This window comes from Geotrypetes seraphini, chromosome 3 (assembly GCF_902459505.1).
Source record: "Geotrypetes seraphini chromosome 3, aGeoSer1.1, whole genome shotgun sequence".
Taxonomy (NCBI): Eukaryota; Metazoa; Chordata; class Amphibia; order Gymnophiona; family Dermophiidae; genus Geotrypetes; species Geotrypetes seraphini.
Genome location: NC_047086.1, coordinates 116,315,455 through 116,548,021, shown reverse-complemented (window position 1 = coordinate 116,548,021; position 232,567 = coordinate 116,315,455). Strand labels below are relative to the sequence as shown.

Genomic DNA, 232,567 nt, shown 5'->3' with positions numbered 1-232,567 from the left:
ATGTTGGGGGCAGCAATATGCTCAAACTGGATTCAGTAGCATAAAACCTGAAGTGTCCCTCTTAATGATACTGGCTAAGCAATTAGTTTGATTCACATTAGTTAGTTTCTGACATCTTGGCACCCACTTCCCCCACCACATGTTATTTGGATGGCCTTTTTTTGATTGTGAAAACCCTCCCCCTTGCAGTTGTATTGGTAGGGATCAGTAGATGTTCCCCTCCCTATCTTGTAAAAGAACTCCCTTTTTTGAGGTTAAAGTAGCATCCATACCAGCTAACAAGAATCTTAACTCCCAAAATTAGGCAACTATTATAAAACTGACCTCTTACTGATGAAAAATATGCTCTCCTTTTATTCTCCTCCTTCCAATTTTCCAAGTTTATTTAAAATTTGTTAAACTGCCTATACAAGGTTTCTAGGTAGTGTACAATTAAAATGGGTCTTTACATAAAAACAATGTACACATGATCTAAGCTTAGTCAGACAAACATACAGATACAATAGGAGTGAAGGCAAGAACTACATTATAAAAAAGGAAAGGAACAAATAAGGTAAAAACATGAGGGAGGGGATTTTAAATCAGCTAATAGGTGAGAGAGACTCTCAAATGATGATTTTATATTGAAGGTGTTTTTGATTTAAAACATACCAAGGACGTTTCTTCCCTTAAATGAATAGGTGTGGCATTCCATAGCAATGGTGGTGTTACTGAGAAAATAGTTGTGCTCATTGTATTGATATGATTTATATATGGAATAGCTAATAGGTGTTGGGAAGCTGATGTGAGAGATTTGGATGGAGTGTATGGTATAAAATAGCTGTTTATAAATTCTGGATAATTGAAAACACGAGTTTTGAAGGTTAATAGAAGAATTTTATATGTAATTCTGTGCCCAATTGATAACCAGTGGACTTTCATTAATAACTGTTGCAGGGAAAAAAGCATCTCAAACAAAGCTGCCTTAGAACACTGCAAGAGCTCAACTCAGAGCATCTGTACCAGAAGCCATCGTGATCCCATTGGAATTTCCAAGTCAATTTTCTATTTAAATAATTCACTGCATACAACCAATTTCACCAATTATAGACCTAGAGTGAAACATGAGAATGTTTCAGGTCATAGATAGTTAATTGATAGCACTCTAGAAGATCACACTAACACCCAGGTCAAAAAATGCTTTTCCACCCTTTGGAAACTCCGCTCCATCAAACATTACTTTGATTTCCCCACCTTCAGTTTGCTGGTCCAATCCTTAATTCTAAACTCCCTGGATTACTGCAATATCATATACCTGGGCTCCTACAAGAAAACCACTAAACGGCTACGACTTATCCAGAACACCGCCGTCCGCCTCATCTACGGGCTCAAAAAATCAGACCACATCAGCCCTTTCTACAGGAAACTTCACTGGCTACCGTTCGAAGCAAGGATCATCTTCAAATTCGCCTGCCTCTGCTTCAAAACCCTAACTGGCTCAGCCCCGATATATCTGTCACGCCACTTCACCTTCCCAGGTTCTAACCGTACACGTAATGCACACCTGTTTGCCTACCCCTCCCCAAACGGATGCATCCACAAAGATTCTTCGACAGGACCCTCTCCTTCCAGGCTGGCAAATGGAATGACTGTCTGTCCACTCTCATCTCTCTTGCCCCTACTTATCAATCGTTCAGGAAATCGCTCAAAACATACCTCTTTGACAAATTCCTCTAACCCCCCGCTCCTCCCCTACCGAACTAATAATCCCTTGCCTATCTCCCTCTCCCTTCCCCTCCCCCCATGCAACAGTTACTGGATCATTTTTGTAATTATCACTGGTTTATACCATATAATTGCTAACTAACTCTCTGCACCTACATTGTATAAATCGCCCTGAACTGTCTTCTTGATATGCTGTAACCTCGATGTTAACTTCGCTGTAACCTTGATGTAACTTCACTGTTAATGTACAGTCTCTTATCCTGTAAACCGCTTTGAACTGTTTTGTGGTATTGCGGTATACAAAAAATAAAGTTATTATTATTATTATTATTAATCGTGGATGCCATTATCTTAAAATAGGAGACCTAGTTGAAAAAGATCCCTTTGGATCTCTCTGCCTCCTTTATTTTTATTTATTTATTTATTTGCTCAAATTTTTAGCCCATCCTCCCAAAGGAGCCCAGAACGGGTTACAAAGTACATCCACAATATATTCGAAACAGGAAAGAGATGACATAATTTACAATACACACTTTCACAAGAATGGATAATCAAAAGGGTACTGTAATAGTATTGGAACGTGAGCACAAAGACCAATCTTAATGGAGGAAAAAAGGCCTCAGACAGGGGCCCGCCCACCTCCACAATGGTGGAATAACGGTGTTCGAGCAGTCACTTCACTGGCCAAAAACCTCCTAGTAGAAGTGGTTCAAACAAGGTGCTAGTTTCCAATTCTTTTGAAAATTTAATGTAGAATAGAAGACAAAAAACTTATCTTTCTTTCATCAAGATCGGTTTGTGAGTTTTTTTTGTCTTCTATTCTACACTAAATTTTCAAAAGAATTGGAAACTCGCACCTTGCTTGAAACCACTTCTACTAGGAGGTTTTGGGCCAATGAAGTGACCGCTCGAACACCGTTATTCCACCATTTGTGGAGGTGGGCGGGCCCTGTCTGAGGCCTTTTTTCCTCCATTAAGATTGGTCTTTGTGCTCACGTTCCATACTATTACATGTACCCTTTTGATTATCCATTCTTGTGAAGTATATTGTTGATTATCAGTGGTTTTCACATACCCGAGTCATTTTGGCTATAATTTACAATACAAACATTGAAAATAAAACATATACACTAAGCAGCATCTTGTGAGAGTAGGTGGCGAATGTGCGTTGGCTCTGAATGGCATTTCTAGGTGCATGTCCTTAAGGCACTGGGTTTGTGAAGGAAAGATTTTCACAGCCTTCCTGAAGCTCCAAAGTCCATCTAGTGTTCCAAAGGATGGGGGGATGGTGTGCCATAGTCTGGTATGAAATGTGAATAGGAACGTTTACGAGCTGGTTTCGGTTTTGTGGGACGCGGCAGGAGGTATGGTCAGTCGTTTTTCTCCTTGGGACCTCAGTGGTCACTTTGGGAAGTAGATTTGTAGTTTAGTTGTCATGTGGTGTGGAATCATTCTGTGGAAGGTTTTGAATGCGAGGACCATGGTCTTGAAGGTGCATCATTTTTGAATGGGCAGCCAATGAATGGACGCTAATGCAGGGGTAATATGGTCGCAGATTGCAGCATTTTGCACCCTTTGGAGGCAGGAGAGAGTTTTGGTAGGCAGGCCTACTAGTAGTGTGTTGCAATAGTCTTAAGCGGGATAGTACAAAAGCGTAAAGTAGTTGGGCAAAATCAGGTTCTGAGAAGTATGCACGTATGGATTTTAGCTTGCGGAGGTAGTAATAAGAGGATGATACTAGTTTGGATACGTGATCTGTCACTGATAAGTTTGAGTCAAGAGTTGCTCCTAGGCTGCAGACGTTTGTTTGTGCTCCAGGAAAAGGACAGACGGGGGTATACGCAAGGATCTTTGTGGATCCAGAGAAGTTCTGTCTTGGATTCATTTAACTGTAACTTGTACCCAGTCATCACTAAGCAAGTCTGGAGATTCTTGATTTGTGTGTCTCGGTGTCGCTATGTCCAGTACTGATTTGACATAGAGGTTGAAGAGGAGTAGTGATAGTAAGGTTCCCTGAGGGACTCCATAGTGGAGTGGTTTGGGTTCAGATAAGGATTTTCCTAGTAGAACTCTCTGCGATCTGTTGGTCAGGAATGAAGAGAACCATCAAAGTGCATTGTCACAGATTCCGATGGTTTTTAGCCTGGACAGGAGGAGAGAGTGGTCGATGTGGTCGAAAGCGGCACTGAGGTCTAATAGTACCAGCAATGCATCATTTCCTTCATCTAGAATTTTCCAGCAGTCATCTAAGATGTCCAGAAGCACTGTTCTGTTCTGTGGTGTTTTCTAAAGCCTTATGGATTTTTGATTTGGTGGCCTTTGGTCTGAAAGCAGCTGCATTCACATCTGTTGTGACCATAGCCTGCCACTCAAAGCTTCGCCATGATTCTGACACCATTGTGCTTCAGGATCTTTCCTTCTTGATTTCTGGTATGGATTATGTGGCAGATGCCTTTTATGATCTCTTCAGAATGGTGAGCAAGCTCTCGACGTGTATCTCCACATACAGGATGCTGTGGATCAAGCAGTAGTCCAGTGAGTCATCTTCCATGCCAACTCTCAGTAAGCTACCTTTTAAAGGGCAATTATTGTTCAGTAAAGGTCTGGACGTACTTATGGCTAGTGTACAAGACCATAAACCCAAGTCCTTGCCCCAATAACAGACTGCAGTCCTCTCAAAGACTGGGGCATTCTGGCTTTCATTCCTCCAGGCATTCCCATCAGTACTATGGAGGCTCTTTGGGTCAGAGATTCTATCAGTCAGCCAAACAGTGGGTTGGTGGAGCCTGGCATTCCCAGTCTTCAAGAGGCTACTATGCCAGTCCTTTCCTTAGTGCTGCTAGCTTTGAGTCTGCTAGTCTAAAAACTAGTGCTGCCCGATTCACGATTCAAATCGATTCATCAATTCACTTCGGGTGAATCGATTTAAAAACAAACAAAAAAAATTTACCTCCCGATTCGGTGACTGACCCTCCCCCCTTGCCCCTTAAAGCAGGAGCAGCAGCACTGCCTCTTGCTGGCCAGCCATTGCCTTTCCTGCTTTAGAGGGTGAGGGGGTAATTGGGAGGTGTCCGGCTTCCCCCTGGCTTCCCGCACATCCATTTTCCTAATTCTGGCAGCAGAGCAGCCTGCAGAGAGGATCACCGGTACTTTAGCGATCTTTGCAGGTTTGCCATCGGCCTCCGGAGCTGTTCCCTCTGCCGCGATCCTGCCTCTGATGTCAGAGGAGGGGGCGGGACCGGGGCACAGGAAAAACAGCTCCGAAGGCCTATGGCAGCCTGCAAATATCGCTAGTGATTCTCTCTGCAGGCTGCTCTGCTGCCAGAATTAGTTAAATGGATAAGCGGGAGGTCAGGGGGGAACGCAGGCATTCAGGGGTGGTAGTACAGGCCTTCAGGGGTGGGGGGCAGGCCTTCAGGAGGGGACAGACCTTCAGGGGACGGTGCAGACCAGGGGGGACAGGCCTTTGGGGGAGGGGGGCCATGGTGTAGAAGTACACGGAGGGAGGGAAGGGGGATTCAAAGAGATGTGCATACGCCGGATTTGGGTGGGGGAAGAAATAATGGGTCTAAAAACAGAGGAGAGGGGGAGAGATGTGGACAATGGGATTTAGGGAGGGAAGGAACAGAAAGGGAGAGAAGTTGGACACAAGGAATGGTGTGGAGGGGGGATAGAGATACTGGATAGGAGGGTAGTTGGGAAGATAAAGGGAGAGATGGTGGACCCTGGGGTGGTAGGGAAGGAGGGAGAAATGTTGGATGAAAGGGTAGTTGAGAAAAGATGGATCTAGGGATGGAGACGAAACAAAGGGAAACTCAGATGATTCGATCCACATCCCCCAAAGACCCCCCCCCTCCCCCCCCGCCAAGGCCACTGGCGCACTTCCACCCTACCCCCCAGGCCACTAGTGCACTTCTACCCCACCTCACCACATCCCAAAAAGATACACACACATCCCGAGGCCACTGGTGTGCTTCCACCCCACCCCCGGGAACTGGCTTCGTTCCCCCCAGCCAAACCTTTACCTTGAGCAGACAGGACACCAGCATGCAGCACCAACCCACAAGATGTGCTGGTGCCAAAAGAATCTGCCGCTGGGCTGCTGCGCGGCCTTGAGCACCTGCACATGCTCAAGGCCTTCTGGCTCCCACTCTCTCCGAGATTCTCATGAGATTCAGCGTCAGGCTCTTTCGGCACCAGCAGGTCCTGTGGATTGGTGCTGTATGCTGGTGTCCTGTCCACTCGAGGTAAGGGTTGAGGTCGCTGGCAGGGTGGGGGGCTCATGTATCGAGTCAACGCTTGGTTTGTGAGTGAAAGTTTGCAGGCGTGTTTTGCTCATCTCGCAAAACACTCGCAAACCGCATTACTTGCAAACTGAAGTTTGACTGTACTTTTAAAACCAACAGAAGGAAATATTTCTTCACTCGGAGAATAGTTAAGCTCGAATGCACTGCGGATAACGTAGCTGGTTTTAAGAAAGATTTTAATAATTGTCTGGATGAAAAATCCATAGTGTGTTATTGAGAAAGACATGCGGGAAGCCACTGCTTGCCCTGGATCGGTAGCATGGGTTTTTGCTAGGTACTAAGGACCTGGATTGACCACTGTGAGGACGGGCTATTGACCCAGCAAGGCTATTTTTATGACTTGCTTATAGGGGGTTCAAAGCTTAATTCCGTGACTCCCAGGAACAAAATGATATTTTCATTAACAAAAGGATTTAATAAAGAAATTTACTTACTATTAAGTTTAAGTTTACTCAATATCAACTACCCTTTTCTAAAGAAAGGAAAGGTTTATTCAGTCCTATGGGTGCTCAAGTTTCCACAGAGTTCTCTGAATCTGAGCTAACAGGCCACCGTAGCCGTGTCGCGGCCTCTTGACTCGCTTCCTCGTGCCTTCTTCCTCTCTCCCACCCACCCCCTCCTCCTTCTTTCTTCTGTGGTCCTGGTGCTGAGCGCTCCGCTGCGACTCTTTTTCTCTTTACGTCCTGCAGTGTAGCGTGCGTCCCCCGACTCAGCGTTCTGCCTCCAGCAAGCTAGGCAGCGGGCGGGACGCGGCGGTAGCATGTCGGAGGAGAAGCGGGATTCAGGCCTAGAGAGCGGTAAGCGCCGATTCCCTTACCCACTCCCCCTCTGGTTTCATTACTTTAATTCTGATCACCTAGTAAGTTAAAGAAAGGTATCTTTTACTGCCACTCAAACTCAAAATGCTGTATTTTTTAAGATTCTGGTAATGAGCTAGTCAATAACGCATCGGGAATGGGAAGGCCCGCGTAAAATTTTTTTTACTGTATATTATGCATTACTAGATGTGACTGCAACTGCGCACAGTTTTTTTGGCCTAAATACAAAAAAAAAAAAAAATCGTAATTTTTACCTTGCCCCACACTCCCCACTTGTTGAAACTGCTGGGCAAAATATTGGTGAGTTCATGCCCCATCTCACTGCTTAAATAGACTACAAGGTTTCAGGAGAGAAGTACTCTAGGGAATGCTGTGGGGTGGGATTTTCATTTTGTGCAATAGATACAATGTGCAATAAATAGAAATACTCCACGTGTTTAATATAGGAGCACTATACACAACGGAAGAAAAGGCCTCAGGTGGCAGAGCAAGAAATGCTCAAACCTCCTCCACCCACATCATCGGCCAAAAAACTTCCGAAGGGAATGTGCAAAAACCACTACCCTATTTTTGCAGAACAAAATTCATTAGCTGCCTTTTCTAATTGTGAAGATATAAGTGATGCAACATATCTCCTTACAATTAGAAAAGGCAGCTAATGAATTTTGTCCTGCAAAAATAGGGTAGTGGTTTTTGCACATTCCCTTCGGAAGTTTTTTGGCCGATGATGTGGGTGGAGGAGGTTTGAGCATTTCTTGCTCTGCCACCTGAGGCCTTTTCTTCCTTTGTAGATAGTGCTCCTATATTAAACAAGTGGAGTATTCCTATTTATTGTTATTTATTATCCACTTCCAACATTTTTTGGTAGATAGATATAATGTGCACATTATTAAAAAAAAAATATTGCTACAAACTGCAAATCTTTTATTATTGGATTGACAAACGTCTTGAAAAGAGAATCAAGAGGAGGACCAACCCTAGGCAGACCTTCAGCTGTATGCCCAGGGGTGGTGCAAGGCCTTGCTACTACAACTCATAGTCAAGGCTCTCTCCAAGGCATTAGATTTAATATGGGCCAATCTAGGCAGAGGGATGCGGAGGCATCTATTGTGCAGTTTCCACAAGGTCCTCAAAGGCAGTGTTTCTCAACTTAATCAAACCAAGTACACACTAAGCCTAACAAATACCAACCGAGTACCCCCCGCCCAAGCTCCGCCCCAGACCCTACCCCCATAATGATAGTACTAATTGTAATTCAATTTCTTCCATCCATTTTTCATATACACACAATATAATTTTATTAATACATAATGGTAGCCACAAAATTTTAAAACCACAAAGCCCACTGCACAGAAAATGTTAATTATCATTTATATTTGGGGGTTTTTTTTCAAAGAGGTCAAGGCAGATGACTTTAAAATATGCAATCAATAACAACTATAGAAAAATAGACAAATATAGACAGCAGATATAAATTCACAAAACTGATGCATTTTGATCACTAAATTGAAAATAAAATTATTTTTCCTAATTTTGTTGTCTGGTGATTTCATTTGTCTCTGGTTGCATTTCCAGTATTTCTTTCCTCTCCTTCGGACCCCATTCCCTTCCCCAACCATCATTGTGTTGAAGAGGGTTGATAGAAGGAGAAATGGGCATGGGGCTGGTGAGCAGTGGTGAAAAATGTTGCACATGATCCGGGGAATGAGAGAGGGAAAAATGTTGGATGTGGCAGTAGAGGGGATGGGAGAGACGCCTGGATCTCTCAAGACAGATGGACAGAGAGAGAGAGAGGGAGACATATTGCCAATAGGGGTGGAGGAGAGAGGAAGAAAAGTTGGACTCATGGAAAGAAGGTTTTGGGCCAGCCATGCAGGGCCAGAACCTTCTCTCCGATGTCAGAATTGATGTCAGGGGGGAGGCTTGTGGGCCAGCCATGTACATCTTCATGCTGTGAGTTTTAAGTAAAACTATTGCCATGTTTTCTTTGTCTTTACTTACAGATTCAGATACATTTGAAACGGTCATTCCCATCACTATTTGTTTATTGAGTGATGAAGATTTTTTAGAAAATGATGAAGATGATGGAGGACATGGAAGCAGCTTTGCTCTTGAACAATCACATTCCGATCAGAGGTCATTGTCACATGACTCTATGGCATGTCAAAATTACGTTTGCCAAAAATGCATCGAGGCGGAGCTTAAACAGGGTGATGAAAGTACCAAAGCAAATGATGAATGGGATCAGTACAGTACAATTAAGTCACAGAAACAGAATAGCAAGGATGTTTCACAGAATGAATTTGTGGAACAGAAAGACCTTGGTGCTTCAGAAGCAACGGTGCCTTCCCTTTATTTTCTGTGTGAAAAGAAGATACATTTTCTGCGTTGTAGTGGTCAAGTTTCACAAGCAATAAGGGAGCATCTGAAGGATTGTAAGACAGTTAAACATGATTTTGGTGGCCAGTGCTTCAGTCAAGAAGGCAAGTCAGAGCTAATGTGTTTGGATCCACAATGCTATAATCAAGGGAAAGGTACTACAGTTCATTGTTGCTATTGTTCATAGTTTGTGTGGGGACAGAGAATGTGCATGTATGTGTTTTACATGCAGTAAGTACATCAAGCACTCTAATAATCTAAACTAGTGTTTCTCAACATTCAGTACACATACCCTTGGGGCTATGTGAGCCACTTGTTGGGGAGTACACAGCATGGCTGCCGCAGTGAATATTCCCTGCCTGTCCGTCCAAGCTGCGCCGCCGCCGCCAGGGATCCTTCCTTGCTGCCTGCCCCACCCACTGAAGCTGCTTCCAAGGATCCCTGCTCACCCCCACTTCTCCTCCCTCCCGAAGCCAACCCACAGAGCTTCCTTCTGATGTCAGCTCATGTTGAAGGAAAGCCTTCTGGATCAGTGTGTGTGGGGGGGGGTTCCCAGTTACCTCCTTGCCATACTTGCTCTTTCTGCGTTCAGTGGCTTATTTGGGGGGGGGACACACGCAGCCGGCAGTGGTTCATATGCTGCACGTAGCTGACCCAGAAACCTTCTCTCCGAAGTCAGAGCTGACATCAGAGGGAAGGTTTGTGGGTCAGCCACGTGCAGCGTGTGAATCGCTGCCTGCGCGTCTCCCCAACAAGCTGCTGAAGGCAGATGGAGCAAGTGCGGCTCGAACAAGTAAGGGTACACTATCTTTCTGAGACAAAAGGAGAAATGGTGGGGGGGGGCTAAGGAGCGCGTTGGGGCATTGAAGGGTCATGATTCTGGGACAATGGCTGGAAGTCAGGGAGGGGGCACAAACTCAACACAGAAGGGAGGGAGGAAGGGGGCACTAACTTGGGACAGGAAGGAGGAAATAGAAATGAAGAATTGTTGGGCATAAGTGTGTGAGTGAGAGGTAAAGAGATGGTGGCACATGGGGAAAGGAAGAAAGAGGAAATTTGTGCATAGAGAGAGAGAGGAGAGAGGTAGAGATGCTTGGGGAAGAGAAGGATGAGGGAGAAATGTTGGATAAGGTGGTGGAGAGGGAAGATAGGGACAGATTGAAGGGGATGCAAGGGGGAGGAATATTTGACATAGTGATGGAAGGAGAGATGTGGCATTGTGCTGGAGAGGGGTTATAGAAGGAGAAATGGGCACGGAGTTGGTGGGCAGTGGTGAAAAATGCTGCACATTATCTGTGAGATGAGCGTGAGAGAAATGTTGGATTCAAGGAGGGACAGAGAAAGAGAGATGTTAATTGGGGAAGGGAATGAGGTCCGAAGGAGAGGAAGCCTGCAGGAGGCAGAAAGAAAGAAAGATAGATTGGATGCACAGTCAGAAGGAAGTGCAACCAAAGACTCATGAAATCAACAGCTAATAAAGGTAGGAAAAATAATTTCATTTTCAATTTAGTGATCGAAATGTGTCTGTTTTGAGAATTTATATCTGCTGTCTATATTTTGCACTATATTTTTCTGTTTTTCTATAGTTGTTACTGAGATGACATTACGTATTTTAAAGTCATCTGCCTTGACTTCTTTGAAAAAAAAATCCCCAATTTAAATGATAATTAATATTTTCTCTGCATGCGATGCACTTTTGTTTTTTTTTTATTTTGTGGTTACCATTATATATTAATAAGATTATGTTGTGTGTATATGAAAAATGGATGGAAAAAATTACATTATGATTATCCCAGGACAAGCAGGCAGGTATTCTCACTAGTGGGTGACGTCATCCAATGGAGCCCCGATGCGGACATCTCACAAGCATACTTGCTTGTAGAAACTTTTAGAAATTTTGAGTTGCCCACACCGCGCATGCGCGAGTGCCTTCCCGCCCGATGCACTGGGCGTGTCTCCTCAGTTCTTTCTCCTCCGCGGAGCTGAGAAGTTTGCCTATGAAACTCTGCGCGAAGTTCCTGTATTGTGCCTTCTGTGCCCGCGGGTTTTGGGTTTTTTTGTGCTCATTCTCGTTGGCTCACGTTGCGTTTTGTTGTTTAAAAAAAAAATTCATTCGATTGTTCGACCGGGCAGGTCGCATGGCCTCGGCCCCGCGGCTTTGACCTTGCGGCGGAGTCCCAGTTTTAAAAAGTGTGTCAAGTGCCAGCGCGCAATTTCATTGACGGACCCGCATCGACGCTGTCTTCAGTGTCTCGGGCCTCAACACCTTCCGAAATCGTGCCGGCCTTGCTCCACACTTACAGCACGTGCGTTTAAGCGTCGCTGTATTTTGTGGGAGTCGCTGTTTAGCATGGAGGCGTCCCCGGTGCTGCCCTCTTCACAGAGCGCCACGCCTTCGACTTCTGATTCTACATCTTCGGCCTCGAGTCTGCTCAAGCCTGCCTCGTTAGTGCTGGCTTCGACTCCGACGTATGCTGCGGTGCCTTCCGATGTCTCTTCAGGTCAGGTAGCGCAGCCTCCCATCCCTCCAGTAGTGCTTAAGGCGTCCAAGGCCTCTAAATCCAAGCCCCCTGGCGGCCGAGTGACCGATGTCCGTGCGGGAGGTCCCATTGCTGATGCGGATCCCTCTTTGCCGGTGTCGTTCCATGCCCTGATGGAGAAACGATTTGTCGAGCTCTTTACCAAAATTGGGCTGACGCTTCTCTCCCAGATCCAGCCTGGGCACGCGGAAGCCTCCCGCGAGGTCGAGCCGCCTCCGGTGCCTCCTTGGCGCACACTCTCGCTGCTGGGAGCAGAGTCTCGGTGAGTGTCTGGTCTGGCTTCGGGGCATGTCTCGCAAGGAGCAGAGTCTTTGCCCATGCCACCTTTGGAACCGATACCCTCGATGCATGGTTTGCCTGGCCCGGACCCTTCCTCCGAGATGCCGGGCCTCGAACCTTGGGGAGCGCCTCGGGGGGCCTCGTCTCAGCTTCTGCTGCTTCGATCCACAGTCTCCAGTCCCATCTACTCGGTGGCTGCCTCGTCTGGGTGTCGCTCGCCTTGTCGCTCGAGGCCTGCTTCTCGACACAGCTCCAGTCGACGATCGAGGCACTCATCGAGGCATTCATCGAGACACGCCTCGCCTCATCGGAAGCAACCTTTCCTGGAGTTTTCCACGGAGTACTCGCCCCCTCCTCCTATGCCGGAACTCGAGGATTGCGGGGGTTCGTTCTCTCCGTGCCGGTCCTCGGCATCGGCGGACCAGGCCGCCTCATCTTCTTCGAGCCCGCCTCGAGGCCCGGCCCTGGCGGACCAGTTGTCATTCTCGTCCTTCCTGAGGCAGATGGCGGTGGATCTGGATATCACCCTGGATTAGAGTTCCAAGTTCTCGAAGGAGTATCTGGAGATGATGCATCTTCCTCAATCTCCTGCCGAGTCTCTACGCCTGCCTCTACATAAGCTTCTGGACCAGACTTTCATGAGATGCTTCGAGACCCCATACTCCATCCCGGCGGTCCCGGGGAAGTTGGATGCTCGATACCGCACTGTGCACCATAAGGGCTTTGATGGGGCACAGCTCTCGCACCAGTCCCTCTTGGTTGAATCCTCTCTGAAGCGATCTCATCCCTCCCAGGTCTATGTTTCCACTCCTCCTGGCCGGGAGGGCAAAACCATGGACAGATTTGGCAGGCGCATCTACCAGAACTCGATGATGGCTTCTCGAGTCCTGAATTACAGCTTTCATTTTGCAACCTACTTTGAGTTTTTTCTATCCATTCTTCAAAAGTTTTTACCCTATCTGGACTCTCAGGCTCGCTTCGAGTACTCGGAGGTTTTGTCATCATTGTCCCAACTCCGCCTGCAGATGATGCAATCGTCTTACGACCCCTTTGAGCTCTCGGCCAGAGCGGCTGCTTGTTCGGTGGCCATGAGACGCTTGGCGTGGCTTCGCACCATTGATATGGACCCGAATCTCCAGGACAGGCTGGCGAACGTTCCCTGTGCATGAGCGGACCTTTTCGACGAGTCCATTGAGGCGGCAACGGAGAAGCTGTCCAAACATGAAAAATCTTTTCAGTCTATTCTCCGCCAGAAGCCCAAGCCTGCTATCTCTCGTCCGTCTCGTCCTTCTATGATTTATCAAAGGCGCTACCCGCCGAAGCAGGCCCCCGCCATTCGGCCGCCAATATAGAGGCAGCATCAGCAGAAGCCCCAGCAAAAACCTCAACCTTTTTCTTCTCCATAAGGCTCCCCAGCCTTTTTGACTGTCTCATAGGGAGCATAACTTCCATCGTTCTGCCCTCCCCGCTTTTTCCCATTGAAGGTCGTCTCCATCATTTTTAACATCGATGGACGGCTATTACCACCGACCTCTAGGTCCTTTCCATCGTAAGAGAGAGATACACTCTTCAGTTCCATCATGTTCCTCCGGAACATCCTCCAAGAGAGTATCCTTCCAACTTAACCCAGATCGCCCTTCTTCTTTGGGAAGCCCAGGCTTTACTCCGGCTTCGGGCCGTCGAGCCGGTCCCTGTGGACCAACAGAACAAAGGTTTTTACTCCCGGTACTTCCTTGTTCCGAAGAAGACGGGCGACCTGCGTCCTATTTTGGACTTCAGGGTGCTCAACAAGTTCCTGGTCAGGGAGAAGTTTTGCACTTCTCTCTATCCCCTCCTCGAGCAGAACGACTGGTTATGCTCCCTGGATCTCAAGGAGGCCTACACTCATATTCCCATCCATCCGGCCTCCCGTCAATACCTCAGATTTCGGGTGGGACACCTTCATCTTCAGTACAGAGTGCTTCCTTTCGGCCTAGCTTCGTCTCCCAAAGTCTTCACCAAGTGCCTGCAGCACTCAGGAACCATGGTCTGCAGGTGTTTCCCTACCTCGACGACTGGCTCATCAAGGATTCCACGTCTCAGGGGGCCGTCCGGACCACTCAGAGGACAATCTGGTTTCTCCAGAGTCTGGGATTCGAGATCAACTTTCCCAAATCCCATCTTCAACCTTCACAGTCTCTCCCCTTAATCGGAGCTGTTCTGGATACTATTCAACTCGGAGCGTTCCTTCCTCCTCAGCACCTGGCGGCTCTTCTTCATCTTTGTCACTCGGTCTCTTCTCGCCCGTCCATCTCGGCGAGACACATGGTGGTGCTCCTGGGGCACATGGCCTCTATGGTTCACGTGACTCCTTTTGCCAGACTTCACCTATGGATTCCTCAGTGGACCCTGGCTTCTCAATGGTCGCAGATCTCTGACCCTCTGACTCGTCACATTCAGGTCACTCCTGCTCTGCTGCAGTCACTTCGCTGGTGGATGCTCTCTTCCAATCTTTCCAGAGGTTTGCTGTTTCACATGCTTACCCATCAGGAGGTCCTCACGACAGACTCCTCGAACTATGCTTGGGGGGCTCATCTGGACGGTCTCCGCACCCAGGGCTATTGGACGAGTGTGGATCGTCTGTGCCATATCAATCTCCTGGAACTCAGGGCGATTTTCAATGCTCTCACTGCTTTTCAGCATCTGCTTCACGACATGGTGGTCCTCATTCGTACGGACAATCAGGTCGCCATGTATTATGTCAACAAGCAGGGAGGCACGGGATCGGCCTCCCTCTATCAGGAAGCTCTGAAAGTTTGGGATTGGGCGATTCGCCACAACGCCTTCCTCAAAGCTGTCTACATTCAGGGGACGGACAATGCCTTGGCGGACAACTTGAGTCATCTTCTCCAGCCTCACGAATGGACACTCCATTCCACGCCCCTTCATCAAATCTTCTCCCTGTGGGGAACGCCTCAGATAGACCTCTTTGCAGCTCCCCACAACTTCAAACTGCCTCAGTTCTGCTCCAGGATCTACAGCCCTCATCATCTCGAGGCAGATGCTTTTCTTCTGGACTGGGGGAATCTCCTTCTATATGCGTTTCCTCCTTTTCCTCTCATTCAAAAGACTCTGGTCAAGCTCAAGTCCGACCGTGCCACCATGATTCTGATTGCTTCTCGGTGGCCCAGACAACCTTGGTACTCCCTCCTTCTGCAACTCAGCTGCAGGGAGCTCTTCCTTCTGCCAGTGTTTCCATCTCTGCTTTCGCAGCATCAGGGATCTCTGCTTCATCCCAACCTGCAATCGCTTCATCTGACAGCTTGGTTCCTTTCAGCGTAACTTCCCTTCAGTTTTCACCAGCTGTGCGGGTTGTTTTGGAAGCTTTGAGGAAGCCTGCTACTAGACAATGCTATTCCCAGAAATGGACTAGATTCTCTACTTGGTGTTTTTCTCATCACAAGGAGCCTCAACATGCCCCCTTGTCCTCTGCTTTGGACTATCTTTTGCACCTGTCTCAATCTGGCCTCAAGTGTACATCGATCAGAATCCACCTTAGTGCAATTGCTGCTTTCCACCAGTCTCTTCAGGGGAAACCTTTCTGTACATCCTGTGGTTTCCAGATTCATGAAAGGACTTTTTCATGTCAATCCTCCTCTCAAACCACCTCCAGTGGTTTGGGACCTCAATGTTGTTCTTTCTCAACTTATGAAGTCTCCATTTGAACCTCTTAACAAGGCTCCTCTGAAATTTCTCACTTGGAAAGTGGTGCTTCTCATTGGCCTCACTGCTGCCCGTCGAGTGAGTGAACTCCAAGCATTGGTTGCGGATCCGCCCTTTAAAGTGTTTCATCATGACAAGGTGGTCCTTCACACTCATCCCAAATTCCTCCCTAAGGTGGTCTCGGAATTTCATCTGAATCAATCCATTGTTCTTCCTGTGTTTTTTCCAAAGCCTCATTCTCATCCTGGAGAATCAGCTCTTCACACTCTGGACTGTAAGCGTGCTTTGGCTTTCTACCTGGAATGCACCAAGCCTCACAGAACTGCTCCTCAATTTTTCATGTAATGTAATGTAATGTAATTTATTTCTTATATACCGCTACATCCGTTAGGTTCTAAGCGGTTTACAGAAAATATACATTAAGATTAGAAATAAGAAAGGTACTTGAAAAATTCCCTTACTGTCCCGAAGGCTCACAATCTAACTAAAGTACCTGGAGGGTAATAGAGAAGTGAAAAGTAGAGTTAGAGGAAAAATAAAAATAAAATAAACATTTTAACAAGACAGCATTGATCTAAATACTTTGGAAGGTAGAAGAGAGGAGAGAAAGGAATAGAAGCAGAAGGGGGAGCCGTTGAACAGTAGAATTCTGGAGAAATTTAAATGATAGAAATAGAACAAAACAAAGACAAAAGGCAAAACAATAGATAAGATTAAAGATAAATCATAAGCTGGAAAGAAAAATAAAATAAAACTTTGTCTTCAATCCACGGTTTCAGCGTCAGTGATGAAGTGGAGCAAGTAAGTTTAGGAGGAGCGATTGACGTTTCCAGAAAGGGCTTCTTCAGGGAAGAGACTTGGCAGACAGTCCCAGGATGCCTATGTCTCCTCCCCTGCGATGTTCTCCCATCCATGCATTCCCTCCCAGACACACTGCCCGTGCCCTAGCCGCTCCAAGGAGGCTGTCCCAGATGAGGCCCACGGTGAATGCAGGATTCTCTCCTCTGCGGGAAAGCCGCCCGGAGCCGACAGTCGATCTTCTTAGCGGATTGCATGGGGGGAAGAGTTCACACTCTTGGTAGGATCGGGTCTGTATGCTCTCGGTGGTTGTGGCTGGTCTCGTTGCTGCTTAGGTGTAAAAGCAGTTGATCTCCACTGCTGCTGATATTTAAAAGCAGGCAGATTGATCTCTCCAATGGACTGCAGGGGGAGGAGTTCACACTCCTGGCAGGATCGGGTCTGTGGGCTCTTGGTGGTTGCGGTAGGTCTCGCTGCTGCTTGTATGTAAAAGCAGTTGTTTTTCTACTGCTGCTGATATTTAAAGCAGGTAGATTGATCTCTTAAACGGGATATAGGGGGAGGAGCTCACATGCCTGGTTGGATCGGGGCAAGGGCTCCTATTATAGGCTGCTTAGGTGTAAAAGCAGTTGATCTCCTACTTCTGATAATATTTAAAAGCAAGCATATTGATTTTTCCAACGGAATGCTGGGGGAAGAGCTTACTTGTTTGGCTGGATCAGGGCAAAGGGCTCTCGGTAGTGGTGGCTGGTCCTGTTGCTGCTTAGGTGTAAAAAACAGTTGATCTTCCTAGTGGACTGCAGGGGGAGGTGGAGCTCACACTCTTGGCTGGATCGGGTCTGTGTGCTCTTGGTAGTTGCGGATAGTTCCGCTGCTGCTGAGGTGTAAAAGCAGTTGATTTCCCACTGTTGCTGATATTTAAGAGCAGGTAGATTGATCTCTCCAATGGACTGCAGAGGGAGGAGCTCACATGCCTGGCTGGATCGGTCCTGCTGCTGCTTAGGTGTAAAAGCAGTTGATTTTCCTAGCGAACTGCAGGGAGGGTGGAGCTCATATTTTTGCAGGACCGGGACTGTGGGTTTTTGGTGGGTTGGTCCCGTTGCTGCTTAGGTGTAAAAGCAATTGATCTCCCACTGCTGCTGATATTAAAAGCAGGCAGATTGTCCAGGGAGAGGAGCTCTGCACTCAAACTGCCATCCTCCTCGCCTCCTTCGATCCGAACAAGTTGGGACGCCCTATCTCTAAGCGCACCATCTCCAACTGGATGGCGGCTTGTATCTCTTTCTGCTATGCCCAGGCTGGATTACCCCTTCACAGTAAAGTCGCAGCCCATAAGGTCAGAGCAATGGCAGCCTCTGTAGCTTTCCTCAGATCGACACCGATTGAGGAGATTTGTAAAGCTGCCACTTGGTCCTCGGTTCATATCTTCACCTCACACTATTGTCTGGATACCTTCTCCAGACGGGGATGGACAGTTTGGCCAAACAGTGTTACAAAATTTATTCTCCTAAGTTGCCAACTCTCCCACCATCCCATTGTGGTTAGCTTGGAGGTCACCCACTAGTGAGAATACCTGCCTGCTTGTCCTGGGATAAAGCAATGTTACTTACCGTAACAGTTGTTATCCAGGGACAGCAGGCAGCTATTCTCACGTCCCACCCACCTCCCCTGGGTTGGCTTCTCTGCTAGCTATCTGAACTCAGGAGACACACCCGGTGCATCGGGCGGGAAGGTACTCGCGCATGCGCGGTGTGGGCAACTCGAAACTTCTAAAAGTTTCTACAAGCAAGTATGCTTGTGAGATGTCCGCATCGGGGCTCCATTGGATGACGTCACCCACTAGTGAGAATAGCTGCCTGCTGTCCCTGGATAACAACTGTTATGGTAAGTAACATTGCTTTACTGTATTTTTTGCTCCATTAGACACCCCTGACCATAAGACGCACCCTAAATTTAGAGGAGGAAAACAAGAAAAAAAAACATTCTTAACCAAATTTTCCCTGCCAGACTCTGCATCCAACCCTACACTCCTTGCCAAGCTCTGTACCCTGTCCCCTCTCCCTGCCAGGCTCTGTATCCTGTCCCACCTCTGGTGGTCTTGTGGTAGGCCGGGATAGGGCAGGCAGGCCTAGTGGCTGGCAGGCAGGTAGGGACAGGGCAGGCAGGGACAGGGCAAGCAGGCAGGTAGGAATGGGACATGGTAGGTAGGTAGGCAGGCAGGCAGGCAAACAGGTAGGCCTCCACCCCCCCACCCGCTCCCCCCAGGCAGGCAGCAGGAAAGCCCCAGCCTCTCCCTCCGCCCTCCCTATTTTTAATTGGGCAGAGCAAACAGGCAGGTCCCAGCCTCTCCATCCTCCCTCCCAACCCGTCAGGCAGGCAGCAGGCAGGCCCCGGCCTCTTCCTCCTCCCCGGCGCCTACCTTTTTTTTTTTCTTCTGTTCGTGTCCAAGGCTGGCTGGTTCCCGCCGCTTCCCCCAGGGCTGACGTGGCTGCCTTCCGGTCTCTTGCGGCTTCTCGCGCCGCTTCCCGGCGGGGAGGAGGAAGAGGGCCAGGGCATGCCTGCCAGCCAGCTGAGGGCGCCGTGTCCAGCGAGGGAGGGCAGCCACATTAAAAATAGGTAACCGGGGGGGGGGGGGGGGCACTTTGGGTATTCGATCCATAATACATACCCTAATTTCCACCCACTTTTTTGGGGAAAAAAGTGCATCTAATGGAGCAAAAAATACGGTAGTACTATTATTATGGTGGTGGGGTCAGGAGCGGAGCTTGGACGGGTCTGTGGCGGAGCTTGGGCAGGGGTTCTCGGTTGATATTTGTTAGACTTAGGGGGTACTTGGCTTGAAGAAGTTGAGAAACACTGATTTAAACTATGTTCTTAGGACAGGGAGGTAAATAAACATAGCAATGTGGTTTACAATAAAATATATAAGAAGCAGTGAAATAAGAGAAAATAATGAAAAGAACAATACATTTGTGATAGTGGTTTAGTGTGGGAAGTTACTTTTTACATGAAACTGGTCTGAACTTGATAATTGTTTTTGTTTGCAGTCTTGAACATTGGCAGTGACTTGTGCTATAAACAGTTATTCTGAAATCCTTTCTTTTTGCCTTTTCACTTTTTAGATGCTGCTGCTTCAGATTCGAGGACAAATGAGTACTACAGATTAAAACCTTACAAGGCGAGCAATAAGTCTTGTTCTGAATATTACAGCACTTTTCATAATCCTGTGACTAGCAGTGTTTCCAGCTCTGCCCCAAACCAGACATTAAAAAATATAGGGAGATTTCCTGAATGCCAGGAAGAAGAGATTTTCACTCCTCCTTCAGCACATCAGTCGAATGCTCCTATGCTTTGCAACACAAGGGAAAACCAAATGGTTCTAAAAAAAAGGCAACAAAAGGGAAAAAAAAGCATCCACTTATAGGAAATCAAAGGTGTGTGAGCAATTTGCTGCCAAATTCAGTCCTGTACAAATGTCCACGAAGCCAGGAAATTTCAGGTGCAAGCTTTGCAGTGCCACATTTCGGTATGCAGAGCATCGGAGGAATCACATGAAGTTGGAGCACAAGAAGAAGAAAATGTACATGTGCAGCTGTTGTCAAAGGCGTTACTCTTTGCTGATTGACCTGCGGTCCCATCTCAAAGCTCACAAGAACCTAGTCAAATGGGAAAACAAAAGACAGCACAAGAAGAGGTTTAAGAAAGAAAGAAAGACTCGTCACCAGGGGGAAGAGGTACCTAAAGACCCCTTCATGATAGAGGAGCCATATGGTGCGGTTGATAAGGTCCCAAAGATGCTTTCCTGCAAAATGTGTCTCTACTCTTCTCAAAGCATTCCACTTTTTGTAGCTCATGCAAAAGAACATAAAGGCACAGTGCAGTATTGCTGTCCACTATGTGACTACTCTGCAGATCTACCATCCTATTTACTAAATCACATACACTGGCATAAGGGTCAGACACTGTACAAGTGTACATATTGCCCATTTAACACAAAATATCTTCAGAGCATGAAAAAGCACAGTTTGAACCACACAAAAAAGCCACATCCATGTAATATTTGTGATTTGGCATTTATAAGTGTGAAAGGATTACAACGACATATGAATAGCCATGTTGTAGAAAATACAGACAATAATAAAAGATCTGAAAAAAGTCATGCTTGTCACCAGTGTGGCATGGTATTCCACAGTGAAGTGCACCTCTCCTGTCACACATGCACACATCTTGAAGCGACCCAATATGATGCTAAGCTGGCAGGCATTTGCATAGATGATGATGATGATGATGGAGTGATACAAACCAACTCACATCATCCTGTTGTTGTCTCACCCAAAAAGTACAAATGCCAGTTGTGCAGCTATACCACACCCTATTTTCATAACCTGCGACAACATTTTAGGATTCACACTGGTGAAAAACCATACAAGTGCAAGCTGTGTGAAAAACTGTTCCGCACTGCGAGCAACTTACAGCGGCATGAATATGCACATATAAAAGTCAGAACTCACAAGCGTAACCAACGTGGTCGTTTCAGCAGGACTTCATCTGAGTTAGAAGTACACAAAGGAGCCTACGATAGGAACTCCTCTAAACTTTCTGCGTGTGCCTTTAAGTGCAGCAAGTGTGAATATTCAGCATCCAGTAAGAAGATACTTGAGAAACATAAAACATCTCACTATGTCTCACAGCGTGCTAAAATTCACCAATCAACAGAATCTCTTCCCACATTGTTCCATTGTGAACTGTGTACTTACGTTACATCCATCTCGGGGAACCTTAAGAGACACACACAAATTCATACTGGGGAAAAACCTTATCGGTGCAGGCATTGTGTCAAGACATTTCGTACTTCTCATCACTTACAGCGGCACAAGAGTGTGCATCTGACAAAAAATAAAGCCAGAAAACAAGGGGCAGTTCCTATCAAAATGTATGCATGTGTAGAATGTAAATATACCACCTTACATTCAGGGAACTACAAGCAACATGTGAGAATTCACACAGGTGAAAAACCTTATAAGTGTGACCATTGTGATCTTGCATTTAGTACCTCTGGCAATTGTAGACGACATGAACTTAAACACTGGAAATCTGAGTGCTTGGGTCGCAATAAGCATGACTTCTCCATCCAGAATGCAGACACAATAAATAAGAATATGAAAACCCACAGTATTAAAAAAAAACTGAAAAACATAAGCAACAATGCTTGACGTACTAGCTCAAGCCTTTTTAGAAAATTTCTGAAGCAAGATTTTTAAAGAAAAAAGTTACAAAGCTCATGATGTTATCCATGGAAATGAATTATCATGTCATAAGCTTGTATCTATGGAGGAATTGGGCCATGCCTTCTTTTTTTTTTTTTTTTTGCATTTATTTTTATTTTTGAGTCCAGATGGAAAAAACAGCAGCTTTTGGTAGTAGACATGCTAGGGAATGTACAAAATTGCAAATTTCATTTAACTGAAAACCAGCTACAAATTGTTTATATTATAGACATGTAGGTTTCAGACTGAATATTCTAAAACTCCCATGTTGCGTGATGCTACGGTAGATGCTCCAGTAGATTGAATGTCAACTTCTGTCTCAGAAATCTACAAGAATTATTGTTGAACATACTGGACTGTTCAGCAGGAACTGGAAAACTGGGACCTGAAGTTAACATTAAAATTAATTCAAAACAATTTATGTCTACAGTAATTGCTAAAGTATATGTCACTAACTGCTTAGTGGGCTTATGCAAAATTATATACACAAAAGTTGGCCAATGAAAACTTTTTTCCTCTAAAGTTTGAGAGAGTAGGTTTAAACGGTGAAGATGAATGTTAGTATACGGAGAGGAGAAGCACCTTTTCTGGTAGTTTATGTCCTTGTGGGTAGAGCTGTGGGCCAGGTACATAACTAAGGATCCTTTACTTAAGAGGGCATTATTTGGAAATATTGAGCAAAACTGAAAAATACTATGGACTTCTATGAGATTCCTCTGGTAGTGTTGCCAGTAAGCATATTCCTTGTTTTCAATTTGGGAAATTGCTGTTGCTGTAAGATATTGAATAGTTTGAACTGATTGATATCTTGGGATATTGATAGAGCAAAATGTAGAGCACAAAGTATGTTTTTCTATTTGACTTTAGTACAAACACTGGGGTCGATGGAAATATGAGACAGCGTTAAAAATTTTGGTCACATTGTTACAAGACCGGAGCAGTTGAGGGACGGGTCACAGCTTCGCCACCGCTTAAGATAAGTACAGGCTGATAATTCAGTGTTTAAGATCCATTTCTGTATGTGGTGGTATGAGATGGTGTTCAGCTGTGATGGTCTCATTAACAACCTGCTCTGTGTTGATCACTGGAGATTGGTTGTTGGGTCTGAGCTTTTCACATACACGCACATTTATTTAATGAATTATATTCAGTTAAAAAAACTTCAAGGTGATCAGTTAGTTTGATTTAGTACAAACACAACATTTTCATGCTTTGCATTGCAATTCTGAGTTTAAAGATCAAATGTGCTAAGGTATTTCTCTTAGGGAGAAATGCTTTGTATGGCTAACCCTTCATTACATTACATTACAGTAGTGATTTCTATTCCGCCATTACCTTGCGGTTCAAGGCGAATTACATAAGACGTTATGATATTAAGAAGAACGTTAAGGAATAGTCTGAACATTTTCTAATTTACTAAGGAGTAGATAGTATTTCAGGTGAAGCTTGGGATATGTCTGGTTGTGTTATATTGGTTTTATGTATTTTTTTGAAGAGTAGGGTTTTTGTTTCTTTTTTTGAAGGTTTTGTAGTCTGTGGTCGAGATCAGCAGATTGGTGATTTGTCTGCCCGGTTTCGCTGCTCTGGTGGCCAGTAGGTTGTCATACATTTTTCTTCGTTTGACATTTTTGGTTTGCGAATAGTGTGTGGGCTCTCCTGAGTCTGGTTGAGGTGGTTGAGTGATCAGAGAAATCAAGCTGACAAAGTTCCCTGTTTATATGAATAAAGTAGTGTTACTACACTTGTATGCACAGAAATAAAGGTTAATATGAGAACCGTTGGACTAAATATATATTTCTTGACTATGTTTTCAAGAGCTATACCTGCTTCATCAGGTCAGTATCACCATGCCCAAATATACCCCATGGGCTCTCCTGAGTCCAGGATTGATATATCTGGAGCCTTTCCTTTGTTCTGAGGCAGGTTCAGTGATCTAAGGAGCTGTCTTGTTTTTGATGGCAGAAATGGATGTAATTGATGATATTCTAATTATTTGTGAGCATCTCTGAGAAAAGGTGAATAAGGTAACATTCAAAATGTTAAAAGTGGATGATTTTTCATGTCATGGGTCCATAAGTCTGCAAAAGTTGCATATTTGAATTTCTGTAACTTTTTTATTCTTTCACAAAAAAGGGTGAGGTTTAGGCGGTTGCATTACAAATTGTTTGCTCTAACAGAATTTATTATAGCCTCATTTTTTGTTTCTTGGTGACCTTCGTCACTTTTTTTCAGAGATGGTCACATTTATGCATGTAAATGACCTTTTAGAGAACACCAACTTGATTTGATGGAGTGTGCTTTGGTGATGGACATATGCATGGGCAGAGCTCAGTTTAGGTAGAGTGCACAGGTGCATGTAAATAATAAAAGTCTATCATTTACATGTGTTTTTGTTGACATCTGGGCATGGCTAGTTAAATCAATGTTTTAGCCACTTGTGCTAATAGCAAGCATGTGCCAAATTTTTCTTCATAGAAAAGGCTTAAAATAGACACCGTAACCAGCACCTATAGTGGGTGCCCTGTTATAGAATTATATTTTGGGTGCCTCAATGGGGGGACACGGGTAAGGTGTTACTAGAAAGATTTTTCCTTTTCCCCATGAAATTTTTCAAGTTTTTTTCAAGTTTTATATAGATCTTTATATACCACTCAAGAGCAAACTAGTTGAACAGTTCACAAATACTAAATATAATTAGGAATGGTAAGGAACTACAAACATTTCCTCCCTATTAAGTGGGCTGTCAATAAATAAGTTATCACCTTACTTATATGAATATTTGTTGACCTTTTATTCCATGTTCATATACAAATACAATTGGCAGTTCAACTGTCTACTCTTTTATTTTTATTTTGTAATTTTTTTGAGTCTTCAACCCCAATATGTAGAGTTACTAATCTGGTTTCTAAGACAAATCTGGCCTTCTCCCATAGTGAGAGATGCATGTAGTCTTTTTTTTTTTTTTTTTTAAAGCTTATTTTACCGTAGTTGTTGTGAGGTTGTAGCAGTGATTGGATCTGCTCACCATATGAAATAGTAATGTTGCACTAAGAACATAAGAAGTTGCCTCCGCTGAGGCTTGCCCAGCGGTCCGCTCCCGCGGCGGCCCATCAGGCCCACTGCCTGAACAGTGGTCTCTAGACTAATTTTATAATTTACCTCTAATCCTGTCCCTATAACCTTACCTCTACTTCTATCTGTACCCCTCAATCCCTTTGTCCTCCAGGTACCTGTCCAGACCTTCTTTGAAGCCCTGTAGCGTGCTTCTGCCTATCACATCCTCCGGCAGCGCGTTCCATGTATCCACCACCCTCTGGGTGAAAAAGAACTTCCTGGCGTTTGTTCTAAACCTTTCCCCTTTCAATTTCTCTGAGTGCCTCCTTGTACTTGTGGTTCCCCTTAGTTTGAAAAATCTGTCCCTGTCCACTTTTTCTATGCCCTTCATGAACTTGAAGGTTTCTATCATGTCTCCCCTGAGTCGTCGCTTTTCCAGGGAGAAAAGCCCCAACTTTTTCAGTCTGTCAGTATATGAGAGGTCCCCCATACCCTTTATCAGCTTAGTTGCTTTTCTCTGGACTCTCTCAAGTACCGCCATGTCTTTCTTGAGGTACGGCGACCAGTACTGGACACAGTACTCCAGGTGCGGGCGCACCATTGTACGATACAGTGGCAGGATGACTTCCTTCGTCCTGGTCGTGATACCTTTCTTAATGATACCCAACATTTTGTTCACTTTCCTTGAGGCTGTGGCGCACAGTGCCGACGCCTTCAATGTTGTGTCCACCATCACTCCCAGGTCTCTTTCAAGGTTGCTCACCCCTAGCGGTGATCCCCCCATCTTGTAAGTGAACATCGGGTTCTTTTTCCCAACATGCATGACCTTGCATTTCCGTATGTTGAAGCTCATTTGCCACTTTTTGGCCCACTCTTCCAGCGTTGTCAGATCTTTTTGGAGGTCTTCGCAGTCCTCCATGGTTTTGACCCTGCTGTATAGTTTAGTGTCATCCGCAAATTTAATAACCTCACATTTTGTTCCCGCCTCCAGGTCGTTAATAAATATATTGAACAGGAGCGGTCCCAGCACCGACACCCCTGTGGAACTCTGCTCGTAGGACCCATTGCCAATCTGGGAGTAATGGCCCTTTACTCCAACCCTCTGTATTCCTGTCCGCCAGCCAGGTTTTTGATGCATCGTGTGGACATCCCCTTGCACCCGTGGTTCCGTAGCTTCCTTAGCAGTCTTTTGTGTGGTACCTTGTCGAAGGCCTTTTTGGAAAGTCAAAGTAAAATTATTTCTATGGGATTCCCCTCTATCCCACCTGGCTGTTTACACCCATCAAAAGAAGTATATAGTTTCGTGTCAGGCATGACCTGCCCTTGCAGAAGCCATGTTGGCTCGAGCTTTAGCTCCTCATAGTATTTCGATGTGTTCCCAGATGCTGTCTTTATCAGCACTTCCATCATCTTTCCCGGGACCGAGGTCAAGCTCAACGGCCTGTAGTTCCTGGGTCTCCCCTTGAGCCTTTCTTTAAGATGGGCGTGACATTTGCTATTTTCCATTGTTAAATGTATTCTTTATTCTTACCATGGAGTATTAGCTTCTTAATAGGGCGTTCGGCAATGGTGTTCACTTCAGTCTTTAAGGGTCAAAAGGTATATCCAGAAAACCTCACTCATTCACATTCCTTGAGGACTGAAAGCAACCACTGCTGGTCACTGGCCTTAATTAAAAATTGCTTAAGGCAAATAGTTTTACAAATGTCATAAATTACGTGTTTTACATTGGAAGAGTCAGGTTATGTCCTGGTAGAATTTTGAGATTTAAAATAAATGTAGACAGTAATAAAACTTTAATATTCATTATTTTATCTTCAAACTTGCTACTGTACGGTTCTTAGAGTTACTCTTTTAATACAACTTATAATTTACCTATACCCAAAGAATAATACTCCAGCATTGAAGAGAATGCTTGAAAACAGAAGTTATTTCCCTTATTATTTTATTGCTTCTTAGGAAGAATCCAAATGATATATTTAGAAAAGTGTGTGTTGTGTCATAAATTCCACAAGCTTTTGGTTTCTCATAACAGCAGTGCCTTTGGGCTTAGAAAATAACAGAAAAAGAGATTGTTATACTATTATTAATATAGTCTGTGAACACCTTGTGTTAGTCTAAGGGCTTCTTTTCAAAGGTGTGCTAGTGGTTTTAGCGTGCGCTAAAATGCTGCCTCTTTTTAAGCAGACGGCAATTTTTTGGCTAGCATGCACTATAGCATGTTCAAATTTTGTGCATGCGCTAAAATCGCTAGGGCACTTTTGCAAAAGGAGCCCTAATCTGTTCATTAAGGTTTTGGTTCCTAGATATGTTCCGTTTGTGGTGCATTCTGGAATTGTCACAGAAATATAAAAGCTGTTTCTGGATTTGTGTTTTCTGTAAATACCGATAGTATTATTTGCTTCAGACTCTTACCAAATATTGCAGGGACAGTACTTCATCAAAGTTTTCTTATAAGAAGTACCAAATTGAAGGATACAAGAATCGTTATTCAAGTCTGTGGTCTTTGCTGGATAGCCTGATGTTGGTTCAACTTAAATGCTTTGTAATTTGGGGCTTCATTTTGTCTGTTGTGTATTGCTGCTCTGGGGTGGTTTTTTTTGTTTCTCATTTCAGCTCTACTTGCTGTACTGGGTATGTTGCACACTCTTAAAAAGAAACAAAAATAAAATTATATAATGTTTACATTAACTTGCCATTTGTTTTATTCAATTATTGTTTGATCTGGGCTCAAAGCGCTACCTAATATGTATACAGTATTGTAGCAGGGGGTTGTGAGTCAGCTCAAATGTGATCTCCCAGTGAATGTGACATACGTTGCTAGATAGGAATTCTAATGTTGGCATTATTTGCATCATACTGTATGTCAGAATTTAGTAATTCTCTTATCTAATTTAGGAAATACTTTTTTACAGAAAAAGTAGTAGATGCATGGAACAGTCTCCCAGAAGAGGTGGTGGAGACAGAGACTGTTTCTGAATTCAAAAGGGCTTGGGATAGGCACGTGGGATCTCTCGGAGAGAGAAAGAGATAATGGTTGCTGCTGATGGGCAGACTAGATGGGCCATTTGGCCTTTATCTGCCCTCATGTTTCTATGTTTCTAGGATTATACAGCCTTATTTTGCCATACACCTAGCTACCAACCATGATAAGGCTTAGCAATGTATACTAGCTACGAACTAACCATGAATAGTGAAACATGGTGCATCAGTTGATTGAGGAATATACTCTGTAGGTAAGTCTAATGAGCAGACAGTGGATACACCACCATGTCTTTACTTGCTGTCCTATTCATATCTCTACCCTGTCTTTTTCTCATTATTCCCAATCTCTTGTACTCAGTCTTTCTCTCTTAAATTCTCCAATTCTTCACCTAAAAAGAACAAAAAAAAGATCATTTGTATTTTAATAAACTCATTTTTAAATTATTGATGAGGTGTTTTATTTCCCTTCGTTAATGATTTTATTGAAGGATTTTGTTACTGTGCTCCATCCATATTAGTAACTCCACTGAAAAAGGGTGGGGAGGGGAACCTTCCATTCCCTGTAACACAATACTACAGACAGCCACAAGACTACAGACAGTCACTAGTCTCAGCAATTGGCAGGTCCATCATTTTTTCCCAAGACAAAAGGTTGGGAAGATTTGGGGCTCCTTTTACTAAGCTGTGCTAGCGGTTTTAGCGCACGCTAAATTGCCGCACGCGCTAGATGCTAACATCAGCATTCAGCTGGCGTTAGTTCTAGCCGCATAGCATGGGTTTAGGGCGTGCTAAAATTATGTACGTGCTAAAAACGCTATCGCAGCTTAGTAAAAGGAGACCTTGGTCACACTAAAATACAAGAAACTGAAAGTATAATCATCTCTGTGTCCCAAGGTACTCAAACATTTTAAGTTGGTCAGCACAAAAAGCCACAGAATGAATCCTATATCATACCAAAACACTTCCATTATCTTCTTAGCATTTAATTCAAAAATGGAGAAAGCAATTTTGCTATTATGTAGAAAAAGCACTATTTGCTTTAAACATTTCTTGATCTCATACCATACAACAATTTTAGTCTTGGTCTCATACCATACAACAATTTTAGTCTGTTTTGAAGTGTGGAATTAAAGGCAGACATAGCAGGAATGTTTAAATTATTAAATGTTTTTTAAATTATTGATGTTAACTATAATTGAGTATTTGGGGCCTGATTCTGTATATGGCACCAAAAATAACGGGGCTAAATGCTACAGTGTTAAATGTGATTCTGTAAAAGTTATACACATCTTAAATGAATCATGCTTAGCATTAGTGCATATCATGACTTTTAAACATACCTATTTAGGCCAGCTAAAACCATGTGTAAATGCTTATGCCCAAGTTGTGCACTGACCCATTGGTCTGCACATAACTAGCCACGCACTGGACATGGCGCATAACACTTTGGGCTAGATTCACGAACCTGCCCGATCCGGGCAGATCCAATGAATTTACCAAAGTATAATATGAAGATGGGGGTGCTCAGAGGAATGCCCCCCCCTGCATGCACGGATCGCTAGTGTGCAATCCTAAACACATTGCGCAGGACCATCTGCTTTCCCTGCAGATGGTCTGTGCATGTATTTTGTATCTGGTTGTTTTTGTATTTTTTTTTTTTGGGGGGGGCCCTGACTTATCCTGCTCCTGTTATTCCCGGTGGCAGCAGCCTCTTCCCTTTGCTGACATTCAGCTGGTCATACCCTGCTCTCTGCACCTTCCCTGCAGTGCGAACTCGTGGGCTCGCATTGCAGGGAAGGCGGCAGAGATCCGGGGCTCAGAGCAGAAAGAAAGCAGGGCAGGAAAAAAAACCTCCAGGGGCAGAGTGCAGAGCGGCAGTGGAAGATCGGGGCTGAGTGCAGTGCAGCAATGGAACAGGAGAGTCGGCAGAGATGTGTGCAACTGGTCCCCAGCAGTCGCTTCTATTCTTGATTGGCCGGCCCAATCGGTGTCCCAAATTTGTTTGGTGAATCACGTCCCTGCCTACTTTGCATGTGTTTCTCCGCATTTGCATGCATGGCAAACCGATTGGTACCGAGGAGAGATAGATGCTAGGCCCTAGGGAGGGGGAAGACAAAGAGAGTGAGAGAGACAAACAGACCTGGATCAAAGGTGGGAGGACTCAAAATGTTAGCAGAAGGGAAGATAGAGGGAGAAACCTGAATCAAAGCGGAGACAGAAGAGAGGGGGAAAGATGTTGGACTTGGGGAGGTGAGGTGAAAAGATTCTGGACCAGGGATGGAGGATTTCTTTCTGCGTTGGTTTGATTTCAACTTGTGTTAACATAGAACTTGTTCACCTGTGTATTACAATACTACAGTGACCCCTGATGCAGGTGTTTTGATCCACCGAAACACAGTACTGTGTCAGGTTGATGTTTGTCCTTTTGTTTTGGAATAAACAAGTTTGGGGTTTTTTTTAATATAATTTTTCACTATTGTGGAGTGTTTATTGTCCATTCCCACTGTTTTTTTTTGGTGTGATTTTGCACCTGTGGGTTCTTGTCCTGTTGGACTCTTTGTTATAGGTTTGGACTTGACATCTACAGTAGACAATGACATTCCTTCAAGCAGTGCACATGATGCCATCATGTCGATGTCTGCGCATGGCTGGAGGTCCTCCACCCATGGGCCTGAGATTAGCGTGCTATGGCTTCAACATGTTTGCGACACCCTTCACTAGTGACTATCATCAATTTGTCCAAACTTTCTCACAGCCTGGCCAAGAACAATGCATCTCCCCAGCGGTGTCCCTGAGAGCCGGTCTGTATAGACAGACTGTTCCTCAGCATTACTCGCAGCTGGGAAGGGGTAAAACGCAGACCTCACGGATCTAAAACCGCACGTCCTTAAAAATCTGAGGCGCAGGACTGCCACTTGTAGTTTGTCTCTGGTGGGACCTCTATGAGATTTTAGCGCTTACGTATCCGTCTCAGCAGAGGGAGGGAGAAGTATTAGGATCCGTCAGCGCTAAAATCTCATAGAGGTCTGTCAGACTGAGGCCCGCGTTTTACCCCTTCTCCAAGAAAGGCAGAGCAGAGGGGTACATCGAGCAATTCAGAGGAAGAAAAGCAGCCGAGGCTCTGCCTCATGCCTACGATCCTCAGACTGAACCCCGGCAGCACCCAGCAACGTTTGGAGACTTCTTTTCCATACCCACGTCCCAAACCTATGTTCCCGCTCTCTTTGTCTTTCCGAAAACCTATACATAAGAAGGCTTCTGCTCTGCCGCTCCAGCACTAGTCTCTGTCTCTGACAGACCTCTATGAGATTTTAGCGCTGACGGATCCGTCTCAGCATAGGGAGGGAAAAGTATTAGGATCCGTCAGCGCTAAAATCTCATAGAGGTCTATCAGAGACAGAATGTACAAATGGCACGGACATGGACCTCAGATTTTCAAGGACGTACGGTTTTAGATCCGCGAGGTCCGTCAGGTCCGCGTTTTACCCCTTCCCCTAGCAGCTGTAGCGCACTCTCACTACGTGCCCGGAGAGATCCCCCCCCCTCAGTCCTCCCAACCTGCAGATGGCGCGAAACTGGTCCGAGCACAGACCCATACCTGTTGGTGGCTATTCCCGGTAGTCTTCGCAGCTGTACTGCGCAGTCGTCGCATGTTCCGTTTTTCTAACGGTGGCCGTTGGGCTGCGAGAATTTCTTAAGCGGACGCTGGAGCACCGAGCTAGCCGCTATCATGCCGCGGATTATGATAAAGGGCGGGGTGTGGCGCAACACCGAGGTACTGAGCTCTTGCCATCTCTCGTTTATGTACCTGGGCACCTCGGCCTCAGTTATGTGTCCAGTTTAGTGGCCACAGAGTTTAGTTCTCAGCATGTCTGCTGCTGGAGCAGGGACTGTATCTTCTGTGTTTTGATATACAGCGCTGGGTACGGCGCTGTATATCAAAACACATTTCTAGTAGCGCTATAGAAATGATTATTATTAGTAGGTTGTTATGGTTCCTTATTGTGTGAGTGATTTAAAAGAACATGGTCAGGGGAACCAGTCCTGCGCCCCCACTATAAACATAAACAGCCTGGCAATAGCAGAGGTGAACAAACCATCTTCTCCGGCTCTTTTTTTGGTTTTAATGTTATATTGTGATGTATTTTATATTTGAAGTTCCTGCTTTATATCTTTGCTTATACTATACTGATATACATCTGAGCAGGTAACTGTTAAAAAAAAAAAAAAAGTCAGTGACTAGTTTGAAGTTATCCTCCAGGAAATGGATCATTTGGTACTTTTGAGGCTATAGATTCCAATAAGACTCTTCCTTTCCCTTGTTTTCTATGCACTGACTGGGATTTTGAGATGAAAGTAAGGAAGTGCTTTTATGGATAAAGTTGTTGGTACACTTCTCCCTCCTTATTCGCGGGGATACGGGCAGAGCCGGACCGCGAATGGCGAAAAACTGCGAATATCCGACTCTGACCCACCCCCGCCTCCCTTCCGCCTTCCCCTTGCATCCCTTACCTGGTGGTCTAGCTGGTTTTCGGGGCAGGAGCGATCTTCCTACGCTCCTGCCCCGTGCAGATAGCCATTAGGAAGATCGCTCCTGCCCCGAAAACCAGCTAGACCACCAGGTAAGGCCTTGATGCCGGGGGGAAGACAAAAATATGGTTGTTTTTTTCCTCCTCCCCCCCCCCAAAAAAAATAATGATTATGTGAAATTGCAAGTAGGGAAACCGCGAATGGGGAGGGGGAAGTATATTAAGAAAAAACAAGCCCTTGTTAAATGAATGACTTTATAACAGCGGTCTCAAACATGTGGCCCGCTGGCCGCATGCGGATCCCCAGGGACTATTTTGCGGCCTGCAGTCTGTCCTCGCCTAAAGCAGGGGTCCCCAATCTGCTTCCCTTCCCACTGCCCTCCCCCAAACCACCGCAATCGGAGAACAGGCCAGCGTCGAGGTCTTAACTCTCCCTGCAAATCTTTCCCAGCTTGGAGCTGACCAATTCTTGCCACCCGACGTCAATTCTAACGTCGACGAGGAAGTTCCTCCCCGACATTAGAATTGACGGGTGGCGTGAATTGGTCGGCCCCGCGTTGGGGAAGATAAGCAGGGAGAGTTAATACCTCGGTGCTGGCCTGTTCTCCGATTGTGGCAGCAGCAGCCTGTTTCCTGATTGCGGCGATAGCAGCCTGTTCCCTGATTGGTGGCGGCCTGTTCCACAATTGTGGTGGCTTGGGGGAGGGCAGGGAGAAGTAAAGAAAGAAAGGGGGGGACAGGGAGACAGAAAGAAAGAAGGGAAACGGGACACAGACAGAAAGGGGCATGTAGAGAGAAAGACAGAAAGAAAAGGTGGGCATGGAGAAAAAAAAAAGAAAGAGGGGGCACGGAGAGAGAGAGAAAGACAGACATATAGAAAGAATGGGGGCATGGATAGAGAGAGAAAGAAAGAAGGGGGCAGGGTGAAAGAAATAAAAAGTTGGGGAAGGGAAGGAGACAGATGCCAGACCAGGGGAAAGGAAGGAAGGAGAGAGAGAGAAAGGAAAGAAAGATGTCAGACCATGGAAATAGAGACAGAAGAAGAGAGAGATAGAAGGGAAGGTAAGACATGGAAACGTAGATTTTGAAAAGAAAGCAGAAAAATTGAATGTTAAGTTAATGCCAAAGATGGATGCAAGGCAAAAAGTGAAGATAGAAACATAGAAACATAGAAACATAGAAAGATGACGGCAGATAAGGGCTACAGCCCATCAAGTCTGCCCACACCATCGACCCTCCCTTTTAAGTCTAATGTCCCATTTAAGTAGATTTGTAAGAATGCCATTCTACTGCCCCGCTCTTTCAAGTCTATACCCTAGTGATCCTATCCTTTGGCTGACCCTCGTAGGGATCCTACATAGGTATCCCATTTTTTCTTAAAGTCTGGGACGCTGTGTGCCTCTATCACCTGCATTGGAAGCTTGTTCCAATGCTCAATCACTCTCTCCGTGAAGAAGTACTTCCTGGCATCTCCACGAAACTTCCCTCCCCTGAGTTTGAGCGGGATGACCTCTTGTGGTCGAGGGTCCCTTCAGGAGAAAGATATCATCTTCCACCTCGACCCGTCCCGTGATGTACTAAATGTCTCAATCATGTCGCCCCTCTCCCTACGCTCCTCGAGAGAGTAGAGCTGTAACTTGCTCAGTCTTTCCTCATACGGGAGACCCTTTAGCCCCGAGACCATCCTGGTGGCCATCCGCTGAACCGATTCAACTCTGAGCACATCTTTACAGTAGTGTGGCCTCCAAAATTGCACACAGTATTCCAGATGAGGTCTCACCATGGCTCTGTACAATGGCATCATGACTTCAGGCTTCCTGCTGACGAAGCTTCTCCTGATACAACCTATCATCTGCCGTGCTTTAGATGAAGCCTTCTCCACTTGAGTGGCAGCTTTCATATCAGCACTGATGATTACTCCTAAGTCTCGTTCTGCCGTAGTTCTGGTTAAAGTTTCTCCATTCAGGGTGTAAGTTCTGCAAGGGTTTCTGTTTCCGAGATGCATGACCTTACATTTCTTGGCGTTGAAGCCCAGCTGCCAGATCGAGGACCAGCTTTCTAGAGTACGCAGGTCTTGCTCCATAGCATCCTTTAGATTATAGTCGTTTACTATATTGCATAGTTTGGCATCATCAGCGAATGGAGAGAATGGAGAGAAAACCAGTCAAAGGACAAGAAGACCCTGGAAACATAGTTAAATGCACCGAAAAATAAAGTCACCAGACAATAAAGGTAGGGAAAATGATTTTATTTTCAATATAGTGATTGAAATGTGTCGGTTTTGAGAAAGGAAAGATATTAAACTTTAAATGTTAGGGCTGCAGAAAAAATAGGGTACTTGGAGGGCCGCAGAAAAAATAGTTAATGACAATTTTGCATAAGGTAAAACTCTTTATAGTTTATAAATCTTTCCTTTAACTGTTAAAGGAAAGATTTATAAACTATAAAGAGTTTTACCTCATGCAAAGTTGTCATTTCTTTAATAAGACATTAACTACTTTTTCTGCGGCCCTCCAAGTACCTACAAATCCACAATGTGGCCCTACTAAGGGTTTGAATTTGAGACCACTGCTTTATAAGAACTGATGTTCTAAATATCCATATCATTTCTTTGGTGAGCATACATTGTAGCATTATCTAATTCAGTGTTTCTCAAACATTTATGCAGTGTTATCCCATTTTTTACATTTCAAGTGATGAAAATAAAAAAAGCAGACACCCACTTAAACTGTTTCATTCTCTTTCTCCTCCCTCCACATATCACAAAAGCGGTAGCAGTTGTCACAAGCCCCCCCTTCCCCTAGTGCTCTCACCCCTTGTAGTTTGCACAGGTTTCCAATTTGACAGGAAGCTTAGTGGGAGGAGGGGGGTAGGAGCTGTGAATGTTTACTGACTCACAGGCCTCATAGTGACTGCCATTAATTATTCCTGGGAGAATTCTGTGCAAATGTCTACACTAGAGAGCTGCACGGGAACGCGGTTTCCCGCGGATTCCCCCTTTGGGTCACAGGGATCCCGTGGTGACGCCCCCTAGGGTCGCGGGGATCCCGTTGGGACACCTCCGAGGGTTGTGGGGTTCCTGCGGGGTTGGTTCGCAGTGCACTCGAGCCGCGAGGGTAGTCTCCTTCTCCTTACCTGCCCTGTCGCAGCACACAGCCGAACGGAAGTCTTCCCGATGTCAGCGCTGATGTCGGAGGCAGGGCAGGTAGGGAGAAGGCAATGGCGTACGAAAGGGGGGGGGGCGGTCCGCCCCGGGGAATGTGCACAGCCGGTCAGGTCCCCCGATCGATCGACAACAGGCCCGGCCGACAAACCTCCCTGCCCTGTAGCCGCGAATCTAAATACCTCTTACAGCAGCTGGTCGCCGTACATGAAGAAAAACATGGTACTACTCGAAAGGGTCCAGAGAAGAGCGACTAAAATGGTTAAGGGGTTAGAGGAGTTGCCGTACAGTGAGAGATTAGAGAAGCTGGGCTTATTCTCCCTTTTAAAGAGGAGACTGAGAGGGGACATGATCGAAACATTGAAGATAATGAAGGGAATAGACTTAGTAGATAAAGACAGGTTGTTCACCCTCTCCAAGAGGGCACTCTCTAAAGTTCAAAGGGGATAGATTCTGTACAAACGTAAGGAAGTTCTTCACCCAGAGAGTGGTAGAGAATGAATGCTCTTCTGGAGTCTGTTATAAGGGAAAACACCCTCCAGGGATTCAAGACAAGGTTGGACAAGTTCCTGTGAACAAGAACGAACGCAGGTAGGGCTGGTCTCGGTTAGGGCACTGGTCTATGACCTGGGGGTTGCCGCGTGAGCGGACTGCTGGGCGCGATGGACCACTGGTCTGACCCAGCAGCGGCAATTCTTATGTTAATTCTAAAGGATGGAAAGGATCGCAGGGTGGACTTAGTCCCCAAACAACTGTTTGAGGCTCTAGCTTTGGATATGAAAGTGGCGGTAGCATCTTCTTTTATGGTATGCGCCTGCATCAGGCTGTGGCTTGGGAGGAGAACGCAGGCTCCCAGGTGGTTCTTTTGGGGATTGATTATGTAGGAAACACTGTATGTGACGTTTTAGGGCCATGAGCATATTTTCTTCTTATTCTATCTTTGTTCATAGACTGCTCTGAATCAGACAATGAGCAGAAGATCCTACTTCTAAGCTACTTTGAGCAGGCTTACTTTCAAAGGGCAAATGCTTGTTGGCAAAACATTGGATGACTTTATAGGAAGTGTGGCAGATCGTCCTCCTAAGTCATTACCAGACAGTAGACCATGTGTCTTAAAGAAGTCAAGTCGTAGTTCCCTTTGTAGTTACAGACAGGCTCGCCAGTCTTCGGCAGGTACCTCTGTTCAGAGATCATTTTACGGATCTGGACAAAGGTTTAGAAGCTCCAGAAGAACTCAAATGCCAGGTTCTTGCCCAGCAGCTGCTTCTAAGAAGCCAAAGCCCAAGTTACCCCAAATAGGAGAGAAGTTCAGGAAGGTCTGGGTGAAGATTTATTTGGACAAGTGGGTCCTTGACATTATTCGAGAGGGCTACAAGTTCAAAGTTTTTCAAACTCTTGGGATTTCTTTGTGGGGTATCCACTTGGAAGACCAGAGAAGGTGGTCAAAGTCTGAGTGACAGTAAAAGGATATTCAAGCGTTAGAGTCTGAGCTTGGGTAGATAAGACTCAATGAGAGACCTATCCTGGATATGAAGTTTGTTAATGCCGCACTAAATGTGTCCAGATTCAGAATGGAGACCATGCGCTTGGTCATTGCTTCGGAGGTATTGGGGGAATTCCTAGTCTCACTGGAGTTAACGGAGGCTTTCTTGCATATCCCCATATATTAATGGAACGCAGAAAGTTCCCATGTGCTGGAAAAGCATTTTCAATTCTCAGCACTACTGTTTGGTTTGGTAACAGCATCTCACACCTTTCCCAAGGTGATGGTGGTGGCAGCAGTGCACCTGCACAAGGCAGGGTTTCAGGTGCACCCATACTTGGACATTTGGTTAATCAGGACTCCATCCAAGACTAAAGGTCACAAGGCAGTGACACAAGTTGTCTAGCTCCTGCAAGACTTGGGAATCACCTTGGAGTACTTGGGGATCCTCCTCAACACAACAGAAGGCTGTATTTGTCTTACGGAGTTGCTCAACATGAAGCTAAAAGCCCAAATTTTAGAGTTCCTGCTGGACCTGAACATATGCAGGTAAGGCTAGACTCAAAGAGGGCACTGGTCTTTGACCTAAGGGCCGCCGCGTGAGAAGACTGCTGGGCACAATGAGCCACTGGTCTGACCCAGTAGCAGCAAATCTTTTGTTCTATGACTTGGCCCTACCTACAGATACTGGGGTCAATGGTAGTGACCATAGAAGTGGTACATTAGGCGAAAGCTCATTTACACCCTCTTCAGAATGTGCTGTTATCCCACTGGTCTCCACAGATGGACATGTTCCTGATGCCATTAACCTGGACAGTGGGAGTGTGTCAAAGCTTGCGTAGTTGGATACTGCTTCTCATTTCCTCCTGAGTGATACTGGTGACAGATGCTAGGGAGGTCATTGCGAGGGTGAAGAGCCCGATGGTTACTGTGTCAGAAAAATGGTCTATCAGCCGATTGGAACTGAGAGCTAATTGTCTGGCGCTGTAGTCATTCGAAAAGACCTTGGAAGACAATTAGGTCAAGGTCTTCTTGGACAGTGCCACAGTGGTGACATACTTGAGTAGACAAGGAGACACAAAGGGCCAAATTCTATAAATGATGTCCCGATTGTAGGCGGCCAACTTCTGCCTAACCAGCCAATCAATGCATGTTTAAAAAAAAAAAAAAAAATCTCCCAAAGCAGACTGCCTAAATCAGAGGCAACTTCGAGAGCCTAGGGAGGTGTGTAAGCTCGCCTAAGGCTAGGCGTGGGCATGGCTTGGCCCGGAAGTAGCCTTAAGCGGACCTAGTCAGCCATATGTGCCTCCCTAGGTTTGCGGTAGATGCGTACAATATAGGTTAGCAAAATGCTGGCCTACATTGTAAGCGACGCAGCCACTGAGCCATTGCGGCAAGGGATCTCCCTGCCGTGATAAGTTTAGTGGCCACACGCCCCCCCCCCCCCCCCCCAGCACCAGCAGGAGGGATACCCAGTCCCTCCTGCCAGACCCCCCCCCCCCCAGTACATCGGTGGCAGGAGGCAGCTTCTGAGACTGAGTGTCATATACAGAATCCGGTCCAAAGTGTGTTCTGTTGAAGCTAGAGGCTCAGTTATTTTTTTGCTGGGCAGCTTCCCACCTACAAGCTGTTTTGGTGGCACATGTAGTGGGGGTGAACAATGTGCAGTGTGTTCTGTTGAAGCTAGAGGTTCAGTTATATTTTTGCTGGGCAGCTTCCCACATACAAGCTGTTTTGGTGGCACATGTAGGGGGAGAGGAGAGTGTGCATGCAGATTATTGCAGAAGCCTAACTATGGATCCAGGAGAGTGGTTCTTATTCCAGAGTGCTTTCAACAAAATCGTATTTGATCTAATGGCATCAGCAAGCAACAAGAATGCTTCTCAATTCAGCCGCAAAGTAGAGCTGGGAAACACTAGCACATATTCCTTGATGTAGCCGTGACCAGCAAAGGAATGGTTGTTATTTTCCCCCATGGCCAATGAAAAATAGAGACCCATCAAGGGAGGGTGATGCTTGTGGGCCTAGATTGGCCCTGCCGCCCATTGTACACAGATCTAGTTCAGTTACAGCGGGATGAGCATCTCAGACTGCCACTTCATCTAGCACTGCTCCCATAAATTACAGTTGGCCTGGAGAGTTTGGAATGCTTTGGACTTATTAGCTAGATTACATTAGCTAGATTGTGAGCCCACCGGGACAGAGAGGGAAAATGCTTGAGTACCTGATTGTAAAAAAACCGCTTAGATAACCTTGATAGGCGGTATATAAAATCCTAATAAACTTGAAACTTGAAACTTAGGGCATGGCCGTTGAGCGCTCAATTCTAAGGAAGAAAGGTTACCCTCCTATGATCCAAGAAGCCAACTACGGTCGCACCCTGTGCTAGGCTTGGAAGAGCTTTCCGTGCTGGTGTGTAGAACAGATGGCTTTGTTTTGTGAACCTATCATTTGTTCAGGATGATTTCAAATAGGACCTAGCAGTTGGCTTCTTCAAGGTACAGGTAGCAAGCTTCTCGTGCTTAGGGCCCGACTGCAGACCGGATATGCAATCTAGGGAGGTCTGCTTTCTGCCTGGAGCCAGGATACAAGATGTCACCGCCAGTCTGGATAGACTACTCACGCCCCGAGACCACTTTCCTATGCTTCTTGTCCACATAGGAACCAACGACACTGCCAGGAACACGCCGGAAACCATCACCAGAGACTTTGGAGCACTGGGTGAGAGGCTGAAGAGGACAGGAGCGTAGGTGGTTTTCTCATCGATCCTCCCAGTTAGAGGCAAGGGAAGAGCCAGAGATGAACGTATCCTGAGGACGAACGAGTGGCTACAGGGATGGTGCTGGGATATGAACTTCGGATTCGTAAACCATAGGGAAGCGCTACAAGGACTTCAGGGACCAGACGGACTCCATCTGACCAGTAGGGGTAAAAACGTCTTCGGACACCGACTAGCCCGCCTGCTTCACAGGGCTTTAAACTAGGTAAGTCGGGGGAGGGTACCCATTCACATATTATATTCACATATCCTCAAGACCGATTCGAACCTCACCGACCTGTCTAAGAACATATCCTCTTGTATAATGAACCTACAATCCTGGGCCCACACTGTGCAAATGAAATTGAATGAGTCCAAAACAAGACTTCTTTGGCTCGGTCCAAAACTAGATCACCTACCCACCTCCATCCCACTATCCTCTGGCTCCTCTCTGCAGCTTGAGTTCTCGAGCAAGGTCTTGGGCATCATCATTGATTCCACATTGTCCTTCAATGACCACCTCCAATCCTTGGTAAAAAAATGCTTTTTCAGCCTTCACATGTTGAGGAAAGTTAGATCCTGCTTCCATCAAAAACATTTTACTCTCCTTGTCCAATCCATCATCCTCTCCAGATTGGACTATTGCAACTCTATCTACTTAAGCCTAACTAAGAAAAACCTCCACAGACTCCAACGGATTCAGAATGCCGCGGCCAAGCTAATCTTCGCTAAAAGTAAATTTGACCATGTCTCCCCGCTCCTAGCCAAGCTCCACTGGCTTCCGATAATCGCCAGGGTCCACTATAAATGCGCCTGTTTAACTTTCAAAATCCTATATGGTATCCTCCCTCCCTTTATCCCTCTTTCTTGGAATTCCTCAAACCCTAATACCACCAGATCCTCCCACAAATTAAAACTATCCTTCCCCTCGCTAAAAGGCATTTCCCACACAGGAAAGCTAGGGACCTCCCTCCACTTCAAAATCACTGAGCTCTGGAACAACCTTACCTCCCCTCTTCGGAACTTGAGCTCTCTACAAGTTTTCCGCAAACATCTGAAAACCTGGCTTTTCTCAAAAAATGTAAGTCTCCCTTCAACTTAGGAATCAAGGAAACTCTTATATCTTGGCATCCCAAGTCCTTTAAATTTTCTTCACACTTCTACCTCTAACCCTCTGTTGTAGTTCCTTCCTATTTCTCCTACTGTAAACCGCGTCGAGCTCTACGAACGTGGAGATGATGCGGTATACAAACCTAAGGATTAGATTAGATTAGATTAGTGCAGAAAGGAATTATCCTGATGAGGTGAGTCGAAACTCCGCTTCCATGTCCAAGGTAAGTACCCACATTGCAAACAGTTCTTTAGGAGTCACACCGACTCGGGTAGGATACGTCTCACAGGGACTTAGCAAACACAAGATATGGAGGGCCATGTATGTCAATGCACACAGTTTAGGTAACAAAATTCTAGAATTGGAGGCTGAAATAAGGAATGCCGACCTAGATGTGGTGGCAATATCTGAAACTTGGTTCACGGACTCACATGGGTGGGATATGGCTATACCGGGCTACAATCTACTTCGTCAGGACAGAGAGGGCAGGTTAGGAGGGGGCGTTGCTCTATACATTAAAGAGGACATCAAAACCACCAGGATCACAGATGTCAAGTACACCGGGGAGTCCCTCTGGGTAAACCTGGCAAGAGGCAGAGAAAAATGCCTGTATCTAGGTGTGGTATACAGACCCCCAAGACAACTGGAAGACATGGACGCAGAATTAATTGAAGACACAGAGAATATCACTCTACGAGGAGAAGCTGTACTGCTAGGGGATTTCAATATGCCTGATGCAGACAGGAACTCATTTTCAGCGACAACCAGCGGTAGCAGGAGGCTCTTAACCTCCATAAAGGGAGCACGTCTCAAACAAATGGTAACGGAGCCCACTAGAGCCCAGGCGATCCTCGACCTGGTGCTCACCAACGGGGAAAGCGTCTCAGAGGTCTCAGTAGGAGATACGCTAGCCTCCAGCGACCACAACATAGTATGGTTCAACCTTAGGAAAGGCTTCCCTAGATCAAACACGAAAACAAAGGTACTCAATTTCCGGGGCATAGACTTCGCACGCATGGGAGATTTCGTCCATCGGACGCTGCAGGACCAAGCGGAAACCGATGATGTAGAAGCTAAGTGGTTAACACTGAAATCAACCATACATGAAGCAACTAGCCGCTTCATAAAATCAGTAAATAAACGACAAAGAAACAATAAACCCCAATGGTTCACCGCGGAGATCTCGTACCTCATTAAGGAGAAGAAAAAAGTGTTTCTCTCCTACAAGCGCACAGAGAAAAGAGAGGCAAAGGTAGAATATAGGACCAGGTCTACAGCGGTCAAAATGGCAGTTAGGGAGGCAAAACTTCGAGTGGAAGAAATTCTGGCAAAAAACATTAAAAAGGGGGACAAATCCTTCTTCAGTTATATTAGTGACAGAAAAAGGAACACAGGCGGGATAGTACGCCTTAGAAGACCGGACGGAAGTTACGTGGAAGCAGATTCCGAAAAAGCCGAACTACTGAATGAATACTTCTGCTCAGTCTTCACCTGTGAGGCACCGGGACACGGTCCGCAGTTGAAGGCAACACAAAGCACAGAAGACCCGTTTCAGAATTTTGAGTTCACACCAGGTGAAGTTTACAGTGAACTGGCAAGACTCAAGGTGAATAAAGCCATGAGACCAGACAATTTGCACCCAAGAGTGGTCAGAGAATTGAGCGATGTCCTGGCGAAATTGTTGGCTGAGCTATTCAATCTCTCCCTAAGTAAGGTGAAAGTTCCCCTGGACTGGAAATTAGCTAATGTCGTTCCTCTGCATAAAAAGGGTTGCAGGACAGAGGCTGCAAATTATAGACCGTTGAGTCTCACATCAATAGTGTGCAAACTCATGGAAACACTAATTAAAAGCAAATTGGACACGATCTTGAATGAAGAGAATCTTCGGGATCCCAGTCAGCATGGATTCACCAAGGGTAGGTCCTGCCAATCCAATCTCATCAGCTTCTTTGACTGAGTAACAAGAAAGTTGGACTTGGGAGAGTCTTTGGACGTCGTGTACCTGGACTTCAGTAAAGCTTTTGACAGTGTCCCACACCGCAGGCTGCTAAGCAAGATGGAATCGATGGGGTTAGGAGAGACACTAACTGCATGGGTCAATGATTGGCTGAGTGGCAGACTTCAGAGGGTGGTGGTTAATGGTACCCTCTCTAAAACATCGGAGGTGACCAGTGGAGTGCCGCAGGGCTCGGTCCTGGGTCCACTCCTTTTCAACATATTCATAGGGGATCTGCCTCAAGGGCTTCAAGGTAAAATAACACTATTCGCCGATGACGCCAAACTATGTAATATAGTAAGTGAATGTAGTTTACAGAATTATATGGCGCAGGACCTGCTTACATTGGAAAGTTGGTCCTCAACCTGGCAGCTAGGCTTCAATGCTAAGAAATGTAAGGTCATGCACCTCGGAAGCGGAAACCCATGCAAGACGTACTTCTTTGAATGGAGAAACTTTAACTAGGACTTCAGCAGAACGAGATTTAGGAGTAATCATTAGTGCAGACATGAAAACTGCCAATCAAGTGGAGAAGGCTTCATCTAAGGCAAGGCAGATATTGGGTTGTATCAATAGAAGTTTCGTCAGCCGAAAGCCTGAAGTCATAATGCCGTTGTACAGGGCCATGGTGAGACCTCATCTGGAGTACTGTGTGCAATTCTGAAGGCCACATTACAGTAAAGATGTGCGCAGAATTGAATCGGTTCAGCGGACGGTCACCAGGATGATCTCGGGGCTCAAGGGTCTCTCGTATGAAGAGAGACTGAACAAATTGCAGCTCTACACTCTCAAGGAACGTAGGGAGAGGGGATACATGATCGAAACATTTAAGTACCTCACGGGACGTGACGAAGTGGAAGATGATATTTTCTTTCTCAAGGGACCCTCGGCCAGAAGAGGGCACCCGCTCAAACTCAGGGGTGGAAAATTTCATGGCTACTCCAGAAAGTATTTCTTCACAGAGAGAGTGGTTGATCATTGGAACAAGCTTCCAGTGCAGGTGATCGAGGCAGACAGCGTGCCAGACTTTAAGAATAAATGGGATACCCATGTGGGATCCTTACGAGGGTCAAGATAAGGAAATTGGGTCATTAGGGCATAGACAGGGGGTAGGTAAGCAGAGTTGGCAGACTTGATGGGCTGTAGCCCTTTTCTGCTGTCATTATCTATGTTTCTATGAAGATGGACATTTTGGCCATCTGGATGTGTCCAGGATTCTGAAGGGAGCATTATGTTTGTATAATCTTGTGCGACAATCATTTCCACCATGGAATGTTGACATTGGGCTGTGATCCCTCAGTAAAATCTGTACGTGCTCTTAAAAGAGGCACAAAGTCCTGGAACAGCCTCCCGACAATCATGAAAACGGAACCCTGTTATCTCAAATTTCGAAAGAAACTAAAGACTTTCCTATTTGACGCAATATATTCCATTGACAATCAGCTTGTTCTTACTCTCAGATTTACTCCCTTCCAATGTAAATTATACTTCAAATATCTCCTCAGTACTTCCCTGTAGAGGACTTCACCCCTTCCTTCTCCCCTTACTATATCTCCTCTCACCCATTTCTTCCATCTTTTGTCAATTACTTGAATTGTACTTCACCTTGAACCTATTTAGGCATAGAGCGATTCACAAATTCTAGATTAGATCACTGATGGACCTGACCGTCAGGACTGTTTTCATGGGAGCCATAGCCTCAGCTAGAAGAGGCTTGAAGCTTCACACACACTCACGTAGAGAGACGTTCTTCTTTTGCCAAAGATGGTGTTGGGGTCCATGTCAATTAGGAGGTCTAGCTGCCTGTGTTCCAGACTATAGGCATAAAGAAAAAGGACAAACGAGGAGAGTTCTCCATTATCTAGAGGTGAGAAATCTTTTTTTGTGTTTTTTAGATCATTTTTTTGTGCTCACCAGTCCTGGAAGACTGGGAAAGTCAGCCTCCAAAGTTCCTATTTACAGATGGATCCACATGACTATTTTGTTGGCATACATTGGCTGTGGTAAACAGTCACCAACCTCTTAGAATGCACATTCCACCAGAAGTGTGGTTTCCTCATGGGCAGCTCCATGGCCCACTTCTCATACTTTCACAAAGTTTTACAGAGTGGACATGTCGGTAGAAAAAGAAATTGCTTTTGTGGTATCTGTGCTAGCAACAGGCTCATCTGCCCTGACCTAGACTTAGGGAACTCCTTTGGTACGTCCTACTTGTCAAAATTCACATCTCTTTTGCATTGGAGAAGATTAGGTCCTTACCTCGATAATCTTCTTTCCAGTATAAAGAGACGTGATCTTGATGACCTGCCCTGTCAGATGTTACTTAGTCTGCTTTCTGTCTCAGACATATATGTGTGTCTCCAGATGCTGGTATTTGAGCTACAAAGAGCATATGAAGATGCTTACTGTAATTCGGATCAACAAGCAAGAAGAGCTAGCAATTAGCTCTATAGATGAACTTTTAGGGGGATTATAGGATTTGCATAAATGTTAGTGCTAGTCGTATTCAGGTAGGTGGCTTGTTTAGTTCCACATTGTTTAGGTTATATGTCTATTGGATTGATTTAAATATTATTGGGCAGAAAATAATTGACTTGGGGAGTTCTCCTTGCCCTCCTTGTTATTTCTCCTTTTTAGGGGTTATCCATAACTTTGGTATGAACTGAGGAGCTGAGCATTGTCTAGGGATACAAGGAGGCAGAGTTGAAAAATGTAGATGATGCCTTTTGATATGCTCATGGAAATCCACTTGTGAAGACTTGTGTCTCTTTTAAGAAGATTATTGAGGTAATAACCTAATTTTCCCTTTCTTTGTTGAAAACAGTCTGTAGCTAGGGAGTCTGTCTCACTTGTAAGACTATAATATCCTGCTTGTTCTCAGAGAAAACTTATTCTCAGAGTTGCTTAACTGTAGCAGGTGTTCTCTGAGGATATTAGAATACATAGTCTTACCTACCCTATCTCCCTCTCCTTTGGAGTTGTATTATATAGACTAACACTTGACTGGCTTGGATCCGTTTGACAGTATGCACAGTACATCATTCTAATAAGTTGTTATAAACAAGCTGGATACATTCCCAGGTGGGCTCTATCAAAAGACATCGCCCTTTTATGTAAAAGTATGTACTGTATCCTCCTGTCTTCAGAGAACACTTGTTAAAGGTAAGTAACTTGGTTGACTCACATGCAGCATTCTACCGTACTGAGAACCAGTTCATGAAATTTTCTAATGCTGCTTTGGAGAGATGAGATGTGAGAGAGAGGGTTCTGAGGAGAGAATAGATAGAGGCCTGAAGAGGGTTGGAGCAGTATGAAGGGAGAGAATAAGTTTTACATTTTTTTGTTCTTGATCTAAAGTACTGTTAAATATCGAGGACAAAAAATATGTTTATATAAGTATGAAATGAAAAAATTTACCATTTATTATATGTTGGGTTTTTTTTGAAGCTGGAGTTGATACATTTTTACTGAAGCCAACTCTTAACTCCACATCTCTGGATGTAAATTGATGTTGCCGGACTTTTAAATCAGAATGCACCTTAAGTTGTTATTTCTTTATCCATTTGCTAAGTAATCTTCATATTACTGCAAATTAACTTTTCATTGGGAATTTAAATTATTAGTGTTTTACATATTGGTTTAGCTGATCTGTTATGTGACTTGTTTAATTCTGTATCATTTCAGTTCTTTTTTTTTTTCTTTGTTTCAGTGAGAAAATCTGGTATATCAAAATTAACTTTCTGTTAAATTTAGTTTTGTAAAACTTTGTACATTTTTTCCCTTTTCAAGGATGAAATTCTTAAAGCAGCTGTTATGAAATATGGCAAAAATCAATGGTCTCGTATTGCTTCCTTGTTGCACAGAAAATCAGCAAAACAGTGTAAAGCTCGATGGTATGTACAATTCTTTATTTGGTTGCTTAGTAAAGATCTTTATCTTAACTTGAAATGGAAGTTTTTTTCACTATTTCTCAAGGCTTTTTTCTTAGCTTGTAAAAATGTGTTGCATTGATATTGTTCTTTTGAATATTCATTTAAAATGTTAGTTCATAGTCCTGGGAAGGCATTATTTAATAACTGCCTATAGATGATCAAGAGGTAAAAGGGGGCATGCAGAGATGCAATGAATTCTTAGCTTTGTTCTTCACTGAGGAAGATGTGGAGTAGATATCTATGTCAGAAATAGTATTCAATGGCAAGTCAGTGATAAGTCAGAGGAACTGAAAAAAATCTCTATAAACCTAGAAGATGTAATGAGGTAACTTGACAAAACAGAGAGTAGCAAATCACCTGGACCAGATTTGTATATGTTAGGGTGGTCCAAAAAACTCAAATTCATGGGACTTGACCGCCACAAGTCTATTTTTGTTCTGTTTCTGGCCACTGTTAAATGTGCCAAATTATAAGCCTTTTGGTGAACATTTAGAGGTCGTTCAATGATTTTTAATTTAATACATAAAATTCAAGTACAAAATTTATATTATTTTTCTATCTAAACCTAAATTGCACTTAGAAAGAAGTTTAAATATATACAGCTGAAGGTAGGCTTTCTGACCTAATGATTTATTATGCATTCTTTGGCCTAATGATTTATTATGCATTGTTCAATGTTCATTGATGACTGGTAACTAATGTCATTATTCCACAGTAAATACAAAATGTTTATGTGCAAACACTGAACAGAAGTCCTACATTCAGTCAGTTTCCATAAGTGTGGCTTTGGAGCAAGTTGGATAGGTCTTTCTGTGCTGAACACCAAGGCAAAGGAGGAACTGCTGCTGCTCTTCATTCTTTGTAAGACTTGAATTATACTGCTGCATTAAGGCAATTGCTCTTTCAGCTGAAACTACTGTCGTCGATGAAGCCGCGTTTTCAAATACTGGTGGTTTGGATCATCTCTCCAGTTTGCAGGATCTTTAACCAGAACTTGTTGAGCCTTTTCTTGTCCATTTGTATCAAGAACACCAAAGAAGACATATGTTCTCTTTGTTATACATGATGCCAGGCCAATGGGACTTGGGAGGGCAGTCGAGACGTTTCACCAAACTTGTGGATTGTGGAAGCTGAAGGTTTTCTACCATCTTTAACTTTACTTCATTGCTTAGTCTGTCTTCCAAAAAGGCCAGACCAGCCAAACTTTTTGACAGGTATCACAGATATCTGCTGAATGTTGTCAATGCAGCCTTGGCAACAGCTTTGTTCGGATATTTCTGGGATTCTGAAAGCAGAAGCAAGTTGTTGAGTGGTGCATTTACAGGGAGCGCTTGTAGATGAAGCTAACAAAGGGAACCAGTTTTTTGATGCCCTGCCTTTCTTTGGCAGTAAGAGAGAACTGTTGTTGAACAGAAATATCTTAATTAGGTAGATGGCTTTTGCCATCCACTGTGCATGGTAGAAGACCTCAGGTACTTGAAATAATGACTTTGCTTTATCTGCATTCGGACAGCTGCCAAAAAAAATAAAAAAAAGAGCTCAAGAAGTTCCTTATAGTCTTCCCTTGGATGTGATGCATTCAAGGCTGTTCTGCGGAAAGTTGAAATTATTTTCTGAAGGACTGAGGTGTCTGCATCAAACATATCTTCCACAGCAACTTCATACAAATCCTGGGTAAGGCAATAATAATAATTGCCAAAATCCAAAATATTTTACCTGTAATAGTTCCAAGTTTTATTTAAAATTTGATACATAAGCTTATCAAATATTTCTAAGTGATTACAATTCTAATATGGGGACAATAACATATATGGGCAATTCCAAACAGACATACAATACTGTACTGGTACAAGATGGGAAAGGGGAAGAACTATTTGGTGATAGTGGAAGAAAAATATATAGGGTAAGAACAACAAGGAGGGAAAAGAGTAAAAATAGAAGTATGGATAAAGGCTATCAAAAAATTTAAACGATGCAAATTATATCTTGATTCTTGAAGGTAGGTTTTTGAAGGCATCTGCATAAAGGAAACTTTTGAGAGAACCTTTGAACCTGTTTCTTTTCTCAGGTAGACTGGTAGGGTGTCCCAAAGCTGGGGGTCTGTAACCAAAAAAATGGCAGCGCACCTTGTACTAATGATTTTCAAGGAAGGAATGGAAAGAAGATGATGTTCATTTGATCTTAATGTCCTGGACGGAGTGTAGGGTATAAGAAGTTGATCAAGAAATGCAGATGATTTTGATAACCGAATTTTGAAAATTATAAGAGCTATTTTATAAGTGATTCTATATGAGATTGGAAGCCAGTGGGCATTCTTCAAAAGGGGTGTTATATGGTCAAACTTTTTTGAATTTGCAATAACTTTTATTGCTGTTTTTTGAATTATTTGTAATCTTCTTAATTCTTTTTGCAAAATACCTTTGTATAATGAATTGTAGTTGTCTAGCCATAAAATCACAAGTGAATGAAGAATGTTTAAAGCTGTTGGTTCCAACACCTTAGGTAGTGATCTGATGATACGTATTTTATAAAAGCAATTTTTAACCACTACGCTGATCTGGTCATGGTAAAAAAGCTTTTGATGAAGGACTACTTCCAGGATTTTTATAGAGCTGACAGTTGGTAACAGAATATTATTTAGATGTATTTGAGAAGGTATTGTAAGACCTTTCCATGTGAACAGAATATTTTTTGATTTGGATATATTAATTGCCAACATATTATCTTTGAGTCACTGACTAATTTGCTCTAATTTTGTTTATATTAATTATATTGTTGTAATCATCAGTTTCCATAGGATGCAGAAGTTGTATGTTTTCTGTGTAGGCGTAAACCGAGAACCCGATAGATTGAATAGAAGCAATGAAAGAATGGAGCCTTGAGGAATTCCATAAGAATTGATGTACATATTTGAAGTCGAGCTATTGAAAGTTACTTTGGAAGAGCGATCTGAAAAATATGAGCGGAACCAGCACAGTACTTGATTGGAGATGCCAATGGAAGATAATCTACTGATGAGTAGGTGATGATAGATGGTATTGAAGGCCGAGGATAAATCAAGGGAGATCAAAAGGATGGACTTGTGATGATCCAAAAATACTGAATGTTAGTTGTTATGCCAGTCATAGAATGTTCCGTCGAGTGATTGGTCTGGTTGGGATGCAATATATGTGTTTTGTTAATGAAAATCTGTAATTTGATTAAAGACTGCATTTTTAAACTAGTTTAGCAAGGAAAGGAATGTTGGCTATTGAATGGTAGTTTGATTCTTCTTCAGGGGATTCATTGTGGTTTTTAATAATTGGGTGAATGGATGACTTTCCAGGCTTCTGTTACTGATCAATTTATGAATGAAAGGGCTGAAAAAAAGAGAAGAAATACTTAAGTAGAAAAGGTAGGATCAAGTCTGAACTTGATCTCTTGGTGTTAATACTTTGTAGAAGTCTTTTAAGATCCTCTAAAGTTGGTATATTGAAGATGGCACATTTTGAAATAGGGAGCTTTGAGACTTGCTCATCATCAGTGGTAGAAGAACTTACTTTCCCTAGCAACAGCAGCAGATGAATCCAGAGACCAATGGGATAGCTCACATCTACCAGCAGGCAGAGATAGAGAAACTGATTAACAGGTGGTCCTATTGGCTGGCACTCCTCCTGTTTATCTAGTATTCTCTATCTCCCAGCAGGAAAAGGTCACTATTCAACTAGCTCCTGAATTCTGGCTGTGGCTGGAACTTTATTTTCTCCTGTTGAGGTTTCTCTTCAGTGAGACTGCCATTCTATTTCTCCTGTTGAGGTTTCTCTTCAGTGAGACTGCCATTCTGTTTCTCCTGTTGAGGTTTCTCTTCAGTGAGACTGCCATTCTATTTCTCCTGTTGAGGTTTCTCTTCAGTGAGACTGCCATTCTGTTTCTCCTGTTGAGGTTTCTCTTCAGTGAGCTGGCAATGCTATTTCTCTTCAGTGAGACAGGGGTGTCCGGCTGAATGGTGCCGGCTTTAGGGGTTACACCTGGGCCCCCCCAGGTCCCTGCCTCATCCTCCCTCCATTGCTAGAGGGTCTGACTGGGTCTCAATTTTTTTCTTCTTTCCCTTCTCTGTTAAAAAAAAAAGAGATCACAGTTGTTACATTCTGCCATGCTTTTGCTGCAAACTGGATTCAACCGGCCCTAACAACTAGCTTGTGAGTATGTCTGGCTTTTACGGTTGTTTGAACTTCAGGTTCTGTTTGGGAGTCTTAGTACTGTGGGTTCGGTTATCATACATTTAAGGCATGGATATTTTATTGAGGCTAAGTTTTATGACTAGAAATCCGTGGAGGGAGCCGGGACTTCCCGCCCTTTGCATGCACGCGCTTGGTTTCCTTGTTGGTTACAGTGCGGCAGTAGCAGTGCGATTTCTTGCTCGCACTTGTTCCCATTGTTGGGTTTCAGTGCAGCAGTAGTCCTGTTTATTCTGAGGCTCTCTTTCATCGGTGTTTGTTACGGCCATGTGCAGCTGTTTGTGCAGGTGCCGGTTTATAGCAGCATGAGATGGGACATGTTTTTTCCGGAGCTGTGGGCCGTTCTTCTGGTTATTCCCTGAGTCTGATTTTATTTCTATGCAAGCCGCGACAGGGTAAATTTTGCGGGGCTTGAATCCAACTAAGTTTCTAGGAGCGTTGATGCAGCGGCCACGTGTCAGTAAGAATCCGGCGTGCGCTTGGGTCTCCGGCGATGGCCGGAGAGCTGCAGCGTTCCAGTAGTTTGTTTCCAGCTGACTTTGGTCAGGGTATGCCGGGGCTTCTCTCCTTTCCGGTTCAGACAAGTTGTATGTGTGTCACCAGCTTTGGGACAAGCTTGGGCAGCTTTATATGTCTATGTCTGTGTTCCTGCTGTACTCCCTTGAAGGAAGCTGCTTGTTTAATCGGACTCTGGGGTTAGCACTCAAAGGGGTTTACCAGAGAGACTCTGCCCTGTGCTAGGTCACCCAGTCTCGGTTTGTCTCCGGACTGGGGTGACATACGGCAACTCACCGCACGGTGAGATCAGCAGTAAGATAGTGCCCTGTATTTCACACAGGTATCTCATTGTCTCTCTTGGGGTCCCTGCAGATTGAGCCTTTGTCTGTTGGTAACTGTTCTTATTTGGGCCTCTGTGCTGAGCTGCATGTGTCTAGTAGTTGCACAGGATATATATGCCCAAAGGTAGTACAAACAGTTTCCAAGTTCGGGCTGTCTCTATGGGCATAATGACACTGCGCATCTTCCTGCGGCCAGGACTCTCTTTCTCTATTTCTGAGGGGGCCTGGACTTCAGATTTCCATGCTTATCACGCTGGTTTCTCCTGTCACCATTTTCTCATGGCACATGCTAGACGGGCCTCCCGACCAGACAGGAAGGGCTGTACAGCTCCTTTTAACCAGGAGCCAGTTACCTATTCTATCAAACCCGCGGAGGATCACGCGCTATGTGGCTGTTAGCCTCATCCCTGAAGCTCTCATTAGCGATGTGAGCTTTGTCTGATACCTGTAAGGATGCTGTTGTTTTCCACGGGGCGGTAGATGCAGCATCTTGATGAGTGTAGTATGTATTCACTTTAAAGGACATACGTATTTCGCTCATGTTGCATGGGGTTAGTACTGTTTTCATGGTTCCAGTATATTCCTCTTTACATTGTGAAACTTAATTTTCCTAGGAGAATCTTCTTGCAGATCCTACATTCTCATCCTGCCATTCCCTAACCTTCTGCACTTCATTCTGAGGGGATCTTGACTTCTTTCAATGACTCTTCAGGCTTTCTCATGAGGGAGAAGACGCTATAATGTCAGGTCAGGGGGCTGTGAAAATTTTTCAGGATGCTTGCATCTTTGCATCCTCCTCAGGTTTCCAGTTCGTTCTTGGAGTCTCTATGTTTTGTGTTTCCCTTTTCAGTGTTACTTGTCCTCAGGACAGTTCTTGTAGTTCTTCGGGAACTAAGGGACGTTGTTCCACTTACTGCATGGTGCCCGAGACGGGGGCTTTGGGCAGGCTGGATCCCATTCTTCTGAATTAGATATAGTGGAACTAGACAAGGTTCAAAGAGTGACCAAGATGATAAAGGGATGGAACTCCTCTCATATGAGGAAAGAATATAAAGGTTAGGGCTTTTCATCTTGGAAAAGAGACGGCTGAGGGGAGATATGATTGAAGTCTACAAAATTCCGAGTGGTGTAGAACGGGTACAAGTGGATCAGTTTTTTTTGTTGGATTTTTTTAACCCCATCAAAAGTTACAAAGACTAGGGGATACTCAGAGTTATAGGGAAATACTTTTAAAACCAATAGGAGGAAATATTTTTTTCATTTGGGGAATAGTTAAGCTCTGGAATTCGTTACCAGAGGTTGTGGGTAAGAGCGGTTAATGTAGCTAGTTTTAAGAAAGGTTTGGACAATTTCCTGGAAGAAAAGTCCATTGTCTGTTATTGAGACAGACATGAGAGATGCCACTGCTTGCCCTGGATTGTTGCTACTTTTTGGGTTTTTGCCAGGTACTAGAGACCTGGATTGGCCACTGTGAGGAATGAACTACTGGACTAGATGGACCATTGTTTTGACCCTGTAAGGTTGTTTTTACAGCTAGTAGATTTGTATTTAGGCTTGTCCACTTCATATCAAAGATTGGTGATGGGGGAATCCTGCCCCTCTTTGGTTCAAGGTTGGTCTTTGCTTTGTTACAAGAGAGGAATATTTAGCAAATGTGCTGCACTTTTTATAAATAGCTGAGGATAAATTATCCTTGTTTTCTTTATTTTTGGGTTTTTTCCCTTATTTCTGATGTAACTATTTCTCTCTTAATGAGGGCTTGATGGATTTCCTGTAAGATAATATTTTCTTTGTCTTAAAATGTTATAGTGATATATATTTTCTTTTTTTGTGAAATTGTGTATACAATTGAAAATAAAATAATAATAAAAAAGTACAGAGTGATACATTTGAAGATTAGAAATCTGAGGGGGCCTTATATGTTAGGAGGTGAGATGCTGATATGCACGGATGAGGAGAGGGACCTTGGGGTGATGATGTCTGAGTATCTGAAGGTGATGAAACAGTGTTAAAAGGTGGTGGCTGTAGCCAGAAGGATGCTATGCTATATAGAGAAAGGTGTAATCAGCAGAAGAAAGGAGGAGTTGATGCCCCTATATAAGTCATTAGAGTACTGTGTTCAGTTTTGGAGGTTGTATCTGGCTAAGGATATGAGAACAACAAACTGACAAATCAGTTTCATGGTTGGCTACAGCGCAGCTTGTAAAGCGCTTCTCTATGACTGACTGCAAATCAAATTGGCCATAGGAAGGGGGGTGAGCTGTGATTCAAAGAAAGGCTTGGTGACAACGTTTGTGAGTAGGGAAGGACTATATCGTTTTTGCACACTCCAACAAGACCCAGAAACACGGCAGTTCTTGCTTACATACTGCAATCAACTCCATATCTGAAACTTCCTTCAGGAGGCTGATGATGAGTATATGAATTTTGCTTGATAATGTCTACTTCAGGACCTTCAAGACAACTTATTACTTTTGCATTGACAGACCTTGTATGCTATTGTTTTTATGCTGATATCTCACACTGTTCATTTAAGATAATATACACCAGTATCACCTGAAGAAGGCATTTTATAGATGCCGAAACTGGGTTCCTAGTTGGGACGTTTATAAAACGGACTACTGTGACATTCATCTCCCAGCTCAAGATTGTTGAGATATGCACAGAGACAGTTTGTATTGATATTTATTTCTGCAATAAATCACCAGACATCGTACTTGCCTTTATTTTATCCCAGGACAAGCATATTCTCTACATGTTGGTGACGTCACCCACGCAGCCCCGTCGCGGACAGCTTTTCAAGCAAACTTGATTGAAGATCTTTAAGTTTGCTAGTGCTGCACCGCGCATGCTTAAGATGTTTTTCAAGTATGGGGACATACCTTTCCTGATGAACACTATAAGAATATTTTCAGATGTTTCTCGATCCACCCGAAATAGGCATAAGCTCCACAGTCCTTGATTGGTTCTCGAAATTCCTACGCTTCCGCTCCTACACCGTAAACACAAACGGTTCCTCATCCCCCGCCTGGAAGCCGAAATGTGGAGTCCCGCAAGGCTCACCCCTCTCTCCTATTCTTTTCAACATCTACATGTCCTCTCTGAAACTCCTTCATCTATCCCCCCTAGAAACTCTCTACTCCTATGCTGACGACATCCTCATCCTCCTCGAAACCGACGCGAACCTCTCGAACCTCACTGAGAACATCTCCACATGTATTACGAACCTCCAATCCTGGGCCCAATCTGTACAAATGAAACTGAATGAGTCCAAAACCAAACTCCTTTGGCTCGGCCCAATTTCAGATCATTTACCCACCTCCATCCCTCTACCTTCCGGCCCCACTCTTCATCTTGAGTTTTCAAGCAAAGTCCTAGGCATCATCTTAGACTCCTCTCTCTCCTTCAACGATCACCTCAACTCCCTGGTAAAAAAATGCTTCTTTAGCCTCCATATGTTAAGAAAAGTAAGATCTTGCTTTCATTATTCTCATTTCGCCATACTCGTCCAATCCACCATCCTCTCTAGACTAGACTACTGCAACTCCATCTATATAAGCCTAACTAAGAAAAACCTCCATAGACTTCAGCTAATTCAGAACGCCGCTGCCAAGCTTATTTTCGCAAAAGGCAAGTTTGATCACGTTTCCCCACTCCTCTCCAAGCTTCACTGGCTCCCAGTATACTCCAGAGTCCTCTATAAATGTGCCTGCTTAGCCTTCAAGATTCTACATGGCGTCCTTCCTCCCGTTATCCCACTCTTCTGGAATTCATCAAACCCGCTCTCTTCTAGACCCCCCCAAAAACTGAAACTATCTTTCCCATCTATAAAAGGTATATCCCGCGCAGGAAAACTTGGAACATCCCTCCCCTTTAGAACCACTGAACTCTGGAACAACCTCTCATCCCCGCTCAGAAATTCTAGCTCCTTCCAATCCTTCCGTAAACGCTTGAAAACTTGGCTCTTCTCAAAAATCTAATCTCCTCCCGTTCTCTAGTACCCTGCCCCTCTCTATCCTCTCAGTCCCTCTCCTATACCCCTTCTTTGTAATTCCTTTCCTCTTAACCTCTGTAAACCGTACCGAGCTCTGCGCATGCGGAGATGGTGCGGTATACAAACCTAATGGTTTAGTTTAGTTTAGAGACCCCCGGCAGTTCAGTTGGGGGCGACTTTTGTTTTAAGATACCCCTGCAAGTGTGTGATAATTTATAAGAATGATAGATATATTTTCTTTGAACCGCAACAGCTGTCTAAATTTGTCTCAGCTAGAGAGCAATTAACTTCTACTACATGAATTTTGCTGTTTCTAAGACAACTCAAGGATGTTTGCTACTTGTTTAGAGCAATCAGGTCTACATTTTTTGTTTCCTATTATTTGATTTACTATGTTTAATTTCAGTTATATTTAAGCTACGTCCCCAATTATAGTGGACTAACTATATCTTGTGTTGAGGAGATTTCTTTTAAAGAATTTGGGTCTTTGTATTTCATCTACACAATATTTTTTCCTACTTGACTTGTAATGATGTCAAATGTTAAAATATAAATAAATAAATAATTTATTTTTTTTTAACAAAGAACAATACTGGGCAGACTTATACGTTCTATGGCCCAGAAATATCAAAGGAAAAAGATTATTTAATTTAATCATGTACTCGTATAATGCATGTATCTATTGGATAGACTGGATGGACCATTCAGGTCTTTATCTGCTATCATTTACTATGTTTCAAAAGATCTAACATATTATTTTAATGAGCAACATTTTGTTTATTTATATTTATTTATTTTTAGAATTTACATACCGTCTATACCAGGGGTAGGCAATTCCGGTCCTCGAGAACCACAGAAAGGTCGGGTTTTTAGGATATCCACAATAAATATATATATGAGATGGATTTGCATGCACTGCCTTCTTGAGATGCAAATCTATCTCATGCATATTTATTGTGGATATCCTGAAAACTTGACCTGCCTGTGGCTCTTTAGGACCAGAATTGCCTATCCCTGGTCTATACCTAGACTGTTTCCATATGCAACTACAAACAGGAGAGCTGTATCATCATAGCATTTTTCTCCCAAATTGACCTTTTATTTGATTAGTGTAGCAATTGCCTTATAGAAACACAGATACAAAGAGTTGCGTTTTCAATAATTTCTTTAACTTTAGCCAGTCACCATACAAATATAATTAACCCAATAGTTCATTTTGATGTTTGGGGGTCTGCAGAGAGAAGGAACTGAAATATTCATTCTGATGACTTCGGGTCTACTAATACAGTGCTTATCTACCATCTCCTGGAGGTATACCTAGCTAGTTAGCATTTCAGGATATCCACAGTGAATACACTTCTCCCTCCGTATTCGCGGTTTCGATTATTCGCACTTTTTTTGGCCGCTGACTCTGCCCCCAAAACGTCACATTAGGTTCTCATAGCAGGAATCCTGCAGTGCACCAAGTACCAAGTCACAAATAAATAATAATAACAGGTAAAGCTGTAAATCGCTCGAGGTGTTAGTGGTTCATAACAACCCCGCTGGAGGTCCAACCAAGCCTGGTTTCTGAGACTCAAAGCAGACCCGACAGAGATCAATTTAGATTGAAACAAATCAAAGTCATTCAAAGCTTCCACCAAAGCGGTGAAGTACGGAGAGGCTGGAGGGGGGGTCACCATTTCCGCCCCCATGGTACCTCATTACCTGGAAAAACAGTATGAATTTGATCACTTACGTTGGTTTGTAATTGTACCTTTGGACTTTAGAGGGGACAAAGCTGCCCGCATCCAATAGCGGCTTGAACAATCTATTGGCTCCCTCAGTTTTTTGGACACCTCCCTCACTTGTCTTTCTGATTGGCTCTTTAGGTCTTTACTCCACCTTATAGTGTAGTCTGCGCCGCCCGTGCGTTTCCACTCTTCTCCGTACTTCACCGTACTTTACCGCTTCGGCGGCAGCTTTGAATGACTTTGATTTGTTTCAGTCTAAATTGATCTCTGTTGGGTCTGCTTCAAGTCCCAGAAACCAGGCTTGGTTGGTCCTCCAGCGGGATTGTTATGAACCACTAACACCTCGAGCGATTTACAGCTTTCCCTGACCAACATTCAAAAGTTAAGTTTGGAGTCTTTTGCTGGGGGGGGTGGTGGTGTTTCATAGCAGGTGTGCAGGTGCGGTGAGATAATTTAAGCTCCCATACCAGTTCTGTTAGCGCTGGGGATTCTTCTCCTTTAAAATTCATTCGTGTCCCCTTCTCAAATGCATTGACGATATTCGCGGTTTCAATACAATAATGATGTCACTTCCCCAAAACCTAGAATAACACATTGAAAAGTTATTTGTGGTTCTTCCATATTCGCGCCTATACCCGGAACGCATCCACCACCGATACGGTGGGAGAAGTGTATGTGTGAGAGAGAGGTGGATACAAGAAGCATTTATTTATATGCAAGTTTACCTCATGCATTTTAATTGTTGATATCCTGAAATCCTGATTGGATAGGTATGCCTCCAGGAAAGGGTAGAAAAGCATTGCAATAGAGGAAATGGCATATAAAAGTATAGTTTTAATATAACTGGAGGTAAAACATCTTCCTGAAAGATTGTTGCTACACCATTAATCTGTGTGATTTTTGTAATCCTTTCACTGAATAGATAACAGCATTTTAGATTTGGTGCTGGTTCTGTCTCTAAAATAGGTATGAATGGCTGGATCCAAGTATCAAAAAAACAGAATGGTCACGTGAAGAAGAGGAAAAATTATTGCATCTGGCCAAGTTAATGCCAACCCAGTGGAGAACCATAGCACCAATCATCGGAAGAACAGCTGCACAGTGTTTGGAACATTATGAATTTCTACTGTAAGTAAAGTGGTTTAAAATTATTCTATTTTATTATAAGCAATATTTTTGCTTTACATAGAAATATACATAGAAATATCATGAACCATGGGTATAGTGCATGTATTTCCTATTCTTTTAGTCAATGTATTAACATAAAGATATAGGGGTTTAAAATCATCACTACTGTTTGCAGCCCCAAGTATTAGGACTACTGAATGTGTGGCAGTTCGGGTTTGAATTGTCTGCACCTGGAAGGAAGAGGTCTTCAAGAAAACAGGCTGGCTCCTGTGAAACTGCAAGACTGCCTGTTCAAGGGGTTTGGGAGTTTCTGAAAGCTCAGCACTGTAAGAGACCATGACAACTCCTGGACTCCCTGGAGGGTGGTCTTAGGAAAATGATCTCATACCAGAGGAAATTTAAAACCTGTTCTTGGGTAGCAAATTTGTATTTTGGTCTATCTCCTACCAACTGACTAGTGCATATGGATTATTAGATCTGAATCCATCCAACAAGGAGGATTCTATAACATCTGAAAATCTGTACCACGAGGAGATGATATTTTTTTTAATTGAAATTTTTATTGGGTTTTTTAAATTTTTCGGTCACCCCTTATACCTGATAATTTTTGGATAATGAAGATGTTCTTCCAAAATAGACACACAGAATTTGGGGTTTAAAAACTCAGATTTTCCCAGATGTTTTGCTTGAGACTCAAAAGTGAAGAAGACAATTCTTGATGCTAAAACCTGGAGTTTTGCTTATAGGGGATACCTTTTATTTAAGACACCTTTGTAAATGTGTAGTTAAATATAAATCCATAAATATGTATTTTTTGAACCTTCCTGCCTGGTCCTACACTGCTTTGTGATTGGCTGCAGTCAGTAACTGACTGCAGCCAATCACAGAGTGGAGCGACCAGGCAGGAAGTGCAAAGGTCACTCTCCTGCGTTGTGCATCGCTCTTCTAAGACAAAGGCAGCTGTTCAGGAGACTGCGCTGCACCACCACCACTAAAAAAGGTATGGGGGGGGGGGGGCACGCACAATTTATTTGGTCCATAAGACACACCTTGTTTTCCACCCCCTTTTTGGGGGTGGAAAAAGTACATCTTATGGTCTGAAAAATACAGTAATAATCATGATGCTTAGCCACAGAAATTTCCATTTTCCCCAGGGACACCAATTTGACCGTCCACTCATCCTGTGAGAGGACTGTACTATTTTTCCAATATTTTGCAATTAGACATTTGGCAGCCACCAAACCTATATGAAGAAGTTTAGTTTGCCATTTGTGAGTACAAATATTAAACAAGCCCAGCAAGTAACTCTGAGGTGCGTCCTTGACTGGTTTACCTATTATAGTAGATAGAGTTTGTATCACCCCACTCCAAAACAGTTTCAAAATCTGACATTCCCACCATATATGTAAAAATGTGCCCCCTGATGTGCTGCATCTCCAACAGGTATTTGACACTTGGGGATACATCCTGTGTAATATTTCTGGTGTATGATACCATCTTGTCATCACCTTATAGGCATTTTCTTGTACTAATGCGCATGATGAAGCCTTATAAACCTCCCCACAAACATCAGCCCAGTCCTTAGATGGCAAAGCCAGGCCCAAATGCCTTTCCAATTGTTTCATAGGAACTTAAGAAAATAAGAATAGCCTTACTGGGTCAGACCAGTGGTCAATCAAGCCCAGAAGCCTGTTCTCATGGTCGCCAATCGAAGTCACTAGCACTTGGCCAAAACCCAAGGTGTAGCAATATTCCATGCTACCGATACAGGGCAAGCAGTGGCTTCCCCCATGTCTTTCTCAATAATCGACTATGCACTTTTCCACTAGGAACTTGTCCAAACCTTTCTTAAAACCAGCTACTCTATCCGCTCTTACCACATCTTCTGGCAATGCGTTCCAGAGCTTAACTATTCTCTGAGTGAAAAAAATTTCCTCTAATTGGTTTTAAAAGTATTTCCAGGTAACTTCATCGAGTGTCCCCAAGTCTTTGTAATTTTTGATGGAGTGAAAAAATCGATGCACTTGTACCTGTTCTACTCCACTCAGATTTATAAGACTTCAATTATATCTCCCCTCAGCCGTCTCTTTTCCAAGCTGAAGATCCCTAACCGTTTGTCTTTCCTCATACGAGAGGAGTTCCATCCCCTTTACCATCTTGGTTGCTCTTCTTTGAATCTTTTCTAGCGCCACTATATCTTTCATGAGATAGGGAGACCAGAATTGAACACAGTACTCCAGATGAGGTCCCACCATGGAGCGATACAGGGGCATTATAACATTTTTAGTCTTGTTAACCATCCCTTTTTAAATAATTCCTAGCATCCTATTTACTTTTTTGGTCGCCGCAGCACATTGGGCTGAAGATTTCATTGTATTGTCTATGATGATACCCAGATCCTTTTCTTGGGCGCTAATCCCCAAGGTGGACCCTAGCATCTGGTAACTGTGATTCAGGTTATTCTTCCCAATGTACATCACTTTGCATTTGTCCACATTAAATTTAATCTGCCATTTCGACGCTCAGTCTTCCAATTTCCTAAGGTACGCCTGCAATTTTTCACAATCCGCATACTTCTTAACAATTTTGAACAGTTTAGTGTCATCTGCAAATTTAATCACCTCACTCGTCGTCCCAATTTCCAGATCATTTATAAATAAGTTAAATAGCACTGGTCCCAGTACAGACCCCTGCGGCACTCCTCCATTGCAAAAAAATGTTCATTTAACCATACCCTCTGTTTTCTATCTGATAACCAATTCCTAATCAAGAACTGAACTTTGCCACCTATCCCATGACACTTTAATTTTCTCAGGAGCCTCTCGTGAGGAACATTATCAAAAGCTTTCTGAAAATGTAGATACACTATATCAACTGGCTCACCTTTATCCACATGTTTATTCACACCTTCAAAGAAGTCAAGCAGATTTGTGAGGCAAGATCTCCTTCAGCTGAACCCATGCTGACTCCGTCTCATTAAATCATGTTTGTCTACTCATTCTACAATTTTATTTTTTATAATCGTTTGTACCATTTTGCACGGCATTGAAGTGAGGCTTACCGGTCTGTAATTTCCCAGATCTGCCCTGGAGCCTTTTAAAAAAATTGGCGTGACGCCTCCAGTCTTCAGGTACTACAGATGATTTTAGCGACAGGTTACAGATCACTAACAGCATGTTAGCATTTTCATTTTTGAGTTCTTTTAATACCCTGGTATGTATACCATCCGGGCCTGGCGATTTATCACTTTTTAACTTGTTGATTTGGCTCAGTACATCTTCCAGATTCACTGAGATTTCTTTCAGTTCCTCTGCATCATCACCCTTGAAAACCATTTCCGGTTCAGGTAGATCTCTTAAATCTTCTTCCATAAAGATCGAAGCAAAGAATTCATTCAGTCTTTCTGCTATATGGCCTTATCTTCCCTCGCCCTAATATGTTCTGTCTCTTCCATCTGATACTGGTGGAGCTCCGCCAGTCCTCACTGCAGCCGAGGAAACACTTGTGGATGTTGTGTGCTCATAGGGGAAGATTCTAAAGGGTGCAGCCGCTCCTTTAATCCTAGACCCCGTTGAGCTCTCTGCCTCTTAAATTGCACCTCCATTTAATAAGAACCCCCCCCCTAACTACCACCTTCTAGGTATCCCACAGTACCGCATCGGAAACCTCTCCATTATCAATGAATTCCATAAATTCCTTAATGGTCAAAATCACCTCTTCCCTCACTTTTGGGGCACTCAATAATGTTTCGTTCAGCCTCCAAAACCTATGTCCCTCCACTAAAGATAGCCCCTGGCATGCCTCCCATATAGGAGCATGATCTGAAATTTGAATGGTCTTCAGGCCTGCCTCCTTCATTGTCCCCCACTGGTTCCTAGGCATCCATATGCCATCAATCCTAGTGTATATTTGCTGAGAATGGGAATAGTAAGTGTAATTCCTCTGGGACCCATATAACATCCTCCAACAATCTATCAATCCCAGGGTATGCATCAGAGCCCGGAGTGCTTTGCTATGCACCTTAAGTGTTCCTCTCCCGCCCTTTGAATGATCCTGCTGTGGATCCAGAGAAACATTAAAGTCCCCGTCCACATATACCGTACCCTTCAGAATTCCTACCAGATCCCCTTGAAGGTCTCTATAAAACTCCGCCTGAACTGAATTGGGACCATATATGTTTACTATGGTAACTCTTTGTCCCTTTAAAGTACCTCTGAGTGCAAGACATTACCTATTTTGTCACAATATACCTGTTCAATTTGCAAGCCCAACCCCTTTTGCACCAAGATCGCTATACCCCCACCCCTTGGTGCGTCCAAATCTGTTTGAGTTGTGGCGTTCATAGCAAAGCGTCATCCCTAGGTCTCAGGTGTGTCTCTTATAGATTGCTAAGTTCCCACTTCAATCTCTTTAACTCCTGAAAAACCACACTCTTCCCTGACTATTTAAACCATTAACGTTCCATGACCCTATCGTGAACCCCACGTTCCCCACCCCTTCTCAGAAAATCTGATCCAATCCCACTCGGACCAGCCATATCAGTAAAATGAGGCCATCCAGAAGAGGCTAATGTCCGCCTTAGCCCCCTCTCTCCCAATTACAGAAAAAGCTCCATTCCACCAATATTGATATTCAAGTATCACTACATAATACTTCAATCACACGTTCTCCTGTACCAAAGAACCCCCATTGCATTCACACTTTCCCACACCCCTGAACGTCAAACAAGCTAGACTAGCAGAACCATGTGATCCCCAAACTCCCATACAACAGAATCAAATCATCAGTCCCATATACCCAAAAAAGTATCTTTCCCCTGGAACATTCAAGTATGTCAACCCCCCATCACTCCCCACATTCACCTCTAACACACAATCCTGATACACCACTTGAACATATCCATCTTCACACTCACATATTCCCCTAAGTGTGCAAAGTAGAGCACCCCATGCCACGCTCATTCAGTACTGATATCAAAAAGCCAGGTCAAGTCACTTTTTTAGTTATCTTCTTGACTGTTCAGGTGACCTTCTTCCAGGGAACTCCAGGCCCACTGCTTTTAGCCATAGGAATCGGTGGAGCGCTGTCCGGAACAGATCCGCAGGCCAGATCCATAAGCGCCAGCCAGGCATCCGCTACAGTATCCACTTTATGTGATTTCCCATTAATTGTTAACCAAAGACTAAATGGAAAAAGCCATCGATAACGATGTCCCTTTGCCCGCAGCACCTTCCTTGAATGCTCTCCGCTTTTGCCAGTTCTAAGTTCTGATACATTCCAACTTTAATATCATTACAAGTGAAGGTAGGATTATGCCTCGCTGCTTGCAGAATTATTTCCTTGAGCAAATAGTCTCCATAACAGGCTATAATGTCGCGGTTTCCATCCGCTCTTGCCAGCCCCAAACTTCTATGGGCCTGATACAATATAGAAACATAGAAAGATGACGGCAGATAAGGGCCTTATCCCAGGACAAGCAGGCAGCATATTCTTGACTGATGGGTGACGGCACCGACGGAGCCCCGGTACGGACACTTTTAGAGTGATTGCACTCTAAGAACTTGGAAAGTTCTAGAGACCGCACCGCGCATGCGCGAGTGCCTTCCCGCCCGACCCCGACGCGCGGTCCCTCAGTTTCTTAGTTTCCGCGGAGCTAAGAAGTCGCATTTTCAACGGCTGTTGAAATATTTTTTTCATTCGCCTTCCCGCTCGCGTAAACTTTTTCGGGTTCTTTTTGCCCTTCCCTTTTTCTTTCTTTAAAAAAAAAAAAAAAAAAAAACATTTTCTCTCGTTTTTGTCAAAGTTCTTGATTTGACCCGGCGGGGCCTACTGCCATCATCGAGGCCTCGGCCTTCGATTTGGCAGAAGCCGTTTTTACGTTCATGCCCCCCCAGCCCGGGTTCAAGAAGTGCCAGCGGTGTGCACGGCCTATTTCCCTGACAGACCCGCACAACTGGTGCCTTCAGTGTCTGGGTCCGGAACATCAGGCCTCTACCTGCACCCGCTGTGCCACTTTGAAAAAGCGGACTCTCAAAAATCGAGAGATACAGCAGAGACTGCTTTTCGGCACCGACATGTCCGACCCCGCGTCTTCGGCGCCGGTCTCGGTACCTGTTTCGTCGGCACCCACCTCATCGACGCCACGCGATACCGCGTCGACGTCGCAGCATGCAGGTAAGCCGGCTAAGAAGCCTTCCCCGCTGGAACGTCCTCCGGTCTCCATTGCAGAGAGCCCAATCCTGCCGACCGTGAGGCGCCAGCGGAAGCGCTCCGCCCCTATTGAGGTGAGTCCCTCGACATCGGGCTCCTCATCTCCGGGGCGTCGAGCGGCACCGCAGGTACCGCAGAAGAAAAAAGCGGTACCGGTGCCCTCCCTTGATGATCGCATTGCGGCCATCTTGCAGGTACAGCTGAAGGAACAGCTCAAACAACTCCTTCCAGCTCTCCTGACACCGAGCCCTCCGGTATCGGTCCCCACTGAGCAACCGGTACCGATCGTGGAACAGTCAGTAGTGTCACCATCCACTCCTTCGGTACCGGTACACTTGACCTCATCGGCATCGATGCCTGTCCTCGCACCGGAGCCTAGGTCTCATCACCAATCGGTACAGACATCGGCTCCGGTGCGACCGATAACATCGCCCGGTACCGCGTCGGTGAGGTCGGGTAAGTCGGTACAGAAGTCCCGACACCGAGAACCATCCACCCCTGAGTCTCGGGACCGTGGTCCCCATGTTCGAGACCCTGATCTGTGGGGCGACTCTGAAGAACCTCTTCAGTCAGAAGGGGAGTGTTCATCAGAGGAAGACGAGCCTGTTCTGCAGGATATTTCCTCCAAACCTGATTCCACCTCTTTCTCTTCTTTTTTAAGAGATATGTGTGAATCTCTTTCCATTCCTTTGGAGGCTGAGTCTAAAAAGTCCAAAGCTTTTTTGGACGCTCTTGATTTTGACCAGCCTCCAAAGGAATTCTTGAAACTCCCTTTACATGACATCCTGAGGGAGACCTTCTACAAGAATCTGGAGACTCCTCTTACTATCCCGGGAGCCCCTCGCAAATTGGATTCCCTTTATAAAGTAATCCCTATTCCTGGTTTTGATAAACCACAGCTCTCTCATGAGTCTCTTCTTGTAGAATCCACCCTCAAGAAGTCCTTAGGAGCTAGTGTCTATGCCTCTGTCCCTCCTGGCAGAGAGGGTAAAGCCATGGACAAATTCGGTAAGCGACTTTACCAGAATGCGATGCTTGCTAATCGTTCTGGTAACTATGCTTTTCATTTTTCGTTTTATCTAAAGCATCTCCTTACCACCATGGCTTCCTTTGAGCAGTACCTTCCTGTGGGGAATCGTGAGGCTTTCCATCAGTGCTCTTCAGCTCTTTTCCAGCTCAGGAAATTCATGGTAAGGTCTATATATGACACTTTTGAGCTTACCTCTAGAGCAACAGCCATATCTGTAGCCATGCGCCGTTTGGCTTGGCTCAGAGTCTCTGAGCTTGATGTTAATCATCAAGACCGGTTGGCTAATGCCCCATGTTTAGGGGATGAGCTGTTCGGAGATTCTATGGACTCAACGACCCAGAAGCTCTCGGCTCATGAAACCCGCTGGGATACCCTTCTTAAGACCAAGAAGAAATCTCCACCTTCTCGGCCATTCAGACAGCAAACGGCCTATCAGCGGCGTTTTGTGGCTCGCCCCTTGCAGCCTTCCACTCAGCAACCTAGGAGGCAGCGTCAACAACAGCGGCAAACACCTAGGCCTCAGCAGCAACAACCAGCTAAGCAGCCTCCTCCACAAAAATCGACTCAGCCCTTTTGACTTGATACTCGAGGGCATAGCCAGCGTTCAACCATCTCCTCTCCTCCCTCAACCGATAGGAGGACGACTGTCTTTCTTTCTCAGCCGGTAGGAAGTTATCACTTCGGACCAGTGGGTCCTAAACATCATCCGCCACGGCTACTCTCTCAACTTTCACACCCTTCCGGGCCAAAGTCTACCAAAAGAGTCTGCTTTGCACACTCCTCAATCTGCCCTCCTTTGTCAGGAGGTTCAGTCCCTCCTGCTTCTGAACGCCATAGAGGAAGTTCCTCTGGACCAAAGAGGGCAAGGATTCTACTCCCGGTATTTTCTAGTCCCCAAGAAAACAGGAGACCTCAGACCAATTCTAGATCTGCGAGATCTCAACAAATGTTTGGTCAAAGAAAAATTCAAGATGCTATCTCTAGCTACGCTTTATCCTCTCCTCGATCACAACGACTGGCTATGCTCTCTCGATCTCAAAGAGGCCTACACTCACATTCCAATTCATCCGGCCTCCAGACAGTACCTTCGCTTCATGATAAATCACTGTCATTACCAATACAGAGTGCTCCCCTTCGGTCTTGCCTCCTCTCCAAGAGTGTTCACAAAATGTCTGGTAGTGGTGGCAGCGTTTCTACGCTCCCACCACCTTCAGGTTTTTCCCTACCTGGACGATTGGTTAATCAAGGCCATTTCATCTCAGACTGTTCTTCTGGCCACCAACCAGACCATCTTTTTTCTACAACTACTGGGGTTCGAAATCAATATACCCAAGTCTCACCTTCTGCCTACGCAGAGACTTCAATTCATTGGAGCGGTACTGGACACGGTCCAGATGAGAGCCTTCTTGCCGGACAACCGTCTTCACAACCTCCAATCGCTCTGTCAGCAGGTGCTCTCCCAGCACTCCATTTCGGCAAAGCAGATGATGATTCTCTTGGGTCACATGGCCTCCACAGTTCATGTCACACCCCTGGCACGGCTTCACCTGCGCACTCCCCAATGGACCCTGGCTCTCCAGTGGTCTCAAGCGACAGACTCTTGCTCACGACACATATCTGTGACATCGTCTCTTCGTCAGTCTCTGCAATGGTGGTTGATATCCTCAAATCTCTCCAGGGGCCTTCTGTTCCATCTGCCTCCTCATCATCTGGTCATCACCACCGACGCCTCCCCTTATGCATGGGGAGCCCATCTGAACGAGTTCCAAACTCAGGGCCTTTGGACTCCTCAGGAAAAGAAGCATCACATCAATTTCCTGGAACTCAGGGCAATGTTCTATGCCCTCAAGGCCTTCCAACACCTTCTATTTCCTCAAGTCCTTCTACTTTGCACAGACAACCAAGTGGCCATGTACTACATCAACAAGCAAGGGGGAACGGGCTCTCGCCTCTTATGCCAGGAAGCCCAGAGAATCTGGTCTTGGGCATCCTCGCGCCGCTTATTCCTGAAAGCGATTTATATTCAAGGAGAACAGAACTTCCTAGCGGACAAGCTCAGCAGAGTTCTCCAACCCCACGAATGGACTCTCGACCCATCGACTCTACAGTCCATCTTTGCACAATGGGGCACTCCTCAGGTGGACCTTTTTGCAGCTCCTCACAATCATCAGTTGCCCCAATTCTGCTCCAGACTTTACTCTCCTCACCGTCTGGCAGCAGATGCATTTCTTCTGGATTGGTCCAATCTGTTCCTTTATGCTTTCCCTCCTCTGCCTCTCATGCTTCGGACCTTGTTCAAACTAAAGAGGGAACGGGCCACCATGATCCTGATTGCTCCACGGTGGCCCAGACAACATTGGTTCTCCCTTCTACTTCAACTCAGTTCCAGGGATCCATTTCTACTTCCACTGTTTCCATCTCTGCTTACACAGGATCAGGAAACCCTCCTCCATCCCAACCTGCAGTCTCTACACCTGACAGCTTGGTATCTCTCGGGCTGACTTCAACTGATCTTTTGCTGTCTCAGCCTGTTCGCTCCATCCTGGACGCCTCCAGGAAACCAGCCACTCTACAATGTTACCATCAAAAGTGGACGAGGTTTTCTTCTTGGTGTCTCCTACATCATCATGACCCCAAGTCTCTTGCAGTGGAACCTCTATTGGATTATCTGCTTTCTCTGTCTACTTCTGGTCTCAAGTCTACTTCCATTAGAGTTCATCTCAGTGCCATTACGGCCTTTCATGAGCCGGTCCAGGGGAAACTCCTTTCAGCTCATCCCCTGGTCTCCAGATTCATGCGAGGTCTTTTCAATCTGAAACCACCTCTCAAAGCACCTCCGGTGATCTGGGATCTGAACGTGGTTCTCTCCGCCTTGATGAAGCCTCCATTCGAACCCTTGGCTACTACCTCTTTCAAGTTTCTCACTTGGAAGGTACTTTTTCTTATTGCTCTCACCTCTGCCAGGAGGGTCAGTGAGCTCCATGCACTAGTTTCTGATCCACCTTTCACTGTCTTTCATCACGACAAGGTGGTTCTACGTACACATCCAAAGTTTCTCCCTAAGGTTGTTTCTGAGTTCCATCTCAACCAATCTATTGTTCTACCTGTTTTTTTTCCCTAAACCTCACTCCCATCCCGGGGAACAGGCTCTTCATACTTTGGACTGTAAGCGGGCTTTAGCTTACTATTTAGACCGCACTAAGCCCCACAGATCATCTCCCCAACTTTTTCTGTCCTTTGATCCGAATAAATTGGGACGTCCTGTTTCTAAGCGTACGCTATCTAATTGGCTTGCTGCATGCATTTCATTCTGCTATGCTCAGTCCGGACTGACACTGGAAGGTTCTGTCACGGCACATAGAATTAGAGCTATGGCAGCATCTGTAGCTTTCCTCCGTTCCACGCCCATTGAGGAAATCTGCAAAGCTGCTACGTGGTCCTCAGTCCATACTTTTACATCTCATTACTGTCTGGATGCTTTCTCCAGACGGGATGGACATTTCGGCCAATCTGTTTTACAAAATTTGTTTTCCTAATGGCCAACCTTCCCTCCATCCCTCTTTTTGTTAGCTTGGAGGTCACCCATCAGTCAAGAATATGCTGCCTGCTTGTCCTGGGATAAAGCACAGTTACTTACCGTAACAGGTGTTATCCAGGGACAGCAGGCAGATATTCTTGCGTCCCACCCACCTCCCCGGGTTGGCTTCTTAGCTGGCTTATCTTAACTGAGGGACCGCGCGTCGGGGTCGGGCGGGAAGGCACTCGCGCATGCGCGGTGCGGTCTCTAGAACTTTCCAAGTTCTTAGAGTGCAATCACTCTAAAAGTGTCCGTACCGGGGCTCCGTCGGTGCCGTCACCCATCAGTCAAGAATATCTGCCTGCTGTCCCTGGATAACACCTGTTACGGTAAGTAACTGTGCTATATAGCCCATCAAGTCTGCCCACACTATTTACCCACCCCCTTAAGTCTTCTGACCCCTTAAGTATAATTGTAATTATACTGTCACTCTACTGACCCGCTCATTCAAGTCCTAGTGACCCTATCCTTGGCATGACTCCGTAGGGATCCCACATGGGTATCCCATTTGTTCTTGAAGTCTGGGATGCTGCGTGCGTGCGTGCGTCCTCCATACCCAGCAGTTGCCTGTTTAGAGTCTTTATATTGCTCGACATCAGGAATCCCTTTGAAGTGCAAATTGTGACTTTGAGACCTGTTTTCCAAGCCCTCGATTTGCAATTATAACTCCTCTAGGTGTGCAGCCGTATTCTCAACTACTGTTTTAGTGTCTTGCAATTCCATCGCCACATGCTCCATTTTTCAAAGGCCACAACACGACCTCCGAACTCGCCAACCTCTGCCCGAAGTTCATTAAATGCAGCTTTAATATCCGCCCACACTCCCACCTTCTCCTTCAACTCTCAAAACCACACTTCCATATTGACAGGGGTTATCGTGTCCACCCCCGATGAAATCGAGGTAGCTAGAGAGCTGGTGGCCTCCATGTTCTGCTGCGCCATCTTGGTTCCTCCCCCCCCTCCCCCCGGCATTCTGCTGATATTTGATTGTGTTTTGATGTTTACCAATCCTGTATACTTGTATTTTCGAGTTTCCTCTGACTCACCATACACTCCCTGAGGAAGTGACTGGGGCAGGGTTATTGTGAAGTAACCCATTCTGAGCTCTTTGGGGACAAAGGGCTAGAAAATGAATTAAATAAATAAATAAGAGTGACAATGTCATGGGGCTTGAGCCCCCCTAAAAATGAAGGGAGTTATAAGAGAGGTAATCTTTTCAGGAACAGGAGAGATTTGAGAATGAGAGACTTCAGACAGGGTAGGGCAAATTGAGATGGATACTGTTGAGGAGCAGTCCGGACTATAGTAATTGGATAAGTGCATTGGCCTTAAGGTACAATTATGTAGCTGTACAATTATTGCTATATTAAAAACATAGATGGAAAAGTTTGTCCTCTAATTATTTTAGGTAAATCTCCCTTTCCCAAGAATTTCAGTATAAAGAAAAACAAAAAAAAATCAATTTTTGTCAGTTGATTTTTAGAGTATGAAGTTAATTTCTAGTGTGACACACTCTATTCCTGAACTTTTGGGTAGTCAATCCCTTCTCACGAGAATTCTTGTAGGGAGCCTCATTAGCATTCTTTTGCTCCACCTCTGGACTGTCCTCCAATTCCTCAGTTGTTTCTCTGCAAGTGAGATGGTAGGCACCTGTCTTTTCTGCTTGTGTTTATTTTCAATTAAATTTGGTCTTTTTTGCGAACTGTGAGGCTGTTAGGTGCTGCAGAGGATCACACTCTTGGGATAGCTCTGGCTGGAGGAGAGTGCAGCCTTTCAGCATTATAGAAGTGATAAATAGTAGTAGTAATAGACTCTGAGGTCGAGGGTCTGCTTCCAAGCCTGGAATTTGGTCATAAGAAGCTTTTTGAGGCTGTGGCCTCAGGTTTAAAAGCTGCGGTGTCGGCGCCTTTTGTCTCCTGGGCTTGCTACTCCAAATTGCGCCATGATCAGAGACACCTGTCAGGGGGGGGATCTTCAGTTTTTAATGTCTGGAGTGTATTACGAGGGCCGTTCAAAAAGTATCAGACATATATTCATAAAAAATGCTCATATTCAGATACAACAATCTTATACTAATCTCCTTCAAAGTAGTCCCCTTGGGCTTCCACACACTTCCTCCAATGGTTCTGTCACTGTCAGAAGCAATGCTGGAACGCCTCTTTTGAAATTGTTTGCAACTGGTCCGTCACGTTCTACATGATGTCTTCTCTTGACTGAAATCTGGTCCCTTTCAGGGGCATTTTCAGCTTGAGGAAAAGCCAGAAGTCACACGGAGCCATGTCGGGAGAGTAGGGAGCCTTACGAATCATAGGTGTGTTGTGTTTGGCAAGGAAACTCCATATCAAATGTGAAGAATGGGCAGGTACGTTATCGTGATGGAGTTGCCAATTGCCCGCTGCTCACGGGTCCAGCCGTTTGTGTCTCACTGCATTACAAAGTAGAGTGCTGCACGGGAACGAGGACGACGTGAATCCCGCAGGTTCCCCCTTTGGGTCTTTGTATTGTGTTCAAAAGAAAAGGAAATGCATTTCTGGTTTTATTTCTACAGTGTTGAAGTAATTGCTGGCCCTTGCTATGGCCGGGGATCCCCAAGCTCCGCCAACAGAGGACCTCCTCTAGAGACAGCCAGAATTCCCCTCCACCAAGCGCAGTGACTCGGACGCTACTGCTGCCTGCCAATCTTGGCAAAAGGGACCCCCGGCCAACTGCAGAGGAAGCCCTCAGCTGACAGCTTGAGGGTCCTCATCAGCTGAGTATTTATATTTACATTAGAGGCTCTGGTAGAAACCCATTTACAAAGTATGTATTCTTCCCAATTAACATTTCCAAATTAATAAAGTGTCTTTTCTTATATGTAAATGGGTCTCTACCAGAGCCTTTAATTCAGTAGTATAATTAAATGAAATAACTACTTCTGAAGTTTATAGGGACGGGTGGGGACGGATTTGATTCCAGCTGGGACAGGTGGGGAATGGATTTGATTCCAACGGGGACAAGTGGGGACAGGTTTGATTCTTCCGAGGACGGGCGGGGATGAGTTTAATTTCTGTCCCCGCGCAACTCTCTATTACAAAGGCGACGCAGAACCTCTTGGTAGTACCCCTTGGTGATTGTTGTGCCGTGTGGTGAATACTCGTGATGAACCACACCACTGGAGTCAAAGAAGACAGTCAGTTTGACTTTGACATTGCTGCGGACCTGCCTTGCTTTTTTTGGCCTCGGGGATGTTGAATGCTTCCATTGTGATGATATCAGCTTGGTTTCTGGGTCATACCCATAAACCCAGGACTCATCGCCAGTGATCACTTTGCTGAGTAAGTTGAGATCACTGTTCACAGTCTCCAACATGTCCTGTGCGATCTCCAAATGGAGTTGCTTCTGCTCGATCGTTAACAGCTTTGGCATGAACTTCGCTGAAATTCCCCTGAAGCCCAAATCCTCAGTCAAAATGGAATGAATGGATCCAACGTTGATGCTCTCCTCGTCTGCAAGTTTTCTGATCGTGATTTGATGATCGCGCATCATTAGGGTCCTCACTTGGTAATTGACAATTTCATTTCTGGATGTTGAGGGCCTATCAGAACGTGCTTCACTCTCCACTGATGTGCGGCCATCTCTGAAGTGGTTTTATTACTCTTTTATCTGTGTGGTGCCCATTACTTTATCCCCAAAGGCCTGTTGAATTTTGCGGATTGTTTCCACTTGGGAATCGCCAAGCTTTACACAAAATTTAATGCAATAGGGTTGTTCAACTTTTTCTGTCATTTTGTGAAAAACGAAAATCCGGCGGCGCTCACTTACACTTCCTCACTCATTGGTGGTCTGCCAGTGACTGACAGCTTCTGTAGGCAGGAAAAAATTCAAGCATGCACATTAGGTTGCCTACATACGTGCACCAAATTATGCCTCCCTGGCTTTATTTGTTTAAGCAAGAAAAATTAAGGTCTGAAACTTTTTGAATGGCCCTCGTATGTAGCTGATGCTCTGTATGACCTTGGCAGCTGAGGCTAAAGGTAAAATAGACATGGGCCAAGAGGGAAGTTGAGGAGGAAGGTTTAAGTGTGCTGACTCACATGGGGGTCTGCTGGATTCACAGAAATGCTGACCCAGATGCAACATTTTTTATTACCAGGAAGCAAGACCGTTTACTGCTCCCATGGGTTGGTAAAAGGCCTTGTTCCCGTTCCGATGGTAAACAGCCTGATTTTTTTTTCCTTCTATGCAGTTAAACCATGGTTTGCTGTGGTGTTCAGTCACCATGTCAATCTCTAGTTTCTGGGAGTCTGGTTCGACACAAGGGAAAACAAAGTGTTCTTTCCAGAAGCCCACAGAGAGAAGCTTCTGCATCAGATACAGGAGTTTTGAAATGAGACTGCTCTGATGGCCTGGCATTATTTCCAGGTGCTGGGATCAGTGGTTATGACCATAGACATAGTTCTCTGGGCAAGGGTGCACTTGGGTCCATTCCAGGATGCACTCCTTTCCCGATGGTGTCTACAAAGAGATATGCTCCAGGAGCAGCTGACTTGGACAATGGAAGCTTATCACAGTCTAGCCTAGTGGTTGGATCTCCAGTCTCTCACCAGAGGAGTTCCCCTTTACATCTCTGCATGGGTGATATTGTCAACGGATACCAGCCTATTCAGCTGGGGGGGTACATTGTGAGGGGGGTCCAGTTCAGGGATGCTGGTCCCTTCCCAGAGGAAGTAGTTGATCAACTGCTTGGAACTATGAGCGATCTGCCTGGTGGGAGTGCGCTGCAGAGTAAAGCAGTACAATGGCAGTATGTCAATTGCCGGGGGGAGGGGGGACGGGGCGGCGCACCAAGAGAGCTGCTCTACGTTTGGAATCCCAGATGGTGTTTCGATGGGTGGAGGCCCATCTCATTTCGCTCCCAGCAGCACATGGCAGGAGTGAACAGTGTGCAAGCAGATTTCCTCAACCAGAAGACCCTGGATCCCGGGGAGTGGTCACTGTCTCAGGAAGCCATCACCTGCATTGTGAATTAGGAGGGGCGGACACCTGACTTTCGATCTGATGTACCAGTAGCCAACAAGAAGGCAGCTCATAGCACACCAGACTGGCTGAGGCGACTGTGGTATACATCTACAAAGGGATCAAGGTCTCAAATTTCCATGTCATCCCCAGCTTCTCATGTAGGTCCAGTTGCCCTGCAGGATCCAGAACTCCATGGTCTTACGTCATGGCTCTTGAGCGTGTGGCGTAAGCATGTAAAGATGGGCCATTTGGCCTTTATTTGCCATCATGTTTCTATGCCTTCTTACTGCCTCAGAGGTGCTGGGGAATCAGGACATCTTGGTTTTTTGTTTCCTTTGTCCAGTCTTGACAAGGATAGAGGATGTGACTGCTGCATTGAAGAATCATAAGAATAACCTTACTGGGTCAGACCAATCTATCCCACTATCCTGTCTTTGCGGAGGCCAAGCCAAGTCACAAATACCTGGTAAAAACCCAAATAGTAGCAGCATTCCATGCTACTGATCCATGTCTGTCTCAACAGCAGACTATGGACTTTTCATCCAGGAACTAGTCAAAACCTTTTTTAAAACCAGCTACATTAGTTGCTCTTACCACATCCTCTGGCAAAGCGTTTCAGAACTTAACTATTCTCTGAGTGAAAAAATATTTCCTCCTATTGGTACTAAAAGTATTATTGTAATTTCATCGAGTGTCCCTCTAGTCTTTGTAAATCTTAATGCAGTAAAAAATTGATCCACTTGTACCCATTCTACACCACTCAGGATTTTGTAGACTTCAATCATAGCTCCCCTTAACTTTCTCTTTTCCAAGCTGAAAAGCCCTAACCTCTTTAATCTTTCCTCATACGAGAGGAGTTCCATCCCCTTTATTATCTTGGTTGCTAAGGAGTATTTATAAAATCTCCCACACTCTTAGTGCAGGTTGCACACAGGTTTATGTCTTGTTTGTTTTCACCTTATGTATTGCAAATGGTTAAGTTTTGTTTTATCTGTTATCTGTTTAATGATATGTTACTCGGGGAGCGTTCTCTATCCCTTCCTAGTCTATTTTCTCTCCAGGGCTGACCATCTGCTTCAGTATGAGCTGAAGAATTGGAGGATAGCACAGAGGGATGATAGGCAGATTAAAAGAATGCTAATGATGATCCCTACAATAATTCTTAGTAGAAGGGATTGACTACCCACAAGTTCTGGATTAGAGTGTCTGTCTGCTAGAAAGAAGATTACTGAGGTAAGAACCTAATCTTTTCCATATGTAATTGGAATAATTTGGATCTTTTATTTTTCTAACAATTTAAATTTGTAAGAGACAAAGCTGCACAGAGAGATAATGAAGAAGAAACAGCAGATGATCCTCGGAAACTTAAACCTGGAGAGATTGATCCAAATCCAGAAACAAAACCAGCCAGGCCTGATCCAGTTGATATGGATGAAGGTAAACCTATCTAACCAACTCTTCCCTGACAGAAATTGGCTAATCAATCAATAGTATCTTTGGCTCCTTGTTATATAAAATGCAGTCTATACTATAAAATGGGAAGTTGGCACAGAAGTCATTCCATGTTCAGTACACTTCTCCCTCTATATTCACGGTGATAGGGGAAAAACAACTCGGCGAATACAGAAAAATTGTGAATAACTTTTTGTATGTTATTTGCGGCTTTCTGTTAAAAACCCTAGAGACTATGCTAAAACCGCGAATAACCTGACCTGTTCCTATGAAGAAAGTGCAGTGATTTTCTCTGTACAGTGCTGGGATTTTCTCTGATCTAATTTTGGGGGTGGATCCTGCAAATGAAAAACCGTGAATAACCGAAACCGCGATTGGTGAAACCGCAAATATGGAAGGAGAAGTGTAGTCTAATTTTAGAAAAGTGCTCCACCTCACCATCATGGATTTTGATGAAACTTTGCATGCAGAATCTTGCTAGCTTTGGTAAAGTTTAAGATTCGCCAGTGGAATACTTGTAGAGATATAGCTTTTTGTTTGATACCATACTGTGACCATGTACAGTATCCCTGCAATATTTTTGCAACTTGAATCAAAATATTTAATTGGTTATACAAGAAAAGAAATGAAACTTGGCAATATTATATAACTTTTTGTGATCTATTCAATGGAACTAATGTATGCCAACAAAATGGACACGCTAAAAAAATTTCAAAGTTTAGCCTTCTGTGGCTCCTGTATATTATCTTGTGACGTGTCTTTGATCTCAAATATATAGTTTCAACTTGTAAGCTAATCCTGTTACTTTACAATTTCACTTTAAATTTTGTGATTTTTTTTTAAAGTCAAAAAATGGGGTATTTTCAACCATCTTTTACAAAAAAGTTATCATCTAGAAATATTTTTGAACCAGCTCTGTTAGAAATAGCATGTTTCAATCCCCCTGAAAAGGATGGTTTTATTTTTCACCAGTAAATAATGCCATAAAATAAGGATCAAAGTTTAACAAGCCACTGTAGACTTATAGCGTATCTTTCAGTGTTTGATATCTATATAAATGTATAATGCTATATATATTTGCTATATGTTTGACACAACATCTGACATCAATTTTATAAATATAGCAAGCAGCACACAGGTTTAGTATATTGCTGTTTTTTATTTACTGTGCAGTGCATGAATTTAGCATTTTGCTATATTTCCATTTGTATTAGATAGATAATATTATTGAGATGATTCCTTTTCATCTCAAGACCTAATCTATTTTCAATAATTCTTTCCTGTTTAGATTCATAGAAATTTATGTTATCTATCCATTAATTCATAATGGAAACAATTGAATTGGGTGATTTGACTATGTCTGTTCACTAGCAGCTTTGGAAGAAAACAGCCATCATTGAAGTATCACAGCTTATTTTATTTTTTATAATATTTTACATTACAATCCAAGCAAAAACTTGTAGAAATGTATATCAATTTTAGAAAAATAATATCAATATTGTATACTCCAAGATTCATCTTGAGGACAACAGGGAAAAAAATATCAAATTAGGTAAATAAACCTGATCTAAAACACAGACATATCTAGTACTAGAACAAAAAAAAAGCAACAACAAAATCTAAATAGCCTTTCTATATTGGTGGTTGAAATTCAATCCTCTTAGCTGCCAGAAATGCAGTTAAATGGATCGGATTTAAAAAAAAAAAAAACCAAAACATGGATACCTCGGAATGAACGTAGCCCCTAACGGAAGTACCCCTGGTCTCAATAAAAGAAACTGTTTTCTATGTTTTTTAGTTTCTCGGGAATCATCAGAAAAAACACAAATTTTTAAACCATGAAAAAGTTCCTCTCTGTCTGAGAAACAAATTCAATAGCCATTATTTATCTGGTGTCAAAGCAAATGTTTTTATTTATATTTCTTTATTCGTTTTATAATTTTGACAATCAAAACACAAGAAAAAATATCGTGAAATTAAAAATTATCATTTATTCCAAATATTTCAAGTAAAATTCTTAAATACACAATATAGTTAGTCCACAATCACTGGAGATGGTGCTGCATTTGCTGAAATTTAACAAACATATCAGGAAAATCAAAAGGAGGCTCGACTGCCATAGAACATTCCCTTATCAAAACGGATTGAGAATCAGAATTAATTATTACTTACTATCCTGAGAAGCAATAAATTTAGATAGCTGCTGCAGTTAAAAAAAAAAAAACATATCTGTTCTCTTTATAAATCGTTACACATTTACAGGGGTACCTCAGAACAAAGGTCGCCCCCAACTGAACCACCTTAGGTCTCAGTATGAGAAATTGTTTCCTTCTCCTCTGTGTCGAACGAGAAACATCTGGATACATTCTTATAATATTTGACAAAAAGGGAATATCTTTATATTTGAAAAATAATTTTAACATCCATTCCCTATCTGAATTGATAGCAAACTGTACTAATAATGTGGCTGGAACCTGAGTCTCAGTTTCTGACCTCTTTAGGAAATCAGTTAAATTCAAAATATCTGCAGATAAATTCTGCTGATTAGAACTTTGAGACCTAAGTCTCATAGATAAATAATATATTTTAGAGAGAGGTGGATGTGAGGAATTAGGTACTTTCAATACTTCACTTAGGTAATGCTTAAACATATCTTTTGCCGGTATGGAAAATAATTTTGGAAAATTGATAATCCGCAAATTGCTTCTCCTAATGGAGTTTTCCACCATTTCTTGTTTGAAATGTAAACTTGCACTATCTTTTACCCAAGTTAGTACTTGCGCTTCCACTGGTTTTACTCTGGTGTCACAATCATTTGAATCGCGCCGAGCTCTACGAATGTGGAGATGATGCGGTATACAAACCTAAGGATTAGATTAGATTTTCCAATACCGAAATTCTATTCTTCAAATCCAAATTTTCTGAAAGTATTGCAGAACAATTTTGAGAGAGTTGCTGAATCTGGTGTCCCAAAACCATCTGGAGGTTAGAAATAGCCTCCCAAATTGTTTCCATATTGAAAACTTTAGGTTTAGTTAAGGGCAAAAACTCAGTTCTGGTTGCCCCTGTTAAAACCAAAGTACTTGCGTTTGCTGCAGATAATCCTGTAATAACTTTTATCCGGTTCTCTTCTCCTCGCGGCTGCTCAGATGGAACTGCACTGTCTCCCTGCTTCCACTTGGCTCCAGGAACTTCGCCCTGCCGGGAAAGCAGGAAGGCGTTCTGATTATGGCTCGACGTCAGCTGCTCCTCTCCCGCTACCCCAGCTTCCACTTTTGCCGCATTAGGTCGAACCGGAGGGCTCCGTTCTTCCGGAGAGAGATTGACACCCTCAAAAGAAGGGAGAGACGCCTCAGCCAGCGCTTCCCCTCCAGCCGAGATATTACCCTCTGAATACTGCTGCGTCCTATGGCTGTGCTGCACAAATTCATCCATCGGGCCGACTGTAGGTAATCGCTCGCCCGACAATCCCAGGCGCTTAGACTTTCTTTTAACCATTTCTGGTTAAGTAAAAAGCACTCTAAACTAAACTAAGCCTTAGGTTTATATACCGCATCTTCTCCACTGAAGTGGAGCTCGACACGGTTTACAGAGTTTAAAAAATATGAGAAGAGAAAGAGTTTACAAAGCATAAAAAGAGGGGATGTAATCAGGAGAAGAGATTATTATATGCTAGAGAAAAGCCAGGTTTTCAGTTGTTTTCGGAATAGTTGGAGGGAGTCCAGGTTCCGCAGCAGGACAGTGAGGTCGTTCCAGAGGCCGGTGATTTTGGAGAGGAGGGATCTACCCAGTTTACCTGCGTGGAGGATGCCGTGTAGAGAGGGGAAGGATAGTTTATGTCTGTGGGCAGATCTGGTGGTAGTTGGTGTCAGGGCGAGAAAGGATAGAGGGATTAGGGGCGGAAGGATGCTGCTTCGAACCGCCATCTTGTCAAGCTCCGCCGTAAATGTTACTACAAGAGTGGAGCTAATCACTACTCCAAAATTGCTGAGACATCTAAGGGACCTTCCAGCTCTTGTGGATCTTTTTGATTTGCTTCAGAACTCTTTGATAAAGGTAAATAATATACTCGAGTTAAATGAGGAATTTTTAACAGATGGAACTTGTACAATGTCTATCATATCTCTTTACCATGCAACATGACTCAATATTTGTTCACGTATTTATTCAAAAGGTGATTGAGTTTTGAAAACCAAAATTGAAAGTTAGCAGAATCCACTATTTTAGTGATGGCTCAGCTGCCCAATAGAAGAACTACAAAAATTTTGTCAACCTGTGCAATCAGAAAAGTGATTTCAATATTGAAGCACAATGGAATATTTTTGGTACAAGCCATGGAAAATCACCTTGTGACGAAATTGGTGGAACAATGAAAAGATTAACAGCTAGAGCTAGCTTTCGAAGAACATCAAATATTGACACAAAAGACCTGTTCAATTTCATTAAATACAAATTTGTCCGCAGAGAAGTCAATGAAAACAAGAAATTTCAAGAAGTATGGCAAGAAAACAGCACAATAGCTAGAACATCATCAATTCGTACCACTCAACTCAAACACCGTTAGTGTGAGCAAACTGTCAAATGATACTACTGTACCTACTTTGTTGCCAGAGCTTCCAATAAGTACTCTACAGTGCTGGACTTGAGAATATCACGACTGCTTCCTGGTTATTATATTGCTTGTATTTACAATAACAAATTGGCAACGTTGTTGAAGTATCAGTGGAAGAAAATGATGACTTGATAAAGTTAATGTACTCACAAGGCCCTGCTAATTCATTTTACTGGGATCCAAAAGAGTAAACTGACCTCACATTCAAAATAGTAACCTAACCATGGACAATGACCAACAATTTCTAAGTCACTCAGAAACGTGAAACTCTTCAAGGGGGGACCGCACCGCCCTAGTGATGAACCAGAGTTTGCCTTCCAGTTATTGCAACTGTTTAAATGCTGGTCACGCTCCAAGGGTGGTTACAAAAATAAATAAATAAAGATTGTTACAGTCTTTCAAATACATGTATGAAGATTCTTTCTTTCTTTCTTATATTGTCAAACAAACATCACTTTGAAATGAATAAGTTATGACATAGTGACTTAGCTTTATGAAGGGTTAGGGGTCTCTACGTGGCCCCGTTTAGATTTCTTCTTCAGGAGACCCTATCATAAATGTAGTAAGAGTCCTTTTCAATGCTTGTGAAAGTTTTTAGCTTCGTGATGTAGCAACATCTAAAAAACAAAGTACAGTGGTGCCTCGCATAACGGACGCCTCGCACAGCGAACGCTGCGCACAACGAACTTTATGTCTTGATCCGTACAACGAACTTCGTTTCACACAACGAAGTCGCCCGAGCTGCATCCTTCCGCGCAGGCACTGCGCTTAACTGCCCTCTCTCCGCCTGGTTCCCTCTTGCCCCCCCGACTCCCCGACACGATCGGGGCAAGAGGGAGCTCAAGCCCTCTTGCCCCCCCCCCGACTCCCCGACACGATCGGGGCAAGAGGGAGCTCAAGCCCTCTTGCCCCCCCGACTCCCCGACACGATCGGGGCAAGAGGGAGCTCAAGCCCTCTTGCCCCCCCGACTCCCCGACACGATCGGGGCAAAAGGGAGCTCAAGCCCTCTTGCCCCCCCGACTCCCCGACACGATCGGGGCAAAAGGGAGCCCAAGCCCTCTTGCCCCGCCGATTCCCCAACTCCCCGACAATATCGGGCCAGGAGGGAGCCCAAGTCCTCCTGGCCACGGCGACCCCCTAACCCCACCCTGCACTACATTACGGGCAGGAGGGATCCCAGGCCCTCCTGCCCTCGACGCAAACCCCCCCTCCCCCCAACGACCGCCCCCCCCCCAAGAACCTCCGACCGCCCCCCCAGCCGACCCGCGACCCCCCTGGCCGACCCCCACGACACCCCCAACCCCCTTCCCCGTACCTTTCTGTAGTTGGCCGGACAGACGGGAGCCAAACCCGCCTGTCCGGCAGGCAGCCATCGACGGAATGAGGCCGGATTGGCCCATCCGTCCCATAGCTCCGCCTACTGGTGGGGCCTAAGGCGCCTGGGCCAATCAGAATAGGCCCGGGAGCCTTAGGTCCCTCCTGGGGGCGGGGCCTGAGGCACATGGGCCCAACCCGACCATGTGCCTCAGGCCCTGCCCCCAGGAGGGACCTAAGGCTCCCGGGCCTATTCTGATTGGCCCAGGCGCCTTAGGCCCCACCAGTAGGCGGAGCTTTGGGACGGATGGGCCAATCCGGCCTCATTCCGTCGATGGCTGCCTGCCGGACAGGCGGGTTTGGCTCCCGTCTGTCCGGCCAACTACAGAAAGGTACGGGGAAGGGGGTTGGGGGTGTCGTGGGGGTCGGCCAGGGGGGTCGCGGGTCGGCTGGGGGGGCGGTCGGAGGTTCTTGGGGGGGGCGGTCGTTGGGGGGAGGGGGGGTTTGCGTCAAGGGCAGGAGGGCCTGGGATCCCTCCTGCCCGTAATGTAGTGCAGGGTGGGGTTAGGGGGTCGCCGTGGCCAGGAGGACTTGGGCTCCCTCCTGGCCCGATATTGTCGGGGAGTTGGGGAATCGGCGGGGCAAGAGGGCTTGGGCTCCCTTTTGCCCCGATCGTGTCGGGGAGTCGGGGGGGCAAGAGGGCTTGAGCTCCCTTTTGCCCCGATCGTGTCGGGGAGTCGGGGGGGCAAGAGGGCTTGAGCTCCCTCTTGCCCCGATCGTGTCGGGGAGTCGGGGGGGCAAGAGGGCTTGAGCTCCCTCCTGCCCCGATCGTGTCGGGGAGTCGGGGGGGGGGCAAGAGGGCTTGAGCTCCCTCTTGCCCCGATCGTGTCGGGGAGTCGGGGGGGGCAAGAGGGCTTGAGCTCCCTCTTGCCCCGATCGTGTCGGGGAGTCGGGGGGGCCAGAGGGCTTGAGCTCCCTCTTGCCCCGATCGTGTCGGGGGTGCCAGGGACTACACGGAGTCACCCACCGTACCACCCGATTCGGGTAAGCGCAGGTATCGGTGGGTGGCTTATTTGCGGGGGGGTGCCTTATTTTACATTTTTTTCTAAAAAGGGGGGGCTGTCTTATTTGATGGCCCTGCCTTATCATCGGGGAAACACGGTAGAAAAAAAAAAAAAAATGAACAGTTAAGTCCCAGTTTTTGCCGCTGAGACTCTGCCCTCTCACTGTAAAATTAGACTCTACTTAGTCTGTCTTTAAATTTAAAAAATGTGTGTTGTTTTAAAAAACAATTATGTTTTTAGATGTATCTAAATAAAAATAATAACCAAAAATTTATCTTTTTTTATGTCATCTTAGCATATTTTATGCTGCAGAACGAATTATTTTGTTTTACATGTATTCTTATGGGAAAACGCATTTCACACAACGAACGTTTCACATAACAAACTTGCTCCTGGAACGGATTAAGTTCGTTGTGTGAGGCACCACTGTATATAAAAGGGCCGGTTTGTGAGGAAAGATATCACTATCCACACTACGACAATGTCTAAATAAACTTTAAAGGCTATTTCATGAGGGGAGGCACTGTAAGATACATATCGTCGAAGAACGCTGTCGGTGCAAAAGATTTCAACTGCCAGAGGAACCACAACGGCAGCTCTCCAGTTTAAATGTAAAATGGGGGAGGAGCTCCCTAAATGTCAGAGTTATGACTGACGTCATTAATACACGTAACCAGTTATTTTTGTCCAAATGCTGTTACTAAATGAGTCCATAAAATGTTTTTTATCATCCAATCAAGGCAAATAAATGAACATGGTTAAAATGTTATGATGTGATCACTGTAAATGAATGTGTTAATAAAAACCTATGTCACTGAATGATCATTTTACATGAAGGCAATCCATTCCATTTCGCTGTTGAGGCCATTAGGGTGTAACGTGTTAAGAGTGAAAATCCATTTCTGTTCTTGTTTCCAAAGTATATGGGCAATGTCTCCTCCTCTGGTTAGATTAATAACATTGAGTACAGAAAATTTAAGATCTGTGACTGCATGCTGATGTTGTAACCAGTGTTGAACCAGAGGGGCCTCTCACTTCGGTGCGGATCCTGCTGATATGTTCTCCTATACGGGTCTTAATACTTCGTGTGGTGCATCCCACATACAGTAGATGACACGGGCATTGAATTACATACACCACTTGTCTAGAATCACAATCCGTGGCAGGGGATTTGACTTTGCTTAAACAATTACAATGTATAGACATTTGCTGCAAAGTGACACTATGTTTATACATCTTACAGTGTCCACATGGAGTATGTTGCCCTAATGTTCGTTCAGGGAGATGTTTAACAAACTGGGAATGTACCAGCTGTTGTATGAGATTGCATTGTTTAAAAAATGCAAATCTAGGTACTTGTTGAAATGCCTTATGGTATTGCATAACCCCCCAGTGTTTCTTGATGATCCATTTGATATCAAATGCCCGGACTGAGTATGGAAGGACACATACTAAAGTGTCCTCCTCTTCTCTGGGAGATGGATTCAATAGTAAAGATCTATTAGCATATAGCCCTCTCTTATATGCTTTTTTAATCACTGATGGTGGATACCCCCTTTGTATGAATCGTGTTTTCATGTCGTTGGCCTTATGGACATAATCTTGAACTGTAGTACAAAGTCTCCAAAGGCGTAAAAACTGCCCTACAGGGATGTTATTTCTTAAATGCCTGGGATGAAAACTACTGTACTCCAGTAAATTGTTTCTATCTGTAGATTTGCGAAAAATAGTAGTACCTGCCTTGGTACAAACAAATCTGAATATCTGGAAATGACACCTGTCTTGAATCTGTACACATGGTGAATTGCATATTACTATCACATGAATTTAACCACTCCAAAAATTTTGGAAGATCTGTAGGTGATCCTATCCATACCGCAAAAATATTGTCGATGTACCGTTTCCAAAGTAAAAAATCTTTCCAATATGTTGATGTGTATAGAAAGGTTTTCTCAAATTTGGATACATACAGGTAAGCCACAGACGGGGCCATTTTTGCCCCCATAGCCGTGCCCTTGATTTGTTTATAATACTGCATATCAAACTGAAAATAATTCATGCTTAATGCAATATGTGCTAATTGGATCAAGAGTTCAATCCTGTGTTGAGACAAATCTAATGCCAATAATTCTTCTTTGATAATTGCTACTGCGGCATTCTGTGGAACGTTGGTATACAGAGCTGATACTGTATATCCAAAGTGATAAGTGTAGCATGTGAGGGTATGTCATGATATTGTGCTAGAATGTTTATCATATTAGCTGAGTCAAGTACATAAGAAGAAGCCAAAGGAACTCTGTCTTTAAGATAAATATCAAGTATAGTGGATAGAGGTTCTAAAATGGAACCTATACCAGAAACCTATACCAGAGTTTCACGTTTCTGAGTGACTTAGAAATTGTTGGTCATTGTCCATGGTTAGGTTACTATTTTGAATGTGAGGTCAGTTTACTCTTTTGGATCCAAGCATTTTCTGACTTCCATTAGTTTTTTAACTAGTATTACCCCTGCGATTTCAAAAGGAAATTCATTTTACTGGCCTGAAAGACATTTACAGTAAACCCCCGTGAACTCGCTGTTCGCAAATTGCGGACTCAGTAATTCATGGTATTTTCCAACCGTCACTTCCTTGTACTAAAGTCAGGGTTACACCAATCAGGAGCTGCTTTGACACGCTATCTGGCATGTCAAAGCAGCTCCTGATTGGTGTAACCTGACTTTAGTAACAGGAAGAGGCAGTCAAAGCATACCGCAATTGATTTCCTGCACTCTCTGGTGCCCTAGCTGCCTTCTCCTGCCCTTTGACAGGCGAAAAACCTTATTTGCGGTTTTTAGAAATTTGCGGAGGTTCCTGGAACGGAACCCCTGTGAATTTCGGAGGAGTACTATATTGGGTGCTGGAACAGCATCTCATTACCATGCTCTCTACTCCATCAGTTACATCATCTGGGCGACAATATCAGTTTTAAGAAACTGTTTTGGCAAATGTGACTCATAAATTCAATAAAATGGCAATGGAAGAATAAAGACAGTCAGAACTTCTTCTTGGGAACCAATAGAAGATACCCACTTTAGGCTTGGGAATGTAGGTTAAGCTGCTCAATCATTGGCTTAGGATCCAGACAGTTATCCGCTCAAGGCTTTGGAACCTCAACAAAAAAACCAAGACAGCAGGCTTGGAAACCTGAACTAAGAAACCTACCCGTGGCTGGCATTGCACGACTATCGGGTGTGACATCTACGGTAATGAAGTTGCTGGTTCAAAATTCTTGAACTGGTAGTGGCAATATCACCATGGACCAACTCTATCAAATATTTTCCTTATACATATGCAAAATAGTAGTCATATAACAAGTACAACTTGAAGAACTATCACATTTGGATGCTAACGTATGCGGTTACCATAGAAACTTCTATGAGCTTTGACCCTTATTTTCAGGCACTGTTTGCTTGCTTTGAAAAACAAAACCAACATTATCAGGAGGTTTGAAACATGCTGGTTCTGACAGAGCTGGTTCAAAAATGTTTCTAGATGACTCTTTTTTGTTTTTGCAAAAGCTCTTTGAAAATGCCCCTTTTTTGAAAAATCACAAAATTTAAAGTGAAATTGCAAAGTAATGAGATTACTGTATATACTTGAATATAAACTGAGATTTTGGGGCCAAATAATGGCCCACAAATGGGGGTCTCGATTTATATTTGAACCTCCTTTTTTATGATGGTGCTTTTTTTACTCCCCTCCCTACCCAATGACCAGCTCTGACATTTTCCACCTTACCCCATCCTTGATGCCTGGCACTACTATCCTCCACCCCCACCGATGGCCAGGAGTGCTGTCTGCCACCCTCCGATGACCAACACTCTCTCTCCCCTGATGACCGGCATTATTGTGTTCCTCCCCACCCCAGTGACCGGCATTCCTATCCTCCACTACCCGCTTCCCCTGCCCCAGACCAACATCGCACTTACAATTCTTTGACTCGGAGCGCCGATTCTCTGTGCTAAAGGGCCTTAAGTGTCCTCTTTGGGATTCTCAAAGGAGTCCAGCAAGCCTTGAGCACACGCAGACATTCAAGGCCCTTCCCCAGCACAGAGTGTTGGTGTCGGCTTCCTGAGACCTAGAACTGTACGTGCAATGTCAGTCTGGAGCAGAAGGAACAGGTAGTAAAGGACAAAAGTGCCTAAGCCACTGTTCTTCAATTCTCCAGCACTGCCTTGGCTTCCACTGTACTGTTCTGTTCTTTTGCCATGGTTCAACCCTCCCCCACCCCACCCCACCCCACCCAGCAACTTCCTGTTTCCTCTTGGACATTCCGCAGCAAAGGAATGATGCAGAGGAGGCTGTGGGCAGCACAAGAATATTGCTCCTGTTCCAATGACCTCCTTGTAATTTTTGTATTGAGTGGTGCTTCAGAACTGGCTAGGGAGGACATTTAGTGGAGTTGGAGGGAGGGAGGGAGAAAGAAGGGAGAGATGCTGAATGGGAGGGGCAGAGGAGAGGAAGGAGATGGTATCATGTGGATGGAGGGTAGGGGAAGAGATGGTACATATGAATGGAGGAAAGGGGAAGAGATGGTGCACAAGGATGGGGAAGAGATGGTACACATGGATGGAAGGATGGGGAGAAGGAAGAAATGGTGCACATGGATGGAGGGAGAAAAGAGGGAAGAGAGTGCACATGGAGGGAAATGGAAGAGATGGTTTCACATGGATGAAGGAGAGGGGAAAGAGCTGGATAGATAAATTTGAGATGGAGGTAGAAAAATGGAAGAAAACTGAATATGAAAATCTGTGCCAAAGATAATAATAATAATAACAGTTTATATACTGCAGGTCTGTGAAGTTCTATGCATGATTTACAATGATTAGAAATGTTACTGAGAATGAATAAACAAAGTACAGAATTAGTGATTGATAGTTCTTGCGGTCGTTTGTTGGGGACTAAGATTGAATAGGTTGGTTTCCTAAGTATTTCAGGAACAGATGTGTTTTTAGGGGTTTCCTGAATTCTCCATAGGTAGTAGGCACGAGTAGTTGTTCAAAGTCTTTACCCCATAATGCTGCTTGATGTGCGAGAAGATATTGGTGATGACTTTTAAATTTGCAATCTCTAACCGGTGGAGAAACAAAGTTTGGGTGTGAGCTTCGCTTGTGTCTGTTGGTTGTGAAAGAGAAGAGGTTTGTTATGTATTTAGGGGCTAAGCCATAGAGTACCTTGAAGCAAAAACAACAAAACTTGAATTTCACACGTGCCTCCATCGGCAGCCAGTGTAAAAGTCGATAGGAAGGTGTCACGTGATAAAACTTCTTCAGTCCACAAAGTATTCTAACCGCTGCATTTTGAACTAGTTGCAATCATCACATATACTTCTAGGGGAGTGCCAAGTAGGCGATGTTACAGTAATCGAGTTGGCTCAGTATAAGGGATTGTACTAGAATTCGAAATGATGAGGCATCAAAGTAAGCTCTGATGGACCGAAACTTCCAGAGGGTGAGAAAGATTTTTCTGATCAAGGAGCCTACCTGGTCTTTCATGGTCAGGTTCTGGTCCAGTGTTACTCCCAATATCTTCATGGTGGGTTGAATGGGATAACTAAGGTTATTGATGCACACTGGTGCTTTAGGGTCGAGTGAGTATGGCGATGCTATGAAAAATTTTGTTTTTTTCTGAGTTTAGTTTTAGTCTGAATTCAGTCATCCATTGCTCCATCCGATTTAGTACTTCTGTTGCTTTGGGGGTGACTTCTGAGACAGAGTTGGTGAATGGGATATTTATCGTGAAGTCGTCAGCATAGCTAAATAGTTTTATCCCCAGCTGGGACATGTAAACATTGAAGAGCAGAGGGGATAGCGGTGATCCTTGTGACACGCCAGATGGATTGTTCTATGTATCTGAGAGATTGTGATTAAAATTGTCCGTACCAGGGCTCCGTCGGTGCCGTCACCCATCAGTCAAGAATATCTGCCTGCTGTCCCTGGATAACACCTGTTACGGTAAGTAACTGTGCTTTCTGTCATTGTATGGTGCTGAGATCAACCCTATATGGACTTGATGGCTTCAGCAGAGAACTCGAAGGCCAGGCACTTTTTCAGTCAAGTTCAATTTTTTATTTTTGTTCAATTTTATTTGATAAATCGCCTATAAACAGAGTCGATGAATACAGCAAGGAAGCCTAGGGCCGAATGCCTTGGTTCAGCCCTGGCCGGTTCACGAGCTCCTGTATGTGTTCCCTCCATGACCTCTGGTCGGTTGGGTCCTCTACCAGATACCAACACATCCTGGCCCGGTGATTCTAGAAGCTCCAGACTGGCCTTGTCATCTATGGTATGCGGATCTCGTCCATCTTCAGCGGAATGAGAAACTCCAGCTCCCTCTTCGTCGATATCTTCTCAGTCAGGGGCCCCGGTGCCCATGGAGAACCCATGGCACTTTGGTCCTATAGCATGACTCTTGAGCTCTAAGCCTTGATGAAGTGTGGTTTTTCAGATATAGTTATCTTGACTTTTTTTGTGTTTGATGAAACCCTCTACTATGGTTTCTTATGCCAAAGCCTGGAAGGCTTTCCAGCGGTGGTGTGCTAAAGATCAAATGGAGTCTGAGAGGGCTCCCATTTCGGTGGTCCTGGTTTTTCTTCAGGCAGACCTAGAAAAAGGTTTAGCAGTGGCCTCCCTTGAAGTTCAGGTTGCAGGTCTTTCATGTTTTAGAGTGCGCAGAGGTGCTAGTTCGCTTACTGCTTATCCAGATGTGTCCAGGTTAATGAGAGGGGCACTTTGTTTGCAACCTCCCTTGCGTCTTCTTTTCTCTTTGTGGAATCTTAACATCATAGGGCCTTGTAGAGGCCCCATTCATACCACTGAAGGATGCTTCTCTTCTGGATCTAATGGTCAAGACTGTCTTTCTGTTTGTCTTTGGCTTGGCAAGGTAAATATCAGAGCTTCAGGCTCTTTCGTGCAGGTAACCTTTTCTCCTTATTATGGATGCAGGAATTGTCCTCCATTCTGTACCTTCCTTTCTGCCGAAGGTGGTATCAACCTTCCATGTCAACCAGGAGGTTTGTTTGCCTGCATTTCATTCCACAGGTTTGGAGTGCAAAGATCAAATCTTATGCAAGTTGGATATCCAGAGAGTCTTGCTTCACTATTTGGAGAGGACTAATGATTTCAGGTTGTCTAATCACCTTTTTCTCCTGACTGCTGCACCTCATCGTGGGCGGCTGGTGTCCTGAGTCCTTGCTATCTAGATGGATTTGAATGACCAAGTAGTCGCTGATTTCGCTTAAAGTGTGGTTGCATTGTGGGCGGAGTCTCATGAGGTTCATCATGATGAAATTTGCAGGGTAGCTACTTGGTCCTCTCCATACAGAGTGGCTGTAGTGGTTCATTCTGATGCCACTTTTGGGACCTTGGTGTTGAGGGCAGGCTCTTCTGTCCCTCCTTAGCTGTTACCATTGCTTTGGTACGTCACCTAGCGTATGGAATTTGGAAGTGACGTAACAGAATGGAAGATTAGTTTTCTACCATCCATAATCTTCTTTCTGTTAGTCCCTGTAGGATTCCTTCGATCTGCCTTCTCTGTGTACATTCAGTTATTTAGAATAGCCTCAATTGTTCTCCTTGCAGGCTTGAAGTCTTTCCAGCCAGTTGACGGATCTTGTGAGCAGTTTTCCACTTCTGTGAGTATGATTTACTAAAGGCTGTCTCATGTGGGTGCTTGTTGCACGTTTCAGGTTAGTTTTATATTGTTTCTCAATGTTTTGCTGCATTGCCTTTGTGTCTTATTTATTATTTGTTTCATGTTTTGCAGAGCAAACCAGTTGAGAAATTGTTTGTGTTGCTGAGGATCTTCCCCCATACCCCCTTGTCATGTATTATTCAGGTATGTTACTTGGCTTTGGGACTCAACTGAAACTGGATTTGTTTCTAGCTCTCAGTCTAAGGGGGTGGAGCATGTGCTCAGAAAAGTGTTGGATTTCTGCAGCTCCCAGATTGAGGGTTGGGATTGGACACCTAGCATATGGAATCCTACAGGGACTAACAGAAAGAATATTATCGAAGGTAGAAACCTAATCTTGAAGTAGGGACAAAGGACAGCCCCCTAGAAAGCATAGCTGTTTCTAGATCAAACAGTTGTCTATCGGAGATATTAATTATTATATGTGGCTTCTCTGTGACCTGGTGTTCAGACGTTGAGAATCATTGCCCCTGCCTCTTGTTTGTCCTCTGCCCTGCCTTTAATTGGTTGTCTTCAATCTAAAAAATCCTGGCACAGGCATCTATTTTTCTAGGACTTGACTAAACCCAGTATTTGCTTATGCTTTGGTAACTGGTCTATGGGTTTAAGTGTTTTTTAGTACTGTTTTAGAGATACAACCAGCAAATTAATTAATATACTGCCTTATGCTTTAAAAATAAAATTATTGCTTTTTCTTTTTTTTTTACTCTAGCTTTAAAAAGATTTGCCCTTAACATTGGATGTATGAAAGGAAAAGAGGGATTGGGCTTTGATATGCTTGTATGATAATGTATCAGTGGAATGTTATTTTGAAGTGTGGTAGTTGGCCAGAAATACCAGACAGTGGTTGTAGGGAGTCCAGGAGTGTGAAAGTGCTTTACAGAATCTGACTGTAATCATTAAAATGGCTTTTAGTGCATTGTGTCTAGTGGTCCTCAACTCTATTGTCTTGTATCTGAACTAGCAAGTTTTTTGCAGAAAACTACCTATCATGTTTTCCAACTCCACCTCCTTCCCAGGGAGCTGCTCCTGCCCCCTCTGTTTGTTTTCTGCAAGCAAGTTGCTCAGAAGTGTTTTTGATCTGCTCTGCAGTTTTATTATTTTCAGGTATTTTTTCTCAGTGTTCTTTGGAGGCTTGGTGTTCGGAGGTTTCCACGGTGGGAAGACAGACTTGCACAGTAGAAATTTGCTGCTAGCAGGATCAGCCTTTCAGGGACACCTAGCTAGCCAGCCTGCTGGTATTTTTTATAGCTTAGGGATCTCTGCTTAGCTCCCCGCATCCCTGATTCAATCAGGAGCTTGAGTGCAGGCTGTTTGGGCTTCTTCCCGGCTTGGCCGGGACTTACAGTGGGCAGGCTGTGTGGTCCTCTCCCCTTTTCACTGTGCAGTTTTCCAGGGATTGAAGTTCAGTCCAACCTTGGTACGACTGGCAGCCAGAAGACCAGGTTCGTCCAGCAAATCTATGAGGCAGATTTATTTTCCCTTGATTCCAGCTTAAATCCTATGCTGAAGCAGGCAGGCACCATGTGGCACAGTGAGTAAGACTATTGAAGCCTATGGGTAAAATGAGGGAGGGGCCTCAAAGTTGAATTTGAGGGTTTCTGACCCCAGAGCCCAGCTCCCCTTCTCTAAAACCCCTTTACCTGTGATTTTTCTTTCCTTCAGGGAGATCTCCATGGGCTATTTTTGGTGCAATTTTTCTGGTGGCGGCCATCTTGGATTTTAAATTATCTTTTTTATTTTTGCTTCTATCTGCCTCAGAACACCTTGAATTTTCTCAAAATTTACTGGGATGGACTCCAGGCTTTTTTCCTCCTATATCATTTCAGGTTTGCCATGGATGTCTGGCGGAGGAACGGAAACCTCGGGCTTGGCATCCTCTGAGTCCTCTATGACTGGGGATCTGCAGGAGGTGCATCCCCAGGGGAAGAGACCCTTCCCAGGACCCTCTGAATCTGTATTGCCCAAGAGCAGGTGCAATGGGGCCATGGAACTCAGAAGGATTGGCAGGGGTTCTGTGCCAGGGTTGGAGAGACCCCCAGTACAAGGCTTCACCCTAGATTTTATGAGCCTTATGTGGAATGCTTTTTTGAACTGCAAAGGATCCTCAGCATCTGTTAGCGCACCAGTGGTGGCGACACAGGGGTTCTCCTCTCAACAGGCACCTGACCAAATGAGGACACACACTTGGGCTAGGAAATTTATTCTGTCACTGACTAGGTGAATAACAAGCCCAATTCCATGCCACTTTTATCCGAAGATGAAGTCTCCTTGGCAGAGTCATCTTCTTTCCAGGAGGGCAGCGATCAAGAGATGATGGCAAACCTGGATCAGGGGGAAGACCCCAAAGTACATCGGGTGTTCCAGGCCTCTTCACTTTTGAGTGTTATTTCCACCTCACTGAAAGAGTTAACGTTGGAAGTCCCGCCAGCTTCCTCTTCTCAATGCTCAGTTATGAGCAGTTCTGTGGCTCTACATTTTTTCCCTCACGTCTACACATCACTAAGCTGGTCACCAACCACTGTGAGTTGGCAAGAGGGATCCCTTTGAGTGGCTAAAACTATGGCCATGTTGTATCCTATGGCACAAGATTTCCAGCTGTTTGTTCAGCCGAAACAATCCTCCCTTCATAGTGATTGAGGGGTAATAAAGGATCCTCAGGACCGCAAAATAGACTTGCTTCTCAAGCATCAATTTAGAAACATAAAACATAACGGCAGATAAAGGCCAAATGGCCCATCCACTGTAACCATTATCTCTTCCTCTCTCTAAGAGATCCCATGTGCCTATCCCAGGCTTTCTTAAGTTCAGACACAGTCTCTATCTTCACCACCTCTTCCGGGAGACTGTTTCATGCATCTACCACCCTTTTTGTAAAAAAGTATTTCCTTAGATTACTCCTGAGCCTATCACCCCTCTAACATCAGAGCTTCCTTTCAAATGAAAGAGATTTGACTCATGCACATTTATATCACTTATATATTTAAACATCTCTTATCATATCTCCCCTCTTTAAGTCTGTCCCCCATACGCCTTATGATGAAGACCACACACCATTTTAGTAGCCTTTCTCTGAACCAACTCCATTCTTTTTATACCTTTTTGAAGGTGCAGCCTCCAGAATTGTACACAATATTCTATATGAGGTCTCCCCAAAGTCTTATACAGGGGCATCAGTACCTCCTTTTTCCTTCTGGTCATACCTCTCCTTATGCACCCTAGCATCCTTCTAGCTTTCGCCGTTACCTTTTCAACCTGTTTGGCCTCCTTGGAGCTTTGGCCCTGGGGATAAAGTCAGCAGTTGCATCTTCCTTTGTGGAGCATGCTTGTCATATTCGCCTGTCTTGGGTTTTGGGCCTCAGAACCGATAGATGGGGAAGATCCCCAAATGCTCCTCTCTGGGGTGATTTAAATTGCGGATGCGCTGTATAGTCTTATTAGTTATGAACAATGATGCAGGGAAAACATTTGTCCCAACCTCATCCCTGGGAACTCTATCTCTGTCCACACCCCATCTCCGTGAACTCTGTCTGATCCCATCCGCACAAGCTTTGAATAGTGATGATTTTATATTGAAATCATTTTATTAAAGTATAAAAAGAAACAATATTCTATACAATTGTCATTTTATAAATCACAAATACAGAAAAAGGATCAGCAAAACCCGTCTCCCCTCACAATATCCCCTCTACTATCAGGAAAACTTAATGCTATATAGAAAATTCATCCTATCAGAATACCTCAGTCACACACACAGAACACAGATGCCAAATACATAATAGCTAAACATAAATTAAACCAAAATCCCATGAAGCCACTCCTTTCATGAAGTACAACACCATAAGAACATGTCCCTGTACCTTATCTCCTCCATGTCTATTATTTCCCCTCTAATACCACCCTGTGTGTCTCCTTCTGTCTGCTGTGTGCAGTATTTCATTCCCTCTTTCTTCATCCACTTAATATGGCATCTCTTTTTCCATCTCTTCCCTTCATCCCCTCCCCCAACAGGTCCTGCATCTCTCTATCTTCCCTCCAGCAGCCCCCTTCCACAGATACACCACCTCTTCCCCCTCCCCTCCAGCAGTCCCCCTTTCACAGGTGTAGCACCTCTCCCCCCTTCCCTCCAGTTACCTGTCCTGCTGCTCTCTCCCTTCCCTCCATAGGTCAAACACCTCTCTCCCTTACCTTCAGCCCCTTCCTGTGCCCTTACATCCTGCCCATCTGCTTTGACTTGCATTCTCTCCCTCTCTACCTTGGGTCTGGTTTGTTAAAGAACAGAACAAAATTGTAGTGTTGGGGAGTTTTCCCTGTTTTCCTTCTTCCTGTTATGTCTTTTATTACAGTGCTACTTGATTGCTTTGGGGACAGGAGCAGTTGTTGGGAAAGAAGTGGAGTTGGAAAACACGATTGACAGTTTTTTTGCAAGCAACATGCTAATTCAGATGCAAGATACTGTACTAGTGTTCAGGACTGCTAGACATATCTACAAGAAAGAAGATTACTGAGGTAAGGACCTAATCTTTCTTGCTAAACATCCATTCGTTGCCAGTGATGTTTTAAAGTGAAAATTTATTGCTTAACAGATGAACTTGAGATGCTTTCAGAGGCAAGAGCTCGTCTGGCCAACACACAGGGAAAGAAGGCTAAAAGGAAAGCCAGAGAGAAGCAGTTAGAAGAAGCAAGGTAGGTTTCATGTAATGGAAATGTACATTTTCACTTAACAAGCAATGTTGAGTCGGGCACACAAAGTTTATTCTGAGCATGCATAACCCTTCCCACAAGCGGTAGTCTCCTCAGGACTTCAGTTTTAGGTTTTGGTTTGGGTTTTTTCTTGGTAGCCAAATGGCCACAAAACTAAGCTGTTCTATTTGTATAACAGATTTAGCCTCTGGATCTTATCCATCATTTTGTTCATCCTCTCATTCCTAAAAAAAAAAAAAAAAGAGAAGGGTAGGAGAATGTCTATAGAAAGAAGAGATACATGTTAATTTTTTTTCTGGCAATCTAGATAAGTGGTGGGTTGTCTTAGGTTTGTTGGCAGTTTGTTCCAGATAAGAGGTGGCCTCAAACATCTTTTTCTGCCAAACTTGTTGTGGTGATGGGAAGGATAGTTTGAAATGTTACGATACTCATGAATTGAAGGAGGAGTGAGGGTTTTAATCAGAGGTTAGTCCATCTGAGTTTTCTCCATAGATTGCTTTATGAACCATGCAGGCTATATTGAATTGGATTCACTTTTTCACCGGTAGCCAGTGCAGTTTTTCTAAGAACGGACTTGCCCTATCATACTGATTCTTTTTGAAGATTAGTCTGGCGGCAGTGTTTTGTAGTAGTTGTAGTCTTTTGCATTCTTTTTCTGTAATGCCACAATATGAGTTACATATTAGGCCTGAAACTGGTCTGGGTTAGGACTGGTTTTACTGTCCTTGGTTGTCTCATCCTAAAGAAGAATATTTTCACTAGTGATGTGATGTGTGTGTTGAAGGTTAAATTCAAGTCTGGTGTAACTCCCAGTACTTTAGAGGAATTTACTATCTTTAATCTCTCACGGTTCTAGTTCTGTGCTAGGTAGAGGGTTATAGTCTCCGAATCATAATTATTCTCATCTTTGATTTGTTTAGTTTGAGGAAGTTTTTTTATCGTCCATATACTTAGGTCATCGATTGTATTTTGCAAATCATTTAGGAGTATTTTGCAAGTAATTTAGGTGTCATCAAAGGATTCTTTGACTGTGCATAGAATGAAGATATCTGCATAAGAGGATGAGATCCTGTGTCGAGGACAGATTATTTCCCAGTGCTCTCAAATAGATGTAACAGCGCAGGTGATAGTGGCGGAGAGCCATGTGGAACACTACAGTTGTCCTTCCGTTGCTGGGATTTCTTGTCCTCTTTCCAGACTTTGTAGTAAAATACCCTGTATTCCTAGTTCATTTAATTTGAGAAGTAAGAGTGAGTGGTCTACTGAATTAAACACTGCCTAGATATCAAATTGTAGCAGTATATATTGTTTCCCTTTGCTGAGTTGGTTTCTTACTTTGGATGTTAGTATATAGTTAGAGAGATTTATTAACCATCTTTACAAAAAGATTCATCCAAGGTGGTGTACTACAGCACAGTGACACACACACAAAAAAATAGACATTTTAGTTTTCCTCCATAATGGACAGTATTATTTAGAGCAGGATATTTTTGTTTTAATGTGAATTGTTCATCATATAATATCCTTCTCAGAAAGCTTTGTCTATAGTGTTTTATGTCTCTAAACTTAATTTTATCCTCTTGTGATAAATGTTTGTTCCAATGGGTATTAATATTCAAGACGTGATCAGTAATGAATCTGATAATGTTAAATGTGTCCACCTTTAATTCACATCTTATGTAGGACAGTGTGATTTGAGATTTGACAGAACATGATACATTTTATCCAAAAGTAGGAGTTTTGAAATCAATGATTTGCATTTCCTATTGGCAGGATCTTGGGTCAGTTTCATCTTTGATCACTTTACTGTGTTCTTTAGGCGTCTTGCTGCTCTTCAGAAGAGGAGGGAACTTCGAGCTGCAGGGATTGAGATTCAGAAGAAGAGAAAAAAAAAGAGAGGGGTGGACTATAATGCAGAAATTCCATTTGAAAAGAAACCCGCACCAGGCTTCTATGATACATCAGAAGAAAACCATCAAGCTCTTAATGCAGATTTCAAAAGGCTACGGCAGCAAGACCTTGATGGGGAGCTGAGATCGTAAGTTTGATACACATTCTCTCATCTAAAGCATGTTTTCAAAGAACAGGGCAGCTCTTTGCTTAGGGAGGAACAGTCTAGGATTCTGTGCAGTAAAAGCATAACACCTGTATTATTTTCTTACAGTGATATAGCTTAATTATCTTTTGAGACATGAAGCTAAGCAGCTTCTAGCATTAGAGAAACAAGGGCTGCCTTACTTTAATGAAATACTCTTCTGGTTTAGGTGGTTTGTCTTCTCTTTTTTGGGGCTTATTTGTCAGTGCAAAGCACCTCTTGATAATTGATCTCTCTTCTGCTGCAGTGGCATAACCATTGTATGGATGTACAATGGTTGTTCACTGAAAGTTGTGAGACAATCTTGAATTTGCTTCACATTAATCAAGCTTTGGAATTACATGTAGATGAGCAGAACACCTAAGTCAGTGGTCTCAAACTCGTGGCCCGGGGGACACATGCGGCCCGCCAGATACTATTTTGCGGCCCGCAGCCTATACTAGTACTGTCTGTACTAGTGCTGCCCGTTCTTTGCAACATCCTCCGGCTTCCCCACTGGCCTCCCGTTCTTACCTTCAAATAATTACCGCAGCCTGAAGAGAGGATTGCCAGTGCTGTAACGATCTTTGCAGGCTGCCGTCGTCCTCAGCAGCATGTTCCCTCTGCCGCGAACCTGCCCCTGATGTCAGAGGAGGGGCGGGACCGTGGCAGAGGGAATGTGCTGCGGAGGCCGATGACAGCCTGCAGGGAACACTACAGCACCAGCGATCCTCTCTGCAGGCTGCGGTAATTAGCTGAAACTAAGACCGGGAGGCCAGGGGGGAAGCTGGAGGATGCTGCAAAGAAGGGGGGAACATGCAGGCCTTCGGGGAGGGGGAAGATTTATAAACTATAAAGAGTTTTATCTCATGCAAAATTGTCATTTCTTTAATAAGACATGAACTATTTTTTCTGTGGCCCTCCAAGTACCTTCATATCCAAAATATGGCCCTGCAAAGGCTTTGAGTTTGAGACCACTGACCTAAGTTAAGTACCTGAGTCAACCTCTCAATTTCAACTAAAGTTAGGATATTAAGTAACAATAAATAATAATAAAATTTTATATACTTTCACATCCCTTTAGTTCAGGATGGTTTACAGGTAAAAAAATGGTCAGGGATACCATTTTGAGTCATGATTAAAAACATTAAAAAATGAATTCAGTTACTGAATATAAACAAAACGTTATCATTTATAAAGACATATTGAGATGTTAATTCTGTTCAAAAATATCTAGAAAATAATTGTGTCTTCAGTAATTCCCTAAATTTAAAGTCATCTATTTTGAGTAAATGATTAGTCAGCAGGATTACTTTTATTCAGTGCAATCATTGTGGTGCTTTAAGGCACACATCTGGAGACTTAGGGCTTGCCCCATCTGTCTTCAGCTTACTAGTATTAAGGAGGAGCTCTGTAATCTTAAGCAGGAATTAAATGCAATCAAAGCAGCTTCCATCACTCCACAGAATCATACCAACTGTCTTCAGATTTCTAGTATTAAGGAGGAGCTCTGTAAGGAATTAGATGCAATCAAAGCAGCTTCTATCACTCCACAGAGTCATACCAATTTGTTACCACTGCTTCAAAGAATAATACAGTCAAGGAATAAATGGATCACAGTAGGGTCAAGTAGACTGCGACATGTGATACAGAAACATCTGCCCTTATAGTTGCACCTACAGAATTCTTTTCCTCCATTTGAGCATTACAGTGCTCAAAAAAGAACTGAAATGGAACCGGAACCAGTGAAGGTAACTCATGAAGAAAAGCACCCACAAAGGAAAAGTAAGAGAGCTCAATCCAGAAAAGTATTGTTTTTTGGGTATTCCATCATCAGGGGAATTAACTTTGAAACACAAGTCTAAGCCTAAAATAGTGAAGTGTCTCCTAGGATCCTCAGCTACCAGGAGTACCCAACAAATTCTGTCTATAATTAAGGAAGAACTAATAATTCGAAAGCTGATGTTATCCATTTGGGCATAGAGTACAGAAAGCTTTTCGGGAGCTAGGGAGGACTTAAAAAAGGAAAGAGTTAAAAACACAAAGGACTTCAATAGGTGGCTCAAAGCCTGGTGTCATCAAAAAGGCTTTAGGTACATAGGAAGATGGGGGAAATACATTGAAAGACAAGCTATGTTATACTGATGGGCTACATCTTACTATAGCAGGAAAAATAATCCTTGCTAAGAAATTTAAACAATATGTTTCTGGGTGTTTTAAATTGGAAGGTGAGAGTATCATATGTATGAAGGACAAATATGGAGGCCACCCCCAGCAAAAGACAAGATGTGATGGTAGTAATGAGAGCAACGTAAAAAACATTATCCCAGGACAAGCAGGCAGCATATTCTCTAAATGTGGGTGACGTCACCGACGGAGCCCCCTAGCGGACATTTTTGCAAGCAGACTTGCTTGAAGACCTTCAAGTTTGCGATTGGCCCGCGCATGCGCACGTGCCCCTCCCACCCGGTCTAGGGCATGCGTCTCCTCAGTGTGGCCTCAGTTCAATGTTTTCCGCGGAGCCAGAAGCACTGCTCCCTTGCTACTCGCGATCTCGTTGTCCCTCTTGCACCGCGGCTTTCTTTTTTGTTTTCGTTGAAGTCTCTGTGCTTGCGTATTTGTTATTTTCTTTTGTGTATTTTCGACCGGGCCTTTGGTCTTGCTCTGGCCGCTTGGCCTCGCGAGACCACGGCCGTCCTTTTGCTTATGTCCTGGCCTCGCTCCGGGTTCAAAAACTGTACTAAATGCAACCGGGTTATCTCCATCATCAATCCCCATCGTTGGTGTGTAGAGTGCCTGGGTGCGGAGCACTGCGCTGAGTCGTGTCCGCGTTGTGCGACTTTGCAACCGCGTGCTCTTCGTTGGTGAGTGGCCAAGATTCTTCAACTGTTTGGCCCTATGGATCCGGGGACAGGCCTCGAGCTCGGCCCCGGTATTGGGGGCCTTGGCTCAAAGTCACCCTCGACCTCGAAGACCTCGGCCTCGGTTCCTCCTACTACCCCGGTCTTGGGTAAGTCTCCTCTTGCCTCCTCAGGTGTGCCGGCAAAGAAGCCTACCTCGGAGTCTCATGCGAGTGCTGCTTCGTCGGCCTCTTCGAGACATCATTCTAAGCGTGCCTCCTCATGTAGGGAATACTCTTCCTCGAGGTCGCCCCCGAAGGAGTGCAGTGCTGCACCCCAGAACCAACCTCCCTTGATCTTGGTGCCGATGTTCGAGGACATGCTTAAGGCAATCCTTACCTCGCAGCTTTCCTTGGAGATGAGCCAACTGGTCCCAGCCTCAACGCCTTTGACCTCGGTCTCGACCCACCCTTCTGACCAGCCTGAGCGTACTTCGCTTGAGCCTCGGGGTCGCACACGTAAAATTCGCAGGATTCTCTCGAGCGATTCTTCGTCCCTAGATTTGGGACCTGTGACTTTACGGGGTCCCATTTTTCCCCGGCTACTTTATCAAGGTTCGCTCCTCCTAAAAGGTTGCTGTCTTCCCCACCTCTTTGAGGCAGGTCTCCGACCGCGAAACCCTCCAAACACACCCTTGTCCTCAAGCTGGACTCTACAGTGCATTCTCCCTCGAGGCACCGGGCTGCCTCCCGAGGATCTTCAAAGCCAGCGGAAGAATTTTTCTTTGCCCCGTATTCTCCGGGGCTCCGCATGAGGGTCCCTCGGACTCCGGGGTCCTCTCCAACCCATCTTGTGAGGGATCATTCCTCGACGCCTCCGAGGTGCTTTAGCCAAGCCTTCTCAATTTCCCATTCTCGGGACTCCGAGGCTCCGGTTTGCTATTCGAGGGAGATTTCTCCCTCTTTCTCTGCTGCCCCGAGATCTTGTTCAGGATCCCCTCCTGAAGATGAGTCTTCTTCTTGAAACTCTTCCTTCACTCGTTTCATTGCTGATATGGGCAAGGCTTTGAACCTGGACCTCCAGTCGGAGTCCCGTTATACCCAGGAATTCCTGGCGGAGATGGGGGTTTCTCATCCCCCCCCCCCCCCCCGTGAAGTGCTCCGCTTGCCTTTGCACCAGGTTCTCCTGCAAACTTTCCTGCGGAACCTAGAGACCCCTTATGCGATCCCAGCTATTCCCTCCAAGTTGGAGTCTCGCTATCGGACAATTCCACATAAGGGATTCGAGAGTTCTCAGCTTTCTCACCAATCCCTAGTGGTTGAGTCTTCCTTGAAGAAGTCCAACACCTCGAAGGTGTACGTTGCCGTTCCGCCGGGGCGGGAGGGCCATACGATGGACAAGTTTGGTCGCCGTCTTTATCAAAACTCGATGATGGCGAACCGTGTCCTCAACTATAACTTTATCTTTACGTCCTATCTCCGGTTCTGTGTGGAAGCCCTCCACTCGTTCTGGGCGGACGTGCCGGATTCTCGTCGTCAGGAGTTTGTCTCCTTGAGGAGACTCTCTCCCAGAGCCGGCTCTATATGTTCCAGGTGGCCTATGATGCCTTCGAGTTGTCTTCGAGAGTCATGGCTTTTGCGATCGCCATGCGTTGCCTCGCTTGGCTCAGAAATGTTGATATGGATCCGAAACTCCAGGATCGTCTAGCCAATCTCCCTTGCGTGGGTAATGAGCTATTTGATGATTCCATCGAAGCGGCCACTAAGCGCCTCTCGGAGCACGAGCAGTCCTTCGCTTCTCTGGTGCGAAGACCCCTCCGGCCCAGCAATACAAGATCCCTCTCCGGAGGTATCCACAGAAAACTACTCCTGCATTCTCTCAGCCTCCTTCGAAGCGGCTGCAGCAGCAGCAACAGCAACAAGCTAAGGTCCAGGCTCCGGCAAAGCCTGGGCTGTCTTTTTGACAATTCCGGTTTGAGCCTTTGGGCTCCCTTCATGCTGGAGACTTCTCCCCTCCCTATCGGGGGGCGTCTCCATCATTTCTACACACAGTGGGAAAGCCTTACCTCCGACAGTTGGGTGCTTTCCACCATCCGGGAGGGGTACTCCCTTCACTTCAGTCACGTACCCCCAGACCTTCCTCCAAAAGAGTTTCCTTCAGCTGCCCCTCCTTCTACAAGAGGCTCGGGCCCTTCTTCGCCTCCGGGCAGTCGAGGAGGTTCCTCCGGACCAATGGAATACGGGGTTCTACTCCCGGTACTTTCTGATGCCCAAGAAGACGGGGGATCTGCGTCCGATCCTGGACCTCCGTGCTCTGAACAAGTTTCTGGTCAGGGAACGGTTCAGAATGCTCACCCTCCTGACTCTTTACCCCCTCTTGGATTAGGGGGACTGGCTGTGATCACTGGACCTCAAAGAGGCGTACATACACATTCCAATACACCCGGCCTCTTGCCGGTATCTGAGATTCCGGGTGGGGGATCTCCATCTCTAGTATCGTGTTCTTCCCTTCGGCCTGGCGGCCTCTCTGAGGGTTTTCACAAAATGCCTGGTTGTGGTAGCTGCGGCCCTACATCTCCGTAGCCTGCAGGTGTTTCCCTACCTCGATGACTGGTTGGTCAAAGCGTCCTCTCACCAGGAAGTTCTGCGAGCGACGAATCATACCATCTTGCTCCTTCAGAATCTCGGCTTCGAGGTGAACTTCCCCAAGTCTCACCTCTGTCCGTCCCAGTCTCTAGAGTTCATTGGAGCAGTCCTGGACACGGTTCGTCTCCGCTCCTTCTTGCCTCGGCCTCGGCAGGAGGCCCTTGTTCGTTTATGCCAGAAGGTGGCCCATCTGTCCTTGGCCCCGGCTCAGCTCCTGATGGTCCTCCTCGGTCACATGGCCTCTAAGGTTCACGTGACTCCTTTTGCCAGACTTCACCTCCGTATTCCTCAGTGGACTCTTGCATCCCAATGGAACCAGGATCGGGATTCTCTCTCTCAACACACTGTCGTGACTCCTTTGTTGAAGAAGTCTCTCCCTTTGTGGATGCTCTCTTCCAATCTTTCCAGAGGTTTTCTGTTTCATGCTCCTCCTCCGCAAAAGGTCCTCACAACGGACTCCTCAGCCTATGCTTGGGGGGCTCATCTGGACGGTCTACACACTCAGGGTCTTTGGTCCAGTGCCGACCGCCTTAATCACATCAATCTGCTGGAGCTTCGGGCGATTTTTCTCGCCCTGAAGGCTTTTTGTCACCTGCTTCGCGACCGAGTGGTGCTGATCCGCACGGACAACCAGGTCGCCATGTATTATATCAACAAACAGGTTCCTGTGCCGAGAAGCGATTCAGCTCTGGAAATAGGCTATCCACTGCAACATGCTCCTTCATGCGATCTACATTCAGGGCCAGCACAATTGTCTGACGGACAGGTTGAGTCGTCTTCTGCAGCCTCACAAATGGTCCATCCATTCCGTGACTCTGCGTCAGGTGTTTGCTCGTTGGGGGACTCCGGATGTCGATCTGTTCACGTCCCCCCTCAATTACAAGTTGCCCCGCTTCTGCTCCAGGGTTTACACCCCTCTCAGACTCGAGGCGGATGCTTTTCTGCTGGATTGGACGGACCTGTTTCTGTATGCGTTCCCTCCATTTCCTCTGATTCTGAAGACTCTCGTCAGGCTCAAGTCCACACACGCCACCATGATTCTGATAGCTCCTCGGTGGCCCCGACAGCCGTGGTTCTCCCTTCTGTTGCAATTCAGCTCCAGGGAGCCTCTTCTTCTGCCTTTTTTTCCTTCCCTGCTTACGCAGAGTCAGGGTTCACTGCTTCATCCCAACCTCCCGTCTCTGCACTTGATGGCTTGATTCCTTGAGACTTAATGCCCTCGTTCCTGTTCTCCCAGTCTGTGCTGGACGTCCTAGTGGCGTCTCAGAAGGAGTCCACTCGCCAATGTTACCATCAGAAGTGGACCCACTTTTCTTCCTGGTGTGCTACTCGACAGCTGGAGCTGATCTCTGCCTCCCTATCTGCTGTCTTGGATTATCTGTTGCACTTGTCTGGCGCTGGACTCGAGTCCTCTTCGGTTCGAGTCCACCTTAATGCCATTACTGCTTTTCATCAGCCGATTGATGGGAAGCCTCTTTCTGTTCATCCTGTGGTTTCCCGCTTCATGAAAGGCCTTTTCCACGTTCATCCGCCCCTTAAACCACCTCCCATGGCTTGGGATCTTAACGTGGTTCTTGTTCGTTTAATGAAACCTCCGTTCGAGCTGCTAGCGCAGGCTCACTTGAAGTATCTTACTTGGAAGGTTGTGTTTCTTATTGCTCTCACTTCTGCCCGTCAGGTCAGTGAGCTTCAAGCTTTGGTAGCGGACCCACCTTCCCTGTCTTCCATCATGATAAGGTGGTTCTCCGTACCCATCCTAAATTCTTGCCTAAGGTTGTTTCTGAGTTTCACATCAACCAATCCATTGTTCTTTCTGTATTTTTTATGAAGCCTCATTCTCACCCTGGAGAAGCGGCTCTGCATTCTCTTGATTGTAAGCGTGCGCTGGCCTTCTACTTGAAGCGCATCACTCCTCATCATTCTGCTCCCCAGCTGTTCCTCTCTTTCGATCCTAATCGCTTGGGTCGCTCTGTTTCTAAGCGAGATCTGAGCGATGGCGGTGTCTGTTGCTTTCCTCTGCTCAACTCCCATTGAGGAAATCTGTAAGACTGCCACTTGGTCCTCGGTTCACACTTTTACCTCTCACTACTGTCTGGATGCTTTCTCCAAGTGTGTTGGCCATTTTGGCCAGTCAGTTTTGCAAAATCTATTCTCCTAAATTGCCAACTCTCCCTCCATCCCATTTAAGTTAGCTTGGAGGTCACCCACATGTAGAGAATATGCTGCCTGCTTGTCCTGGGATAAAGCACAATTACTTACCATAACATGTGTTATCCAGGAACAGCAGGCAAATATTCTCGCATCCCACCCACCTCCCCGTGGTTGGCTTCTTTGCTTGCTATCTGAACTGAGGCCACGTGAGGAGACACATGCCCTAGACCGGGCGGGAGGGGCTCGCGCGCATGCACGGGCCAATTGCAAGCTTGAAGGTCTTCAAGTAAGTCTGCTTGTGAAAACGTCCGCTAGGGGGCTTCGTCGGTGACGTCACCCACATGTAGAGAATATCTGCCTGCTGTCCCTGGATAACACCTGTTACGGTAATTAACTGTGCTTTAGCAACTCATTTCTTAGCAATGTAACAGTAAGCAAAACTAAAGAAAACTATACAAAAAATGAGTTAAACACTGAAAGATAGCTTGAAAGAAAATGACCACAAACGCTCGCAGTCTAGCAACAAAGTTCATGATCTGCAAGCCCTGATGCTAGAGGCAAACCTGGATATTGCTATCACAGAGACACGATTCAGTGACTCCCATGAATGGGATTCAAACATACTGGGATATAATCTTTTTAGGAAGGACAGAGATGGTCAAAAAGGTGGATGAGTCTCTCTATATATAAAGACCAATATCCAAGTGACTGAAATGCAGGGCACTTGGAGAGAGGAAGAAGCTAAATGGATCGCTCTGAAAAGAGAAGATGGAACTTTTGTCTACATGGGTATAGTCTACAGACATCTGACTCAATCGCAGCAAAGACATCCAAAAATTTGGAAAGAAAGAGGAGATGCTGGATGCGGACTGAAAAGTTCCATCTGCAGAATCAGAAAGAAGTAGGGATCTCTTAGAGAGAGGAAGAGATAATGGTTATTGTGGATGGGCAGACTGGATGGGCCATTTGGCCTTTATCTGCCATCATGCTTCTATGTGGATGCATTTCAAGAAGCTCTATTCAGAGAAATAATGATAGAATCCACGAGGGAAAAAGCGATACTGGATCTGATCCTCAGAAATGGGGAGAGTATCTCTAATGTTCAAGTGGGTGCCCACCTGGAAAATAGCGATCATTAAATGGTTTGGTTTGATATAACAGTTAAAGTAGAGGGTGGCTACACAAAACTCAAAAGTTCTAAATTTCAAATATTCGAACTTTAGTAAAATGGGAGAGTACCTGAAGAAAGAACTGTTAGGATGGGAGGACATAAGAGAAGTGGAAAAACAGTGGTCTAAGCTGAAAGGAGCAATAAAAATGGCAACTGACAGTTATGTGAAGAAAATAAATAAAAATAAGAGAAAAAGGAAACTGATATGGTTCTCCAAACTAGTGATAGAGAAAATAAAAGCAAAAGAGTTGGCATTTGTAAAATATAAAAAAAAACTCAAGAGGAGAATAGAAAATACTACCAGGTGAAACTGAAAGAAGCCAAGAGAGAGAGATGTCTGGCGAAAGTGGAAGATCAAATGGCTAAAAAGGTAGACAAAAATATTTAGTGAAAGGAGTGAAGATGAAATATGGAATTGTGAGACTGAGATGCTAAGAACCGATATGTGGAGAGTGATGAGGAAAAAGCAAACATGCTAAACAAATACTTCTGTGTTCATGGAAGGAAATCCTGCAGAAGGACCGAGATTGTCTGACAAACTTACACAAGAGAATGAAGTAGATACCGTGTCATTCACAGAAGAAAGTGTTTATGAACAACTTGAAAAATTGAAGGTGGACAAAGCAATGGGATCCATCCCAGGATATTGAGGGAGCTCAGAGAGGTTCTGATGGGTCCTATTAAACATTTGTTCAACAAATCTTTGGAGAAGGAGTGGTTCATGGAGATTGGAGAAGAGCAGATGTGGTGCCTATTCACAAAAATGGTCACAGAGATAAAGTGGGAAACTATAGGCTGGTAATCCTCACTTTGATTATTGGAAAAATAATTGAATCATTGCTGAAAGAAAGGTTAGTGAAATTCCTAGACTCTAATGAGTTACAGGATCCGAGGCAACATAGTTTTACTAAAGGTAAATCATGCCAAATGAATCTGAATTTTTTGATTGGGTGACCAGAGAATTGGATCATGGACATAAGCTAGATATAATTTACTTAGATTTCAGCAAAGCCTTTGACACGGTTCCTCATAGGAGGCTCTTGAATAATCTTGATAGGCTGAAGTTAGGACCCAAATTGGTGAACATAAGAAGTGCCTCTGCTGGGTCAGACCAGAGGTCCATCGCGCGGCAGCCCAACAGGTCCAGGACCTGTGTAGTAGTTCTCTATCTATATCCTTCTATCCCCTTTTCCTTCAGAAAATTGTCCAATCCCTTCTTGAACCCAAATACCGTACTCTGTCCTATCACGCCCTCTGAAAGCGCATTCCAGGTGTCCACCACTAGTTGGGTGAAGAAAAACTTCCTAGCATTGGTTTTTAATCTGTCCCCTTTCAACTTTTCCAAATGCCCTCTTGTTCTTGTAGTTTTCGAAAGTTTGAAGAATCTGCCCCTCTCTTTCTCTGTGCCCTTCATGATCATGTAAGTCTCGTATCATATCCCCTCTAATTCTCCTCTTCTCCAGGGAAAAGAGCCCCAGTTTCTCCAGTCTCTCAGTGTATGAAAGGTTTTCCACACCTTTTATCAAACTTGTCACTCTCCTCTGAACCCTCTCGAGTATTGCCATATCCTTCTTAAGGTACGGCGACCAATATTGGAATAGAACCTGGTTGACGGACAGGTGCCAGAAGGTGGTAGTTAATGGAATTTGCTTGGAGGAAGGAAAGGTGAATAGTGGAGTCCCTCAAGGATTGGTGCTGGAGTCGATCCTGTTCAATATGTTTGTGACTGACATTGCTGAAGGGTTAGAAGGAAAGGTTTGCCTTTTTGCAGATGATACTAAGATTTGTAACAGAGTAAGAACATAAGAATAGCCTTACTGGGTCAGACCAATGGTCCATCAAGCCGAGTAGCCCGTTCTCATGGTGGCTAATCCAGGTCCCCAAAACCCAAGGAGTAGCAATATTCCATGGTACCAATCCAGGACAAGCAGTGGCTACCCCCATATCTTTCTCAATAACAGACTATAGAATTTTCCTCCAGGAAATTGTCCACCAAGGAGGGAGTGGAAAATATGAAAAAGAATCTGCAGAATAGGAATGGTCTAATATCTGGCAACTAAAATTCAATGCAAAGAAGTCCAGAGTAATGTATTTGAGGATTAGAAATCGGAAGGAGCTATATGTGCTAGGAGGTGAGAGGCTGATATGTACAAGTGGGGAGAGGGACCTTGGGGTGATAATATCTGAAGATCTAAAGACAAAGAAACAGTGTGATAAGGTGGTGGCTGTTGCCAGAAGTATGCTAGATTGTATATAGAGAGGCATAACCAGTAGAAGAAAGAAGGTGTTGGTGCCCCTGTACAAATCATTGGTGAGGCCCCACTTGGAGTATTGAGTTCATTTTTGGAGACCATTTCTGGCAAAGGACATAAGAAGACTTGAAGCGGTCCAGAGAAATGTTAAAAAGAACAGGCCCAAGAACCTTGAGGCACACCATTGGTAACATCCCTTTCCTCAGAGCGATCTGCATTGATTACTACCCTCTGTCACTTTGGGACCCATCCCAAGGGCACTCAGTTTATTTATTAGTGTGGAACACAGTATTTATTTATTGTGGAACACTGTCAAAGGCGCTGTATTTAGTTTTGGGTGTGATTGTATGTGATGATCTTAAGGTGGCCAAACAGATTGCAAAGGTGACGGCGAAAGCTAGAAGGATGCTAGGTTGCATAGGGAGAGGTATGGCCAGTAGGAAAAAGGAGTTATTGATGCCCCTGTATAAGACTTTGGTGAGACCTCATTTAGAATATTGTGTACAATTCTGGAGGCCACACCTTCAAAAAGAAAAAAAGGATGGTGTGTGGTCTTCGTGATAAGGTGTTTGGGGACAGACTTCAAGATCTCTATTTGTATACTTTGAAGGAAAGGCGGGAGAGGAGAGATAGAGATTTTTAAATAACTATGTAATATAAATGTGCATGAGTCGAGTCTCTTTGAAATGAAACTATGCAATGAGAGAGCATAGAATGAAAATTAAGAGGTGATAGGCTCCAGAGTAATTTGAGGAAATCCTTTTTTACAGAAAGGGTGGTAGATGCGTGGAACAGTCTCCCGGAAGAGGTGGTGGAAACAGAGACTGTCTGAATTCAAGAGGACCTGAGATAGGCACGTGGGACCTCTTAGAGAGAGAAAGAGATAATGGCTACGGTGGATGGGCAGACTAGATGGGTCATTTGGCCTTTATCTGCCGTCATGTTTCTTTGTTTCTTATACCAAAAATGACCAGGGGCCTTCGACCTATTCTAGACCTCCAGGGCCTAAACAAATATTGGTGAAGGAGATGTTTAGCTTAGTTTCTCTGGGAATCCTTCTACCTCTACTGGGAAAAATGATTGGGTTTTCTCTCTAGATCTCAAAGAGGCTTACACTCACATATCCATTCTACCTTCTCACAGATAATATTTTGTCTTTTGTATTAGATCTTGACACTTTCAGTGCAACGTCTTACCCTTTGGATTCATATCTTCATGAAATGCTTAGTGGTAGTGGCATCAGATCTTCACACATGGAGGTTTTACATATATCCATACTTGGATAACTGATTGATCAAGGTTTCATCATAGCAAACAGCTCAGCATCAGCTCAACAGTTTGTCTCCTAGAGCTTCTCAGCTTTGCCATCAACTAACAAAGTTACATCTACACCCTTCTCAGGTGCTGGAGTTATAGGATCTCTGTTGGATACTACACAGGGTCAAGCTTTTCTACTGAAGCAGAGTCAACAATCTATTCACCTATGTCGAGCAGTCTCCACCCTTTAATGCACTTCCGCCCATCATAAGAACATAAGAACATAAGCAATGCCTCTGCTGGGTCAGACCTGAGGTCCATCATGCCCAGCAGTCCGCTCACGCGGCGGCCCAACAGGTCCAGGACCTGTGCAGTAATCCTCTATTTATACCCCTCTATCCCCTTTTCCAGCAGGAAATTGTCCAATCCTTTCTTAAACCCCTGTACTGTACTCTGCCCTATTACTCCCTCTGGAAGCGCATTCCAGGTGTCCACCACTCGTTGGGTAAAGAAGAACTTCCTAGCATTCGTTTTAAATCTCTCCCCTTTCAACTTTTCCAAGTGTCCTCTTGTTCTTTTATTTTTCGAAAGTTTGAAGAATCTGTCCTTCTCTACTCTCTCTATGCCCTTCATGATTTTATAAGTCTCTATCATATCCCCTCTAAGTCTCCTCTTCTCCAGGGAAAAGAGACCCAGTTTCTCCAATCTCTCAGCGTATGAGAGGTTTTCCATCCCTTTTATCAAGCGTGTCGCTCTCCTCTGAACCCTCTCGAGTAACGCCATATCCTTCCTAAGGTACGGAGACCAATATTGGACGCAGTATTCCAGATGCGGGCGCACCATCGCCCGATACAATGGCAGGATAACTTCTTTTGTCCTTGTTGTAATACCCTTCTTGATTATGCCTAGCATTCTATTTGCTTTCTTAGCGGCTGTTGCGCACTGTGCCGTCGGCTTCATTGTCATGTCCACCATTACCCCCAAGTCCCTTTCTTGGTTGCTCTCATTCAATAATATCCCTCCCATCGTATAGTTGTACCTCGGGTTTCTGTTTCCAACATGCAATACTTTACATTTCTCAACGTTGAACTTCATCTGCCATCTCGCCGCCCATTCCCCCAATTTGTTCAAGTCCCTTTGCAATTCTTCGCATTCCTCTTTAGTCCCAGCTCCACTAAATAGTTTTGTATCGTCCGCAAATTTTATTATCTCACACTTCGTGCCTGTTTCTAGATCATTTATGAATATATTAAATAGCAGCGGCCCTAGCACTGAGCCCTGCGGAACACCACTCGTGACCCCCATCCAGTCCGAGTAGTGGCCCTTCACCCCTACCCTCTGTTTCCTACCCGCCAACCAGTTTCTGATCCATCTATGTACGTCTCCGTCCACTCCATGGTTCTTCAGTTTCCGGAGTAGACGTTCGTGAGGCACCTTGTCAAAGGCTTTTTGGAAATCAAGGTATATGATGTCTATGGGGTCTCCTCTGTCCATCCGTTTGTTAATTCCTTCGAAGAAGTGCAATAAGTTCGTTAGGCACGATCTCCCCCTGCAGAAACCATGTTGGGTTGTTTTCAAAAGTTCGTTTCTTTCCAGATGTTCATCGATGTGTTCTTTAATCAGTGCTTCCGTCAGTTTCCCCGGAACCGAGGTCAAACTCACTGGTCTGTAGTTTCCCGGGTCACCTCTTGATCCCTTTTTAAAGATGGGCGTGACATTGGCTATCTTCCAATCCTCCGGGATCATGCCTGTTTTCAAGGATAGGTTGCAAATTTGCTGCAGTAGTTCCGCTATCTCCTCCTTTAATTCCTTCAGAACCCTGGGCTGGATTCCGTCCGGACCCGGGGATTTGTCAGTTTTAAGTTTTTCTATCTGCCTGTGTACATCATCAAGGCTCACTTCCATGGATGTTAATTTTTCTGCTTGATTTCCATTGAAGATTTGTTCAGGTTCCGGTATGTTGGTTGTGTCTTCGTTTGTAAATACAGACGAGAAGAACATGTTGAGTCTTTCTGCGACTTCTTTCTCCTCCTTCACCGCTCCCTTCCTGTCTCCTTCGTCCAGCGGTCCTACCTCCTCCCTAGCTGGCTGTTTCCCTTTAACATATCTGAAGAACGGTTTGAAATTTTGTGCCTCCCTGGCTAGCCTCTCTTCATACTCTCTTTTGGCTTTTCGAACCACACGGTGACATTCTTTTTGATACTTCCTGTGCTCCTTCTGGTTCCCTTCAGTTTTGTCCTTTTTCCATTCCCTGAATGAATTTTTCTTATTGCCTATCGCTTCCTTCACTATTTTAGTCATCCATACTGGGTCTTTTGTTCGACCCTTTTTGCACCCCTTTCTGAATCTGGGGATGTGCAGATTTTGTGCCTCGCTCACTGTGTCTTTGAAAAAAGACCAGGCATGTTCTACTGTTTGCCATTTTTTGGAAGTGTTCCTAAGTTTCTTCCTTACCATTTCCCTCATTGCTTCATAGTTTCCTTTCCTGAAGTTGAAAGATGTCGCTATGGTTCTCTTTCCGTTCGGTATGCCTACTTCAACCTTGAACTTGATCATATTATGATCACTGTTTCCCAACGGTCCCACTACTTCCACTTCCTTTGCAGGTCCCCTTAGTCCATTTAGGATTAAATCCAGAGTGGCATTTCCTCTCGTCGGTTCTCTAACAAGCTGCTCCATGAAGCAATCTTGTATAGCCTCCAGGAATTCTGTCTCCCTAGCGCATCTTGAGCTTCCAAGACTCCAGTCTATCCCAGGATAGTTGAAGTCTCCCATAACAACTGTGTAACCACTTTTGCATTCTCGCTTCATCTCGGCATCCATTTCTTTATCGCTATCTCCGGTTTGCCCGGGTGGACGATAGTATAGGCCCATCTTTATTTCATGCCCTTTCCTACCCGGTATTTTAACCCATAGCGATTCCAGTTTGTTGATCATCTCTGCTGTGTCCATTCTTGTCGATTGTATGCTTTCTTTTACGTATAGGGCTATTCCTCCTCCTTTCTGACCTGACCTATCCCGGCGATAGAGCTTGTACCCCGGCAGTGCTGTATCCCATTTGTTTTCCTCATTCCATCAGATGTTATGCTTTCTTGGTTACATGGCATTGATGGTACACATCACTACATTTACACGTCTTCACCTTAGAATCCCTTAATGGACCTTATTGACCCAGTGGTCACAAGCTATGGGACATCTGTTTGCTCCAATCCAAGTTACCTTGGATCTCTGTTGCTCTTTCCAGTGGTGGTTGGTTCCTTATTAGATCAGAGTCATGGCATCTGTTAGAGCTCATTTTAAGTATATATACTTCTTACTATTATTTGGACTAATCTTCATTCAAGGCCAGTGTTTTCAGTTGAGCTATATTGTCCAATCTGTTTCTTTAACTTCAATAACTCGGGTTATTATTTATAAATTGGGCCACTCCTGAACAGTGGAAAAATTACAAATAATACTGAGCAACCAGGCCTGAATTAGGGGTTTACCCATGTGTGCCTATCTTAATCTTGCTTGTTGGTGGATAAAAGCAAAATTGCTTACCAATAAAAGATGTGGCCACCTTCTTGAAAGCTGCATTTTTTTGTGAGTTATGTGATTAAGTGAGCCATTGAACAGACCACTGTATGGGAAGGGCTACCTATGCTCAGAGCTCTGAGAGAGTTATTTCCTGTTACTGAGAGATCGTGTCATGCACTTGTCCATGGGAAACATTACAGGTAAGCAATTTTTATTGACTTTTATCAAGACATCCTTTGATAAATATTTCTTAGTTTTCTCTATTTTGATTTGCTTTCGGATCTGGTTAGGCAGTGTTTAAACAAGTTTCTTAACTACGTTCTTGTGGTAATTGTGTTTTGGCAGCGAAAAAGAAAGTAAAGAACGTAAAAAAGACAAGCAAAATATTAAAAGGAAAAAAGAATCAGATTTGCCGTCAGCCATTCTCCAGACCACTGGAATATCAGAGTTCACTAAAAAGCGGAGCAAGTTAGTTCTTCCTTCTCCCCAGGTGAGTGCTAACAGATAAGCTTGGTCCATATATAAAGGTAAAGCATCAGGAAGAGAAGCTTTTTTCTTTAAGCTTAATTAAAAACATATAAACAAAGAAAAATGAAGCCAGATAAAGACCACATGGCCTATTGAGTCTGCCTATCCATGCCTTCTACTATCCTTAATCCCTTAGAGACCCAATTTATTTATCCAAAGCTTTCTTGAATTCAGATACATTTTTTTTCTTCACCATCTCTACTGGGAGGCCATTCCACACATTCACTACCCTTTCTGTAAAAAGTATTTATCTACCACCGTTCCCACTCTTTGGCATGCTCTTCCATTATACCTGCATTTTTAATTAAATTTAAGTCTAATCTTAAAACTTTTTTATTCATAGATGCCTATGATAAGGCATATTCTGTTACGTCCCTTCTGAATTCCATATGCTAGGTGTTCAATCCCTTCCCACAATCTAAGAGTTGTAGAAATCCAGATACTTTTCTAATCATGTGATCCTCCTACCTTAGAGAGTTAGAGCCCCCTACAGTTTCAATTTCTGCAAACAATTCATACAGAAGTCTTTTGAATTGCTCTTTTTCTTCTTTTTCGCTTAATTTCTTTTTCTGTGGCTTCAGTGCCTTAAAATCCCTTTCTGGTGGTCCTCTTTTGGAGAAAAAGATGCAGTTCTGCAAGTCTGGATTGCTGCTTCATGGAGAAACTTTGGTTGATCTGTGGAGCTAGCCTGCTGTGTGCCACCATTCTTTGACTCAGGGTCCATTCCCCTGGAGTTTGCTTGCCTGCTGACCTTGTCAGGGGTTTAAGCACAGGCTGTATGTGTCTTGAGTGAAAATCCCCCAGGGTGCAGGCTGCATTTCCCACCCCCGGTCGCAATGAGATGATCCATGGGGGTGGAGGTTACAGTTGGTGTACAGCCGACTGGCAGTCCGAAGATCTTCAAGTCTGGTCAATTTGGAACTAATCTGAGGCAGAAAATCCTTTTCTCCATTCAGCTGCTGTGTGAAAATGCTGACAGGCAAGGCACTTTAGTGACTGTGAGTTTATTTCCTCCATTATTGTGTACAATTTTGGAGGCCGCACCTTCAAAAAGATATAAAAAGTATGGAGTTGGTCCAGAGGAAGGCTACTAAAATGGTATGTGGTCTTCATCATAAGGCATATGGAGATAGACTTAAACATCTCAATCTGTATACTTTGGAGGAAAGGCGGGAGAGGGGAGATATGATAGAGACATTTAAATATAAATGGACATGAGTTGAGTCTCTTTAATTTGAAAGGAAACTGGATGAAGTTAAGAGGATGAAGTTAAGAGGTGATAGGCTCCAGAGTAATCTAAGGAAATACTTTTTTTACAGAAAGGTTGGTAGATGCATAGAACAGTCTCCCAGAAGAGGTGGTGGAAACAGAGACTATGTCTGAATTCAAAAGGGCCTGGGAAAGGCACGTGGGATTTCTCAGAGAGAGAAAGAGATAATGGTTACTGTGGATGGCCTTTATCTGCCTTCATGTTTCTATGGTTTATAAAATTTGTTTTGACTCGTTTTTCTTAAGGCTCACTTGACTAGAAGTGTTGCTGTGTAATGAGCAGCATCTCGCGTAAACCACCCAGATGAATTTTGCAGGGTGGCTATTTGGTCCTCTCTTCATATCTTTACCTGGTTTTACTGACTGTATGTGGCATAAGAACATAAGAACAGCCTTACTGGGTCAGACCAATGGTCCATCAAGCCCAGTAGCCCGTTCTCACAGTGGCCAATCCAGTACCTGGCCAAAACCCAAGAAGTAGCAACATTCCATACTAACATTCCAGGGCAAGCAATGGCTTCCCCCATGTCTTTCTCAATAACAGACTATGGACTTTTCCTCCAGGAAATAGTCCAAACCTTTCTTAAAACCAACTACGCTGTCCACTCTTACCACATCCTCTGGCAATACGTTCCAGAGCTTAACTATTCTCTGAGTGAAAAAAAATTTCCTCCTGTTGGTTTTTTAAAAGTATTTCCCTTTAACTTCATCGAGTGTCCCCTAGTCTTTGTAATTTTTGACAGAGTGAAAAATCGATCCACTTGTACCTGTTCTACTCCACTCAGGATTTTGTAGACTTCAATTATATCTCCCCTCAGCTGTCAATTTTCCAAGCTGAAGAGCCCTAACCGTTGTAGTCTTTCCTCATACGAGAGGAGCTCCATCCCATTTACCATCTTGGTTGATCTTCTTTGAACCTTTTCTAGCGCCACTATATCTTTCTTGAGATAAGGAGACCAGAATTGAACGCAATTCTCCAGATGAGGTCACACCATGGAGCGATACAGAGGCATTATAATATTCTTAGTTTTGTTAACCATCCCTTTTTTAATAATTCCTAGCATCCTGTTTGCATTCCTCGCTCTCATGTGACTTTTGGGACCCCGGTGTTGAGGGCTGGCTCTCCTGTCCCTTCCTAGCTGCTACCATTGCTTTGATGTGTCACCTAGCGTATGAAATCCGGAAGGGACATAACAGAATGGAAGATTAGGTTTTTACTTTCTATAATCTTCTTTCTGTTAGTCCCTGTAGGATTACATATGACCCGCTCTCTCGGTATACTTACAGTTTTTTGGATTAGCCTGCTTCTTTTTGCTTTGGTTATTATATTTTGTAGAGCTGCTGTTAACAGAAATTGTTTGTTGCCAAGGAGAGTCCCCCGTGCCTCTTTATTTGTCCTGGATAGGTTTCGGTATGGTTGCTTGGCTTTGGGACTAAACTGTAGGTGGCTCTAACTCTCTCTCTAAGGTAGAAGGAGCACATGCTCAAAAAGTGTCTATTTCTGCAACTCCCAGATTGCGAATGGAATCCTACAGGGATTAACAGAAGATTATCGAAGGTAAAAACCTAATCTTACATTAAGGTGTATCGAATTTAAAAAAAAAAAAAGATATACTCACAAAATTAATCAAAGAGGTATTTGTAAAATTCCTTTATTCTTTTTCCACTTGTAACTTTCCCTCACTTTCTTTTCTATTAAGATATTGTAGTTCTTCCATGGTCCTTCCACCTTTTTACCTTCTTGTATCTTTGTCTTTGTTATTATGTTTACCTTTATGTATTTTGATGCAATTTTAAGTAATCTTATGTAATTTTTTTTTACTTTTACTCCCCACCAATTATTTATAAACTGCTTAGTCTTCTAATGAGCGGTATATAAAAACCTTAATAAACTTGAAACTATTTTCTGAAGTTACTTCTTAGTCTTTCCTCTTCATCCTGTGCTCCCTCATTCCAACATTTTCTTTCAATTGAAAGAGACTCTTATGCCATGTAGTTATTAAATATCTATCATATCACCCTTATCCCAACATTCCTCCAGAGTAAACATGTTGAGATCTTTAAGTCTGTCCTCATATACTTTATGACAAAACCACTGACAATTTTAGTATCCTTCATATGGACTGACTCCATCCTGTTTATATCCCTTTGAAAATACAGTCTCCAGAATTGTACACAGAATTCTAAATGAGGTCTCGCCAGAGTTTTATACAGGGGCATCATTATTTCCTTTTTTCCTACTGGCCATTCCTCTCCCTATGCATCTAAGCATTCTTCTAGCTTCTGCTGTCACCTTTTCTACCTGTTTGGCCACCTTAAGATCATCACATATGATCATACCCAAGTCCCACTCCTCTTTCATGTACAAAAATTCTTCACCCCCCTAAATTGTACCATTCCCTTGGATTTTGCATCCCAAATAATATTACCCTGCATTTCATAGCATTACATTTTAACTACCAAAGTTTGAACCAAGCTTCGCTCTTCCTCATGCTGTCCATACCATCAGGGGTGTTTACCCTATTGAAGATTTTGGTATCATCTTCAAAGAGGCAAACCTTTTTCAGACAGACCTTCAGCAATATCACTTATAAAAATGTTAAAAAGAACAGGTCCAAGAACAACCTTGCAGCACACCACTGGTAACTTCCCTTTCCTCAGAGTGAGCCTTGTCACCTTCTATTCAACCAATTCCCAAAGTTTGTCACTTTGGGGCCCATATCAAGGGCACTCAATTTTATTTATTAGATGTATGTGTAGAACAATGTCGAAGGCTTCACTAAAATCTAAATACACCACATCTAGATCTCTTCCTCTATCCAACTCTCTGGGTACCCAAAGAAATTTATCAAATTTCTCCGATAAAACCTGCCTTTAGTGAAATCATGTTGTCTCAGGTCCTGTAATCCACTGGATTCCAGAAACATCTCTATTTTAAAAGCGTTTCCATTAACTTACTTATCACAGGATTTGGCAGCCTGTTCCCTACCTCTTCCTTACTTCTTTTGTGGAGAGGGCTCGCATCTGCCTTTCTTCAGTCTCTGGTACCACTCCCAAGACTAGGGAAGTATTGAAAAGATCAGCCAGTGGATCTTTTAGAAGTTCCCTAAGTTTTTCAATACTCTCAGATGTACAGACCTATCATGTTGTCTACCATTAACTACCATGAACACAGTTCTCTGAAAATCATTTAGGATTTTCCACATCTCCTTTTCTATTTGACTTTGTCATCTGTTGTCTTAATCCCGGCCCTTAATTTGTGAACACAGAACAGAAATATTTGTTAAGCAATTCAGCCTTATCTTGATCACATGTTTCTCCCCTTTACCTTTGAGTCTCACAACTCCCAGTTTTGCACTTCCTCCTATCACTAACAAATCTTAAAAAAAAAGTCTTGTCCCCCGCTATACCAGAAAAATCAGAGAATATTGTTACTGTGTTCATGTTGTTCAAAGTAAATTGAACTCTCACAAAGAACCAAATAGTAAACAATGATGACTGACAATACTAAACAATTCTAAAATGCTTAAAGTTGTTGAACCATCACAGAAATACATGCTGCAATCACTGATGCCTGCTATCAATTACCGTATTTTCGCGGATATAACGCGCACCCGTGTAAAACGCGCACACGGGTATAGCGCGCAGAAATCACGATGACATGTACAAAAACTTTTGTATACCGCGCTCACGGGTATACCGCGCATGATGCCCGACGCTCCTTTCGCCCGCCCTGACTTTCCGTGCGCTGTCCCGACTCTCCGTTCACCCCCCCTGACTTCCGTGCACTGCCCTGACTTTCCGTGCGCTGTCCCGACTCTCAGTTCACCCCCCCTGACTTCCGTGCACTGCCCTGACTTTCCGTGCGCTGTCCCGACTCTCCGTTCACCCCCCCTGACTTTCCGTGCACTGTCCTCCCTTGAAGTCCTGTCCCCCCTTGAAGGTCTGTCCCCATCCTGAAAGCCTGATGCCCCCCCGACGTCCGATACATCCCCCCCCCCCGGCAGGACCACTCGCACCCTCACCCCGAAGGACCGCCGACTCCCCAACAATATCGGGCCAGGAGGGAGCCCAAACCCTCCTGGCCACGGCGACCCCCTAACCCCACCCCGCACTACATTACGGGCAGGAGGGATCCCAGGCCCTCCTGCCCTCGACGCAAACCCCCTCCCCCCCAACGACCGCCCCCCCCAAGAACCTCCGCCCGTCCCCCAGCCGACCCGCGACCCCCACGACATCCCCACCCGCCTTCCCCGTACCTTTGTGTAGTTGGGGCCAGAAGGGAGCCCAAACCCTCCTGGCCACGGCGACCCCCTAACCCCACCCCGCACTACATTACGGGCAGGAGGGATCCCAGGCCCTCCTGCCCTCGACGCAAACCCCCCCCCCCCCCCACGACCGCCCCCCCCAAGAACCTCCGACCGCCCCCCCAGCCGACCCGCGACCCCCCTGGCCGACCCCCACGACCCCCCCACCCCCCTTCCCCGTACCTTTGGTAGTTGGCCGGACAGACGGGAGCCAAACCCGCCTGTCCGGCAGGCAGCCAACGAAGGAATGAGGCCGGATTGGCCCATCCGTCCTAAAGCTCCGCCTACTGGTGGGGCCTAAGGCGCGTGGGCCAATCAGAATAGGCCCTGGAGCCTTAGGTCCCACCTGGGGGCGCGGCCTGAGACACATGGTCGGGTTGGGCCCATGTGCCTCAGGCCGCGCCCCCAGGTGGGACCTAAGGCTCCAGGGCCTATTCTGATTGGCCCACGCGCCTTAGGCCCCACCAGTAGGCGGAGCTTTAGGACGGATGGGCCAATCCGGCCTCATTCCTTCGTTGGCTGCCTGCCGGACAGGCGGGTTTGGCTCCCGTCTGTCCGGCCAACTACCAAAGGTACGGGGAAGGGGGGTGGGGGGGTCGTGGGGGTCGGCCAGGGGGGTCGCGGGTCGGCTGGGGGGGCGGTCGGAGGTTCTTGGGGGGGGCGGTCGTTGGGGGGGAGGGGGGTTTGCGTCGAGGGCAGGAGGGCCTGGGATCCCTCCTGCCCGTAATGTAGTGCGGGGTGGGGTTAGGGGGTCGCCGTGGCCAGGAGGGTTTGGGCTCCCTTCTTGCCCGATATTGTTGGGAAGTCGGCGGTCCTTCGGGGTGGGGGTGCGAGTGGTCCTGCCGGGGGGGGGGATGTATCGGACGTCGGGGAGTCGGCCGGGCAAGAGGGCTTGGGCTCCCTCTTGCTCCGATCGTGGATGCGGGTGCGGGTGGGAGCGCGTGCGAGCGGTCGTTCGGGGTGGGGGTGCGAGCGGTCCTGCTGGGGGGGTGAATCGGGCGTCGGGCGGGGTGGGAACTATGTTTAAAAACTTTTGTATACCGCGCTCAGGCATATAACGCGCGAGGGGTATGCGCGGTAGGTAAAAACGCGTATAACGCGCGCGTTATATCCTCGAAAATACGGTACAAATAGTATCAGTCTTTATCACTGAACTTCTTTGACAATCAGGCACCTATGCTTATAGTATACACATCTTATAAGAGATTCCAAACAGCTCATGTGAACTTGTGACCAAAATTCAGATTTGGAATATGCAATAAAAATGTATATCTTTTTTTTTGTTTTATAAATCTTTATTCATTTTCTTATGTTACAACAAGTGTTTTAAATAAATTCATTATAAACTTGAATAATCACACTTGATTAACTTACAGATTAATATCAAATTAAAAATTTCTTTAGAAAATCAATATTTTATAAAGTTATAATATTATGTAAGAAATTTAAATTAATATAATTATTATTGAATATAATAATTTCCCCTCCCTCCCTCCCTCCCTATCAATACTGAATGAGAAATCTTTATTCATTTTCATATGTTACATCAACAATATAAATTCATACTAATATTTCAGAAAACTAAATTTATATAATTCTTAGTTAATATAATAATATCCCCTCCCCTCCCCCCTCCCTTCTATTCAGTAATACATGAATAAAATTTTTAAATGCTATTCTTTCCATATTTCATATTATAAATCAAGTATTAATATATTATATAATATTTAGAGATATGATCCCTTTTTCTTCTAATCAAATTCTATACATGGGAAAATTAATTATTCTTTACAATATTCAGTTAATGGTCTCCATATTTTTTGAAATTTATCTATATGTCCTTTTTGTGTTGCTATAGTGAGCTCCATTTTGTATATATGACATACAGAATTCCACCAGAATGTATAATTTAATCTGTCATGTTTTTTCCAATTGAATGTGATTTGTTGTATTGCTATTCCAGTTAAAATAAAAAGAAGTTTGTTATTACTTGATGATATTTGACTTCTTGCTCTCATAGTTGTTCCAAATAATATGGTATCATATGTCAAGGCTACCGGATTTTCTAACATCCTATTTATTTGGGGCCAGATTGATTTCCAGAATGTTAAGATGAATGGACAATAGAATAAAAGATGATCTAATGTCCCAATTTCAACATGACAGTGCCAGCATCTATTTGACCTAGAGCTATCTATTTTTTGTACTCGAACAGGGGTCCAGAAAGCTCTATGTAAAAGAAAAATCCAAGTTTGTCTCATAGATGCTGATACCGTACATTTTAGCCTCCAAGACCAAAGTCGTGGCCATTGAGATGCACTAATAAAAATGTATATCAATATTAACTTGGAACAATCTCTCTGTGAAAATGGTGGGAACAAGGACAATATTTAAATCGAAGAAATCATAGGACAAGAACTGAGGATCTTTGAGGCAAAGCAATTGATTGATTTTGTAGAGCAGAGCAATTGGTTTGGATAGTCAGATTGGATAGGCCATATGTTCTTTTCCTTCTTTCATATACTATGTTTGTGTTTATCAGGTGAACTTTAACTGTATATTCAATAGATCTCTAGCTAATGATGACCAGAGGAATACTCTGAAATCTTGATTTGTCATGGCACTCTTAAGGATGCTCATGCAAATCCTTTGAATGTCAGCCCTGTATGGACAGCCTGCAGTTTTTCTCTAAGAATGCTTACAGTAATTCTATGTAGTTATTTAATAAACTCTGGGGAACATTCACTCTATTTAGAGTATGAAATAAAGCAAAGTTTGTCATTTGTAGCAGATGTTCTCTGAGGGCATGTGGTGACATCTGATGGAGCCTGGCATGAACATTATCCAGCATTTCAGAATCTTCAGAAGCCTTTGGTAGCACTGTATTGCACATGTGCAGGTGCTTTCCCTTCCAACTCACATGGGACAAGCAGTTACATTAAAAAAAAAAAAAAGCTTAAGGAATACAACTCTTAGGGCAGGTAGGAAGGTATGTGGTAATGTGTATCCTTGGAGAACACCTGCTACACGGGAGTAACTTTGTTTTCTCTGAGGACAAACAGGACATTACTTACCACATATTGGAATTACTAGCTCCAAGGCTTAGAGAAAACAACAAATAACTGTCAATAGGCAGTAGCAACAGGCAAGGCCAACCAGGAACTAATCAGTCTAGTACTTATCTACATTCCTGTAGTATAGGTACAGCCTGGAAAAGAACAAAATAGAAACATGGCAGATAAAGGCCAAATGGCCCATCTAGTTTGCCCATCCACAATAACCATTATCTCTTTCTCTCTCTCTGAGAGATCCCATGTGCCTATCCCAGGCCTTCTTGAATTTAGACACAGTCTCTGTCTCCACCAGCTCTTCTGGGAGACTGTTCCATGCATCTACCACCCTTTCAGAAAAAAAGTATTTCCTCAGATTACTCCGGAGCCTATCACCTTTTAACTTCATCCTATGCCCTCTCATTGCAGAGTTTCCTTTCAAATGAAAGAGACTCGACTCATGCACATTTATATTATGTAGGTATTTAAATGACTATCATATCTCCCCTCTCCCACCTTTCCTCCAAAGTATACAGATTGAGAGCTTTAAGTCTGTCCCCATATGCCTTATCACAAAGACCACACACCATTTTAGTAGCCTCCTTCTGGACTGACTCCAGAGTTAGATTCAAGAATCCAAACAATTCTGCAAAACTGTCTGACTGAACCAACAATCATGTCGAGAATCCTGTTCAAGACAATAGTGAGGTGAATGTGTGGCTCACAATGTCAGATCCATGGCTGCTCACCCATTAAGGATATCTGCAAAGCTGCAATATGGTCTTTAGTCCACACATTCACCTCACTATTGTCTTGAACAGGATTCTCGACATGATTGTTGGTTCGGTCAGACAGTTTTGCAGAATTGTTTGGATTCTTGAATCTAACTCTGGAGTCAGTCCAGAAGGAGGCTACTAAAATGGTGTGTGGTCTTTGTGATAAGGCATATGGGGACAGACTTAAAGCTCTCAATCTGTATCTGACATTGTGAGCCGTAATATGGCCCTGGTGTCTGGAAGAAAAGGCTCAGCTTGAACTGTCGGTGTCTGGAAGAAAGGCCTCAGCTTGAACTGTGTCTAGCAGAGCTCCAATGAATTCCATTTGTTGAACTGGAAGGAGATGGGCTTTAGTAGCTCCAACACCTGAATGGTTCTCTGCATTGATTCCTGAACACCATCTTCTGATGTGCTATTGACCCATCCAGTCATTCAGGTAGAGAGACATGCACTCCCAGCATGTGCAGATGTGCTGCAACTTCAATGAGGAACTCGGTAAGGACTCAGGGAGCCACCCCACTACTGAAAGAGTTACATTGGCTTCCAATTGAGAGCAGGGTGAAATTTAGAATCCTATTGCTGACGCACAAAACTGTCCACTTCTCGGAACTGCAATACCTAGCGGCCAGACTAAATAACTATACGCCCAAGCGTGCTCTGCACTTGAGCCAAGAGTCCTTACTACAAATACCTTCAAGAATGTTCTCGGTAATGGCCCCAACATGATGGAATGCCCTATCGAAGGAATTAAAGTTAGAAAACAGCACCAGAAAATTCAAGAAAGGGATAAAGACTATCCTTTTCTCAAACTACTTCAACTGAAATTATAAAGTTGATAGAGAGAGGAAACTAGAACTTTCAGAGATGCATGTAAATAGATTATATTTAGTTGAAATGGCTAACCTCCTTAAGTGGTGTGTAAAAAAAAAAAGTGTATAGAGTATTTAGCTGCAATAGTAAACCTAGTATTATATGTGTATATACATAGGACAATTAATCTATAATAATAAAACCCTAGAGCGCGCATGCGCTCTTGAAACTTCGTGATCCCTGCTGCTGTGATTTCTGATCCGTGGCCGCGTTCCATTTTAGAACGCTTCGGCAGGGATCACTCTAGCCACTCCCCTCCTCCCGCCCTCACTCACCAACCACTGGAAGAAGCGCAGGCAAGCTCTCTCCCTGCCCGCGTCCTCACTGCCCCGATTGGTGCTGGTGGTGGTGGCCGGGAGGAAGGCTTCGTGGAGCGCTGCCACACACCAACACTTTCACAGTCTCCTGAGCCGCGTTCTCGCCACCTCGATTGCCGCCACTCAGTCTTCACGCTTCCGCAACACAGGCGGGGATCAGAAAGGGTAAGGGAGCCGAGTCAGCGGAGGTTGGGCTGGGAGGGGAGAGAAGCCCTTCTCCAAGTACAACTGTAGTTCAACCTTAGATGCCCATGATTTGTCTGAGTCAGCCTTTTCGAAATACTCCTCATGAGAAGGCTAAGTCTGTATCCACCTGCAAGAGCTTTGAGGGATAGATCCTTTCCTGGACATTGGGGAAGCTTCCTTTCCTGATGAATTGGAGAGGAGCATCGCCTTTTCCAACACTTGTACCTGGTGAGGCACTGGTGTTGATGAACGGGTGGTGGACAGAGCATGAGGCTCCAGAATTGGTTGGTGTGGAGCCATAGTCTCCGAGATGATATCTGCTCCAACTCCTCCTACAATAAAAACTTGAACTTAAAACTTGACCCTGAACCTCTCCTCTTGGACAAGCATAGGTAAAGGTGAGGGCGATATTTGTACAGGAAAAATCTGCAAGGATGATGGAGCTGAATTGGAAGGCTGATCCTGGTGGTAAGGAGATTGGTGCATCAGAATCAACTCCATGGAGGAAGTGCTGTCCTCTCTGCATGAATTCTTCTTGGGTATAGGCAGTGCCATTGTCCAGGAGCTCCATGCACTATGCTTCGAGAGGGTCTGATGTCTATACTCTTTTGCCTTTGCTGAATGCAGGACATCAAGATCCCTCGATAAGGACAAGAATGGCATCAAATTCTAGTGTCTGGTCCAAAGCTGCTCTCTTCAGCAGGACTCTACTGGCATCCAATGTTGAGGTAGCTGGAAACCTCCTTTATGCTGGTGTGCCCTCAGTGTCTAATTCAGCTCTTCCATCCCTGGGAACCAATACCAGTGTTTATGCCAGACTTAGAAGCGACAAAAGTTTCTCATGCTGGGCCTCTTGATTCTTTTGGGGGTGGGGTTTCTTCTAGCATTTTGGTTTAGAGGGGACAATTAGAGGCATTGTGGTTAGGTTTTAAGCATGGCAAGCAGCATTTCTGAGCATCAGTCAGATGAATTTGCCACACCAAGAACACCCCCTTAATATCACTGGAAATTTTAAAGGACATCAGGGCAAAAAATAGCCAACATGAAATCAAAATGACCCGATTTTTTTTTTTTTTTTTTAATGAAAAAAGTACCCAACAGGGTGCTCAGATCTAAGAAGGACGATTGTTTCAAGAGCTCCAGGAAGTCCTTCTTATACAAAGACGCCTTTTAAAATTAAATCCTTAAATGTAATGTTTCTTTTTAAAGAAACAAAAATCATAAGAGGCTACAGACATTTCCCCTATTAACCCAATTTGTGCTTCTACCCTTGACCCTTCTGTATTATGTTGGTCCTTATTTGTTTTGGTATATGTTCTTAACTTGTAATATTGTATCCCTGCTTTTAAATTGTATATCGCTTAGAAGTATTATAAGCGATATTATTAAATTTTAAATAAACCTGAAAACCACTCAAAGCAAAGAAAACTTAAATGGGCTGAAAAACCTTATGGAGCTACTGTAGGAGGGGATTAGGAAACAATAAAAAATAATAATAATGAAGAAAGGTCCCACATACCTTAAGGGAAGGTACTAAAGAGAGAAATATTGCGCTGATTGCGCTGAGGAAATTACTCTGCTCTACAGAAGAAAAAAGACTGCTATTTTCATGCAAGTTGGGTGGCTCCTGCACATGTACAGTACAGTGCTTCTGAAGATTGTGGAATGCTGGGTAGTGTCTGTGCTAGGCTCCGTCTGATAATGTCACCCAAGTGGTATGGAGTAATGTCCTGCTTATCCTGTTGAATCCGGGTGAGAGGAGTGTGAGCCAGTTGAGTAGTTTGATTAACGAAATATTCATAGTGCTTTAAAATATTATTTTGGGGCTAGAACTGGTAGCAGGAAAAATATTATGTATTCTTTAAAAATCAACATGCTATTTTATTTAGTTTTTTTAATACTTGGTAGAACACAGGATAGTACTCAGTAATCTTAAAAACACATTCATAGCAATTTATTTTATCTAATTTCTGTTTTCATCAGTGCTGCTTCTTACAATAAGAAATGAGTCATATCTGTTATTCTCAGCGGTGCTTTAAGTGTACAGTACATAACATCTTTAATAAAGGCTTTCTTGGTTGTTTCGTTTTTCAAGATTTCAGATACAGAGCTAGAAGAAGTTGTGAAAATAGGCCAAGCAAGTGAGATTGCACGCCAAACAGCTGAAGAATCAGGAATTACCAATTCTGCATCCAGCACATTATTGTCTGAATATAGCATGACCAACAGCAGCATTGCCCTTAGAACCCCTAAAACACCAGCAGCACAGGACAGGATATTGCAGGTAAGGTGAACAGCACGCATGCGAGAGAGGTGTTTCCTGTGTAGATAAGATACTGTTGGGTTTGTAATGCATTGTTCTTTTTTTTGTGTGTGTAAATCTTTATTCATTTTTACATCTTACAACAAGTGTATCAATAATTGACAATTGAAATTAAATACATCAATTGAATTTCTATCATATTTAACATTAATACATAAAATTTAACCCCTTCCCTCCCACCCGTACCATAACATATGCAATCAAATATATCCTATAAAATATTATTTTCTACTGATCCAAACATTTAATAAAATTCAGAATTCCCCCCCCTCCCACTCTTCATTTGTACTGTACATATTAAGGAAAAATTTGAGAGCCGTGGAGTCTGTTCTGACTAAGTAAAAATGAAAAGAAAGAAAAAATCCTGAGGTATGCCGGTCTAAAGGGCTCAATTCCCTTTAAAACTGTTTGTATTGTTTTTCTCATCTAACCAGCACTTTTATTACAGCTAGGGCATTTTGCAGCACAATGAACACTTTTAAGGGTAAAAAAATGCTCATTGTGCTCCAGACGCGAGGTACTTCCGGCCTGCCTGTGCAAGCGTTGTGCAGGCCGGAGCGGTGGGGGGGTCTCGGGGTGAGGGGGGGTTTGCCCTCGATGTCTTCCCCGGTGCGGCTCCATACAGCGGCGGTTTTGTCCCCCTCTACTACTCTCTCATCCAAGCGCCCGAGGGTCTCTTGGGATGAGGATTTTTCCCCAGAGGAACAAGATAGTATTGATGTGAACCTGGACCTTTGGGAAGATTTCCAGGATGCTCTTGGGAGGCCGGATTCCGCCAGTGAGGGGTTCGAGCACCCCCCTGCTTGTGAGGATGCGCCTGTGGTGCGCATTTTTCAGCGAGAAGAGCTTCACAAGTTAATTCTTCAAGTCTCCTCGGTTTTGCACTTTTAGGACACTGTGTCGGAGCCCCCGCGTATGGTGGACCCCTTTGTTTAAGGGGATCCGCTCGGCTTCCCGCTCTTTTCCTATGCATTAGGATATTCGGGACATTATGCTCGCACAGTGACAAGTGCCGGAAACTCCTTTTCATTTTGTGCGTTCTATGGCCTGCCTGTACCCTATTCCTGAAGGGGATAGGGACACTCTGAAGTCGCCTGTGGTGGACGCGGTAGTCTCGGCCATATCTAAGAGGCATACTGTGTCTGTTGAGGGCAGTGCGGCCTTGAAGGACCCTGAAGAGCATAAGTTGGAGTCCTTCCTTAAACAGAATTTTAATGTGACAGCTCTGGTGGTCCAGGCAATGATGTGTGGCGGGCTGGTGGTTAGGGCATGTTTCCTCTGGGCCGAGCATGTGCTTAACAGTAAATCTGAGGATTGAGAATTGCTAAAGTGGCAAAGATTGAATTAGGTGCTTCTTATCTTTCAGATGCCATGTATGACCTCTTGCAAGCTTCTGCCAAGTTGTTGGTTTTAGGAGTGGCAACACGCAGTACCTTGTGGCTTTGCACTTGGTTGGCGGATACGGCGTCCAAAGCTAAGTTGACAAAGTTTCCCTTTAAAGTGTCCTTTTTGGTTGGTGAGGACTTGGACAAGTTGGTTCAGACTCTAACTGATTCTAAAGTGCCTCGTTTGCCTGAGGATAGGCCTAGGCCTCTAGCTTGAGGTGGGGCTGCTCGTGGGCGTAATTTCCGCCACTTCCGCCCTGGTCAAGGGGCTGCCTCCTTTCAGTCTCCTGAGCTCTCTAGAGGCAGGTTCTTTCAGCACATGCAGTCCTTTCGTGGAGCCTGCTGGGGTGCAGGCAGCGCCATCGCCTGGTCCCCTGCCGCCAGCCCTGCCCAGTGACTCCTTGCTGGTGCCCGTCTTGGTTCCAGTGGGTGCCAGGCTGCGAGATTTTTCTCCAAAGTAGGCAGACATCACGTCCGATCAGTGGGTTCTGGAGGTGATTTAGGACGGCTATACTCTGGAGTTTGCCCGTCGTTTGCCATATCATTTTCTCGCTTCCCCCTCACAGGTGGAGTGGAAGCAGACCCTTCAAAGATTGTTGGATCTCCATGCGGTGGTTCCGTTCCCCCTCAAGAGTGGGGCACAGGTGGGTACTCGATTTACTTTGTGATACCAAAGAAAGAAGGGACCTTTTGGCCTATCCTAGATTTGAAGAGGGTCAACAGGGCTCTTCACGTGCCTTCCTTCCACATGGAAACTCGGCAGTCTGTGATTCTGGCGGTTCAGCCGGGGGAGTTTCTGACCTCTCTAGATCCGACGGAGGCCTACTTCCACATGCCTATTCGGGCCTCCCATCATTGCTTCCTGCGCTTTGCGATCTTGGGGCAACATTTTCAGTTCTGTGCACTTCCCTTTCATCTGGCCATGGCTCCACGGACATTCACCAAGGTGATGGTGGTTGTTGCAGCAGCGTTACTAAAAGAGGGCATTCTAGTTCATCTCTACCTGGACGACTGATTGATTCATGCAAAGTTGTTCCAGGAGAGCACCTGGGTCACAGCTCGGGTGGTGGAGTTTCTGCAGACGCTGGGATTGGTAGGCAACCTTTCCAAGAGCCGGTTGTCTCCATCTCAGTGCCTGGAGTATCTAGGAGTGCTGTTCAACACCTCCTTGGGGAAGGCCTTCTGGAGGCCCGGGTAAGTAAATTGCATTCTCAGATTTGCCTCTTTATGGCATCCCGGTGTCCTCAGGCACAGGATTTCCTCCAAGTCTTGGGGTCAATGGCAGTTTCCCTCAATGTGGTGAGGTGGTCTCTGCCCACATGCGTCCTCTTCAGTATGCTTTTCTTCGGAGGTGGTCACCTCGGAGGCACAGACAGGATCATCCTGTTCGGCTTCCAGGCTTGGCTCGGTGCAGTCTTTGTTGGTAGCTCCAGACCTCCCATCTTGTACAAGAGACGAGTCGGGACCAGCCAAAGTGGACAGTACTGCTCACGGATGCCAGTCTTCTCAGTTGGGGAGCTCAGTGTCTAGGTCTGGCCCACGGAGGAGGCTTCTTGGCCGATCAGTGTTTTAGAGACCAGAGCCATCCGTCTGGCGTTGTTAGCCTTCCAGCCCTTTCTGATGGGCAAGTCAGTCAGGGTTCTTTTGGACAATGCCACGGCGGTGGCCTATGTCAATCATCAGGGGGGCACCAGGAGCACTTTGGTGGCATGGAGGCGGCTCAGCTCATGGTCTGGGCAGAGTCTCATCTTCAGGACATTTCAGCCTCCCACATAGCTGGAGTGGAGAATGTTCAAGTGGACTTTCTCAGTCGTCACGTGCTAGATCCCGGAGAGTGATGTCTAAGCTCTGTGGCCTTTCAGTTGATAGTGCAGTCTTGGGGTCAGCCCCTCATGGACCTGATGGTCACAAGTGTCAATGCTAAAACACTCTGCTTTTTCAGTCATCGCAGAAACGATCAGGCCGAGAGCCTGGATGCTCTAGTTCAACGGAGGGGCTGTTGTATGTGTTTCCTCCGTAGCCATTAGTGGGCAGAGTTCTTCTCAGCATAGTTCGACATCCAGACCTTATGGTCCTGGTGGCTCCGGATTGGCCCAGGCGACCGTGGTACGTGGATCCTCTTCCTTTTCCTTTCTCGGCTGACCTTCTGACTCGGGGTCTCATTCCAATGTTCAATCCGGGTCCCTTCTGTCTTATGACTTGGCTCTTGAAAGGGATCGCCTAGGTAAGAAGGGGTATTCAGATAAAGTAATCTCAACTCTCTTGGGGTCCCAGAGGTTTTCTACCTCTCGGGCTTATGTGAGGGCTTGGCGTCTATTTGAGGAGTGGTGTGCTGCACATGGAGTGATCTCTTTTCAAACTTCCCTGCCTGACACCTTAGAGTTCTTGCAGGATAGCCTAGACAGGGGACTGGCTTGGTCTAATCTCCAGGTTCAACTTGTGGTCTTGTCAGCCTTTCGTATGTTGTTGAAAGGTCAGTGTTTGACTGCTGTTGCTGATGTGACTCACTTCTTGTGGGCGGTCAAATTGCTCAAGCCTCCTGTGCGACCCTCTATTCCATCATGGGATCTGAATCTGATTCTGTCTGTTCTAGTACACCCACCTTTTGAACCGTTGGGCAACTGCTCTTTGAAGGACCTTACTCTTAAAGTGGTCTTCTTAGTGACCATTGCTTCAGCTAGATGTGTTTCTGAGCTGCAGGCTTTCTCTTGTAGGGCTTCCTTCTTGGAGTTTTCTAGGGAGCAGTTTGTCTTGAGGTCTGTTCCTACTTTTCATGTAAATCAGGTTCCTTCTTTTCATGTAAATCAGGTGGTGGTTCTCCAGGTGTTGGGTAGCCGGGAGGGCTCTTCCGAGCAGAGACAGTTGTGCAAGTTGGATGTCAGTCGTATCCTTCGCTCTTATGTGCAGAGGATACAGGAGATTAGGAAATCAGATCATCTCTTTGTTCTTCTCGCGGGTCCTCGTAATGGGGATGGCGTTTCTAAGGATACTATTGCGCGCTGGACAGTGGCGTACCAAGGGGGGGCGGGGAGGTCCGGCCCGGGTGCACGCCTTGGGGGGGTGCACAGATGGCCCGTTTTTGAAGGCGATGTTGGACACTTAGCTGTCCGGTTCTCACTGCCTCTAATGCCGGCCCTGCAGCTCTGGACTTCCCCACACCTGCTCCCACCCCACCCCCACCCCGGATCGCTATTATTTTAAATGTTATGGCAGCCGCGGCACTGTATCCGTCAGAGGAGACTTCTAACCTCGGCCTGCCCCGGAACTCTTCCTGTAACAGTGACTTTCTGTTTCCGCCTAGGCGGGCGGCTGCTGCTGGAAGAGTTCCGGGGCAGGCCGAGGTTAGAAGTCTCCTCTGACGGATACAGCGCCGCGGCTGCCATAACATTTAAAATTATAGCGATCCGGGGGGGGGGAGCAGATGTGGGGAAGTCCGGAGCTGCAGGGCCGGCGTTAGAGGCAATAAGAGCTGATGGTGCCGCAGAGTCCCGCGGGGGGAGGGAGGAAGGTAGAAGATGAACCGAAGCATGGCAATTTTGGGGGAGCAGGTGTGGGGAAGTCCAGAGCTGCAGGGGAGAGTGTTGCTGTACCCAGCTGGAGGGAGAAGGAAGATGAGGGAGAGAATGAAAGGAGATGCCAGGGCTTGGAGGGAAGGAGGAAGGTATACCAGCCTAAGGGAAAAGGAAGGGGGAGATGTCAGAGCATAGAGGGAGAGGGAAAGATGGAAGAAAAGGAAAGGAGAGAGATGCCAGAGAATCAGGGTAGGGAAGATACCAGACTGTGGAGTGTGAAGGAAGGAAAGAAGAGAGAGATGCCAGAGCATAGGGGATCGGGTGGTGACAGAGAGAAAAAAATGGAGAGGTGGCAGAGCTGAAATCAATCATGTACAAAGGAGAGAAGAGGCATAGGATAGATAGTTATGAAAGGAGCATAGAAAGAAAGAAGATGTATGGAAGAGAGAGAAGGCAGACATTGGATGGAAAGGGCAGAGAGGGCAGTGACTGGAAGGGGCGAGACAGAAGGTGAACAGTAGATGGAAGGGGTAGAGAGAGGGACAGACACTGAATGGAAGTGTGGGGGAAAGGGGGATCAGACGCTGGAGGGAAGTGGGGAGGAGAAAGAAAAAAGGGCACATGCTGGATTGAGGAACGAGGATAGAGTTAGATACTGGAAGGTGTGAGAGAAAGAGGTGGCAAGCTATAGGTAGACACAGTGAAAGAGGGAAATTGAGGACTGAATAATAAAAAAAGAATTTAGACAGAGACAGAAAATAAATTGAGAAGGAAAACAAGGGAAGAACGGGAGGAAAGGAACAGACAGAGAGATGCCAGAGCAGGGGGGAAGGGGAGGAGACAGATACCATACCTAGGAGGAGGAAAAGAGGAAGGAGACAGATACTGGATCTGAGGGGAAAAAGGAGGAGATATGCTAAAATCTGCTGGGAGGGAGGAAGGAAAGAAGGGGAGAAAGAGGCAGAGAAAGGGGGGGTGTTGTAAGCAGATTAGAAAGACTACAGAGAGAAAGGCCTGGACGAAAGGGGAAAGACAGGAGGAAAATGCAGGACTATGGGAGGTTCAGACAGAGAGGGAGGGAGAGAGAGGGAGACCTGGAACAACGGTACAAAGGAGAGCTGACAATGGATCTGGGGAGGATAATAGAGGGAAAAGAGAGAGAGACCTGGACTCAAAGAGGATGGGGCTGGATTGTGAAATAAATGTTGGATGCAAAAGAAAGAAGGGAAGAAAGATTGGATGCACAGTCAGAAGAAGGAAGTGCAACCAAGAGACTCATGAAATCACCAGACAACAAAGGTAGGAAAAATGATTTTATTTTCAATTTAGTGATCAAAATGTGTCTGTTTTGAGAATTTATATCTGCTGTCTATATTTTGCACTATATGTGTCTATTTTTCTATTGTTACTGAGGTGACATTGCATATTTTAAAGTAATCTGTTTGACATCTTTGAAAAAATCCCTGAAACTCGTAAATGATAACTAACATTTTCTCTGCATACCGTGTGCTTTGTGGTTTTTAAATATATTTTATGTTTACCATTATGAATTAATAAGATATTGTGTGTACATGAAAATGAATGGAAGAAATTGGGGGCGGGGCTGGGGGTGGGGCTAGGGTGAAACTGAATATTAATAGATGTCCCGTTTTGATGAAAAAAATAAATGGTCACATTAGTCTTACCTCCCCGCTGCTGCTGCTAATCGCCGACAAGAAGTCTTCTTTCCGACGTCAATTCTGACATCGGAGAGGATGTTCTGGGATAGCCAGTCACTGCCTGGCTGGCATGGAACGTCCTCTCCGATGTCAGAATTGACGTCGGAAAGAAGACTTCTTGTCGGCGATTAGCTTGTCGGCGATTAGCAGCAGCGGGGAGGTAAGACTGCAGGGGCGCGGACCGGGGGAAAGGAAAGAGAGAGGCTTTTTTTTTTTTTTTCCGCGGCAGGGAGGGAAGGATGTAGGCAGGCAAACTGGCTGGCTTTAGCACAGCAGGGAGGGAGGGAGATAGGTAGGCTGGCTGGCTTTCGGGGTGGACAAAATCTGGAAGGCACTGGGGGCACTATGGACACAGGACAGAGGCACTGGGGGCACTATGGACACGGGAAGGAGGCACTGGGGGCGCTGGACACAGGACGGAGGCACTGGGGGCCCTATGGACACGGGAAGGAGGCACTGGGGGCACTATGGACACAGGACGGAGGCACTGGGGGCACTATGGACACGGGACGGAGGCACTGGGGGCACTAAGGACATAGGAAGGAGGCACTGGGGGCACAAAGGATGGAGGCATTGGGGGGCACTAAGGACACGATGGAGGCACTGGGGGCACTAAGGACACGGGAAGGAGGCACTGGGGGCACTAAGGACATGGGAAAGAAGGAGGGAGGGAAGGATTAGAAAGGGACAATTATTGGGCCTGAGTGCAGAAAGAAAGAAATGAAAGAAAGGATACACAGTCAATTAATAGATGTCCCCTTTTGATGAAAAAAATAAATGGTCACGTTACCTCTGACTTACTTTCTCTGCAGCAGAGTCGGCAGCCGCACTGAGGTGCAGGAAGGTCCCGTGATGACTCGTCTGCTGGCTCTGCTCCGGAAGAAGTAAGTTACGTCGGAGGGGGTGGACCCGGCAGACACAGTCACTGTGGGATATTGCCGCAACTCCCTGCGTCTGCTGGGTCCACCCCTTCCGACGTAACTTACTTCTTCTGGAGCAGAGCTAGCAGACGAGTCATCGCAGGACCTTCCAGCATGCGGCTGCCGAGTCCGCTCCAGAGCAAGTACATCGGAGTGGGGTGGACTGGCAGCCGGAAGCTACAGTCATCGCGGACCTTGCTGCATGAAGGGAGAGAAAGGAGCAGGACTGCTGGAATGGAAGAGTGGTGGAGGGAAAGAAAGGGGGCAGGGTGGTATGGAAGAGTGGTGCTGATGGAAGTGATGTACAGAGAAAGGGGAGAGACATAAGGGGGAAGGATATTGGAGGGAAAGAAAGGGGGCAGATGCTGATTGAAGAGGGGTGGATGGAGAGAGAAAGGGCAGACATTGGATGGTAGTGGAGAGCCTATGCTGGATGGAAGTGCAGATGGGAGAGATAGGGGAGCAAATGCAGGAAGGAAATGGGAGGAGAGAAAGAGGGTAGCAGACGTTGGATGGAAGTGGACAGAGAGAGGAGAAGGTACTACATGGAAGGGTTGGAGAAAGAGGGTACATGATGGAAGGAGGGGATAAATAAAAGGAGGGCACATGGGGAGAAAAGGATTGAGTTAGGGAAACACTGGAGGGGTGAGGGAAAGAGGTGGCAAGCTTTAGGTAGACAGTAAAAAAGGACATTGATGAGAGGGTAGTAAGAACGTAATTAGACAGATGCAGAAAATAAATTGAAAAAGAAAATGAGGGAAAAAGGGAAAGGGATTGCAGAGGAGAGGTGTGGGAGAGGGAAGGAGAGGAGAGAGATGCCAGACCAATGGGGGTGAAAGGAGAGATGGAAGGGGGAGGCATACAGTTTCTGGAAGGGGCATAGAAGGAGAGAAGATGCCATATAGGGGAAGAGAGACGGCAGACAGTGGATGGAAGGAAGAGAGTTACAAGAAGATGAGGAAAGCAGAAACCACAGAAGACAAAGGTAGAAAATTTTTTTCTATTTATTTATTGCTTTAGGAGACATGTGTCACTGTTTCTGTGGAGTATTGTATGCAGAGTCCAGCTTCTTGCTGGTTCAATTTAACCTTTGTCTATATATTTCTATTTTATCCCCCCTTTTACAAAACTGTGGAGCGTTTTTTAGCGCCAGCCGTGGTGGTAGCAGCTCTGATGCTCAGAATTCTATGAGCATCAGAGCTGTTACCTCCGTAGCTAAAATCCACACTACAGTTTTGTAAGATGGAGGGGTTAGTTTGTGATGACATATTCCATACTAGGCGAAGGTGTTGTCTGTGTTCTGTGTGTTCGAAAGACATGGTTTTTTGTTAGGATTGACTGCAGGATTGATCTGTACTAGTCTGGCTTGTTTAGTTTTACAATGGGTGTATTGATGTTGTACTGCTCATTGCAGTATGTAAGATGCTGCCTTTTCCTAGGTACTTACTCATGTGTGACGTGTGGATTGTTACTAAAAATCATGTTTTCATACAGTTGAGGGGGGGGTGTCAAAAATGATGGGCCCCGGGTGTCACATATGCTAGGTACACTACTGGCGCTGGATTAAGTATACTATTGCTTCTGCTTATCTTCTGAAGAAAAAGTCTGTTCCAGAGTTTCTCAAGGCTCATTCCATGTGGGATCAGGCAGCTTCTTGGGCTGAGTGTTCTCTAGTGCCTCCAGTGGATATTTGCAAGGCTGCAATTTGGTTTTCTCTGCATTCCTTTGTCAGACACTACCGTGTGGATGTTCAAGAGCGTCGAGACGCGGTATTCGGTGAACGTGTTCTGTTGTCGGCCCTTCGGGGGTCCCACCCTTAATGGGTACTGCTTTGATATGTCCCATTCATAAGTCTACCAGGTGCTACCAGGTGCTACAGGTAAACTAGCAGCAGAGACCATGTGTAGCAGTGTTCTCCATAGAAACCTTTGCCAGCCAGATGGCACGAAGGAGTAACTTAACAAGGAGAGCAGAGAACTATACTGTACACAGTATTATAAAAAATTCTGTTATAATAATAAACTTTTACTAATATTGACGGGGGTTGCCATTCAACATATTACTGGAAATTGGAAGGATTATACTAAGCTTAATTATACCTTTTGGTGGAATTCAGTCTGTCAAATAAAATGGAGAGAGTGCTTGCTATACAGCAAGGAAATTATAACAAGTTTAAAAAGATTTTGGGGCCATTGATTACATATTCTAATGATCAGACGTCTTAGCTACCCTTTTTTTTATTACATATTGTTATAAGTAGGGTGGGATTGGGATATATGATATTTGTTTTAACTGGTTTATTATTAATAATAATTTTATTCTTGTATACCGCCATACCGATAAAGTTCTAGGCGGTTCACATCCATTAATTAAGGTCCGTGATGAACACGGATTTACAAAATTTTGAAAAAGTTACAGGCAAAGTTACAGGGGTGGGAAATCTTTGATTGGGATTAAGCAGGGGAGGGATTCTTTTATGCTTTGATGATTATAAGTAAGAATGTCAAGTGATTTGTAAAAGTTATTTTTGATTGAATATTACACATTTGTTGTAAGATATGAAAACAAATAAAGATTAAAAAAAAAAATTCTGTTATTTAAAGATTCAGTTCGTCTCTCTCGCTCTCTCTCTCTCTCTCTCTCTCTCTGCAAACACATAGTCATTTAAAGTAAACGTAAAATCCAGGTTAAAAATAATTGCATAACTTGAACTGATGTGATGATTTGTACAACAGAAGAAAAAGCTATGACTAATAACTTTTAAAACAAATATATGAATCTTGAAAACAAAAGTTCTATATTGTCCATTCTTTATTTTCTCTAAGTTCTGCTGTTGAAACAAACCAGGTTAATTGTACAAAGCAATGTAATTAACCGAGAAATATTTTGTTTTAACAGGAAGCCCAGAATTTGATGGCCCTTACAAATGTAGACACTCCTCTGAAAGGCGGTCTTAATACTCCTCTTCATGAGAGTGACTTCTCTGGTGTGACTCCACAGAGACAAGTTATCCAGACTCCAAACACAGTGCTTTCTACACCATTCAGGTACTGCTGAATTTTCCTACATCTTCTGGGGGGGGGGGGGCAGGGTTTTGTTGATTACATTAAATTTATACATTACATTTTACCAACTTGAGTTCAAAGCGGCTAACAAAAAGAAAGCTGAATAGTCTTCAGGAATTCCATTAAATCTTTAAATTACTTACAATAAGCATTTCCTAAATAAAAAAGTATTTAACAATTTCCATAACATAGAAAAGTGGAAAGTGGAAGCAAATTCCATATAGACATTGCTTGGTAAGATTGTATAAATTTTGCAAGAATAGTCTATCTTACAGATTTGATTGAAGGAAAGCCTAATAAGAATTTCTTCATCCTTATTTCCTGAAGCCACTGAAAGTGTAACATATAGGGGACAAATCCCCATATAATGACCTAAAAGCAATGACACATTCCCATATAATGACCTAAAAGCAATGACACAAAGTTTATAATAGATCTGGCACTCATCTGGTAACCAGTGTAACTGTATAGAAAAAGGTGTAACATTTAAATTTAGAGGTAGAGAAGATTAACCTAGCAGCAGCATTTTGTATATATTGAAGTGTACCCCTTTAGGCCCTCATGCAATTAATATAAACAATATTAGCAGTCTGTTTTGGAAAGAACTAATGTTTGCACAAAAGTTTTGAAATTCAAAGCAAATATTTTTGTTTTTAAATGACATTAAATAATGATGACTGTATATCTTAAGTGATACTAAAGCATGTTTTTCATTTGTTTATTTCCCATCTGTTTTTTTTTTCCTGATATTCAATAACGTTTACAAACTGTTTTTTTGATAGGGTTAATTATAAATTTAAATACTAACAAAATTGGAAGGATTTCAAGCTGACTTGATAACACAACTTCAAGTAGTCTGTCTTTGTTTAAAAACAAATTTGGTGGTCACAAATGAGTTCGTCTTTCTGACCATTTGTTTGTGTTGACATAATCTGTCCAGCAAGGCACTCCCACTGCTAAGGCCTCAATATCCAGATGGATCCATTAGGCCCTTTCGTCAGCCTACATGCTTTCTGGGAAACAGTCTCCTGTTTCCGTGTGGCTTCTTCGTGGGCTGAAGCTAAAGCTATCTCCTCTGAGAAGATCTGCAGGGCAGCAAACATGGTCCTCTATACCAGTATTTCTCAACCTTTTCAAGCCAAGTACCCCCTAAGCCTAACTCTTATGCAGATGACATCCAGCTGCTCCTCCCCTTAGGCGAAAATCGGCCATCCCAAATTGCTAACCTCGAACTCTGCCTCACTGACATGAAAACTTGGATGTCAAACAACAAGCTTCAACTTAACGCATCCAAAACCGAACTTCTATGGATCAGAAACAAAAACACCAAATACCTACGACCTACACTAACATGGGATTCCACTCGACTAACGGCAGCAGATCAAGTTCGCAGCCTAGGAGTAACCCTAGACGGACACCTATCCTTATCCAACCACATATCCCAAGTAGTCTCCACCTCCTTCTACTACCTTCGCCAACTGAAAAGGATCAAACCCTACATCTCCAAACCAGACCTCGCCCAACTCCTATACGCATATGTCCTCTCCAGAATGGATTATTGTAACTCGCTATTTAACGGACTAACCAAAAATAATATCAGACGCCTCCAACGGGTCCAAAATGCAGCCATCCGCCTCCTACACAACCTCAACTACCGCGATTCCATCTCCCCGGCACTCCATGCTGAACACTGGCTCCCAATTAGCCAACGCTGTACTTTCAAAGCCCTAACAATTGCCCACAAGAGAATCTACTCCACCACCCCCTCCTACATAAAATCCAAACTTCCCATCTACAACCCCACTCGCACCCTCCGCTCAAAGTCAGAGACACGCCTATGCGTCCCCCCCGGAAGATCCCTGCTCACAGAAACTGCCCACAAACGATCCTACAGCCACTTCATTCCACACCTCTGGAACCAACTTCCCCCCCAACTTAGACAACAGAACTCATTACTAGCATTCCGTAAATCGGTAAAGACCCTCCTCTTCAATTAAAGATCTCCTCTGTCTCTCCCCCCCTTAAGCCCCACCCTCCACTCTCCTATCTCCTTCCCGAAACTCCAGTATGACCCTCTCTTACTCTATCCACTAAAAATTTGCATCTATATGCTTATAACTTTCCGTAAATTAAACTACGGTATTTCCCCCTTCTCTCTCTCTGCTTAATCTCCCTGTATTCAATTCTCTCTAAAAACTATAAATCCAACCACTAAACCTGTTGTACTACTTATATGTCTAGTTACTCCGCACTGTGTATGTTCATTTGTAAACCGTTCTGAGCTATTGGGAGGACGGGATAAAAATCTAAATAAATAAAATAAATAAATAAAATAAATAAACAAATACCAACCGAGTACCCCTGCCCAAACTCCGCCCCTGACTTCACCCCATAACAATTAGTATTAACTAATTGTATTAGTATTAACTAATTGTATTAGTATTAACTAATTGTAATGCAATTTCTTCTATTCATTTTTCATATACACACAATATAATCTTATTAATGCATAATGATAACCACAAAATTAAAAAAACACAAAGCATACAGTAAGCAGAGAAAGTGCTAATTATCATTTATATTTGGGGGGATTTTCAAGGATGTTAAGGCAGATGACTTTAAAATATGCAATGTCACCTCAGTAACAACTATAATAAAATAGAGAAATATAGTGCAGATGCATGCTCAAGGCCCGGCAGAGGCAGGAAGTTCTTCAAGCGGCACCGGCATATCCTTTGGGCTATGTGCTGGTGCCAGATGGGGGGGTGCGGGGATGGCGGGGTAAGTTTCAAGTTCCACTGTATATCTTATAGAAGATAAAATTAAAACATTAGGAAATTCAGGGGATTTACATCATTTTGAAAGTTAGTACTACTGTATTCTAATCTAATCTTCTATTTGTAATGTAATGTAATTTATTTCTTATATACCGCTACATCCGTTAGGTTCTATGTGTGTTGCACATACCTATTCAGGCTCTAGGCGACTTTCAAAGAGGGGTTGAAAGGGGATCAGGAGGAGGGAATAAAAGGGGGCCTTGAAAGGAGGGGTAAGAGCGGGGGGTGAAATCTCAGTTGTCTACGAGCTTCGTCTAGAGCACAGTTCTTCAACCGCTGGTCCGCAGAAAATTCCTGCCAGTCCGCGCAGGGCCGGCGAGATGGACACCGTTAAATTTCCTGCCCCAGTGGTGTTCGCGGAAATCTTCTGTTCCTCCCAGCCTCGGGCGATTAAGACAGGCTGCCGACGTCGGGCATTCCCTCTGTGAGTCTCGCCTATGCGGAAACAGGAAGTTGAAACAAAATAGGCGGGACTCAGAGAGGGAATGCCCGACGTCGGCAGCCTGTCTTGATCGCTGCCCCTGCCGAGTCGCCGAAGAGGACCCCGGGGAAGGTGCAGGTAGAAGAGAGATGGTCAGTGTGCGTGGGGGGCGTCAGCATGTGGATTGGGGCCATCAGCAGCGTCTGTACTGAGAGTCTGCCCACGTGCAGGATGCAGCGGGTAGGATGCCTCCGGCTCATCTTGGGCAGCAGGGCCTGCGGTGCAAAGCTGTTTTTGCCGGCTTGAAGGGGTCGCGAATGTGCAGGGAGCCTTCAACAGTGGCTGTCTCCTCTCCTAGCAGTTCTGTACTTACCAGGGCAGTGATTCACTTTGGCAACTTTCCATTTCCTCAGAGGCGGCAACGGACCCAAGGCTGCCTAAGGAAATCACTGCTGCAGGCAAGTACTGAGAGCTGCTGGAAGGAGAGGAAGCCACTGTTGGAGGCTGGGAAGCTGCTGGATAAAAGGAGAGCTGCTACTGCACCTGGAGGGAGGTAGAAAGAGAGATGCTGCTGGGAGGGGAAGAGGGAAAGAGATGGGAAAAGAGCTACTGTTGGATAGGGAGAAGGAGGGAAGAGAGAAAGAAAAAAGGAAGGAAACAGCTGGCAGGGAGATTAGAGGAGGGAAAGGGGAGAGACAGGAATGAGAAAGTAGAGAGAGATTGATGCTGGAAAGGGGGTCAGCAGAGAAATGAGAGAGGGATAAAGATGCTAGATCTGGTGTAGGAGAGATAAAAATGAAGAAAGCAGTGAAGCTGGAATAAATGATGTAAAAAGGAGAGAGGAGGCTGGATGGAAAGGGGAGAGGGGCATAGAAAGAAGTCAGATATATATGGAAGGGGGAGAGGCCAGACAGTGGATGGAATGGACAGACGCTGGAAGGAAGAGTGGAAAGAAGATGAAAGCAGAGACCACAAAAGGTAGAAAAAAATCATTTTATTTCTATTTTGTCATTACAATATATCAGATTTGAAATATATATCCTGCTAGAGACATAACTGGGGACTGCAAAGCCTAACACTATTCCTATCATGTGTGACTGCAGTATTCTGTTAGCATGATATTTCTGTGTAGCATTCTGTAATAATTTGGCTTGTTCAGTTTTCTTGATAATAGAGGGGATATATGTGAAGGGGAGGGAAGACAGGGGTTTTGTTGGTCCTTTGCTCTGAATATTTATATTTATAAAATGACAATTGTACAGAATATTGTTTCTTTTTATACTTTAATAAAATACATTCAATATAAAATCATAACTGAAGCTTGTGCAGATGGGATCAGATGGTTTATGGGGACCAAGCTTGCGGAGACGGGGCGAAAATGTGTTTTTTTTATTTCGGTCTTAGTAGTTTGCCGGTCCACAAAATAATTCTTTTATTTCTGCCGGTCCACGGGTGTAAAAAGGTTGAAGAACACTGGTCTAGAGCACATGTGTCAAACACAAGCCCCGTGGGCTGAATCCAGCCCATCTGGCCTTTTTATGTGGCCCGCGGCAATGCTTCTGAACTTCCCTTTCTCAGAGCCCAGCGTGTCCTCCCTCCCATGCCAGTCCGACGTCGCTGCCTTTCCGGAAAGTCTGCAGGCATTAGCAGCGATTCGGTAGTGTTGTTTGTGGCTCCCCCTCCTGCCTTCCGTCCCCCGCGGTCCACCCGGGCAGAAACAGGAAGTTGTGCGTCATTGTAGACAGACCACGGCAGGTGAAAAGCAGGAGGAGGAGCCACGTACAACATGCCCGAATCACTGAGGCTGGCAGATTCCTCGGCTTGGCGGCAACATCGGACCGGCGCCGGAGGGAAAGACACACCGGGCTGTGAGGAGAGAGGGACCGGCACTAGAGGGAAAGGCATGCTGGGCTGTGAGGAGAGCAAGATGAAGGGAGAGAGGTTGGACCTGGGGTAGTGTGGAGGAAGAGGAAAAAAGATACTTGAATGGAGAACCGTTGGGAAGAGAAAGGGAGAAATGGTGGACCTGGGGGGATGGAGGGAGGGAGGAAGGCAGACAGGGGGAGAGTTGGGATGGGGCAGTTGGGAAGAGAAAGGGAGAGAAGCTGGATCTGGAGATGGGAGGGAGGGAGAGAGAAATGTTAGGCCTGGGGGTGGAAGTGAGAGAGAGATGCAGCATCTCTGGTTTGTTGTGGGGTTTTTTTCCTTCCATCTCATTGTTCAGCATCAAGGGGGGGAGGGAAGAAGAACAACAGAAAAGAGAGGGAGCAAAATGTTGGACCAAGAGGAGAGAGGAAGAGATTTAGAAGGAAATAGGAGGCTGGGAAATGGAAGAGCTACAGAATAAGAGAAGATGGAAAATTGATAGGTAGCTGAAAATTGAAAAAGGAGAAGGATGAGAAAGAGGGTGAGATTTGAATGGACAGAGGCAGAAAAGAAAAAAAGGGAAAAGTTGAAAGGGAAAAATCAATATGTTGGAGACAGGGACTGGAGCAAGAGAGAAGAGGAGAAAAAAAATGGACAGCAGACACTGGAAAGAGAATTAGAAGATAGACAAAATTAGAAAGAGAAACCGGGACCAAAAGCAAAATGACCAGACAGCAAAAGGTAGAAAAAATAATTTTATTTTCTATTTTGTGATTACAGTATGTCAAATTTGAAATGTATATCCTGTCAGAGCTGGTGTTAGATAGCAAGCGTGAACTAGGACCTAAAAGAGAGGAAAAGTCTTTTTTATTTATTTTGTAGCCGGCGTGGGGTTGGAGAGGTTGTATCATTGTACTTATACTAAGACTTACCCCCTCCTTTGCTGGTGCGGCGGTGATTGATCCGACGCTCACAGAAGTCCTGTGAGCATTGGAGCCGGCGCTGGGGCCCACGCTGTGCATCAGCAAAGGAGGGGGTAAGTAGCTTAATAAAAAATACGGCCCACGACTTAGCCTGTGTTTTAGATTTCGGCCCCTTATGTGATTTGAGTTTGACACCCCTGATCTAGAGAAAGAGGTGGATAGGTTCATTTCTGAGAAGTCATGTAGGTTCAGCTGTCAAAGAGGAGGGTTTTCAGTTTCTTCCGGAATGTTGTATGTTTAGTTTCCTTTCTGATCATTTCTGGTAGGTTGTTCCAGGTTTTTACTCCTATGAAGGTAAGCATGAAGTGGAACAAGCGCCTGTAATGGAGATTGTATTGTGGCTGTCATTATGAAAATAAATAAAAATGTGTTATAAAATAGCCAGGGATTTCCTCCAGCTATTTTGTATATAAAGATATTTATTATACTTAGGTGTTTAGATGTAGTTAAGTTTCATTTCTTTTTTCTGAAACAAAGTTGCTCTTTTTTTTTTTTTTTCCTAGAACTCCATCTCAGGGTGGAGAAGGGTTAACCCCTCGTGGTGGAATGACACCTAAACCTGTTGTTGGAGCAACCCCTGGCAGAACACCACTGCGAGACAAACTAAATATCAATCCAGAAGATGGAATGGTAGATTACAATGACCCAGTTTATGTGAAGCAGCTGGTAAGGGAGAGTATTATGCTTTTAGCAATTTGTTTAATTTTCAAGTATGTGGAAGGAATTGGTTAAGGTATTTAGGGTTCCTTTAACAAAGGTACAGTAGCAACTGCTGCTGTGGCAGTTGCTCCAACACCCATAGGGATTTAATGAGCACTGGAGAGTTTGCCACATGGCAGCCACTATTGCAGCTTTGTAAAAAGTGAGATAAGCCTTTATTTCAAAAAAGTGGGAATTCTTAATATATATACAGGCAGTCCCCATTTTACAAACATCCAACTTACATCGGACTTGTACTTACGAATGGAGATCCTGTTCTACCTTCAGTGTTCTAGTGCGCCCCTCTCCTTCCCTTCTGAGTTCCAGCATGCCCCTCGCCCTCCGTCCCTCCCTCAATTTTGTGCCCCAAGTACATGCCTTCCTCTTGCGGGTGTTTACCTTCTTCTGGCCAACTCCCTCTTCTGTCGGCCGCAGTTGTTTCTCTGCACAAAGCCATGGACAGCAGCTCCTATTTGCGTCCCGTGGCTGAGCCGAAACTGTGGGATGGATGGAAAAGGATGCAAGAGGGGCCTCAAGTAGGTGGAGAAGGTGGGAAGAATACTAAGGTCCGAGTTACATACAATTTAACTTAAGAATGGTTTAAAAAATGGAACCCGTTCTTAAACCGGAGACTACCTGTACTTGAATATTAACCTATTCAAATACAAATCAAGGTAACTTTTTTTCCCAAAAAGGGGGAAAAAAGATTGACTCAAATATAAACTGAACTCACATCAGTCTTTCAAGGTTACTGTGGGAGTGAGTGGCCTAGTGGTTAGAGCTGCTGCCTCAGCGTCCTGCCAGATCCTTGTGACTGTGGGCAAGTCGCTTCATCCTTCCATTACCCCAGGAACCACATGGTACCTTTGTGGGCCTGCAGTTCCAAAGTTTACTTCAGTTCTCTCTTTGAGGGACACCTCCAGTAGATCTCTTTGTGTCTCCCAGCAATCACAAGCTGCCTCACTTCTGCTCCAGACAGTACTCCCCTTATAGACTGTAGTCAGATGCCTTTCTCCTAGATTGGACTAACAGATTCCTCCAATCCCTCTAGTGGCAAAGACACTGTTCAAAGTCAAGCAGGAGCCAGCCACCATGATCATCATAGCTCTTCGGTGGCCCAGACAGGCCTTATGCTTCCACTGAGTGTCAAAAATAATTTTCCACTATGAATCTATCCATCACTAATTACACAGAGTGAAGGATCTCTTCTCCATCCAAATCAGCAGTCTATATCTCACAGCCTGGCACCTCTCACTGCACCTATAGTGGACTTCACTTTCTCTGGACAGTCTCAGTTATTATAGTCGTTTCTAGACAACCTTCCACTCAACGGTGTTTATGCTTTAAATGGACCCGCTTTACTGCTTGGTGCGGATGACAGCATTTGGTTCCAGCCACTTTCCCTTTAGCACTTGCCTCTTACACCTCTCTGATACTGGACTATCATCTTTTTTCATATACCCTTCACAGACAAAACCTATAGTTACACAGCCATTGGTTTCATGAATTCCAAACCTCCACTCCTTCTGGTGGATTGGGATCTCACAGTTATACTTACCGCTTTGATGAAACCTCCTTTTAAACCACTTCTGAATGCACTTCACTACTTTCTTGAACAGTGTTCATTTTTCCACGTTGACTTAGTCAACTACAATCTCTAGTGTGTGATCCGCCTTCTACTATTTTTCATCATGATAGAGTGGTGCTTCTATGCATCCCACATTTCTTCGAAGTATTTCATCTCACCCAGTCCATTGTCCTGCCTCTCTTTTTAACAAACACAACATGCCCACCCTGGTGAACCTGCACTCCACCCATTTCACTGTAAGCATCCTTTAGCTTACTACCTGTTTCAGACCAAGCCACATGGAGCTTCATCTCAGCTATTTATCTCTCATGATCCTAACAGATTTGGAACTCCATTATGCAAGACTGCAATTTCTATATGGTTAGTGGATTGCATCTCCTCTTGCTATGCTCGGGCTGAGCTGCCACTAGGAGGTCATGTCACAGCACACAAAGTCAGAACGATTGCAGATTCAATGGCTTTTATAGGTTCTACTCTTTCTATAACAGCTGCTTGACATACATTCATATTCCATCACTGTCTGGAGACTCATTCCAGAGAGGTCAGTCAAGCCACACAAGTAGTTATGTAACTTGTAGTTATTCCCTATATCACTGCCAACTTCCCTCTATTCCTTTCAAAATAGATAGGGAGTCTCATCTGTGAGAATATGCTGCCTGCTTGTCTTGGAATAAAGCACACTTACCTGTAACAGGTGTTATCCAAGGACAGCAGGTAGATATTTTCACAACTTTCCCACTTCCCCTAGTTAGATTCTCAGATTTTTTACTGAAATGATTGTGCCGCAAGCAGACGTCGGGTGGGAAGGCACTCGCATATGTGCGGTAGGTACAGGCTGTCTCAGGACTTCTAAAGAGTTAAAGTGATACTATACTTTTGGACCGTTCATACCAGGTCTCTGTGGATGACATCACCCATCTGAGAGAGTATCTGCCTGCTGTCCCAAGATAACACCTGTTACGGGTAAGTAACTGTGCCTTCTGCAGCTATGATTTAGAGTTGCAATGGGTAATAGGTTTTCTTATACAATCCTACTCTATTCCTGGTCAAGTGGGTAGTCAATCCCATCTCACAAGATCTCTTGTAGGAAGCTTTATTTAGATATTTTTGATCCTCCCCTCTTACCTCAGGACTGCCCTCTGACTTCCAGTTGTCGTCCTACAAGCGAGACAGTAGGAGCTAGTTTTTTCTGCTTGTGTTTATTTTTTCTTTCACTTCAGTATTTTCATGGATTTGTATTTTCATGTTGCAGAGGTTCCCCGCAGAGACACCTCTGGTTGTAGGAGATTGCAGACTTTACTGACAAAGTGTGTTTCCAGGGGGTTGACTTCCTTGCAGTACACCCACCTGGACAGCCTGCATTCAGTGATTGGAGCTCAGGGACCATTCCCTTGGGACTGTGTCTCATCCCAGGTTCATTCACTAGTGGGTTTGAGTGCAGGTTCCATGGCAGTGTGTTCAGGATTGGGACCGACTGCATTCCTCCCCCCCCCCACCCCTTCATATGCACAGCATTTCTGGGTGAAGTGGAGGTCTACAGAAAAGGTGTTGGACCTGAGAGGCAATCAAAAGATTAGCAGTCAAGGTTCCAAGACTTCTTGAGGCAGATGATCTCCTTGTAACTGTTTCAGCTTCTATCTTGCATCTCCAAACACACAGCATGCACAATGGGTCACAGGCTTGACAGCCTTTGAGATTGATTTGGGGGGGATCTCCAGAATTAGGTTTTAAGGGGTTTGGGAGTTAACCCTAGGTCCCTCCACTCCAAAAAATCCTAAAATCACTGATTAATCAATCTGAATTTCTGGGCTGTTTTATTATCAAAATCTCTCCTACAGCAGCCATCTTGGATTTTCCCGATTTGAAATAAAAGCTTTTATCTGTCTCAAAACAATTCGGTTTTGCAAGATAAGTCAGATAAACTCAGGGCAGGACACCTTGGATTCATGTCACATTTGCGGCAGATGATTACTGTCACAGGGAAGTAAGTGTCTGTGAGCATCAAGGAAGATCTAAAGAAGTCAGATGCTGATAAAAGTGCAGCTAAGCTAGCTCATGTTCCTATTAAACATAAGCCCATGGCACAGCCAAAAAGAACTTTACAGTCTGAATCTAAGCAGCCTAGTACCTATTTATCTTTTCCTAGCTCTGGGTCTAGTAAAACAAAAACAGAACAGAAAATCTCTCCTAGGCTAGGAAAAGGGAATTCAGAGGCTACTGTTAAACAAGCTCCATTGTAGCCTTAGGCAGAAAACTGGTTTACACCACCACATAACCAATTAGGAAAAAGCATACACCTGGGACTGGCTTTAACTTCCATACTGCAGGGAGGGGAAAAACAGGAGGAACACAGAGCAGCAGCAGCATCAGGTAGCAGCAGAGCTGGAGACCTGAAAGCAACTCACATAGGGTTTGAAGAGCCAATTCAGCTAAAGCAAGGTAGCAAGACAAACAACATTTTGAACCACAGGTAGAATCTCCTGAATCAGGAATTCCGGATAAGAATATGTTGCTATGTTCTGAGAATGCTGAAATTAAGAAGGTAGATTAATTCATGGACTTTAGTGAAAGCAGTGCAAATTTATTTTTCCACTGAAATCATGATGGATGTGGACACTGTTTAAAAGGCTAAATGTTTACTATTTTAAAAGGCAGTAACTTTAAAGCTGTGTTATTTTCCTGGCCTACTGAAGGCAGAGTTAAAGAAGCTGAAAAGACTCAAAAGGAATTGTTTGGGAGTAAGCTAGCAATGTGAAGATTGTAGTTCACTAACAAAATATAGAGAAGCAGTTCAGTTTAACCGCAGTCTTCCTCTTTTCCCGATCATCTGGACATTGCAAAGATGCTCATAGATCACTGAGAGATACTGGGGGTCCTCTGAGAGTGGCCAAGGCCATGTCTTAGCTGTATCCAATGTCGATTACCTTTATTTAGCCACTCCCTGGTGGAACAGGTCACAAAGAGCACTTCTTTCCCCAGTAAAGGTGGAGTGGGTATTGAGGAATGCACAAAACTTCAGGATCGATTTTGTGCTGAAACATTTTTTTGATTCCACGGGATACAACACATTGAGGGATACGAGTGACTAAGGTATTCGCCAGGGTACGCCTGGCTGAGCCTCCGTGTGTGCGGATCACCGAACTAGATGGACCTCAGGTCTGATCTGGTGCAGGCATTTCTTATGTTATGTTCAAGCTGTTCCCTGGTTAACCATTATGATAAACCATTTTTTAGATAATGGCTTTTTTCTGCATCTGTGGGCCATATAGTTCTTACCCCCCTACTGAAGGTACTGATCTAAATCCTGCTGCTCTGACAAATTATCGTCCTGTTGCCTCTAGTATGTTCTAGTTAAACTGCTTTCAGATATGGGCATGGAGGATAACGTTCTGACCTGGTTAAAAGTATTTCTTTCATTGCAGCCCTATGTAGTGAACTTTGGGAGCACAATATCTTCTGTGTGGTCACCGGCTTGCGGTGTTCCCCAGGGTTTCCCGCTATCTCCTATCCTCTTTAATATCTACATGAATATATTAAAATTATATAAACTAAGCCCTATCGAATCACTATTTACTTATGGAAATGATATTTTTATTTTGCTTGAAGTCGACTCTAACTTTAATTAATCTTACAGCCAACATAAATTCTTGCTTATCCAGATTACAGTCGTGGTCATCTCTGGTTCAAATGAAATTAAACACAACAAAAACAAAATTACTTTGGTTTGGTCCAGAAATCTCAAACCTTCCTAGTTAAATTACCCTTAACTCTGGTGATGTTCTGCCAATTGAGTCTTCATCTAGAGCAATGTATCTCAAACTGTGCCGAGGCACACTAGTGTGCATCCTGAGATTCCAAGTGTGCCGCGGCACACTGATGAGTTAGAGAGGCACCTGCCAGCTGACTTCCCTATGCCAGCGCTGCCTGATTCGCCAAAGGCCTGCATGTTTCTCCCTTCTCTCTAGCTTCCTCCGGCTTCCCCCCTGGCCTCCCGGTCTCACCTTTAAAGCTAATTATAGCAGCCTTTAGAGGATCGCCGATAGATAAAATGATTTTGTTTTCAATATAGTGATTGAAATGTGTCAGTTTTGAGAATTTATATCTGCTGTGTATACTGTGTGTATATGAAAAATGAAGGGAAAAAATTGCATTACAATTAGTAAAGGGGATGGGCTCTGGGGCAGGGAGGTCTGTGGTTGGGGTACTCGGTTAATATTTGTTAGACTTAGGGGGTACTTAGCATGAAGTAGTTGAGAAGCACTGCTGTAGGCAATCAGCTGGCGCTGGTGTCTCTTCTTCTCTCTTGCTCTATTCCCTGCTGGCACCCCCTACTGGCATCTCAGGGCCCATCTGGAGGGCCTCTGCACATGCACTGACATTGACGTGATATCATCACGGCAATGTCTGTGCACTTCTGGGTGCCTTAAGCTGTGGCCACTACCTTTAGTGTGCCCCGGCTCGAGAAAGTTTAAGAGACACTGATCTAGAGTGTTGGGAATCTTTTTAGACTCTTCCCTCTCTTTCCATTGTCAGGCAAACCATCTGATTAAGAAATGTTTCTTCAGTTTGCTTACACTGAAAAGTGTCTGTCACCTGTTTTATCAACATCATTTTGCAATTTTGGTTCAATCCATCATTTTGGCACCTCCTCCCTTCTGTTAATTATGCTTCTTTCTACACAGCCTAACATCCTTCTCTTTGATCTCTATGATAATGTTTCTCAAATACTTTTAGCTTCAACTTCTTTTATATAACGGTAAGTGGTGGTGTATCAAATAGAGGGATGCTTGTCTTTTGTAATTCACAGTACTTGTTCACCATTCACACTGCAAAACTGGAATTGTTTTCCATAGGAGAGAGAGGCTCGAGAACACTTACGGCTTGGACTAATGGGCCTTCCTGCTCCAAAGAATGACTTTGAGATTGTCTTACCTGAAAATGCAGAAAGAGAACTTGAGGATCATGAAACAGATGAAAGCTTTGTGGAAGATGCTGCTGATGTGGAGAGTCGCAAACAGGTGATCTTAAAAGTTATAAGTTTACTTTTAAAAAGTGTTACAAAATTTTATTCCTTGCATCATGATTCTGTGTTTGTATGCACATTTTAAACAAGTGATTATTTTATTTTTTTATTTTTTTTTGCAGCTGGAGAACAATGTAAAAATTATATCTAAACAGATACTAAAGTTGTGCAAACTAGCACATTTGAGAAATTGATGAGCAAATGTATACACTATTTTCACATACTCTCTGGTGATCAGTATAGCATAAATAAATGAATATTTTACCAAGTGTAATTCTTAAACATCAGTATACTAGCTAGAGGATATATCTTGAGTGTCACCAGAAAGGGAATGAAACTATGGTTGCTATCTTCCGAATGGTGTAAAACCTTTTTGGATATATCTGTTAAAATGTGTCCCAAATGAAATAAATAGCTCATACTAGACTGTTAAGCCAGCATTATAATGCTACTTTGGTCAACCTAATGTAGCTGTTCAAGCATAAATATTTATAATTTATCTCTAGGCTATAAGAGAAGCACAACGTATGAAGGAGCTAAAACAGAGGCACAAAGCAGTTCAGAAGGGTTTACCAAGGCCCATTGACGTAAGTAATACAAATTGCATGAGAACAGTTTGAAGTGATTTAGGTTTTACTTTTGTATTTCCTTTTAAATCCAAATATCTTCCCAGAATAATAAACTTCTCTTTATTATGACAGGGGTAGCCATACAACTTATTATGAGAAACTGGAAAAGTTGGGATCGGTTAAATTATACTTTCTAGTGGGAATCTCTATGCCACATGTTTAAAATGGAACGTATGATTGCTATACAGCAGGGACATCATATAAAGTCTATGGATATTTGGGAGCCATTGACAAAATTCTGTAAGGAATGACTGTTGATTTTTCCCTTTGACCATACACGTCCAGGGTGGGTGGGAAGATACTTTTAATTTGAGTGCAATTTTTGGATATGTAGAAAGGAGGGGATGATAGTTTCAAGTTTAAGTTTCAAGTTTGACCTTTATTTGATGAATCGCTTATAATAATATCTAAGCGATGTACAGTATTAAAAACCATCAGAATGTGGTAATACAATTAATTTACAATAATTACTCATAAGACAGACAAAATTAGACGAACAGAAGGGGGTGGGAGGGAAGGGGAAAAGTTACAATCATGTTCTTTGTTAGAAATTGACATCGAAGGGGAAACACATCGGGTAATAAAGGGTTAGAAAGAATATTGGACCTAAAAGGTGGTATTTCATATGTCAAACGCGTCTTGAAATAGGTAAGTTTTTAAAATTTTCTTAAAAACAACAAGGTCAGTTTCGTTTTTAATGAAATTTGGAAGGGAGTTCCACAATGAGGGGGCTTTTACAGAAAATATATCATTTCGCCTAATGCCTATGACTTTTAATGAGGGGACTGAGAGCAATTGTGAAGAAGAAGATCTAAGAGAATGTAAAGTTTTGTGTGGGACAATCATTTTTGCAATATATTGAGGTTCATTGAAGGTTATATGTATTTGTCATAGAATATAATTTTGATTGAATTTAAAATGTTAAAATGTAAAATGTCTGTCTGTATAATAAGTTTGTACTTATTTTTGGCTTTAAAATGAATAAATATTTTTTTTTTAAAAGAAGGTATTAAAGCATAATTTAAATGTAATTTGTAATATGAGCTACAAGAATGAATAAAGTACATTAAAATTCTACATGGAGAGGAGGAAGTGATGTCATCGAGAAGTATGGCAGCTTAATTTCTGAGTTGCGGTGGGGCTCAAGCTATTCAGTTTTATATAACCTTTTACTGCGGTGTGTGCGTTGGTATTCGGTACATACATTCCTTGAATGTATAGCGAGCAGGAAAAAGTTAGAAAAATTTCAATTCCCGGGTGCCGCGAGTGTGAAAACTTGATCACAGGTTCATACTTCTCCAATGGCTCCGCACAAGATGGCGCAGCAGCCTGCGACCTCGCAGGTGGGAACTTTACAAGCCGATTCTGTGTCGGGGGAGTGGCGGATGGAGGGGAACCTTGAACGATGGTTCCGGGAACTTAAGGATGAAATGGTGGGGCTTCGTTCCGATGTTAAGGCGGCCCTGGCTGAGATACGGGCGGAGGTGAGCGATCTTGGCAGCAGAGTTTCGGCATCTGAGGGCCGGTTGGACCACGTGGAGACCTCTCTGCAGGAGAAGTCCACAGCAATGGACGCGGCGGTGACACAGCTTGATGATTTGAGGCGGCAAGTTGAGGATTTGGAGAACTGATCAAAACGCAATAATTTGCATTTTAAGGGTATTCCTGAAACCGATCGGTATAAAGATGCACAGGAAGTGGTGCAAGACTTTTGCACTCAATTGTTATCGGAGGAAGATCGGACAGATCGCTGTACTATAGCCCTGCAGCGGGCCCATAGAAGCTTGCGACCAGCCCATTGGGCTGGGAACAGAGATCATCACCTGCTTTGGAGATTTTCTGCGGCCCGGCGTCATCCCAATTTTATCTGGCAAGGGATAGCAGTAGGGGTGTACCAGGACCTGGCTACCACGACTCTCCAAAGACGGTGTTCTTTTCGCAAAGTTACCCAACTACTGTGAGTTGAAGGATACCATTATCGCTGGCTCTTTCCGTTTGGTTTGCTGTTTACTGTGAACGGGAAACATCGTAGAGTTGACACATTGGCGGATGCCTGGATCGCCTTGAAGGAATTGTGCTGTAGAATGCCAATGGATCTGCAGGAGCGGAGCTCTTCAGGCGCTACGGAAGAGCCATATGGCCGGGGTTTGGAAGCTCTGCTCGAGCCTAACCAACCTTCAACATCAGGCACTTGAACTGCTTCATCTTTACTTGTTTTGTTTTTTCTTGATAATTACCTATACTGGGGACCATCCTATTCATATCCCAGCATATGTGTTTTAGACTGTTTGCACTGTTCTATTTACTGTTATGGTTTTTCTGTGGTTTATGGTGACCTGTTTTGCAGGAAATTTAGCTTTCTATTTACTTGAGCAACAGCACCTACTTATGTGTGTGATTTGTATTGTTTTGCAGGAGTGTATGGTGTGATGAGTGTGCAGATTGGCTGATTGAGTGGGGGATGGATGGCTAGAATGATTGCAGAGAAAGAAATGGGATATATATGAGCCTCTTCGACATGACTGATTAATCTCGACCTGGCTGATTCCAAGTTAGTAGAATCGGCTTCTTGGAGGGGGGTGGAGAGGGGGTGAGATCTGATGGGAGACGGGAGGTGGTTAGGAGGAGAAGTGAAGCCGAGGACCCAGAGTTTCTCATAAGATCATGGAATGTAAATGAGCTGAATAGTACTGGCAAGAGGAGCATGGTTTATAGAGATTTAAAATGTATGAACTGGGATATTTGTTTGTTGCAAGAGACCCATTTGAGACCCAAAGATGTTGGTCTCCTTCAAAGACCACAATTTGACTTGATTTGGACACATCAGGGGGAGGGAGCTACTAAACGAGCAGGAGGGTTGGCCATTCTGGTGCGTAAAGGATTGGGGTTGCAGGCAATGTTCCCTCTAAGGATTGATGAGGTGTGTGTAAAAAAAAATATGCATGAGCGACAAGTTACATACTCCACAAATTTATGAGCAGGCGCGGAGGATGAGTGCCCGTGAGATTGTGGGAGGGTTAAATACTCAAAACTTAGAAGAATAACAATTTACTTAAAGTTTTTGCTTCGCCAGCTTTCTGGTATCTTTACATACAGTGGCGTACCTAGCATATGTAACACCCGCGGCCCATCATTTTTTGGCACCCCCCCCCCCCATCGGTACGAAAAACATGATTTTTAGTAACAAGCCACACGTCACACATGAGTACCTAGGAAAAGGCAGCATCTTACATATTGCAGTGAGCAGTACATCAATACACCAATTGTAAAACTAAACAAGCCAGACCAGCACAGATCAATCCTACACCGTCAATCCTAACAGAAAACCATGTCTTTCGAACACACAGAACACAGAAAACACCTTCGTCTAGTATGGAATATGTCATCACAAACTAACCCCTCCCCCTTTTACAAAACTGTAGTGTGGATTTTAGCCACGGTGGTAACAGCTCTGACGCTCATAGAATTCTGAGCATCAGAGCTGCTACCACCACGGCTGGCGCTAAAAAACGCTCCATAGTTTTGTAAAAGGGGGGATAAAATAGAAATACACAGCTTCAACGCTCTAGCTCAGGGGTGCCCAAACTTTTTGGGACTTGCGAGCTACTTTAAAATGACCAAGTCAAAATGATCTACCAACAATAAAATTAAAAAACACAAAGCACACTATTCGCTGAGAAAATGTTAATTATCATTCCTATTCTGGTTTTTTTTCAAAGAGGTCAAGGCAGATGACTCTATGCATTGTCACCTCACTAACAACCATACAAAAATAGACAAATATACCCCCCTTCCTTTTTATTAAACCACAAGAGCAGTTTTTAGCGCAGGGAACTGCGCTAAATGCCCAGCGCTGCTCTCGACGCTCATAGGCTCCCTGCGCTAAAAAACACTATTGCGGTTTAGTAAAAGGGGGCCATAGTGCAAAATATAGACAGCATATATAAATTCAGACACATTTTACGCGAACGTTTGTGCCAGCTGGAAAGGGCCCACCAGGCTTAACGAGATGCTCAGTCTCTGGCTCAGTTGCAGTGGGTGAAAGATGAACTTTATCTACTTCAAGTGGCAGAAACGGACCGGATACGCTTCCACCTTAATATTTATGAACATAGTAATAAGGCTAGTGCACAATTTGCCAGATATATCCGGATTAAACAGACTCGGGCCACTATAGTTCGTATAAGGGGAGTCGCAGGAGGAGAGCCGAAGGTCACGGACTCGGCAATCCAGCAGGAGTTTTTGAATTTCTATTCTCAGCTCTATGGTCCTCCAGGGCCTCTGGATGAGGAGGCTCAAACTAGATTCCTTGACTCTATTCCGCTACAGAAGTTGTCAGTTTCGGATCAGAAGTTCTTACAGGAACCTGTTCAGTTGTCTGAAGTTCTGGGGGTAATCAGGTCATTGAAAAATGGCAACTCCCCGGGTTTAGATGGGTATACTAGTCGCTATTATAAACAATTCTCGGAACAATTGGGGCCCCTCCTGGTCAGGGTGACAAATGGGATTCCACAAGGGGGCCATCTACCGAAAACGATGGGAGAAGCTGGAGTGGCTATAATTTTGAAACCGGGACGGGACCCCTTGTCTTATGGGTCCTATCGTCCCATTTTGTTGTTAAACTTGGATGCTAAAATACTGGCAAAGGTTCTTGCTCTGCGATTGGGAAAGGTATTGCAGTCCTTGATCCATCAGGATCAAGCTGGGTTTATACAGCGTAGACAAGTGAGTGATAACATTAGGCGTACCCTTAATCTGCTATGGGAGGCTGGATCCCATCCGGACAAAACAGTTTTGATATCGGTTGATGCTGAAAAGGCCTTTGATCGGGTTTTGTGGGGATTTCTTTGGGATGTGATGGATTGTATGGGTTTGGGAACCACCTTCAGTACATGGATTTGTGTCCTGTATGATGGACCACGAGCATGTCTGCGAATTAATCAATCTTATACGGATTTAATTTCTATCTATCGTGGGACCAGACAGGGCTGCCCGCTCTCGCCTTTATTATTTGCTATGTCTATAGAACCTCTGGCCTTGCGTATTCGGAATCACCCTGACTTGGTTGGGTTTCTGCGTAACGGGGTGGAACATTGTGTAGCGCTCTTTGCAGATGATATTCATTTATATGTGGGACGGCCTGAGATTATCTCTTGCAGCTTTTCGAAACATATGGGAGAATCTCGGGGTTTAAAATAAATTTAGATAAGACGGAAATCTTGAATTTGACCCTGACCCCATTGGAGGTGGATGGGCTTAAGGGACGCTTCCTTTTTCGTTGGGTGGTCCATGGGATCAAGTACCTGGGCATTTATATTCCCAAGGATCTTACTCGGGTGTATGAGAAGAATTATCCGCCCATTTTTTATCGCATAAGATCTGACCTACAACGTTGGAATGGCCTCTGGCTGTCCTGGTGTCCAGGATAGCTATTGTAAAGATGGGAAAAGGAGCTACGTAGTTTTATCTGGCAGCGTAAGCCTCCCCATTTATCTCAATATTTAATGTGGGCAGCTAGAGAAGTAGGGGGCAGGGGGCTTCCTAATCTTGAGTGGTATTATCAATTGGCACAGATTAAATTGGTGCTTGATTGGAAATTAGGGGACCACAAAAGTGGGGTACAGCTGGAACAGGAATATGGGGGCCAAGAATCATTGCAGAATAGGCTTTGGATGTCCAGTTCACAGCGCCAATGGATTTAAAGTATTTCTAATCCCTTTGTACAACATTTGGCCAGGATGTGGACCCAGGTACGAGATAAATTTGGTAATGGAGCCTTAGTGTCATCCATGGCTAATATACAAGCGGAGCCCCAATTTCAGGTGGGGAGGGATAATCGGGGATTTCATCGGTGGTCACAGAAAGGGTTGCATGTCTTTCGAGACTTGCTGGGGACCTCAGGGATCCTTTCTTTTGCCATGCTCCAGAGGAAGTATGATTTGCCTGATGGGGACTATTTGGCCTATTTCCAGATTAGATCCACAAAAAGGTTAATCAAAAAAGCCAAAAAAACTCAAAGGTCATAATATTAATTGACCAATCTATTTTAGTTTACATGAAGGAAAATGATCTCAGATATGCCACTCCTGCGGATTATATTGTTATAGCCCACATATGGATTAGTGGCGTGGTTTTCTTTCATTGATCTATAAAACCTTCATGGTAAACCTATGACTAATTATGTCTAAATTATCAATATTTTAACCATTACTCTTATATTTAATAATTTTTACTCTCTTATTTTTAAATAATTTTTGCTCATATTTTTAAATAATTATTTTATAGAAAATTTTTTCTTAATACTGAATAAGTGCAAATCTATATGTGCAAATAAGCAATTTTCAAAACTGTGCAAACTTGCAAAAAAGTAGAATAGCAGCTAATTTATCATCACTGGAAATATATAAACCAGCAAGAAAGATTCTCGTATAAATATACATCAACGAGATTATGCAAGTATATGAAATGCACAAAAATAGCAGCAAAATAGTGCAAATATGCAATCTTGTGGCAAAAACACTATTTGTGCAAATAGGCAATTTTTATAACTGTGCAAACTTGCTAAAATTAGATAGCAGCTGTTTTCTACACTGGAGAATTGTATACCAGTGTATACCAGTGTAGAAAACAGCTGCTATCTAATTTTAGCAAGTTTGCACAGTTATAAAAATTGCCTATTTGCACAAATAGTGTTTTTGCCACAAGATTGCATATTTGCACTATTTTGCTGCTATTTTTGTGCATTTCATATACTTGCATAATCTCGTTGATGTATATTTATACGAGAATCTTTCTTGCTGGTTTACATATTTCCAGTGATGATAAATTAGCTGCTATTCTACTTTTTTGCAAGTTTGCACAGTTTTGAAAATTGCTTATTTGCACATATAGATTTGCACTTATTCAGTATTAAGAAAAAATTTTCTATAAAATAATTATTTAAAAATATGAGCAAAAATTATTTAAAAATAAGAGAGTAAAAATTATTAAATATAAGAGTAATGGTTAAAATATTGATAATTTAGACATAATTAGTCATAGGTTTACCATGAAGGTTTTATAGATCAATGAAAGAAAACCACGCCACTAATCCATATGTGGGCTATAACAATATAATCCGCAGGAGTGGCATATCTGAGATCATTTTCCTTCATGTAAACTAAAATAGATTGGTCAATTAATATTATGACCTTTGAGTTTTTTTGGCTTTTTTGATTAACCTTTTTGTGGATCTATTTAGTTTTTGGTTAATTTAATTCTCTATTATTCATTTTCTATTTCCAGATTAGACATTTTATGCAGGCTCAGGGTTTGAGTTCCCAGTCTCCCCTTGAGCGGGAACACTTGGAGAATTTGTGGTTGCTACTGCAAAAGGTTCCTAGACCGTTATCAGTGATGTATCAGTATTGGAGAGGTCATTCCCACACTCACTTCTTGTTCCAAAAGCATTGGGAGGGTGATCTGGAGTCGCCTTTAACCACTAGAGACTGGGGGATTGTTTGTAAGGAGGTGTATCGGGCTTCCTCATGTGCATTGGTTCAAGAGAATGATTATAAGGTCATGACTAGGTGGTATTATACCCCGGAACGATTGCATAGAATGTTCCCTGGAGTGTCTGATCAATGTTGGAGATGTAATTTGCATGTGGGGTCTTTTTTACATATTTGATGGGATTGTGTGCTCATTTGCTCCTTCTGGACTGTTGTGGTTCGTACCATGTCTGCTTTACTAGGGGACTGGGTTGAAGTGATTTCTCAGTCATGTTTGCTAGGCCTCCATAATAATCGGGAACATCCCTGGCAGACCAAACTACTTCAATGGGGTTTGGCGGCAGCAAAATGTTTAATAGCTAATCATTGGAAAATTAAGGAAGCCCCCACACATCTTGATTGGACCAATCGTTTGTTATCCATGGGGAGGATGGAGATGGCGGTGGCTAAACGTCGTCACCACTTTACACTCCAAAACTCGACATGGAATAAAATGGGGGCATTGTTGGCTACTCTGTAAGGGCTCTGGTGGTCTTGAAACCATGTTGGTCTGCTCGGTGTTGGGGGTAGATGGGGGAGGAGAGTTGGAGAATAATGGTGAGGGGCTATTGAGTTCGGGGGAGGGGGGATGGGGAGGACCGGGGGTTCTGAGGGAGAAATTGTACGGTAATTGTGATTTATCCCAGGACAAGCAGGCAGGTATTCTCACATATAGGTGACGTCATCCGACGGAGCCCCGATGCGGACGCCTCACAAGCAGACTTGCTTGAAGAAACTAGAAGTTTTGAGTCGCCCGCACCGCGCATGCGCGAGTGCCTTCCCGCCCAGCACAGGGCGTGTTTCCTCAGTTCTTAGTTTTCCACGGAGCCGAGAAGTCCGTCTTTGACTCTCTGCGTTCAACTTCGTTCACTTTTGCCTTCTCTACAACCGCGGTTGGTGTATTTTCTTCACGAATCGCTGCTTTATTTTGTTTTTATTTCTTTTAGTTTAAAAAAATAAAATAAAATTTTGTCTCCTTCCGCCGTTCTCCGGGACGAGCCGCTCAGCCGCAGCCCGCGAGCTTCAACTTTGTGGCGGCTATTTTTTGGCCTATGTCCCGGCCTGCTACAGGCTTTAAGAGGTGTAGCAAGTGTCAGCGCACGATCTCTCTCAAGGACCCTCACAGATGCTGCTACAAGTGCCTTGGGCCGAAACATCATCCAAGGTCGTACCTTACTTGCCAAACACTTCAGCCTCATGCTTTCAAGCGTCGTTGCATTCTGGTGGACAAGCTTTTCGAGATGGAGTCACCAACTGATCCCTCGACTTCGAAGGCGTCTTCGGCCTCGACTTCCATCAAGGCTCCTTCTGCACCTCCTACTTCCACCTCGAGCCTCATCAAACCTTCATCGTTTGCAGCGGCTCTTGCTTCGACGTCATCTGCTGTATCTTCCCCTGTTTCCTCAGGTCAGATAGCTCAGCAGTCTGTTCCACCGGTGGTGATTAAAGTGTCTAAGACTACTAAGTCAAAAAACACTCACACTGCCTCGAAGGAACCTCCAACCAAGGCAGGTGGGCCGGTTTCAGACGCGGTACCCTCCTTGCCGGCTTCCTTCCAGGCCATATTAGAGAAGCAGTTTCTTCAGTACCTTACTATTATGGGTCCTCTACTGCTTCCTCTTATCCTGACTGGGCATTCAGCAGATTCCCACAAGGTCGAGCTGCTTTCTATGTCCCAGTCGGAGTCACACTCTTTGCAGGGAGCAGAGTCTCTGCGAGTGTCTGGTCTGCCATCCAAGCACGAAAAGCAAGGAGTAGATTATTTGCGAGTACATAGACGGGAATCCTCACACTCTCAGTAAGGAGCAGAGTCTTTGCGAGTGCATCGAGGTTCCTCCTCCAAGCCTATGGAGCCTCTAGCCCTATTCATACATTGGCATCGACTGCTTCCTTCTCCGAAGTGAAATCTCCTCGATCCTCGAGATCTGGTTCTACACACAGTTCTCACCACCGTTTGAGGCCTTCATCGAGGCATTCTTCTAGGCATCGTTCTTCGCAGGATAAACCATCTTCCTCGAAGCCTCGCTCTACTCCAACCTCGACCAGACCACCGACTCCTCATTCGAGGTCTTCGATGCTGGACCTCGAGGATATTCCGGTCTCGATTGTCTCGTCCAAGTCACCAGGTTCCAATGAGACTTTTTTCCATGCTGAAGCTTCTTCTTCGATACATGCTGCCTCGACGTCCTCGAGTCCTTCTCGAGACAAGGCATTGCCAGATCTTTTTCGTCTTTCCTGCGACAGATGGCTGTAGACTTGGATGTACAATTGTATACTGGCTCCAAATATTCTAAGGAATATCTCGAAGTCATGCGTCTTCCTCAGCCTCCGACAGAGTGTCTCAAGCTTCCACTTCATAAGCTTTTGAACCAGACTTTTGCTCGATGCATGGAGACTCCCTTTTCTATACCAGCAGTTCCAGGAAAATTGGACTCGAGATATAAGATGGTGCATCGCAAGGGATTTGACCACTCTCAGTTATCTCATCAATCCCTGCTAGTTGAATCGTCCTTGAAGAGATCCCATCCTTCCAAGGTCTACAGTCCCTCCTGGAAGGAAGGGAGAAACTATGGACAAATTTGGACGTCGCATCTACCAGATTGCTATGATGTCCTCTAAAGTCCTCAATTATAATTTTTATTTCATCACTTATTTTGAATTTCTTCTTTCTCTTCTACCAAAGTTTTTGGCTTATATGGATAACCACATGCATTTTGAGTTTCAAGAAGTCATTGCTTCTTTCTCTCAGTTACGTCTCCATCTCCTGCAACCATCTTACGATGCCTTTGAGTTATCTGCCCGAGCGGCTGCTTGTTCTGTGGCTATGCGTTGTCTTGCATGGCTTTGTACCATTGACATGGACCCTAACCTTCAAGACTGCCTGGCTAACATTCCTTGTCAAGGCAACGACCTCTTTGATGATTCAATTGAGACAGCCACTAAAAAAATTATCTGACCATGAAAAATCATTTGCTTCAATCGTCAGACCTAAACCAAAGCCAGCTCCTGCCAAGTCTGCACGTCCTCCTCTGAAAAAACAGCAACCTCTAAAGCAACAGAAATCCCAACCTTCTGCTGCACCTAAAGCTTCTAAGCCTTTTTGACTGTTTACAACAGAGCATAATCTCCACTGTTCTGTCTCTGTCCCCTTTTCCCCCTATAGGAGGTCTTCTCCATCATTTTTACAACCGATGGACGTTAATTACATCCGACCGCTGGGTGCTTACCATCATCAGGGAAGGATACTCTCTCCATTTCACTCGGGTTCCACCAGAGCTTCCTCCAAAAGAGTATCCTTCCAATCCATCCCAGACCGCCCTTCTTCTTCAGGAAGCTCATGCTCTGCTTCATCTCTTTGCCATCGAACTGGTTCCCTTGGAACAGCAGAACAGGGGGGTTTTACTCCCGTTACTTCCTTGTTCCGAAGAAGACGGGCGATCTGCGACCCATTCTGGGTCTCAGGGCTCTCAACAAATTTCTAGTCAAAGAAAAGTTTTGAATGTTGTCCCTGGCATCCCTTTATCCCCTTCTCGAGCGGAACAACTGGTTATGCTCTCTGGATCTCAAGGAGGCCTACACTCGCATTCCCATTCATCCGGCCTCCCGTCAATACCTCAGATTTCGGGTGGGGAATCTGCATTATCAATACAGAGTTTTGCCCTTTGGTCTGACCTCGTCTCCCAGAGTGTTCACCAAATGCCTGGTAGTGGTAGCAGCAACTCTAAGAAATCATGGTCTTCAGGTATTTCCTTACTTCGACGACTAGCTCATCAAAGATTCCACATCTCAAGAGGTTATTGTAGCGACCCAACGGACTACATGGTTCCTACAAAGTTTGGGATTCGAAATCAACTTTCCCAAATCCCAACTTCAGCCCTCACAGAATCTACAATTCATTGGAGCTGTTCTAGACACTGTCCAACTCAGAGCATTTCTTCCGCAACAATGTTTGGAAAGCTCTTCTTCAACTCTGTCACATTGTGTCTTCCCGCTCATCCATCTCAGCGAGACACATGATGGTACTTCTGGGTCACATGGCCTCCACAGTACACGTAACTCCTTTTGCCTGACTTCACCTCAGAATCCCTCAGTAGACCCTGGCCTCTCAATGGACGCAGGTTTGAGATCCTCTTTCTCGCCACATCCTCTTTCTCGTCACAATCTCTCCGTTGGTGGATGCTTTCTTCCAATCTTTCCAGAGGCTTGCTTTTTCAAACGCCTCCTCATCAGAAGGTCCTCACGACAGACTCTTCAACCTACGCTTGGGGCGCTCATCTCGATGGTCTCCGTACTCAAGGCCTCTGGACTAGTACGGATCGTCAGTGTCATATCAATCAGTTGGAACTCAGAGCGATCCTTAGAGCTCTCCATGCTTTTCAACATCTACTTTACGACACAGTAGTCCTCGTCCGCACGGACAACCAGGTCGCCATGTATTATGTCAAAAAGCAGGGAGGGACAGGGTCTGCCTCCCTTTGTCAAGAAGCTCTGGAAGTTTGGGACTGGGCAATCCGCCACAACATCTTCCTCAAAGCTGTCTACATTCAAGGGGCGAAGAATTGCTTGGCGTACAACTTGAGTCGTCTCCTGCAACCTCACGAATGGACTCTCCATTCCTCGCCTCTTCACCACATTTTTTCACAGTGGAGCACTCCATAGATAGACCTCTTTGCAGCTCCCCACAACCATAAACTGCCTCAATTCTGCTCCAGGATATACTCTCCTCACCGCCTCGAGGCAGATGCTTTTCTTATGGATTGGACAAATCTTTTCCTTTATGCATTTTCTCCATTCCCTCTCATTCTCAAGACTCTGGTCAAATTGAAGACCGATCATGCCACCATGATTCTATTTGATCCTCGGTGGCCAAGATAACCCTGGTACTCCCTTCTACTTCAACTCAGCAGCAGGGAGCCATACCTTCTACCAGTTTTTCCTTCTCTGCTTACACAGAGTCAAGGATCTCTGCTTCATCCCAACCTGCAGTCTCTACACCTGACATCCGGGTACCTCTCAACATAACCCCTCTTCAGTTTTCTCAATCTGTACGGGACGTTTTAGAAGCTTCTAGAAAGCTTACAACTAGACAATGCTATCACCAAAAATGGACTAGATTTTCTACATGGTGTTTTTCTCATCATAAGGAGCCTCAACATTCCTCCTTATCTTCTGTTTTAGACTACCTTTTGCACTTATCCAATTCTGGCCTCAAGTCTACATCTATACGAGTCCATCTCAGTGCAATTGCGGCTTTCCATCAGCCTACTGAAGGGAAACCCCTCTCTGCTCATCCGGTGGTTTCCAGATTCATGAAAGGACATTTCAATGTCAAACTTCCTCTCAATCCGCCTCCTGTGGTTTGGGACTTCAATGTTGTCCTTATTAAATCCTGTGTTTTAGGGTAGCACTGATAGAACCTGCATTTTTGTTTAAAATACTGTGTTTAGGTGGTATAGAGCCTATATTTCTGGTGCCTGTGGCTCAGGGTGACTAAAGTAGGGAAAATCCTGTTATAAATCCTGTGTTTTAGGGTAGCACTGATAGAACCTGCATTTTTGTTTAAAATACTGTGTTTTAGGTGGTATAGAGCCTATATTTCTGGTCATTTCACAACCAATCAAGTCACTTCACAACCAATCAAGATGACCTTTATTCTATGCAATCACTGTGGTGCTTTAATTCCAAGACATACTATTTGGAGGTAGAGAATGACACGGTGACAAAATTTATCACCATTCCCGTCCCTGCGGATAACCGCGGGAAACCATCTTCATGTCATTCTTTAAGGAGAGAGGGAAGAATCAGAGTATGAATGGCCACAACCACTGACCCGCAAGCTTTGCTTTGAAGAATGCTGGTGTAGAAGGACCGAGGTCGAAATAGACACTAGAAAATGACATGAGATTATTTCCCGCGGTTATCCGCGGGGACGGGAACGGTGATGAATTTTGTCACCGTGTCATTCTCTATTTGGAGGCTTAAGGCTTGCCCCATCTGTCTTCAACTTGCCAATATTAAGGAGGAGCTCTGCAAACTTAAACAGGAATTGAATACAATTAAAGCAGCTTCCATCACTCCACAAAATCATACCAACTTACTACCTCTACCTCAAAGAATAAAACAGCCCAGGAATAAATGGGTCACAGTAGGCTCAGGAAGACTGCGACATGTAACACAGAAACATCCACCTTCACTAATATTACCTCTACAGAATTCCTTCGCTCCACTAGTGCACTGCGATACTCAGGAAAACAGAAGGGAGGTGGGACTGGAACCAATGAAGGAAACTCAAGAGAACAAGAGCACCCTAAGTACAAATAAAAAAGCCAAAAACAGAAAACTATTACTGTTGGGGGATTCCATCATCAGAGGCATTAACCTTGGAACACAGGGCGAGGAGACCAAAATAGTGAAATGTCTTCCAGGATCCTCAGCTACCAGGAGTTCCAGGCAAATACTGACTATAATTAAGGAAGAAACTAAGGATTTTAACACTGATGTTGTTATCCATCTGGGAACAAATGACCTGACCAACAACTCCACACTTGCAGCACAGAAAGCTTTTCGGGAGCTTGGTGAAGGCGTGAAACCTTTTGTAAAGACTTTAGCTTTTTCTGAAATACTGCCTGCATATGGAAAAGGAGAGCAAAGAGTGAAAAACACAGAGGACTTTAATAGATGGCTCAGAGCCTGGTGTCATCAAGAAGGCTTCAGGTACATAGGAGGATGGGGAAATACATGGAAGGACAAGAAGCTATATTGCACTGATGGGCTACATATTACTACAGCAGGAAAAAGAAACCTTGCAGAGAAATTTAGACAATATTTTTCTAGGCATTTAAACTAGAAGGTGGGGGTGGTGTATGTACGAAGGACAATTATAGAGACCACCCCCGGCAAAAGAAAAGATGTGATAGTAGTAAAGGCTGCAACATAAGCAATATCAGCAACTCATTTCTTAGTATTGCAACGGAAAGTGAAACGACACAAAAATCCATACGAAAAAGGAGATTATCGCTGAAAAATAGCTGGAAAGCGATGACCACAAATGCTCGCAGTCTAAGCAACAAAGTTCATGATCTGCAAGCCCTGATATTAGAGGCAGATCTAGATATTGTTGCTATCACAGAGACATGGTTCAGTGAATCACATGGATGGGATGCAAACATACCGGGATATAATCTTTTTAGGAAGGACAGAGATGGTCATAAAGGTGGAGGAGTAGCTCTCTATGTAAAGATCAATATCCAAGCGACCGAAATGCAAGGGACCTGGGGAGAGGAAGAAGCGATATGGATTGCTCTGAAAAGAAAAGATGGAACTTCTATCTAAAGTGTGTGTAGTCTGCAGACCTCCGACTCAATCGCAGCAAATTGATAAGGATCTGATTGTGGATATCCAAAAGTTTGGAAGGAAAGAGGAGGTTCTGCTATTGGGAGATTTCAACCTGCCGGATGCGGACTGGAATGTTCCGTCTGCGGAATCGGAAAGAAGTAGGGAGATTGTGGATGCCTTTCAAGAGGCTCTGCTCAGACAAATGGTGACGGAACCCACAAGGGAAAAAGCGATATTGGATCTGGTCCTCACAAATGGAGAGAGTATCTCTAATGTTCGAGTGGGTGCTCACCTGGGTAGTAGCGATCATCAAACGGTTTGGTTTGATATAACGGCTAAAGTGGAGAGCGGCCGCACGATACTTAAAGTCCTAGATTTCAAACGTACGGACTTTAATGCAATGGGAAAGTACCTGAAGAAAGAGCTGTTAGGATGGGAGGACATAAGAGAAGTGGAAAGACAGTGGTCTAAGCTGAAAGGAGCGATAAAAATGGCTACGGACCTTTATGTGAAGAAAATCAATAAAAACAAGAGAAAAAGGAAGCCGATATGGTTCTCCAACCTAGTGGCTGAGAAAATAAAGGCGAAAGAGTTGGCGTTCATGAAATATAAAAAAACCCAAGAAGAGGAGAGCAGAAAGGACTACAGGGTGAAACTGAAAGAAGCCAAGAGAGAGATACGTTTGGCGAAGGCACAGGTGGAAGAACAAATGGCTAAAAATGTAAAAAAGGGAGATAAAAATTTTTTCAGATATATTAGTGAAAGGAGGAAGATAAAAAATGGAATTGCTAGGCTAAAAGATGCTGGGAACAAATATGTGGAGAGTGATGAGGAGAAAGCAAATGTGCTAAACAAATACTTCTGTTCTGTGTTCACAGAAGAAAATCCTGGAGAAGGACCGAGATTGTCTGGCAAAGTTACACGAGAAAATGGAGTAGATTCTGCGCCGTTCACGGAGGAGGGTGTTTATGAGCAACTTGAAAACTGAAGGTGGACAAAGCGATGGGATCAGACGGGATCCATCCCAGGATACTAAGGGAGCTCAGAGAGGTTCTGGCGAGTCCTATTAAAGACTTGTTCAACAAATCTCTGGAGACGGGAGTGATTCCTGGGGATTGGAGGAGAGCGGATGTGGTCCCTATTCATAAAAGTGGTCACAGGGATGAAGCAGGAAACTACAGGCCGGTGAGCCTCACTTCAGTTGTTGGAAAAATAATGGAAGTGTTGCTGAAAGAAAGGATAGTGTATTTCCTTGAATCTAATGGGTTACAGGATCCGAGGCAACATGGCTTTACAAAAGGTAAATCGTGCCAAACGAACCTGATTGAATTTTTTGATTGGGTGACCAGAGAGCTGGATCGAGGACATATGCTAGATGTAATTTACTTGGATTTCAGGAAAGCCTTTGATACAGTTCCTCATAGGAGGCTGTTGAACAAACTTGAAGGGCTGAAGTTAGGACCCAAAGTGGTGAACTGGGTCAGAAACTGGCTGTCGGACAGACGCCAGAGGGTGGTGGTTAATGGAAGTCGCTCGAAGGAAGGAAAGGTGACTAGTGAAGTCCCTCAGGGTTCGGTGCTGGGGCCAATCCTGTTCAATATGTATGTAAGTGACATTGCTGAAGGGTTAGAAGGAAAAGTGTGCCTTTTTGCAGATGATACCAAGATTTGTAACAGAATAGACACCGAAGAGGGAGTGGAAAATATGAAAAAGGATCTGCAAAAGTTAGAGGAATGGTCTAATGCCTGGCAACTAAAATTCAATGCAAAGAAATGCAGAGTAATGCATTTGGGGATTAATAATAGGAAGGAACCGTATATGCTGGGAGGAGAGAAGCTGATATGCATGGACGGGGAGAGGGACCTTGGGGTGATAGTGTCCGAAGATCTAAAGGCGAAAAAACAGTGTGACAAGGCAGTGGCTGCTGCCAGAAGGATTCTGGGCTGTATAAAGAGAGGCGTAGTCAGTAGAAGGAAGAAGGTGTTGATGCCCCTGTACAGGTCATTGGTGAGGCCCCACTTGGAGTATTGTGTTCAGTTTTGGAGACCGTATCTGGCGAAAGATATAAGAAGACTTGAGGCGGTCCAGAGGAGGGCGACGAAAATGATAGGAGGCTTGCGCCAGAAGACGTATGAGGAGAGACTGGAAGCCCTGAATATGTATACCCTAGAGGAAAGGAGAGACAGGGGAGATATGATTCAGACGTTCAAATACTTAAAGGGTATTAACGTAGAACAAAATCTTTTCCAGAGAAAGGAAAATGGTAAAACCAGAGGACATAATTTGAGGTTGAGGGGTGGTAGATTCAAGGGCAATGTTAGGAAATTCTACTTTACGGAGAGGGTGGTGGATGCCTGGAATGCGCTCCCGAGAGAGGTGGTGGAGAGTAAAACTGTGACTGAGTTCAAAGAAGCGTGGGATGAACACAGAAGATTTAGAATCAGAAAATAATATTAAAGATTGAACTAGGCCAGTTACTGGGCAGACTTGTACGGTCTGTGTCTGTGTATGGCCGTTTGGAGGAGGATGGGCAGGGGAGGGCTTCAATGGCTGGGAGGGTGTAGATGGGCTGGTGTAAGTCTTAACAGAGATTTCGGCAGTTGGAACCCAAGCACAGTACTGGGTAAAGCTTTGGATTCTCGCCCAGAAATAGCTAAGAAGAAAAAAAAAAAAAAAATTAAATTGAATCAGGTTGGGCAGACTGGATGGACCATTCGGGTCTTTATCTGCCGTCTTCTACTATGTTACTATGTTACTATATTCAACTCATGAAGCCTCCATTTGAACCAATGGATAAGGCTGATCTAAAGTATCTCACTTGGAAAGTGGTATTTCTCATTGCTCTCACTTCTGCTCGACGAGTCAGTGAGCTGCAAGCTTTAGTCACTGACCCACCATTCACGGTTCCATCATGAGAAAGTGGTTCTTCGTACTCATCCGAAATTCCTACCTAAAGTGGTCTCAGAATTTCATCTCAACCAATCCATTGTCCTTCCAATATTTTTTCCTAAGCCTCATTCTCACCATGGAGAATCAGCTCTTCATACTCTGGACTATAAACATGCTTTGGCCTTCTACTTGGAACGCACCAAACCACACAGAACTGCTCCTCAACTTTTTGTTTCTTTCTCAACCCCAATAAGTTGGGACATCCAATTTCTAAGCGCACCATCTCCAACTGGGTGGCGGCTTGTATCTCATTCTGCTATGCCCAGGCTGGATTCCCTCTTCACAGTAAAGTCACAGCACATAAAGTCAGAGCAATGGCAGCTTCAGTAGCTTTCCTCAGATCTACACCTCTTGAGGAAATTTGCAAGGCTGCTACTTGGTCCTCGGTTCATACCTTCACTTCTCACTATTGTCTGGATACTTTCTCCAGACGGAATGGACAGTTTGGCCAAACAGTATTACAAAATTTATTTTCCTAAATTGCCAACACTCTCACCATCCCATTCTGGTTAGCTTGGAGGTCACCCATATGTGAGAATAGCTGCCTGCTTGTCCTGGGATAAAGCACAGTTACCGTAACAGGTGTTATCCAGGGACATCAGGCAGCTATTCTCACAACCCACCCACCTCCCCTGGTTGGTTTCTCTGCTAGCTATCTGAACTGAGGAGACACGCCCAGTGCTGGGCTGGAAGGCACTCGCGCATGCGCGGAGGGGGCGACTCGAAACTTCTAGTTTCTTCAAGCAAGTCTGCTTGTGAGGTGTCCGCATCGGGGCTCCGTCGGATGACATCACCCGTATGTGAGAATAGCTGCCTGCTGTCCATGGATAACACCTGTTACGGTAAGTAACTGTGCTTTTTCGTTTGTATTTGCTGTTAGTTTTGCACTTGCTGTGTCTGTTGATTGTTGAACTGTGTGTATTGTACGTTTTATATAATCTTTAATAAAAATTTTAATATAAAAAAAAAATTCTGCATGGAAAATTAGACTGGTAATAAACAGGAGTGAGTGTACATATTTGTGTGCGATACTAGTGCCCTGTACATTACCTACAGTAAAAGAAGTCACCGGCTTATTCCAGCAGGGAGTGCTAGGGAGATAAAATTCCTAGATTTAATAAATCACTGCTTCTTAAAGCAATTGGTCTAGGAACAACAAGAGGGGGAGCTCTTTTAGATTTATTCCTTAGTAGAATGCAGGGAATAGTACGAGAGGTAATTGTTGGACCTGCTGGAGTGAGGTCACTAAAGAAATCTACTATAGCAGCATTTAATTTCAAAACGTAATAGAAGGAGAAAGATTGGGCATGAGGCTATTGGGCAAGATACAGCAATTGGAAGGATGCCACATTTAGTCTTCCTACCAATTGTCGCAGATCCATTTCCTAAGGCCTGTCTACTACCTCTCCAGGCCACTGTTTGCTTCAGTGGTTGAGCAGGGATAGGTGCCACAAACCCTTTCCTGGATGAATGGGAGGTGTACTGCAGTTACATATCTCCTCCAGTCCGAGCATTTTAGCACAAAAATTGTTTATAAAATTGTCCTCTAAAAGTTTGTTCCATGCTACATAAAACTGATTTGCCGTGTGTGTGTGTTTTCACATGAACATATGAGAGATGAAGATATCAGTAGTCTGAGCCGTTTCTAGAAATACCGCTTCTTTTGGACCACTATTAACATTATACATTGTTGTCATCTGTGAAAATACTATATGATTTTAAAAAATCTTTGAAACACTGTTCAATTAAAACATTAAAAAACTATATTAATTTCTTTAATGTAATTTTCAGTTTTTTGTTGCATAATTCCATGAGATATAACTAGGGATTTGATATTTGACAGCAGTAATCTGTTGACTAAAAGATCTGCTAATTTAAACACACCAATTTTTTTTATATAGGTAAATGAAACTATTTTAAGACCTTTAAACATAGAACCTCCACTAGCAGATTTACAGAAGAGTGAAGAGCTGATCAAAAGAGAGATGACCACAATGCTGCACTTTGATATTCTTCATCATCCTTATATGGATCTAGCTGGGAACAAGAAGGGGAAAGGGCCAGTATCGGTATCTAACAGTACAGATCATATTACTTATCTGGAACAATATCCCTATGAAAAATTTCCCAAAGAGGACTTCAGAAAGGTGAGTGTTATATAATAATTTATTTTATTTTCTAATATTCATTTTATTTCCAACATTTATATCCCATCTTAGCAGCAAGTTTAATCATACTCTGTCCTACCAGTAGAATATTGCACTGATTTCTTTCTTCATCATTAATAGGAATGTTAATCACCACAGATTCCTGGTCCTCATCTTAGGCTAGTGTTGAATGTTTCTCAGCCGCTAGATCAAACTCTCATTGTTTCACCTGCCTTCAGGAAGACATCAGTTTCCTTCTGTAGTCCATGGCAGTAGAGCCAGTTCTGCCAAATGAAAGGAACTAAGACTTCTATTCCAAGTGCTTGATCCACATGAAGATAGTGGCTTATGGCCCTACCTTAGACCTCAGGATATGGATGAGTAGCCTAGTAGCTAGTGTCATGGGCTAAGAAATGAGGAATTCAAGGTTCAGATTCAGCTATTGCTTCTTGTGACTTTAGGCAAGTCATTTAACCCTCCATTGCCTCAGGTATAAACTTAGATTGTAAGCTTTTTAAAGATAAGGAAATACCTACTGTATCTGAATATAATTCATCTTTAGCTATTTCTGAGAAAGCATAATCTAAATTATAATAATAACTTTTTTCTTTCCAAAGTGAAATTCAAAATGAGTGTTCCTCCCTCCATTTTTCCCTTTTTGTAGAAGGGAAACTGGATGTTAAAGACACATACTGGTCCATCTGTATTGGAGAAAATACCTTTGGTTACTTAACTACGAGGCCCTTTCTTTCAGCCTCTCATTGAACTCCAGAATCTCGATCAAATGCTTTGTGGCAGTAACTGCAAATCTTCACAAAAGAGGACGTCAATCTTTCCATGCCTCAGTGAATGTTTTCTGTCATCTTCCTTGCAACAATTCTCCCCAACCAGAAAAGTATGGTTGACAGGGTCTTAAGCAAAGAGGGGAGGTGCAGAGCTTTTGTTGTGGTGGCAAGGTTTTGTTGTGGTGGCCTTGGAGAAATAACACTGTCATACCCCTAGGATTCTTCCTCACTTTCCCCTTTCTCTAGTGTTTCAGATTACTACGAGGGTCATTCCAGTGCAACGAGTGTAGAGGTCCTGAATAGTTGGGTAGTCACCCTCAAACCATTAGTTTGTTTGCAGATGTCAATCATTTTCTTCAGCTCTACTTCTGTCACCTGAGGTCTGTGCTGTAGCCCTTCAGTTTTTCCCTTCTGCAAACAAGTTTAGAAGGTATCTGATCTGCTCTGACTTTTCTGTTTTAGTTTTCAGGTTTTGTATCCCCGGATTTCGAGGCTTAGGTACTGCAGTGCTCCTGGGACAACTCTGGCTCTGAGAAGACACAGACTTTCAGCGTAGAAGTCTGTAGCTAGCTGGCTTCTATGTTTTTCAGGATTACTGTATATCCAGCCTGATTTAACACTTAAGGATGCTTGGGGACCGTACCCTTTATAGTCCTGATTTCTTCTGAAGCTTGAGCACAGACAGTGTGGTCCCAAGTTGACTCTTGAAGCCAAAGTGGGAGCTGGTTGCATTTTTCCTTCTCCGTGTCAACATACGTGGAGCTGTGGGGTTTGGGGTCTCAGCCTGCCATCTGAGGCTGACTGGCAGCATGAAGAAGCAGGCATCTGGATTTTATACTTGCCTGAGGCAGATGTTTTCTCTCCTTTAAAATCTGCAATGGATTTATGGATGTTTGGGAGCCATTGGCTACATTTTGTAAGGAGGAATAAATGAGTTTTATTTTATAGACGTGTACTGTAAACATACACATCCAGGGAGGAGGGGGAGGAAATAGAATGGGAACTTGATTTAGGGATTTCATGAATAGTTTTATTAAGGTTTTATTTTACTTGTTTATCAGGTGGGAGGGTGGGGATAATATAATTGTATGTTGAAGTCTGTAAATTCCATTGTGCTTGTTTTTAAGTATCCGTGTTTGTGAATCATTTGTTGCACAATTGTAGTTGAAAAACTTAATAAAGAATTTAAAAAAAAAAAAAAAATCTGCAGTGGCAGCTCAAGCAGTTCCCAGAACACACAGACACATGTGAATACTGCCTATTGCATCCTATGAGGAAAATCAGGGGGTCTGAAATTTGTAATTTTAAAGATTTCTGGAGCTAGATCAGGGGTTTCCCCACCTCTAAAAACCCTTCTCCAAATTATTTTGAGCTTTTATATAGCTTTCCCTGGCTGTTTTTGGTGACGAAAATTGTTATTGCAGCGGCTATCTTAGATTTTCTGATTTATCTTTGAAAGTATCTATCTGCCTTAATATCTCTCATTTTTGCTTAAAAACAGTTCAGACGGACTCATCAAGCTTTGATACCCTTTGTGCTGGATGGCCAGCTGAGGATCGTCCACATTCCGCGTGCCACAGGGTACATGGGGAGGAGAGGAGGCCTCAATCTCAGCCTCCTCTGATTGCTTGAGGGTGCTAGGATTGCAAATGGACTTCTCTGGGGGATCTAGATCTTTCCCACAAGTGGCAAAGGCTGAGTCTAGATCTGTGGCCAAGAGACGCTGCATGGAAAATTCTCAGCCCTCAAGGAGACATGTTGAGCCCCTGCAGGGTCATCTGGGCCTCTTGTGCAGGATTTTACACCAGATTTAGTTCATTTGCTGTATGATGCCTATTTGAGCTATAAGAAGCAGCCCACTGGTTCTGTGCTTACACCAACGGTGGTGCAGGAGGGGGATGACCTCCAAGCACAAAGTCTACAAGGCAGGTCTTGGGTGCAGACCCAAAGGTCCAATTTGGGGAGGACTAGAATGTTTGGAGTTCAGACTCTATGCCTCTTCTCACAGAGTGAACCTTTCTAGCTCAAGGATTCAGAGGCTCAAGCGGAAGCCAGTGGTAAGCAGGCCATGGTGGCACTGAACCAGGGAGATGACCCAACCTTGTGCAGGCTCTTCAAGCTGGCTGGTTTATTACAGAGGCATTACAGAAGTTACATTTAGAACCACCATAATCCTCAGATGCTCAGATCTCTGCAATGAGTGGGTCTAAGGCACAGAACACGTTTCCCTTTGCATCCTTCTGCTTCTGTCACACTGGGTGTGTCTCAGCGTATTTGCTGCTACTATGGTCTCAAGCTCATAATTACTGGCGGTTCCTGAAGAAGGATGTTTATCCGAAACTGAAGTTCAGTTGAACCCTTCGTTTTTTTGAGTTTTTCTTCTTCCAAGCAGCGTACCATCTTTACTTATTTGGGCTTTCGGCCTTGAAGTGTCTCTGGGAGTCTTGGTGATCTCCGGATTTCTCATCGAGATAAGTAGTCCTATTTTTATGTTTCAGGGCTGTGCAGTACAAACTGTGTAACCGCAGCACTGTGAGTGTACACGTTTGTTATTATTATTTTTAGTGTAGAAGTCCTGAAACCCACCCGTCAGATGTTACTTGCTGTTTCTGAAGAGTACTTTATTAAAGTAAACTGTCAGCCTCAGACAGATATGTCTCACGATGGTTGCATTTCCCTATCAAGCAGGGTCACAGAATGTTGAGACTTCTGAAGATCAAGAGAATAACACAAATTGTTAAGAAATCCTAGTACAGGTAGGTAGCTTGGTTCATTCCACCTTGTTTTTCATTCAAATGTTAATTCATGTGGTTTATGTATGTTCTTTACACAGCTAATTATTACTCAGGGAGTTTCCCTGTTCTCCTTTCTGTGTATTCTTTCTAGGATTTTAGGTTGCTTTGGTGTAAACTGAAGGGACTATAGCACAGCCCACTAGGGAAGGAGGTGAAGCTGAAGAAAATGATTGGCATCTTCTGCAAATAAACTTGCAGTTTGAGGGTGACTACCCAACTGTTCAGGACCTCTATATCCATTTTCAGAAAAGAAGATTATCAAGGTAAGAACCTAATCTTTCTTTTCTCCTGGTTCTCCAACTAATTTGAAATGATCCATTTCATCCCCTTTGTGAGAAGTTTAGGGACTTTGATATAGACTAAAGCACATAAAAAAATGAAAATGGACTACTCTCATGTATTGTACTTCTTTGTTTTCTGTTTTGAAATAGGCTGAAGAATTACTGGCAAAAGAAATGGATGTGGTAAAGCAAGGCATGGGACATGGGGATCTTTCTATTGAAGCCTATAACCAGGTGTGGGAAGAGTGTTACAGTCAGGTTTTGTACCTTCCTGGACAAAATCGTTATACACGAGCCAACCTGGCCAGCAAAAAGGACAGAATTGAGTCTCTTGAAAAGAGACTAGAGGTTAGTACTTTTTCCTATTTCCTAATATTGTTAGGCATCTGATTTCACCATTTACAATGTTGATTCTGTGTTTTATTATAACAACACTCCCATACCAAAGAAATAATTAAGTACAAATAATTAAACTTTGAAAGATTAGATTGATGTGCCTAAAACTTGACTATTCTCTTTCTCACTTCTCATAAGAGAGAGAAAAATCAGCATAGTCAGTACATGAAGAATGGTGATATTGAAAATTGTTTGCAATTTGTGCCTGTGCTTTATAAGCCAAATAGAATTTTATACTGTGAACTAAGCTATTTGATTGACATATATAATATGATCCCAAGAAACAGGAAAAGCAATCAGTCCACCAGATCCAGAGAGGCAACCAGGTAAAGAAAAACAGAATATAAACAAGAATGTTCCATATTAGAATTTATTAATCAAACAGAACTGGGGGATGAACAGACACCCAACTTGGCCATATTTTGCCCTGAAATGGGCTGCCCCAGGGGCTGAAAATACTGTTAAAAATAAATATATATAGACAGTGTTAAAAGAATACATGAACCCCAATTGCTCCCAAGACTCAAAAACCAATTGTTGATAGATAGATAGATAGATAGATAAAATGATGTTATAGGGAAATACTTTCCCTACTTTCTCGCTACAAAATGATCCAGTGCAAAGGATTTGAAACACATCCAGTCTTTAGTGGTGGGGTCTTCTCTGAAGAAAGCTAACCATTCCAAGATGTATGCTATAGTTCCCCCTGGGCGTGAAGGTAGGGCCATAGATAAATTTGATCGCAGACTGTATCAAAATTCTATGATGACCAGTCGAATTTTGAATTACTTTTCACATCATATTTGAAATATTGGGTCAAGACTATGCCTTCATTTTTCAAATATTTGCCTTCCCATAGGCTGTCTCAATTTAAACATATGCATCGTACTCTCACACAACTTTGAGTGCATATGTTACAAGCAGCATATGATGCATTTGAGATGACTTCACGTGTCACCGCTTTTTCGGTGGCCATGTGAAGACTGGCGTAGTTACGAATTGTGGATATGGATCTCTAATCTCCAAGACAGATTGGCAAACATCCCTTGTCTGAGAGACGAGTTGTTCGGGGAATCCATTGAGGCTGCTGCTAAAAGATTATCTGAGCATGAGAAATCCTTTGCTACTCTACTTCGGCCTAAGCCAAAACCTTCTGCTTCTCGGGGATATAAACCTATTGCCCCTTATCAGAGGCATTATCCTTTCAAGTCTGCACCATATTCCAGACCACCGCAGAATAAACAGCCTCAACAACGTCAACAGAAGCCTCAGACACCGGCTGTGTCCAAAGCCACACAACCTTTTTGACCATCCAAGCCAGAGCATAACATCAATCTCTCTGCCTCTGTCTGCTCTTCTTCCCATCGGAGGTTGTCTTCACCACTTGTATCACTGATGGGAAATCATCACTTCTGACCTCTGGGTGCTCTCAATCATCAAAGAAGGATATTCTCTTCATTTACTGCAGATTCCATCAGATCACCCTCCAAAAGAGTGTCCTTCCAATTCATCGCAGACCCCCCTTCTCCAGGAAGTACAAGCTCTGCTCACTCTCGATGCCATTGAGAGAGTTCCTCTGGAACAGCAGAACACTGGTTTATACTCCCATTACTTCCTTGTCCCGAAGAGGGGGGAAGGGAGTATTTGACCAATATTGGATGTCAAAGCTCTCAACAAATTTCTCGTCAAAGAAAAATTTTGGATGCTGTCTCTAGCATTCTTGTATCCCCTTCTGGATCACAACAATTGGTTATGCTCTCTGGATCTCAAAGTGGCATCCACTCACATCCCCATTTACCCAGCCTCTCGCAAGTTCCTCAGATTTTGGATGGGAAATCAACATTATCAATACAGGGTGCTACCTTTTGGCCTGGCATCATCTCCCAGAGTTTATGACAAATGCCTGGTAATGGTAGCAGCAGCTTTACGAAGTCACGAACTTCAGGTTTTCCCATATATAGACGACTGGCTCATCAAAGATCCAATGTCTCATGGGGTTACTGTAGTGACACAACAGACTATTTGGTTCCTGCAAAGTTTGGGATTCGAATCTCAACTGCAGCCTTCTCAAACTCTTCAATTAATTGGAGCTCTTCTAGACACGGTGCAACTCAGAGCATTGCTTCCTCAACAGCTTCAGGATGCACTCATACAGTTTTGTCACTAAGTGTCCACCCTCACTTCACTCTCAGCGAGACACATGATGGTTCTCCTAGATCACATGGCCTCTACAGTTCACATGACTCCGTTTACCAGACATCACCTCAGGATTCTTCAGTGGACACAGGCTTCTCAATGGACACAGGCTTTCGACCCACTCTCTCAGCGCATTGCAGTAACATCTTCTCTACGGCAATCTCTTCAATGGTGGATGCGCTCTTCCAATCTTTCCAGAGGCTTGATGTTCCAAGTGCCCCCTCATCAGAAGGTTCTAACCACAGACTCATCAACCTATGCTTGGGGGGCTCAACTAGATGGTCTCCGTATCAAGGGCATTGGTTTGCCACAGATCGTCAAAATCACATCAATCTGTTGGAACTCAGAGCGATCTTCAATGCTCTCAAAGCTTTTCAGCATCTCCTTCACAATCAAGTTGTGCTCATTCGTACAGACAATCAAGTAGCCATGCACTATGTGAACAAGCAGGGAGGAACAGGCTCTCTCCCCCTTTGCAAGGAAGCTTAGAAAATTTGGAATTGGGCAATTCTTCACAACATTTTCTTGAAAGCTGTTTTCATTCAAGGAGAGAAAAATTCACTAGCAGACAAATTAAGTCGTCTTCTGCAACCTCACAAATGGACACTCAATTTTCCGTCTCTCCATCACATTTTTTTCTCAGTGGGGGACTCCTCAAATAGACCTGTTTGCATCTCCCCAGTAAGCTGCCCCAGTTCTGTTACAGAATATACTGCCTCACCGACTGGAGACAGATGCTTTTCTCATGGAGTGGACAAACAAGTTCCTTTATGCATTCCCTCCATTTCCTCTCATTCTCAAGACACTTGTCAAGCTCAAAGAAGAACACGCCACCATGATTCTGATAGCTCCTCAGTGGCCCAGGCAACCTTGGTTCTCTCTTCTACTTCAACTCGGCAGCAGGGAGTCACTACTTCTACCAGTATTTCATAACATAAGAACAGCCTTACTGGGTCAGACCAATGGTCTGCAGTGTTCTCCCCAGAATTTTTTTCCAGCCGGGTGGTATGAAAAAGTAGCCGGGTGGGGTGGGACAGGGAAATTTGGTGGTTAGAATAGGGTCATTAAATCCAGTGGTGTACCTAGTATATGACAAGAGAGAAGGCTTCTGGTTGAGGTGTAGGATGTGGGTAGGAACCTTTTCCCACGGCTTTGTGCACTGCAGCACCCAGGGAGCTGGCCCGAAGATGCCGCGTTGATCGCTGCAAAACACTGTCTTGGGCCCGATGGAGGTGCTGGCCCTGCGGACTGGCAGAAAATTTCTGCGGACCGGCACCATTCCACAGACTGGCGGTTGAAGAACACTGCACTAGAGCACCAACACACGAATTGTAAAACTAAACAAGTCAGATCCTGCACAGTCAATTGATTTTGTAGTCAGTGCTAACAGAAAACCATGTCCTTTTCATACACACAGAACAAAGAAACACCCTCACCCAATATGGAATAATCACAAATTAAAAATAGAAATATGTAGACAAAAGTTAAATTAATGCAACACCACAGAAACAGTGACACATGTCCCCTAATACTGTACAAAATATAAAGACAGTAGATGTAAATTTGAAAAAAACTGATACATAACAATCACCACTTTAAAAACCAAATAGAAATAAAACAAATAACAAGAAATAAGAAAATACAATTTTATTGGACTAATCCATTTTTCAGTTAGCTTTCAGAGGCCAAATCTTTCTTCAAGACAGTACAGTATGCAGCTGTTATGATATCCTGTCCTGACCTGAGGAAAGGGGTTTAGTCCAAAAGAAATAGCCTTATTTCCATTTCCTATTTATAAAGTTTTATCAATACAGTTATAATACTACTTGATTCTATGTAAAGCAACAAAAAAATATCTCTTTCTACCTTTTGTAGTTTCTGCTTTAATCATCTTCTCTTTGCTCTTTTTTTTCTATACAGCGTTTGTCCTCTCTCCCTTTGATGCAACATCTGCCCTCTATCTTTGTCCCTTCCACCCAGCCTCAGCTCTCTCTACCCCTTCCATCTACTGTCCACCCTCTCTCTGCCCCTTCCATCCACTGTCCACCCTCTCTCTATCTAGTGTCCGCCCTCTCTTCCATACAGCATCTTCCCTCTTTTTATGTCCCTTCAATAAACTGTATATCCTGAGCCCTTTCTCTCCTTTATACATGGTTCATTTCAGCTTCATCCCCTCCATTTTTCTGTCTCCACTCCCTCCCCTATGCTCTGGCATCTCTCTCTTCTACTTTCCTTCTTTCTTGCCCACTCCACCCCATGGTCTGGCATCTCTATCTTTTTCCCTTCCCTCCCCCCCCCATACTCTGGCATCTCTCTCCTCTCCTATCTCTCCCTCTCTGCTCTGGCACCTCCTCTCCTTCCTTTCCCTCTGGTCTGACATTTGTCTCCTTAGTTTCCCTTCCCTCCTCCTTGCCCTAGCATCTCTCTCCTCTCCCCCTTCATTATCTGGCATCTCGTCTCCTTCCTTTCTCAACCTCCCTCCTTCCTTTCTCCTGGTCTGGCTTCTCCCTCCTCCCCCCATGCCCTGACATCTCTCCCTCCATGGTCTAGTATCGCCTTTCCTTTCCCTCCTTCCCATGGTTTTGGCATCTCTTTCCTCTCCTCTCCATTCCTGGTCTTTCTTCTCCTTCCTTCCCCGTCTCTCCTCAGTTGGGTGCAGCAGCATTTCTCTTCCCCCTTCCCTCTCACTCTCCTCCTCCACTGCTCTTCCTCCTTCCCCTATCCACTTTCCTCCTCCACTGCTCTCCCCTCAGTCCTGCTGCAGCTTTCCCTCTTCCATTTTAAGTCCAGCAGCACTCTCTTCTGTTCCCAATCCAGCAGCACCTCTCCCTCTCACCTCCCTCCACCACTCAGCTCCAACAGCACCTCTCCCTCCCCTCTACTTCCGTTTCCCCCACTGACTAGCTGCAGCACCTCTCCTTTCCACCCCCAGGGCTAGCAGTACCTCTCCTCTCTGACTAGCAGGGCTCCTCTCCCTTCCCTTACCCATTCACCTCCCAGGTCTAGCAGCACCACTCCCTCCTCTCCTCTTTTCATCTCCTTCTATCAGCACCCATCCCTCTTATCTCTCAGGTCCATTGGCACCACTCCCCCCTCCCGATTAACAGGCTCTATTGTAACTTGCCTGACTGCTGCGGTAGCTTTAGCGAGTAAATTCCCTCCAGCAGCCTCGGGGCCTCCGAGGAAGAAGGAAGTTATATCATTGGAGGTGGAGCGGCCTAGCAAAATCCCCGAGGCTGCAGAAGGGAATCGATTCGATAACACTACAGCAGCTATCAGGCAAATTACAATAAGAAGAGAGCGGTGCTGCTACTAGTCCAGGGTATAGAGAATAGAAAATAACAGTGGCAGCAAGAAGGCGGGAAGCTTGCCGGCGCTAAATATCACGTGTTGGTCACCTCTGTACTAAGGGACTGAAAATGAACATACAAACAGTTCCTCATCATTGGTTTTTAACTTTTTCCCCTGCCTGGAAAAGCAAGGGGCACTACTTTTAAGATTTACTTCACAAGCAGGTAAACACAAGAAAGCCAGGGCGGGTGAAAAACGTTTGGCCTCTCAAAACGTGAAGAAGAACTATATCATGGGGGGAGGGGGGAGGCGCATGCCAAAGTAAAAGTGCCAAGGAGAGGCGATCCAAATCACCTTGGCACCACACTGGAAACATTTAATTTCCTTTACGGAAGTAGCCTCGAGTTGATAAGTGACGTTTTCACATTCTTTTACCTTGAAACAAGTTTCCCCAAAGCAATTTTCTACCTCCCCAGGCTCGCCTTCCTAATCGGGAATGGGAGCCACCCAGCGCATACACCCACAAAATATAAATTGCAGGCTAGTGTTACGGGGAGGGTTTGAAAATCGCCTGTTTTTTTCGGGGGGGGGAGGGGTGTTACTTTCTTTATTAGGAGAGGTGCTGCTGCTAGTCCAAGGTATAGAGAATAGAAAATGACAGCGGCAGCAGGAAGGCAGGAAGCATGCCGGCGCTGCATTTCTCCAAAGCAATTTTTTACCTCCCAAGGCCCGTCTTCCTGATCGGGAATGGGAGCCGCCCATCACATACACACACCAAATACAAATTGCAGGCTAGTGCCGCCTTAGCCCGTAGCGAATGCATGCTCTGGGGCTCTAACGTGTGCGTGCCGGCTTCCCTTCTCTTTCCCCCCCCCCCCCCCCCCGGACATAACTTCCGGTTTCGGAGGGAAGAGAAGGGAAGCCGGCACGCACATGTTAGAGCCCTGGAGCATAAGTTCGCTACGGGCTAAGGCGTGAAATCTCCAAGCGGTTTTTATTTGTTTTCTTTTGTTTTTTAATGTTGAGCAGCGGGCAGCAGCAGAATTCACGAGCGGATGATAGCCGGACGCTCATCTAAATTAGCCGGGCGAACCGCCCGACTAAAAGGCCCTAGGGAGAACACTGGGTCTGTTAAGTCCAGTAGCCCGTTCTCACGGTGGCTAATCCAGTTCACTAGTACCTGGCCAAAATCCAAGATGTAGCAATATTCCATGCTACCAATACAGGGCAAGCAGTGGCTTCCCCCATGTCTTTCTCAATAACAGACTATGGACTTTTTCTCCAGGAACTTGTACAAACCTTTCTTAAAACCAGCTACGTTATCTGCTCTTACCACATCCTCTGGCAACGCGTTCCAGAGCTTAACTATACTCTGAGTGAAAAAAAAATTCCTCCTATTGGTTTTAAGAGAACTTACCTGTAACTTCATCGAATGTCCCCCTAGTCTTTGTAATTTTTGATGGGAGTCACGGTTCTCTTCTTCATCTCAACCCGCAGTCTCTACAGTTTGGTTCCTATCGACATGACTTCAAACCTTCAGTTCTCTCAATCTGTCAAAGACATTTTGGATGCTTCCAGAAAACCTGGCACCAGGCAATGTTACAACCAAAAGTGGACTAGGATTTCTGCTTGGTGTGATCTTCATCACAAGGAGCCTCAGTCTTCCTCCTTGTCTTCAGTTCTGGATTACCTATTTCATGTATCTCAATCTGGCCTCAAATCACCCTCCATTAAAGTCCATATCAGTGCAATTGCTGCTTTTCATCAGCCTCTAGAGGGGAAACCTCTCTCTACTCATCCTGTGGTTTCCAGATTTATGAAAGGACATTTTAATGTCAACCCACCTCTCAAACTACCTCCAGTGGTTTGGGATCTCAATGTGGTTCTTGCTCACTTGATGAAGCCTCCATTTGAACCAATGTCTACGGCTCATCTGAAATATCTCACTTGGAATGTGGTCTTCCTCATTGCTCTCACTTCTGCTCGCAGAGTCAGTGAGCTACAAGCTTTAGTAGCGGACCCCCCTTTCACAGTATTCCATCATGACAAGGTGATTCTATGCACTCATCCAAAATTGTTATAGAATTTCATCTCGATCAATCAATTGTTCTCCCAGTGTTTTTTTCCCAAGCCTCATTCTTATCTTGGAGAGCCACTTGGTCCTCGGTTCATACATTCACCTCACATTACAGTCTGGATTCTTTCTCCAATCGGGATGGCCATTTTGGCCAAGCAGTATTACAAAATCTATTCTCCTAAATCGCCAATACTCCCACCATCCCATTCTGGCTAGCTTTTGGAGGTCACCCACATGTGAGAATATGCTGCCTGCTTGTCCTGGGATAAAGCACAGTTACTTACCGTAACAGGTGTTATCAAGAGACAGCAGGCAGATATTCTCACAACCCACCCACCTCCCCTGGTAGGCTTCTTGGCTAGTTATCTGAACTGAGGAGACGCACGCCCTACGTCGGGCAGGAAGGCACATGTACGGTGCGGCAGCTGCAAACTTTCTAGATTTCTTCAAGCAACATTGCTTATCAGGCTGTCCGTATCGGGGCTCCGTGGATGATGACACCCACATGTGAGAATATCTGCCTGCTGTCCCTGGATAACACCTGTTACGGTAAGTAACTGTGCTATATGGCCTGTCAGTTACGTCATTTGTAGGACTGGTTTAATGATACTGAGGCTCTAGGTCACCCGTGGCATTTACTGTATATCTTGTAGGCTAGACCTTTAAACTTAACCTTCCCATATCCAATCCTCCGTATTTACATACTAGTGTTTAAGCCCGTTACATTAATGGGTGCTAGTAAAGCCTCCTTCCCTCACATGTCCCCTATTTTCAGCCCCAGCTCCAAACCCATTTTTACCCCCCAGCCTCCTTCTCCCATCTTTTCATCATGAAGGAGCAAAACCATTTCAAAACTGCCCATAAAGAGATTCTAACAGATCCTGAATGGAATTCAAAAAGATATCCAAACCAATATCAGAAAGATGAACACCATCCGGACGATAAAGCCCAGGACAGTCCACAGAAAGCAATTCATGCTGCAAAACCAAACCCCCTAAATTACTCACAAACTTAGCAACTTCCACATTCACACACTTACGCTGCCTTTTTTTTTTTTTTTTTTGAAAAAGTAAAATATCTTTGTTCCTGAAGATGAAAACGGAAGACTGAGGAACTGACTTTTGATGTTATAGTTTAAAGGCTCTACTTTTGCAGATTACTATAAAGTACTTGTGGTATAGATAGACCTTTTTTAGAAAATTTGAACGCACTTATGAAATTAAGTTATATTGTACTTGCAGTGATTTAATTTTAGTGCGTGGTTATGTTTTTACCCTAAAGTGTTATGATGAATTCTTTTAGGTCGCAATGATATATGTAAAGCCTGATATAATGACATATTTAATTTGATAATATCTGCTATTAAATGCTACATTAACTTGTTTAGATTGGGGGATAAATGGGGTGAGGAAGATAATTAGTTTTGTATAGTGGTTTGATTTTTAATCCTTTACAAGTGTGATATAAGTCAATGAGATATGGCTATATCTGCTGATTTAGATATAATTTCACACCTAGTTTGGTTTGTTCACCTATTTATAGATTCTGGATACTCTGGAAATCAGAATAAAATCTAATAGATAGCAGAATTAATTTAAAAATAGAATTTTTTAAAAAAGGGTTTAGTATTCCTTGTGATTCAATTTATTTTGAATAATTATATAATACTTTAATATGAGTTTATAATATTAACTGACTATGAATTTGTTTTGCAGATTATATAAGATATTTTATATTCAGAAAATGGTATTTTTCTATTTATTACATACAATGATATCTTGATCAATATTATTTATGTGAGTTTATATGTTAATTGTCAGGTTTATGTATGATTCAATTTCATATATGTATAAAATATAATAATAGCTATTAGAATATAAGATAATAGCTTGTAGGGAGATGGTCTATACCTGATCTCGCTTTGCGTTTCCAAGTTTTCGTAATTATTTGGGGATGGGGAGGGGGGTTTATAATGAGGGGTTGGGAAGGGGATGGGGATATATAGTAAATCTTATTTATTGGGAAAATGATTTATTACACTTTACTTATTGGTTGATTTTTGATAAAAACAAGTTTGATATTATTTAATGGATCTTAAGATATTGTCTTTGAATGTTAATGGTCTTAACCATCCGATAAAAAGGAAAAAAGCTTTGCTATTTTTAAAACAGCAGAATGCAGATATTTGCTACATCCAAGAGACTCACCTGTCAAGTATAGAATCTAAGAAATTGGAAGGGGGTTGGGTCAAATATTGTTTTTTCTCCTCGGCCATTGGGAAAAAGGCTGGTATTGCTATTTTAGTGAATAAGAAATGCTCTGCATCATTTAAGTTAAAGGCATCAGTTCCTCTTGGAAGATGAGTACATGTGGAAATGAGCATGGGAAATACTACCATGACGCTTTTCAATGTCTATGCCCCTAATTCGAACCAAATTGAATATTTTAAAACTCTACAACAAGTTATTCTTCCACTGGCTTCCTCTAAATTAGTGGTGGCGGGTGACTTCAATGCTGTTATGGATCCTTTGGTGGATAAAAATCCCAGAAGAATTATAAAATCATTAGGGTTAGATAACTTTGTACAATCCTGTGACTTGAAAGATATTTGGCGTGTACTTCATTTTGATGATCGAGAATTTTCTTTCTGTTCACATGTTCATAATTCATTCTCAAGAATAGATTATATTTTTGTTTCAAATCTATTAGTGCATCAGGTAACACAAGCTGCCATAGATCCAATCATTTTGTCAGATCATGGTGGGGTGTGGATTGAACTTAAAGTTGATGATCAAGATTGAAGTAGACCTATATGGAGATTTAATAATACAGTGGTGCCTCACACAACGAACTTAATTGGTTCCAGGAGCAAGTTTGTTATGCGAAACGTTCGTTATGTGAAACGCGTTTTCCCATAAGAATACATGTAAAAAAAAATAATTCGTTCTGCAGCATAAAATATGCTAAGATGACATAAAAAAAGATAAATTTTTGGTTATTATTTTTATTTAGATACATCTAAAAACATAATTGTTTTTTAAAACAACACACATTTTTTAAATTTAAAGACAGACTAAGTAGAGTCTAATTTTACAGTGAGAGAGGGCAGAGTCTCAGCGGCAAAAACTGGGACTTAACTGTTCATTTTTTTTTTTTTTTCTACCGTGTTTCCCCGATGATAAGGCAGGGCCATCAAATAAGACAGCCCCCCCTTTTTAGAAAAAAATGTAAAATAAGGCACCCCCCCGCAAATAAGCCACCCACCGATACCTGCGCTTACCCGAATCGGGTGGTACGGTGGGTGACTCCGTGTGGTCCCTGGCACCCCCGACACGATCGGGGGAAGAGGGAGCTCAAGCCCTCTTGCCCCCCCGACTCCCCGACACGATCGGGGCAAGAGGGAGCCCAAGCCCTCTTGCCCCCCGACTCCCCGACACGATCGGGGCAAGAGGGAGCCCAAGCCCTCTTGCCCCCCCGACTCCCCGACACGATCGGGGCAAGAGGGAGCCCAAGCCCTCTTGCCCCCCGACTCCCCGACACGATCGGGGCAAGAGGGAGCCCAAGCCCTCTTGCCCCCCCGACTCCCCGACACGATCGGGGCAAGAGGGAGCCCAAGCCCTCTTGCCCCCCCGACTCCCCGACACGATCGGGGCAAGAGGGAGCCCAAGCCCTCTTGCCCCGCCGATTCCCCAACTCCCCGACAATATCGGGCCAGGAGGGAGCCCAAGTCCTCCTGGCCACGGCGACCCCCTAACCCCACCCTGCACTACATTACGGGCAGGAGGGATCCCAGGCCCTCCTGCCCTCGACGCAAACCCCCCCTCCCCACAACGAACGCCCCCCCCAAGAACCTCTGACCGCCCCCCCAGCCGACCCGCGACCCCCCTGGCCGACCCCCACGACACCCCCAACCCCCTTCCCCGTACCTTTCTGTAGTTGGCCGGACAGACGGGAGCCAAACCCGCCTGTCCGGCAGGCAGCCAACGACGGAATGAGGCCGGATTGGCCCATCCGTCCCAAAGCTCCGCCTACTGGTGGGGCCTAAGGCGCCTGGGCCAATCAGAATAGGCCCGGGAGCCTTAGGTCCCTCCTGGGGGCAGGGCCTAAGGCACATGGTCGAGTTGGGCCCATGTGCCTCAGGCCCCGCCCCCAGGAGGGACCTAAGGCTCCCGGGCCTATTCTGATTGGCCCAGGCGCCTTAGGCCCCACCAGTAGGCGGAGCTTTGGGACGGATGGGCCAATCCGGCCTCATTCCGTCGTTGGCTGCCTGCCGGACAGGCGGGTTTGGCTCCCGTCTGTCCGGCCAACTACAGAAAGGTACGGGGAAGGGGGTTGGGGGTGTCGTGGGGGTCGGCCAGGGGGGTCGCGGGTCGGCTGGGGGGCAGTCGGAGGTTCTTGGGGGGGGGCGGTCGTTGGGGGGGGGGGGGGGTTTGCGTCGAGGGCAGGAGGGCCTGGGATCCCTCCTGCCCGTAATGTAGTGCGGGGGGGGGTTAGGGGGTCGCCGTGGCCAGGAGGGCTTGGGCTCCCTCCTGGCCCGATCGTGTCGGGGAGTCGGGGGGGCAAGAGGGCTTGGGCTCCCTCTTGCCCCGATCGTGTCGGGGAGTCGGGGGGGCAAGAGGGCTTGAGCTCCCTCTTGCCCCGATCGTGTCGGGGAGTCGGGGGGGCAAGAGGGCTTGAGCTCCCTCTTGCCCCGATCGTGTCGGGGAGTCGGGGGGGCAAGAGGGCTTGGGCTCCCTCTTGCCCCGATCGTGTCGGGGAGTCGGGGGGGGGGGGCAAGAGGGAGCCAGGCGGAGAGAGGGCAGTTAAGCGCAGTGCCTGCGCGGAAGGATGCAGCTCGGGCGACTTCGTTGTGTGAAACGAAGTTCGTTGTACGAATCAAGACATAAAGTTCGTTGTGCGCAGCGTTCGCTGTGCGAGGCGTCCGTTATGCGAGGCACCACTGTACATTGCTTGCTGATCCAATATTTTGTGAAAAGTTTCTATTAAAAATGAAGGATTACTTCCAACTTAATACCACAGATGAAATCTCCATGGAAGTTTTATGGGATGCTTTTAAAGCAACTATTAGAGGTCAAATTATCTCTTATTCGGCTCATCTTAAGAAACAGGTCAGGAAACAATTTTATGATTTAGAGCACGAAATTAAAGTTTTAGAATCAAAATTAATAGAAAAATGGGAATATTCTAAACAACAGAAACTTTTAAAAGTTAAAGGTAAATACAATGAGATTTTATCTAAATTGGTAAGGAAAGATTTATTTTCTCAGCAAACTTTGTATTATGGAAACTCAAATAAGGCGGGAAGAATATTGGCGAATTATCTAAAAGCGAAAAAAAGGAAAACAAAAATAATTGCAATTAAGGATGAAAATGGGGATACGCATACTCAAATTGAACCCATTTTAAAACAATTTTTAAAGTTTTATAAATCTTTTTATTCTTCTGAGACTTATTTAGATAAAGAAAAAGATGGTTTAGAGTTTTTGAATTTGTTAGAGGGACCTAAAATTCCTGAACATATAAACCGAAGTTTGGAAGAGCCAATATCATTAAAAGAATTGGAAACAGCTTTGAAGTCCCTTAGAGTTGGATCCGCTCCAGGTGGGGATGGTTATATGGTAGAGTTTTATAAATTGTTTCAAAATACCCTATTGCCTTATTTATTAAATTTATATCAGACTCAACTAAATAAAGGTTGTATTACAGGCACTATGGCAGAATCTTTAACTATAGTTTTACCAAAGCCAAATAAAGATCCCACTTTGGTTTCAAATTATAGGCCTATTTCTTTAATCAATGTAGATGGTAAACTTTTAGCTAAGACATTGGCTTTACGCTTGGCTAAAGCTCTCCCTTTCATTATAGGTATGCATCAAACAGGATTTGTTGCTCAAAGACATTCTTCTAATAATACTAGAGTGGCGTTCCATATGCTGTTCTTAACAAAATCCATGAAAGATCCGGCTTTCTCTGTGTTCTTGGATGCAGAGAAGGCCTTTGATTGAGTAGAATGGACCTTCATGTATCAAGCAATGGAATGGTTTGGTATAGGTTCAGGATTTATACAAATAATACAAACATTGTATAGCTCCCCTGCTGCTAGGTTATATATTAATAACAATTTTTCATAACGCTTTAATTTGCAGAGGGGGGTTAGGCAAGGTTGTCCCTTATCTCTTTTGCTTTTTGATATTGTTTTGGAACCCTTGTTATTAGCTATCCAACAGGTAAAGGAGATAAAGGGTATTCCGCGTTCAGATCGAGAATATAAAGTATCTGCGTATGCGGATGATATCTTGCTTTATTTGAGAAATCCAGAAACAACCATTCCATGTTTGCTTGAATTGATTGCGAAATTTGGAAAGTTTTCAGGTTATAAGATAAATTGGAATAAATCAGAAGTTCTTCCACTTAATGTACATTGTACAAAGTGTTTATTTGATGCATTTTCTTTTGTGTGGAAGGAAGATGGTCTAAAATATTTAGGAATTTGGATCAAAAATACAGTAGACGATATAATGAAAATAAATGAAAAATGTTTATTACAGAAGGTGACAGAAATGTGTGAGCAATGGAATCCTTTGCATTTATCTTGGTGGGGGAGAGTACAAACTGTTAAAATGATGATTTTACCTGTGGTTTGTTACCAAATGGGAATGTTACCAGTTTTCTTCCAGGGGTCTTTTTATAAAAAGTTGAATAGTATTCTAACAAAATTTATTTGGCTGGGTAAAATTCCTAGAATTGCTTTAGTGTCTTTACAAAAGCCAATTATGGAGGGTGGGGTAAATTTTCCTAATTTCTATAGGTATCATCAGGTCTATATATTGCGTCAAGGTATGTATTGGGTCCTCCCAGAGCCCATTGATAATATCCCAGACTGCTTCTGGTTAGAATGGAGACTCATGTTTCCTTTGCGACGTGGTCATGTTCTTAGTATCAAAATGCCAAGGTTAGGACCTCTCTTCACTTCAAAATCACTGAGCTCTGGAACAACCTTACCTCCCCTCTTCGGAACTTGAGCTCTCTCCAAGTTTTCTGCAAACATCTGAAAACCTGGCTTTTCTCAAAAAATGTAAGTCTCCCTCCAACTTAGGAATCAAGGAAACTCTTATATCTTGGCATCCCAAGTCCTCTAAATTTTCTTCACACTTCTACCTCTAACCCTCTGTTGTAGTTCCTTCCTATTTCTCCTACTGTAAACCGCGTCGAGCTCTACGAACGTGGAGATGATGCGGTATACAAACCTAAGGATTAGATTAGATTAGATATAAAGATCATAGAATATTTGTTGATACATGGCCAACCTTAAGATATGTAAATAATCTAACTCCTATTCTGATAAACAAATTAACAACTCAAACGATTTGGCTAAACCCCAAGATCAAAATTGGCGGTTTTAAAATCATCTGGAAGCATTGGATGATGGCAAGAATACGTACATTGGAAGATTTAATATCTAATGATAAGATGCTTGAGTTTTCACAATTGCAACATAAATTTGGTCTCAACAAATCACAAAGTTATAGATGGTTGCAATTGAAGCAGGCCATTCAGGCGGGGTTCCCTGAATGGAAAACTCTTAATAATCAATATAGTATGGAATTCTTATGCTTTCAGGTGGATTTCATGGGTCACCAAGCCGCACATTGGTATAAATTAATATCTGAATTTGTGAATAAAAAAACAAAAACTGGCTTCGGGACATTTGGAGTATTGAGATTAAGCATCAAATTAATGCATCTCAATGGCCACGACTTTGGTCTTGGAGGATGAGATGTACAGTATCTGCATCTATGAGACAAACATGGTTCTTTCTTTTGCATCGAGCTTTTTGGACCCCTGTTCGTTTACAAAAATTAGATAGCTCTAAGTCTAATAGATGTTGGCACTGTCATCTTGAGGCTGGGACATTAGATCACCTTTTATTCTATTGTCCATTTATATTATTATTTTGGAAATCAATTTGGCCTCAAATAAATAGGATGTTAGATAATCCGGTGGCCTTGACATATGATACTATTTTATTTGGCATGGCAATGAGAGCAAAGAGTCAAATTTCATCAAATAATAACAAACTTTTATTTATATTGACTGGAGTAGCCATTCAACAGATTACATATAATTGGAAAAATTATGACAGATTAAATTACAATTTTTGGTGGAATTCTGTATGTTATATATATATATAAAATGGAGCGTACAATAGCAACACAGAGAGGATATTTTGATAAGTTTCAGAAAATATGGGGACCATTAACAGATTTTTGCAATGAGTAATAGCATTTTCCCAAAGTAAGATATTCGACATGAGGGGTTGTGGATGGGTAATATTTATTAATACTATAATGTATATGAATGTGTTAATACTTTTGATATATTGTAGATGGAATTTCTGTAGAGGAAGGGAGGGGATGGGAGGGTATTTTTTCATCCTTATATTAATTCTTTAGATATTAGATGTAGTATATAATATTCAAGATATTATAGAACACAGGTATTGACTGAAATGTTATATGTAAAGTGTTACATGAAAGTTAATCAAATGTATATATACAAATTCGTATGATTTCATCTGATACACTTGTTGTAATAGGTAAAAATGAATAAAGAATTTTTTAAACATTTGAAAACTGTTCCACCCACCCCTCCCAGTGTTTAACTTCAAAGAAAAGCACCGCGCTGTTGCTGGCCTTGGCATCTTCTGTCCACTGCGGCCCGCCCTTGCGGAAACAGGAAGTTGTCAGAGGGCAGGCCACAGTGGAGAGAAGACGGAGAGGCCAGCGGCAGCACGGTGCAGCGCTTTTATTTGAAGTTAAATGCGGCAGGCGGGTGAGCAGGCGAGGGGGAGAAGTAGATGCCGGCAGGGGCGCCTGTGCTCCCCCCCCATTCCAACGCCTATGGAGGTTTCTCTGGTGGTGAGGGAGAGGGGAGTCTCCAGCGTATTTCCTGCCTCCATGTTCGAAAATGGAATTCGACACGGAAGGACACAGCATTCTGTCAGGAAGCACGCCATCCTAAGTGCGCATGCGTGCTTAGGATTTTATTATAGAGGATATGGGGAAATGGGGGAGTTTTTGCCTGGTATGGAGATCTCCCCCCCATTTTTTTGTTTCAGAAACTCAAGGTTTGCATGTTGTAAACCTAGAGGGACAGATGAATAGCCTTGAGGCCCTTTGTGGCCCAGCTTTTACATTTGGGGACAGTTTTGCTTATTTCCAGCTCCAACATTGCGTTCAGTCTTTGCCTATGTTATCCCTCAGATTAGAAATGGCGGTTCAAATAGAGGAGACTCTAGCCGATGATCTGCCTGCCATTTCACTTTTCCACAAAAAAATTATTGTAGAGATCTTTCTGTGTTGGTGACTAAATGGAGTGCAGATCTATCTTGTAATGTGGGGGCGAATGAGCTGTTTAAATTATAATTGCTCTATTTATTATTGAATTCATTTTGTAGAACTGTGGGAGTGCCAATACAGATTTTTCTATCGAGCTCACAGAATAGACTTTTTTATATGGGAGGCATTGCTACGGAGATGCGTGTAAAGTGTCAGCGGGAGGTAGGGACCTTTGTTCATGCCTTTTGGTGGGGGTGTGAGCAGATTCAGTCCTTTTGGAGGTCCATAGTTGGATATACAGTATAGAACATATATTGGATCAACCCATGGATTTTCATCCTACGGGTATTTTGTTGTGCGAGACAAAGGTTTTGAGTTTAAAGGGTACAGGGCCTAGATATTGGGTACTTAAGGCCTTTGTGGTGGGGAGAAAAATATTCTTCAGTACTGGACCCAGAGTTCGGTGCCCTCTTTCTGACACTGGCGTAACAAGCTTCATGAACTTTTGTTGCTGGAACTTAAAGATTTACATATTACATATAAATGACAGAAACACTTTTATACCATATGGGGTGCATATATTCATTCTTTGAGCCCACGAGTTAGAAGTCATATTTTAAATCAGTTGCAGATGTTCTGATTTTGGGGATATAGGTTGCAGGGAATCCCCACTGAGCATGTGTCATTGGTTGTTTTGGATGCTTGTTTATCTTAGTTAGCATTGTGTGATTTTCTTTCCTTCATTGAGTGGAGGGTGTGGGAGGATTATTGGGTTGGGTTTATTGGGGTGTGAAAAGGTGGCCTCTCGGGCTTCCTTGGTAAGGGATTACAAAAGTACAGACTCTCTGCCGGAATATGTTATTTTTACTTTGTCTGGATATCGGGTCGTGAGTTTACTCTGTTTACTAACGGGATAAGGAATTACATTACATTGATGTCTTCTATCCCGCCAATACCTTTCAGTTCTAGGCAGTTTACAACAAGAAATTAGCCTAGGCATTCCCAGGGAGATTACAAGGTTGATAGCTATAGTATGCGTTGGGATCTGGACGTGGTTGATATGGTTTGGTTAGATCGTTTGACAAATTTCTTGAATAGTATGGTTTTCAGTTCTTTCCTGAATGTTTTGTAGTTGGGCATCGTGGTCAGCAGATTTGAGAGGTGGTGGTCTATTTTTGCTGCTCTGATGACTAGTAGATCGTCGTATATTTTTTTTGCTTTGCATGCCTTTGATTGGGGGGTGGGTAAAGTGTGCTTGAGTTCTCCTTGGTCTGGATGTGTTTTGGTTAGATCGTTTGACAAATTTCTTGAATAGTATGGTTTTCAGTTCTTTCCTGAATGTTTTGTAGTTGGGCATCGTGGTCAGCAGATTTGAGAGGTGGTGGTCTATTTTTGCTGCTCTGATGACTAGTAGACCGTCGTATATTTTTTTTGCTTTGCATGCCTTTGATTGGGGGGTGGGTAAAGTGTGCTTGAGTTCTCCTTGGTCTGGATGTGTTTTTCCTGATTAGGCAGGTACGTTAGATAGATTGTGAGCCCACCGGGACAGATAGGGAAAATGCTTGAGTACCTGATTGTAAAACCGCTTAGATAACCTTGATAGGCGGTATATAAAATCTTAATAATAAAAAAAAACAGTTGTTAGATAGCTTGGTCCATTTACATTTAGGGCTTTGAATAGGGTGCAATAGAATTTGTGTTGTATGCATGCTTGTACAGGGAGCCAGTGTTAGTCTTGAAAAGCTGAGATAATGTGGTCATATTTTTTCAGTGAGTATATTAGTCTTAGGGCTCTATTTTGGACTGTTTGTAATTGTTTTAGCATGTTGGTGGGGCATGAAAGGTAAAGTATGTTCCAAGAGTCCTAGGATTAGCACTTGTACTATGAGTTTGAATTGTTCATTGTTGAAGTATTTTCGGACGACTTAAGTTGTGCAAGGTTGCGGATGCCTTCCTGAACCATTTTGCTGTTTTGAAGTTGCATGGTGCAGTCTTTGTCTATCATTATTCCCAGCAGTTTTAGGTTGGGTTGTAAGTAATGTGTGATGGAGTTTATTTCTAGGTTTGTTATGGTTGGAGTTTTGTTTCTTTCTAGAAGTAAGAATTTGGTTTTGTCTTTGTTCAATTTTAATTTGTGGTCTCTCATCCATTTTGACACTGTTTCTAGTGCAGTGTAGTTTGTTTGTTGTGTTGGGGGTGGTTTGGTCAAAAGGCAGGAGGATGGTGATATCGTCTGCGTAGCTGTATGACGTTATGCCTTGTGTGTCTAAGCATGTGCCAAGTGTGGCTATGTAAAGATTGAAGAGTGTTGGTGATAGTGGGGAGCCTTGGGGGACTCCGCAAGGGTTATTCCAGGATTCTGATTGTTCATGTACTGTATCTTCTGATGCATAGTTCATGCTGCCTTATCCTTCTTTTTTTCCAACACCATTGACTTATGTTTAAGAGGGTTATGTGTGTGTGGGGGGGCTCAGTGCTTAACCCTTTCAGGACCATAAGGATCGTAGGCCAATTTTTGTGGTTTTGACGACATTTTTATGGTAAAAAGGGCTTGCAGATGCCAAAAAATTGATTTTTTTTTGTGAAATATCATTTTTTTTTTTTTTTTTAAATCACACTTCTGGCTTATGGACAGTGTGGCAAGTGAATCTTCTCGTCAATCTGGCAACGACGCTAATGAATGAATGTCGGAACCAGTTTGTTTACATAAAGGCAGTATCATATGGAATCCGTACATATCAAATTTAGAACTGTAGACTATCCCAATCAAAATTTATAGGATTTTAAAGTTATGGGACAAATATGTCCCTTGGTCCTGAAAGGGTTAATAGCTTGATTACTTGTTGAGATACAGCTTTTCAGACATTAATGACTGTTATATTGTTTGTATCCTTTTACATCCTAATAAAAACTGTTTCAAACTAAAACCACAATTTTACAAATAAACAATTATGTTTAACTATTAATAGAGAGATGTCTTATGTACATCTGGACTTGCTTTTAGTTTTGGCTTTCTTGTTGATAAAGCATTTTTATTGCAAAGTAGATTCATAACTTCTTAAAAAGTAAAGATTTAGGTTGGTTTTGTAAGGTATACAGCATTTTTGTGAACTGTTAGACTGGTGCCAGGATAGAAATATTACATAAAATTAATGGCATATAAAACAATAATTGAAAATATTAATTAGGATTGTTTATATTTTCTATTATAAAATTATAATACTGTACTTACTTTGATAACCAAATGAAGTAGAAAAACTTAAACTAATGTTCTTCCTGGAGAGGGCAGTATTGTTCTGTATAACAGTTTTGCTTAACTTAAAAATTTACTAGATTTAAGTGTGAAGAAAATGAGATGTAAAAGTACAGTGTAAATTGTATGATAATGGGAGTACTCTGGCAAACTCTTTGGACAGCTATGCTTGTGGACCTAAGCACGGCACATGGCCAAAAGACCTGTACAGTAGAATCTCGGTTAACCAGCATCAAATATCCGGCACACTCAACCGGCAAAAGAATTGCCAGTCTCCTCCCAGAAAAGTCTCCCCCACTCCTCAGACACCCTCCCAACAACGTCTCTGTCCAGCCCCTGAAGCAGCAGACAGTCACAAATCTCCCTCACTTCTTCCATCCCTCCTTCCAGCCCCCAAAGCAGCAGTGGCAGCCATCCCGACAATACCCCTCCCTCAAACCCTGAAGCAGCAGAGCCGGTCCTGACAATGCCCCTCCCTCCGGCCCTGAAGCAGCAGAGCCGGTCCTGACAATACCTCTCCCTCCAGCCCTGAAGCAGAAGAGCCGGTCCTGACAACACCCCTCCCTCCGGCCCTGAAGCAGTAGAGCTGGTCCTGACAACCCCTCCACTGGAAGATCAATTCCAAGTTGTGGCTTGTACACAATTTCCCTACTCCGAACATTTTCTTATTACTTTCTCTTATTTCTTTAGGCCCAATGTTTTTACCCTTAGCCCTAAGATAATAACCTCTTGCGACTACTCAAAACTGGATGTTGCTTCTATCTCTTCTAATTTTGATTCCAATCTAGCAAAACTATCAGAATCATCCATTGATGAGAAAGTTGCCTCTTGGAAAGCCTCTATTACCAAACCTTTAGATTCAGTACCTCCCACTGTTACTTATACTATTTCTCCACATAAACAAAGAAATCCCTGGTACAGTCCTCATCTCACCCTTATTAAAAGACAACTGAGATTGCTTGAGAGAAAATGGCGGCATAACAAGACTTTACATAACCTAAACAAATTTAAGGAACAGGCTATATATTATAAAGCCAAAATAATTCAGTCTAAGAAGGAATACTACTCCAAACAAATAGAAAAACTAAAAACTCTTTTGCATTATATACCATAGTGAAAACATTATCCATGCAACAGACAGTAGAAATTGACTGTGCTTCTTATTTTATTATGAAAGTTCAAAATATTAGAGGCTGCATTTCCAAAGCAAGTGCTGCCAGCTCCCCTTGTTCAGTGGATGCTGATAATAAGTCTGTAAATAAATCCAAACTCATAAACCCTCCACTTAATCAGTCTGAACTTATAAATCTTCCTCTTTCTAAATGTGCAAGATTTAACCTGCCTACTCTTCAGGATCTACAGAGAACCTTAAATACACTAAACATAAAAGGTTCCAAATCAGAGATTATTCAGATATTTTAAATCTGATATGCACTTGTTTAACCACAGGAACATTTCCAAAAGCATGGAAAGAAGCAATCATTCTCCCAATAATTAAAGACTACAAAATTAGTGCTCATGAAGTTTCAAATTATCAACCCATCTCAAATACCCCTTTTTTGGCTAAGCTTACAGAAAAAATTGTCTTCAGCCAAATTTCAGATTTTGTTGCACTAACAAATGTACTACATCCAAATCAAACAGGGTTCTGCCAACATCATTCCACATAACTTTCACTTATTGGGTTGACTACTAAAATTCTTTATTATCTTGATCACCATCAGTCCATTTTGCTCATTTCCTTAGACCTATCATCTGCATTTGATACGATTGATCATAAGCTTCTTCTGGCGCATCTGTATGAAATTGGAATCACAGACCAGGTCTTGGATTGGTTCTCATCTTTTTTAACTGATCGGTCTTCCAAGGTAGTTTTCAATACAACATCATCAGATCCATTTACAACTGATTATGGTATCCCATAGGGTTCGATTTTATCCCCCCCTACTTTTTAATATTTTCCTTGCACCCCTTCTAACTTTAGGGCAATCTATTGGTTTCACAGTGTTTGCCTATGCAGATGACGTGCAATTAGTTCATCCTATAGATTTAAACAACTTAACTGAAATAAATCTCATAAACAAAAAATTGGAAACAATCAACTCCTGGCTAGATTTACATATGCTCTCTTTGAGCATCAAAAAGTCTAAATTAATGATCTTTCCCAACAAGGATGGACTTTCTCTGCCAATTCCTCTTACATTTAAAACTCAGTCTCTTCAAGTTGTGTCTTCTTTAAAACTACTCGGAATCACTTTCGATAGTAAGCTCAATTATCATCTTCATATCAGCACAGTGGTCCAGCGCTGCTTTTACCGTCTACTCATGATTAGATCCATATCCAAATTGTTAGAGCCCGTTCCTGTGAATATTTTGATCCACTCTCTTGTGATTTCCTGTATTGATTATTGTAATGCTCTTTACAAGGGCATAACTTTTAAAATTAGACAAAATAGCCAACCCAAATTTATTAATAATTTTCTTATCCCTTATAGTCCTTCTAAGACTCTAAGATCGTCTGCTAAAAATCTTCTATTTGTTCCGTCTTTGAAGTATATCAACACAATGAGGTCTACCATCTTCTCTGTCAGCGCTCCATCTCTTTAGAATAATATTCCGGCCCACTTACGGGAAGAATCAATTCTTCACCATTTTAAGACGAAGCTAAAAACATTTCTTTTTCTTGATGCTTTCGAGACCTAAATGTCCTTTACAAGGCTACATAGTTTTATTTTATTTTTTGACACCCTTCTTTTTGTTTTTTCCCCTATATGTTTTTCTTTCTACTTGATTGTTGTAGTTCTTGCCCTTTTTCCTTTTGTTCCTGTTTGTTATTGTTTGTTTTTAAATTTTTTAATAACTACTGTATTTTTCGCTGCATAAGACCATAAGACGCACCCTAGATATAGAGAAGGAAAACGAGATAAAAAACCATTCTGAACCAAATTCTCCCTGCTAGGCTCTGCACCCAACTCCACATTCCTTGCCAGGATTTACCCTGTTCTTTCTCCCTGCCAGGCTCTGTACCCTGTCCTCCCCCCCCCTCTGGTGGTCTAGTGGTAGGCTGGGACAGAGCACAGGGCAGGCAGGCCTAGTGACAGGCAGGCAGACCTAGTGGCCTAGTAACAGGCAGGCAGGCCTAGTGACAGGCAGGCCCCATACCCCCCTATACCTCCCAGTACCTTAAATCATCCCCCCCACATACCCACAATACCTTTTTTTAATCATCCCCCCGAACCTTTAATCATCTCCCTTGCACCTTTTTAATTATACCCCCCGTACCTTTTTTAAATTCTTTCCTCCCTCCCTCGATGGCTCCTTACTATTTCCGGCCAGCAGGCGCACAATTCAGGAATGCGGCGGTCAGGGCCAAGTTTTACACACTCCCTCCCGCTTGGCCCGCGCTGCTTTCCGAATGGCTCCCGGCAGTTACCTTTTGTTGTTTGGTCTTTATTCAAATCATGTTGATCCCAGGCTCTGGTTGTCTTCTGATTACTCACTTGCCAGGGTCTCCTTTCTTCTTTCTCCGTGCTAACCATCCATCTTCCACCTCTGTCCTCCCCCTCCATTTCCCTTCCCTCCCCCAGAGGTCTGATATTTTCCTTTTTTAATCTCCATCCCTGTAACATAGTAGATGACGGCAGATAAAGACACGAATGATCCATCCAGTCTGCCCAACCTGATTCAATTAAAAAAAAATTTTTTTTTTCTAATTTTTTTTTTTTTAATTTTTCTTCTTAGCTATTTCTGGGCAAGAATCCAAAGCTTTACCCGGTACTGTGCTTGGGTTCCAACTGCCAAAATCTCTGTTAAGACTTACTCCAGCCCATCTACACCCTCCCAGCCACTGAAGCCCTCCCCTGCCCATCCTCCACCAAACGGCCATACACAGACACAGACCGTGCAAGTCTGCCCAGTAACTGGCCTAGTTCAATATTTAATATTATTTTCTGATTCTAAATCTTCTGTGTTCATCCCACGCTTCTTTGAACTCAGTCACAGTTTTACTCTCCACTACCTCTCTCGGGAGCGCATTCCAGGCATCCACTACCCTCTCCGTAAAGTAGAATTTCCTAACATTGCCCCTGAATCTACCACCCCTCAACCTCAAATTATGTCCTCTTGTTTTACCATTTTCCTTTCTCTGGAAAAGATTTTGTTCTACGTTAATACCCTTCAAGTATTTGAACGTCTGAATCATATCTCCCCTGTCTCTCCTTTCCTCTAGGGTATACATATTCAGGGCTTCCAGTCACTCCTCATACGTCTTCTGGCGCAAGCCTCCTATCATTTTCATCGCCCTCCTCTGGACCACCTCAAGTCTTCTTACGTCTTTCGCCAGATACGGTCTCTAAAACTGAACACAATACTCCAAGTGGGGCCTCACCAATGACCTGTACAGGGATATCAACACCTTCTTCCTTCTACTGACTACGCCTCTCTTTATACAGCCCAGCATCCTTCTGGAAGCAGCCACTGCCTTGTCACACTGTTTTTTCGCCTTTAGATCTTCGGACACTATCACCCCAAGGTCCCTCTCCCCGTCCGTGCATATCAGCTTCTCTCCTCCCAGCATATACGGTTCCTTCCTATTATTAATCCCCAAATGCATTACTCTGCATTTCTTTGCATTGAATTTTAGTTGCCAGGCATTAGACCATTCCTCTAACTTTTGCAGATCCTTTTTCATATTTTCCACTCCCTCTTCGGTGTCTACTCTGTTACAAATCTTGGTATCATCTGCAAAAAGGCATACTTTTCCTTCTAACCCTTCAGCAATGTCACTCACATACATATTGAACAGGATTGGCCCCAGCACCGAACCCTGAGGGACTCCACTAGTCACCTTTCCTTCCTTCGAGCGACTTCCATTAACCACCACCCTCTGGCGTCTGTCCGACAGCCAGTTTCTGACCCAGTTCACCACTTTGGGTCCTAACTTCAGCCCTTCAAGTTTGTTCAACAGCCTCCTATGAGGAACTGTATCAAAGGCTTTGCTGAAATCCAAGTAAATTACATCTAGCATATGTCCTCGATCCAGCTCTCTGGTCACCCAATCAAAAAATTCAATCAGGTTCGTTTGGCACGATTTACCTTTTGTAAAGCCATGTTGCCTCGGATCCTGTAACCCATTAGATTCAAGGAAGTACACTATCCTTTCTTTCAGCAACTCTTCCATTATTTTTCCAACAACTGAAGTGAGGCTCACCGGCCTGTAGTTTCCTGCAGCGAAGGACCCCACCATCTCCAGATCCACCATTTCTCCTTTACTGAACTACCCTTTTAGCCAGCATCTCTCCCTCTTTCCCCATCACCCCAAGGTCTATGAGTTCTCCCTTTCTTTTCCGAACTACCCTCCTATCCAGTATCTTTATACCCCACCCCCTCCCTTGTGTCCAACTTCTCTCCCTTTCTGCTCCTTCCCTCCCTAAATCCCATTGTCCACCATCTCTCTCCCTCTCTTCTGTTTTTAGACCCATTATTTTTTTCCCCCCCCCAGTCCGGCATATGCCCGTCTTTTTGAACCCCCCTTCCCTCCCTCCCTCTGTGTACTCCTACACCAAGGCCCCTCCTTGAAGGCCTGCTCCCCTCTGTAGGCCTTCACCCCCTTTGAAGGCCTGCACTCCCCCTGAATGCTTGTTCCCCCTGAAGGCCTGCACCCCCTCCCCTGAAAGCCTGTCCCCCCCACGAATGCCCCCCCCCCCCCCCGAAGGCCTGCCTGTTCCCCCCTGGCCTCTCAGTCTTACTTTTACTTAATTAGAGCAGCGGAGCAGCCTGTAGAAAGGATCGCCAGTGCTAGCAATCTTTGCAGGCTGCCATCGGCCTCCGCAGCTGTTGTTTCCTCTGCCGTGGTCCCGCCCCCTCCTCTGACATCAGGGGTAGGATTGTGGCAGAGGAAACAACAGCGCTGGAGGCTGATGGTAGCCTAGAAGGATTGCTAGCACCGGCGATCTTCTTTGAAGGCTGCTCTACAGTAACTAGGTAAATGTAAGAGCGGGATGCCAGGGGGGAAGCCGGATACTGCAACACTTCCTGACTGACCCTCCCCCCTTTCCTCTTTTTCTACTACTGTAGAACCTCAAAATTCGCGGGATTAGGGGCAGAGCTGGCCTGTGGATATTGAAAAATCACAGATCATTTTTAGGGCCGGCTCTGACCCACCCTGCCTCCCTCCTGTGTCTCGGACCTTCCCCAGACCTTACCTGATGGTCTAGTGGCAATGCAGGGCAGGATCGATCATCCTACACTCCTGCCTTGTGCAGAGCCATTATCAAAATGGCTGCCGTGAGTTCCCGTTGTAGTCTCGATGCAGAGTTTTGTTTTTTTTAAAAAAAAATCACGAATAACCAAATCCACGGGTACCGAAACCATGGATTCGGAGGGGGAACTGTACTGTGACTCCATTGCACTGTCTTCTCTTGATGCTAACTTTCCCCAATCTCTTTCCCCTTCTCAAACCACTCAAGACCACATTGCCCACCTCCTGAATTCATTACCTCACCTTCCCATCTGTTTTCCACCTTCTTCTTAGCTCTGCAATTTCACTATTTTCTTTATCTCATTCAACCATCCCCATTCTATCTTTAAAGTGCATTTTTAAGGTTGGTAAACAAATATAACCACAAAAATCACAGATTCAGACCCCCCCCCCCCACCCACCCCGAACTGCCCTGTTAGCTGTAACAGACCAAACGCTGGGAAGGAGTTATGCACCCTGTCTCAGCTCCTGCAAGGGTAGTTGAAAACCGGAGAGGATCTTCCACCAGGAAAGCTGCCTTTTCTGAATCTTCAGCTTCCAGTCGGGCTATTGCCAGACTGAGCCTCAACTCCCAAGACCAGAATCCAGATGCTACGATGAGAGGGAAGGAAAGTGTAGCCGACACTGTGTGCGCTCCAAAGAAATGCAATTGGTGTCTGGACAGCCTACGCTGCACTCCTGATCAAGTCAAGGCGTGAGCAAACAGAAGGGGAAAACCCCAAGCTCCACAGGTCGAGCAGGTCCCCGTTGGATTCACCTGTCAGCTGCAGACCAAAGTCTACTCCTCTCCCACAGGCTAGGCAGTCACTGGAGCTGAACTGAAACACAAAGTCCCAAACAAAAATTGAAAAACAAGAGAGGAAAAAAAAAAGACAGAGCAGATTAAGGTTGCTTCTGCAGACTCGCTTGCAGAAGAAATAACTGATTGGGGGCAGCAGGGAGAAGGAGGAAGTGCTGAAAACAGTGATCAGTATCTCCTGCAACAGACTTGTGAAATTTTGATCAGCATACCATCGCTATCTACTAGAAAAGATATTATCCAGGTAAGAACCTAATCTCTTTTTATACATGCTGTGACAATATATTTGCTTTTCATTGTTAATGTTATGGGGGTTTTTTTAATTATGTATTTTCTCTCAGCAAGTGAGAGAAGCACATAAGGAGATGTTGGCATCATACATTGCTGGGATGAAACAGCTGTCTCAGACCACAGAACTTAGTATAAAGTTTGTATGGCCTCTCTGGCATCTATAGCTGGTCTCCTCAGTGTTGTTTTTCTACTCAACTAAATGTATTTTAAATGCAGCTTTCACAAGGTTCTTGTGTTCAAATTAACTATTTCTGGTGTTCATGGTAGAATTTTTAGATTTATTTTTTTCTTTTTCTACGTTTGGTATGGTCCTGAAATCTGTACTCAGATCCTGCCCAAAATGAGTTAGAAAAATCCAGAATTTTTTTGTTTTTCATCTCTAAAACATTGCTTCTCTGTTTAATCTCTCTTTATTTTCATTCTGCATCCCATATATTTCTAAAAATTCTGAAAATAATGTTTTGCTTAGTAAGAGACTGATTGTCTAAAGTGGGCACCAGGAACGTGCACAAATGATCAGAATACTTGTTTATGTATGCATGTGTGCATATTCTTGTATAAATGCTATTATTCTTATTACACTCTTTTCTGTAATGAATTGAAAGAAAAAGTTTAATGAAAATACATTTAATCTTTGAACGTATTAAATTACCGTAACAGCAGAAATCATTGCCTTGTTTGAAATTTAAGCTTCAAAGTGGAAAGAATTATATGAGCAGATAATGACTTGAAGTTGAATTTAATTAAAAAAATTTTCCCCCTTTTTTTAAAACCACATTAGATTTTATCGCCTGCCACAGCAGTATTAGCTCCAACACCCAATCAGCTGTAGCCAGCTATAAGTCTAACACAGCTTCATAAAGGGGGGGGGTTGTTTCTATGAAAAGACTGGTGTAGTAATAGTACAGAGAGCTCCTTTTACAAAGCTGCGCTAAGGCCTTAACGCGTGGAATAGTGTGCACGATATTGCCGCGTGCGCTAGCAGCTACCGCCTCCTTGTGAGCTTTTGAGCAGGCGGTAGATTTTTGGCTAGCGCACGCTAATCCGGTGCGTGCGCTAAAACTGTTAGCGCGGCTTCGTAAAAGGAGCCCATTAAGACAAATGTCCTTACACAATATAAGCAAAGCTGGCTGTCAAAAGCACTGCATTCAAGAAGGCGTGGGACATGCACATGAGATCTCTTGGGAAGAGTAGGAGGTGGTGGACGCTATGAATGGGCAGACTGGAAGTGCCATTTAGCCTTCATGTTTGTATAAATTATAGAATACTGCAATTTATGCACGTTTTTCAGCAATTTAGCTGTAAGCATTTTCACCCGCTTGAATGGCTGTCATATGTGCTTGCATCTAAACACATATATCCATTTATATGGCTATTCTTTAAAGAAAGGTAGTCACCAAATTTACTTTATAGAATAGGCTCCAAATAGACATATCTTTATAGAATTGCTCTCCATATGCTGGTGTGAAAAATTCAACTGATGATAAACTGATTTAGCTATTAGTATCACGATTTTCTGTCCTCAGATAAATAGAGGCCATATGACGACAGAAGCCAAGCGAGCTGCAAAAATGGAAAAAAAGATGAAGATTTTGCTAGGTGGTTATCAGTCACGGGCCATGGGACTTATTAAACAACTGAATGACTTGTGGGATCAGATTGAACAAGCTAACCTGGAACTACGTACATTTGAAGAATTAAAAAAACATGAAGATACTGCTATTCCAAGGAGGCAAGAGGTAATTGGAAAAATCTACTTAAATTGGTCTTAGAAAGTTAAACAAAATTAGAAATTGTAAGGTTATAAAAATCACACAATTGAGAATTGTATTAAAATGTAGTAAGTCAAATACTACTGTTCTCCATCGAACACGTATGTTAGTGGTTCCCACATCTGTCCTGGAGAACACCAACCGGTCAAGTGTTCAGGATATCCTCAGTGAATATTCATGAGATAGATTTGCTTGCAAAATATAACTCATGAATATTCATTGTGGAAATCCTAAAAATCTGACAGATTTAGGAACATGAAACTATCCTGAAAATATTGTTCTTTCTGTTCAGTCACAGCCCGCATTCCGGGAGTTGTAGAAATCCACAAACTTTTCTGAGCACATGCTCCACCCCTTTAGCTTGAGAGCTAGCAAACAATATTCAGTTACAATTTCTGCAAGCAATCTGTACAAAAGTCTTTGCAGTTGCTCTGCTTCTTTTTCTTATTTTTTTCACTTAAAGTTCATTTTCTTGTTGGATTCTGTGCCTTGATACCCTTTACAGGTGGTCCCCTGTCGGAGGAAAGGACGTAGTCCCGTGGTGCTGGACTACTGCTTCACAGAGAAACTCTGGTGAATCTGTGGAGCCAGCCTGCTGTGTGCCATTTCTAGACTCTGGGTCCCTTTCCTTGGGAGTCTGCTTGCCAGTGACCTTGTCACAGGTTTCAAGTTCAGGCTGTATGCGTCTGGAGTGAAATCCACCTAGGTTTTAAGGCGCAGGCTGCTTTTCCCTCCTCCAACCGTGTGGACAAGGATCCATGGGGGTGGAGGTCGTAGTCAATGGCTAGCTGGCTGGCAGTCTGAAGATTTCAAGTCTGGATCCATTTGGAGCTGTTTCTAAGGCAAAAAAATTATTTTCTTTCACACTAATGCTGTTTAAAGCTGCTGACAATCTGGCACTGCATAAATAAGTAAACCTCCTATGGGAACTTCGGGGGTGGCTTGTAAAATAATTTTATAAATACAAATAATACAGAGCAAGGATCAACAAAACCCCTGTCTCCCCCTCCCTTTCACAAATATCCCCTCCACTATTGTGAAAACTGAACAAACCAAATTAGTACAGAATTCTACAAAGAAAAATCAAGCTAACAGAATACCACAGTCACACATGGCAAGAATAGTGTTAGGAGAGAGCAACTAGGGCAATTGCCCCCTGGTCAGAGAGAGCCCTAAGCCAGCTGGAAGCTAAAGCAGCACAGCTTGGGCTTTGCGGTTCCCAGTTATGTGTAATACCAGCTCTTGTAGGATACATATTTCAAATCTGAAATATTCTAATCACAAAATATAAAATAAATTTATTTTTTTTCTTTTTGTTGTCTGGTAATTTTATTCTTCAAATCACATTGGTCTCAGGCTTTGATTTTAGGTTCCTTCTGTCTTCATCATGGCATGGCTGGCTCCTGAAGGTAAAATAGGCACAAGAGGAGCTGGGGAGAAGATGCTGAGTCTGACATGGGCGCAATTTTTTTTACTACAGGAGTAACTTTTCACCGCTTCCTGGGGGCAGTAAAAGGTCTTGTCCCCAGTTGCAACGTCCAAGCTGTCTTCTGTTGGAACATTAAGGGTCTCCGTCATATTTTTAAAACCTTTCCAAAGCATGCAGTGTTGTGACACAGGAAGCTTCATTAATTGCATTATTTTTCTTACAGTGTCTAAAGGAAGATGTTCAGCGACAGCAAGAAAGAGAAAAGGAACTTCAGCACCGATATGCAGATCTCATGATAGAAAAGGAGGCATTACAATCAAAATTTTAAGGCATGAAATTTGTTTGTGTTGTATAAATCCTTTGTGTACAGTAAAACATATCATTCATTGATGTGATAAATGTCTGAAAATGGAGCAGTGTCTATTATGCCATTTTTACTTTCCATGCTTTTGAACTGTCATTGGACTGTTGCTTGACAGTAAACAAGCAATAATGGGTAATGATTTTAGCCAAGTTATTTGTTGATTTTAAGGTTCTTGCTAATGTCAGTTTTTTTTTCTTTTTAAAGAAATACTCTCAACCCTGCTTGTGATGTTTTACCATTCTTAAAACTTCTGCCTGTTTGTTGGCTGTGAGCAATGCATGTGAAATAAAAATGAGAATATAAAAATATATAAAGAAACTTTTTGCATTTACTTGGAGTATTTTTAATAGCCTGGCGGTTAGAGCAGTAGGCTGAGAACCAAGAAAGAGAGGGTTCAAATACTACTGACACTTCTTGTCATCCCAGGTAAGTCACTTATCCCTCCGTTGCCTAAGGTACACACTTAGATTGTAAACTTCTGGAGATAGGGAGATTCATACTCCTACTTGAATGTAGCTCATTTTGAACCACTGCTGAAAGGCTAAATCTAAATTGACAAAGCATAGAGAACCAGAGGAAGCTCAGTTAGGCAGACAGAATAGATCAGTTGATTTTTATCTGTTATTTACAATGTTATGAATATGTTTTACTACCATTCCACTGGTAAAATGCTTTCATTAGCTTCGTGAGGGTTGGCTAATGGTACAGTTATAAATGGCTTCCTAAACCTTCCTGGATATTTTCTTGTTCATAAACTATTGGAAACTAACATATAAAAACTTTAAGAAAGTTTGAGTTAATGCATTTAAAGCACAGTAATAATAATGTAGTTATGCTATGGTCATTACTTTGATGGTATCCATTAGGACTACAAAGAAATAAGTGGGGGAAGGGACTGTGCATATCAGCCTCTAGAGAACAGGGGTGTCAAAGTCCCTCTTCGAGGGCTGCAATCCAGTCGGATTTTCAGGATTTCCCCAAGGAATATACATGAGATCTATTAGTATACAATGAAAGTAGCACATTCAAATAGATCTCATGCATATTCATTGGGGAAATCCTGAAAACCCGACGATTGCGGCCTTCGAGGAGGGACTTTAGCATCCCTGCTCTAGAACAAATGTAATTTATTAGGAACAATCATATAGTAAAAACATATCCCTTATGTAAATCCAAGCCTAATATAGAAAGCTTTCCTCAGGGGGTGAACTTGTAATCTGTAAAATGTAAAGGTGTATAAATGCAAGAAAATACAAAAAGAATAAAAGTATATAAAAAATCATATATAAAATCAAAATGAACCAATGATCAAAAATATACCAAATAGAATGTGTAAACCATACAAATTATTATAATAAAATACCGATGACATGAACATCGTTGAAATACATATAAATGCTTTTATATATATGAAACAAATCAGACATGTTTCAGCGCCATCTACCAGGTATGTTTGGTATTCCTAAAACATTTTTGAGACTGCTTTTGATTTACGTCTGATTTGTTTCATATGTATGAAAGCAGTTACAGTGTTCTCCCTAGCGCCTTTTAGCTGGGCGCTTCGCCTGGCTAATTTAGGTGAGCACCCGGCTGTCATCTCAGTCACAAATTTGCCTCAGCCTGACTTTTTTTTTTTTTTTTAAAGCGGGTTTTTAGCTTTACTTTTTTAAAAAATTTTCCTACTGCTGGTCGGTTTTTACGGTCGCAGTTGGAGGCAGAGGCTGCAGGCTCATTAAGACTGAGTGCGCGAAACAGGAAGAACCCCGACGTCGTGTTTGCTTTTGTTCTACTGCTTATCCCGCAAGACAGGCTGGACATTGGTTCTCCTGCACAAAGCAAAACCAATCAGAAAGAGGAGAGACGGAAGCTTGCAGCTCCGTGCTTCAGTAACTGTGGCTGGCACATGGTAAAGGAGGGAGAAGGTACCTAAGAGGAATAAAGCAAGCCCAATAAATTGATTCACTACAGGCTAAGGCAGGAGATAGGGCAGGGAGGGAAACTTACAACTTGGTGCTCTTGCTTGCTTTGGGCCTTCCTCACTGCCAGGTCCTGCCTACTTTCTGTTTCCGTGAAGACAGGACCCGGCAGCGAGAAAAGCCCAAAGCAAGCCAGAGCACCAAGTTGTAAGCTTCCCTCTGTCACTGACCTATCTCCTGCCTTAGCCTATAATGAATCTGCCGGAGGGGGGCCAACAGGGGCTGGGTGGGAGAGAAATGCCGCTGCTTCACCCAATTTGGGGGGTAAGGAAGACTAGAGAAGGGATAGGAAAGGAAAGAGAGATGCCAAGACCATGGAAGGGAGGGAAAGGAAAGGAGATACAGACCATGGAGGGGGAGGGAGAGATGTCAGGGCATATGGGGGGGGAAGAGACAGATGCTAGACCAGAGAAAAGGAAGGAGTGGAGATACCAGATAATGGAGGAGGTGGGGGAGATGGAAGGAGAGGAGAGAGATTCCAGGGCATGGGTGGGAGGGAAGGAAAACTAAGGAGACAAATGCCAGACCAGAGGGAAAGGAAAGAGAGGTGCCAGAGCAAGGCGGGAGAGGGAGACATAGGAGAGGAGAGAGATGCTAGGGCATGGGAGCAGGGAAGGGAAGGAGATTGAGATGCCAGACTATGGGGTGGAGTGGGAAGGAAGGAAGAAAGGAAATAAGGAGAGAGAGAGATGCCAGAGCATAGGGGAGAGGGTGTAGCCAAAAAAATGGAGAGGAGTTGAAGCTGAAATGAATCATGTACAAAGGAGAGAAACAGCACAGGATATACAGTTTATTGAAGGGACATAAAAAGAGGGAAGACGCCATATGGATGGAAAGGGCAGAGAGAGAGTGGACAGTGGATGGAAAGGTTAGAGAGAGAGGGCAGAGGCTGAGTGGAAGGGGCAAAGAGAGAGGGCAAATGTTGCATGGAAGGGAGAAAGGACTAACGCTGAATAGAAAGAAGAGTGAAGAGAAGAAGATTAAAGCAGAAATGACAAAAGGTAGAAAGAAAATTTTTTTTTGCTGCTTTATGTAGAATCAAGTAACGTAACTGTATTGATAAAAGTCTATAAATAGAAAATGGAAATAAGATCATTTTTTTGGACTAAACCCCTTTCCTCAGGTCAGGACAGGATACCATAACAGCAGTATACTGTACGGTCTTGAAGAAAGATTTGGCCTCTGAAAGCTAATTGAAAAATGGATTAGTCCAATAAAATGGTATTTTCTTTTTTCTCGTTATTTGTTTTATTTCTATTTGTTAATTTGTAAAGTAGTGATTGTTATGTATCAGTTTTTTTCATATACTGTCTTTATATTTTGCAAAGTATTTAGGGGACATGTGTCACTGTTTCTGCATATAATGCAACACCACAGAATCTGGTTTCTTGGCGGTTCAGTTTAACTTTTGTCTATATATTTCTATTTTTAGTTTGTGATTATTCCATATTGGGTGAGGGTGTATCTGTGTGTATGAAAAGGACATGGTTTTCTGTTAGCATCAACTGTACAGGATCAATTGACAATGCAGGATCTGGCTTGTTTAGTTTTACAATGCATGACCCACTCATCTTCTTTCTCCTCCATAGTGATTCCTCTGTCCTATTAATCTTTTTCTCCTCAACAACGCATTTCCGGTCCTATTAACTCTCCTCTTCCCCCCTCTTAAATTCAATCAATTTGTACCTCGCTTAATCTATTGTAAACCGCATTGAACTTAACGGTATTGCGGTATATAAACTGTTATTATTATTATTATTGCAGTGTTAAGATGCTGCCTTTTCCTAGGTGCACCCTTTTTGTGTGACTCATGGATTATTACTAAAAATAACTTTTTTAATATAGAGGAGGGGGTTGTTAAAAAAATGATCAGCACTGGCTGTTATATATACTAGGTATAGGTAGGTATTTATGGCTTTCTGGCTTTAGCATTAGCCTATATTTTGGTGGTAATAATATGTTGCACAAGTTTCTAGAAGGGATTATTAATATATACTAGGTACGCCACTGGATTTAATGACCCTATTCTAACTTTACTGTTGACGTAAGTGTTGTGTCTCCCCCCTTACAAAGAATTAAATTAAAGTTGTATTAATATCAAACAGCTTTCAAATGACATTATAAGCAAATAAAAATAAAATATTTTTAATACATTCCTAATTATTACCTGTATCTTTACTTAAACTGTTTTGCCCCAGCTCTTACTATGATCTTTATCTGCTACTTTTTTATTTTGCTGTAGTGCAATCACACAGGTCTCCTTCAAGGTTCAGTAGCAGCTCTCCATAAATTATGTGGAAGAGGTCTGGAAGTGGGGATCGCATCTATTTCATATCCTCAGTGAGACCTCAGGAAGGAACCTAGTGCATTTTCTCAAGGTGGGGATGAGTTTTCCTTTCTCTTGTGTAGTGCATTGATCCATTAGGGCCATGCATTCATTTTCAAACAAATCGGAAAACATGATAATTAAATCCATCTTTGGCTCATGTACTCTTTAAACTAGCCATGGAGCTGGGCTGAGGCCAAATTGTCATTTGAACATTTTATATAGGGAGCAAGGAAAGAAGCTTTTTATCAATCATCTAGAAGCTTTTTATCAATCATCTTGATGCTTTTTGGCAAGCAGTTAAACAAGCTATTCCTATCTGTCTTCTCCCAAATCCTATAGCTGATGGTGTCACAAATTCAACATTTTCTCTCCTGCATTCAGAGGAAAGGTAATGGCTTCAAAAAACTACTTTATTAAAGCAAAACAATAGAGAAAGCATCCAAAAACTACAGAAAAGTCTCTGAGAGAAAATCAGCCAGTAGCTGCACTATTTGTTGATATCAGAGAAAAAAAAAAATCTCGCAGGCTTTTTGGGTCTAGATAGTCTGCAAACTCAAATCAGAGAGAAAAGGAACCCAAAGAATGCAGGCTGAACAGATGGGCAAGGCAGACTAGCAATCATCTACTACTACTTATTAGATTTATGACATGCTGTAAATAAGTGATGCAGGACTAGATTCACTAAGCAAACCGATCATGTACTGATTGGTTTGCGAGCCCTTAGTGACCAGATTTCCCTCCTGCAGTATTCACTAACCTGTGTAGCGATCCGCTTCCGGTGCACGCATGCAAATGAGGGGAACTGCATGCAAAGTAGGCAGGGACGCGATTCACTAAACTTTTTTTTTATCTGACTGGGCTCACAAAAAGCGACAGCTCAGGACCAGTCGCTGAAGCCCTTTGCGACTGCCCTGCCTTCTGCCGCCCTGCTTTCTAACCTGTCAGGCCCATCTCCTTCAGCCCCAAATGAGCCTGCCTGCCAGCCCCGAACCCCCAGGCTGCCTGCCCCGATCTCTCCTGCTCTCTGCCCCCCTTCCCTGCAGTGCAAGCCCATGGTTTTTAAAACGGGGCTGCACTCCACAGTGCAGCACCAGCTTTAAACCCGCGGGCTCGCACTGAAGGGAAGGAGGGAAGAGGCTGCTGCCGCCGCAAAAGTTTAAAGTTTAAAAAAAAAGTCGTGACTAGGACAGGTATGCGCATTTGCGATCCATGCAGGCAGATGGGGGCGTTACTCCGATCGCCCCCATCTGCATATTTTAGGTTAGTGAATTTGTTGGACCTGCCTGAATTGGAAACAGATTGTTCCGATTCGGGCAGGTTAGTGAATCTAGCCCACAGTCCCTACTCTTCAGAGCTTAATTTAGTGTAGTGATACTGTAGTCTGACCAAATCACATTGCTTAGAAAATTAGAGGAGAGAAGGTTGTTTCCAAGAGATCTAGAGCCAGTGTATAAAGAGAATGGTTTCAGATCCTCTGTAGCTTACCAGCAAGCCAATGAGATATAAACAGCTGTAAGTCCCAGTGAAAATGTAAAAGATCAAATGTCTCCTTCCACCTTTCTCTGTCTTCAGTACAGGGTAGTCGAAGTGTCAGGAAACAAGTACCAAGTATGTAAAATTATTGCCAGCAGAGCTCAGTTGCAGGGGCACCCTTTTCCTTGCCGATGAGTATATATAGTGGGTTTTCCTAAATTATGATGATGAGTATATTCAATGAGATCTTCTAAATTATGATGTGAGGAATTTTTAGAATCGAGTTATAGAAATTTAGTTGTTAGCATGTGCTAGATGTTGATGGGGAAATAGTAGGGTAGATTTGATTTAAATCACGGTTTTCTACAGAAAGACTCATTTTTGCTGGTATAATTTTAATATTTAAAACCAGATGAAGGTTTCATTCTTTTGAAAAGTAGCTTTTCAGATTAGTTTCACAGTTATATGAAAAAATTATTGATTTGGTTATGCTACGAGGTCTGATAATTAAGTTCACGAACTCATCCTAGAAAAAGTACTACATAACCTTATTGCTGAATATAACTATGGTCACTTTCAAAGTACTTCCCTTGGGAAGCTATACACCGAAGCAGATGCTCAAAGCCCAGCAAGAAGAGGAGGCCGATCTTCGTGCACCGGCACCAACGCACAGGACATGCCGGTGTCCAGATGACAGTAGGCAGTGGCGGGGAGGGGTACCCAATCGCTGCGGGGGGGTGCCGGATCACGGGGGGGGAGGGTGCCAGATCGCCGGGGGGGGTCATAAATCGAGCCATGCTCAGTTTCCGAGGCGCCGATTTTGCGAATGTTTTGCTCGTCTTGCAAAACACTCGCAAACCGTTGCACTCATACTTATATATCAAACTTATAAAACCTTACTGAATTGTTTGTACAATGCTGCCAATGTAAACACATGGAGGCAAGTTTGCAAACTTGTCAGACCTTGTATTATAAAAAACATAGATAAATAATTATGAAATTATTGTGAGGTGAACCATCTCTAGTTTAATAGGTTAATCATTTGTATTTGGACAACTTTTTTGCTGTACTTTATTGAAAGAATAAAAATAATCATTACCTTAATAATTTAAATAGCTTTATTTAACCAAAACAATAACATATAGGATATGTATGTATTGTATTTGCTTAAACATCCATGTTAACAAAACATCTTTTTAAAAAACAGACTATCAGCAAGGTCAGCATATGAAAAACTTAAAATACTGGCTGCTGTAGCTCACTCATCTTCATTTTAATCTTGTATGTTCATAATCTGAAAAAGAAAGACAAGCTTTTCTGCTTTATCGTGTCCCAAGCAATTTCCCAATTTGGAATGAATGAGTCCAAAGGAAAGAATATTCTTTCTATGCCAGCAGAAGAAGCTACTGAAGTTAAAAGTGAGATCATTCAACAGTCTCGAAATCCAAGTGCTTAATAAGTGACCTCCACCAGTTCACCGACTTTCTTTAAAACATTATCAGCAAACATATTTCTTGAATGGTTCCCCTTAGCACTGAAGTTTATTATAGTTGGCATTACAGATGGATGATTCCTGGATATTCGTCATAGCTAACTCCTTCAGCCCTTAAGGTTTGACCCTAGTAAAAGATATTGACAATATTTGCAAGAAAATGAGCTGGAAATAGTGCTTGTCCTATTCAATTTTTTTAATGGTTGCAATTTAATTCTGTCATTGTGCAATTCTGTGTGCACACTCAGTTCCTTCCAAATTTCAACAGTATCAGCAATAAAAAAGCTATTTTTGTTTAAAGTGTCAGAAATGGGTTTCAGAATTCTCAGCATATCTTCAACATTTCCTTTAAGCCCCATATTGAGGATTTTGGTCATAACAGTGCCATCATTAGACTAGGCCAGTTCTTGATATACTGTTCAAAACAGTCCACTACAGAGATCCATCCTTAATCTTGTAGGAGCGTTAGCTTGGTTCTACCCATTTTTTTTCAGAGTTCCTGCTTTCAAAATGATTGTTACAGAAGTATTTAGCAATTTCAGCAACATTACGAGGGAATTGCTAAAAAGTTCTCAGCCCAACCAAGCAGACAATGAGGTGGAGCCTTGAAACTACAAGTTCTTCCACACTTTTCTTGATACTTTTTGTTTCATTTCATAGCATTGAAAAGAAGTTGTTTAAAGAAAAGTGTGGAACAACTTGTAGGTTTCATGGCACCACATCATTTTTGATTGGGCTGAGAATTTTTCAGTGGTCCCTTATAGTCTTTATTTCTAGGACACTGAAGACTTTGGCTAGGAAGTGCAGTAAAAGCACTGCAACCATATGTTATTAGCTTGATATTCTCTTTATGCTCTTTTAAATTTTTCATGGATACCTTTGCATCTGTGAATAAACTGCATACTAGGCATTTGAATTTTTTGTTCTCATTTTATTTAAGCTTTTGTTGCTACTTCCTGTAAGTATTCTGCTGCATGTGCATTTCCTGAGGTATCGATTGTTCTGCAAGAGAGACATTCCCTTCTTCCGTTATTATACAAGCATTGTGGACATTACTCCATCAATCAAGAATTAGGTTAACAGTTTTATTCTGAAGGCTTAGAAGGATAGGTTTTATTTTTTGCTGATGATACCAAGATTTGTAACAGAGTAGATACTGAGGAGGGAGTGGAAAATATGAAAAAGGATCTACAAAAGTTGAGGAATGGTCTAATATCTGGCAACTAAAATTCAATGCAAAAAAATGCAGAGTAATGCATTTTGGGATTAATAATCAGAAAAAGTCTTATATGCTGGGAGGTGAGAGGCTGGTATGCACGGATGGGGAGAGGGACCTTGGGGTGATAGTGACTGAAGATCTAAAGGCAAAAAAACAGTGCGACAAGGCAGCTGCTGCCAGAAGGATGCTGGGCTGTATAAAGAGAGGCGTAACCAGTAGAAGAACAAAGGTGTTGATGCCCCTGTACAGGTCGTAGTGAGACCCCACTTGGAGTATTGGGTTCAGTTTTGAAGACCGTATCTGGTGAAGGATGCAAGGCTTGAAGCAGTCCTGAGGAAGGCGGTGAAAATGATTGGTTTGTGCCAAAAGACGTATGAGGAAAGACTGGAAGCCCTGAATATGTATACCTTAGAGCAGACATGGGCAAACTAAGGCCCGCGGGCCAATTCCAGCACATTTAGCTTTTTAAGCCAGCCCAAGGCATTGTAGTTTGCCCTTGTCTGCAGTGTAATGCAGGGTTTCTAAACACTCAGTACAAGGGCCGCCCATCCATCCACTCACTGCCACTACTCGACTGCTATATTTACTTACAGCCCCATTGGTGCTGCAACAAAGGGAAGGGCCACAAGCCTTCTCCCGACATCAGTTGTGACGGAGAGAAGGTCCGGGATTGGCTGGCCTGGACCTCCTATGTCAGAATTGACATTGGGAGAAGGCTTCCCTTCATTGCGGCACCAGTGGGGCTGTAAGTAAATATAGTGGGCGAGCGGCGGCGGACGGGCGGGAAGCCAGCGGACGGACAGACAGGCAGGTGCCAGACCGGGAGGGGAAGGAGGAATCGGCGGCGGGTCTGCTTGGGGGCAGGCAGGTTTCAGCACAGCTTCGGGGGACGGCGGGAATAATTAAATGCAGCTGGTGCAGGTTGGCTTGGGGGAGGAAAGAAGGGGGCACTAAGGACATAGGAAGGAGGCACTAAGGATAGGAAGGAGGCACTGGAGCACCATGGACATATGAAGGAGGCACTGGGGCACTAAGGACATAGGAAGGAGGCAATGGGGCACCAAGGACATAGGGAGGCACAATGCGCAAAAAGAAAATTTGCAAGGATTCAGCAGCGGGCTCCTCTGTCAAATTTAAGAACCCATTGTGGCCCACGGGTCAAAAAGTTTGTCTACCCCTGCCTTAGAGGAAAGGAAGGACAGGGGAGATATGATTCAGACATTCAAATACTTCAAAGGTATTAACGTAGAACAAAATCTTTTCCAGAGAAAGGAAAATGGCAAAACCAGAGGACATAATTTGAGGTTGAGGAGTGGTAGACTCAAGAGCAATGTTAGGAAATTCTTCTTTATGGAGAGGGTGGTGGATGCCTAGAATGCACTCCCGAGAGAGGTGGTAGTGATGAAGTTCAAAAAAGTGTGGGATGAACACAGGATCTAGAATCAGAAAATAATAGTAAATATTGAAGAACACACTTGCACGGTCTGTGTCTGTATATGGCTGTTTGGTGGAGGATGGTCTGGGGAGGGCTTCAATGGCAGGGAGGGTGTAGATGGACTGGAGTGAGCTTTGACGGAGACTTCAGTAGATGGAACCTAAGAACAGTACCAGGCAGAACTTTGGATTCTTGCCCAGAAATAGCTAAGAAGAAGAAGAAAAAAAACAACAGATTTTTAGATTGAATCAAGTTGGGCAGACTAGATGCTGTATGCTAGATGCATTTAGGTCTTTATCTGCGTCATCTACGTTACTATGACCTGTTGCTCATTGCTCCATTTCTCTGTCATACACTTTATCCAGCAGTTTCCCTGCAACATCTGATCTACTGGGTGGACTGTATTCTGGTCTCAGTGACAGAGCCATATTAATGAAGTGAGGGGTTTCAATCAGACGCAAAGAAGAGTTTATCACACTTTTTCATAAATTACCTCTTTTTCTAATCTGCTGGGTTTTATCACAAGCTTATCTTGGATGGTTCTTGGATGGTCAGATTTTTTTTTCTTTCTTTTAGGTGATATATTGTGGATATGTGATGTATATGATGTGACTGAAACACTATACTGGAAAGATAATTCTGAAACTGTAAAACAGGAAGATAGTGATCTCGAAGGTGGATATTTTCCAGAATCCTTTAGGTTGATGATAGACTCCCCAAAACAAAAAATTCAATGCTGTTATTTTATTATTGGTATTATTTCTGCTTATTTAGTATTGCTCATTATACTCACTGTCACTCAATACTGCCCAAAAAAGGAATATTTGCTTATTTCAACTTTATACTTCATAACAACTGTATCAAAATGACAATAACATGCAGTAATAATAACAAATATATTTTTGCTCAAATATGACAGTTTCTCTAGGCAGTTTTTAAGATATAAGATACATGTTCCTTTTGTCATCTTTATCAAAATACTTCTCATAATGTTTCATTCGGGCCACCAGACCTTGCATTTCTTTGTTGCAGTGTTTGTATTTTGAACACTTGCCTGTTTTATCCAAAGATAAAGGAACTTCATTAAATTATTCATACATTGGGTCTCTTTTATGGCCTGCTGCCATTACTGTATAGGTTTTCTTCTCCAAGTAGAGAATAATATGATAAACCTCGGGTTATACACACAAAAATCCCAAGACTTTTGGAGTATTCTGCTCAAAAGGTTTTACTTTCATTTTTACTGCTTGTCCCTCCCTCCTTGCCACTTTTCTCCTTTTGTAGTTATGTAAACTTAGCACTTAAGAGGTAAGGGGTTGATTCTTTACACATCAATTTGCAAAGAAACAATGGAGCTAAGATCTTTTTCTCAGCTCTGTATATTTTATAACATTTTTGCTGTGAAGAAGCATGTTATTTCTGCAGGTAGAAAACACATGTTTGAGAAATACAAAACCAAGCATCTGTGATAATATCTTCTAGATAGAAAAATTGCCTATGACATTATGAGTTGATTAATGGAATTCATTTACCCAAAAATTTAAACATCGATGAATATGCAGCACAGCTTCATGCTGAAGCAAAATTCACCTCAGATATAGTTTTTATTGTCTTTTTAAATTTTTGTGTATGTTTTTTTCTTGGAAACAGTGTCAATATAGATGGTATATAAATTTTAAAATACATAATTAAAAACTAACCATCCCATTTTACAAAACCACATGAGGTTTTTAGCTCTGGCTGGCGCTCTGAATGCTGTGTGCTGTTTCGAAGCTCATAGGAACTTTTTGACCGTCAGAGCAGAGCATTCATTGTGCCAGCCAGTGCTAAAAACCTCTTGCACAGTTTTATAAAAGGTGGGGGGGGGATTAAAACAGATCTATTCTAAATAAAAATTAGATAAAAAAATTTTCTTTTAAATCATTGCCAGGACTCTGCTACTACTTCATGTACCAATCAACCAAACGTATTTTCCATAAAACTCTGATTTTAGCCTAGTCCTCTAGGATTGATGGTTATTGTATACAGCAGATGGAATTACAAGAGCATTTCTAAACATTGCATATTCTGAAGACTGTAATGACTGTACTCAGAAGCACTTATACTTTCATGATCGTACTAAGAGCAAACCAGAAAATCATGCCTGAAGTCACAAACAACCCCAGATTAGCATTTGAGATCTTTAGGCCTCTCTTACTGCAGCTAATTTGAGCGTTCATGTGTCAATTGGGAAAAATCTGTTCTTTTTCAAGAGTTAGAAATTACTGCTTTCTAAAAAGAAAATTATCAAAGCTGTTTACATAGGACTCCTTTTACTAAGGTGCGCTAGTGTTTTTAGCGCACAAACAAGATTAGCGCATGCAAGCCGAAAAATTACCACCTGCTTAAAAGGAGGCGGTAGCGGCTAGTGTGCGCCTTTGTAAAAGGAGCCCATAGTAATAAAAATACACATCTAGGAAGAAACTACAATAGCAAACAAGAGAAAGTAGCAAGAATTTGAATGAGCCACAAAACTTGTGAAATAAAGGGGTCCTTTTACAAAAGCGCGGTAGCGGTTTAACGTGCAGAATACTGCGCGTTAAACCGCCTGCCGCGCTAGTACCTAACGCCTCCATTGACGAGGCATTAGGATTTTAGGCTGCCCCGGGGGTTAGCGCGTGATGAAATGTCCAACGTGCTAATCCCCGTAGCGCGCCTTGATAAAAGGAGCCCAAAGTTTTTGGGACAGAAGTTAAAAATTGAACTTTTCAGTCATTACAGTTCAAAGTAAAAATCACCTCCTAATTGTCAAGCAAAGTGGAATGTTTTGCTTTTCAGAACCTGGATCACTTGCTACCTCATTGGTTGCAGTATGAATTCTAATTTATATCAAAACCTAAAAAGAAGAATAATTGGGTTATTCATCTGAAGCTGAGTTGAAAGTGTCATGCAGCAAGACAACCCATACAATGGCTGAAGAAGAAATTATTTTGTTTTGAATTGGCCAGTTCAGAGTCATAATCTAAATACAACTGAAGTTTTATGGCAAGATCTGAAACAAGTTGTTCTTACAAGGAAACCCTCAAATGTCAGGCCTAAATATATCTATGTGGGCCAAAATTCCATAAGGGAATGTGAGAAATTGACCAACATTTGTTTAAAAAAAAAAGTTGAAATTATTGCTGCTTGAGAAAGTGCCTCCAATTACTGAATGAAGGTGTTGAATAAAAAAAACTATATCCTTTTTGTATGATTTATTCAGTGAGATTATTTTTTTCTCTAGTAAGGGCTTAATTTAGGATTTAATCATATTTTGAATATAAATTATAGTAAAATACAGACTGTTCTACAGTATCCCATGATTTGTCTACTTTATGTTGCATATATTCTGCTAATCTATTCTGTTTTAAAAGGACGTAAGCCAGAGGACCAATAAAAGCATACTCTCGTATTCCCCCCCCCCCCCCGCCCCCTTCCCTTGGATAATAGAAAATTTAGCATCTTTAAAAACAAAAATCTCATTTGTGAAGACTGGAAAATATATGTATAAAACTAGCAATTAAATCTTTTTTTCTGTTAGCCATATTTTGCCCTCAGTAAGAGTAAGGCTCCTGGTCAGATAATTTTCATCACAGAGTTGTTTGATTCCACTGTGACTGTTTTTGGACATGTCCTGAAAAAGTTCCCAAAAGCTATAAAAAGTGTTCCTGGTGCAGCAGGAACATGTCCATAATAAATAGGCATAATTGGTGCCTGCATTGCCTGGTAACCGATCATGATCCCTCTCAATGTCTTCTGTGTTCTCAGATGTCAAAGAGAGGCATCAATGGTTTAGAGAAATAGTGTGAACAAATTTTTTGGCATCAAGTCCAGTCCATAGATTTTGGTGTCAGAATCACTGTGCTGCATCGACATTGAGAGTGTCCCGATCACCCTTGACTTGGAGCACTGATAGAGACCATTGAGATTGGTAATCCTTTAAACCCCCTGCTGAGGAAGAAAGATCATTTATTCCCATCCTGTTTGGCATTGAGAGTAAAAGGTGTCAGGTGGAGGCTATGGCCGCTTGTCTTTCAGCCCCTTTGGAGCATGGGGCTGAGAGCACCAATCCCACACAAAAACCAGTGGGAACGGACAATGAACACGCTACAAAAGTAAAAAAATATAAAAACAAAAGGACAAGCATCAACTGTGGACACAACACAGTATTATGTTTCGGTGAATCAAAACGCCTGCATCAGGAGTCACTAGTACAAAAACATAATAAAAGCAAATTATAAAATGCAGCATAATACAAATAAATGACTAAAATAATATCAATAGAACAATCAGATACCAGGGGGATGAGAAAAGTGAGACTGTGAAAGTGAATTATAAGATATTAAAAACCCACCAAGGTAAGTGAGAATAAAAAAAGGAGAGAAAAAAACTGACCTATAATGTTGTAATAAACAGGTGAGCAAGTCCTTTGTTAACACAAGGCTATATGATAAAAACACAATGTAAACATCAAATAGCACCAACCAATCCAGTTTACAAACAAACAACAAAAGACGACTACAGCAAACAATATCAAAACTAAACACACATAATGGATACTAAATAAATAGTGCTGCAAGCTGCAGCAAACTAAGGAATAAAAACCAAAATGAAAAAGACATTAAAAAAAGAAAATAAATGACAGCAAAGACAAATCAACTGAGTAAATTGGAAAAAACAAAAAATAATAATAAGCTAGTACACAAAAACTTTCTGAAAACAAAAAAGCCATGAAATAACTCAAAAACCTAAAGAAAGTAATGCATCCACGAGCGATAATACTGTTAAAACAGCCAGTTACTACTACCAGCATTATGTAAAAAACACCACCATCATATAAAAAAAGGACCGAGACTTATAAAAATACTTCAAACGAAAATAAGGGAGGGGCCACCAAAGTGAATAAACTAGAAGGGTGTAAGAAGTTAAAAAAAAGTGAAAACTGGGTAAGGCTCCTAAGATAAACATTCCTACACAAGGATTTAATATTCCAAAATCAAAGACGGGCCTATAAACCCATACTTTATGGTTAGGTACCTCCGTTGGAAGGCTATAATGTTAATAGACCGTGCATAAAGAGCCGAGCGAAAAAAACTTTAAATCCTTGTAAAAAAAAAACTCCGTGCAGGATATAACGATGTGAACAAATAGGATAATGTGAGTAAAACTTTTAAACTTAAAACAAAAAGATTTACCGAGGTCAAACCCACGCAGAAAAAAGTGAAACGCTGAAAAGCTATCAAGCAGTTCAAGAAGAACAGCCGGAAAATAAGCAATTTAAATAACAGCATAGAGCCACTCCCCCTGAAGAATAACATGATGGATGGATGGAGCTACAAAAGAATGCGGTCAAAAAACAAAAGAAGCAGGGAAAAAACTAAAAATAAAAAAAAATAATAAACTGAATGCTGACTACAAAAATCAGAAAACAAAAAGGGTATCCTATAAAAACGGGGGAATGAGCAAAGGTAAACCGCTCAAAAACATGATTGACAGAAAGGCGGAGCTACAAAAAACTGCACCAGAACCATGGTGGCCTCCATTGCGGTGCCCTTAATCTGTTGGTATATTTTATCCTGAAACATGAAATAATTCTTTGTTAGTGCTATGGTAACCATAGTGAGCACCAGATGATTGGGAATCCTACGATATATAGTTCTATTTCTAATTGTATTTTCTATAATAAGAGCTTCTAATTGTGGAATATTTGTATATAATGATACTATATCTAATGTGACCAGATGAATGTCTGAAAAATGCCCTTTATAATCATTTAACAGGTTAATGAAATGTGATGAATCTCTCACGTAGGACTGAATCTGCGGAATATAGGGTTTTAAGAAGAAATCTACAAAAATAAAAAGGGGCTCCAAAACCGAGCCATTTCCTGAAACAATCGGCCTTCTTGGTGGATTAAGCATGGATTTATGAACCTTTGGGAGTGTGTAGAAAGTAGGTATAACAGGTGTTTTCATAATAAGAAAATCTCTCTCTTTTTCAGTCAAATATCCAGCTGCACAAGCAAATTTAACACCAAGTCATCAAAAATGCAAGGCCATCAATTTGCTTGACTTCTTTGAAGGTGTGAATATACATGTGGATAAAGGTGAGCCAGTTGATGTAGTGTATCTAGATTTTCAGAAAGCTTTTGATAAAGCTCCTGAGAAAATTAAAGTCATGGGATAGGTGGCAAAAGTTCAGTTGTGGATTAGGAATTGGTTATCAGATAGAAAAATAGGGTTAAATGATAATTTTTCTCAATGGAGGAGAGTAAACAGCGAAATGCCGCATGGATCTCTACTGAGACCAGTGCTATTTCACTTATTTATAAATGATCTGGAAATTGGAACAACTAGTGAGGTGATTAAATTTGAAGATCACACTAAACTGTTAAAATGCATGCGGATTGTGAAAAATTGCAGGCAGACCTTAGGAAAAGCTTTGTGAACAGTGAAACCATGTAGTGCTGTGAAAGCTTTCACAGTATTTTGTACAGCACAGTTTCACTGTTCAAGAACCTTTATTATACAGCATCACTTCAGTACAGTTCCTCTGAAGAAGGCGTCTTCTATATGCCGAAACTGGGATCCTTGTTGGGACCTACTGTTTTTTAATAAAGACTGTTTTGGTTGAAAAGACATCCCCCTGGCTTTTGTTTGTTGTTTTGCTATGTCTAGGTGGCCAGTCCATCACTTTGCTGGTCCCTCCCAAGTCCAAAAGGTCTTGTTCTAGGCTTTTTTGACTTGGATGAATTTTTGGAAGAGAATGGGGTATAAAGATGGACAACTTAGTGGTCTGGACGATCAAATGGCTGGACATACAAGTAGACGATTCTTGAAAAAAAAATATTTTGGACGTATTTTTCAAGAATGGACTTTGGACATGTCCGACTTTGAACAACTAGCAACTTAGGCCCAAAATGGACTTGGACGTATTTTTTTATTATGTCCCTCCACATTAGCGTGTAAATATTGGCAATATATTAGGATTTTTTGTTTGTTTGTTTAATGGGATGACTTACATGTTCAAAGATAATTTGTAATCATCCATTATTTAGAAAAAAATAATATTGATGGTAAATATGGCATAACAAACTTGAATATAGGAACATGTCTCAACTTAAGCAGGTAATGGGCTACTTCATTAATCTAACTCATCATAAAAAAGAAATACGCACACATATTCCCCACTCTCTCCTCACAAGCATATACCCCAATCTCCCATCCCTGTTGCTTAAACTGGAAAAAGAGACCCAGATGAAGGTAGCTAATAGGTATACCTCCCACTGCCAAAATAATAAGAGAAATTCAAATGTGTTAAGAGAAAAATAACTGCCTTAACAGTTTTCAAGAAAAGAGACAGTAAGGCTATCGTGAAAATACATCCATGCTAGCATAACATAGAGAAAGTACATATAGATGTCTGAACTGCCAGACAGCAGTTATATTTATGTATCCATCTGACTCAGAACTTCCTGGTTCTGAATAAATTTTTCCAATTCTTGTTCTGTGAATGTCTTGGTTTGATTTTGCTATGTAATTATTCTAGCTGGTGCAAGAAGGCCATAATGTTCTTACAGCACTTGAAGACAAGGCCTAAATGCCGTTGGACTGGAGGACGGCTAACGTCATTCCACTCCACAAGAAAGGCTCAAAGATGGAGACAGCAAACTACAGACCAGTGAGTCTAACATCGATAGTGAGCAAACTAATGGAAACTCTAATCAAACACCAATTAGATAAGATCCTGTATGAGGAGAATCTACGGGATCCCCGACAACATGGATTTACTAAGGGGAGATCCTGCCAATCCAACCTGATCAGCTTCTTTGACTGGGTAACGGGGAAGCTGGATATTGGGGAGTCCCTGGACATTGTGTACCTGGACTTTAGCAAAGCATTCGATAGCGTACCACACCGCAGGTTACTGAGCAAGATGAGTTCTATAGGATTAGGTAACACATTGACGAAATGGGTTGGGAGCTGGCTTGGAGGTAGGCTCCAAAGGGTGGTGGTGAACGGCACTCCCTCCGAAATGACGGAGGTGATTAGTTGAATACCACAGGGCTCAGTCTTGGGCCCAATCCTATTCAACATCTTTATAAGAGACTTGGCAGAAGGGCTTCGAGGTAAAATAACATTATTCGCCGATGACGCCAAACTGAGTAATGTAGTGGGCAAATGCACAACAGACGAAGATTCAGTGCCCGACAACATGATGCACGACCTACTCCTACTGGAGCGATGGTCTAGGACATGGCAACTCAACTTCAATGCCAAAAAATGCAAAGTTATGCACCTGGGCAGCCAGAATCCATGCAAGTCTTATACCCTTAATGGCGAGATCCTAGCAAAAACGGTAGCAGAACGAGACTTGGGGGTAATCGTCAGTGAGGACATGAAGTCTGCCAATCAAGTGGAGCAGGCTTCGTCCAAGGCAAGACAAATCATGGGCTGCATACGAAGGGGTTTCGTCAGTCGTAAGGCGGAAGTCATTATGCCATTGTATAGATCCATGGTGAGGCCCCACCTGGAATACTGTGTGCAATTCTGGAGGCCGCATTATCGCAAGGATGTGCTGAGACTGGAGTCAGTGCAAAGAATGGCCACCCGGATGGTCTCGGGACTCAAGGATCTACCATACGAAAAACGGCTTGACAAATTACAGCTATACTCGCTCGAGGAGCGCAGAGAGAGGGGGGACATGATCGAGATGTTCAAGTATCTTACGGGCCGCATCGAGGCGGAGGAAGATATCTTCTTTTTCAAGGGTCCCACGACAACAAGAGGGCATCCGTTGAAAATCAGGGGCGGGAAACTACGAGGTGACACCAGGAAATTCTTTTTCACTGAAAGAGTGGTTGATCGCTGGAATAGTCTTCCACTACAGGTGATTGAGGCCAGCAGCGTGCCTGATTTTAAGTCCAAATGGGATCGGCACATGGGATCTATTCACAGGGCAAAGGTAGGGGAGGGACATTAAGGTGGGCAGACTAGATGGGCCGTGGGCCCTTATCTGCCGTCTGTTTCTATGTTTCTATGGTTTCTTTAGCAACATCTGGAACAATGCAAATTTGTTGGCCCTGCCTATTTATTTTTGCGAAAATGACATCCACTTGAGGATGTACCATATATTATATGCAAGCTCCGCAGAACCTCTCATGAACCTTTTTGTCAATTCTTGGTCCATCTCAGGGAGAAGCATTAAGAAACTCCTCCAGATCCTCCCTTCACCAAAAGGAATCAAATACAAACGCATATTTAAAACGCTCTTCACCTACATCGGTACAAAGAACTGGAATGACCTCCAACAACTGTCAAAGATGAATGCGACTACCTTAAATTTAGGAAGAAACTAAAAGCTCTCTTTGAGACAATACACTCCGTTGACAATGGATAGAAAATGTTATATATGCAATGAAAACCTCATACTTCAAGCATTTTATGTTATAGAGTTTCTGCTTTTTCTAACTCTCCTCCTGGTTATTCCCTTTTATGTTCATAGAGTTGTATTTCCTTTGACTTGTACGTCACCAGGAACCTTTTCAGGTATAGAGCGACTCATAAATACTGCATTAGATATCATGATATCTTTGCCACTATCGTGTGGGGTTGTTGATCTGTTGGAGCACGTGCTGGTTCGTAATGAGCTTGCTGGAAATATTTTTTTACAGAAAAGGTGATAGATACATGGAATAGTCTCCCAGTAGAGTTGTAGAGACAGTGTCTGAATTCAAGGAAACATGGGAAAATTAGGATCTCTTAGAGAGAGAAGATAATGGATGCTGTGGATGGGTAGACTGAATGGGCCATTTGGCCTTTATCTGCTGTCATGTTTCTATGTCTTGCTTGAGCTTCCTCTGAGACTCTTTTCTTTTTTTTTTCAATTGAAAAGCTTTTATTGAGAAAACACTCCAAACAGTACATAGCAAAAGCACATGAGATACAAGAACATAAATTCAATGAGCAGAACATCCCACTCCAGAAGCACACACGAAAACACAATCAGCAATGTAGTCATGTGCAAAGCGTACAAACTGAAAAGAACAAGCTATAATACCCACCCCACCACAACCTATACCCCCCACCCCCCCCCCCCCCCCGGGACAAAACATCATACCCACAGCTATCAATAAGGTCAAAACTAAACAATTCCAGACACAACCCAAACATTAAAAAGGAATATAAAGAAGGGCCCCCCCAAACCTCGCCCACCCAGGCCCAACCCCCAGTGTAGCTCAAGGTCCCCGACCACCCCTACCACACACCCCCACCGAGGCCCGAAATTGGCGCCACACATGAGCATAGCCATGTAATTTACCATGCCTCAAAGCTGTTAAGTAATACAGATTCTGCCAATTAAGCATGCGTTGCTCCACCAGGGCCCATGTGGGTGGAAGTACCTGATTCCACCGAGAGGCAACAGCCAATCTAGCAGCAGTGAATGCAAGTTTGCAGAACAGAGAGTCCCCCCGAGCCAGGTCTAATTGATGCCAAAACAACAAGGCGTGTCGCCAATCAGCCGGAATCTGGACATCCAGGATCCGGGACACCCGAGCAAAAACATCAGTCCAGAATCCACACACCCTCCTGCACTGCCACCACATGTGAAAGTAGGTACCTACTTCCCCACAGCCCCTCCAGCAAAGCACACTCGCACCCTCCTGCCACCGAGCCACAGTCTGAGGAGTATAATACCATCGGAAAAGAACCTTATATCCGTTCTCAATTAGCAAAGCCGCTATACCCGCCGAGGAGATCTCCGCCCATATGTCACCCCAAGTGTCCCAGGAAATTACAGAGCCACAATCACCCTCCCAGGCCTTCATGTATGGAAGGGGGGCCCCCCGACCATTGAGACACCGATAAATCGCAGAGAGAGCTCCCTTCCTAAGCACTGGGCCCAATAATAGTTCAAAGGGCGTCTTACCACCCCTCAAGTCTCCCAAAATACCCGATGTCCTAACATAGTGAAGGACCTGCATGTAGGGGAACAGATCCCTTAATCCAAGCCCATACCTGCCCCTGAGGTCCGTAAAGGATCTCACCCCACCCAACACCGGGTCCCACAGCTGACCCATGCAGACTAAGCCCCGTGCCTCCCACTCTGCGAAAACTCCCCCCGCTCCCCCCGGTGGGAAATCAGGATTGAATCTCAACGGAGTAAACCAGGAATGACGCCCACGCCCCAGTAAACAAGCTCTGGTTTGATTCCATACCCTCAGGGAAACCGCTACCGAGGATATCTCCCCCATCAGGCGTGCCCTACCGGGTACCCACGGCCGATGTAACAGAGGCACCCCCCCACTTAACCTTTGCTCAATTTCCACCCACAGTTTCGGTGTCTGCGCCTGCCATTCTAAAAGGGCGCGTAGCTGAGCAGCCTGATAATATTTCACCACATCCGGGACTCCCAGCCCTCCGTCCCCTCTCCCCATGCACAAGACCTTTCTACTCACCCTCGGTCGTCTACCCGCCCAAATAAAATTAGAAATATGCCTTTGCACTCCCTCTAATGTTTTCCTCTCCACCCATAAAGGCAACACCTGAAATAAGAACAACAAGCGGGGCAGAATCATCATCTTCACAATGGCCACCCGGCCCAGCCAAGAGAAATACAGGTCCTTCCATTTAAGCAAATCCTGGCGGATGCGACGAAAGAGCGGAGGGAAGTTGAGGTCATACATCTCCACTCCCGGCGGTCCAAAATATACCCCTAGGTATCGCAATGAATGCGAGACCCACCGAAACGGATACCGATCTCTAAGATAGGAAACCCGGTCAGCAGGTAGGTTGATGTTAAGAAGCTCCGATTTACCGATATTGACCCGAAATCCTGACACATTCCCATAAATTTCCAACTCCTGCAATATAGCCGGTAAAGACTCGGCAGGGTCTTCCACCGTAAACAGGATATCGTCCGCAAACAGAGCCAACTTAAAGTCCCCTCCCGGCACCATGACCCCCTGAATATCCGGATTCATCCGCACACGCTGCGCCAGGGGTTCCACAGTCAAAGCAAAGAGAATCGGGGAGAGGGGACACCCCTGACGTGTACCCCTTGCTAGGGAGAAAGTCTCCGAATAACTACCATTTACTTTAATACAACTCAGGGGCCCATTATAGAGGACTCGGATCCAGTCTCTCATTCTCGGGCCCAAACCCACAGACTCCAAGACCCGAAACAAAAAAGGCCAAGAGACTCTATCGAACGCCTTCTCAGCGTCGATAGACAAAAACACTGTCTCTCTTACCCCACCCCTGGCCCGGTCGTACAAGTTATAGACCCTACGCGTGTTATCACCCACCTGTCTGCCAACTACAAATCCCGACTGATCCGGATGGATCAGCCGAGGTATCCAACTCATCAATCGGTCCGCCAGAATGCGCGTGAAGATCTTAGTATCCACCCCCAATAGGGATATCGGCCTATAGGATGCACACTGGAGAGGATCCTTCCCCTCCTTAGCCAACACTGTCACACCCGCCAGACGCATAAAGAAGGGGAGGGCACTATTCCCCTGCAAGGAATTAAGAAAACGCAATAGAGGGGGCAGCAGCAGATCCTGAAATCGTTTATAGTACCGAACAGTAAAACCATCCAATCCAGGGGATTTACCAAGTTTCATAGAACGCAGCGCACTACGAGCCTCAATCAATGTGAGAGGGCGGTCCAACCTTGCCACATCTCCCTGTGCAATCTGGGGTAGCTCAGCTGATATCAAATAAGCATCCTGTTCCTGTGAAGGCCCTGGATCTTCCGGGGTATAGAGTTGAGAGTAATATTCCACAAAACGTGCCCGGATAGCTTCCTCGGTCTGTAACACTTCCCCAGAAGCAGCCCGGAGTGAGAGAATCTGATTTCGTGTCTGTCGCACCTTAAGACGGTGTGCAACCAGGCGACTAGCTTTATTGGAGAACTCAAAATATCGCTGCTGGAGGAGCTGCAAATTATGGTGCAATCTTTCCAAGTCTAAAGCCTGAAGATCCCTACGAGCCTGAAGCAAGCGCTCCCGCAATACCACATTCCAGGGGGAACGCTTATGTAAACTTTCCAACCTACCAATTTCAATCAGCAGAGTAGCGGCTACCTCCCGCCGCTTACGCTGCCTAGCCGACGCCAGGGCTATCAGCCTGCCCCTAAGGGTAGCCTTCAACCCCTCCCAAACCGCCTCCAAGGAAGCTCCACACTCCACATTCACCTCCAAATAGTCTTGTATCCACCCCTCAATCTGCATTCCCACCTCTGGATCATCTAGGAGACTATCATTGAAGCGCCAAAATTTCCGTCCCCCACCCCCTCCCTCCCCCTGGAATCGCAACCACACCGGGGCATGATCCGACCACGTGAAGGACTCAATCCCTGAAGACTCCACCCTCCGGAGAAGTCCCCTCTCCACCAATATATAATCAATTCTGGAATAGGAGGAGTGTACTCCCGAAAAGTAGGTATAGTCTTTCACCGAAGGGTGGAGCCACCTCCAACAATCCACCACATTCAAACCAGCCAGTGTCTCACGCAATAATTTGCGATCTCGTCTCCCATAATAATCCGCCCTCCCAGAATTATCCAAGTGAGGAGTCACGGTAAGGTTGAAATCCCCACCAAGGACCAGGGCCCCCCCCCTTGAACTTGAGGATCCGGGGGACCAACTCACGAAAGAAGATCCCCTGACCCTCATTAGGGGCATAGACATTAACCAGGGAGTATAAGACCCCCTCAATCGTAGCTTCCAACATAATATACCTGCCCTGGGGATCCCTCACAACCCTGTGCACCTCACAACGGATTCCCTTACGGATAAGAATGCCCACCCCGCACCTCTTAGAAGTGCCCACCCGGGAGGCCCAGAAGGCCTGCGGAAACCTATGATCCCCCCCCAAGGATTCATGGGCTTGCAGTAAATGGGTTTCCTGAACAAAACAAACATCAGCCCTCAAACGGATCAATTCCCTATAAAAGGCCCTCCGCTTGTTAGGGGAATTAAGACCTCTAATATTGTAAGATACTAGTTTAAACACCCCCATTGTTCAAAGGAGTACAGAGACAATGCAAGACCAACCCCAACAGACATGTCCCCCCCCCCCCCCCTCTCTCCCCCCATCCCCCCACCCCCACAGTAAGAAGCTCCCCTATATAAAACCCTAGCAATCCTCTCCCCCCCACCCCCCCTCCCCTCCACCCCCCACTCCCCCATGTGAGAGTCCGCAGATCTCCCACCCACATACCAGGAAAGTAACAATCCCCGAAGCCCTTATCACCCCACCCCACAACTATACAAAATTGTCAAATAACAAATATCAGCAATCCCAAACAAACACACCCGTCCAGCTACCCTCCACCACCAACCCCCCACTACTCCCTCGTAATCCCTCCCAACACTCCCTCAGCCCCCCACTCCCCCACCCCTCCACAGAGCATCCAGGTCGAGGATGACCCTCCAAGCACACCTCCCCATAGTTAAAACATAGTAACACAGTCACCCAGGGCAAACCAAACCCCCACAGGCGGGGGGGGGCCTCTGGACAGTGCAAGGAGGAAGGGACAGCCAAGCAAATTATTGGCCCTCCCATCAGAGGAACCACATTAAGCAGAAGCATTGTTCTGAGGCGAGGGGCCACCGCCTCGACCCCCCCTCCCACTTCGTGGTCCCCGCTCCACACGCTGCCATCGTGAAGCAGATGAAGCTGATGGGAGTCCCACTCGACTGGGCCCCGCTCCCACAGAAGAAGCAGGTTCCTCAGGAATCTCGATGCCTGCTTGTTGCAGCAGGGTTCGGGCCTCCCGAACTGTAGTGACTCTGGTATGCACTCCATTGATAGTGATGACCACTCCAAAGGGAAAAGTCCAGCGGTAGCGCAGATTGCCTCGCTGCAGAGCCTTAGTCACTTCTCGGAACGCCCGGCGCTTCTGCAGCGTACTTGCCGCCAGATCTTGGTAGAATTCCAGCCGATGACCCTCCCAGGTCACTGTGCCCATTTCTCGAGCTCTGCGGAAGATCTGTTCTTTAAGCACAAAGCTCCGCAAACACAGCACAACATCTTTAGGCTGATCAGATGTGCGGGGCCCCAGTGCCCTGTGAGCACGCTCCAAGCCCGGATCCAAAGTGTCATTTTGCAGCAACCAACGAAGCAAAGTAGTGATGGTAGCGCTAACATCCTTATATTCCTGCAATTCTGGTAGGCCCCGCACCCGCAGGTTATTACGCCGGGTACGGTTCTCCAGATCCTCCACCTTGTCCATCAAAAGCTGATGTTCCGCCGCGGCACTCTCCAGGGAGCGTTGCATCCCGGTCACCGAATCCTCGCAGCAATCCAGTCGCATTTCCACCGCCTCTACGCGGTTGCCCACCTCCACGAGGTCCGTGCGCAGCTCCTGCACCACCTCCCGGACCTGCACTACCACAGCCGAGATTTCGGCTTTGACTTCGGTGATCCAGCCCTGCATATCCGACTTAGTGAGGGGGTCCGTGGGGGAGCACCCCGGGGCAGACGCGCTCGCCAGCGCTGTCACCTCTGCCGCAGCCCCACTCGATTGCGCCGCCTCACCACCGCCGGTCTCCAGTCCCCCACTGCCACGTGCTGTCCGGCTCAGCGCTTGTTCCAGCGTTCGCTGGCCGGTTTTTTCAGTCGGGATTTTTTTGCGCGTTGCCATGGGGTCTCCGCTCCCTGCGCTCTCCCCTCCGTCGCCAAAGAAAATATTTCAGCGCTTATTTCTCAGCTTATTTGAGCAATTTAGCACCGGGCCCG

General features: G+C 43.9%; 3 protein-coding genes and 1 long non-coding RNA gene across 7 annotated transcripts; 3 read left to right on the top strand and 1 right to left on the bottom strand.

The window, feature by feature from the left end:
- The first annotated feature begins 5,897 nt into the window (after positions 1-5,897).
- LOC117356549 lies at positions 5,898-23,193 on the top strand. 2 transcript variants are annotated; one of them, XM_033935898.1, is made up of 4 exons: positions 5,898-5,951; positions 6,701-6,808; positions 8,833-9,363; positions 19,650-23,193. In XM_033935898.1, the coding sequence occupies exons 2-4, from the start codon at positions 6,772-6,774 to the stop codon at positions 19,949-19,951; spliced, it is 870 nt and encodes a 289-aa protein (XP_033791789.1). In that variant the 5' UTR covers positions 5,898-5,951; positions 6,701-6,771; the 3' UTR covers positions 19,952-23,193. The 2 variants fall into 2 exon arrangements, with proteins under 2 accessions (XP_033791789.1, XP_033791790.1); XM_033935899.1 differs by lacking the exon at positions 5,898-5,951 and having other exon boundaries at positions 6,582-6,808; positions 8,833-9,312.
- LOC117357193 (zinc finger protein 888-like) lies at positions 20,001-21,740 on the top strand. The gene has a single exon (XM_033937567.1). It carries the CDS (start codon positions 20,001-20,003, stop codon positions 21,738-21,740), a length of 1,740 nt encoding a protein of 579 aa, XP_033793458.1.
- Positions 23,194-27,058: 3,865 nt separating the features above from the next.
- LOC117356552 lies at positions 27,059-28,205 on the bottom strand. Its single transcript, XR_004538665.1, has 2 exons — positions 28,034-28,205; positions 27,059-27,496 (listed from the first exon to the last, which is right to left on the bottom strand). It is a non-coding gene; the product is annotated as an uncharacterized LOC117356552 (long non-coding RNA).
- Positions 28,206-31,389: 3,184 nt separating this feature from the next.
- Positions 31,390-207,188, top strand: CDC5L (cell division cycle 5 like). 3 transcript variants are annotated; one of them, XM_033935886.1, is made up of 16 exons: positions 31,390-31,608; positions 46,663-46,766; positions 58,555-58,716; positions 75,840-75,967; positions 95,292-95,391; positions 97,229-97,447; positions 113,664-113,808; positions 126,717-126,905; positions 137,378-137,526; positions 144,155-144,317; positions 150,792-150,956; positions 151,468-151,548; positions 171,305-171,550; positions 175,562-175,759; positions 204,838-205,050; positions 206,736-207,188. In XM_033935886.1, the coding sequence occupies exons 1-16, from the start codon at positions 31,564-31,566 to the stop codon at positions 206,838-206,840; spliced, it is 2,412 nt and encodes an 803-aa protein (XP_033791777.1). In that variant the 5' UTR covers positions 31,390-31,563; the 3' UTR covers positions 206,841-207,188. The 3 variants fall into 3 exon arrangements, with proteins under 3 accessions (XP_033791777.1, XP_033791778.1, XP_033791779.1); XM_033935887.1 differs by lacking the exon at positions 31,390-31,608 and adding an exon at positions 34,574-34,594; XM_033935888.1 differs by lacking the exons at positions 31,390-31,608; positions 46,663-46,766; positions 58,555-58,716; positions 75,840-75,967 and adding an exon at positions 90,628-90,646.
- The last annotated feature ends 25,379 nt before the right edge of the window (positions 207,189-232,567 follow it).

Excerpts from the sequence above, each read along its gene's own strand:
- LOC117356549 (XM_033935898.1), top strand. The coding sequence starts at position 6,772 with ATGTCGGAGGAGAAGCGGGATTCAGGCCTAGAGAGCG. Across the intron at positions 6,809-8,832 it reads GGATTCAGGCCTAGAGAGCG|ATTCAGATACATTTGAAACG; the intron begins GTAAGCGCCGAT and ends CTTTACTTACAG. Across the intron at positions 9,364-19,649 it reads ATGCTATAATCAAGGGAAAG|ATGCTGCTGCTTCAGATTCG; the intron begins GTACTACAGTTC and ends TTCACTTTTTAG.
- LOC117357193 (XM_033937567.1), top strand. The coding sequence starts at position 20,001 with ATGTCCACGAAGCCAGGAAATTTCAGGTGCAAGCTTTGCAGTGCCACA.
- CDC5L (XM_033935886.1), top strand. The coding sequence starts at position 31,564 with ATGCCGCGGATTATGATAAAGGGCGGGGTGTGGCGCAACACCGAG. Across the intron at positions 126,906-137,377 it reads CACAGGACAGGATATTGCAG|GAAGCCCAGAATTTGATGGC; the intron begins GTAAGGTGAACA and ends TTGTTTTAACAG. Across the intron at positions 137,527-144,154 it reads GTGCTTTCTACACCATTCAG|AACTCCATCTCAGGGTGGAG; the intron begins GTACTGCTGAAT and ends TTTTTTTCCTAG.